General features: G+C 42.9%; 6 protein-coding genes and 1 pseudogene across 9 annotated transcripts; 3 read left to right on the plus strand and 4 right to left on the minus strand.

The window, feature by feature from the left end:
- The first annotated feature begins 1,113 nt into the window (after positions 1-1,113).
- Positions 1,114-5,308, plus strand: LOC139459182 (BTB/POZ domain-containing protein 6-like). Its single transcript, XM_071240636.1, has 3 exons — positions 1,114-1,179; positions 3,222-3,499; positions 4,167-5,308. The coding sequence occupies exons 2-3, from the start codon at positions 3,231-3,233 to the stop codon at positions 5,188-5,190; spliced, it is 1,293 nt and encodes a 430-aa protein (XP_071096737.1). The 5' UTR covers positions 1,114-1,179; positions 3,222-3,230; the 3' UTR covers positions 5,191-5,308.
- Positions 5,309-7,169: 1,861 nt separating this feature from the next.
- LOC139459183 (BTB/POZ domain-containing protein 6-like) lies at positions 7,170-13,673 on the plus strand. Its single transcript, XM_071240637.1, has 3 exons — positions 7,170-7,264; positions 11,001-11,278; positions 12,051-13,673. Exons 2-3 carry the CDS (start codon positions 11,010-11,012, stop codon positions 13,126-13,128), a joined length of 1,347 nt encoding a protein of 448 aa, XP_071096738.1. The 5' UTR covers positions 7,170-7,264; positions 11,001-11,009; the 3' UTR covers positions 13,129-13,673.
- Positions 13,674-16,407: 2,734 nt separating this feature from the next.
- LOC139459184 (uncharacterized) lies at positions 16,408-24,379 on the minus strand. Its single transcript, XM_071240638.1, has 2 exons — positions 23,930-24,379; positions 16,408-17,026 (listed from the first exon to the last, which is right to left on the minus strand). The coding sequence occupies exons 1-2, from the start codon at positions 24,315-24,317 to the stop codon at positions 16,656-16,658; spliced, it is 759 nt and encodes a 252-aa protein (XP_071096739.1). The 5' UTR covers positions 24,318-24,379; the 3' UTR covers positions 16,408-16,655.
- A 5,791-nt stretch (positions 24,380-30,170) lies between these two features.
- LOC139459837 (nucleoporin NUP188-like) lies at positions 30,171-125,029 on the plus strand. The gene is made up of 51 exons (XM_071241542.1): positions 30,171-30,192; positions 30,490-30,547; positions 32,300-32,373; positions 33,393-33,477; positions 34,497-34,577; positions 35,282-35,419; positions 39,756-39,812; positions 40,310-40,378; positions 42,108-42,155; positions 43,552-43,638; positions 44,676-44,752; positions 45,380-45,451; positions 47,858-47,900; positions 50,000-50,203; positions 50,737-50,826; positions 52,547-52,612; positions 54,241-54,363; positions 55,923-56,052; positions 56,190-56,240; positions 57,198-57,311; positions 67,706-67,838; positions 74,293-74,380; positions 76,307-76,383; positions 76,614-76,728; positions 77,390-77,510; positions 80,298-80,373; positions 81,501-81,620; positions 82,846-83,089; positions 83,509-83,598; positions 84,264-84,380; positions 84,698-84,766; positions 86,256-86,359; positions 87,130-87,282; positions 89,244-89,319; positions 90,198-90,329; positions 93,556-93,630; positions 95,590-95,675; positions 97,187-97,341; positions 107,976-108,196; positions 110,383-110,514; positions 110,884-110,952; positions 111,699-111,806; positions 112,727-112,879; positions 114,880-115,017; positions 116,597-116,671; positions 117,820-117,944; positions 118,590-118,668; positions 119,447-119,578; positions 121,215-121,282; positions 122,518-122,647; positions 123,883-125,029. Exons 1-51 carry the CDS (start codon positions 30,173-30,175, stop codon positions 124,087-124,089), a joined length of 5,355 nt encoding a protein of 1,784 aa, XP_071097643.1. The 5' UTR covers positions 30,171-30,172; the 3' UTR covers positions 124,090-125,029.
- LOC139459385 (uncharacterized) lies at positions 92,116-92,665 on the minus strand (the record flags this gene model as incomplete). The annotated part of the gene is made up of 4 exons (XM_071240842.1): positions 92,116-92,172; positions 92,230-92,306; positions 92,514-92,554; positions 92,616-92,665. Coding segments are annotated over 4 exons (225 nt in total), but the record flags the coding sequence as incomplete, so codon positions are not given.
- A 4,468-nt stretch (positions 125,030-129,497) lies between the features above and the next one.
- Positions 129,498-184,240, minus strand: LOC139459838 (influenza virus NS1A-binding protein homolog). Of its 4 annotated transcripts, none has more exons than XM_071241546.1 (12): positions 184,153-184,240; positions 151,570-151,911; positions 147,133-147,257; positions 142,088-142,216; positions 141,166-141,284; positions 140,588-140,704; positions 139,565-139,700; positions 136,981-137,220; positions 135,748-135,993; positions 134,574-134,699; positions 133,320-133,493; positions 129,498-132,255 (listed from the first exon to the last, which is right to left on the minus strand). In XM_071241546.1, the coding sequence occupies exons 2-12, from the start codon at positions 151,887-151,889 to the stop codon at positions 131,813-131,815; spliced, it is 2,175 nt and encodes a 724-aa protein (XP_071097647.1). In that variant the 5' UTR covers positions 151,890-151,911; positions 184,153-184,240; the 3' UTR covers positions 129,498-131,812. The 4 variants fall into 4 exon arrangements, with proteins under 4 accessions (XP_071097647.1, XP_071097644.1, XP_071097645.1 ...); XM_071241543.1 differs by lacking the exon at positions 184,153-184,240 and adding an exon at positions 176,692-176,775; XM_071241544.1 differs by lacking the exon at positions 184,153-184,240 and adding an exon at positions 173,943-174,054.
- A 54,216-nt stretch (positions 184,241-238,456) lies between these two features.
- LOC139459185 (profilin-A-like) overlaps positions 238,457-245,603 on the minus strand; it is a 7,932-nt pseudogene continuing 785 nt past the window's right edge.

The raw sequence follows: 245,603 nt of genomic DNA on the forward strand, positions 1-245,603 counted from the left end.
AGTTCACTGCACATAGCCACATATGAAACGTTTGGAAGCAAAGTCAAAGCGAAATGGCGAGTAGTGTGTCGGCGAATTTGCATAGAGCCTGTAGTATTTTTCAACCGTTTAATAGAATTCAGTGCACAGCCGTAGCGCTGGTCGCTATCATAGATTTTGTGTGCAAGGGCTCAAATCTATTTGCGTCTATACCATATCATATGAACACACATCAGTCATTGTTACAAGTAAACCACATTCCACAACAGTTACTGACACTGGACAAAAAAACAGTACATAGAAAAAGACCAAGTAACTCAACTCATCATGATCATAATTACTATTTTTTTGAAAGAAAGACATACAAAAAGAAACTGACCCCAACACGTATAACACGAGGAATCTCCGTTATTGATTAGTTCTGGTTCTGAGATGTTCTCCACTTCAAATGACATACATCAACATGGCCTTCATTCTACAGGCACCTCCTCCATGGTTACACCTGGTGATGTTCGCACAGATTTTGGAAAATTCTGAAAAATATAAAAGGAACTGTCGCATACGTCAAAAATGCTTTGTATGACTTATTAGCTAGGTCTTCAGCAACCCATGCTTGCCGTAAGAGGCGACGTGAAGGATTGGGTAGTCAGGCTCGCTGATTTGGTTGATGCATGCCATCATATTCCAATTGCGTAGTTCGGTGCTCTTGATGTCAATCATTGGATTGTCTGGTCAAAACTCGATTATTTACAGTCCATCATCAAATAGCTGGAATAATGCTGAGTACGCGTTAAACAAGAAAACTGTTTTTAAATAGACCTACCCTATGCAAATGTATCAACAGTAGTGCCCAATGCTCAAAATAAATAATATTCTTTCCAAAACAGCGTTGTCTTATTTGTGGTGAATATAATTATGCTCCTTCATGCCTTTCAGTAACATCATAATTATGCGTTTGTGAGGCATCACATATGGCGGGGAACTGTGATGCTCTTCATCAATGTTTTCTTGTAACTTTTTTACACACTGATAAGTTTGACACCTGGGAAGAACCCCCATGTGACGAATGAGTTCTCTCCCTTGTCATATAGAAATTGAGAAATGCACACATAAAATACCAGATTGGAAAGCGGAAGTTTGAAAACGAAACTTGTGTCTTCAGGTGTAAATACTCATATTCGCTAGGCTCGTCACACCAAGGTAGGTTCTAAACTGTCGGTCGAAGCTAATGTAGCATGTGGGAATGTGTTGAGCGTTATATATCCGGAACACATATCCACATCATGTAGATCAACATGTTTTGGGGAATATTTTCATTTATTCGACATTGACAGATGATTGACTCGACATTGACAGATGAATCAGTGTTTGCACTGCTTTGGGGGGGTGGGGGGGGGGGGGGGGGGGTGGGGTGGGGTAAGACTTAATTGCTGATACCCTGTGTGACATCCACACAGTTAGAACACGTGTGACGATACCTCATACCTCGTGATCATACAAATGTGTTAATGTTCCTCTTTAGGGAGCGTGTTATCGCGGATATCCTGTGTGTGATATCAACTATGTGACATCAAATCACAGCAAGAGGTGAATGGTTTCCCTAGAAGCGCACTGTCTTCGTGGACAGTGTTGTGAAACTAGCCGACTGACGATATGTCATCAGCTAGTCATGTTTTGTTATTATCCTAGAAATATATGTCGCATATATTGTGTCAATACTATGAGATGAAGAGATACATGTTGAGATAAACATGTACAGTTATAGCAGTTATATTGTTTATATTGGTATATTATGTGTAGGTGAGTTTTATACAGCTTTGTTGAACTTGGCACTATCTTACACAACCTCGACAGAGTTGCGTCCCTTTAATGATATATGATATGGCTGTCAGGCTGACTGATATGATGATGTGTATGAGTGTCACCATCACCACACCTGTTGCGCGCCCTCCCTGCTTCATAAAATGGGATGTGTTGAAAACATGCTATCTTAATTCATTTAAGAAATATACGACTCTAGGTCGTTGTGTATCGTACAATAAAAAATTGCAGGGAGAATAATCCACGATGAGTGCAGCCCCAAGTAGTTTATACTCTCTGCAGTGTTTTATTGTACGATACACAACGACCACAATCACTGGATTGTCTGGTCCAGACTCGATTATTTACAGACCGCCGTCATTTAGCTGGAATATTGCTGAGTGCGGCGTTACACAACAAACCAACCACCAAACCAACTACCCATGTCGTTAGAGCGTGTTTGAGTCATGAAGTGACGCCCTGTGTCAGATGTCAGACCTTCATGCAGAGAGGTATCATGGCAGAGCAAAGGGCGAGTATCTGAGTGAGGTTTTACGCCGTTTTAAGAAATATTCCAGCAATATCACGGCGGGGGACACCAGAAATGGGCTTCACACATTGTGCCAATATGGGGAATCGAACCCGGATCTTCGGCGTGACGAGTGAACGCGTTAATCACTAGGCTACCCCACCGCCCCCCAGAGTAAGGGATATGACTTTAAAAATGAACTTGTTCATCAAATTACATTTAATTTATAACCTGGCTTTTTCAAAGTGTTATTAAACTCCTCTCAATCAAACGCCGTGATATGACTAGAATACTGTTAAAAGCGGCGTTAAACACAACTCACTCACTCATTTATCTCACTCAACTAGGTATCCGATTCTATCCACTGTGAGGATTGAAACAATCACTTTAACTAGTATATTTTAGAGTGCGTGAGTTGGGTTTAACGCCACATTTAACAGTATTCCAGTTAAATCGCGAAACCCACGAGCACGGGTATGGTGCTGACAAAGCTAGAAACATAATCGGGGCGAACCGGGATTCGAACCCACAATCATAGGTTTCTGGCGTGCCCAAGGGACGCAACTCTGCACTGCGAATCGCGGCGCCTCAGACGACTGGGCCACCTGTGCCCCCAACTAGAATATTACGTGTCATGTTACTTTATGTGAAAATAAGTAACAGCATAACGTCAAATACTGAATTGAATAATAAAAAAAAAAAATTAAAAAGAGAGAAATGTTTGAAACCTGCATGCTGATTATCAGAATGATCTGGCAGTTTAAAACGAAGGCGATATACGTCAATCAATCTCTGGATCTCTTTACAAGTTTATGTTCAAGTGAAACAATATCTCTCAAAAACACATGTGAAATAGGTTGTTATATTCAACAATAGATGTTCAACAATTGTATGATATAATTCCGTTTTCTAGATTAAGCCAATGTCGCATGTAAGCCGAGAGTCTGGATATGTGGACAACTGGCAGTCAGGGAAGTCTGTCACAGAGTGTAATCTGCGCATGCTCGACACTGAAGACTTCAGTGACGTCACCTTCCGGGTGGGGTCAGAGAAACAGGTGGTCCGAGCTCACCGCTACGTCCTTGTCAGTCGCAGCTGTGTCTTCCATGCCATGTTTTGTGGCCCCCTGGCGGAGACAGGGGAGGTAACCATCCCTGACATTGATGCAGACGTCTTTAATGAGTTCTTGAGGTAAAACCCTTGTTTGGAATGTTTCTAAAACAGTATGTAGATTGAATGGAATAGATCCGACCAACACAAACAAATATGTCTTTTGACTTCATGTTACTATTCAAAACGGATCATACAATATTAACGTACTGAGTGTGAGTGAGTGAGTTGGGGTTAACGCCGCTTTAAACAATATTCCAGTTATATCACGGCGTATCAGTGAGTGAGTGAGAGAGTTGGGTTTAACGCCGCTTTTAAACTTATTCCAGTTATATCACGGCATGTTGGACGAAAGCACGAAGTGATGCAGGTCTCAGACGTTTACCACCTCGGTGAAACCCACGAGCACGGGTATGGTGCTGACAAACCTAGAAACCTAATCGGGGCGAACCGAGATTCGAATCCACAATCATAGGTTTCTGGCGTGTCCAAGGGACGCAACTCTGCACAGCGAATTGCGGCGCGTTAGACAACTGGGCCACCCGTGCCCCCATTGACGTACTGACTATGACTAAGTTCATATCAGCCCTGGATGTGGGATAATAATATAATTCTATAATAGAAGGATGTATTCAAGAAATCTAGAATTAAAAGACAAACTAAATGCATTGACTTTTCTGAAAGTTAAAAACCTAAATCTAGACGTAGCTCATATCAGAAAACATTTCATGCTTTGTGTTTATTGTAGGTATGTGTACACAGACAAGACAACCATCAACGCTGACACAGTCACCGGGTTAATGTATACATCAAGGAAGTATTCTGTAGATGCATTGTACGATCTGTGTCTAACGTTCCTGGAGACGTCCCTGTCAGAAGACAATGTCTGTCAGATCCTGGAGCAGTGTCATGGTTACGGGGAGCTGGACCTGGAACAGAGGGCCCTGAATATCCTGACTGAAGGAGGGGAGAGAGTCATCAAGTCTCCAGGGTTTATCAATCTGTGTTCTGATTGTCTGAGGATGTTTTTGAAGTCTGACAATAGAAAAGCGAAAGAGGAAGAAGTTTTCGAGGCAACACTGTCTTGGGCTAAAGAATGTTGTAAGATGAACAGTGTCTATGACACGCCTGAGTATATACGACGAGTCCTGGGAGAGCTGAGGTATGAGATCCGGTTTACACCCTTCACCCTGGAGTTTCTTGTGAAGGTGGTAGGCCCATCTGGGGTGCTGACAGACAGCGAGAGAGTACGAATTATGGACAAAAAAGTCGACACTGCAGTTAATATATATCCGTTCAAACAACCACAGGGTATACAAATCAAGAGGAATTTGCTCAGATATGTCAACAGGTTATGTAAAACAGAGTACAGTCTTATCAAAGCAGGAAGACAGGCCATCACGATTAATCTTAGTAAGAGTATTCATCTGCGTGGATGTCAAGTGTATGGCGGATACGGTGGTGATATGTACAAACTGAGGGCCAGAGTGTTCAGCCTGAACAATGTTCTGATTGCCGAACCCCTGCTGAACACCAGGATGAAACTTTCTGGCCAAGGGCAGCTGAACGATATTCTGTTTCCTGAATCAGTTCTACTGACAGCAGGCAACACCTATAACCTGTGTGTTGACATGGTTGGACCTGACACTTACTACAGTTGCTGCAGTGGAATAAGCAGTATCGCCGTGGATGGAGTAAGATTTATGTTCAAAACGTCTCCATACGGCGATAGGAGGCAGATTCCTGGGTTGATATTCCACCTCGAGTCATAGACTGTTTCAGCAGCTGACATTGGACCCAAGATGGATATACAGTAAACTACGGTTATAACAAACTCAAAGGGGCCACTAATTTTGATTCGTTATAACCGTAGTTCGTTAAAAGGTTATATACAGGATGTGCACTGCAAATACCCGAGAGTTGCCCGGGACCAAAAACAGTACGTTATATCCGTCAGTTCGTTATAAGCGTGTTCGTTATTAACGTAGTTTACTGTAGTTGCCTGAGCGATATGCAGTTATGTGGGAGGGTCATGTTTCGGCTTCAATTGCATTTGATTCTGTGGCAAGGAAACCACTGGTTGATAGCAACAGCACTGACGCACACGTATCCTGAGCACAACGCACACGTATCGCACAACAATGCGATCACAAGACCACCATTTAAGTTGGTTTAATTCATGCAGACATGTTTCTCACATACTCAAAGAGCACTTACACACATACAAAAATATAGGATTCAGATTATGTAAATATTCAAGCAGCTCACATACCACAAGGCAAAGGGCACTTAAACACATACAAAAATACAGGATTGAGATTATGTAAATATTCAAGCAGCTCATATACCGCAAGGCAAAGAGCACTTAAACTTCATGCAAAAACACAGGATTCAGATTATGTAAATATTCAAGCATCTTACATACCACAAGGCAAAGAGCACTTAAACTTAATACAAGAACACAGGATTCGGATTATGTAAATATTCAAGCATCTCACATACCACAAGGCAAAGAGCACTTAAACTTCATGCAAGAACACAGGATTCAGATTATGTAAATATTCAAGCATCTTACATACCACAAGGCAAAGAGCACTTAAACTTAATACAAGAACACAGGATTCGGATTATGTAAATATTCAAGCATCTCACATACCACAAGGCAAAGAGCACTTAAACTTCATGCAAGAACACAGGATTCAGATTATGTAAATATTCAAGCATCTCACATACCTCAAGGTCAAGAGTATTTTTTTCTCAATCCCAAATTTAAAAAATGTGACATTTGGCTTGTTGACATGGTTACCATCCTAACTAAATATAAAATTGCGAAATGTAAACCCCAAAGGCTGGAGCTGCTGGAATATTGCTCGACATGAAGGGAAAGTTGAAGTCATCCCTCTTGTCATACAGTCTTGTGGAGAGTGTCTTGTCACTCTGAATCTTTATGCATAGATCTAAATATGAAACTGATGAGGTGGTCTCAAGCTCCACGTAGGTGGTATTCTGGATACTCAGTATTTTAAAGTTTAAACGCATAGGATAGACACGCCCTGGGCTTAAATTTGGATAAAATGTTACTCAATCAAAATTGTTAAAATCTGTAATTTAAGCACCTGGTTTAAAACGTGCAGTCACATTACGCACTGACAAGCTTGATACGCGAGAGTTCCAGGTGACGAAGGAGTTATCTCCCTTGCCATGTAGAAACTCAAGCTCCTCACAGCGATAGTACGTTCCCGGAGCTCTCTATACTATCGCTGCCACCAGTCAAAACTCCCCACTGTGAATAGGTGGCCACAACCATGCTTGGAGTTGAACTCGCAACCGAATGACCGTTATGTTTACAAAACAAGTGACGACTGTCGTGACGCCGAATACACTTATCTCTGCTAAATTACTTTCTTCGTTTGTCAATTAGAATTTCTGTTTCAATAAAACTATCGTGTTATTGATATAGTAAGAATGTAAGGGAGAAGTTGGTTTATTTTCCGTTAGTCTGCAATCTCGAACCAATCTGATTATCAAAACAACAAAGTAAATTCATCTGGAAAACATGGTCAGTCGTAAACCTTTTCAAATTGAAATATGATGGCATTCCCAAAGACATAAACAAAAGTATAAACGTTACTACATATGAGGTTGGAGGGCAAATTTCAAGATTCTTGAAATGGCCGCGCCCACACTGGTGGCAGCGATGTTACCGAGAGTGTAACGAAGGTGTCACGCGCTGGGAAGGAGCTTGGTAGAAACTGAGAAAAGCACACATAAAATATCAAACTTGAAAGCGGAAGTCGTAACGCAACCATTGTAAACATTCACATTCGCTGGTCTCGTCACAGGAAGGTAGGTTGTAAATTGTTTGTGTAAGCTAATAGCGTTGTGGGGCAATGTATTAAGTACAGATTACATATATTCACAGCACGTGGATCCACTAGGCACATGTAACGATATATCCAACCTCACTACAAAAGAAATGTGTGCTTTATATTTTGTCGAGAGCGCGAGATGAAGGGGTGAATCATTCGAATGCGAGAAAAACCCTTGATGATTTTGTTTGGGCAGCGAGTTATCGCTGATATGTGTGTGATATCAAGTCACAGCAAGAGGTGAATCTTGTCCGTATCAATGCCCTCCCTTAGTGGACAACGTCTATACAATCGGGCTAGGGCCGGAACTCAGCGAAGTCAAGAAACGAGCACGCTGTAGACTGACAACATGACATGTACGTGTTATTATTCTAGAAATAGGTGTCGCATGTGTTTTGTCAAGACTGTGAGATGAAGAGACACATCCCGTAAACTACAGGAACACGTACAGTAGCAGCAGTTATTGATTGAAGTCAAGCACGTCCTGTTTATATTGTATAGCTTTGTTGAGTCTGGCAGTAGATGACACAGCCTCAGAGTTGCGTCCCTTTAGTGATATTTTAAAGATTTGTATGTGAAGATTTTTGTCACTCTGAATTTTTATGCTTAGATCTAAATATAAAATAGATGAGGCTGTTTCACTGGCCTCTTGTATTTCTAGTGATAATGTTGTCGTACACAGTACGGGCTGACTGCTGCAATATATCAGTCAGCAGCATCACATCTTGTTTGAGGCCCGTGAAGATCCGGGGTAGAATACGTCTTCAGCAACCCATGCTTGGCGTAAAAGGCGACTAACGGGATCGGGTCGTCAGGCTCGGTGACTTGGTTGATCCGGGTAGTAAATTCGGACTCGTCCCAGCCTTAGTTACATTCCCAGCCTAACGTATTGCATTGTGTAAATGCCGTTGTTCTACTCATCAACCATAGAAGGGTTCAGCCATCAATAAAAGAGTATGTCCAGTTTGTGTTGTTCCAGACTTCTGTATTGAATTTGCATTTTAAAATTATCTACTGTTTACCGTAGATATAATATTACAGCTCCCAATTGCAAGTTTACAACTGAATTTATCAAAAAGTAAATGTGGTATCAACTGATGTGTTGCTAGCTCTAAAAGAAAGTGTCTTCTATTTTGTCAGTATGTGATGCTTTTGTGATTGTATGGCGCATGGTTTTAAGATAGTGTCATATAATTAAGAAATCAACGTGGGAGTTTATCGTACAATAAAACACTGCAGGGAGAATAAACCATGAGGGGCGCAGCAACTCCATTTTATGTATAGGGGGTTAACAGTTTTGTATACTCACAATTTTCGGCGATCATCTTCACAATTTCTCACAATACCGATTGTCATATCTCTGACAATTGTAGAGGCCATTGCGTTCATCTGCTTTCTACAGCTACATCTGTGAGGAACAACTCACTCTGGACACTTCCCTCTCAAGAATAACGTCGTCCAATATATACGACGTCATCAATTTGCGAGGGCATGTTCGAATCTCCAGACAGGACGTCATGAAAGAACAATATGTTCGTGTGTAACGGTAGTCAGTCAGATATGGTAATAAGATATTTTAATAGCGCTTTGTTGTTTCTTCTCATTAGTGGTGAGTATTGTTTTTAGCCCCCTTGGGGTATGGGGCGAGTACCATGCTTTCCGGTGAGAAAGGCTTTTGTTTATCCGCATTCCGTCAAGATGTTTTACGGATTTCAGGGAATTGGACAACTGTGAGATTTCTATATTAGAAATTCTGTAAAATAAACATCATGAATACTCAGTTTCTCCGTTCAGAGATTTCAAAAACATTATATCGTGAAATAAACCACGCTTCGTTCCTCATTATTCTTTGCGTTTTGTCGCGTAGGCCTACCTATCATATATTGTATAATGGGCTGGTGGTTTCTTTGCAGAAATAAACACTTTCTCACTCTGGTACGATACCTCTCTTCATAAACATCACAGAAGCCCTACATAGCATCTAGGTCGCGACAAGGGAACCTCCTTGCCGATGCTTCTAACTTCTTAGTACGAGTGAATGATTTGGTTGGTTTGTTGTTTTACGGCGCCTTCAGCAATATTCCAGCTATATGACGGCGGTCTGTAAATAATCGAGTCTGATTAATATTATGAGCATCGATCCACGCAATTGGAATCAATGACATGCATCAACCAAGTCAGCGAGCCTGACCACCCGATCCCGTTAGTCGCCTTTTACGACAAGCATAGTCACCTTTTACGGCAAGCATGGGTTACTGAAGACCTATTCTAACACGGAATCTTCGTCAGCATATCTTATTTGTGAATCTCGAAAATGAACATATTTCCGAATGGAAATAGTAACAGCCATTCTTATTACACATACGGGGGGCACGGTCTGGCCCGGTCGTCTTAGGTGCCGCGATTCGCTTTGCAGAGTTGCGTCCCTTGGACACGCCAGAAACCTATGATTGTGGGCTCGAATCCCGGTTTTCCACCGATTATGTCTCTAGGTTTGTCAGCACCATGCCTGTGCTCGTGGGTTTCACCGAAGTGGTAATCGTCTGAGACCTGATTTACTTCGGGCTTTCCTCCCACATTAAGCTGACACGCCGCGATATAACTGGAATACTGTTAAAAGCGGCGTTAAACCAAACTCACTATTTATACATACTGTCGTTTCTTGGCGCTATGACATCTGTGCCAAAAAGAGAGTACTATTGAAGCAAAACGTATATTCTATGTGGGTTTTATGTTTCAAAAAATGAAACCGAGTTTAGATACCCGACATCATTCTGTTGGTTGTAAAACACCCACATACTTCATTTATATTGAATGGTCAGATTTTGCCAAGGGTTCGACCTCCTGTGTAAGACATAGGATCTTGATGAAGAGAGGCGTCATATCAAAGTAAAGGTTATGACGTAAATGAGATTGTTCTGCAAATTAGACTTTTGTGCTCAGGTACTTGATTTTATCCCCAGTGAAATTTGAAACGATCTGTCTGCTAGGTATCAGAATCTTTTGGCAGTTTAAAATGAAGTTGATCAACGTCAATCAAACGCACGATCTCTTTCCACATGAGGTTCAAGTAAATATTAAATGGCTCTCAATATCACTCGTCTAAGGCGCCGCGATTCGCTGTGCAGAGTTGCGTCCCTTGGTCACGCTAGAAACATATGATTGTGGGTTCGAATCCCGGTTCGCCCCGATTATGTTTCTAGGTTTGTCAGCACCATACCCTTGCTCGTGGGTTTCACCGAAGTGGTAAACATCTGAGACCTGCATCACTTCGGGCTTTCCACCCACATTAAGCTGATACGCCGCGATATAACTGGAATACTGTTAAAAGCGGCGTTAAACCAAACTCACTCACTCATATTGATTCTCGCATACAGCATGTCTAAAATAGGATGATGTCTTTTCTTGTGTGACGTATTGCAGGAGTTCTGCTGTGCCGTGTCAGGCAACAGACACCCTTTTTTATGCAGATTGTGCGAGCAGCGGGTGCTACCGGATGGGCAGGTCATTCTTACACTTTTTACACGTGGTGTCCTCCCTGATTTTCAGTGATCCATACCCATATTTTTTGCAGCTATTTTGTTATCTGTTTCGTCTGATAATCGAGACAGGGTATTCTTTGGCGTTGAAGTTTTATTATTAAGATAGTGCGTATAATTTGCTACAGCATGTTCAAATATTAAACCATCGTATGACATGTTGCCGTTTTCTAGATTGAGAAAATGTCAAGTGAGAACCGAGAGTCTGGATATGTGGACGACTGGCAGGCAGGGAAGTCCGTCACAGAATGTAATCTGCGCATGCTCGACACAGAAGACTTCAGTGACGTCACCTTCCGGGTAGGATCAGAGAAGCAGATGGTCCGAGCACACCGCTACGTTCTTGTCAGTCGCAGCTGTGTCTTCCATGCCATGTTCTGTGGCCCTCTGGCGGAGACAGAGGAGGTGACCATCCCTGATATTGAACCAGACGTCTTCAGGGAATTCTTGAGGTAAGGTCCTCGCTTTGTTGTATAATTTGTTTGTTTGTTTGTTTGTTGTTTAACGCCGCACTCAGCAATATTTCAGTTATATGACGGGGGTCTGTAAATAATCGAGTCTGGACCAGATAGTCCAGTGATTGACATCATGAGCATCGAACCACGCATTTGGGATACGATGACATGGATGATCCCGTTAGTCGCCTCTTACTACAAGCATAGTCTTTTACGGCAAGCTTGGGTTGCTGGAGACTTATTCTACCCCAGATCTTCACGGGTCTTTTGTTGTGTAAACTGACGAACAGACGAATATTATTTCGTTCATATTAGCCCTAGATGATTTTTTTCCGTAACAGGTGAAGTATTCAAGAAATCCTATCCAGTTAGGGGGCATAGGTGGCCCGGTCGTCTAAGGCGCCGCTATTCGCTGTGCAGAATTGCGTTCCTTCGGACGCGCCAGAAACCTATGATTGTAGGTTCGAATCCCGATTCGCCCCGATTATGTTTCTAGGTTTGTCAGCACCATACCCGTGCCCGTGGGTTTCACCGAAGTAGTAAACGTCTGAGACCTGCATCACTTCGAGCTTTCTTCCCACATTAAGCTGACACGCCGCGATATAACTGTAATACTATTAAAAGCGGTGTTAAACCCAACTCACTCACTTACTATCCAGTTAATGGAATAACTAAACTGCTTTGCGTTCCTTAGGGTGTTATAATCTAGCCCTATCAACCCATTTCATTTGGTTCGTCATATCTATTTCTTGCTTTGTGTTTATTGTAGGTATGTATACACAGACAAGGCAACCATCAAAGCAGATACAGTTGCCGGACTTTTGTACACATCCAGGAAGTATTTTATAGATTCGTTGTACAGTCTTTGTGTAACATTCCTGGAGAAGTCCCTGTCAGAACACAGTGTCTGTCAGATCCTGGAGCAGTGTCATGGTTACGGAGAGCTAGACTTGGAACAGAAGGCCCTGAAGATCCTGACAGAAGGAGGTGAGAGAGTCATCAAATCTCAAGGATTTGTGGATCTTTGTTCAGACTGTCTCGAGAAGTGCCTAAAATCAGATAGTATGAAAGCAAAAGAGGAAGACTTATTTAACGCAGTGTTTACTTGGGCAAAGGCAAGATGCCAGGATGAAGCTGTGGTTGACACGCCAGAGAACAGACGGAGATTCCTGGGTGAGCTGAGGTATGAGATCCGGTTTACCAGCATGCCCCTGGAGTTCCTAGTGAACGTTGTTGGTCCTTCCGGAGTGCTGACCGATGATGAAAAAGTTCGAATAATGGACAGAAAAATAAACTCAGCTGTTGATATTTCTCCATTTAACCATTCTCAGAGAATATTACACACGTCCCACAGAGATGATGTGTCTAAAACTTACAGATATGTTAACAGGTTTCGGTTTTATTCAAATTTGATTAGTTCGAATGCAGGAAGACACTCCATCTCGTTTTCATCATCTCAGAGCATTCTCCTAGAAGGGTGTCAGGTATATGGTGGACCCGATGGGGAAGTGTATACACTGAGTATCAGAGTGTATGACTCCAATAACACGGTGATTGCTGAGCCGTTTCTGAACACCAGGATGAAACACGGAGGGAGTTATCAGTTGAATGACGTCATGTTCCCCGAGTGTGTTTCCCTAACAGCAGGGACATCCTATACTCTGTGTGTGGACATGGATGGGAGTCCCACTGCAAGTGGTCGGGAAGGACCAGATACAGTAACAGTAGATGGAGTAGTGTTCACCTTCACACATTCTTCAATGTGTACGACAGGAACATCAACAAAAAGTGGACAAATACCTGGCTTGATATGGAATTTTTATGAAAATGCGGTAAAACGGAAATGAAGATAAATTGCTAACAATAGTGAAAAACATGCACAGTATTATGAAATCAGTGGTACAAGCAAGTAATATAATGTCAGATTACTTTCCAAATATTTCACATGTGTCAAACAGGGAGGGCACTTATCAATTATTTTAAAGCGACGTTTAATCCTATCTAATATCTAAGGACTGTCGAGGGGTTAAGATTAATATTTAGGCTGTTTATCATGCGAATATTTTATTTTGGCTTCAGCTTAGAGTTCATCCTTATGCTGATGACGGTGTTCGTTTCAACGAAAACGCCCCAAAGACTGCAAAATACAATTTGGGGAAAATGTCCTTGAAATTGTTGAACGTATAGATGTGCGTGATTGCGTGCGTGCGTGTGTTCATGCCTTTGAGTGGCATTTAGAAGTGATAAGGAAGAGAATTTATGGATGTCAACTTCTTTATTATGAGGAACACAGCGTGTCGGGGTACATACTTACTCCTTTATCAGGTGAATGAAAGATGAAGGATTCTGACATCCATTAATTCCCCTCCTTATGTGCAATATTGTCATTAACACCGTGTATTGACAGTGTAATAAAACACGAAAAAGTTGATTGGATTTGTAGTCTGTTTATTCCCAGAGATTACTCTGTTTTACGATACGGCTGGTCAGCCTTGAGTCTTGACGCTGATCAGCGAGTCTATCACCACCTGAACCATCTTCCTGACATCCGTCACATCACCACTCAGGCGGAACTATCAACTAGGACTCGAATTTGTCGTCACTGCGTTTTGAATCTCCACCATGTCGTAACTGCATTTGGGGTTAACTGAGCCCTACTACGGTTACCTATTTTATTGTCGTTCCATGTTATAGGCAAGGTAAGCCATGACTTGGCAACTCGCTTGGTCAGAATCGGGTCATCATAGTCAAGGAGTGATTGGTTTATCTACTCTTAGTCCGAACTGTATCCATCAACATTCATTTGCTGGCCCTTGCGTACAAGGACTGAACAAAACACACGGGTCATACTCACATACTTTTAATAACGCTCCAGTCCATCTTCAAATGGGACCGCCTCCGTGGTCTAGTGGTAGAGCGTCATACCAAAAGACGTTAAAAGATGGTACTTGTTGTTACCCTTTCTGGCGCTCGGCATTAAGGGGCTAAAACAAGGACTGGTCGGCTCGGAGTCAGTATACTGTGTCTGAGTGGGGTATTCATGTTAAACTGCGGCATGGTATCTCAGTGAGCTAGCACTATAAATCGGCATCAGTCCAGACTAGTACAAGCAGCCACACAAACACACACACGTACATGCACGTCGCTATATAAGTGCAATAATCTTGGACGCGACGTTAAACCCCATTTCACCTCACCACCATCTTCAAATGCAGCTTCTAAACAAAACAGGTTAGACTCGTCAAAGACTGGACACTCAGAGTGGTATAGATCTGCCTCAGTCGCTGCCAGAACCGCGCCACCCTTCTAGTGCAGAACGTATCTTTTTAAAGGGGTTGAATCTAACCTTTCTTTGTCACATGTCACAATACCTCAGTTTGATTCGTTAAAAGTTAGATCTGACATGAACTCACGTGTGTTGTAATCGGAAAAATACCGAAGCCTACGTGCCAGATTGAGGTGGGGTGAAATGGGGTTTAACGTCGCGTCCAAGATTATTACACTTATAAAGCGAGTGCCAGATTGAGCATCTCTCTATTGATTTTGTGACTCACTGCGGATTCTACAAATGAAAAGTATCTTACCTCGCTGCTTGAATCATTAACTAATCGACAATAACATGGAACCAATCCAATGATAAATATGAAATGTCCAGAATACTCTTGTGAAATGTCTTTTGCTCTATTAATTCCTTTCGAACTAAAAGTTCTCTGTCACGAATTTTGTATACCTAATGCAACTCATCGTTGCAGCTATCAACGGTTTAATTTGTTACAATAATGTTTTTGAGACGCATTTTAACCTTTTAACAAATTCGTCTTGTATTAAATTGCATCTAAGTTTCCTGTTTTTGTATGGTCTCTTTAACTCTAGATGAAACAGTAACTGTTCCTGGCACTGGGATTGTACGGGGGCACGGGTGGCCCAGTCGTCTAAGGCGCCGCGATTCGCTGTGTAGAGTTGCGTCCCTTGGGCACGCCAGAAACCTATGATTGGGGGTTCGAATCCCGGTTCGCCCCGATTATGTTTCTAGGTTTGTCAGCGCCGTGCTCGTGGGTTTCACCGAAGTGGTAAACGTCATCACTTCGGGCTTTCCTCCCACATTAAGCTGACACGCCGCGATATAACGGGAATACTCTTAAAAGCGGCGTTAAACCCAACTCACTCACTCACTGAGATTGTACAGAGGACGCTGTCAACACAACGTCAAATCACAGGGACTCGATGATAGCGTCTTTAGCATAATATATTCGTATAGAAAAAAATCACACACCTCTATATACATACAGAAAAAGGTGTCCGGAAATTACGGCGCTACACGGGCTTGAACAAATCTTGATGGTGGAGATCTGCTGCATGACATCGTAACCTCCCCCGCAACTGTGGTCTGAGGCCGGATGAATCTTGATGGCTCGAGATCTGCCAAACGACCTCGTGTTCCCCACGGGTTGTCTCCCTTCCAGCGGGTGCGATCTGCACTGTGTGTGGACATGTATGGGCCTGACACTGTCTCTGGTGAGGCAGAACACAAGACTGCAAGAGTGAATGGAGTAGTGTTCACCTACAGACACTCTACAATGTCTAGTGAGTGAGTGAGTGAGTATGGTTTTACGCCGCTTTTAGCAATATTCCAGCAACATCACGGCGGGGGACACCAGAAATGGGCTTCACACATTGTACCCATGTCGGGATTCGAACCCGGGTCTTTGGCGTGACGAGCGAACGCTTTAACCACTAGGCTACCCGACCGCCCCCAATGTCTAGTACAAGAACATCACTCCACTGGGGAAAAATACCTGGCATGATATTCAATCGTTCATGACAACTTGAAACTGCATTAAACTGCATTTTACTGTCATAACGTATTGTCAATTCCTGTAAATCGGGCATTTACACAGGCGTTAGACAATGCACCAGTTTGCGAGCAGAGATGAATATCTTTTTTCAAATGAATATTAATGTCATATTTAAAATATTTGACTGAGATATCACTGTAGATTATGTGGAGAGTGAGAGAGCGAATGGTGTTCAAAAGCAGCACACACGTGTGTCATCATGAGATCACATGGCTAGATATTCTGGAGTTTTTACTCGAGTAAGAAAAATAAATCTTGTCATATGTTTATTCAAATTCAATCAAAAATTGTGGGCAGATGAGCGAATTACTTTGAAGGAGCACACTGACAGCCCACTTCAACCCATCCCCACTCACTGTATCTTAGTTGTCAGGGCAACACGAGCGTGTTCTAATGAATGTGCGTCTTATATATTTCAATATTTAAAAAATACAATATTGTCATCAACACACGTGTATTGCCAGTGTAATAAAACACGACATGGCCGATGGGGTTTGCAGTCTGTTTATTCGCAGAGATTACTCTGTTTTACGATACGGCTGGTCATCCTCGTCCTGAGTCTTGACGCTGATGAGCGAGTCTACCACCACCTGAACCATCTTCCTGACACGGGATGCGATGTTCTCACTCAGGGTCGGACCCACATCCGTCACACCACCAGAGTCAGGCGGAACTCTCAACAAGGGCTCGAACTCCTCCTTTAATGAAGGTATCGAATCTTCCTGTTTGTGTGTCGTCTTCAACTCGAGATGAAATAGTTCCTGGCACTGAGATTCAACAGAGGACTTTTCTTGTTCGTTTGACGCTGTCAACACAACTTCCGATAGATGTTCTGGGTGAAAAGTCGATACGGTTTTTAGAACTGCAGCTATGCCTCCGGCTTCTGTATCTAGAAGTACAAAACACAAAGTTATTGACAGATTTGTAATGTGTCGTATGCACATAGCTCCATCCCAGCCAACGTTGCTAGATTTTACATACTCACCGCCGAAAGAAACGCACACCATAGAACATATAGAGAAGTATGTACGTTAAGAAAAGATGTTTCAAAAGCGTACCACTTAATGACATAACTAACAATCAGTCAAGTGTTACCACAGTATCTTTATTCTTATCACGATATGCTGCACGTGATTTCCAACTGTACACGCTAATCCTGCACGAGACAAATGGTGCATCTCGTGTCATGGATCTATGACGTCACATGTGATGCGTTCATGAGCATCGGTTCACACAACATACCAGTTTGTTCGTTTGTGCGCCAAACCAATCTAATATCTCTCGAATAGGAGTAATTCTTCATATATTAACCAACATATATGGTGTTCGCGTTTCTTTTGTTTTTTAAAAAACAAACAAAATCATTTACTCATTTTTGGTTTATCTACTTCAATGTGTTCAGCCTTGACATCGCGAAAGGTCACGTGGCACCCTTTAATGAAGAAGTGAAAATCAACACGCTCTCATGCTTGCATGTCAGGGACAGCTGCGAACGAAGGGCAAGGTCACCACCGGAATAAGAAAAGACAACCGTGATCTACCCAACGTTTTACTCTAAAGATAGGGAATGTTATTGTTCACCTTTGGGATATTTTGGGTCACATAATCAGAAATCAGGCACACTTCTACGGAGTTTTCGAATGATTTGTATCGGAAATGTTCACTGTGAGTGATCTAGTCGTGCAGTCGTGAACAAACAACTCCCGAAACAATGCCACACAATAGGCTTCGAAGAGGACACTGATGGCACAACCGGATCATCCCAAGTAAGTCTAGATATCTGTCCAGATAGTTTAAACTGACTTCATTTCACCACGCTTATCCCTTTACGTTAAATCAAGTTGGAAGTTGCGAAAGTAGTCGAGTGCATCGCGCTCATTGGGACAATTGAACGGTACTCGAACATTGTAAATGGCATGGATATAGCTCGATTATATAATGTCTGTGGAAGCTCAATGCATAAATTATATAGGATGCAAACCGAATTTGATGCGTGTGACTATCTTGTTTGGTTTAATAAAGTGTTTGTTAATATCCCTCGCTCACATGAGATTGCTTCAGTTCTGCCTTGTAGTTGTTTTTTATGAATGAAAAAAGTAGTCCCGGTGTGACAGAGGTCACGGTTATCCAATCAAAACGAATAAAACAAGGTCAACCTTGTACGACACACGTGTGACGTACGGATTTAGTGTCTTACCACTTGTATCTTCACCACGTGGGTAATAAAATGATATATTTCATGTCCGTGCCTGGAACGCGGTTCTCCCGGGGAAATATAAGTCCTCCTAAACACTTATGATTGCCACGATCTGCTCAACGTGAGGTCATACAAGTTACTAACTCGTGCACTGTCGTGATTCCGGGTTTGACTATGTAAACTGTGCTTGTGGGCTGATAGTGTGCTTCTTTAAAGTAATTCGCTCATCTGCCCACAATGAATTAACGTTTGATTTTTGATTGAAATTGAATAATCATATGACAAGATTTATTTTTATTTATTCCTGTAAAAACTCCAGAATATCTAGCAATGTGATCTCATGATGACACACGTGTGCGTTGCCTTTGAACACCATTCGCTCTCTCACTCTCTAAATAATCTACAGTGGCATCTCTTCACCTCTTCTGTTATAAAGCTGGAATATTGTGGCGTATAACAACTTTCGTTCACTCTCTGTATATATCACTGACACGGCAAATGTCATGCCTGTATCAACACATCCATCAACGCCCCATCAATCAATCAACCAATACAAGAAAGGCAAGAAAGGAGACGCCGATATAAATACATCTTCACTTCTCTCACAATCAATGAAAAGGCAGATAAAGCAGCAAAATTATCCCTTAAACTCCCAGAAATAAGCTTAAACTTACCCAGCTCAAAATCAGAAATCAAAAGTGTCACTAAACAAAAAATTAACAAAAAATGGCAAAATATATACCAAAACTCAAATAGCCAAATCAGGAAAGTACTCAAAAAAAACCTAAATAAACCCAAAATACTACACCCATCCAAAAAAATCGACAGAATAATTACCAAACTACAAACAGGCCACACCAAACTAAATAATCACCGTAAAATAGCTAAACTACACACAACAGGAAACTGCCCACATTGCAAACAACAAGAAACACCAGAACACGTACTCATTCACTGCACACACTACCAAACACACCGAACAACACTACAGACCACCCTAAATCTTAAAACCGGACTTACACTAGAATCAATCCTAAATCCACAAAATAAATTAGAAAAATTCAAAGCCTTAGGCATATACCTAATAAAAACAGGACTAATTAGTCGCATTTAAACCCCAAATAAAATATTAAAACCAAAACTATCTTATTTGATAACCACCCAACACACACAGCTCCCTTAGTTCGTCCCCCACCCACTCTTGGCATTCTTTCCAAATCTCAAAATTTCAAAATTACTATATAAGTAACCCCTAAAGCCCCCTCCTGGGTTGCACAAACTCACTTTTCCCCTTTTTGGAAACACATTAAATGGCCTGGCCGGGCCCGTGTGCGACATACGCTTGCAGTCGGAAAGCGCACGTTAAATCTCCAATATAAGTAAGTAAGTAAGTTTTACAATCATCAGTCAATCGGTCAGACAACATGAAATCCAGACAATCGAAGGTCGCAGGGGATTCTTGGTAATAATATACATGCATGTAGGTCCCCAGCAACCCATGCCTGTCGCACGAGGAGACTAAATGGATCAGGCTGACAGCTTCGGTGACTTGGCCGATGCATATCATCGTATTCCAAATGCATTTATTGGTGCTCATGATATCAATCACTGGATTGTCTGGTCCACACTCGATTATTTACAGTGTTAGATCACACACACACACACACACACACACACACACACACACGTTCCAGTATTCAGGAGTTGGACTAATAGAATATCTTGTGAAAAATAGTTATAGGATATGTGTGATGACTATATAAAGTAATAAACCTGTACTTACATGACAGTTTGCCATATCGCCAGCAGATGTTCATAAGCAATGTCTTACGAACTCACCTGAGAATTCGACCGTCATTTTGGAACACGCCTCACTGTGTTGGCCGGAAGGTGACGTCACAAGTCCCGTAAACATCGATACATTGACACCCTTTCTACTGGATTCTAGCTTTGCAATATTTGTTTTTTCATACTGTTGAAGTGTTGAGTACCAAGAGGTGGACGACACGTCTATGACCTCAAGCAAATATATATATCAATAACAGACGAATAAAAATGGCGCACAAGCTTTTTCACCAGCGACGAAATACGGTTGCAACGAGCCAATTTCAACACTCCCGGGAAAATTTGCCCTGTCCTGTGCGAACACTTCGGACAATAACTACACGATAGATAACGATACAAACTCGTTGCCCACGGTGTCGGCTTAACGAGACTGTTTAATGAGTGATTTCGGTAATTCGTTGCAAATTAGGTGTGTCTGATTCGGAGTGCGAAATTAACGGATTAACGGTTCTAAATAGCACTGATTTAATCGTTTCCCTTCATTAGAGTTGGATAAAGCCGATTGTCGGATTAACGAGATTTGGCTGCATATATGAAATACGTCATTTCCCATCAGGAAGATACCGCTAGGAGATGTCAAAGTTAAAAAGGCTGAATTGCAGCGCGTGACCTATTAGCAAGAGACCAGATTTCACGGTGCACTTAGGAAGATCAGTGTTTTAAAAAAAGTGTAAAGAAATGACTTGTGACGCACGTCAACAAAGTTTGGTCGATGTGCCTTGGTCATGACCTGAGATGTAACCCATAAAACGTGTACGCCGTGAAAAATATTTCTCTTTCAGAATACGCAGCACAACATTGATATCAAAGATGTTCATATGTGATATGCAAAATCAGCATTTATTTCTACGGCGACTTTGTTGGTTGGTTGTTTATTTCTGAGTGCGGCGTTAAACAACAAAGAAAACAAAGCCGCCATGGAAAGAAATGCTGATTTTGCATATTAAATATGAATATATATGATAGTAATACGATCATCGTAACTCCCGTACACTAACAGGACGCTGTATTATAGGACCGATGCAGGTCACCGTATCCTGATAGCGTGGATCGATGCTCATGATGTCAATCACTGGATTGTCTTGTCCAGACTCGTATATTTTCAGACCGCCTTCATATAGCTGGAAGTGAGTGAGCACGAGTGAGTAACGCCGCTTTTAACAGTATCAAGTTATATCACGGCGTGTCAGTGATGCAGGTCTCAGACGTTTACCACTTCGGTGACACCCACGAGCACGGGTACGTCGCTGACAAATCTAGAAACATAATCAGGGCGAACCGGGATTCGAACCCACAATCATAGGTTTTTGGCGTGCTCAAGGGACGCAACTCTGCACAGTGAATTGCAGGGCCTCAGACGGCTTGGCCACCTGTGCCCCCTTTTAGTAGAAAGGGTCATTAAAACACAGATGTGTTAATCGGAAGTTCCGTCTTCATATTTCCTGCTATATTCTGTCCCTGTATAGTGGGGCGGTTTGGGGTTAAAAAAGGTGAGGAAAGCCATTATTGAAACAAAATCAATACAAAACATATACATACACACATACACACGCACACATACATACACACACATAATCGCATGCACGCACTCATGCACACACATACACGCGCGCACACACATACAAAAATATACATAGACGGACGCACAAATACATACACGTACACACATACACACTCACACATACAAACATACACATAAACGCACACACAAACACATACACGTACACACATACACACTCATAGATACATACGCACGCACAAACACATACACGTACACACAGACACACCCACGCACCACCCATGCACACCGACAACTCCCCGTGACATTACATATAGACAGTAAACGACGTTTATAACGAACACTCTTATAACGAACTAACGGATACAACGAACTTGTTTTGTTGTTCCCGGCCATTTGTGGATTTATGCTGTATATATGCTTATAACGAACTAAAATTCGTGGTCCCTTTGAGTTCGTTATAACCGTAGTTTACTGTACGTATAATTATATACACTCCCTGGCTATACATTAGCTCACGGTATTAATGTAACACAATAGTCACAGATTGACTTACACAGTTACTATGCAGTCCACACAGGAACTGCAATCCGATTATACACTCGTCACGACTCGGCTGTTTTCGGAAAATGGGTCATCAGTGTCGTTTTGACTTTTGTATTAACATTCCGGTCGGGTTTTTTAGGTTGACCGAACACGAAGGCCGAGAGATGGGTATGTGTGGAGACTGGTCCAGATTGCCATGTCACCGAGAGGCGCATTGCTGTGCGTATACTACTGTGTACATAGCTATAGAACTTGCACGGAGACATTGCGAGTGTGGGTTTCTAGGTCGGCAATTCGTATTAAAGACATGGGGTGTATATCAGGGATCGCTTCTTCACCAGCGTATATTAGACAATAAATCACCCCCGCACAATTACAATTACACAATTACAAAATAGGGATGGGCAAATAGGCCCTAGCCCGATTGTCTAAATAATATTGTTTGGCTGTTTTTGTTTGTTTGTTTGTTGTTTAACGCCGCACTCAGCAGTATTCCAGTTAAATGACGGTGGCCTGTAAATAATCGAGTCTGGACCAGACAATCCAGTGACTGACATCATGACCATCGATCCACGCAATTGAGATACGATGACACGCATCAACCAAGTCAGCGAGCCTGACCACCCGGATCCGTTAGTCGCCTTTTACGACAAAGCATCGGTTGCTGAAGACCTATTCAAACCGGAATCTTCACGGGACCTAAATATTGTTAATGAGGGCTGGTACAATTTTAGTCTTTTTAGGGGTCTACATACGTTATCACTATTCGGTTATACACTATTTCGGGTTATATACAGCCCTGCTAAAGTATTACATGATAGGCATTTGTATAGTAGAATGCATATCTACATGTTCTTCCTGGAACTCCTGAACTGGAGAAATACAAACGTATAACACACGAAGCTCTCTCGCTCTTTGGTAAGGAATGCGTTCACTGCTAGCAGATCAAACAGTGAGGAGCGCTATGTAAACCTGCCTTCCATATGCTTCTATCAATACAGGGTCAATAAGACAACACGGTATTACCAGCTCACGGGGAAAGCGTGACATAAACCTTCAACAATACATATTGCCTAGGAAACATATTGATTACCAACTTACGTTCCATCCCCACAGGATCAACAATAACAAATCATACATCTACTCGCTCTCATTGATAAGGGCGAACGGGTATTGTTTTACGCTGCTTTTAGCAATACCCCAGCAATATCACGGCGGAGGACACAAGAAATGAGCTTTACATATTGTGGGAAATCGAACCCGGGCCTTCGGCGTGACGACAAACGCTTTACCCAGTAGGCTACCCAACCGCCCCTTATTCAGAAAGTGTGCGTTTACTAAAAATGATCAATTAGTTATTTTATTATGAAAACTTAACAATGTTAATTACTTTACTATTTATTTTCCACCCACACAGGACCTGAATCAACAATAACAAATACATTCTATAATGAGCCTTTATCGCTGTAATTGCTTTGGTATCAATAGTCACTGCAGACTGCAGACTATAGTATAGCAGATAGTGTTACTATGATGAAGTCGTAACGATGTTTATTACTTAAGTTACTTTCCCTCCCCACAAGACCAAATTTATCAATAACAGTAGGGCCTAAGTAATGCTAAACATGGTATAACATGGTATAACATGGTATATCATGAACGAGAAATATATGTGTTTGCCCTACCTGCTTCACTCATTGCAATGGCTAATGTCGGCACTTGCATGACCTCAGCCTGTTGTAGAATACTCTGGCACTCTGAGGCAACGTCCACCCCTCCGTCACAGATCACGTCATCGCAGATACTAAACTCCCCTTCGTGAACGCTGTTCAGTCTCGGCTGACCGCTGTCCAGTCTCGAACACACATACCTCTTCAATATAAAACCACACAGCCTATGTCCTGCACGACAACCTCGATATAACGCCACACTCGGGGACCCGTCTTCCACCGGGTCGCCTGTCCTATAGCGAGGCGTTTCAACTTTCACTGATACTTTCAAACCGTGGGGAGATTCGAGTGTCACAGTTTCGTCATACATGGCTGATAGCGAGTTTTTCCGTGACCAAAACATAACTGCAGCGTATCCCCTGTAGGAGTTAGTCACAGCTGCTTACGCCCCGTCTCTTCACACATACCTACCTATACAGGTCAAGTAGGTATAAAACTCGAGTCAACAGCCCAGTGGAGGTCATATATCACGTATTCACGACAGCAATGTAAAAGTGACACTGACCCCTCTTGCGTGGTCTTTCATTGTATCATATGTCAGGAAACAGTCTTTATATATATATATATATACCTGAAGCGTGCCTTGCATCTTATCTCACAACTTAACGTGAGATAGTAAATAAAGATCCATGTCTAGGGCCTGTGTAAAGACTGTGGTCAGCCCTTACTGGGTGTATTTATCATTTAAGGCTGATCTTAATTAAGCCTACGTTTGGAATATGCACACTGTATAAAACGTGTTTGGATCCTAAACACTAAACTAAGTGCGTACCTTGTCCCATTATTTTGACGCGTTTAGGACGTAAATATGTTTAGGATTGTGTTTAATAGCTAAATAGCTAGTGTCTAAATAGTGGTAAAGACCCGTAACCACCCCCACCCCCCCAATTTAATTTTCCATGATTTTATAGAGTTTAATGAGGATGTAGGGTTAATCCGTTTTAGATTTGAACATTTTTCTGATCTTGTGTGTATTAACGTTCTGACACATCATTTCCACAGTGCAGTGACGCTATCCTGGCGATTCGGTGTGTTGACGGTAACTATAACACATCATTCAATGAAGTGTTCAACTATGTATCTGGAAGGTAATTTAAGGTACCGACGTTTACTACAATATCTGAAAAACTATCGGACCTACTCCAGTCAAAGTTGGTATGAGATTATTAAACAGTCATACATAACTGGATATTAAATTTAAAGACAATCGGTGCCTGAATAAAAAATCTGTCTATTTAGCTATCACTATATTTCATCAACAACCAGACCTGTTCGGTGTTAGCGTTGGGCGTCTCAACGTGCGTGATTCCCGTGCACCCTTTCGAGTTGAGTTGATTGGTTCAACTGTGTCATATGGCCCTGTGACGCAGGGGTAGCATCATGCAGATGGCTGTTACAATGAATGCTCGTTCCACCCGTGACGAACAGGTCTTGTTGTTGATGAAATATAGTGATAGCTAAATAGACAGATTTTTTCATTCATGCACCGATTGTCTTTAAATGTAATATTCAGTTATGTATGACTGTTTAATAATCTCATACCAACTTTGACTGGATTAGGTCCAATAGTTTTTCAGATATTGTAGTAAACGTCGGTACCTTAAATTACCTTCCAGACTATGCACCTGGAAAATAGTTAAGCATCACCCCTTGTATATTCCGGCTATATGACGGCGGTCTGAAAATAATCGAGTCTGGACCAGACTATCCAGTCATTGACATCATGGGCATCGATCCATGCAATTGGGATACGATAACATGCATCATTCAAGTCAGCGAGCCTGACCACCCGATCCGGTTAGTCGCCTCTTACGACAAGCATGGGTCACTGAAGACCTATTCTACCCCGGATCTTCACTTGTTCCGGTACCCCCTGGACAACTGGTACAAGAGCACGTGTTCTTCGAGGTGTTCTCAGGGACGGGACCGCCCCCGTGGTCTAGAGGTAGAGCGTCCGCCCGGAGAGCGGAAGGTCCGGGGTTCGATCCCCGGCCGCGCCATACCAAAAGACGTTAAAAGATCGTACTTGTTGTTACTCTGTCTGGCGCTCGACATCAAGGGGCTTAAACAAGGACTGGTCGGCTCGGAGTCTGTGTCTGAGTGGGGTATTCATGTTAAACTGCGGCATGGTATCTCATCAGTCAGTCCTGACAAGTACAAGCAGCCACCACATAGACGAACGCGTGCATGCAAGTCACTGTATAAGAGCAATAATCTTGGACACGACGTTAAACCCAATTACACTTCACCTCAAGGACGGAGTCATATCACATGATCCAAAGTGAATGAGTGAGTTGGGTTTAACAATATTCCAGTTATATCAGGGCGTGTCAGCTTAATGTGGGAGGAAAGCCAGACGTTATGCATGTCTTAGACGTTTACCACTTCGGTGAAACCCACGAGCACGGGTTGGGTGCGGACAAACCTGGAAACATAATCGGGGCGAACTGGGATTCGAACCCACAATCATAGCGTTTCTGGCGTACCCAAGGATGGTGAAATATTTATTGCCGTGGGGCAGTTACAAAACATATCATAAGACAATGGAGTTTGATTTTTGTCCTCTAAAACAGCAGATCGCTTTGTAAATCAAAATATATGTGTTCTGTCATAAAATTTAGAAAATGTTTCGATCTTCTTTAAAAATGCCTATTTATATGGAAATATACAAGCGGAAAAATGTAACTGTGTTTCATATACTGTTACATCAACATATATATATTCTGAAATTAAATAATGCATCTTTCAATACATATTCATGAAAACATCACATTGACTTTCCGGTCGCGATTCACAGTTTGCACGTGGATTTTCATGCACGGCGCACAATTGGGATGTTTGCGTGTTAGTTGGAGCATGATACTCACACATGTGTTCTTTTGAATGCAAACAGCACACAATGGTCAGGTGCTCATCAAGACACATTTGTTTAACAGTCACGTCAACAAGACAGCCACATTCGGTTGGTGCATCTACAGAATCGATACCAAACTGCCACATAACAGCTAGGACAAAAAATGTTCCTGGGTCGCGAAGCATCTAGCACCGACGTCCAGCGATACGCCCAATTTTGCCTCCACGTCACCGTCAGGCACGCCTAGCTTGATGTAGACAGCATCTAATGTTCAAAAGACAAGACTCACACAGATGAGTCCGGATGAGTCATCTGGCCCGCTCTGATGGTCGTGCAATGTTCTACAGGCGTCAGGAGAACGTTCGAGTGACGCTTGCGTCACTCAACGTCGTCAGTTTGGGGTGGAAGTGTACTGTATGGGGTGGCATCTAAACTCAAGGGAGACAGCACTCATCATTGTTGATGGCAATTTTATTGCGTACGCTACCGGAACGACAACGTTCAAGGTCATGTTTTAACCTTTGTGTAAATGCAGGGATGTAACGCCACATTGCAGCAGAATAGAGTACGCCCACGTGTTAGAACAGACGTTTGAGGCAGCATAACATTGCTGTACGTACTACCATGGCCGGGACCCGTGAAGATCCGGGGAAGAATAGGTCTTCAGCAACCCATGCTTGCCGTGAATGGCGACTATGCTTGTCGTAAAAGGCGACTAACGGGATCGGGTGGTCAGGCTCGCGGACTTGGTTGATGCATGTCATCGTATCCCGAATGTGTGGATCGATGCTCATGATGTCAGCCACTGGATTGTCTGGTTCAGACTCGATTATTTACAGACCGTCATATTGCTGGAATATTGCTCACCGCGGCGTTAAACAACAAACCAATAAAACAAATAAACAAAACACAGCTACATCATGTTATCATTTAGTATTGGTCCGGGGCACAAAAAGGTGGAATTCTGGATATATACAAATGGGAATGTCTACGGCCCAAATGAATGGGAAATATAATGGACATGCATTATTGATAGTGTTATTTCGGAGCCTTAAGAATTGTTTATCTTCTTTGGGTTATTAATTCTGCAAACACGGATACAGCCTTTTGTAAAGGAGGTGTGCGTTTAAAAATATCCAAACTATCCTAATTCAGCTGCTCGTCCAGTTTAAAATCAATGTTCAGTTGAAAAGAGGCGGTTGCACAAGTGCAACTTCCGCTTGGCATGTGCAGCACGTATCCCTTGTCAATATAAGCGAACTCTGGGTAACACGTACGGGTACATTTATAGGACAAATGACACATTTCCTGTGTCAAGGGAGTCATTTAAAAATTTCAAAACCATATTCCGACAGAGCTCACTGCCTTCATTTCCAGTCACGAGGTATGTGGGCAGCCATTTTACAGGAAGTTCGTTACAGCAGAGACCATGGAGTAGATCTCTGGTTTTAGCAATGACGGACAACCCATTTTCTGATTGGTTAAAATGAAATTCGCTGATATTGACTGGAAATATTTTGAGGCAAATTCTGATTGTATTTCAAACGAGCCAACGCTCAACTATTATGCTGCCAGACGTCGCGTCCGAAGGTACCAAAAATGGGAATTTCAGTGGAAATTCAAGTATCTCGAATATCATCGCAACGTGACTATAACTACTCATTCTGATTGACATGTGCCAATGGTAAGTTCCATATCTTTTAATCGTTTCCCTACATTAAAAAAACACAGAAAGGCGTTCTGATGGTGCACGCACGTTTTTTAAGCTTGATTACTCTTTAATAGTTCTAAGAACTTTCATCAGGAGTTGAAAACCTTCCTGATTTGAAACTGGAGTTAAGCATTCGTGAATCAAATACACTCTGGTGTTCCATTTCCAAACATCTGACTGCCTGATGCGCACGTAAAAGTGTTACATCTATCCGTGCTTGACTTCACGGTCAAAAGTGTCCGGACTGTCAAGCTAAAACGTTTTGTGTGTTTTGTTTCTTTTATAATTTTCGCAAATTATTAATACACCGTTTGGACAATCAGCAGCTACAAATACAACACTTTATAGTAAGAAAACCAATACGTATGAAACGAGTTATTTACATTAGGAGAAAAAACAGAGTGATCTAGTCTGACAATTATAACATAATTTGTGACGAAAGTGTGCGTGTGCGTGCGTGCGTGCGTGCGTGCGTGCGTGCGTGCGTGCGTGTAATCTTTGCAAGGTTGCTGTACATACAAGTACCATAAATCCATTTTGTCAATAAACGTTATATATTGTGTAAACATCAAAAGAATACATTTACAAACTTTACAGCATTCTTTAATGACAACAATATCCCCTTCGTATTTGACTTGTCGTAAGAGGCAACTAACGGGGTCGGGTGGTCAGGCTCGCTGACTTGGTTGATGCATGTCATCGATCCCAAATAAGTGGATCGATGCTCATGATAACAATCACTGGATCGTCTGGTCCAGACTCGATTATTTACAGACTGCCGTCATGTAGCTGGAATATTGCTGGTTGCGGCGTAAAACAACAAACCAACCTGCCAATGGAATGGGTCCCCAGTAATTAACGACTTAATGGATCGGATGGACAGTATCGCTCACCTGATGTTGATTGGGTGTCACCGTACCCCGACCACGTGGGATTCATAATATCAATCAACTGTTTGTCTACAGACTCGATCAATTTTACAGACCGCCGCCATATAGCTGCAATATTGCTGAGGAAAAAATGCTGGGAGTACTTTTGGGGGTTGAGTCCCATCCGGGATTCGAACCACAATCCCAGAGAAAGGCGCCTAACCAGCGATCTAACCCAATCAGCCACCGAAGCTTCCACTGAAATGAAAGTCCGACAACTGGTAGTCTAGATCACGTACTATTGCCAAGTGTTGGCAAACAAGTTGAGGCAAGAAAACAAACCATATAGACTAAAACTATATTCTTATCACCATTTTTTTGGTAGGATGGATTATCATCGTCATGTCCTTGTGCTTGTGTTGTAAAGAAACCATCAATAATTGAACATAGTAAACTATTTAATGAATATATTGCTGAGAGAGTTGACAGCATGCCTATTGTACTGCAACCGAGAGTGAAAGGGAGAACAATAACAAGACGTGAAACAATGTCAAGCATTTAGTTTTCAGTATCTTTTGACAAATATATCAGCAATATTTTAAACATCTGCATTAAAAGGTACGATTGCACAATTGTATTCGCTTAAGGAACGCGAAAATATCTCTTACGACGAAGTTTAGCTGTCATATTCTCCTTACAGCGTTATTGGGAAGCGCATTTAAATAAGAGTTGAGTTTAGCGTTGTTTAGAGCCATTATTGAATAATGGCGGGAGGCGTGGAGAGGTAACGTTGGAAATCATTTGAATATAAATGTTGTTTTGGGGGAAGTATTGATAACAATATTATTGCTGATAATACCACGTTTACATTTGAGAGTCAGGAAGTGATAGATTTGATCGTTAAGTGCTTCTAGTGTCATGTTTCGGTAATATCCCAAAAGAAAACAAGTACTTCAGTTTTCGTGCAGTGAGTGTTTTGGAAGACTGCCGACGAGAAAGTGATGCCTCAGTTTGGGTAGTGAATACTACGAAGGATATTTTTACCACTGGATATATAATGTGACATTTCAATGTTATCTAGTTTCAACAATCGAGCATTATGGCAGTTCATCAGTGGAGCAGGCGTACAGCGGCCAAAGGTAAGAGGAAATCAGTTTCACTTTCATCTGGAGATCTGTCCCATCATCTAGCACAGACCGTGTGTATGTTGTCTTTGATGAATATGATACAGACCTCCAGATATTACATGTTTCATTGGGTAATCAATATCTTTTGACTCATCTATTCATCACTTTTGGGTTTTTCCCCAAATTAGTGAACATTTTAATATTTAAAAAATGAAATAATGTTTCAGGTGTATATAACTGTTCTAAATATATAGGCTTTGTACCCATGCTGAAAAAGCTTCATTGGGTATTTACTTGTGCTGTTTTTATACATTTGAGCTTTTCATTTAATGAAAACGTTTCTGTGAGCAAGTTAATTGAAAGTAATTGGATTTTAAATATATTTTTGGTGGGTATTTTATGCAAATACCCTGCTTACATAGCTCTGTGATATGTACTGATTCATTCGACATTTATGATATATACCCTGTGGTAGTAAATGAAGTGAATATTAGTAACATGATGATGTCATAGGTCATACTGGGCGGTCGGGTAGCCTAGTGGTTAAAGCGTTCGCTTGTCACACCGAAGACCCGGGTTCGATTCCCAACATGGGTACAATGTGTGAAGCCCATTTCTGGTGTCCCCCGCCGTGATATTGCTGGAATATTGCTAAAAGCGGCGTAAAACCATACTCACTCACTACAGTGTCATACTACAGCAATTTGATATTTTCATAACAGTGGTTTGCTGGAGACAAATGAAGGGGCATTAGGACATTTTTAAGTATTAATCAGCTTATTTATATATAAAACTTTAAACAATATCATTTTTGATGGCAATTAATCAGTGTCAAGATCTTGAAAATCGTATACTATATCTTAAATGGAAACAACACTCCAAGTTTGAAAGTCTTTAAATATGGATTGGGTTTTTCTTCGCTGATCCTTTCAACAAAGTACCGTATGTTGTTTTTACATAGACACTTCACGCCCAGATGTCGGTGTATTCCATCTGCTTTAGTAAATCTACATATATAAACACTTGATCCCCAGCCGTATCATACAAAAAGATGTTACAAGATGGTACTTGTTGTTACCCTGTCTGGCACTTGGCATTAAGGGGCTAAAACAAGGACTGGTCGGCACAGAGTCATTATACTGTGTCTGAATGGGGTATTCATGTTAAACTTTGGCATGGTAATTGGTATCTCAGTGAACAAGCACTATAAATAGTCGTCAGTACGGGCTAGTACAAGCAGCCACACACACACACACACACGTGCATGCACGTCGCTATATTATAAGTGCAATAATCTTGGACGCGACATTAATTACCATAAACACTTGACAAATCTACTGTGCAAGACAACAGTGATTAATCAATCAATGTATTATCTCTAAGTCTTTTAATCAATGTTTTTAGCAACTCAACTCATTCCTTTCTTGCTGGGCTGCCACATGCATATTGCATAACATGTAATACATTCACCAGAGCAGACCTGGATTTATCACCCAATCTTAGATTGAATAATTACCCCAGACACAAGAAATGCCCAATGCGAACCACTGACTCCCATATATCCTTGATAACCCCAGTTGCCGGGGTGACTGTTATTGAGTTATTTTAGTGGTACCAGACTCTTATAGGCTGTCGTCACATAAATGTTGCTGAGAGCGGAGTTAAACAACAAACAACCTTTCTGAAGCTGATGAAATCTGACCTTTCAGCTTCTTGACTAGACATATTTTTTGTGTTTACAAGATTTGTTCTTTTTCATTTTAGGAGCTGATTGCAATAGAATTGAAGAAAAACAAGACGAAGGTTTTAGAAGGCCTTACCTTCTATAGAAAACAAACGTGAGTACAACCAGTGTCTCCACAGAAATGTTTATTTTGTCAGTTACGTTTGTGGAATCAAAGCATTAGTCATATAAACAGGAGTAAAAATATGTCATGTTGTTAACACAAATATGGGAAAATATGGCAGGGTTCTGGAGTCACTGAGATTTGCAGAGGCACGGCTTGCCCAGTCTTAGCATGCCAGAAACCTATGATTGTGGGTTTGAATCCCGATTCGCCCCAATTATGTTTCTAGGTTTTAAGCACCACACCCGTGCTTGTGGGTTTCACCGAAGTGGTAAACTTCTGAGACTTGCATCAATTGGGGCTTTCCTCCCACATTAAGCTGACACTCAGCGATATGACTGGAATACTGTTCAAAGCGGCATTAAACCCAACTCAATCATGGAGATTTGCAGATACAGGAATCAAGGGACTGCTGGGATAGACATGGCCACTTGTCGTCCGAGGCTAGTAACAATCAAGACAGACCAGTCGAGTCATTTTTAACAGTATTCTGAATAACGGTTACAGACTGTATGACTGAATCTGTCATGATCATCGTCTATCTCTTGCCTTCAATAGGATAAACATTTGAGGGAAGAGACTTTCCATAGCCCATATAAAGAACTGCCATACAATATCAGCTATCTGTTTGACATTCCAGAATATTCTTTTGTTCAGTTTTTAAATTTTGAAACAAGAACTTTGTCAAAATATTTTCCAAAGTGTAGTCTGGAATAAGAGTTGCCAGTTTGAGTGTGGAATACTGATGCAATAGTCTGGAATACTGATGCAATAGTGTGGACTACTGATGCAATAGTGTGGACTACTGTTGCAATAGTCTGGACTACTGATGCAATAGTGTGGACTACTGATGCAATAGTGTGGACTACTGTTGCAATAGTCTGGACTACTGTTGCAATAGTCTGGACTACTGTTGCAATAGAATCACAAAAGTGAAAATATCCCCAGTAGTCACACCTACACATCTTTCTTGTCCCTCTGTGCTGTAACCATGGTAACTGGTGTTGCAGGAGCCCCACAGGAGAACAGCTGAAGAAGGAGAGGAAGGTGTCGGAGGCTCGACTCGAGTTCACACAGAAACTCAGCCGCTTCCTGGTGTGTATCCCACTGTTAGGGCAGACACGCGGGGAGTCACCGGGGTCTATGTATTGACCAGCTCAGAACGCTCTCAGTTCCAATGTTGGGGGGTCACAGACATGACCATGGGTCTCTGATAACATGTGGCACAATATCTCACATTAACTATTGTGATGAAATAGAGTGTTAAGTTACCGAGGCAGACTTATTTTTCTCCTCTGTCAAAGATGGAAAGCAACTGATTTTGTTATATCTTAAATGTCCACAAAGTAATCCTTGCATAAATTTGTCACAACTCACCAGTGATGTGAAATATGATGTTTTGTCTCTTGAGTTTTTCGTATATTTGCTGAAAGTTACTCCTCTGATATTTTTCTATAATTGATCGATATTTAGTTAACGATTATCGGTCTCTAAGATCTATGTCGATAGCCAGTGCTATTTTACTGATGTACTTTTGAACTCTTAGAAGCCTTAAAGGACAACAACACTGCCTCTTTGAAAGCATTGAAATATGGATGGCTGTTTTTTGTGGGAATTAAAACTTTGTTCATTATTGACTAGTCTCAACTGGTTTGACTTGACTCCGGTGATTTCTCTGGCTAATTAAAGAGGCGACGTCGAGACATAGAGTTGGAGTATTGTTGCCCTTTAAGCCTATTGTAGATGGTTATTTCAAAGTTTTATGAAAATCAACTATTGATACAGACTGTTCCTCACCAATTAAAATCAGATGTTTTACGCCGATATGACACTTCCCTGCGAGGGGTGGTGGGGTAGCCTAGTGGTTAAGGTGTTTGCTCGTCACGCCAAAGACCCGGGTTCGACACATGGGTACAATGTGAGAAGCCCATTTCTGGTGGCCCCTGCCGTGATTTAACTGAAATATTGCTAAAAGTGGCGTAAAACAATACTTACTCACTTTCTGCGTGAAGCTCAGACAACACTGACAGTACTGGTTTGGGGATGGAAATCATACAGATGTTGAATGTTTGAGTCTAGAAGACCTCGACCACTGATGTGTCTGTTGTTTCCAGGGCCTGGATGAGGTTCAGAGCTATGACCTCCTCATTTCCTTCCTGGCCAACGACTTCCGCGGCTCCAAGAAAAACCTGCAGGTGACCACAACGTAATACTTGCACACCCTTAATGATGTGGTAGAGTGGTTTAGTCCAATACAGTCACCTCTGGATTTAACAAAGATGAATGAAAAGTGAACCTCTTTGTTTTCTTTAACAACTTGCAAAGCCATGTATGACTCCCAGCGTAGTGCCTGCTGTCACACTATCAAGTGTCTGGGAGCCAGATGAATTAATACAGGCACACAGACACAGAGAAAGACGCGCACGCTCACACACTAAGCGCACACACACATACAGAGACGCACACAGCTGCACACTAAGCACACACACATACAGACATGCACACAGCTACACACACACACACACACACACACACCACACACAAATAGTGCTAGTTTTATGCTTCTCTCTAAAAGGTATAGATAGAACTACGTAGCATTTTGAATGCATTTACAGAAAATAAAGGAGTTGTTATCCATAAATTGTGTCAACTTTGTCAGCCGTCAGCTTCTAAGTAATACATGTGTCAGTTGGCATGCTGGAAGCATTTTGTGTATTAATGCCACAGTGTACATTAATAGTGCGAGGCCACAGCAGTCTTCACATTCATGGGCACAGAGCAGTTGGAACTCTTGACTTTCATCTGTTGGTGCGATTGAAAAGATAATCATGTTGCCAAGAGGATGGATAAATATTGGTGTCTCAGAATGTAACTTTGTTTTATCCCTGAACTCTTGCAGCAAGTATTTGGTCATGAGCGCCACGCCCAGGCGCTGATCATGAAGATCCGCGACTACTACTTCACGGAGAGGCTGTACCTTCTGAAGTGTCTCCACCAGGTCCTCAACTTCTGGCCCGACACACAACACCCGTACAAGGTGAGTCATGTGTCCACAGCACCTGTCCAAGGTGAGTCATGTCGACACAACACCCGTACAAGGTGTGAGTCATGTCGACACAACACCCGTTCAAGGTGTGAGTCATGTCGACACAACACCCGTACAAGGTGTGAGTCATGTGTCTACACAACACCCGTACAAGGTGTGAGTCATGTCGACACAACACCCATACAAGGTGTGAGTCATGTGTTGACACAACACCCGTACAAGGTGTGAGTCATGTCGACACAACACCCATACAAGGGTTGAGTCATGTGTTGACACAACACCCGTACAAGGTGAGTCATGTGTTGACACAACACCCGTACAAGGTGTGAGTCATGTCGACACAACACCCATACAAGGGTTGAGTCATGTGTTGACACAACACCCGTACAAGGTGAGTCATGTGTTGACACAACTACCGTACAAGGTGTGAGTCATGTCGACACAACACCCGTACAAGGTGTGAGTCATGTCGACACAACACCCGTACAAGGTGTGAGTCATGTCGACACAACACCCATACAAGGTGTGAGTCATGTGTTGACACAACACCCATACAATGTGTGAGTCATGTCGACACAACACCCGTACAAGGTGTGAGTCATGTCGACACAACACCCGTACAAGGTGTGAGTCATGTCAACACAACACCCGTACAAGGTGAGTCATGTGTTGACACAACTACCGTACAAGGTGTGAGTCATGTCGACACAACACCCATACAAGGTGTGAGTCATGTCAACACAACACCCGTACAAGGTGAGTCATGTGTCGACACAACACCCATACAAGGTGTGAGTCATGTCAACACAACACCCGTACAAGGTGTGAGTCATGTCAACACAACACCCATACAAGGTGTGAGTCATGTCGACACAACACCCGTACAAGGTGTGAGTCATGTCGACACAACACCCATACAAGGTGTGAGTCATGTCAACACAACACCCGTACAAGGTGAGTCATGTGTCGACACAACACCCATACAAGGTGAGTCATGTCAACACAACACCCATACAAGGTGTGAGTCATGTCAACACAACACCCGTACAAGGTGAGTCATGTGTCGACACAACACCCATACAAGGTGTGAGTCATGTCGACACAACACCCATACAAGGTGTGAGTCATGTCGACACAACACCCATACAAGGTGTGAGTCATGTCAACACAACACCCGTACAAGGTGAGTCATGTGTCGACACAACACCCATACAAGGTGTGAGTCATGTCGACACAACACCCGTACAAGGTGTGAGTCATGTCAACACAACACCCGTACAAGGTGAGTCATGTGTCGACACAACACCCATACAAGGTGTGAGTCATGTCAACACAACACCCATACAAGGTGTGAGTCATGTCGACACAACACCCGTACAAGGTGTGAGTCATGTCGACACAACACCCATACAAGGTGTGAGTCATGTGTTGACACAACACCCGTACAAGGTGTGAGTCATGTGTTGACACAACACCCGTACAAGGTGTGAGTCATGTCGACACAACACCCATACAAGGTGTGAGTCATGTCGACACAACACCCATACAATGTGTGAGTCATGTCGACACAACACCCGTACAAGGTGTGAGTCATGTCGACACAACACCCGTACAAGGTGTGAGTCATGTCGACACAACACCCGTACAAGGTGAGTCATGTGTTGACACAACTACCGTACAAGGTGTGAGTCATGTCGACACAACACCCGTACAAGGTGTGAGTCATGTGTTGACACAACACCCGTACAAGGTGATTCATGTCGACACAACACCCGTACAAGGTGTGAGTCATGTGTTGACACAACACCCGTACAAGGTGTGAGTCATGTTGACACAACACCCATACAAGGTGTGAGTCATGTCGACACAACACCCGTACAAGGTGAGTCATGTGTTGACACAACACCCATACAAGGTGTGAGTCATGTGTTGACACAACACCCGTACAAGGTGTGAGTCATGTCGACACAACACCCGTACAAGGTGAGTCATGTGTTGACACAACACCCGTACAAGGTGAGTCATGTGTTGACACAACACCCGTACAAGGTGTGAGTCATGTGTTGACACAACACCCATACAAGGTGTGAGTCATGTCGACACAACACCCATACAAGGTGTGAGTCATGTCGACACAACACCCGTACAAGGTGTGAGTCATGTCGACACAACACCCGTACAAGGTGTGAGTCATGTCGACACAACACCCGTACAAGGTGTGAGTCATGTGTTGACACAACACCCGTACAAGGTGATTCATGTCGACACAACACCCGTACAAGGTGTGAGTCATGTGTTGACACAACACCCGTACAAGGTGTGAGTCATGTGTTGACACAACACCCGTACAAGGTGTGAGTCATGTTGACACAACACCCATACAAGGTGTGAGTCATGTCGACACAACACCCGTACAAGGTGAGTCATGTGTTGACACAACACCCATACAAGGTGTGAGTCATGTCGACACAACACCCGTACAAGGTGTGAGTCATGTCGACACAACACCCATACAAGGTGTGAGTCATGTCGACACAACACCTGTACAAGGTGTGAGTCATGTTGACACAACACCCATACAAGGTGTGAGTCATGTTGACACAACACCCGTACAAGGTGAGTCATGTCGACACAACACCCGTACAAGGTGTGAGTCATGTCAACACAACACCCGTACAAGGTGTGAGTCATGTCGACACAACACCCGTACAAGGTGTGAGTCATGTCGACACAACACCCATACAAGGTGAGTCATGTGTTGACACAACACCCGTACAAGGTGTGAGTCATGTCGACACAACACCTGTACAAGGTGTGAGTCATGTGTTGACACAACACCTGTACAGGGTGTGAGTCATGTCAACACAACACCCGTACAAGGTGTGAGTCATGTGTTGACACAACACCCGTACAAGGTGTGAGTCATGTCGACACAACACCTGTACAAGGTGTGAGTCATGTGTTGACACAACACCCGTACAAGGTGTGAGTCATGTCAACACAACACCCGTACAAGGTGTGAGTCATGTGTTGACACAACACCCATACAAGGTGTGAGTCATGTGTTGACACAACACCCGTACAAGGTGTGAGTCATGTCAACACAACACCCGTACAAGGTGTGAGTCATGTGTTGACACAACACCCGTACAAGGTGTGAGTCATGTGTCGACAACACCTGTACAAGGTGTGAGTCATGTGTCGACAACACCTGTACAAGGTGAGTCATGTGTCTACAACACCTGTAGAAGGTGTGAGTCATGTGTCGACAACAACTGTACAAGGTGAGTCATGTGTTTACAATACCTGTACAAGGTGTGAGTCATGTGTTTATATCTTGACGTACTTGCCCTGTATGTACATCTTGACTTACTTGCCCTGTGTTTCCATCTTGACTTATTTGCCCTGTGTTTACATCTTGACTTACTTGCCCTGTGTTTACATCTGGACTTACTTGCTCTGTGTTTACATCTGGACTTACTTGCCCTGTGTTTACATCTGGACTTACTTGCCCTGTGTTTACATCTGGACTTTATTTGCCCTGTGTTTACATCTTGAGTTACATCCCCTGTGTTTACATCTTGACTTACATCCTGTGTTTACATCTTGAGTTACATCCTCTGTGTTTACATCTTGAGTTACATCCTCTGTGTTTACATCTTGACTTGCTTCCTCTGTGTTTACATCTTGTCTTACTTGCCCTGTGTTGATGTCTCGACTTACTTGCCCTGTGTTTACATCTGGACGTGCTTGCCCTGTGTTGATTTCTTGACTTACTTGCCCTGTGTTTACAAAGTGACTTACTTGCCCTGTGTTTACATCTTGATTTACTTGTCCTGTGTTTACATCTTGACTTACTTGTCCTGTGTTTACATCTTGACTTACATTCTCTGTGTTTACATCTTGACTTACATTCTGTGTTTACATCTTGAGTTACTTGCCCTGTGTTTACATCTTGAAGTACTTGCCCAGTGTTTACATATTGATTTACATGCCCTGTGTTTAGATCTTGTCTTACTTTCCCTGTTTACATATTGATTTACTTGCCCTGTGTTTACATCTTGATTTACGTGTCCCTGTGTTTACATCTTGTCTTACTTTCCCTGTTTACATCTTGTCTTACTTTCCCTGTTTACATATTGATTTACTTGCCCTGTGTTTACATCTTGACTTACTTGCCCTGTGTTTACATCTTGACTTACTTGCCCTGTGTTTACGTCTTGAGTTACTTGCCCTGTTTACATCTTGACTTACTTACCCTGTGTTTACATCTTGACATACTTGCCTGGTGTTTACGTCTTGACATACTTGCCCTGTGTTGCTGCAGGAGGCGTACAGCCAGTTCCTGAATGACCTGCTGGACAACTACCAGCTCACAGAGAAGGTGAGAGTTGTGGCCCTTGGTTGTGCCAGTATCCACTGATCCAAGATTTGGCTCGTAATATTTGGCGAATAACAGGGAGTGTCCCTGTCTTCCATACCTTGGAAACCATAATGCAAATCTTCAACAATATGTATTGTGGTTCAATCTATATTGCGAAAGTACTATGTAAGTGTATTTCTTGGGTTATATCAGTAATGAAATACATTAAATCTACCTAGTGCAGCAGATGTTGGCTGAATAAGTACATATTGCTATTTGTCACTGTGTTACCTTCCTTGGTTACGTTACAATTAGCATCACAATGGTTACAAATGGCAGACAGGCCAGATGAGATACGAGATCGTTCCCATCAAAAAGTGTCGCAATATGTTGCAATTACAAAATTGAAGCACATAAGCTGTTCTACCTGTTACATATGCACTATACTTTCTTTCTTTGTCGGGACTATTCTGAAGTTTGAGTGTAACACGTCTCTCAGGTTTGCCTTTTCATTTCAGCTGTTGTCTCAGTTCTCCGATGTGTGTAAAGCTCAGATGCCGACCTGGGAGTCTCACGGACCACTGATGGTGAGTTGTAGTCGTTCTGGTTCAAGGACAAACCTACCAATAAAAACCAGCAGAGAGCATCCAAACTAGGGCTGGGATGAGTCCAAATTTACTACCTGGGTACCTACCCCCCTATTACCCGACCCTACACGAGTACCTGCAGGAGGTCTCAAGAGATAGGTACAAAATGTCCGATTGGGAAACGTTAAACTGTACTCGTGTCAAAATGTTTTTTGATACACGTATAAACCGATCCTGTCATGCATACGCTGAAGTTGACTGAAGTTTTATCTTTATGCAAAATATAACTTTAGTAGGAATGTGTGCATAGGCATAAAGAAATGTGAACATCGGTCACTTATATTGTTACCACAGAGTTCTAGATAATTTTTGCCATTAAACAATATAATCACATGACTAACCATGGGTCCGGGTTGTCCTGTGGGTACCCAGGTCCTACTCAGTATCCACCCGAGTTACCCATCCCTGCCCTCATCCAAAATAGGGATGTGCACACTTTGAATAGAAACAGCCACACAAATTCCAAACAAGACACAATCCCCATAACATGTGCCTCATAATGATTATAACCTGCCACATTTTCAATGGAGACCGGGGGCACGGGTGGCCTAGTCGCTATGCAGAGTTGCGTCCCTTGGGCACGCCAGAAACCTATGATTGTGGGTTCGAATCCCAGTTCGCCCCAATTATGTTTCTAGGTTTGTCAGCACCATACCCATGATCGTGGGTTTAACCGAAGTGGTAAACGCCTGAGACCTGCATCACTTGGGGCTTTCCTCCCACATTAAGCTGACACGCCGTGATATAACTGGAATACTGTTAAAAGCGGCCTTAATCCCAACTCACTCACTCACTCAATGGAGACCGCAATAAACGGAATGTTTGCTGTGGTCTGCATGATGTACTGTGTTTGGTGCCAGTGAAAATATGGCAGTTTTTAGTCATTATGATGCACACTTTATGGAATATGTGTGTCTGTTTCTTTTTAAAGTGTCTACAAATTCCATAGTTTGGCTGCTCTCTGCTGGTTTTTATTGGTTGGCATGAAGTAGTGGGTTGGTTATGGCAGGATTTTGTCAAAATTGTGCACTTTTGGTTAAAGGCACCAAACTTAGCACACTTATACACAGAACCACTCCGACCATTTCTGGATATGGATCCAGCTCAGCACCGCCCCTGGTGGTAGAAAATCCAAAATGGCCGCCGACATGGCTGAAATCTCTATGATGACAATCTTTACATAATATATCATAAACATATGGTCAATCTTAGTAATTTATTCAGGATGAGTTGATGAATGGAAAAAATTCATCTGATTCATAAAGCCATTTTCATTTGGCATTTCTTTATGTCCACTGTCCTGATGTGTTACCAACATTCTCTGAATCAGGCATCAGCAACCCAGACTTGCTGTAAGAGGCGACTACTGGTCGTGAGAGGCGACTAACAGGATCGGGTGGTCAGGCTCGCTGGCTTGTTTGATGCATGTCATCTTATCCCAATTGCTTGGATCGATGCTCATGATGTCAGTCACTGGATTGTCTGGTCCAGACTCGATTATTTACAGATCGCCATCGTATAGCTGAAATATTGCTGAGTGTGGCGTTAAACAACAAACAAACAAACAGATAGCTAGATCCTTTAAACAAGGCATTAAACAACAAACAAACACTGAATCATGTGCTAAATCTCAGTTGAATCAAGTGCAAGCTGTTGAATCTTGTTTCAGACGGACCATCAATCTCAGGCATGGATACACCAGAATCTGAAAGAACAGGTGGGTGACCTTGGGTGACCTTGGGAACAGAAGGTCAGGCAGTCAGACGTGACACATCAGGACCACCAGTGTTGCACTGTTTAAGTTGTGCCCAAATTCACTACTGATGCCCAGTAGAAAAGCTTGGAGTTTTAAATTCTCTCATGTCTTATTTGGGTAAATCGCTTCCATTGGCGAGAAGTATTTGTTCAAAATTCTAAAAGGATGGGTGGTGATTTTGTGTTAGAATGATGGTCGTGAGAAGTGATTTCATGGATCGGGTGTGACTTTGTGACTTAATGGTGTGTCAACGTTACCCTGACGGTCTGGATCGTTACTATAATCCTGAGAATCAATCACTGGATTGTCTGGTCAAGACACGATTGTTTACAGGTGCCGTCATGTAACTGAAATACAGCTGAGTTTGGAGTTAAAGGACAAAGTAGTGTAGTCATATTTGCTCTGTCTGCCTATGATGAACAAAATTCAAATTATGTGTCATGTTGCATATTTTTGGAGTTTTTCAAGGCAAATAAATATCTGAGATAAAGTCAGGTGTACTGGTTACCTCCCAGGAATGATCATTACATTATTACCATGGTTACAGTGGTCAAAATCTCATTTACTAGTTCTTGGGACCTTCAAAAGATTTTGAGTTATCCAAAGTGTTGTGTTAAGCATTAATTACATCATAAAGCCCAGAATAATTTTGTAGGCGTCATAAGGCTAAAAAAATAATAGACTTGTTTTCTCAGGCACCGCCCGCATCATCATAAAGTCTGCTGCATGTTTCGTTTTTGTTTCTATTTCTCCTCTCTCTCTCTTCCCCCCAAAAATCTTTAAATATTTGGTGTCTCTAACCCACAACCCTGGCAGTTAAATACTACAATACTCCAGAACAACATGATTTCTCCCGAAATTATTGTAAAAAAAATTTGGTTACTTACTAGCTTGAACAAATTAAAAAGCAAAAACACTGCCTGCTCACGCAATAATTTCAAAATCCATTGCCTGAGCCACCCGTGAAGATTCCGGGGTAGAATAGGTCTTCAGCATCCAATGCTTGTCGTACCAGGCGACTAACGGGATCGGGGGGTCAGGCTCGCTGACTTGGTGGATGCAGGTCATCAATCCCAATTGCGTGGATTGTTGCTCATGATATCCATCACTGGATTGTCTGGTCCAGACTCGATTATTTACAGACCGCCGTCATATAGCTGGAATATAGCTGAGTGCGGCGTTAAACAACAAACCAAACCAACCAACCATTGCCTGAGCACCTATTCTATTATTTCTTTTTTAAGCCTAAGCAAGATTGTCCTTACGATAAACAAGCTATCTTGTGAATGGTGTTGTGAAAGGCATCTGCTGACAGATTACCCCGTGAGGCCAATGAAATTTTTTATTTGTGTTCCAGTGTGAACTACTTGAGCTGCTGCTACTTTACTTCAAAGACTTTGAGACGAATGAAAAAGGGTTTGTGGATCTCCTGGAGAAATTCAAGGTTTGCATCATCAACAAACTCAGTCACATGCTGCATCCGACTTTAGCCACTTGTCCAAGGCTCAGTTTAGTCAAATTATTGTCTCTCTAGTAAGCTCAGCTAATAATAATCTGACTTGTGAAGATTCAGGGTAGAATAGGTCTTCAGCAACCCATCCTTGCCATAAAAAGCGACTATGCTTGTCGTAAGAGGCGACTAACGGGATCGGGTGGTCAGACTCGCTGACTTGGTTGATGCTTGTCATCAATTCCAGTTGTGTGGATCAACGGTCATGATGTCAATAATTGGATTGTCTGGTCCAGACTCGATTATTTACAGAGTATAGCTGGTATATTGCTGAGTGTGGCGTTAAACAACAAACAAATAATAATAATAATCTACATAATAACACTTACCGGTAACTCAACTGAAAAAGACGCTAGTTCAAGTTCGGGCTAGTTGTCTCAAACGTTTTTGGCACCAACACACGATTGTTCTGTGTGGGCTTTGTGTGATGGAAGTGGACACAGGTGGTCCAGTCACCCAAGCCACCGCAATGTGTTGTTCAGAGCTGTGTCCCGAAGGCCCATCTGAACCTTATGATCATGAGTTTGAATCCCAGATTCGCCACGATCTGGATTCATGGTGTTTCAACACCAAGGCCATGCTCGTGGGTTTCACCAAGGTCAATGACCTGCATAACTTTCCACCCACATTGTACTGATACTAATCTGTGCCATGAGCTACTAGTTTGAAGCCTGTGTCTTGTAAGATGCTGTTCGGTCTAGTAAGCTAATAATAGTCTGTATAAAAACTCCAAATTGTACTGAAAATGATGCAGAGAGCCAAGTTCGGGCAAGTAATCTCCAATGTTTTTGGCTGCTGATACACTGATATGACTGAAAAACTGCTCACTCACTCACTCACTCACTCACTCACTCACTCACTCACTCACTCACTCACTCACTCACTCACTCACTCACTCACTCACTCACTCACTCACTCACTCACTTCATTGATAATAATCTGGTGTCTCATTTCTAGTCTGTCTGTTTCAGGGTCATGGGTTTGGGTACCTGCAGAGCTACAAACATGCACTGGGGAAAGCTGATGAGAAAATAGTCAAAAGAATAGGGTAGGATATCTTCCCTTTTGTATGTGGTCGTGGCAGGCCTCGAGTCACGGTAGTTTGTGCACCTAGTGTCATGTATGTATGTTGGAAATTAACGTGATTAAGCGCCAGTATTTTGAGGTCCCTTTTTATGTTAATGTTATGTAAGAGTAAATCTAGGTGTTTTCGCCTGTTTGAAGGATGATAATCGGCCATGTCTGCTGCAAAATTCCCAATTCTTTCAAATATATGAATCCTTGCTGTTTTTATTTCATTTCAACTTATTTCAACTTGTTAAAACATTGCAATTTTGAACAAAAAAATGTTTTTCTCTCAATTTGACTGCCACCAAAACCAAGGGCCCAATTGCGTGGATCGATGCTCACGATGTCAATTACTGGATTGTCTGGTCCACACTCGATTATTTACAGACTGACGTCATATAACTGGAATATTGCTGAGTGTGTCGTTTGACAACAACCAAACTTAGTTTGGAATCCCAGAAAAAATGCTGTTTTGTATGACCATCACCTTGTTGCTGATGTCCCCTCGTGTTTAGACATGCTAAACATTGGTCGTCAGGAGGGCTGTTTAACATCTCCTAGTGTGCAGTCGTCATGTATGGGTAAATGTCTGTCCACTATTGTCCAGATACCTGGAGATGCTCATCCTGCTGGACCTGATGGACTTCACCACCGCTGCCAAGTGTCGGGAGGACAACAAGTGAGTCATCCGTTACCATGGCAACCCAACAGGATTTTAGTGAAAACGATTGTCCTTTCTTGTGCTCTTTCCCTCCCTCCCACCCCCCATCTGTAAACAGCAGGGATTGAAATCTAAGCGGAAACGCGGAAAATCACATTATTTAAAACAGTAGTCCTCGGGAAAAATCATATTCCTTGTAAAAATATAATCAAAGATTATAAAAAAAACACTCCGAAAAATGTTATTGAAAACCGTACAACTGTAGCGGATTGTCCTGTTTTCGATCAGAGATTTCAGCATCATAGGTTTTCGGACATCATGGGTTTTCTATCACGAATACTTGCACTATAACGTGGGGTGTGACGTCACACAGAAATTGTAATTACTCAGATGATGGCTTGTTTTTAAGATGAAGTTGTCTTTTAGCCTATAAGTGAATGAGATGTTTTACAGTTGTTCATGTGATTAGCGAGAAAACTATGAATGTTTCTTCAGCGTCCGAAAACCCATAACACGGGGATATATGTTGTATTAATGTTTTATGTTTGCAATGGAGTTGGGTTTTTTTTCAGCTAAAGGTAAGTAAGTACATGGTATGTTTTTTTCAATATGCTTCAACATGGGGAAAGGGTCAGACATTGCACGCTTGTGACAGTTGTCCTTGTGTCTGAGGGGTGAAGTTTAACACAGTTTAACGTGTATGATCATAGGAAATGTCCTGCTCAAACCCTTGACAACCCATGGTTAATTATTAGACTCTACTACAGACTGGGGGCGGTCGTGTAGCCTAGTGGTTAAAGCGTTCGCTCGTCACACCGAAGACCCGGGTTCGATTCCCGACATGGGTACAATGTTTGAAGCCCATTTCTGTTGTCCCCCGCCGGGATATTGCTGGAATATTGCTAAAAGCGGCGTAAAACCATACTCACTCACTCACTACTACAGACTGTGTTCAGGAGTCAAAACGTGTTTGTGTGAGGCTTTGAATCAGAAAACTGTTGAGGTTTCTACTCAATCTAGCTATCGCTACACAAAGATCAGATGACATCCCATTTCAGGTCACGTCAGAAAGACTTTTCATTCATATAATCATTGCGTCATTTATAAGATAACGTAAGTCTGAATGTGTTTTCTAATCATACAAAGGTTAACACGGGGCATTTTGTACAACGGTTCCGGGTTGAACGACTGATTCTAAATGCTGAACAAGTGGCATTTTCTTTTTCTCGCTACAATGGGATACACATTTGAAATGGAAGACTTTCCATAGCTTGTGGAAATTGCTGACATACAATCTTGGTCAAAAGAATTTTCTTCAGTTCAGTTTTCAAAAGTTGTCAAAATATTTTTCAGATGTGTGGAATGGAACTCCATATTGAAACTGGTGTCGTAAAGCTCGAGATAGCTGCTTTCTTATTGGCTAATGTTGTCTTCCAGTTAGTCATTTTATTGGTCGGTCAAAGTTCGCGAATGTAATTCTGTCGTGACCTGCAATGGGACGTCATGAGATCTTTGTTAAGTGGGAGTGAGATCTGATTTAATGAGATTGGGTATTCATCTCTGTTTTAAATTTCTAAAGTAAACATTCAGTTGGTTTATCTCAATACAGTCGTCCCTCGATATTGAGCTGTTCAATGTAGCGCTAACTCAATACTAGCATGTCAGTGTCAATGTAAGCGTGAAGTCTTCAGTAATACCAGAACTGTGTTCCCGCTGGCTCTTGAAACTTGACAGTCCTGGGCCCACTTGCACAAAGCGATCTTACCGCTAAGATGATCGTAACTCCCATACTTTAACATAGGCTTACAATAGTCGTAGCGCTAAGATCGCTTTATGCAAGTGGGCTCTGGTGGACTGTCAATTCTAAAAATGACCGACCAATGAAATGACTGACAAGAAATCGGCATTGGCCAATCAGAAGGCAGCTTTCTCGAGCTTTACGACACAAGTTTCAAACTGGCGACTACGCTTCGAAACATATTTTGACGTATTCTCGATTAAAAAATTTAAAACAGATAAGAAGAACATTCTGGAATGGCTTATAGATGGCACAGATTGCAGGGATATAATCATAAAACCTGTAACTGTCGTTCGGAATACCCCCCGTGTTAAATATATCGTGGTTTCATGACAAGAAAAAACATTCCCACTGTCACTTTCATGATCTGGTAAGCGATGCTCTGATTGGTTTGATGAAAGGTCGTTCTGACGTGACCCTTAATGGGATGTCCTCAGATCTTTGTTTAGCGATAGCGAGAACTAAGATCTGATTTTAATGAGATTGAAATCTGAGATCAGTGATGTTATGTATGATTAGACTGAAGGGTTGGAATGGTGTTAAGGATCAAGCCCATCCCGTCAGCACAGACCAAACAGGTCAACATGAAACCACTGATCACACTTATCAATTATTTTTTTTTTCAGCTTTGATGAGCACCTTCTCCTCAGTAAGAAAGACACATTTAACGTGAGTTTCTCCTGTTATTTTTATCTGATATGCTGCTAGTTTCAATTTTCATTTCGTGAACATACAGGAATAAAGTAGACAGACACAGGTTCTTCATGTACACTTGTATTCATAATACACCTCCTGCACTCACACGTCTTGTCACTCAACTGCAACCTGAAGCAAACCAAGATGGCTGCCGTAAAGTCATTCCCAAGGCGTAGAGGGTAGTTTCGTATTCAAGGGGAAGTTTCGTATCCACGTATTAACATACATAAGGCGAGAAGGTAACAGAATGTTCCGACTTTATACAAAGAAGATCGACCATGTCTTTTGTGTCTCTCACCGCTGTTAATATTTCTAAAGAGTTTCTAGGGCTTCGGTCCTGCCCCACACTGAAGCACATGTAACACATGTGTCGTCGCCTTGGGCTTTGTTCGAAATGTACCTCTGTTCACCAAGCAGTGAATAGGTACCCGATAGGATTATATGGCAATGACGCTGTTAACCTTCTAGCACCTAAAAGGCAGCTTGGCGTGTATACTCCCCTGGGAGCTGAGAATGATTCTTGAGTAATAATAGCACTTTGAGCATGCCCCTGAGTGGGGTGGAAATATGTGCAATTTAAATGACCAATTATTATTTTTAAAATTGTTTTATTATTATTATTATTATTATTATTATTATTATTATTATTATTATTATTATAATAATAAACACAGTTTCAGAGACAGTGAACTCAAACTTTGCATGTTCAGAGGTTCTTTGACTAAGTACATTTTCAAGATAAACTTTTGGGGAGCAAGGGGTATTGTTACGTAGTGATTTCCAAATTAAAATGCAAAGGTTCAATCAGAAATCTGATTGTACAGAAAATATGTAGTGAAATGAGTAAATTCCAACTCAAGAATAATGAGTAAATGTCCAAGATATTTCCTAATGGCATTCTAACATGGCTTTTGAAGCCAGTGTAAAATCAGCATCAGATTCTAATTATTATAGGAGTGAGTCGTAGCTATGTATACTCATTGCCAAGAGAACCATAAGAGAACCCAGGGCGCTTAAAATAAAGACAGAAGGGGTGGGCGCTTATTGGGACCAATTCAGAGTCAAATTGGCGTAAATTCATCAGTAAGCCTATCGATATTCTTCTGTTGCTGGGGGGCTAGAGATAAACTGTTACTTACGTTTTACTGGTGAACATCTCCTCATTAACCGACTACAAAAGATTCTTGACTGTACGTAAAAAACAGGTGAGTAAATCTTACTTGGGCATCCGGGAAAAGGGGGGGGGGGGGGCGCTTATTTGGACATGGGCGCTCATTGGGTCGAATACAGTACGTTAACAAGAGATGTTTTCAAAGTGTACCAATTAATGACAAAATTAACAATCAGCCAAGTGTTACCACTGTGTGTCTTTATTCTTATCACGATATGCTGCACGATTTCTAAACTTTACCCGCTAATCCTGTATGAGGCAAATGGTGTATCTCGAGTCATGGATCTATGACGTCACATGTGATGCGTTCACACAACATACCAGTATGTTTGTTTGTGCATCAAACCAATCTTATATCTCTTGAATATGAAGCCGCCTCCGTGGTCTTGTGGTAGAGCGTCCGCCCGGAGAGCGGAAGGTCCGGGGTTCGATCCCCGGCCGCATCATACCAAAACATGTTAAACGATGGTACTTGTTGTTACCCTGTCTGGCGCTCGGCATTAAGGGGCTAATCAAGGACTGGTCGGCTCGGAGTCAGTATACTGTGTCTGAGTGGGGCATTCATGTTAAACTGCGGCATGGTATCTCAGTGAGCTAGCACTATAAATCGGCATCAGTCCGGACTAGTACAAGCAGACACACACACACACACACACACACACACACACACACACGTGCATGCATGTCTCTATATAAGTGCAATAATCTTGGACGCGATGTTAAACCCAATTTCACCTCACCTTCACCTCTTGAATATGAGTAATTCTTCATATATTAACCAATGCGTATGATATTCGCGTATCTTTTGTTGGTGAGTATAGTAGCAGCCCATAGATGATGGAGAGGAAAAGCTGAGAAGAACATCAGGTAGAGCTAACTGGTACCTTTGTTTTTTGTGTAGAAAGTCAACAAGATATTTGAGCATCTGGGTTGCGAGCGGCAGGTGGCGCCACTGTTGTTAGGATGGGCCGTTCTCCGCCAGTTGTATGTTGACGAAGATGAGGGCGCCATGGCAACCAGGAAGTTGGGCAACATGGCGCTGCAGTTGGGTGTGTTTGACTATACACTCGACCTACTGAAAGTGGAGCCGTTCAATGGCAGCATGGTAGGTTGTAGTGGTATTGTGTTCTGTTCGAATCGAAATGTCCAAGCAACACAAGCAATTTTCCATTATCAAACATAAACAAGTTTGCCCCCCCTCCCCCCGCAACTATGCTAATTGAATATTTGTACAAAACAACCGTAGCTCTGCGACTGTCGTAAGTCTATGTAAAGGTGTGTGAGTTGCGATCACCTTAATACTAAGATCGCTTTGTGCAACGGCACCCTGGACAGTAAGTGACTGACCAATCATATAGCTAGAGACCCATGAAGATCCGGTTAGAATAGATCTTCAGCAACACATTCTTGCCATAAAAGGCGTCTGTGCTTGTCGTAAGAGGTGACCAATGGAATCGGGTGGTCAGGTTCGCTGGCTTGGTTGATGCATGTCAGGATGTTATTTTCAGACCGCCATCATATAGCTGTTATATTGCTGAGTGGGGCGTTAAACAACAAATAAACAAACAAACAGATAGCTAGATCCTTCGCATGTAAAGATAAAGTGTAAATGTTTATGTGTTGATGCTGATGTTGCAGATTATCGCCTCCTTCGCCCGGCTCATCGTCTACTCCCTGATGTTTGTCACTCTCAGTTTGTTTGATGAGGAGACACTGGGGAACCCTGAGGTATTGATGTTACTTGCTGTGTAGAGTTACAGTCCTTTGTATCTAGCATGTCTAGGTCACAGTTTCAAATCCCATATTTGCCCTGATTATGTTTGTTGTCTCTCTGCACCATCCTAGGAGTTGTGTCACTCTTACACCTGTCACAATTCATCCACATGATTGTATCCCAATTGCGTGGATCGATGCTCATGCTAATTAAGGGCATGCCACGGAGACAGGGGTACCCTACATAGACAGGGGTATGGTACTTAGGGGCATGCAACCTCGACAGGGGTACCCTTGGTAGATTGAAGTACGCCATGTAGACGGGGGTACTCTACATAGATGGGTACCCTAAGTAGATGGGGGTACCTTACATAGACAGGGACCCTTGAAGATCCGGGGAAGAATAGGTCTACAGCAACCCATGCTTGCCGTAAGAGGTGACTAGGCTTGTTGTAAGAGGCGACTAAATATAATGGGATCGGGTGGTCAGGCTCGCTGACTTGGTTGATGCATGTCATCTTATCCCAATTGCTTGGATTGATGCTCATGATGTCAGTCACTGGATTGTCTGGTCCAGACTCGATTATTTGCAGACCGCCGTCATATAGCTGGACTATTGCTGAGTGCGGCGTTGAACAGCAAACAAACAAACATGATTGTCACATGAGCCTACTACAGGGAGTGTTGTTTCAGCTGGTTGCAGTGAAGTCAACCATTATGATTTTGGCGTAATAATTTTGGTAAACGTTTGAGACCCGCATCACTTCGGGCTTTCCTCCACATTAAGCTGACACGCCGCAATATAACTGGAATATTTGTAAAAGCGGCGTTACAACCCAACTCACTCACTCATGATATTATTTTTGAACTTGAACCCGAATTTGGAAAACAGTTGGTTTAGTGTCACATGATTTTATGTATGTATGGGAGATAAGACCTTGTTTTTAACTTATGTGTAGGCCTTATTAAAATGTCGAAGAGAAAATCTGCATCAGAGATTCTCAAAGGTGACAACAGTTCAGTGAGTGAGTGAGTGAGTGAGGTGGGTTTAGCGCCACTTTTAACAGTATTCAAGTTATATCGCGGCGTGTCAGCTAAATGTGGGAGGAAAGCCTGAAGTGATGCAGATCTCGGACGTTTACCACTTCTGTGAAGCCCACAAGCACAGGTATGGTGCTGACAAACCTAGAAACATAATCAGGGCAAACCAGGATTCAAACCCACAATCATAGGTTTTTGGTCTGCCCAAGGGACGCAACTCTGCATAGCAAATTGCGGCGCCTTAGACAAGTGGGCCACGGGTTTCCCGATAACCGTTCAAACACTCCTGTACTCTTTATTACTTTCTTTTACCCCACTGGACCCGTGAATATCTGGGTTAGATGAGGTCCTCAGCAACACATGCTTGACAAAAGAGGCGTCGTAAGCTTGTCGAAAGAGGCAACTAACAAGCTTGCTGACATGGTTGATGCATGTCATCATATCCCAACTGCATAGATCAATGCTCATGATGTCAATCACTGGATTGTCTGCTCCAGACTTCCTTATTTACAGACTGCCGTCATTAGCTAGAGTATATGCTGTGTGCAGAGTTAAACAACTAACAATTTTATCCTACTGATTACTCCACCTCCATGGCTAATATTAGCATGCTTCAAACACTGGCTTGCCTGCCCTAGACTCAATTATCAGTTGGCACTATGATGTATCTGTACAACCCACTCCTGTATTTCAGGCGCTGTATGAGGTTGCTGCCTTGGTGCTGAAAGCGGACTTCAACGCGGAATACATGTGGCAGAAGGTTGGCAGGCTGTTACCTCTACTGTCTACCTTGTCATAGCCCTAATTCAAGTAATATTGGCGCAAACCTCAGACTCCAGGACTCAATTTTGAACACTGACTGTTATTCTAGCCACTTTTAGTTTGATATTTCTTGGAGGAATTTACTGGATTAATGTGATGAATGAAGATACAGATACAGTGAAGTTAGATTAGACATCTGTCATATCAACTGTTAGCTGTAAAGTTTGTTCTCTATGAATGGTCCCTAGCAACCTTTGCTGGTTTCCCTGTGGATATTCTAGGTTAGAACAGGACCCTAGCAACCTGTGCTGGTTTCCCTGTGGATATTCTAGGTTAGAACAGGACCCTAGCAACCTGTGCTGGTCTCCCTGTGGAGATTCTGGGTGAGAACAGGTACCTAGCAACCTGTGCTGGTCTCCCTGTAGGGATACAACAGGTCCCTAGCAACCTATGTTAGTCTTCCTGTGGAGATTCTGGGTGAGAACAGGTACCTAGCAACCTGTGCTGGTCTCCCTGTAGGGATACAACAGGTCCCTAGCAACCTATGTTAGTCTTCCTGTGGAGATTCTGGGTGAGAACAGGTACCTAGCAACCTGTGCTGGTCTCCCTGTAGGGATACAACAGGTCCCTAGCAACCTATGTTAGTCTCCCTGTGGAGATTCTGTGCTAGAACAGGTCCCTTGCAACCTGTGCTGGTCTCCCTGTCGAGATTCTAGGTTAAAACAGGTCCGTAGCAACCTGTGTTGGTTTCCCTGTGGAGATTCTTGGCTGGAACAGGTCCCTAGCAACCTGTGCTGGTCTCCATGTTGGGATTCTGTGCTAGAACAGGTCCCTTGCAACCTGTGCTGGTCTCCCTGTAGGGATTCTAGGTTAGAACATGACCCTAGCAACCTGTGCTGGTCTCCCAGTGGGGATTCTTGGCTAGAACAGGACACTAGCAACCTGTGCCGGTCTCCTTTTCGAGATTCTGGGCTAGAACAGGACCCTAGCAACCAGGTGTCCCTGACTGTGATATTGCAAGAATAATGCTAAAAGCAACGTAAAACCAAACTCACTCACTCATTGGGTACAGTCTGGTGTTGATGGTACAGCTTGGAGGACATGTTCCCGAGCCTTGGCCTTTGAGTAATGTTATCTCTGAGTCAGTCATGCTCGGTGTTATTGTATTTGGTTTGTGGCAGTCATGGGACTCACTCGTAGGGGAGATGTAATACAGAAACAAGGTACGAACACAAAGTTGGGAGATAGCTCATTTTCAGTTCCAGGTTCCAGTCTTTGGAACTCAATTCATGGACGTCTCACAGGTGCCAAAATAGTCTTTTCAAAAGTTATGTTTATATAAATCCATATTTATCCCCCACCGCGAAGTGGAAGGGGTATATAGGAATTGGTACTGTCTGTCTGTCCTGTCCGGATGTCACATTTTTCGTTCCCGGAGCAGAACTAAAAAACCATGAGGTCTAGTGGTGAACTGATGCCTTTTGATAGTTTGGGATTTTAAAAAAATATTTTTTGGGAGTTTCCATTGCAACGACTTTAACTTTGACTAAAAATGGCGGTAATTGCGGGGGCATTTCCTTGTTGTTGTTGTTGTTGTTGTTGTAGTTACATGTTTGTGTGTGGCAGGGTCTGGAGGAGGGCCTCGGGTGTCTGTACAGTTCCGCCATTGCCTGCTTCCCACTTGACTTCTCCAAGCTGATGAAGCTCAACACATCTTTGTCATCAGCAGGCCAAGACAGTGCCAAGAGGGTACGTTGAGTACTGGATACTTGAGGGTTGAGTACTGGATACTTGAGGGTTCAATACTGGATACTTGAGGGTTCAATATTGGATACTTGAGGGTTGAGTACTGGATACTTGAGGGTTGAGTACTGGATACTTGAGGGTTGAGTACTGGATACTTGAGGGTTGTGTACTGGATACTTGAGGGTTGTGTACTGGATACTTGAGGGTTGTGTACTGGATACTTGAGGGTTGAGTACTGGATACTTGAGGGTTGAGTACTGGATACTTGAGGGTTGAGTACTGGATACTTGAGGGTTGTGTACTGGATACTTGAGGGTTGTGTACTGGATACTTGAGGGTTGAGTACTGGATACTTGAGGGTTGAGTACTGGATACTTGAGGGTTGAGTACTGGATACTTGAGGGTTGTGTACTGTATATTTGAGGGTTCAATACGGGATACTTGAGGGTTGAGTACTGGATACTTGAGGGTTGAGTACTGGATACTTGAGGGTTGAGTACTGGATACTTGAGGGTTGAGTACTGGATACTTGAGGGTTGTGTACTGGATACTTGAGGGTTGTGTACTGGATACTTGAGGGTTCAGTACTGGATACTTGAGGGTTGAGTACTGGATACTTGAGGGTTGAGTACTGGATACTTGAGGGTTGTGTACTGTATATTTGAGGGTTCAATACGGGATACTTGAGGGTTGAGTACTGGATACTTGAGGGTTCAGTACTGGATACTTGAGGGTTGAGTACTGGATACTTGAGGGTTGAGTACTGGATTATTGAGGGTTCAGTACTGGATACTTGTGGGTTGAGTACTGGATACTTGAGGGTTCAGTACTGGATACTTGAGGGTTCAATACGGGATACTTGAGGGTTGAGTACTGGATACTTGAGGGTTGAGTACTGGATACTTGAGGGTTCAATACTGGATACTTGAGGGTTCAGTACTGGATACTTGAGGGTTCAATACTGGATACTTGAGGGTTGAGTACTGGATACTTGAGGGTTCAATACTGGATACTTGAGGGTTCAATACTGGATACTTGAGGGTTGAGTACTGGATACTTGAGGGTTGAGTACTGGATACTTGAGGGTTCAATACTGGATACTTGAGGGTTGAGTACTGGATACTTGAGGGTTGAGTACTGGATACTTGAGGGTTCAATACTGGATACTTGAGGGTTGTGTACTGGATACTTGAGGGTTGTGTACTGGACACTTGAGGGTTGAGTACTGGATACTTGAGTGTTCAATACTGGGTACTTGAGCATTAAGTATTGGGTACTTGAGGGTTCAATACTGGATACTTGAGGGTTCATTACTTGAGGGTATCGTAGTTAAAAAATGACAGTGGAATGTTCGCTGAGGATATTTTTTCCACAGCCAGTATCTTACACTAGAATATTTTCCCATATGAATATTCTTTCCTCCGGAAACTATTTGAACCAGAAGCATTATTATTTTACAGTAATACTGGATACTTGAGGGTTTTAGTACTGGATACTTCCAGGTCAAAAAGTTGTGCATGTTGTTGTATACGTTGAAATATATGTAGTTGTGCGTGTTGCAGGTGAAACTATCGATGCAGGAGTTGAAGGTGTACACAGAGTATTTCGACACCAACAGCTCTCAGGATATCATACCCACACAACAGAGCTCTCTCTTCAGACTGGCCAGGCCTAAACTCCCCTACATTGCTGGTACGTCCATACATTCCTTGCACACACACACACTATCTCACTATATAATAAATGGCTAGTCCCTAATTTTGTTGACAAAAAAATGTCAGAGGAAGCCAAATTCCAACCCAAACATGAACCATGTTGATATTTTCCAGGGGACCTGGTCATACCAAGAGGCACGCTGGGACAACTCTCCGGCATCAATGGTAAGACAATTTGCTGTCATTGATATGAAAATAATATGCAGGTGTTGATGTCACATTTAATGTGATCTGTGGGAGGAGGTGTGCTAGGCAGGTGACTCTGGATTCCTCTGTATGTCTGCTGTGAGAGTGGAGGGTACACCAGATAGGAGCATCAATGTACGGTGATGAAGCAAGAGTTTGGTGTCATGATCTTCTCTGAATATATTATTGAAAATTGTTTACAACATCAGTAGATGTCTTCCTACCCTGGCATGACCACACTACTTTGATGTCTCTTTGAAACGTGTACAACATGTACGAGTGGAGTAAAATTGCTCGTGATTTCAGTCACTATTTGGTTTGTTCTGACTTAATTATGTACAGGCAACCCTAAAATATCCAACTTGTCCTGCAGAGCAATTAGATATTATTTTGTGCTCGTCCTGCAATATTTTCATTTGCCCTGCAATATTTTCACTTGCCCGATTAAATTTTATACCGCTTTTTGCTCTCAGTTAATATTCTCATTTTCTGTAATCAATCTAGAGTTGAGGGTATTTCTGACAGACAGTACAAACAAATTCAGTGACTTCCTCTCTCTAAAACATAGTTTCGAGACCTGCTACGTAAACACACTTTTGTTTATTTCGTCAACTGACAGTTGCAAAATATGCCTATTTATGATATGAGCGACATGTATTTTGTCCTTATTACAACAAATTGCGAGAAATGAAAACGTATTTTAGGTTCGAAATTATCCTCCTTATATTATTGAAAATGATTAGAGATCAATTGATATGATTGAAATAAATGTACTCCCGGGTAGGACGACTGTTTCTTCTCTTCTTTCTTGCACTGCGCATGCTACAACTCGTCAGTATGAGCGGACCAGTGGATTTATCGAGTTTGATATCTATTGTTGTAAACTGTTGCAAAACTCACTCACTCATAAACTGTGCAGAGGAATGTTTGTTGCAGCTCAAGCAGCGAAGCGGAGCAGCCCCATCATCCAGTGGGAGCTGGTGTACAACGGCTGGCAGCTCATGATGTGCGAGGTGCAGGAGTTGCTGCACCAGATAGCCCAGGGTGGAGGTGAGTCAGTAACATACATAGAGAACACTACACTCATTGAATGAGCGAAATGCTGCACCAGATAGCCCAGGGTGGAGGTGAGTCAGTAACATATATGGAGAACACTACACTCATTGAATGAGCGAAATGCTGCACCAGATAGCCCAGGGTGGAGGTGAGTCAGTAACATACACAGAGAACACTACACTCATTGAATGAGCGAAATGCTGCACCAGATAGCCCAGGGTGGAGGTGAGTCAGTAACGTACATGGAGAACACTACACTCATTGAATGAGCGAAATGCTGCACCAGATAGCCCAGGGTGGAGGTGAGTCAGTAACGTACATAGAGAACACTACACTCATTGAATGAGCGAAATGCTGCACCAGATAGCCCAGGGTGGAGGTGAGTCAGTAACGTACATGGAGAACACTACACTCATTTAATGAGCAAAATGCTGCACCAGATAGCCCAGGGTGGAGGTGAGTCAGTAACATACATGGAGAACACTACACTCATTGAATGAGCGAAATGCTGCACCAGATAGCCCAGGGTGGAGGTGAGTCAGTAACGTACACGGAGAACACTACGCTCATTGAATGAGCGAAATGCTGCACCAGATAGCCCAGGGTGGAGGTGAGTCAGTAACGTACATAGAGAACACTACACTCATTGAATGAGCGAAATGCTGCACCAGATAGCCCAGGGTGGAGGTGAGTCAGTAACGTACATGGAGAACACTACACTCATTTAATGAGCAAAATGCTGCACCAGATAGCCCAGGGTGGAGGTGAGTCAGTAACGTACATGGAGAACACTACACTCATTGAATGAGCGAAATGCTGCACCAGATAGCCCAGGGTGGAGGTGAGTCAGTAACGTACATAGAGAACACTACACTCATTGAATGAGCGAAATGCTGCACCAGATAGCCCAGGGTGGAGGTGAGTCAGTAACGTACATAGAGAACACTACACTCATTGAATGAGCGAAATGCTGCACCAGATAGCCCAGGGTGGAGGTGAGTCAGTAACGTACATAGAGAACACTACACTCATTGAATGAGCGAAATGCTGCACCAGATAGCCCAGGGTGGAGGTGAGTCAGTAACGTACATGGAGAACACTACACTCATTGAATGAGCGAAATGCTGCACCAGATAGCCCAGGGCGGAGGTGAGTCAGTAACATACACAGAGAACACTACACTCATTGAATGAGCGAAATGCTGCACCAGATAGCCCAGGGTGGAGGTGAGTCAGTAACATACACAGAGAACACTACACTCACTGAATGAGCGAAATGCTGCACCAGATAGCCCAGGGTGGAGGTGAGTCAGTAACGTACATAGAGAACACTACACTCATTGAATGAGCGAAATGCTGCACCAGATAGCCCAGGGTGGAGGTGAGTCAGTAACGTACATAGAGAACACTACACTCATTGAATGAGCGAAATGCTGCACCAGATAGCCCAGGGTGGAGGTGAGTCAGTAACGTACATGGAGAACACTACACTCATTGAATGAGCGAAATGCTGCACCAGATAGCCCAGGGTGGAGGTGAGTCAGTAACATACACAGAGAACACTACACTCACTGAATGAGCGAAATGCTGCACCAGATAGCCCAGGGTGGAGGTGAGTCAGTAACGTACATAGAGAACACTACACTCATTGAATGAGCGAAATGCTGCACCAGATAGCCCAGGGTGGAGGTGAGTCAGTAACGTACATGGAGAACACTACACTCATTGAATGAGCGAAATGCTGCACCAGATAGCCCAGGGCGGAGGTGAGTCAGTAACATACACAGAGAACACTACACTCATCGAATGAGCAAAATGCTGCACCAGATAGCCCAGGGTGGAGGTGAGTCAGTAACGTGCATGGAGAACACTACACTCATTGAATGAGCGAAATGCTGCACCAGATAGCCCAGGGCGGAGGTGAGTCAGTAACATACACAGAGAACACTACACTCATCGAATGAGCAAAATGCTGCACCAGATAGCCCAGGGTGGAGGTGAGTCAGTAACATACACAGAGAACACTACACTCATTGAATGAGCGAAATGCTGCACCAGATAGCCCAGGGTGGAGGTGAGTCAGTAACGTACATGGAGAACACTACACTCATTGAATGAGTGAAATGCTGCACCAGATAGCCCAGGGTGGAGGTGAGTCAGTAACATACATGGAGAACACTACACTCATTGAATGAGCGAAATGCTGCACCAGATAGCCCTGGGTGGAGGTGAGTCAGTAACGTACACGGAGAACACTACACTCATTGAATGAGCGAAATGCTGCACCAGATAGCCCAGGGTGGAGGTGAGTCAGTAACATATATGGAGAACACTACACTCATTTAATGAGCGAAATGCTGCACCAGATAGCCCAGGGTGGAGGTGAGTCAGTAACGTGCATGGAGAATACTACACTCATTGAATGAGCGAAATGCTGCACCAGATAGCCCAGGGTGGAGGTGAGTCAGTAACCTACACGGAGAACACTACACTCATTGAATGAGCGAAATGCTGCACCAGATAGCCCAGGGTGGAGGTGAGTCAGTAACATACACAGAGAACACTACACTCACTGAATGAGCGAAATGCTGCACCAGATAGCCCAGGGTGGAGGTGAGTCAGTAACATATATGGAGAACACTACACTCATTTAATGAGCGAAATGCTGCACCAGATAGCCCAGGGTGGAGGTGAGTCAGTAACATATATGGAGAACACTACACTCATTTAATGAGCGAAATGCTGCACCAGATAGCCCAGGGTGGAGGTGAGTCAGTAACATACACAGAGAACACTACACTCATTGAATGAGCGAAATGCTGCACCAGATAGCCCAGGGTGGAGGTGAGTCAGTAACGTACATGGAGAACACTACACTCATTGAATGAGCGAAATGTTGCACCAGATAGCCCAGGGTGGAGGTGAGTCAGTAACATACACAGAGAACACTACACTCATTGAATGAGCGAAATGCTGCACCAGATAACCCAGGGTGGAGGTGAGTCAGTAACGTACATGGAGAACACTACACTCATTTAATGAGCGAAATGCTGCACCAGATAGCCCAGGGTGGAGGTGAGTCAGTAACATACACAGAGAACACTACACTCATTGAATGAGCGAAATGCTGCACCAGATAGCCCAGGGTGGAGGTGAGTCAGTAACGTACATGGAGAATACTACACTCATTGAATGAGCGAAATGCTGCACCAGATAGCCCAGGGTGGAGGTGAGTCAGTAACATACATGGAGAATACTACGCTCATTCTCGTTAGATACCATTTTTACGAAACGAGTGGACTTTCTGTGGTGCCTGACCGATGGAAAGCGAGCTCTGCATGAACCATTTAATGAGCGAAATGCTGCACCAGATAGCCCAGGGTGGAGGTGAGTCAGTAACATGCATGGAGAACACTACACTCATTGAATGAGCGAAATGGTGCACCAGATAGCCCAGGGTGGAGGTGAGTCAGTAACATACACAGAGAACACTACACTCATTGAATGAGCGAAATGCTGCACCAGATAGCCCAGGGTGGAGGTGAGTCAGTAACGTACACAGAGAATACTACACTCATTTAATGAGCGAAATGCTGCACCAGATAGCCCAGGGTGGAGGTGAGTCAGTAACGTACACAGAGAACACTACACTCATTTAATGAGCGAAATGCTGCACCAGATAGCCCAGGGTGGAGGTGAGTCAGTAACGTACACAGAGAACACTACACTCATTGAATGAGCGGAATGCTGCACCAGATAGCCCAGGGTGGAGGTGAGTCAGTAACATGCATGGAGAATACTACACTCATTGAATGAGTGAAATGCTGCACCAGATAGCCCAGGGTGGAGGTGAGTCAGTAACATGCATGGAGAACACTACACTCATTTAATGAGCGAAATGCTGCACCAGATAGCCCAGGGTGGAGGTGAGTCAGTAACATGCATGGAGAACACTACACTCATTGAATGAGCGAAATGCTGCACCAGATAGCCCAGGGTGGAGGTGAGTCAGTAACGTACATGGAGAACACTACACTCATTTAATGAGCGAAATGCTGCACCAGATAGCCCAGGGTGGAGGTGAGTCAGTAACATACATGGAGAATACTACACTCATTCTCGTTAGATACCATTTTTACGAAACGAGTGGACTTTCTGTGGTACCTGACTGATGGAAAGTGAGCTCTGAATGAACCATTTAATGAGCGAAATGCTACACCAGATAGCCCAGGGTGGAGGTGAGTCAGTAACATACACAGAGAACACTACACTCATTTAATGAGCGAAATGCTGCACCAGATAGCCCAGGGTGGAGGTGAGTCAGTAACATGCATGGAGAACACTACACTCATTTAATGAGCGAAATGCTGCACCAGATAGCCCAGGGTGGAGGTGAGTCAGTAACATGCATGGAGAACACTACACTCATTTAATGAGTGAAATGCTGCACCAGATAGCCCAGGGTGGAGGTGAGTCAGTAACGTACATGGAGAACACTACACTCATTGAATGAGTGAAATGCTGCACCAGATAGCCCAGGGTGGAGGTGAGTCAGTAACGTACATGGAGAACACTACACTCATTTAATGAGTGAAATGCTGCACCAGATAGCCCAGGGTGGAGGTGAGTCAGTAACATGCATGGAGAACACTACACTCATTTAATGAGTGAAATGCTGCACCAGATAGCCCAGGGTGGAGGTGAGTCAGTAACGTACATGGAGAACACTACACTCATTTAATGAGTGAAATGCTGCACCAGATAGCCCTGGGTGGAGGTGAGTCAGTAACATACACGGAGAACACTACACTCATTGAATGAGCGAAATGCTGCACCAGATAGCCCAGGGTGGAGGTGAGTCAGTAACCTACACGGAGAACACTACACTCATTGAATGAGTGAAATGCTGCACCAGATAGCCCAGGGTGGAGGTGAGTCAGTAACCTACATGGAGAACACTACACTCATTGAATGAGCGAAATGCTGCACCAGATAGCCCAGGGTGGAGGTGAGTCAGTAACCTACATGGAGAATACTACACTCATTGAATGAGCGAAATGCTGCACCAGATAGCCCAGGGTGGAGGTGAGTCAGTAACCTACATGGAGAATACTACACTCATTGAATGAGCGAAATGCTGCACCAGATAGCCCAGGGTGGAGGTGAGTCAGTAACATACACAGAGAACACTACACTCATTGAATGAGCGAAATGCTGCACCAGATAGCCCAGGGTGGAGGTGAGTCAGTAACCTACATGGAGAACACTACACTCATTGAATGAGCGAAATGCTGCACCAGATAGCCCAGGGTGGAGGTGAGTCAGTAACATACACGGAGAACACTACACTCATTTAATGAGAGAAATGCTGCACCAGATAGCCCTGGGTGGAGGTGAGTCAGTAACGTACACAGAGAACACTACACTCATTGAATGAGAGAAATGCTGCACCAGATAGCCCAGGGTGGAGGTGAGTCAGTAACGTGCATGGAGAACACTACACTCACTGAATGAGCGAAATGCTGCACCAGATAGCCCAGGGTGGAGGTGAGTCAGTAACATGCATGGAGAACACTACACTCATTGAATGAGTGAAATGCTGCACCAGATAGCCCAGGGTGGAGGTGAGTCAGTAACGTGCATGGAGAACACTACACTCATTGAATGAGTGAAATGCTGCACCAGATAGCCCAGGGTGGAGGTGAGTCAGTAACGTGCATGGAGAACACTACACTCATTGAATGAGTGAAATGCTGCACCAGATAGCCCAGGGTGGAGGTGAGTCAGTAACATACACAGAGAACACTACACTCATTGAATGAGCGAAATGCTGCACCAGATAGCCCAGGGTGGAGGTGAGTCAGTAACCTACATGGAGAATACTACACTCATTGAATGAGTGAAATGCTGCACCAGATAGCCCAGGGTGGAGGTGAGTCAGTAACGTGCATGGAGAACACTACACTCATTGAATGAGCGAAATGCTGCACCAGATAGCCCAGGGTGGAGGTGAGTCAGTAACATACACAGAGAACACTACACTCATTGAATGAGCGAAATGCTGCACCAGATAGCCCAGGGTGGAGGTGAGTCAGTAACCTACATGGAGAATACTACACTCATTTAATGAGAGAAATGCTGCACCAGATAGCCCAGGGTGGAGGTGAGTCAGTAACGTACATGGAGAACACTACACTCATTTAATGAGCGAAATGCTGCACCAGATAGCCCAGGGTGGAGGTGAGTCAGTAACATACACGGAGAACACTACACTCATTGAATGAGAGAAATGCTGCACCAGATAGCCCAGGGTGGAGGTGAGTCAGTAACGTACATGGAGAACACTACACTCATTTAATGAGAGAAATGCTGCACCAGATAGCCCAGGGTGGAGGTGAGTCAGTAACATACACGGAGAACACTACACTCATTGAATGAGAGAAATGCTGCACCAGATAGCCCAGGGTGGAGGTGAGTCAGTAACGTACATGGAGAACACTACACTCATTGAATGAGCGAAATGCTGCACCAGATAGCCCAGGGTGGAGGTGAGTCAGTAACGTACACAGAGAACACTACACTCATTGAATGAGAGAAATGCTGCACCAGATAGCCCAGGGTGGAGGTGAGTCAGTAACGTACATGGAGAACACTACACTCATTGAATGAGCGAAATGCTGCACCAGATAGCCCAGTGTGGAGGTGAGTCAGTAACGTACATGGAGAACACTACACTCATTGAATGAGTGAAATGCTGCACCAGATAGCCCAGGGTGGAGGTGAGTCAGTAACATACATGGAGAATACTACGCTCATTCTCGTTAGATACCATTTTTACGCAACGAGTGGACTTTCTGTGGTGCCTGACCGATGGAAAGCGAGCTCTGCATGAACCATTTAATGAGCGAAATGCTACACCAGATAGCCCAGGGTGGAGGTGAGTCAGTAACATACACAGAGAACACTACACTCATTTAATGAGCGAAATGCTGCACCAGATAGCCCAGGGTGGAGGTGAGTCAGTAACATGCATGGAGAACACTACACTCATTTAATGAGCGAAATGCTGCACCAGATAGCCCAGGGTGGAGGTGAGTCAGTAACATGCATGGAGAACACTACACTCATTTAATGAGTGAAATGCTGCACCAGATAGCCCAGGGTGGAGGTGAGTCAGTAACGTACATGGAGAACACTACACTCATTGAATGAGTGAAATGCTGCACCAGATAGCCCAGGGTGGAGGTGAGTCAGTAACGTACATGGAGAACACTACACTCATTTAATGAGTGAAATGCTGCACCAGATAGCCCAGGGTGGAGGTGAGTCAGTAACATGCATGGAGAACACTACACTCATTTAATGAGTGAAATGCTGCACCAGATAGCCCAGGGTGGAGGTGAGTCAGTAACGTACATGGAGAACACTACACTCATTTAATGAGTGAAATGCTGCACCAGATAGCCCTGGGTGGAGGTGAGTCAGTAACATACACGGAGAACACTACACTCATTGAATGAGCGAAATGCTGCACCAGATAGCCCAGGGTGGAGGTGAGTCAGTAACCTACACGGAGAACACTACACTCATTGAATGAGTGAAATGCTGCACCAGATAGCCCAGGGTGGAGGTGAGTCAGTAACCTACATGGAGAACACTACACTCATTGAATGAGCGAAATGCTGCACCAGATAGCCCAGGGTGGAGGTGAGTCAGTAACCTACATGGAGAATACTACACTCATTGAATGAGCGAAATGCTGCACCAGATAGCCCAGGGTGGAGGTGAGTCAGTAACCTACATGGAGAATACTACACTCATTGAATGAGCGAAATGCTGCACCAGATAGCCCAGGGTGGAGGTGAGTCAGTAACATACACAGAGAACACTACACTCATTGAATGAGCGAAATGCTGCACCAGATAGCCCAGGGTGGAGGTGAGTCAGTAACCTACATGGAGAACACTACACTCATTGAATGAGCGAAATGCTGCACCAGATAGCCCAGGGTGGAGGTGAGTCAGTAACATACACGGAGAACACTACACTCATTTAATGAGAGAAATGCTGCACCAGATAGCCCTGGGTGGAGGTGAGTCAGTAACGTACACAGAGAACACTACACTCATTGAATGAGAGAAATGCTGCACCAGATAGCCCAGGGTGGAGGTGAGTCAGTAACGTGCATGGAGAACACTACACTCACTGAATGAGCGAAATGCTGCACCAGATAGCCCAGGGTGGAGGTGAGTCAGTAACATGCATGGAGAACACTACACTCATTGAATGAGTGAAATGCTGCACCAGATAGCCCAGGGTGGAGGTGAGTCAGTAACGTGCATGGAGAACACTACACTCATTGAATGAGTGAAATGCTGCACCAGATAGCCCAGGGTGGAGGTGAGTCAGTAACGTGCATGGAGAACACTACACTCATTGAATGAGTGAAATGCTGCACCAGATAGCCCAGGGTGGAGGTGAGTCAGTAACATACACAGAGAACACTACACTCATTGAATGAGCGAAATGCTGCACCAGATAGCCCAGGGTGGAGGTGAGTCAGTAACCTACATGGAGAATACTACACTCATTGAATGAGTGAAATGCTGCACCAGATAGCCCAGGGTGGAGGTGAGTCAGTAACGTGCATGGAGAACACTACACTCATTGAATGAGCGAAATGCTGCACCAGATAGCCCAGGGTGGAGGTGAGTCAGTAACATACACAGAGAACACTACACTCATTGAATGAGCGAAATGCTGCACCAGATAGCCCAGGGTGGAGGTGAGTCAGTAACCTACATGGAGAATACTACACTCATTTAATGAGAGAAATGCTGCACCAGATAGCCCAGGGTGGAGGTGAGTCAGTAACGTACATGGAGAACACTACACTCATTTAATGAGCGAAATGCTGCACCAGATAGCCCAGGGTGGAGGTGAGTCAGTAACATACACGGAGAACACTACACTCATTGAATGAGAGAAATGCTGCACCAGATAGCCCAGGGTGGAGGTGAGTCAGTAACGTACATGGAGAACACTACACTCATTTAATGAGAGAAATGCTGCACCAGATAGCCCAGGGTGGAGGTGAGTCAGTAACATACACGGAGAACACTACACTCATTGAATGAGAGAAATGCTGCACCAGATAGCCCAGGGTGGAGGTGAGTCAGTAACGTACATGGAGAACACTACACTCATTGAATGAGCGAAATGCTGCACCAGATAGCCCAGGGTGGAGGTGAGTCAGTAACGTACACAGAGAACACTACACTCATTGAATGAGAGAAATGCTGCACCAGATAGCCCAGGGTGGAGGTGAGTCAGTAACGTACATGGAGAACACTACACTCATTGAATGAGCGAAATGCTGCACCAGATAGCCCAGTGTGGAGGTGAGTCAGTAACGTACATGGAGAACACTACACTCATTGAATGAGTGAAATGCTGCACCAGATAGCCCAGGGTGGAGGTGAGTCAGTAACATACATGGAGAATACTACGCTCATTCTCGTTAGATACCATTTTTACGCAACGAGTGGACTTTCTGTGGTGCCTGACCGATGGAAAGCGAGCTCTGCATGAACCATTTAATGAGCGAAATGCTGCACCAGATAGCCCAGGTTGGAGGTGAGTCAGTAACATACGTATTGTCACACCAAGTCTTAAGTCAAAGTAGACACAATTTATGGATAGCAACTTCTTTAATAACTGTGAAGGCAACGTTTCAGTATAGATCCTCATACCGTTGTCAAGCAAGACTGAATGATGAACATTGTACAGAATATATATAGTAGTTGGAGGATTAACAGTAACAACAATTGCATACATGTGTTGGATAACCACGGACCAATCCGATTCCATCACTTGCATTTGTTTCAAACAAAATGGCAGCGCCCAGTCAAGACGATCTGATCGATAATCAAGATCTATATTGTGATAAGACGGGTCTTTCATTGCGGGGTGCATCAAATCAGGCGAGCACCTTGATTAAAAACATGAAAGGTTTGGAAAATATTTGTTGACAACGAGTTGGCGGTGCACATGCTTTGCAAATCCTGCAATCGACCGAAATCTACTTGACAGTTTACGAACCAGATTTCTATTTCGTAGCGAGATTTTGATTTGACAATGCATAGACTCGTTAGTCCAGCCAAAATGTAACTCCATAATAACGGCCTAGTTCGGCAAGGGTGGAAACTGGACTTTTATAGTCGGTTAACTCCCTTGCCTCGGGAAGATGAACTGGCATTACCATCACAACATTAAACACATGTACATGACATCACAATCAAGAAGGACATATACGTACCATAACTAAGGATGCATGATACATTCTACACTGTGTGAGATCCAGTGACCCCAATGTGACCTCTGTTCCAGGAATGGTGTCTCCGCTGCAGATATCCAGGGTCACACAGGTCATGCAGCTCGTGCGCCAGGTCATGACCTCTGACCCTGACTCTGTGGAAGAGTTCAGTGAGATCGTGAGTCTAGGATTCCAAGTCATTCAAAGGTTTGAACCATATTTTCTGTTGAATATTTTACTCGAATATTTTTTAAAAATGCAGAGCTACAGATAAGCAGCGTATTTGCGTAAAATACCCCCCCAAAAATATTCAAAATTTCAATTAACTTGCGTACAAAAATGCATGCATTAAATGAAAAAACCCAAATGTATTAAAACAGCATGCATAAATACCCAATGAAGCTTCTTCAGCATGCATACAAAGGAGCTTATTTCCAAAAAACAATTACGAGCTAATTTACTTTCCTAGTCAAGCCTATATTACATTAAGTAATACGTTACCACTGTTATACCGAGGCTGTTGTCTCCCACAACTGCTGCTATAGCGAAATCTACCACAGAGATCTCAATTACCTCATGCAGCACGTGCGTAGCCACCTAGCTGCCATGTGACACCCTTCACTCTTGTCTCTTCGCTTGCTCTAGCAAGACGTACAATAAACTGCTCAAGCGTTCCTGTTTCTCCGACCATTCGGTGATATTTATTACTGTTTATTCTCTCTAATAAACTGTGCTTTTACGGGGCGTTTGCTGTAACTACGCTTGGAAATATTTTTCCCGCCAAAAGGAAATATTTTTCCCGCCCTTTTTTTCTATATACTTGCGGGGTGTCTCGTATGCACGTTGCGTCTTACGTTCCCCTGTTCTAGTATATCTTGGGTTTTTTACATCACTTATTCCTCTATATGTTACATGTGTATGTTCTATATTCCCATTGCTCGTTTATTTTCTTGTGAAAATACTCGTTTGTGACTATTTGTGGTGCATGTGTTGTAACCATGTTTTGCTCTTTGTTCATAGTACAAACAAAATGTCTGACATGGATGTTTCGCCGTCCTCCACCCCCTCTACCCCCGCAACCAGGAGCTGCGGGGTGTGCCGCAAGCGAGCGCTACCGGCTGTATGTGCAGTCCGTTTCCACCCCTGTGGTGGCCGGCTCGTCCGGTCGGGGTCCCCTTGCGGGTACCACCACCACGGCTGCGGCGGATCCCTTGGCGGCCCGTGGGCTGTCCGGGGATTCCGTCGCTGCATTACTTGCATAACTTGTGGACTCCAAGCTGGCGGCCTTATCTCAGGATAGGCCGCTGGCTGTTCCGTCCCCGGCCACTTTGGTCACCGGTCCTTCCCCCGAACCGTTGCTCCCGCTATTGGTTAAGGACCGCGTGGCCATGGTTTATGACGTCTTTGAGGACATGCCCCGGCCGGTACCGCGGGGAATCCACGACTGTGGGTTCCTCCGAGGTATACGATGAGTCTTCCGACATGGCTTTCCCCGCATCAACCTTGCTGCGCGGTATCAAGCCTTCCTTGGAGAACGCCTTTGCGGCGGCCTCCGGTCGGGGTCTCCCGTTGCCTCCGATGTCGTGGAGAAAGGGTTTATTCCCGGTACATGACCTTGCCTTTCCCGAGGCTGGTCCTACCGCGGAGGCCCATGTTGAGCGGTTGGGTGTCCGTGCCCCACCGGCTGCTATGGTAACGCAAGCTACCTTGCACCAGCTGGACGCCCTCGCTCGGCACTCCATGTCTCACGGAGACACTTACTTGGCTGCAGCGGCCAGTCTGGTCGAAGGTTCTCCCACGGACCGTGACCAGCGCATTTACAACTGCCTGCTCAGTTTAAATGCTTCCCTGGAGTACGTTGCCGAGGACTCTCGGCACACACTTGCTCTTGTTGGGTCCCTGCATAGGCGCCTGGGTGCCGCTCCTAACCGGAGCGCGCCCCAGGCTGCTGCGGCCGGTAGGTCTAAGGGGTCGGGTTCTTCTTCCTCTGGGAAGTAGCCCCGCCCTGAGGGCTCCGGTATGGGCAATCAGCTGCCCTTTCGCAGGAAGACGGGGAACTGGGGGAAGCCCAAGTCGTCTAAGGACGGCAAGGGCCCCTCCAGGTGACTCTCATTGGAGGGGTTCTTATGCCGACAGCGCCAACTTCGGTTGGCCCTAAGGCGAACCCGAGTCACTTGGCCCTGAACAGTTGCGCCTGCCGCAGCCTGTCAGGCCCCCCTTTCCTTCCCCAGTGGGAGCCAGACTCCAGACTTACTGGGAGAATTGGGAACAAGTGTTCGACGACCCGTGGGTGGTCAACACGATTCGGTACGGCTATCGGCTCGATCTCAAAGCGAATCCGCCGCTCACAGTTGCCCCGTCGGCAGGTTTCTATTCGGAAACCGATCTTCCCTTCCTCGCCGATGCCATCGGCAGGTTGGTGGAGAAGAGGGCAGTTCGGGAGTTAGCTCTACCAGAAATAACACCGGGGTTTTACTCCAGGATATTTCTAGTTCCCAAGAAGGACAGTGCCGAACTCAGAATGATTCACAACTTGAAATCGTTCAACGAGTTCTACCTGCGCAAGCCGCCCAAGTTCAAAATGTTGAGCTTGGCGGACCTGAAAGCACTGATCATGCCGGCCGACTGGCTCGCTTCGATCGACCTAAAGGATGCTTATCTGCATGTTCCGATTCACCCGGATCATCACAAGTATCTCAGGTTTGTCTTTCAAGGCAGGCACTATGAATGGGTTGTACTCCCATTCGGTCTTTCATCCGCTCCCTGGCTGTTCACCCGGTTAACCACCCCCATAGTGGGGTTCCTCCACCGGAGGGGTGTCCGGTACTTCGCGTACCTGGATGACTCGCTAGTAGCAAATCGAATGACGGACACCCTGTCACGCCATCTCGTTTTCGCACGTCGGCTCTTGGAGCAATTGGGGTGGATTGTCAATCTCCCCAAGAGCGAGTTAACCCCTTCTCAGAACTTGCAGTTCATCGGAGGTCGGTTCAACACGGTGTCCCATCGCCTCTTTGTCCCCCCAGACCGGTGGCACAAACTTTAGGCGATGATTGCCAAAGTCTTAGCGGTGCAACAGACTGTTCACTTTTGGGAACAGCTGTTAGGGCTACTTGTATCAGCCCAGGCCTGCACCGAACGAGGTCGGCTCCAACTCCGCCCGCTGCAACGGTTTTTAATCCAGTTGTTAGCTACGGAGGTGAACAGTGCGACCGTCGCCCTCCCGGATCGGCTCCGACCGCATCTGGAGTGGTGGACGGTCCCTTACAATGTCGTATCAGGAGTCTCTATGCGGCCCTGCCGGGCCACGTTGAACCTGTATACAGACGCCTCTCTAGTGGGCTGGGGCGCCCATCTAGAGGGGGAGGTGAGCTCGGGGCTGTGGTGCGTAGACGAACTAGGTCTTCACATCAATTGTCTCGAGTTCAAGGCAGTGATCAACGCAGTCAATCACTGGAAGCATCGTCTCGTCGACGCCCGGCTCATGCTGGCGACAGACAACACGACGGTAGTGTCCTATGTGAACAAACTGGGGGGAACCCACAGTCACTCGCTACTCGATCTCACGTTCGAGTTTTACGCTCTGGTGGACAGTGTCCCGTGCCAGATACGCGCCCGTCACATCCCAGGTGTGCGGAACGTACTGGCCGACGCTCTATCGAGGCCTCAGGATCCGAGCCCCACAGAGTGGATGCTGAACCCAGTAGTGTTTCAGTGGCTGTGCGAACGTTTGGGTCGTCCGATGGTCAACCTGTTCGCAACGCGGTTCAACAATCAACTCCCGTTGTTTGTATCACCAGTCCCTGACCAGAGGGCCATCGATCACGATGCTCTCGCGTTAGACTGGACGGGCTTGGACGCTTATGCTTATCCGCCTACAGCGTTGATACCACACATTCTAAGCCGGCTCCGAGGAGTTCGCTGTCGAATGTTACTGATCGCGCCCATGTGGCCGAACAGATCGTGGTACTCCGACTTGCTGACCCAGGTCACGCAGTCGCCACTTCCACTGCCTGTGAGACCGGATCTCTTGATCCACCCTCACACCCGTCAGCTTCATCCAAACGCAGGGCAGTTCAATCTGCACGCGTGGATGTTGTCACCGAGCGTCTGAGGAGTAAAGTTTTTTTCTCGCCGGGCGTCTCGGGCATACGTTAGTATGCATCGTGATTCTACCCAGAAGGTGTATAATGCATGTTGGGTTATTTTCACGAAGTGGTGTTGTAAACATCACATTCATTCGCCAGATAAGGTATCTGTGCAGGATATTGCTCGTTTCATGTCTCACTTGCGAGAGACCCGGAAACTCTCCGGGGGTTCCATTGCCAACTATGTCTCGTCCGTTGCTACGGTACGGGACGTTGCTATGGGTACCAGTCTCTCCAAAGAGCCGGTGATACGGGGTATTATCAAGGGTTTCAAACAGCACGATCTTAAGAAGGGCCGCCTTCGGGCACCGGCCTGGGATCTTTCCCTAGTGTTGCAATCACTTACGGAAGCTCCGTTTGAACCCTTGCATAGTGCTTCGTTCCGGCATGTGACTTGGAAAACAGCATTTCTCCTCTCCTTTGCCACGGCGGCACGTGTATCCGAAATTCATGCACTCGATGTCGCCAAGGTATGATTCGATAGGGGTGACGAAGGAGCGGTCCGCCTGGGCCTGCTCATGGGCTTCGTCGCCGAAATTCGGGCAAACGGAGAGAGAATTCACTGTAAGATCACTCAAAGAAATCTTACATCCTGCTGATACTGAGGACAGAGCGCTGTGTCCGGTTAGGGCCCTTAAGTATTATCTTAAGGCTTCGAATGAACGTAGACAAGGGCGTGACCGTCTGTTCATATCGTGTAACCCTAATCGCACGGTTGACATAACTCGCAACTCGATTGCGTTGTGGCTTCGTTCTGTCATCAATCTGGCGTACCGGTCTCGGGGGTTACCGGTAGCGGGGTCAAACCCGCACGAGATCAGGGCGCTAGCGGCAACATTTGCCCTACACTCGAATATCTCTGTTTGCAGAATATTACGAAGTTGTTACTGGCGTTCTGACTCGGTTTTTGCCAATCATTACCTCAAACAGGTCGCTGATGCCGTCGTGGAGAGTGTGCACCGTCTTGGCCCGCGGATCGCGGCGCAAGCGGGCACCTAAGGGGTGTGCCCAGCGCAATTCCGAACTCCTCAGGCGTCAGACCTTGCACGGTGGTCAATCTGCGTCGTCTCCAATGTTCCCACTGCCGTGGGTACAGGAGTTGGGGTCCCGCAAACCAGCGCACTCACACCACAGGTGAGGGCGGCTTTTTGTGTGCTTTGTCCTTATTTGTATTTTGACAATTATGTATTTAATTGTCTGTCGTGTATCCCAACCTTGTGATGGATGCTTACAAATACTGGAATTAGGTCACGCGCCTAATGCATACTTTAAGTAGGCTTGCTCTGGTATATACGGTCTGAATGAAATTAATTTCCCTCTTTTCGACTGTTTAACCTGATCTAAGATTAAGCTCACGCGGATACAGTGTTCTCATCCGCTGCGGCGATGAAATACCTATCCAGTGGGGCCGTTTGGAGTCACCAATCGTTTTGGCAATGACGATTGAGCCTTACGGTATGCGCTTGACAGTGCTTTGGTATTCCTATAGGGTAACGCCTAGCTAGGTGCATGCGCATCGAGTGCTTCCGCCTTGGTGTTTACTTCCGCTGGTCGGAAGGAACGCTAGCAGTCAGGATTCGGGTTGTAGGTGCTCCCCACCGCCTACTGTGGTAGTCAGCCTCGGTATAACAGTGGTAACGTATTACTTAATGTAATTTGTAGAATTTTCCTATTCGGAATATTCTATAAGTAATACGTTACCACTGGGATGCTGCCCGCCCGTCCGTCCCCCGAGCACTTGCTCTCGCAAGAGACAAGAGTGAAGGGTGTCACATGGCAGCTAGGTGGCTACGCACGTGCTGCATGAGGTAATTGAGATCTCTGTGGTAGATTTCGCTATAGCAGCAGTTGTGGGAGACAACAGCCTCGGTATAACAGTGGTAACGTATTACTTATAGAATATTCCGAATAGGAAAATTCTACAAATATTTAGAACAGTTATTGAGGAGAAGAAACCCCTCAAATGAAAACTAACTGAAAACGGAAAATTCAGCCCTTTTAATAAACCCACAAGATATTTACAATAAACACATTATGTACAAATTCCCTGGTATGGAAGTATGCACATGTAAGAACAGCCCAAGTAGGGCGATGCGTCCTGCTCCTATCAGCCCTAACTCTCATCTGCCACGTTCAAGGAATCACGTGTTACATTCAACCTGCCAAGGAGACATTCGAATTCTGCGAAGTAGGTTACGTTCCGTCGATTCCGCGAAGCTGGCGCGTTCGAAAGATGTCCCGGTAACCTGTCCGAGAACACCTTCTGAACAGTTATATACATCTAAAACATTATTTCATTTTTTTTAAATCTTAAAATGTTCAGTCATTTTGGGAAAAACCCAATAAAGTGATGAATACATGGGTGAAAAAATATTGTTTACCCAATGAAAAATGTAATAACCCAATCAAAATAGAAAATCGAGGGTAAAAATTCAATTGCTCAAAGAGATATCTGGTGCTCTAAAAATGTGACTAAAAGATTCAGCAGGTCTGACACTTTGTTTGTGTTCTAGATTCAGTGCTGTGTCCCCTCCTCCCCTGGACCTCCTGGCGCACACCGTGGAGTGCATCACGTGCAGTGTGAAACACAACGCCAAGCAGGTGCGTCTGACAGCCCCCACACAGATGGGGGAGATCCCACGTAGACATGGGAACCCCACTTGAGACCTGATGTAGACAGTGGGGCTTTACCAGACAGGCACACTACATAGACAGGGGTACCGTACGTAGACAGAGGTACCCTAAGTAGACAGGGGTACGCTACTTAAGGGCATGCTACGGAGACAGGGGTACCCTACTTAAGGGCATGCTACGGAGACAGGGGTATGCTAATTAAGGGCATGCTACAGAGACAGGGGTACCCTACTTAAGGGCATGCTACGGAGACAGGGGTACCCTACGTAGACAGGGGTACTGTACATAGACAGGGGTACGCTACTTAAGGGCATGCTACGGAGACAGGGGTAGGCTACTTAAGGGCATGCTACGGAGACAGGGGTACCCTACTTAAGGGCATGCTACGGAGACAGGGGTACCCTACGTAGACAGGGGTACTGTACGTAGACGGGTACGCTACTTAAGGGCATGCTACGGAGACAGGGGTAGGCTACTTAAGGGCATGCTACGGAGACAGGGGTACCCTACTTAAGGGCATGCTACGGAGACAGGGGTACTGTACGTAGACAGGGGTACGCTACTTAAGGGCATGCTACGGAGACAGGGGTAGGCTACTTAAGGGCATGCTACGGAGACAGGGGTACCCTACTTAAGGGCATGCTACGGAGACAGGGGTACCCTACGTAGACAGAGGTACTGTACGTAGACAGGGGTACTGTACGTAGACGGATACGCTAATTAAGGGCATGCTACAGAGACAGGGGTGCCCTAAGTAGACGGGGGTATTGTACTTAGGGGCATGCTACCTCGACAGGGGTACCCTAGGTAGATTGGGGTATGGCATGTAGACGGGGGTACTCTACATAGATGGGTAACCTAACTAGATGGAGGTTCCTTACCTAGACAGGGACCCTTGAAGATCCGGGGAAGAATAGGTCTACAGCAACCCATGCTTGCTGTAAAGGGTGACTAGGCTTGTTGTAAGAGGCGACTAAATATAACGGGATCGGGTGGTCAGGCTCGCTGACTTGGTTGATGCATGTCATCGTATCCCAATTGCTTGGATCGATGTTCATGATGTCAATCACTGGATTATCTGGTCCAGACTCGATTATTACAGACCGCCATCATATATCTGGAATATTGCTAAGTGCAGCGTTAAACAACAAATAAACAAACAAATAAATTAAGTAGACAAGAAAACCCTACCTAGACAGATAGGGGGGACCCTTGGTAGACAAGTGGATCCTACATAGATGGGGTCACTTCTTAGATGGGTTTCCTTAAGATGCTAGTTTGACAATTTTATTGCTTTATTGTGAAGTTGTCTAGTGGCTACCTCATGTCAATACCTATTGGCAACCACAGTGTTAGGATATTCCTTGGAGGTTGGCAGAGCCTCAAATACCATGCATGCATACCATTCACCCTTCCATAATATGAAGTCTGTTTTCAAATATTTTCGATGTTTTGACTTTGGTTATAGTGTTGTGTCGAGTAGCATTCATCTCCGGAACATTACTTCATTTTCTTTCATTTTGTGTTGGGGGCACGGGTGGCCCAGTCGTCTAAGGCGCCGCAATTCGCTGTGCAGAGTTGCGTCCCTTTGGCATGCCAGAAACCTATGATTGTGGGTTCGAATCCTGGTTCGCCCCGATTATCTTTCTAGGTTTGTCAGCACCATACCCGTGCTCGTGGGTTTCACCGAAGTGGTAAACGTCTGAGACCTGCATCACTTCGTGGTTTCCTCCCATATTAAGCTGACACGCCGTGATATGACTGGAATACTGTTAAAAGTGGCGTTAAACCCTACTCACTCACTCACTCATTCACTCACTCACTCACTCATTTTGTGTTTGTTAGTTTTCCTTTTCCTGAAAACCCTGTGAACCATGTTTTCTGTTTTTTCAGATATGGCACAACATGAAACTTACAGGGTTACTTCCCTTCCTCACAGAGAATGTAGATAACCTTGGCGAGGTGTTGAGGTGAGTCTATGCTGACAGGGTTACCTCCCTTCCTCACAGAGAGTGTATATAACCTAGGCAATGTGTTGAGATGTTTTTACTGACAGGGATATGTTTATACTGACAACCATTTGAGTGTGCCTGTTACCTAACAAGCTGATGTTATGCGCATGTCCAACTATTCCAGAAGGTGTAGGTGAGCTACAGAGCCTCATGTCCCATCTGTATGTGTGTGTCTGTGTTTGTTCCAGTGGGCGTGGTCTCAGTTCGGGACTGTATGGGACCATCTTAGCCAGCACAGAGGCCACCCAGGGCAGATACCCCCTGACCCTCGCAGTCCTTGGCTTCCTTACAGAGTTGATTGAGGTAATGGTAACTTTCACACCAGCAGATACTTGGACTGGGCTCCTGTCTACCTAGGGGAGGTGGAATAGCCTAGTTGTTTAAGCGTTTGCTTGTCACGCCGACGACCTGCGTTCGTTTCCCCACATGGGTAACATTTGGAATCCCATTTCTGGTGTCCCCTGCCGTCATATTGCTGGAATATTGCTAAAAGTGGCATACAACCATACTCACACACTCCTGTCTACTTAAACTAGTAGACAGGCGGCAGATGATGTCTCGTAGGCTGTGATTGGACAACACTGAACAGAGCATTTGTTGGTCCTATATTAGTTGATATTGTCTGTTTGTACTGATTGGCCACATCTGAGGTTTACAGTGAATGTTTGTATCTGATTGGCCAGATCTGATGTTGATATTGTCCGAATGTTTCTGATTGGCCACATCTGAAGTTGATATTGAATGTTTGTACCTGATTGGCCACATCTGATGTTGATAGTGAATGTTTGTATCTGATTGGCTAGATCTGATGTTGATATTGTCTGAATGTTTCTGATTGGCCACATCTGATGTTGACATTGAATGTTTGTATCTGATTGGCCACATCTGATGTTGATAGTGAATGTTTGTATCTGATTGGCTAGATCTGATGTTGATATTTTTCTGAATGTTTCTGATTGGCCAGCCACTGTCGAAGGCGGAGAGAGAGGAGGAGCTTCAGCCAGTGATGATGTACGTCCTGCGAGAAATCTTCCCTGTGTATCATAAATGGAGATATTACGACATCACCAGAAGGGAGACTATAGGTAGGTGATTTGAGGGGTCATAGTCTGGAATAGCACTCTAAGGAACAAACCAGGTGATATACTGGAAATGAGGCCAGGAGTTTTGTTTAAAAAATCCTTTCTTTTAGCATGTTTAGAAATACCTGGAAAGATTGTTTTCCTTAGGATTTAGACACAGGATTAACAATGTTCTCTCTGTTTGTTAAGGCCACAAGTGCTTGCTGGTGTTAGTGACAATGTTCCCTCTGTTTGTTAAGGCCACAAGTGCTTGCTGGTGTTAATGACAATGTTCCCTCTTTTTGTTTAGGCCACAAGTGCTTGCTGGTGTTAGTGACAATGTTCCCTCTGTTTGTTAAGGCCACAAGTGCTTGCTGGTGTTAATGACAATGTTCCCTCTTTTTGTTTAGGCCACAAGTGCTTGCTGGTGTTAGTGACAATGTTCTCTCTGTTTGTTAAGGCCACAAGTGCTTGCTGGTGTTAGTGACAATGTTCCCTCTGTTTGTTAAGGCCACAAGTGCTTGCTGGTGTTAATGACAATGTTCTCTCTGTTTGTTAAGGCCACAAGTGCTTGCTGGTGTTAGTGACAATGTTCTCTCTGTTTGTTAAGGCCACAAGTGCTTGCTGGTGTTAGTGACAATGTTCCCTCTGTTTGTTAAGGCCACAAGTGCTTGCTGGTGTTAATGACAATGTTCCCTCTTTTTGTTTAGGCCACAAGTGCTTGCTGGTGTTAGTGACAATGTTCCCTCTTTTTGTTTAGGCCACAAGTGCTTGCTGGTGTTAATGACAATGTTCCCTCTTTTTGTTTAGGCCACAAGTGCTTGCTGGTGTTAATGACAATGTTCCCTCTTTTTGTTTAGGCCACAAGTGCTTGCTGGTGTTAATGACAATGTTCCCTCTTTTTGTTTAGGCCACAAGTGCTTGCTGGTGTTAGTGACAATGTTCCCTCTGTTTGCTAAGGCCACAAGTGCTTGCTGGTGTTAATGACAATGTTCCCTCTGTTTGCTAAGGCCACAAGTGCTTGCTGGTGTTAGTGACAATGTTCCCTCTTTTTGTTTAGGCCACAAGTGCTTGCTGGTGTTAGTGACAATGTTCCCTCTGTTTGCTAAGGCCACAAGTGCTTGCTGGTGTTAGTGACAATGTTCCCTCTGTTTGCTAAGGCCACAAGTGCTTGCTGGTGTTAGTGACAATGTTCTCTCTGTTTGCTAAGGCCACAAGTGCTTGCTGGTGTTAGTGACAATGTTCTCTCTGTTTGCTAAGGCCACAAGTGCTTGCTGGTGTTAATGACAATGTTCTCTCTGTTTGCTAAGGCCACAAGTGCTTGCTGGTGTTAATGACAATGTTCTCTCTGTTTGCTAAGGCCACAAGTGCTTGCTGGTGTTAGTGACAATGTTCTCTCTGTTTGCTAAGGCCACAAGTGCTTGCTGGTGTTTGTGACAATGTTCTCTCTGTTTGCTAAGGCCACAAGTGCTTGCTGGTGTTTGTGACAATGTTCATTCTGTGTCTGTTTAGGCCACTAGTGCTTGCAGGTGTTAATGACAATGTTCATTCTGTGTCTGTTTAGGCCACAAGTGCTTGCTGGTGTTAATGACGATGTTCATTCTGTGTCTGTTTAGGCCACAAGTGCTTGCAGGTTTTAATGACAATGTTCATTCTGTGTCTGTTTAGGCCACAAGTGCTTGCAGGTGTTAATGACAATGTTCATTCTGTGTTTGTTTAGGCCACAAGTGCTTGCAGGTGTTAATGACGATGTTCATTCTGTGTCTGTTTAGGCCACAAGTGCTTGCTGGTGTTAATGACGATGTTCATTCTGTGTCTGTTTAGGCCACAAGTGCTTGCAGGTGTTAATGACAATGTTCATTCTGTGTCTGTTTAGGCCACAAGTGCTTGCTGGTGTTAATGACAATGTTCATTCTGTGTTTATTTAGGCCACAAGTGCTTGCTGGTGTTAATGACAATGTTCCCTCTTTTTGTTAAGGCCACAAGTGCTTGCTGGTGTTTGTGACAATGTTCATTCTGTGTCTGTTTAGGCCACTAGTGCTTGCAGGTGTTAATGACAATGTTCATTCTGTGTCTGTTTAGGCCACAAGTGCTTGCTGGTGTTAATGACGATGTTCATTCTGTGTCTGTTTAGGCCACAAGTGCTTGCAGGTGTTAATGACAATGTTCATTCTGTGTCTGTTTAGGCCACAAGTGCTTGCAGGTGTTAATGACGATGTTCATTCTGTGTTTGTTTAGGCCACAAGTGCTTGCAGGTGTTAATGACAATGTTCATTCTGTGTCTGTTTAGGCCACAAGTGCTTGCAGGTGTTAATGACGATGTTCATTCTGTGTCTGTTTAGGCCACAAGTGCTTGCAGGTGTTAATGACGATGTTCATTCTGTGTTTGTTTAGGCCACAAGTGCTTGCTGGTGTTAATGACGATGTTCATTCTGTGTCTGTTTAGGCCACAAGTGCTTGCAGGTGTTAATGACAATGTTCATTCTGTGTCTGTTTAGGCCACAAGTGCTTGCTGGTGTTAATGACAATGTTCATTCTGTGTCTGTTTAGGCCACAAGTGCTTGCTGGTGTTAATGACAATGTTCATTCTGTGTTTGTTTAGGCCACAAGTGCTTGCTGGTGTTAATGACAGTATTCATTCTGTGTCTGTTTATGCCACAAGTGCTTGCTGGTGTTAATGACGATGTTCATTCTGTGTCTGTTTAGGCCACAAGTGCTTGCAGAGGGTTAATGACGATGTTCATTCTGTGTCTGTTTAGGCCACAAGTGCTTGCTGGTGTTAATGACAGTATTCATTCTGTGTTTGTTTAGGCCACAAGTGCTTGCAGGTGTTCCATAAGATCCTCAACCTGATGACATTGCACAAGAAGAAATCCAAAAGTAAAAGGTCAGCCATGTCAACAATCTTATCCCCATTTGCCAAACAACAGTATACTATGTTCAAAACAACCACGCTTAAAACGAACTGACTGATGTAACGAACTTATGTTTTAGTCCCGGCCATTTGTTGTATATTTGCTGTAAATATGCCTATAACAAACTAGAGTTACGAGTATTACAAACTAAAATCAGTTGTCCCTTTGAGTTTGTTATAACCGTAGTTTGCTGTAATTTCAAAGTTAGCCTAGTGGTTAAAGCCTTTGCATGTTAAGACCTGGTCAATTTCCCACATGGGTACTATGTGTAAAGCGAGTAAGTGAGTATGGTTTTACGCCGCTTTTAGCAATATTCCAGCAATATCAAGGCGGGGGACACCTGAAATGGGCTTCACGCATTGTACCAATGTCGGGAATCGAACCTGGGTCTTCGGCGTGACAAGCGAATGCTTTAACCACTAGGCTACCCGACCGCCCCTTGGGGGGATAGAGATGGTTGCATGTGAACCTGATATAGACTTGAGCAGTCTCCATTGTATTATGATGTGTAAATAATATGTCAACAATGTCTTTAAGAAACGTAACAAAATACAATCAAAGAAAAAAAATAGTTGAAATACTGTGTACATATGCATTCAGAACACATCAGGGACAAGGAAAAACTATATTTCAGATTTGTTATTGTATTTAAAGTCATATTGAAAACAGGCCCAGCTTTCAGTCTAATCATGAAAGTGTACTGTCCCTTATCTATTGTTCAGAGGACTGCCTCAGTGGTCTAGTGGTAGAGTGTCCGCCCGGAGAGCAGAAGGTCCGGGGTTCGATCCCCGGCCGCGTCATACCAAAAGACGTTAAAAGATGGTACTTGTTGTTACCCTGTCTGGCGCTCGGCATTAAGGGGCTAAAGCAAGTATACTCTGTCTGAGTGGGGTATTCATGTTAAACTGTGGCATGGTATCTCAGTGGGCTAGGACTATAAATCGGCATCAGTCCGGTCTAGTACAAGCAGCCACACACACACACACATGCATGCAAGTCGCTACATAAGTGCAATAATCTTGGACACGACGTTAAACCCAATTTCACCTCACCTCACCTATTGTTCAGACAATGACTACCTTCCTCCTTGTGTTCCTAGGCCTCGACTGCAGGAGGTGTGTGTGTACAGTCTTCTGTTTACTGAGGCCGGACGGGCACTTCTGGACATCCTCGCCACTGGTGTAGACAGTGTTGAGCAGGCCGTCGCATCTCAGGGGAGGTAAGCTGTGTCCGATATATACAGTGTCTAACATGCAGTCAGTTGCCTCTCAGAGCAAGTGAGGTATGTTCAGCAGTTAAAGTAAGATGTGCCCCCTGTTTCTCTGTCAACAGATAAATGTGCTGTTGGATACTTTGTTTGCCCATCCGAAGCTTGACTGTGTGCTGTAGGTATTACCAGTATACAGCAATACACTTTTCAAACATGCGTATTGCAATATTTTCTGCTGATTATATCCCCATCACACCAAACAAGTTCTCAATATGTTCGTGAAAATGTTGTCGAACGGGCTACAACTGTGTATAAACGTAGTGGTAGTAGCAGCTATTGACAGTCTTTTTACGAACTTCATGGACGGGCTTGGACGGGGAGGTGCTCTAGAACTTTGAGTCTGCTCAAAATATTATCCCGTCCATCCTGTTCTGCAATTAGTCAGATTGACAACGTATTTAAAACGAGAAAGACGTATTGCGAACGAAATTGCCGTACATCGAACCTACTAGGGACATGTTACGACGTGGTGCAGTCAGCCATAAATTTCAGTATGTGTGCACACTGACGGCGTCTGTTTGTTGCTCGTTCATGATGTGTACAGCTCGGAGCCCTGAACTTGAATGAAGACGCGTTCAGCTGGTTAAGAACGGGTTGAGAACGGCTACAGACGTGCTCGAACTGCTTCGAAACGTTGTTGGCATGAGGTGAAGGGCACTTTTACATGATCTGAACTGGATACACACGGACTGCAGACTTGCTAAGAACTAAATAGACGTATTGAGGACTGCTTATGAACGAACTAGCATCATATTTTACGCCAAACTACACGTTCTACTGTGCTCACAGCCCGTTATAGTATTTTTTTTAGAATGGGTTAGAACGGGATAGAACTACTTTGATGTGATGGTAGCATGAAATAAATATATCAAGTTTGGTTGTCGTTAACAAATCTTCACAGAAATTCATTCACAAATTAGTGATTTTTCTCTCACACTGTTATCTCCCCTGTATCCATGACTACAAAATGGCTGCAACTGACCAGCTAAGTAATATTTACTTCAGCATGAAGAAAATAGGAATTATGTGTACCATCAGTGTCAGTCACTGTCAAACACTTCACACCCAAATAAGATATTTGATTGGAATATGTATACTTGTATCGCAAAATATTGGAACACCATTATTTTTTCAATACACAGCCCTAACTGTAGGTTCTCACATTGTCTTCCAGCAATGCCGAAGGAGTCGGCATAGACCTCATCCAACTCATCCAACTCTCGTTCTCCGTCCTCAACCGCCTTCTCCTACTGAGGTCGCCTGACCTCCCCGTGTCACCGACTGAACACGCTCTCTCATCGCAGCCGGCGGGGCACCAGCATCAGCACATCGTGGCCACCATCGCCCAGTACATCTACCACCGCCACGACCCTCGGCTCCCCACCCTGGCTGCAGTGCTGCTCAAGAGACTGGCGCTGGTAGGTACCGGTAGTTGGTTCACACGGTTTTGTTGAACTTGCTAGGAGTGCCGATCTGCCTGCGTCTGATCCCCATTTATTATCCCACTCCATTCGTCCATTCGACTCCAAAGGGGACAGGGTTTTGGTTAAACCACTGTGATTACATAAATGACATTTTTATTTATTAATAATATCAATTTCATTAGCTCACTGGGTCCGAAGGGTCACAATATACGACTTCTCTGGAACTAAGAGATACATATTAACCATATATGTTTGGAAGCATTCTCCGTTGGTGGGGATTCAAAATTGTACAAATGGTGGGGCTGACCCCGCCCAAGGGGCTGCAATAGATTTTTTTGGCTATATTGCTTTAAATGACTTCTTCTCTGGAACTGAGACTAATTGTTTTCTTGACGTTTATTTGACATTTCCAGGTGTCTCCGATGTCTATCCTGGCCTGCCTTGGCAATGATGCGGAGCCAATCCGAGACATGTTCCTCACAAGACTGCAGGCCCTGTCTGAGGTAGGCAGAACACTGGGTGTTGCCCAACACCACATAGAAACAAGGTTTCATTGACATTGTGCCCTTGGAGATTGGAGGCTGAATATGTCTCAGCCCAGTGTTGTCTCCCTTTGGGAATTCCAGGACAGAATAGGTCCCCAGTATCCTTCTCTTTTCTCCCTCTGGGAATTCCAGGGGAGCATAGGTCCCCAGTATCCTTCTCTTTTCTCCCTATAGGACTTCCAGGGGAGCATAGGTCCCCATTGGCCCAGGTTTTTCGCCCTGTGGGGATTCTTGGGCATAACAGGTGCCCAGTGTTCTTTTCTTGTCTCCCTATGGGAAAACCAGGGAATAATATGTCACCATTTACCCACCACTGCACAACACCGCACCGCACTGCATCCGCACACACTTCGCTATTTAAGTGCCTTAGTCTTGAATGCCTTGCCTGTTGTGTTATTATTCTTGACAGGCTGTAAAGAGGTAGTGGACTGTCCCAGGTTTGCCATGACATAGCAGGAATATTGCTGACCGTAGCCTAACAAATATTCACTCACTGTGATGTTTGAAGATTTAGTTATTCTGATGGTAGAACTCCATGTCCCAGGACAAGTTTCAGTACTCCAGGTGTAGACATGCAGACATGTAGACTGTGTGTACTGACAACAGGTGCTTGTCTCTGGCAGGATCTACGGCTGAAGGTGATGATCCTAGAGCTGCTGTCTGAGTGTGTGGAGACTCAACCGGGACTCATTGAGGTCTTCCTCAACGTGCAAATGGTGGACTCCTCCGATGGCAAACGGGTAGGGAGGACTGGGTCAGATGGAAGGATGGATGGATGGATGGTTGTGTATTTGTGTTGGCAAGATACACGAGTGTTTGTTCATGAGAAGCATGTGTGAGATTGATGTGCATGCCGGTGAGATGGATGTGCATCCTGGTGAAGTAGATGTGTGTTAGATGGACTAGCTGTCAGTATACCCAGAATAGAGAGAATGGACTGCTGAAGGATAAGATGTTGCTAATAATGTCAGATGTTCCATCAACTGGAACTCCCAACAACAAACAAAGCCCCAACCCATCATGTTTGAGCTGCATGTGTGACTCCTGTATGTTGCAGCATGACCTGAGTTTGGGGAAGAGCTCCTGTCTGCAGACCGTCCTTGGACTCATGGACATCAAGAAACAGGTGAACCAACTTCTCCATGTTACACCGGTGTACTCCTGGGAATCAGAGTTCGAAATTAATAAGATTGCTGCCATTAGGACCCACAGACTTTAGAAGCTGTAGGCCTTCATCTAAAAATCTGCGGCTTATTGTGACAAATATATGAACACGTAGATTTACAGCAGGACCCATACAAGTTTGAAACTACGGACCAGAGAATAGGTCTTACGCGACGACACTGATGGGAATCATTCCTATAGTTGTTTTAGGTCCAAGGGAAATATCCTGTACAGTTGCCCATATATGGTCGTGCCCCATGAGGGGATTCCAAACATTGTAAGTTGTAGTAGTGTCACGAAGGGTAGATGTGGTTTTATGCGTCCCGCGTGTACCCTGATTTTATACCTGTCCCACGAATGATACTGCTACAACAAATTTATCTTAATGACATGTTTAAATCTGCAAATGTAAAAGAATTGAAACAAATTAAAACTTGATGTAAAACAGCTGTTTGATTGAGCTGACGTTAACTTGTACAGTGTCACGTGACTTTCATTGACTTGGAAAAAGCGTGCGGCGTTTTGCTTCAAAATGGCGTATACGGGATTTATTCTCCCTCTCAGAAATCTATATGCAGCCTGTTTCTTTCATGGCGGGACTTTAGGGATTTATTGTCATGCGCAGAAATTAAGGTGGAATATATAGTATCTTATCAAGACCACATGAACCAATCATATTTCAACATTCTGACATGGAGGTATATTAAACTTCTGTGTATCTCATGTTTGTTGTAAGAGCTAACTGTAGAGCCTCAGGTGGTCAGCCTCGGTGGTCAGCCTCGGGTGATTGTTATTGTACCCAGATGACATGAAAGGCTGCTCATGTTTTTACTCTCAGGTCTGTCTGTCAAGACTTGATTTTTTATTGGCACCAGTAGGGTGGCTGGAATTATTTGTCTAAATATTCCAACTGTTATCAGTGGTAATTGTTTTGGGTCACATGTCAATTACGAACATGGATCATTTCAGTGATTATGAGTGAGTAGACTCTTAGGCGTAATGAATATCAATATGAATTCAACATCCTTATAGGCAATCCACAGATGTTGGTTGTTGTCATTCAGAAGGGCGGTCAGGTAGTCTAGTGGTTAAGGCGTTCACTTGTCGCGCCGACGACCCGGGTTCCATTCCTGACATGGGTACAATGTGTGAAGCCCATTTCTGGTGTCCCAGCCGTGATATTGCTGGAATAGTGCTTAAACCGGCGTAAAATCTCACTCACTCACTCACTCACTCACTCACTCACTCACTCACTCACTCACTCAAGTTAACACAAAGCAAAGGAATATCTCAAAGAGAGATTAAATGCTCTACAGTCCGTTCCCATTTTCAGTTGATCTCATTGGATAGTCCTATGTTGTTAACATCAGGAAAGTTTGGATTGGGAGATGAACAGGATGTTTTTCACATTACTCCATGGTGTTTGTTAAGACAAGTTATTTTATTCCCAGAGTAGCTACCAGTGTCCTCCAGACTTGCTGTGTGCGTCCGCCGACTTCATCCACTCCTTGTGGCGCGGACTACGGGAGACGGCGATGGAGGTGCTCCGCACTAAGTAAGTCTGCCCACACTAAGTAGACGTGCCCTGCCATGAGTAGACGTGCCCTGCCATAAGTAGAAGTGTCCTGCCATAAGTAGACGTGCCCTGCCATAAGTAGACGTGCCCTGCCATAAGTAGAAGTGTCCTGCCATAAGTAGAAGTGTCCTGCCATAAGTAGAAGTGCCCTGCCATAAGTAGACGTGCCCTGCCATAAGTAGACGTGTCTTGCCATAAGTAGACGTGTCCTGCACTAAGTAGTCGTGCCCTGCCATAAGTAGAAGTGTCCTGCACTAAGTAGACGTGTCCTGCACTAAGTAGACGTGTCTTGGCATAAGCAGACGTGCCCTGCCATAAGTAGAAGTGTCATGCACTAAGTAGACGTGCCCTGCCATAAGTAGAAGTGTCATGCACTAAGTAGACGTGCCCTGCCATAAGTAGAAGTGTCATGCACTAAGTAGACGTGTCTTGCCGTAAGTAAGTAAGACTGCCCCACACTAAGTAGACGTGTCTTGCGGTAAGTATGTAAGACTGCCCCACACTAAGCAGACGTGTCTTGCCGTAAGTAAGTAAGACTGCCCCACACTAAGTAGACGTGTCTTGCCGTAAGTAAGTAAGACTGCCCCACACTAAGTAGACGTGTCTTGCCGTAAGTAAGTAAGACTGCCCCACACTAAGCAGACGTTTCTTGCCGTAAATAAGTAAGACTGCCCCACACTAAGTAGAAGTGTCTTGCCGTAAGTAAGTGCCCCACACTAAGTAAGTCTGCATGCCGCTGTGTGTTTCAGGGACGCCTTCTGGCCAAGCGTCTTTGCTCCACTCACACGGAACCTGCCAGACCCGGCCTCCGACCTGAATGATCAACACTCCCTCAAGTTTGAGATGAAAACTGTGGCATTTGTCTTCAAGATCCTGGCCCAGGAACTCTACATAATCCACAGGTACAGCCAGCCAGCCAGCCTTTACAGACTCACCCCGAAACAGTGCTTCTAGAGACAAGCTCACTCCCATGGCCCATGGTTGGCTTCTATCTGTTTAATTATTGCTATCTAGTGATGTTAAATGTTAGCTGACAGAAACTGTTGACTGCTGAGTCTTTGAGTAGGCAGGAGGTAAAGAAGCATTTCAGGCAGCGAGAAAGTGTGGATTTACAAACGTGTTATACCCCCGACTTTTAGGTCGGGGGTATATAGATATACCAAGGTTCCGTCCGTCCGTCTGTCTGTCTGAAAACTTTGTCCACGCGATTTCTCTTAAACTATTCAGTGGATTCATCTCAAACTTAGTACATATAATCTGTGTCATATGGAGGGGTGCAGTTAAAAGAAAAAAATTGTTTTTGTTAATTTTCCATTTTTTAATGAAATTTTTCAAACCCTAACGTCTGTCCGAAGACTTTGTCCGCGTGATTTCTCTTAAACTATTCAGTGGATTCATCTCAAACTTAGTACATATAATCTGTGTCATATGGAGGGGTGCAGTCAAAAGAAAAAAAATGTTTTTATTGATTTTCCTAGCTATTTAATTTGAAACTACTGACACACTAGGCGGGTCGGGGCTATTAGTGAGCCAAGTTCACTTTTTTTGTCTTGTTTGTATTGAAATGGTGGTCTGTGGCTTGATTTTTCTTTTTATGAGGTCATATCACCAGGTCATTGTACTGAAAGGTTGGTATGCAAATGGCTGCATTTCTGTCTTGAAGATATCATGTACCTCATTTCTTAAACCGACCGTCTCCGTGATCTAGTGGAAGAACTTGTTGTTACCCAGCCTGGTGCTCGGCATTAAGGGGCTAAAACAAGGACTGGTTGGCTCGGAGTCAGTATACTGTGTCCAAGTGGGGCATGGAATCTGAGTGGGCTAACACTATAAAATCAGCATCTATCCGGACTAGTACAAGCAGCCATACATAAACGTGCCTGTACATCGCTCTATAAGTGCAATAATCTTGGATGCAATGTTAAACAGGTTCTCTTCCTGAAGTTCTGTTTGTTGGAAATGGTTTTAAACATCGTTATAAGTCCAGCTGCTCTAGTGCATTGTTGTTGCTTGTTTGGTCCATCTCTGTATTCTTGTTTGTTTGTTTGTTCATTGTTTAACGCTGTACTCAGCAATATTCCAGCTAGATGATGTCAGTCTGTAAATAATCGAGTGTGGACCAGACAGTCCAGTGATTGACATCATGAGCATCGATCAATGCAACTGGGATTCGATGACATGCATCAACCAGTCGAGGCTGACAACCCAATCCCGTTAGTCGCCTCTTACGACAAGCATGTGTATTCTTGTTTTGTCCAGGGTACATTTCTGTAGTACCCAACATGGCAATGACTCCTTTAGTGGCGGCATCAGTAGTCCCCCTTTGGGATTCTGGGTTAACATTGGTCCCCTGTAACCTGTGTTGGTCGTAAGAGGTGGCTTACGGGTGGGGTTGTCTCACTCAGGGACTTTGTTGATAGTGTGTGTTCCAGCGTTGGTTTGGATCGTTGCTCATAACATCAATCACTGGATTGTCTAGTCCAGACTCGATCATTTACAGACTTGTCATATGACTGGATTATTGTTGATTGCAACAACAATCTGAACAAACATCAGCACTGGTTTGCCTGAGCCAGACTTGATTTTTGTAATTTGTTTCTGATTGTGGTGTAAGACATAAAGAAAACTAACAGTGACACCTGAGATCCATTTCCTGACTCTCTTATCTCTGTGTCTGCAAGGGTGGTCGGGTAGCCTAGTGGTTAAAGCGTTCGCTCGTCACGCTGAAGACCCGGGTTCAATTCCCGACATGGGTACAATGTGTGAAGCCCATTTCTGGTGTCCTCCACCATGATATTGCTGGAATATTGCTAAAAGCGGCGTAAAACCATACTCACTCACTCACTCATCTCTGTGTCTGCAGCTCTAAGCTGGATGACAAGCTGAAGAAGTCGCTGCAGATGATCTCCAAGGACAAACGACTCAACACCTGGACTGAGGTAGGTTGTGGGGTCTGGGTGTAGCGATGCCCAGGACTGCATCCATTGTCAAGTGGGTAGAGGTCTGTCTGGGGGGAGATTTTTTTGGAGTGATCCCTGGCTGAATCATACCAAAAGACGTCAGAAGACGGTAATTGTTGTTAGGACTGGTCGGCTGGGAGTGTGGAGTGTCTACTCCACTTCTATGTATATCATGCATACTGCCGTGGTATAACTGTCATTACTCACTGCAGCATGGAATCTCCATCTTAACTGTGCCCTGGCTAACTTGTAGCATCACACGTAATGACATAGAGGCATGCTCACACTACTGACCATCTGGTCGGCTGGGAGTGTGGAGTGTGTGCACCACATCTATGTATATCATGCATACTGCCGTGGTATAACTGTCATTACTCACTGCAGCATGGAATCTCCATCCTAACTGTGTCTGGCTAACTTGGTGTAGCATCACATGTAATGACATAGAGGCATGCTCACACTATTGACCATCTGGTCGGCTGGGAGTGTGGAGTGTGTGCTCCACATCTATGTATATCATGCATACTGCCGTGGTATAACTGTCATTACTCACTGTAGCATGGAATCTCCATCCTAACTGTGCCCTGGCTAACTTGGTGTAGGATCACATGTAATGACATAGAGGCATGCTCACACTATTGACCATAGGTTGGTGTGCTCCAGTGCTGAGTATCCCATGTATGCTGAATGTTGGGTTAGAAATTGACTGGTATTTTAACTCGTCTGCAAATATGAATTGCTCTATAACTGCCCTCTAACCTAATGGTATAAGTGACAGTCCAGAAGGAAATGAGTGAGTGAGTGAGTGAGTTTGGTTTTTGTACCTCTTTTAGCAATTTTTTACTGTTGTGTTCCAGTTCTTGAGACGCTGTCTGGTGGCAGAGGGGGAGAACGCTGAAGTTGGGGGTGATGAAGAGTTGAAGGAGAATGCAACACTACAGCTCCTGTTGGCCTGGAAGAACTTCCTCGTTACTTCATCTAAGTTCAAGGTCAGTAGTAATTAATGTTTAGAGATTGTTTGGTTCAATACTTGTGTCATTTGAGCCTCATTCCCAGCTATCTGAGCGCTAAGACTTTAATAGTTCTCCTGAACATGATTGAACTTGATTTACCTGCTCCAGGTGCATATTGACTTGAAAAGCTAGTTGCACCCGACTAAACCAGGTTGCACCCAGGTCTCAAAAATCAAGTTGAAACACAGATGGATAAGTTTGTATAATTAAGTAAAATGTCAGATCTCTGAATGTCATGGATTACACATAAGGTGTCTCACCCAGTAAAACCTTGAGTCTGTCCTTGTGTCTCACTCAGTAACACCTTGAGTCTGTCCTTGTGTCTCACTCAGTAACACCTTGAGTCTCACTCAGTAACACCTTGAGTCTGTCCTTGTGTCTCACTGAGTAACACCTTGAGTCTCACTCAGTAACACCTTGTGTCTCACTCAGTAATACCTTGAATCTCACTCAGTAACATCTTGTGTCTGTCTTTGTGTCTCACACAGTAACACCTTGAGTCTCACTCAGTAACACCTTGAGTCTCACACAGTAACCCCTTGTGTCACACTCAGTAACACCTCTAGTCTGTCCTTGTGTCTCACACAGTAACACCTCTAGTCTGTCCTTGTGTCTCACTCAGTAACACCTTGTGTCTCACTCAGTAACACCTTGAATCTCACTCAGTAACATCTTGTGTCTGTCTTTGTGTCTCACACAGTAACACCTTGAGTCTCGCTCAGTAACACCTTGTGTCTCACTCAGTAACACCTTCAGTCTGTCCTTGTGTCTCACACAGTAACACCTCTAGTCTGTCCTTGTGTCTCACACAGTAACACCTTGAGTCTGTCCTTGTGTCTCACACAGTAACACCTTGAGTCTGTCTTTGTGACTCACACAGTAACACCTTGAGTCTCACACAGTAACCCCTTGTGTCTCACTCAGTAACACCTCTAGTCTGTCCTTGTGTCTCACACAGTAACACCTCTAGTCTGTCCTTGTGTCTCACACAGTAACACCTTGAGTCTGTCCTTGTGTCTCACACAGTAACACCTTGAGTCTCACTCAGTAACACCTTATGTCTCACTCAGTAACACCTTGAGTCTCTCCTTGTGTCTCACACAGTAACACCACTAGTCTGTCCTTGTGTCTCACACAGTTACACCTCTAGTCTGTCCTTGTGTCTCACACAGTAACACCTTGAGTCTGTCCTTGTGTCTCACACAGTAACACCTTGAGTCTGTCCTTGTGTCTCACACAGTAACACCTTGGGTCTCACTCAGTAACACCTTATGTCTCACTCAGTAACACCTTGAGTCTCTCCTTGTGTCTCACACAGTAACACCTCTAGTCTGTCCTTGTATCTCACTCAGTAACACCTCTAGACTGTCCTTGTGTCTCACACAGTAACACCTCTAGTCTGTCCTTGTGTCTCACACAGTAAAACCTTGAGTCTGTCCTTGTGTCTCACTCAATAACACCTTGTGTCTCACTCAGTAACACCTTGAGTCTATCCTTGTGTCTCACTCAGTAACACCTTGAATCTGTCCTTGTGTCTCACTTAGTAACACCTTGAGTGTCTCCTTGTGTCTCACTCAGTAACACCTCGAGTGTCTCCTTGTGTCTCACTCAATAACACCTTGTGTGTCTCCTTGTGTCTCACTCAGTAACACCTTGAGTCTGTCCTTGTGTCTCACTCAGTAACACCTTGAGTGTCTCCTTATGTCTCACTCAGTAACACCTTGTGTCTTACTCAGTAACACCTTGAGTCTGTCCTTGTGTCTCACTCAGTGACACCTTGAGTCTCTCCTTGTGTCTCACTCAGTAACACCTTGAGTCTCTCCTTGTGTCTCACTCAGTAACACCTTGAGTGTTTCCTTGTGTCTCACTCAGTAACACCTTGAGTGTCTCCTTGTGTCTCACTCAGTAACACCTCGAGTGTCTCCTTATGTCTCACCCAATAACACCTTGAGTCTGTTCTTGTGTCTCACTCAGTAACACCTTTAGTCTGTCCTTGAGTCTCTCCCAGTAACACTTTGAGTGTCTCCTTATGTCTCACTCAGTAACACCTTGAGTCTCTCCTTGTGTCTCACTCAGTAGCACCTTGTGTCTCACTCAGTAACACCTTGAGTCTGTCCTTGTGTCTCACCTAGTAACACCTTGAGTGTCATTCAGTAACACCTTGAGTGTCTCCTTGTGTCTCACTCAGTAACACCTTGTGTCTCACTCAGTAACACCTTGAGTCTGTCCTTATGTCTCACCCAGTAACACCTTGAGTGTCACTCAGTAACACCTTGAGTGTCTCCTTGTGTCTCACTCAGTAACACCTTGTGTCTCACTCAGTAACACCTTCAGTCTGTCTTTGTGTCTCACCTAGTAACACCTTGAGTCTCACTCAGTAACACCTTGAGTCTGTCCTTGTGTCTCACTCAGTAACACCCTGAGTCTGTCCTTGTGTCTCACTCAGTAACACCTTGAGTGTCTCCTTGTGTCTCACTCAGTAACACCTTGAGTGTCTCCTTATGTCTCACTCAGTAACACCTTGTGTCTCACTCAGTTACACCTTGTGTCTCACTCAGTAACACCTTGAGTCTGTCCTTGTGTCTCCCTCAGTAACACCTTGTGTCTCACCCAGTAACACCTTGAGTCTGTCCTTATGTCTCACTCAGTAACACCTTGAGTCTCACTCAGTAACACCTTGAGTCTGTCCTTGAGTCTCACTCAGTAACACCTTGAGTCTCACTCAGTAACACCTAGTGTCTCACTCAGTTACACCTTGAGTCTGTCCTTGTGTCTCCCTCAGTAACACCTTGAGTCTCTCCTTGTGTCTCACTCAGTAACACCTTGAGTCTGTCCTTGAGTCTCACTCAGTAACACCTTGAGTCTCTCCTTCTGTGTCAGTAACACCTTGAGTCTGTCCTTGAGTCTCACTCAGTAACACCTTGAGTCTCTCCTTCTGTGTCAGTAACACCTTGAGTCTGTCCTTGTGTCTCACTCAGTAACACCTTGAGTCTGTCCTTGTGTCTCACTCAGTAACACCTTGAGTCTCTCCTTCTGTCTCACACAGTAACACCTTGAGTCTCTCCTTGTGTCTCAGTAACACCTTGAGTCTGTCCTTGTGTCTCACTCAGTAACACCTTGAGTGTCTCCTTGTGTCTCACTCAGTAACACCTTGAGTCTCTCCTTCTGTCTCAGTAACACCTTGAGTCTGTCTTGTGTCCAGGTGGATGATCTGACGCTGCCCGAGAAGATGAAGGAGAAGATCATCACAGATCTGCTCTGCGGGATACAGGCTCAGGTGAGATTGTCGTCACTACATCTCAAGGTGGACACAAATAGAGCTGTCAGACTGTGCCAAATATATTTTCGTTTAAAAGTCCACAGCTTGTTTTTAGGCATTTGATATTAGTGTTAGTATATGGACTGGCTAAAGCTGATTATTTACATGTATAAAATATCACAAAGAGCAAATTGTTAATGCACCGGTCACATGAAGCATTCTACAGGGAGCTAATTGCATGTACACCGGTACTTCTTAGGAACTCGAAACACCACATTGTCTTTCTGACAATACAGTTAATATTGTCACATGAAGAATTTTATGAATGTGCGGAACCTTGACAATGTGTTTTGGCATGAATAGTGTTTCCGACGCCATTTGTTATCGCCTCACTAAAATAACAGGTTTTGGGGGGCTTGCTGCCATGGAACAGCTTGAATTAAATTGAACAGCTTGAATTCAATGCTTTCGTAAGTGATTCATAATTTATAACTAAGGTGTTATACAAAATACAGGTTTGTTTGAAATGTTAGGTCACTGCTGAGGTTGCCTCATGCTGTTATGGAACTTCTATTTTCGAGTACTTTTTCGATGTTGATGTGCAAGTTTTTCAATGTTTATTGATTGATATTCAATTTTAAGATTTAGTCATGTATAACCATACAAACACAAGGAGATTAATTTTTCTACTTATTCTGAGCTTTATCGCCCTTTTTTTTAAAAATATTGTGATTGCTTGTGTGGCTACATTACTAGAGTCAATGCATGTGTACACGTGCTTCATGTACATATAGGCCTAACGCAAATGACGAAGCAAAGACCAGCATCCTGCCATGTTAGTCTTAACATTACTCTTTTTCATATGAAAGTATTCATTTTTACGCTACTGATTACTCCAAAGCTTCAATTAGGGTTGGCATCCTGCTAAAGTTGCAGACTGAGCTGGTTTGAACCTCCTTTCATACAGACCTATGGAGATTGTGGGTTAGAATTTGTGGTTAAAGCATTTACAGACTGTTTTCATATAACTGGATTATTGTTGATTGCAACAACAAACTGAACAACCAAACATCAGCACTAGTTTTCCTGAGCCAGACTTGATTTTCGTAATTTGTTTCTGATTGTGGTGTAAGACTTAAAGAAAACTAACAGTGACACCCGACAGCCATTTCCTGACTCTCTCATCTCTGTGTCTGCAAGGGCGGTCGGGTAGCCTAGTGGTTAAAGCGTTCGCTCGTCACGCCGAAGACCCGTGTTCTATTCCTGACATGGGTACAATGTGTGAAGCCCATTTCTGGTGTCCCCCGCCGTGATATTGCTGGAATATTGCTAAAAGCGGCGTAAAACCATACTCACTCACCCCTAAGCAACCTACGCTTTTCGAAAGAGGTGACTAAATTGATCGTGATCTATAGCTCGGTGGCTTGGATGATTAAACGTGTTGATTCTGGGTTTGAATAGCTCACCAGCAATCTACGCTTGTCATAAGAGGTGACATGGTTGATTACATGTCATTGGTTCCCAGTTGCATGGATCGAGGATCCTTGATGATCACTGGATTGTCTGGTCAAGACTCGATTATTTACATACCAGCATTGTATAGCTGGAATATTGCTGAAAGTTAAGCAACAAACAAACAAACAAACCATTCAATCAGTTATGGTAACAGGCGAGCCAGTTGCAAATGGCAACTTACTATCCCTACCTTTGGATAACTTGTATAGAAATCCCTGATAAAGGACTTTTAGATTGTTGATTCCCAGGGGACAAGTTGTGCCATCTTCTGTGAAGCCTTCTTGTTGGATTAAAAACATTTCTTTTTTTCATATTCCAAATGAAGCTGGCATCAGTAAAACACTGGACCAGAAAGGAATTGTCTCTTATAATATGTATAATCAAACTATATGTTGAGATGAAAATAAACAATGCTCCGTTATATTTATTTGATTTCAATTATTTTTGTTATGTTGTTTTCAGTTTAAAGGAAGTCTTACGGCTCTGAACATGAAGCTAGCATCAGTAGCCAGTGCTCTGCTCTTCACACTGGTCAAACACTGGACAAGGTAGGTAACTCTGTCAGGAACATGAAGCTAGCATCAGTAGCCAGGGCTCTGCTCTTCACACTGGTCAAACACTGGACAAGGTAGGTAACTCTGTCAGGAACATGAAGCTAGCATCAGTAACCAGCGCTCTGCTCTTCACACTGGTCAAACACTGGACAAGGTAGGTAACTCTGTCAGGAACATGAAGCTAGCATCAGTAGCCAGTGCTCTGCTCTTCACACTGGTCACACACTGGACAAGGTAGGTAACTCTGTCAGGAACATGAAGCTAGCATCAGTAGCCATAGCTCTGCTCTTCACATTAGTCAAACACTGGACAAGGTAGGTTACTCTGTCAGGAACATGAAGCTAGCATCAGTAGCCATATCTCTGCTCTTCACACTGGTCAAACACTGGACAAGGTAGGTTACTCTGTCAGGAACATGAAGCTAGCATCAATAGCCATAGCTCTGCTCTTCACACTAGTCAAACACTGGACAAGGTAGGTAACTCTGTCAGGAACATGAAGCTAGCATCAATAGCCATAGCTCTGCTCTTCACACTGGTCAAACACTGGACAAGGTAGGTAACTCTGTCAGGAAGCTAGCATCAGTAGCCATGGCTCTGCTCTTCACACTGGTCAATCACTGGACAAGGTAGGTTACTCTGTCAGGAACATGAAGCTAGCATCAATAGCCATAGCTCTGCTCTTCACACTGGTCAAACACTGGACAAGGTAGGTAACTCTGTCAGGAACATGAAGCTAGCATCAATAGCCATAGCTCTGCTCTTCACACTGGTCAAACACTGGACAAGGTAGGTAACTCTGTCAGGAACATGAAGCTAACATCAGTAGCCATGGCTCTGCTCTTCACACTAGTCAAACACTGGACAAGGTAGGTAACTCTGTCAGGAACATGAAGCTAGCATCAGTAGCCAGCGCTGTGCTCTTCACACCAGTCAAACACTGGACAAGGTAGGTAACTCTGTCAGGAACATGAAGCTAGCATCAGTAGCCAGTGCTCTGCTCTTCACACTAGTCAAACACTGGACAAGGTAGGTAAGTCTGTCAGGAACATGAAGCTAGCATCAGTAGCCAGCGGTCTGCTCTTCACACCAGTCAAACACTGGACAAGGTAGGTAACTCTGTCAGGAACATGAAGCTAGCATCAGTAGCCAGCGCTCTGCTCTTCACACTGGTCAAACACTGGACAAGGTAGGTAACTCTGTCAGGAACATGAAGCTAGCATCAGTAGCCAGCGCTCTGCTCTTCACACTGGTCAAAGACTGGACAAGGTAGGTAACTCTGTCAGGAACATGAAGCTAGCATCAGTATCCATTGCTCTGCTCTTCACACTGGTCAAACACTGGACAAGGTTTGGGCAGTAAGGTGGCCTAGTGGTTAAAACCATGGCCACGTAAACTCACTCACTCACTCTGAACAAGGTAGGTAACTCCATCAGGAACTGATTCAGTTTTATTTTTCTTATTCCCATGTGAAGTGAAGAAAAGATTTGTTTGCCTTGTTTTCAGTTGCATCAGCAAGCCCTCCGCCATGATGGTGACGTTGCGGGAGGCTGTCGGGGAGACATGTGCCAACAGCGAGACCCTCATCCCCTCGGTACAGATCGGCCTCCTGGGATGTCTCACCATACTTCTACAGCACAGCAGGCAGGAGAACACTGTCGGTGAGTTCAACACTTTGTGCTGTGTTGTGTCTCTAGTGAGTTGAAGCTCCTGTACTTTGGAGGTACATTGTAGCCATTTAGTGTGTTGTAGCTATGGTTGCATGTGGGAGATCAAGAGGTACATTGTAGCCATTTAGTGTGTTGTAGCCCTGGTTGCATGTGGGAGATCAAGAGGTACATTGTAGCCATTTAGTGTGTTGTAGCTCTGGTTGCATGTGAGAGATCAAGAGGTACATTGTAGCCATTTAGTGTGTTGTAGTTCTGGTTGCATGTGGGAGATCAAGAGGTACATTGTAGCCATTTAGTGTGTTGTAGTTCTGGTTGCATGTGGGAGATCAAGAGGTACATTGTAGCCATTTAGTGTGTTGTAGTTCTGGTTGCATGTGGGAGATCAAGAGGTACATTGTAGCCATTTAGTGTGTTGTAGTTCTGGTTGCATGTGGGAGATCAAGAGGTACATTGTAGCCATTTAGTGTGTTGTAGCTCTGGTTGCATGTGGGAGATCAAGAGGTACATTGTAGCCATTTAGTGTGTTGTAGCTCTGGTTGCATGTGGAAGATCAAGAGGTACATTGTAGCCATTTAGTGCGTTGTAGTTCTGGTTGTATGTGGGAGATCAAGAGGTACATTGTAGCCATTTAGTGTGTTGTAGTTCTGGTTGCATGTGGGAGATCAAGAGGTACATTGTAGCCATTTAGTGTGTTGTAGTTCTGGTTGCATGTGGGAGATCAAGAGGTACATTGTAGCCATTTAGTGTGTTGTAGTTCTGGTTGCATGTGGGAGATCAAGAGGTACATTGTAGCCATTTAGTGTGTTGTAGCTCTGGTTGCATGTGGGAGATCAAGAGGTACATTGTAGCCATTTAGTGTGTTGTAGCTCTGGTTGCATGTGGAAGATCAAGAGGTACATTGTAGCCATTTAGTGCGTTGTAGCTCTGGTTGCATGTGGGAGATCAAGAGGTACATTGCAGCCATTTAGTGTGTTGTAGTTCTGGTTGCATGTGGGAGATCAAGAGGTACATTGTAGCCATTTAGTGTGTTGTAGTTCTGGTTGCATGTGGGAGATCAAGAGGTACATTGTAGCCATTTAGTGTGTTGTAGCTCTGGTTGCATGTGGGAGATCAAGAGGTACATTGTAGCCATTTAGTGTGTTGTAGTTCTGGTTGCATGTGGGAGATCAAGAGGTACACTGTAGCCATTTAGTGTGTTGTAGTTCTGGTTGCATGTGGGAGATCAAGAGGTACACTGTAGCCATTTAGTGTGTTGTAGTTCTGGTTGTATGTGAGAGATCAAGAGGTACACTGTAGCCATTTAGTGTGTTGTAGCTCTTGTTGCATGTGAGAGATCAAGAGGTACATTGTAGCCATTTAGTGTGTTGTAGCTCTTGTTGCATGTGGGAGATCAAGAGGTACACTGTAGCCATTTAGTGTGTTGTAGTTCTGGTTGTATGTGAGAGATCAAGAGGTACATTGTAGCCATTTAGTGTGTTGTAGCTCTGGTTGCATGTGGGAGATCAAGAGGTACATTGTAGCTCTTTAGTGTGTTGTAGCTCTGGTTGCATGTGGGAGATCAAGAGGTACATTGTACCTCTTTAGTGTGTTGTAGTTCTGGTTGCATGTGGGAGATCAAGAGGTACATTGTACCTCTTTAGTGTGTTGTAGTTCTGGTTGCATGTGGGAGATCAAGAGGTACATTGTAGCCATTTAGTGTGTTGTAGCTATGGTTGCATGTGGGAGATCAAGAGGTACATTGTAGCCATTTAGTGTGTTGTAGCTCTGGTTGCATGTGGGAGATCAAGAGGTACATTGTAGCCATTTAGTGTGTTGTAGCTCTGGTTGCATGTGGGAGATCAAGAGGTACATTGTAGCTCTTTAGTGTGTTGTAGCTCTGGTTGCATGTGGGAGATCAAGAGGTACATTGTACCTCTTTAGTGTGTTGTAGTTCTGGTTGCATGTGGGAGATCAAGAGGTACATTGTAGCCATTTAGTGTGTTGTAGCTCTGGTTGCATGTGGGAGATCAAGAGGTACATTGTAGCCATTTAGTGTGTTGTAGTTCTGGTTGCATGTGGGAGATCAAGAGGTACATTGTAGCCATTTAGTGTGTTGTAGCTCTGGTTGTATGTGAGAGATCAAGAGGTACATTGTAGCCATTTAGTGTGTTGTAGCCCTGGTTGCATGTGGGAGATCAAGAGGTACATTGTAGCCATTTAGTGTGTTGTAGTTCTGGTTGTATGTGGGAGATCAAGAGGTACATTGTAGCCATTTAGTGTGTTGTAGCCCTGGTTGTATGTGGGAGATCAAGAGGTACATTGTAGCCATTTAGTGTGTTGTAGCCCTGGTTGCATGTGGGAGATCAAGAGATACATTGTAGCCATTTAGTGTGTTGTAGTTCTGGTTGTATGTGGGAGATCAAGAGGTACATTGTAGCTCTTTAGTGTGTTGTAGCTCTGGTTGCATGTGGGAGATCAAGAGGTACACTGTAGCCATTTAGTGTGTTGTAGTTCTGGTTGCATGTGGGAGATCAAGAGGTACACTGTAGCCATTTAGTGTGTTGTAGTTCTGGTTGTATGTGAGAGATCAAGAGGTACACTGTAGCCATTTAGTGTGTTGTAGCTCTTGTTGCATGTGAGAGATCAAGAGGTACATTGTAGCCATTTAGTGTGTTGTAGCTCTTGTTGCATGTGGGAGATCAAGAGGTACACTGTAGCCATTTAGTGTGTTGTAGTTCTGGTTGTATGTGAGAGATCAAGAGGTACATTGTAGCCATTTAGTGTGTTGTAGCTCTGGTTGCATGTGGGAGATCAAGAGGTACATTGTAGCTCTTTAGTGTGTTGTAGCTCTGGTTGCATGTGGGAGATCAAGAGGTACATTGTAGCCATTTAGTGTGTTGTAGTTCTGGTTGCATGTGGGAGATCAAGAGGTACACTGTAGCCATTTAGTGTGTTGTAGTTCTGGTTGTATGTGAGAGATCAAGAGGTACACTGTAGCCATTTAGTGTGTTGTAGCTCTTGTTGCATGTGAGAGATCAAGAGGTACATTGTAGCCATTTAGTGTGTTGTAGCTCTTGTTGCATGTGGGAGATCAAGAGGTACATTGTAGCCATTTAGTGTGTTGTAGCTCTGGTTGCATGTGGGAGATCAAGAGGTACATTGCAGCCATTTAGTGTGTTGTAGCTCTGGTTGCATGTGGAAGATCAAGAGGTACATTGTAGCCATTTAGTGTGTTGTAGCTCTGGTTGCATGTGGGAGATCAAGAGGTACATTGTAGCTCTTTAGTGTGTTGTAGCTATGGTTGCATGTGGGAGATCAAGAGGTACATTGTACCTCTTTAGTGTGTTGTAGTTCTGGTTGCATGTGGGAGATCAAGAGGTACATTGTAGCCATTTAGTGTGTTGTAGCTATGGTTGCATGTGGGAGATCAAGAGGTACATTGTAGCCATTTAGTGTGTTGTAGCTCTGGTTGCATGTGGGAGATCAAGAGGTACATTGTAGCCATTTAGTGTGTTGTAGCTCTGGTTGCATGTGGGAGATCAAGAGGTACATTGTAGCTCTTTAGTGTGTTGTAGCTCTGGTTGCATGTGGGAGATCAAGAGGTACATTGTACCTCTTTAGTGTGTTGTAGTTCTGGTTGCATGTGGGAGATCAAGAGGTACATTGTAGCCATTTAGTGTGTTGTAGCTCTGGTTGCATGTGGGAGATCAAGAGGTACATTGTAGCCATTTAGTGTGTTGTAGTTCTGGTTGCATGTGGGAGATCAAGAGGTACATTGTAGCCATTTAGTGTGTTGTAGCTCTGGTTGTATGTGAGAGATCAAGAGGTACATTGTAGCCATTTAGTGTGTTGTAGCCCTGGTTGCATGTGGGAGATCAAGAGGTACATTGTAGCCATTTAGTGTGTTGTAGTTCTGGTTGTATGTGGGAGATCAAGAGGTACATTGTAGCCATTTAGTGTGTTGTAGCCCTGGTTGTATGTGGGAGATCAAGAGGTACATTGTAGCCATTTAGTGTGTTGTAGCCCTGGTTGCATGTGGGAGATCAAGAGATACATTGTAGCCATTTAGTGTGTTGTAGTTCTGGTTGTATGTGGGAGATCAAGAGGTACATTGTAGCTCTTTAGTGTGTTGTAGCTCTGGTTGCATGTGGGAGATCAAGAGGTACACTGTAGCCATTTAGTGTGTTGTAGTTCTGGTTGCATGTGGGAGATCAAGAGGTACACTGTAGCCATTTAGTGTGTTGTAGTTCTGGTTGTATGTGAGAGATCAAGAGGTACACTGTAGCCATTTAGTGTGTTGTAGCTCTTGTTGCATGTGAGAGATCAAGAGGTACATTGTAGCCATTTAGTGTGTTGTAGCTCTTGTTGCATGTGGGAGATCAAGAGGTACACTGTAGCCATTTAGTGTGTTGTAGTTCTGGTTGTATGTGAGAGATCAAGAGGTACATTGTAGCCATTTAGTGTGTTGTAGCTCTGGTTGCATGTGGGAGATCAAGAGGTACATTGTAGCTCTTTAGTGTGTTGTAGCTCTGGTTGCATGTGGGAGATCAAGAGGTACATTGTAGCCATTTAGTGTGTTGTAGCTCTGGTTGCATGTGGGAGATCAAGAGGTACATTGTAGCCATTTAGTGTGTTGTAGCTCTGGTTGCATGTGGGAGATCAAGAGGTACATTGTAGCTCTTTAGTGTGTTGTAGCTCTGGTTGCATGTGGGAGATTAAGAGGTACACTGTAGCCATTTAGTGTGTTGTAGCTCTGGTTGCATGTGGGAGATCAAGAGGTACATTGTAGCCATTTAGTGTGTTGTAGCTCTGGTTGCATGTGGGAGATCAAGAGGTACATTGCAGCCATTTAGTGTGTTGTAGCTCTGGTTGCATGTGGAAGATCAAGAGGTACATTGTAGCCATTTAGTGTGTTGTAGCTCTGGTTGCATGTGGGAGATCAAGAGGTACATTGTAGCTCTTTTGTGTGTTGTAGCTCTGGTTGCATGTGGGAGATCAAGAGGTACATTGTAGCCATTTAGTGTGTTGTAGTTCTGGTTGCATGTGGGAGATCAAGAGGTACATTGTAGCCATTTAGTGTGTTGTAGCTCTGGTTGCATGTGGGAGATCAAGAGGTACATTGTAGCTCTTTAGTGTGTTGTAGCTCTGGTTGCATGTGGGAGATCAAGAGGTACATTGTAGCCATTTAGTGTGTTGTAGTTCTGGTTGCATGTGGGAGATCAAGAGGTACATTGTAGCCATTTAGTGTGTTGTAGCTCTGGTTGCATGTGGGAGATCAAGAGGTACATTGTAGCTCTTTAGTGTGTTGTAGCTCTGGTTGCATGTGGGAGATTAAGAGGTACATTGTAGCCATTTAGTGTGTTCTAGCTCTGGTTGCATGTGGGAGATCAAGAGGTACATTGTAGCCATTTAGTGTGTTGTAGCTCTGGTTGCATGTGGGAGATCAAGAGGTACATTGCAGCCATTTAGTGTGTTGTAGCTCTGGTTGCATGTGGAAGATCAAGAGGTACATTGTAGCCATTTAGTGTGTTGTAGCTCTGGTTGCATGTGGGAGATCAAGAGGTACATTGTAGCCATTTAGTGTGTTGTAGCTCTGGTTGCATGTGGGAGATCAAGAGGTACATTGTAGCCATTTAGTGTGTTGTAGTTCTGGTTGCATGTGGGAGATCAAGAGGTACATTGTAGCCATTTAGTGTGTTGTAGCTCTGGTTGTATGTGAGAGATCAAGAGGTACATTGTAGCCATTTAGTGTGTTGTATCCCTGGTTGCATGTGGGAGATCAAGAGGTACATTGTAGCCATTTAGTGTGTTGTAGTTCTGGTTGTATGTGGGAGATCAAGAGGTACATTGTAGCCATTTAGTGTGTTGTAGCCCTGGTTGTATGTGGGAGATCAAGAGGTACATTGTAGCCATTTAGTGTGTTGTAGCCCTGGTTGCATGTGGGAGATCAAGAGATACATTGTAGCCATTTAGTGTGTTGTAGTTCTGGTTGTATGTGGGAGATCAAGAGGTACATTGTAGCTCTTTAGTGTGTTGTAGCTCTGGTTGCATGTGGGAGATCAAGAGGTACACTGTAGCCATTTAGTGTGTTGTAGTTCTGGTTGCATGTGGGAGATCAAGAGGTACACTGTAGCCATTTAGTGTGTTGTAGTTCTGGTTGTATGTGAGAGATCAAGAGGTACACTGTAGCCATTTAGTGTGTTGTAGCTCTTGTTGCATGTGAGAGATCAAGAGGTACATTGTAGCCATTTAGTGTGTTGTAGCTCTTGTTGCATGTGGGAGATCAAGAGGTACACTGTAGCCATTTAGTGTGTTGTAGTTCTGGTTGTATGTGAGAGATCAAGAGGTACATTGTAGCCATTTAGTGTGTTGTAGCTCTGGTTGCATGTGGGAGATCAAGAGGTACATTGTAGCTCTTTAGTGTGTTGTAGCTCTGGTTGCATGTGGGAGATCAAGAGGTACATTGTAGCCATTTAGTGTGTTGTAGCTCTGGTTGCATGTGGGAGATCAAGAGGTACATTGTAGCCATTTAGTGTGTTGTAGCTCTGGTTGCATGTGGGAGATCAAGAGGTACATTGTAGCTCTTTAGTGTGTTGTAGCTCTGGTTGCATGTGGGAGATTAAGAGGTACACTGTAGCCATTTAGTGTGTTGTAGCTCTGGTTGCATGTGGGAGATCAAGAGGTACATTGTAGCCATTTAGTGTGTTGTAGCTCTGGTTGCATGTGGGAGATCAAGAGGTACATTGCAGCCATTTAGTGTGTTGTAGCTCTGGTTGCATGTGGAAGATCAAGAGGTACATTGTAGCCATTTAGTGTGTTGTAGCTCTGGTTGCATGTGGGAGATCAAGAGGTACATTGTAGCTCTTTAGTGTGTTGTAGCTATGGTTGCATGTGGGAGATCAAGAGGTACATTGTACCTCTTTAGTGTGTTGTAGTTCTGGTTGCATGTGGGAGATCAAGAGGTACATTGTAGCCATTTAGTGTGTTGTAGCTATGGTTGCATGTGGGAGATCAAGAGGTACATTGTAGCCATTTAGTGTGTTGTAGCTCTGGTTGCATGTGGGAGATCAAGAGGTACATTGTAGCCATTTAGTGTGTTGTAGCTCTGGTTGCATGTGGGAGATCAAGAGGTACATTGTAGCTCTTTAGTGTGTTGTAGCTCTGGTTGCATGTGGGAGATCAAGAGGTACATTGTACCTCTTTAGTGTGTTGTAGTTCTGGTTGCATGTGGGAGATCAAGAGGTACATTGTAGCCATTTAGTGTGTTGTAGCTCTGGTTGCATGTGGGAGATCAAGAGGTACATTGTAGCCATTTAGTGTGTTGTAGTTCTGGTTGCATGTGGGAGATCAAGAGGTACATTGTAGCCATTTAGTGTGTTGTAGCTCTGGTTGTATGTGAGAGATCAAGAGGTACATTGTAGCCATTTAGTGTGTTGTAGCCCTGGTTGCATGTGGGAGATCAAGAGGTACATTGTAGCCATTTAGTGTGTTGTAGTTCTGGTTGCATGTGGGAGATCAAGAGGTACATTGTAGCCATTTAGTGTGTTGTAGCTCTGGTTGCATGTGGGAGATCAAGAGGTACATTGTAGCTCTTTAGTGTGTTGTAGCTCTGGTTGCATGTGGGAGATCAAGAGGTACATTGTAGCCATTTAGTGTGTTGTAGTTCTGGTTGCATGTGGGAGATCAAGAGGTACATTGTAGCCATTTAGTGTGTTGTAGCTCTGGTTGCATGTGGGAGATCAAGAGGTACATTGTAGCTCTTTAGTGTGTTGTAGCTCTGGTTGCATGTGGGAGATTAAGAGGTACATTGTAGCCATTTAGTGTGTTGTAGCTCTGGTTGCATGTGGGAGATCAAGAGGTACATTGTAGCCATTTAGTGTGTTGTAGCTCTGGTTGCATGTGGGAGATCAAGAGGTACATTGCAGCCATTTAGTGTGTTGTAGCTCTGGTTGCATGTGGAAGATCAAGAGGTACATTGTAGCCATTTAGTGTGTTGTAGCTCTGGTTGCATGTGGGAGATCAAGAGGTACATTGTAGCCATTTAGTGTGTTGTAGCTCTGGTTGCATGTGGGAGATCAAGAGGTACATTGTAGCCATTTAGTGTGTTGTAGTTCTGGTTGCATGTGGGAGATCAAGAGGTACATTGTAGCCATTTAGTGTGTTGTAGCTCTGGTTGTATGTGAGAGATCAAGAGGTACATTGTAGCCATTTAGTGTGTTGTATCCCTGGTTGCATGTGGGAGATCAAGAGGTACATTGTAGCCATTTAGTGTGTTGTAGTTCTGGTTGTATGTGGGAGATCAAGAGGTACATTGTAGCCATTTAGTGTGTTGTAGCCCTGGTTGTATGTGGGAGATCAAGAGGTACATTGTAGCCATTTAGTGTGTTGTAGCCCTGGTTGCATGTGGGAGATCAAGAGATACATTGTAGCCATTTAGTGTGTTGTAGTTCTGGTTGTATGTGGGAGATCAAGAGGTACATTGTAGCTCTTTAGTGTGTTGTAGCTCTGGTTGCATGTGGGAGATCAAGAGGTACACTGTAGCCATTTAGTGTGTTGTAGTTCTGGTTGCATGTGGGAGATCAAGAGGTACACTGTAGCCATTTAGTGTGTTGTAGTTCTGGTTGTATGTGAGAGATCAAGAGGTACACTGTAGCCATTTAGTGTGTTGTAGCTCTTGTTGCATGTGAGAGATCAAGAGGTACATTGTAGCCATTTAGTGTGTTGTAGCTCTTGTTGCATGTGGGAGATCAAGAGGTACACTGTAGCCATTTAGTGTGTTGTAGTTCTGGTTGTATGTGAGAGATCAAGAGGTACATTGTAGCCATTTAGTGTGTTGTAGCTCTGGTTGCATGTGGGAGATCAAGAGGTACATTGTAGCTCTTTAGTGTGTTGTAGCTCTGGTTGCATGTGGGAGATCAAGAGGTACACTGTAGCCATTTAGTGTGTTGTAGCTCTGGTTGCATGTGGGAGATCAAGAGGTACATTGTAGCCATTTAGTGTGTTGTAGCTCTGGTTGCATGTGGGAGATCAAGAGGTACATTGTAGCTCTTTAGTGTGTTGTAGCTCTGGTTGCATGTGGGAGATTAGGAGGTACACTGTAGCCATTTAGTGTGTTGTAGCTCTGGTTGCATGTGGGAGATCAAGAGGTACATTGTAGCCATTTAGTGTGTTGTAGCTCTGGTTGCATGTGGGAGATCAAGAGGTACATTGCAGCCATTTAGTGTGTTGTAGCTCTGGTTGCATGTGGAAGATCAAGAGGTACATTGTAGCCATTTAGTGTGTTGTAGCTCTGGTTGCATGTGGGAGATCAAGAGGTACATTGTAGCCATTTAGTGTGTTGTAGCTCTGGTTGCATGTGGGAGATCAAGAGGTACATTGTAGCCATTTAGTGTGTTGTAGCTCTGGTTGCATGTGGGAGATCAAGAGGTACATTGTAGCTATTTAGTGTGTTGTAGCTCTGGTTGCATGTGGGAGATCAAGAGGTACATTGTAGCCATTTAGTGTGTTGTAGCTATGGTTGCATGTGGGAGATCAAGAGGTACATTGTAGCTCTTTAGTGTGTTGTAGCTCTGGTTGCATGTGGGAGATCAAGAGGTACATTGTAGCCATTTAGTGTGTTGTAGCTCTGGTTGCATGTGGGAGATCAAGAGGTACATTGTAGCCATTTAGTGTGTTGTAGCTCTGGTTGCATGTGGGAGATCAAGAGGTACATTGTAGCTCTTTAGTGTGTTGTAGCTCTGGTTGCATGTGGGAGATCAAGAGGTACATTGTAGCCATTTAGTGTGTTGTAGCTATGGTTGCATGTGGGAGATCAAGAGGTACATTGTAGCTCTTTAGTGTGTTGTAGCTCTGTTTGCATGTGGGAGATCAAGAGGTACATTGTAGCTCTTTAGTGTGTTGTAGCTCTGGTTGCATGTGGGAGATCAAGAGGTACATTGTAGCCATTTAGTGTGTTGTAGCTATGGTTGCATGTGGGAGATCAAGAGGTACATTGTAGTCATTAAGTGTGTTGTAGATCTGGTTGCATGTGGGAGATCAAGAGGTACATTGTAGCCATTTAGTGTGTTGTAGCTATGGTTGCATGTGGGAGATCAAGAGGTACATTGTAGCTCTTTAGTGTGTTGTAGCTCTGGTTGCATGTGGGAGATCAAGAGGTACATTGTAGCCATTTAGTGTGTTGTAGCTATGGTTGCATGTGGGAGATCAAGAGGTACATTGTAGTCATTAAGTGTGTTGTAGATCTGGTTGCATGTGGGAGATCAAGAGGTACATTGTAGCCATTTAGTGTGTTGTAGCTATGGTTGCATGTGGGAGATCAAGAGGTACATTGTAGCCATTTAGTGTGTTGTAGCTCTGGTTGCATGTGGGAGATCAAGAGGTACATTGCAGCCATTTAGTGTGTTGTAGGTATGGTTGCATGTGGGAGATCAAGAGGTACATTGTAGCTCTTTAGTGTGTTGTAGCTCTGGTTGCATGTGGGAGCTCTGGTATTTTGTAGCTCGTGTATGTTTTAGCACTAGTTGTAGCTCTGGTTGTGTTGTAGGTCTAAGGTTTGTTGTAGCTCTTGTATGTTGCACCTCTGGTGATATGTTGTAGCTCTGGTGCCATGTTGTATGTCTGGCTGACATGGATGGTACTTTTTGTAGCTCTGGACACTGACAAGTTGACGGACCTACTGCCCAACGTCTGCTCGGTGCTGATCCAGAGTTCCCGCCAGCTGCCGGGGCCCAGGGAGATGCGGGACCCAGGCAGCACCCAGCCGCCGACCGGGGAGACGAGGGACGTAGGGAGCATGCAGTTGACACAGGGGGAGCCCAGGGATACAGGCAGTGGTAAAGAGGAGGAGACCGTAGATGCTAAACTCAAAGTGAGTGGGAGGATTGAGAACTCTGGAAGTTTGACATTTTGTAATGAAATGTATTCCTTCAAATAGTGGCATGTTCTATGTGTGTTATGTGCACCACAGGTTCAAGTTATGATTAGACCTCCTCCGTGGTAGAGTCTTCACCCAGAGAATGGAAGGTCCGGGGTTCGATCCACATCATAAAAAAAAATTGTTACTTGTTGTTACCCTGTCTGGCGCTCGGCATTAAGGGGCTAAAACAAGGACTGGTCGGCTCGGAGTCAGTATACTGTGTCTGAGTGGGGTATTCATGTTAAACTGCGGCATGGTATCTCAGTGTGCTAGCACTATAAAATCAGTCCGGACTAGTACAAGCATCCTCACACGTGCATGCACATTGCTATATAAGTGCAATAATCTTGCTTGTCAAACCTCGTTTCACCTCACTTCAAGTTATGATTTTGGGTGTGGCTGTCCCAGGCCTCATGGACAGGGGTTTTCATTCCTAGAGTCGTGCCGATTACGATGATAGGTTGTCAACACCTACCCGTTCTTGTGGGTTAAGATCTAAGATTGGTATCTCTACAGGTCTTTCCAGACTAGTGGTCTAGTTGAAAAGGTATGTCTACCAGGAGAGCAGAAGGTTTGTGGTTCAATCCCCAGTCGTGTCAAACCAAATGACATTAAAAGATCGAGTTTTTTCCCTGCCTGGCCGAGTCAGATTCAGTATGCTGCGTTTGTGAGAGGTATCCCTCTTTAATGGATGTTTCACCACAGGCTTTCCTCCCACATTCAGCTGACACGCCGTGATATAACTATGATGGTATTCCAAGAATAACACACAACTCACAAACACTGGAGTGAGTGAGTGAGTGAGTATGGTTTTACGCCGCTTTTAGCAATATTCCAGCAATATCACGGCGGGGGACACCAGAAATGGGCTTCACACATTGTACCCATGTCGGGAATCGAACCCGGGTCTTTGGCGTTACGAGCGAACACTTTAACCACTAGGCTACCCGACCGCCCCCACAAACACTGGAAGTGAGCTGCAGTCTACTGGGAGATACGAACAGCGGTGACCAGGACTAGGGTTTGTCTGAGCTGATTGGCTCTGTATGCCATGAGACCAGCAGTCGTGTAGGGTACCTGAACTTTCTGCTTGTAAAATCCTGTCCATCGATACTGGAGCATGTGAAGAATATATTATTACAAGCTCACAAGTTACAAAACTAATGTTTGGTAAAATATTTTGTGTGACATTTAGATATACCTTGTGCCCGACCTCCTACTCTCGCTATGTTACCCAACATGCATTGGGATGTGGTGAATATGGGTTATTGCCGCTTTTAGCAATATGCCAGCAATATCACTGCGGGGGACACCAGAAATGGGCTTCACACATTGTACCCATGTCGGGAATCGAACCCGGGCCTTCGGCGTGACGAGCGAACACTTTAACCACTAGGTAACCCGACCGCCCCCACAAACACTGGAAGTGAGCTGCAGTCTACTGGGAGATACGAACAGCGGTGACCAGGACTAGGGTTTGTCTGAGCTGATTGGCTCTGTATGCCATGAGACCAGCAGTCGTGTAGGGTACCTGAACTTTCTGCTTGTAAAATCCTGTCCATCGATACTGGAGCATGTGAAGAATATATTATTACAAGCTCACAAGTTACAAAAATGTTTGGTAAAATATTTTGTGTGACATTTAGATATACCTTGTGCCCGACCTCCTACTCTCGCTATGTTACTAAACATGCATTGGGATGTGGTGAATAGTTATTGCCGCTTTTAGCAATATTCCAGCAATATCACGGCTGGGGACACCAGAAATGGGCTTCACACATTGTACACATGTCGGGAATCGAAACCGGGTCTTCGACGTGACGAGCGAACGCTTTAACCACTAGGCTACCCGACCGCCCTTATTGGGATGTGACAAGCAAGGGACATCACATACGTAGCTATGACATCATGATGTCTGTACAGACGGTTCATCTGATTTGTTTGGGTTATCACAACAGTAACTGGCCAATAGGATTGCTCTATTTGTTTACGTGTAATAATTGTCTATAATGCGTGTTTTGTGACTCACAGCTTCAGATTGTCACCTGTAGTCTGCTGGGGGAACTGATCAAGGTGATCGGGGAAGACCAGGTGTGGGGTCAGTGTGTGGTTCATTATACATTTGTTGTTTCCAACAGCTTCAGATTGTCACCTGTAGTCTGCTGGAGGAACTGATCGAGGTGATCGGGGACGACCAGGTGTGGATGCCGATCCTGCAGCAGCACTCGATCCTACAGACTCTGCTCATCTCGGTGGAGTCCTTTATGAAGGTAGGCCCTGCAATGTCACGCTGTACAAGGAGGCTGTGTTATAACATCTTGATGGCCAATCCAGCAACCATAATAATGATAAAATTATTCTTTAAAAAAACAACTTTTTATATAAGTTGCATATTAATAAATAAATAAATAAATAATAATAATTATAGTAATAATGATAATGATGATGATGATAATGATAATAATGATGATAATATTTTTTCCCTAATTTGCTTTATTGTTTATTCAAAAACAATAATAATATATTTAACTACAAACTTTTAATAAGAAAAGAGAATCGGTACAAAGATGTTTAAATATAAAAACTTAATATGTCAGACAACAACTTTGATAACATCAATGACTGTTTTGTGCCTGCAGGCCAAGCGAGGACTGCCGTATGTGCATGCAGTGTTCCTGCTACTGCTCAGCGTGGCGCGGTCAGAAAGGGTAGGTGCACCTTCTGCTGTTGCTGTTAGGATTTTCCCTAGGTTCACTTAAAGAATTGTGTGTGTGCAATCAAGGTAAGTGTGTATGTACAGTCAACGTAAACGTGTGTACAGTCAACGTAAACGCGTGTACAGTCACGGTAAACGTGTGTACAGTCATGGTAAACGTGTATACAGTCATGGTAAAGGTGTGTACAGTCATGGTAAACGTGTGTACAGTCAAGGTAAATGTGTGTACAGTCAAGGTAAATGTGTGTACAGTCAAGGAAAATGTGTGTACAGTCAATGTAAACATGTGTACAGTCAACGTAAACATATATACAGTCAAGGTAAACGTGTACAGTGAATGTAAATGTGTGTACAGTCAAGGTAAACGTGTGTACAGTCAAGGTAAACGTGTGTACAGTCAGGGTAAACGTGTGTACAGTCAGGGTAAACGTGTGTACAGTCAAGGTAAATGTGTGTACAGTCAAGGTAAATGTGTGTACAGTGAATGTGAACAGGTATACAGTCAAGGTAAACGTGTGTACAGTCAAGATAAACGTGTGTTCAGTCAATGTAAATGTGTGTACAGTCAAGGTAAACGTGTGTACAGTCAAGGTAAATGTGTGTACAGTCAGCGTAAACATATATACAGTCAAGGTAAACGTGTGCACAGTCAAGGTAAATGTGTGTACAGTCAAGGTAGATGTGCATGTAATGTAGGTGCGGTGTTGGCTAACTGTGTGTCTGTGTGTTGTGTTGCAGGGGTCAGCGGCCCTGTCCCTGGCGGACCTGACCCCCCACACCTGTCTGATGGTGACCAACTGCTACACCAACGAGGACATCTACTCCAGGCCAGCCGTGCCCCTCAAGGTAGGGGCGATATAACCTTTATTTTGTTTGTTTGTTGTTTAACGACGCACTCACAATATTTAGCTCTGTGACGGCACTCTGTGAATAATCGAGCCTGGACCAGACAATCCAGTGATTGACATAAGCCTCGATCTACGAAATTAGGATATGATGACATGCATCAACCAAGTCAGCGAGCCTGACCACCCGATCCCATTAGTCACCTTTTACGACAAGCACTGGTTGCTGAAGGCCTATACTAGCCCAGATCTTCACGGAGGATATATATATAAAGTCTGAAACAATGCGATGTTGACCGCCTACATGGTCTAGTGGAAAGGGTGGCATCCCAGACGAAGCAGGTCGGTAATTCGTTTCCCTGCTGTGTATCACCAAAAGGCCTTAAATGATGGTAATTGTTACACTGCATGGCACTCAGCAGTAAAACAAGGACTGGTCAGCTCGGAGTCAGTGCACTATGTCTGAATGGGGTATCCATGTTAAACTGTGGCCTGGTATCTCAGTGGGCTTGCATTTTAAGACTGGCACAAGTCCAGACTAGTACCAGCATCCACACACACACATGTCATCGTATCCCAATTGCGTGGATCGATGCTTATGTCAATCACTGGATTGTCTGGTCCAGACTCGTATATTTACAGACCGCTGTCATATAGCTGGCATATTGCTGAGTGCAGTGTTAAACAACAAACAAACAACAAAAACACATGCATGCACATCACCATAGAAATGACATAACTTTTTATGTGACATCCCACTTCACCTCGCCGCACCACACCTCACTGTGGTTCCATGTTCCATGTGTTTCTGTTTGATGGCTGTGACCTCCGTCAGTAGTCACACATGTGGTAACTATTATCTTATAACTGTTTGGGAAGATGAGTATGTTTGTTGTTGACGCTGATGTCATCTGTTTTCAGTCTGGCAGTTTCTTCGTGCCAATGGTCCAGTCGTGGCACAACGTGTACTGCCTGTGCATGGAGGTGTACTCCACAGTGCTGGCTGCACTCCGACACTCCTTCCTGGAGGACGCTCTCAGCTTCGCCGGGGCACATCAGGACAGGATAACACAGGTGGGCGGGGCACATAAACATGTAAAAACACAGTGGGTGGGGCACATCAGGACAGGATAACACAGGTGGGCGGGGCACATAAACATGTAAAAACACAGTGGGTGGGGCACATCAGGACAGGATAACACAGGTAGGTGGGGCACGTAAACATGTAAAAACACAGTGGGTGGGGCACATCAGGACAGGATAACACAGGTGGGCGGGGCACATAAACATGTAAAAACACAGTGGGTGGGGCACATAAAGATGTCATAACACTGGTGGGTGAAGCAACTAAAGATGTGATAACAATGTGGGGGGAGCACACCAACATGTGATAACACAGTGGGTGGAGCACATAAACATGTGATAACAGGTGGGTGGAGCAAATAAAGATCTGATAACACAGGTGGGTGGAGCACATAAACTTGGATGACAGGTGGGTGGAGCAAATAAAGATGTGATAACACAGGTGGGTGGAGTACATAAACTTGGATGACAGGGTGGTGGAGCAAAGGAAGATGTGATAAAACAGGTGGGTGGAGTACATAAACATGTGATAACAGGTTGGTGAAGCAAATATAGATGTGATAACACGGGTGGGTGGAGCACATTAAGATCTGATAACAGGTGGGTGGAGCAAATATAGATGGGATAACATAGCGGGTGAAGCACATAAAGATGGGATAACACAGGTGGGTGGAGCATATAAGGATGTGTAACACAGGTGGGTGGAGCACATAAACTTGGATGACAGGTGGGTGGAGCAAATGAAGATGTGATAACACAGGTGGGTGGGGCACATAAAGATGTGATAACACAGGTGGGTGGAGCACATAAACTTGGATGACAGGTGGGTGGAGCAAATGAAGATGTGATAACACAGGTGGGTGGAGCACATAAACTTGGTGGGTCACAGTTTATTGATATAACACAGGTGGGTGGGCCACATTTGATAATTTAACACTGGTAGGTGGGCCACAATTTATAATGTAAAACATGTAGGTGGGACACATTTTATGATGTAAAACATGAAGATGGGCCATAGTTTATGATATAACACAGGTAGGTGGGCCACATTTTATAATGTTAAACATGTAGGTGGGCCACAGTTTATGATATAACACAGGTAGGTGGGTCACATTGTATAATGTAACACATGTAGGTGGGCCACAGTTTATAATGTAAAACATGTAGATTGGCCACAGTTTATGATATAACATATGTAGGTGGGCCAAAGTTTATGATATAACACAGGTAGGTGGGCCACATTTTATAATGTAAAACATGAAGATGGGCCACAGTTTGATATAACACAGGTAGGTGGGTCACATTTTATAATGTAACACAGGTAGGTGGGCCACAGTTTATAATGTAAAACATGTAGGTGGGCCACAGTTTATGATATAACAGAAGTAGGTGTTCCATATTTTAAAATATAACACAGGTTGGTAGGAATATTGTGATAGATAGGTGGGCCACATTTTATGACAACAGGTAGGTGGGCCACATTTTATAATAAAACAGGTGGGTGGGCCACATTTTTATTATAAGACACAGGTAGGTGGGCCACATTTTATGATAACACACGTGGATGGGCCAGTTTTTAAAATATAATACAGGTAGGTAGGAATATTGTGATAATATGACACAGGTAGGTGGGCCACAGTTTATGATATAACACAGGTAGGCGGGCCACATTTTATAATGCAACACATGTAGGTGGGCCACAGTTTATGATATAACACAGGTAGGTGGGCCACATTTTATGATAACACACGTGGATGGGCCAGTTTTTAAAATACAATACAGGTAGGTAGGAATATTGTGATAATATGACAAAGGTAGGTGGGCCACATTTTAAGACAACACGCGTAGCTGGGCCAAGTTTTAAAATATAATACAGGGAGGTAGGAATATTGTGATAATATGACAGAGGTGTAAGGAAGCTATCCTGATAATGCAACAGGTAGGGAGTCATGAGGTTGACCAGTATGTAACATCAGCTCCTGTTTCCCCAGTCGATGGAGATCGCCCGCATCAGCCTCCTGGACACGGCACTCAGGGAGGCGGAGTCGTCATGTGACTTCATCTGTCAGCTGTCCGCCTTCAGCCGGGAGTGGCGCCTACATCTGCCGGACGTGCTCGACAAGTTCCTGGTTAGTTACCTAGTTGTTAGGGACAAAACAGACGCTAGTCATTGAGCCGATTACTATCGTTACTCTCTGGGGTTTTGTAATTGTTGCTGTTGTGGAAGTTAACACTGATTGGTTACCGATCTTGGTTTATATATAATTATTCCATTGTGATGTTATCTGTTACCATGACATCACAATCAAATGATATCTGTTTGTTCGTTTGTTTGTTTTTTAATGCCACAGTCAGCAATATTTCAGCTATATGACGGCGGTCTGGAAATAATCGTGTCTGGACAAGACAATCCAGTGTTTGACATCATGAGCATTGATCCACGTAATTGGGAAATGATGACATGCATCAACCAAGTCAGCGAGCCTGACCACCCGATCCCGTTAGTCGCCTTTTACGACAAGCATGGGTTGCCGAAGACCTATTCTATCACGGATCTTCACTGGTCAAATGACATCCCTTATCTCTCTATGACTGAAGCTGGTTGGCTGTATACTGTTTACATTTTCACACTGGTTATTACTGTTTACAAAGTGAAAAATGTAGGAAGAATGATTTTGGGTGATCAATAGAATCTCCTCCTCTCCAAGCCTTGGAGGGTTAAACTTTCTGACACTCGGGACAGGATTCTCGATTAGGCTGCTGTGATATCACATCCCTGGCAAACCATTATGACCTTTGATGTTATGCAAATACAGTAAACAACGTTTTTTTAACAAACACGCTTATAACGAACTGACGGATATAACGAACTTACTTTTTTGGTCCCGACTATCTGCTGTAGTTATGCTGTATATATGCTTATAACGAACTACGGTTATAACGAACTAAAATTTGTAGTCCCTTTGTGTTCGTTGTAACCGTAGTTTACTGTATTGGACAACAATTCACATTTGGTTATGCAACTATCTTCACCATTGGTAGTTTTGACTTTAACTTGAAATCTGTAGATAATTTTTGTCATGTAATTAGCTAAGATGAAGATAATTTTTGGGATTTTACATATGGGTATTATTGATGAAGAGGCATGCAGCAAATTGAAACAATAATTAGAATGTTATCATAGTTAATTTTGAGATTAATTTCCTACTGAAAGTTCATAAATGATATTGAACAAAACTAATTGACAAAAATATATTTTCAATCAATCACAGAATCTAAAAACAGTTTTAATTTTATATAATTTTTGTGTATGTCCATGTGTAAAACAAAATTATAGTTTTGTCTGAATTGTTTGATAGGCATTACTTAGAAGTTGTTGGATGACAAAGTAGACACAATTTATGGATAACAACTTCTTAAATAACTGTAAAGGCAACGTTTAGTCTTGCTTGACAACAGTTAAGGGTCTATACCGAAAATTCGCCTTTACAGTTATTAAAGATTTTGTTATTCATAAATTGTCTCTTCTTTGTCATAGTTTTGTCTACCTTTAAGTGCTTTTCCTAGGACAGATACTAGTGGATGTACTTTGATGTGGATTAAGTTTTTCTCAGAGCACACTTGGGTAAAAACTGACACATATGGACAGTTGATTTTCAGACTAGAGGAAACACAGGAGGATGTATTTTCACACGTGTTGTGTTTCAGACCTCCATGGTGTACATGAACCAGACCTTCATAGCACTACTCATCAGACCTCGATATCTGCTGTACGTCCTCGAGGTCAGTGAGAGTAGTCTCCCTTAGGTTCACACTCGGTGCAGTGGTGACTTAGCATAACACCACTGCCACAGGCTAATTTGCGTATCATGTGACTGAATTTTACTCTTGTTTGTAAACAAACATGCTTATTCTGAAATGAAAACAGATTGGCCTAATGCAAGTATTTTGGGGGGCTTTACATATTCTTTTTTATAAGTATTTAGATATTCTACTAGAACTGCGAAAGTGAGTTGCGTGACAATATATATTTAAACACCATATCGCTACTCTTCGTAGTGCTTCGATGACAGCATGTGGAGCCGCACAGCCAATGTAAACAAAGGATGACTACGCAAATGGAAATAATTTTCACGTTTAAGGATATTTTCTGAAACCTTTCTATGACATGTTTATCTAGATGTGTAGACTTGTCAAAAATGAATCAGATGAAAAACACATGCAATATCTTGAATGGACTGTGTAAGATGTGACGAATCATCAGATTGCGCTGGTCTGTGGTAGAGGTACTATGCTGGCCTCATGGAACCCTGGGTAGGAGAGTGACTTTGGTTGATGTCCACCTGCTAGAAAAGGGTCTGTAAGTCCCCAGCAAACTTAGGTAACAGGTAGCTTGTCACAGTTGTCTCCCTTGGGTAAAGGTCTCCACCTGCTGGTACAAGTTGCATGCCCGAATAATGTGGAGGCCTACATTTGAATAATTTTTAAAGAAATATCTCAAATGAACATTTTTTTATCTCTTGCATTTTATTGTTGGCCTACTGTTGAAAGTGTTGATTCTGTCTGGGAACTTTCGGTACAGAATAAAGAAAAACTTCAAGTCATTTTGGGTATTTTTTTTCAGGGCCCTGTTCCACAAAGCGATCATAGTGCTATGACTGTCGTAAGTCTATGTTAAAATATAGGAGTTACGATCACCTTAGTGCCAAGATCACTTTGTGGAACAGGCCCTGGGTTTATAACAAATTACAGATGAAAGAACGCATGCAGTATCTACATTTATACATTTATAATTTATTACAATATATTGCAATTAAAAAACAAGGCCAATACCCATCACGATTTGAATGTATAAATCATACCACATTCTCCAGTGGCTTAAGTGAATCAACATGGCTTCCTCTTAAAGGTTGTAACATCTGACATTGCAGCAACAACGTGGCCAGGACCGAGTCAGCAAGAAGGACTCCTTCCACTCGTCCCCCATGCTGCAGCACCAGGCATCCACTGAAGACCTGGAGCAACCCACCACACAGCTGGTCTGTGTCCAACTCAGGTAGGGAATACGGTTCTAGAATAACATGGTGAATGACAGGTAGGGAATACGGTTCTAGAATAACTTGGTGAATGACAGGTAGGGAATACGGTTCTAGAATAACATGGTGAATGACAGGTAGGGAATACGGTTCTAGAATAACATGGTGAATGGCGGTGGGGTCTGAAGCCTATTTCTGGTGTCCCCTGCCGTGATATTGCTGGAATATTGCTAAAGGCTGTGTAAAAACATACGCACTCACTCACTCACTCACTCACTCACTCACTCACTCACTCTGTAACAAAATATCAATAACAGAAAAACAAGAAGTTCCACCCTTGCCAATGCATGGTGCAATCTTTGAAAGAGATGGACACGATTTGGGTGAAACTTATCATAGCCCATGCTTGTCATAAGAGGCAACTAACGGGCCGGGTGGGGAGGCTTGCTTACTTGGTTGATGCATGTCAGCATATCCCAACAGGTAGATCAATGCTCAGGATGTGAGTCACTGGATTGTCTGGTCCAGACCCAATTGTTACAGACCAGCGTCATATAACTGGAATAATGCTGCAGGGTTAAACAACAAACAACTAGACACAACTAATCATAGCCTGGTCATGGAACAACACCCAGCTGCATGTTGTTTTGACTTTATGTTTTCAGAATGTTGAGTATTTTGTCTCGGAGTCTGACGGCGCTGAAACATTTCACCCCCGACCTGTGTGAAGTCCTCCTGGACCAGGTAAACACAGCATGTTGCTATTCCTCTATTGATAATCTTGCAATTTCATTTGTTATTCTTTTTCATGTGACAAATATACATTTCAATAAAAACCCAGCAGGTTTAGTCCCTGGTCATGTCACACAAATCTTTTTCATGTGACAAATATACATTTCAATATAGACCCAGAAATCATGTGACTGACACTGACCTTCTGACTCATCACATGATCAGTATTGACCTGTCACGTGATGAATATTGATTTGTCTGCTAAGAAAACCAAAGTCTCGTCCTGGGTGCTGTCCATCCGTATGCCATACTTCCATCCATCTGTCGGTCCATCACATTTCGTCCGGAGCAGAACTCAAAAACCATGAGAGATATCTTAACCAAACTTGGCACATAGATAGGTCTAGTGGTGAACTGGTGCCTTTTCATTTTTTAAAAATGTATTTTTATGAGTTTCCATAGCAACAACATTGACTTAGACTGAAAATCGCGTAGTGCTCATTCTGGGGCAGATCTTGAAAAACATACAATTTTTCTTCGCCAAACTTGGCACATAGATAGGTCTAGTGATGAACTGTTGCCTTTTTATGGTTTGGGTTGTTTTTTGCAAGAAATTATATTTCGAGTTTGAAAGATGAAAGTAGTGGAAGAAGTCAGGAAGCAATATGGGGAAAACGGAACTAAGAAATATAGGAAATAAAATAAAAGACAAAGAGTAAACGTTCTGTGGCCATGTTACATTGTCAGGTTCTAGTGTTTTAGTATCCCTGAATTGCTTGTCTCACCTCAGAGCATGGACATCAGTGAGTTCGACTGTTTCCTGGGCCTGGGGTTCAGCACTCCGTCAGTAGACCAGGAGACACAGCCCACCTTCGGCACCTTCATCTCCTGTGTGACAACCTGCTACAGGATACTCAGCAAGGTGAGTCTAGAGCCCAGCAGGTTCAGTCCCTGGTCATGTCACACAAGTCTAGTGCCCAGCAGGTTCAGTCCCTGGTCATGTCACACAAGTCTAGTGCCCAGCAGGTTCAGTCCCTAGTCATATCACACAAGTCTAGTGCCTAGTCAGTTCAGTCCCTGGTCATATCACAGAAGTCTAGTGCCCAGCAGGTTCAGTCCCTGGTCATATCACACAAGTCTAGTGCCCAGCAGGTTCAGTCCCTGGTCATATCACACAAGTCTAGTGCCCAGCAGGTTCAGTCCCTGGTCATGTCACACAAGTCTAGTGCCCAGCAGGTTCAGTCCCTGGTCATGTCACACAAGTCTAGTGCCCAGCAGGTTCAGTCCCTGGTCATGTCACACAAGTCTAGTGCCCAGCAGGTTCAGTCCCTAGTCATATCACACAAGTCTAGTGCCTAGTCAGTTCAGTCCCTGGTCATATCACAGAAGTCTAGTGCCCAGCAGGTTCAGTCCCTGGTCATATCACACAAGTCTAGTGCCCAGCAGGTTCAGTCCCTGGTCATGTCACACAAGTCTAGTGCCCAGCAGGTTCAGTCCCTGGTCATGTCACACAAGTCTAGTGCCCAGCAGGTTCAGTCCCTGGTCATGTCACACAAGTCTAGTGCCCAGCAGGTTCAGTCCCTAGTCATATCACACAAGTCTAGTGCCTAGTCAGTTCAGTCCCTGGTCATATCACACAAGTCTAGTGCCCAGCAGGTTCAGTCCCTGGTCATATCACACAAGTCTAGTGCCCAGCAGGTTCAGTCCCTGGTCATGTCACACAAGTCTAGTGCCCAGCAGGTTTAGTCCCTGGTCATGTCACACAAGTCTAGTGCCTAGTCGGTTCAATCCTTGGGCCTCGTTCCACAAAACAGCAGTCGTAGCACTAAGGCCACTCTGTGGAATGGGGCCCTGGTCATACGAAATGAAGTTAAGATGTGGTACTTGTTGTTACCCTGCCTCGGGCTCGGCATTAAGGGGATAAAAGGACTGGTCAGGTCAGAATAGGTCTTCAGCAGCCCAAGCTTGCCATAGGCAACTAAACACAAAATTACAACATGTGCTTGAGTTACACACGCGACCAATCATTGTTGAAAAAACAACGCAAGATAAACATATTTTTATTGCATATATAAGGATTGTGTGCGCACTTGTGATGTGCTTCATTCCAGGTTGCTTTATACACGGAGAACAGGATTTTGGGTCGATTTTAGGCGTGTACAGGGCGTGTCGTCCTATATGTAGGGTCGCTTTAAACACAGCCATATACGGTATGCTTGTTGTAAGAAGCGACTAACAAGATCGGGTGGTCAGGCTCGCTGTCTTGGTTGATGCATGTCATTGTATCCCAATTGCATCGACCGGTGCTCATGATGCCAATCACTGGACTGTCTGGTCCAGACTCGATTATTTACAGACCACCATCATATAGCTGGAATAGTGCACTAGGGCACATGAAACAGGTGTTGTGACTAGCCTCAGAGACCAGATAGTCATTAGGGCAACACTGATTCCTTGACCGGGAATAATAATGTAGCGCCACAAGCCTTCACTTGGTGAATGGAGGCGCATTATACCGGTAATGGATTTGACATTCATAAGACTGATGGTGTTTGCAGCTGGACCCAAGAGGGACAGGGTCGCCACATCGGTCGCCAGAAGCAGCCACAAGTCAGCATATACCAAAGTGAGTGCTTTGTAGTGTTGTATGTTGGCAAAAGATGTGTATTGCAAGATGTTGCGAAAGTGATTGACAGGGATTGTACATTTATGCAGATCCTATTTACTACAGGGGGGCACGGGTGGCCCAGTCGTCTAAGGCGCCGTAATTTGCTGTGCAGAGTTGCGTCCCTTAGGCACGACAGAAACCTATGATTGTGGGTTCAAATCCCGGTTCGCCCCGATTATGTTTCTAGGTTTGTCAGCACCATACCCGTGCTCGTGGGTTTCACCGAAGTGGTAAACGTCTGAGACCTGCATCACTTCGGGCTTACCTCCCACATTAAGCTGTCACGCTGTGATATAACTGGAATACTGTTAAAAGCAGCATTATTACATTTAAAGACAATTGGTGCATGAATAAAGAAATCTGTCTATTTAGCTATCACTATATTTCATCAACAACCAGACCTGTTCGTCAGAGCCATCTGCATAATACTACCCCTACGTCACAGGGCCATATGACACAGTTGAACCAATCAACTCAACTCGAAAGGGTGCACGGGAATCATGCACGTTGAGACACCCAACCCTAACAACGATTGTCTTTAAATGTAATATCCAGTTATGTATGACTGTTTAATAATCTCATACCAACTTTGACTGGAGTAGGTCCAGTAGTTTTTCAGATACTGTAGTAAACGTTGGTACCTTAAATTACCTTCCAGACTATAGTCCAAAATGATCCCTGGACTAGTTACGTATGACCGGTGGTGTCTACCCGTGACGAGCATTACCTGACTAGATTTACATGCCATTGTGATATTGCCAAAATAGTTAGAAGATATACATTATTTGCCTAAACTGGATAATTATATGAATTTCTATGTCACAAGTAGATGATTGTGACAGCCGGTAGCCATCTTGAACTTTGACAGCCATCTTGGATTTATGGATGGCTGACAATTTTTTTCACTGTGTACACAATATGTGCAAAATGCTTTTGCCCTTTGCATCGTTCTTGTACAATTTAGCATTACTATTGCAGACTGTATATATACTGAGAAAAATATGTTAGCTATCCAAAAATCCAAGATGGCTGTCAAAGTTCAAGATGGCTACCAACTGTCAATATCAGTACATGTTGGAATATTGATGTAAAGTTTTATGCTTGTATAATCGTTTGAACAATTCCCATATATGTTGCACCTGATCTGCTTCACTGTGCTCCGCTGTAATGTGTATTGATGTGGCTGTTGTCAGAAGCCTCGTGCTGTACGTGATGGAGAACTCATTGTACATCATCATGTCCCAGGCATGTCACTACCTCCGGACACCCGGACTCTCTTCAAGAGAAAAACAGTTCCTCAAGCGAGAACTTGGAACTGAGCTGGTGAGACCTGGCTGTACATCTTTAGTAATCAGGGGGTGATGGCGGGACATGTACACGTGTTATAATAGATTTTTCTTGCTTTTTAGCTTCTTCAGTCTAAATAAAATTAATGTGGTACAGTTGTCTAAAGTGCAGCAATTCATTGTGCTGAGTTACATCCCTTAGGCACGCAAGAAACTTATCATCGTGGGTTCGAATCCCGATTCTGTTTCTAGGTTTGTCAGCACCATACCTGTGCTCATGGGTTTCACTGAAGTGGCAAAGGTCTCAGACCTGCACCACTTCCGGCTTTTCTCCGAAATCAAGCTGACATGCTTTGGTATATAACTGGAATACTGTTCAAAGCAGCTCACTGTAAAGTTGGGGGCGGTGGGGTAGCCTTGTGGTTAAAGCGTTGGCTCATCATGCGAAAGACATGGGTTCGATTTCCCACATGGGTGCAATTTTCTGGTGTCACCCACCATGATATTGCTGGAATATTGCTATAAGCGGCGTAAAACCACATACACGCACTGTAAAGTTGATACTTTTTCACCCCAGTGCGGCAGTTAGGGCTTAAAGACTGGGTGACCAGGTGTATTGCATCATATTGTTACACATATGTGCGAGGTCAGGTCCGTGATTGGCTACTCCATGCCGATGACCTGAGGTCAGATTGTGACGGACTACTTTCCTGCTTGTAATTCATTGATAAGCTACTTGTGCGTCAGTCAAGTCTGTGTCGAAACTTTATGGTGTTGATAAGTGATCTCTGATCTTATCTAGTTTGTATTATCATCACACTAGGTATGAGAGGCAAGCAGTCAGCCAGATAAAGTCACTCATGACTGTTGTGTTATGTATTAATGCACCACTGTGATCATGAGAAGACAAAATATGCATCGAATCGATGCTAAAATTGTGATTTTAGAGTATAAGAAACAGATTGTTTAAAAACGTAACATGCATTTGCTCACTTTGAAACCTCCCCTTAGATAAATGGTATCTGACAGACACTTAGAATTTTATACTGTTGTTTAAAGGCGCACTCAGCAATATTCAAGCTATCTGATGGCAGCCTGTCTACACCAGACAATCCAGTGATAGATAATGAGGATCGATTCACACCATTCATATACAATGACACACAAGCAGCGAAGTCAGAGCACTCAATCCGTTTAAGTTGCCTCTTACGAGCAGCAACTGTTTCCTGGGAGTTATTTTATTTTCAGCCTGCGTTGTTTCGTGTGTTTCAGAACTCTTTCCTATCCAGTATGTTACGGTACATGCGGCGAGGGGGCGGGGGCCCCACGTCCCCGGGGACACTCCAAGCCAGCCCCCAGAGCGGCTCCAGCAGCACCTCCCAGCTCAGTCGCTCCGTGTCCCAGACAGCATTCACAAACACACAGGACCAGGCCTTCTTCAAGCTCGTGCACGACTTTGTCAGCAAAGTTCTCAGATGAGGACCAACTTGTGGACAGTGAACATGGCAACAGTGTCAAAATCAATCACGACTTCGTCAGCAAAGTTCTCAGATGAAGACCGACTTGTGGACAGTGAACATGGCAACGTCAAAATCAATCACGACTTTGTCAGCTAAGTTCTCAGATGGGGGCCAACTTGTGAACATGGCTACGTTAAAATCAATCTCGACTTCGTCAGCAAACTTCTCAGATGAGGGCCAACGTGTGAACATGGCAACAACGTTAAAATCAATCTCGACTTTGTCAGCAAAGTTCTCAGATGGGGGCCACTTTGTGGACAGTGAACACAGCTGGAAGGTTGACATGCTTTTTGCTTAACTTCCATGTGGTACAAGATACACAAAAGACAGGTTGGCCGATATGGATTTGCTGACAGCTGTACACAAGGAGTCACGGAGAACAATAGGGGCTGACAGAATGAGATAGGACGTTGAAATATGTATTAAGTTTATCAGACAACTCTTCTTTCTTGCATTTGCATTTTGGGAAAGAAGCAAAGATGTATTGTGAAAAAAACTGAGCAAAGCCAAGAATAATGTTTTGTTTGACTCAAGCTGGTTTTATTAAATGTATGTCGATAAAACAGTTCAAAATTAGATCTCAAAATCAAAACTTTTATGTTGTCCAAATGTAGAATTCACTTTCACATGTCTGGTAACTTTCAAAACTGTTACAAAAGGTTCTGCTAATTTCTTAACTCCGCAGATCCTGTTGGCCTTCTTGAGTCTTTTTCATACCTTGCTCATTTGGAAGCTATGCAATGAAGAAACATTTTAGACTTCAGCATTGTGAAATTATGTGATGTGTAAATATATGTACATGTGGACACAATAAAATTGTGACAACTCCCAATGTCTTTGCTTATGTCCAGGAATAACAACCATCTCTAGCCATACATTTACAGATCTCCCAGTGAAGATCCAGGTTAGAATTGGCTGTTAAGAGGCGACAAACGGCATAGACTCACTAACTTGGTTGATGCATGTCATCAGTTGCATAGATCGATGATCATGATGTCAATCACTGGCTTACTTACAGAGCGGCGTTAAATATTGCTGAGTGTGGATATTTTCTGTCAACAAACAGTAAGGCTTAATACTGTAAATCTTGAAATTAACGCGAGCATGAATTAAATGCGAAAAATGAGAGTGGTCTTTGCTTGCATTATTAACAATAAGATATTTTGGATAGCAGAAATACCAACATAGACATGCTGAAAACAAACAACTATGTATTCCACATCACTGTTTATTGAGCAGCACTTGTAACAAGTATATAAACAATGTCATATCCTGTGAATTGTCACTGCTTGGGTCAAGATTAGTTCTACTAACTTATGTCATCACTGATCAGACAGACGCAACACGGTGTTTTGTTCTTTGTGACTGCGTCAAGTGGCCGACACGAGCCAGCGCGCATGTATTGTTTAAGCAGAAGTACTCTTCTCAGCTCTAATAAGAGGTGCTATTTGGTGTGTCATTGGATTAATGTAAGGCTGGATTAAAGTGAGGATTCTCCTGTAAAACTGACAGGACATTTTCTTTAGATCCACTGATGCTTGAGAGGAGGGGGTGTCGCATTCATATTGAGCCACATTTTTGGCTAAGGACCAGCAGTCGCATTTTTTTTAGACGCATTAATTTCACGATTTACAGTAATTATTTTAATAAATGTAGTAGAAATGAACAAGCAAACATTGTTATCACTGTAGCAGTCAGAATTCCTCGCCGCTTTTCATTGATAGAGTTCTTTCAGGCGATGAAGCAAATCAGCATAGTGAGTATCAGTAATCGTCTTTTGACTTTTTCTAAGTATCACACCCTTTGCATATAATATAAATCTGATTTTGAAGATTTTTTTTTGTGCCGGAGAAGTGGAATGGTACCTTGATTCTAACAACTTCCTACTCGTTCGTTTCCATTTCTGTGTCCAATCTAATAATATACAAACGACCTCAACAGACCTAATAAACTTACAATGAAAGGCTCAAACAACGTACTACATCGACTAGTTTTGACCAGCCCTCGTAGAGGGAGTTGAGTTTAATGCCGCTTTTAAAAGTATTCCAGTTATATCATGGCTTAATGTGGGAGGAAAGCTCGAAGTGATGCAGGACTTTGACATTTACCACTTCAGTGAAATCCACGAGCACAGGTATGGTGCTAACAAACCTAGAAACATAATCGGGGCTAACTGGCTGATTTGCTGTTGGAATTAATGGTGGAGGTTATATTATCTCTCATTCTGGTGTTGATTGAGTGGTATGTTTCACCTACGTAAGATTGTCCACAGTTGCAGTCAATTTTGTAAACTACACCTTCAGCCTCTTGGGGTTTGGTTGTGTTCCTGCCGTTGGCTCTTAGCAGGGTGTTGAGGGAGTTACAGCTGGTGAAGTGGGTGTCGATGTTGGCTTGCTGTTTGAGGAGGCGGCTGATGATGGAGGCTTTTCCTATGAACAGGAGGGCGATGCGGAAGGGCGCTGATTCGGGTTTAAGGGTCGCAGGTCTGGGTGTGGGATGGAGTACAGAGGCGATGACATTAAATTAAATCCGACAGCAAATCAGCCATCTCGGACCATATCAGCAACTGTCCCAATCACATCATCAACTGGGACAACGTCCAAATCCTCGCCAAAACCTCCATGATTTCACTAAAAGAAAACTAACAGAAGCAGTCCACATTCGCCGCCACAAGCCATCAATCAACAGAGATCAAGGCTATTTCATCCCACCCGCCTACTATGAACTCATCAAACAATAATCACTTATCCTGTTTATTGGCTTCATGTCCCTATTGGCTTCCACCTGTGTGTTCTCTGTCCATCGTGTTGTGACAGCATCATCACCTTGTTGTCAACACCTACCAATGTTAACCCACTCATGTATTCAATTGTTGTTACTGTTAATCCTCTACTGTCAATCCTCCACCTACCATATATATTCTGTACTATGTCCCCCATTCAGTCTTGCTTAACAACGGTGTAAGGATCAATACCGAAATGTCGCTTTTCACAGTATTAAAGAAGTTGTTATCCATAAAATTGTGTCTATCTTGTCATCCGTCAACTTCTAAGTAATGCCTATCAAACAATATATGACACTGGTCCGTAAATAATCGAGTCTGGATCAAACAATCCAGTGATTGACATCATGAGCATCGTGTGTACATAACGCAACGTGACTGTTATAAACTTATCCATGGCTAGAATAGCTTATTGAAGTGAATCTGAAGATACAGTTAACATACAGACATGCACTTTCGGTGAGCAAACTTCAAAACAAAATAAATATCCCTTGACACGATTAAACCAGCTTTTGACGAAAATGATTCGATTTTCTGCAATGAGTGGTTATTTCTGCGGAATATAGCGGGGACTGATAAAATATGTATTATTAATTGAAACTCTCGATAGTTATGCATACTATCCACAATACTATTGGCATTTTTGAATTATCAATACAGTAAAATTGCGATAGTTGGAAATATCGTTAAACGTCCATTGTCGTTTTTTCCAGGAAAAACAACCAACTCCATCCATACATTTACTGATCACAGACCAGTTGTTTATTGCATGAACGCAACCCAAGCAATATACCAGACTGTGTACCCTGCTGACGGCAAATCAAAGAGCAACTTGCACATCCACAGACTCCGCAAACATTCCAGGAAATCCCTTGTGCTATGACAATTCCCATTCGGTTGCCATACTAGAACAATTGATCTGTGAATGTACAATTCATTTCTGACTACTCAGATTAGCTGAAAGAATCGTGACCATCTCCACAACAATCTAGCCATCACTTCCTCCGGATCTATGTACAACACCATCTTCCATTGTCCAGTGTATCATGTCTCCTTTCTGTCATGACAAATACCATTTGGGGTCTGATTGAACGACACGGCGCTTAAAATATGTATAAATTCCTGTTCATGAATAGCGAGTGTGGTTTTCAGCATTAGAAATTGGCACTAATCCTGTAGTCCTTGCCAAACTTCCCAATAGTTAAGGTACCCTAAGGACTAGTAGAAATTTGCCATTTTTAAGGATTTTGATATATGTTATCATTATAAGGACTAGTGGACTAAAAATGTTAGTTTCTATCCCTGGGTTTTAGCAAAATTCCAGCAATATCATGGCAGGGGGACACCAGAAATGGGCTGCACACATTGTACCAATATGGGGAATTAAACCCGGGTCTTCGGGTGATGAGCGAATGCTTTAATCACTAGGCTACCCCACTGCCCCAACTGTTCAAGATTTAACATGCAGATATTTCCAGTACTCGACTTTTATGTGCCGTCACAAAAAAGGAAATTTCTAAAGGCATGGTGACTTGACTCTCGTCTTATTTCTCGAGAAAAAATGTTTCTAGCTAAATAATCTTTATAACAGGCTTCTGACTTGATTAATCTTTGATTTTGAATCAGAAAATGCTGAACGTGTTCAGATATTGGTAGGCAAAGTTTGTGATAAGAAAGCTGGTGACATCACTTCTGAAGACAAGGTATTGAATCTGTCCTCGTAATATATCATAAGAGATTCAATATGATACACTGGATAATCGAGAATGATACATATATTTCATGTTTCTTCTCCGCACAATTTGATTTCTTACAAACATGTTATGAAAATCTTGAATATCGATCCTTTTATGTGGAGAAGACAATGTGCTGACATTCGGTGATATATTTTTTTTTAAAACCAATTTTACCAACCAAATTATACGATACATGAGATCACATGTTATAAATAACAATTTCTTCAATATACATAAAATAAAGCTCATTGAATTAGGTACACACACAGTTTTTGTACATAATAACGAACATTATTAATGTAACCAACGGTACAGAACTTGAGAATATAAATGGTCCGGTACACTATGTTCTTGAGTCAATTAATTACAAGTTTATCTCATATGGATGTCAAAATGGATGTCGTCTTAAGAAAATAAGTAAAAAGTTGTTCCCTAACCAATGACACCACGTAGCCCAACGCATAGGACAGTATGAATCTCCAAAGTTGATACGATTTCGTGTCTGGTGACACGGATGTTGAGATGAATGGTATATGGACTGATGGCAATGTTTGGCTCTGAACAAGTTGAGTGAGTTAGGTTGAACGCCTCTTTAAGCGAGTATGGTTAGACGCCGCTTTTAGCAATATTCCAGCAATACGACGGGGGACACCAGAAATGGGCTTCACACATTGTACCCATGTGGAGAATCGAACCCAGACCTTGGTGTGACGAGCAAACGCGTTAACCACTAGGCTACCCCACCGCCCCTCAGAGTAAGGGATATGACTTAAATGAGCTTCTTTGAACAGTATTTCAGTTATATCATGGCATGTCAGCTTGTGGGAGAAAACCAAAGAGATGCAGACGGGTTTACGAATTGTTGAAGAAAAGATTCTTTGAACTGGATGAAGATGAATTAAAAACACATCGTGGCAACATGTGACAGTGAGTGCTGGGGCGACTGATTGTTGCAGCACTCTTGCCATATCAGGTTCGGGACAGATCCACTACTTAGACTTACAAAACAATGAGATGATAAATATACTCCATCTTAAAGGACATTTATTTCACTTTGACTTTCTCTCCACCCAGAAATACAACATTCCCTTCCACACACTGACTGAATAGTGTGTACTTTGTGCGACTGATTCCTTAGCAAAATGATGAGATTGAACACAAAAAAGGCGCGAAAGCATTTCATGAAAACCTCGCATATAAACATCCTTTTACAATAAAAATAGTCATTTTGTTTGTAACATTTTAACAAGTAAATTCATTTGGACACATTTAAAATAGAAAAATATACTTGTTACGAGCAAGATTTACCTTCCTAAAATTATTGTGAAAGTTGATGCAACAAATAACTCCATCTCACGGACACAGCGAGTTGCAGCTACTAATCTCCGGCTCACTACGGACCTGACCTTCACCTTGGTTAGAAAGTCTTTAAAGTCTGAAGCTTACCAAGTCTAAAGCCAGAAATAAACACTTGTAAACCCTATCAGCAAAATTAAAATAGTCAGATAAGACAGGATTATCAATGACTAGTATCACTACACTGCAGAAATTAATGCCCGATTGCCAAAAACTGAGAAGCTAAAGCCCTGATCGCCTAAAATGGAGATACACTGGACTTAACTCATCTTTCACGAAGGGGAACTTAATTAAAACACTGTTACCAAAACAATTTTATCTCATGCCGTGGTGAGGTTGATTGAATGCTGTTTGGAACACATTCAGTTACCATGGTTACATCAACCTTTCAGAAAACAAATCATGAGGAAAGCCAAAAAATGACCATGTTGAAGATGCGTAGCAGTTACTGAATTTCACGAGCACGAATATGATGCAACTTAAAGATGTGTACCAATTCTGTGAAATTCACGAGCACGGAAATGCCGCAAGTTGTGGACGTTTTCCAGTTTGGTGAAACAAGCAATCGATGCCGACTGACCAAAGATAACTATCTGGGCGAATCTGAGAATCGAACCATCAATCCTCAGATCCTGCAACAACAGGACCACAAGGTCACCTGTGCCCTCTGACCTCGTGGGAAGAACACGAAAGGGCCATACAGACGAATGATCTCCCAGTTCTCTTTGTCTGTAGAATCTGCAGTACCAAATGCATGTTTCCCTGGCAACCGATGACTGAAAGTTCATGAGATGGGTAGTTCATGATGAGTTCACAAAGGATATCTTGTCTTAAACAGACATTTGTTCAGAAAAAAATAAACTTGGATTCACAGCACACATATTTACAAATGATTTCATTTACACACAAGCTACAGTAACATGAAAACCACATGCCAGAAAGTCACAAATGCTTCTTCATTGCTAAATATGAAAATAATCTTAATTTCATTTGAGCAGTTACCATGCAAAGAAAAGATAAAAGTTAAACAACACTGAAGTCTTATAACAGAGCTAAGTTCTCTTTCATTAGAGTTTCAGTTGTAGCCTGCGACTTCTCAGTCTGTGCCAAACACTTTTAAGTCTACTGACAGGCACTTGAATAATATTTATTTTTGATACAATTTAGAGTTGATTTTAATCTTAAAATATGGACGTCTAACAGGTAAACATACATCTATAATAAATTTCAATGGACTTTGGACATACAGGGTAAAATCAAAGTAGCTGCTTAACAAGAGGCCATGTAGAACGGCTTAATGCACTAAATGGATGAAACCACCAAATTTAGGCAGTTAGGAATATCTTGATCAACCAGGTTTTTTCTTAGCATTATCTAGACCTGCTCATCGGCTTGAAGTTTAAATAACATCCAAGTTCTGTCAGTAACTATATGATGAATGTACCAAGTTTGTAACGGGCTGAAGAATTTCCAAGTCTGTCACATGGACGTTGCTCTAACAACACATAATGGTCCCAGAACGGGTAGAATAGGTCGAGGAACTATTTGTTAAAAGTCGATAATAGATAATAACTTTCCAACCTAAACCTATCTTATCCCACTTCATGTATTCTTCAAATAAGTATGTAGGCTTGAACAATGGTTCCACAATAACTGACTTCATCAATGTGTGTCAGAAAGAAAATGGGCATTTAAACAAATATAGTTCATATGACAAAATATACCACAAATGTCAAAGACATGAAATATCATGTCCACAAAAATATTCATTTTCTCCCCAAATCTTTAGCCTGCGGCCTTGCTAACAGCTAATGACCATTGACTGAAGCTGTTGCACGTGGTGGCTGTACAGTGTCTTTTGGTGCACCGTTGGCGCCATTAGTGTTGGCACCATTTTTGTTGGCGCCATTAGTGTCCTCAATTACACAATTTGTGCCATTGGCGCCATTACACAGACTGTTGCCGGAACTGTCACTTGCATTTGACATTGACCTTGACCTTGACTGTGAGAAGGGTTCGAAGATGCTCCACTCATGGTGTTCCACATCAAAGTATTCCATGTTGTCAAGGAAGTGCTTGCCACTGAATCCTCCAACGGCAAACAGCCTGTTGTCGATGATGGCGGCGCCGACGTTGGCTCGGGGTGTGTTGAGGGCAGGGTTGAAGGTCCACTGTTGTTCCTTGGGATCAAACGCCTCCGTTGTCTTGAGGGACTGCGTGCCGTCACTCCCCCCAACAATGTACAGCTTCCCTGGAAACATGGGAGTAGTTAGAATCAACAATCCACGAGAGAATGGGTTGGGTTTAATATACTGAGGAACAGACAACTAGTGCTGGCGTGCTGGAAATTGACAGATGTGAATCTTAATGAATCTCTTGGATGATTGTGAGGCGAGGTGAGGTGACGTGAAATTGGGTTTAACCTTGCATCCAAGCGACGTGTGTGTGTGTGTGTGTGTGTGTGTGTGTGTGTGTGTGTGTGTGTGTGTGTGTGTGTGTGTGTGTGTGTGTGTGTGTGTGTGTGCGTGCTTGTACTAGTCTGGACTGATGCTGATTTATAGTGCTAGCTCACTGAGATACCATGCCTCAGTTTAACATGAATACCCCACTCAGACACAGTATACTGACTCCGAGCCGACCAGTCCTTGTTTTAGCCCCTTAATGCCAAGCGCAAGACAGGGTAACAACAAGTACCATCTTTTAACGTCTTTTGGTATGACACGGCCAGGGATCGAACCCCGGACCTTCCGCTCTCCGGGCGGACGCTCTACCACTAGACCACTGAGGCGGTCTTGGAGGATTGTGAATGGGTAGATACATGGTTTGGTACTAGTGTACTAATGTACATGGGAGATCAAGATGTTTTTCTTACATTTACAAAACCATCTCTCAGATCCACAAAGGAATTGACCATTTGGTATTTGCCAGTTGTTTTAAAAAAAATAAATTCCCCTTCTTTCTGATTGGTTTGGTTTGGTTTGTTGTTTAACGCTGCACTCAGCAATATTCCAGCGGCCTGTAAATAATCGAGTCTGGACCAGACAATCCAGCGATTGACATCATGAGCATCGATCCACGCAATTGGGATCGATGACATGCATCAACCAAATCAGCAAACCTGACCCTCCGATCCTGTTAGTCGCCTCTTACGACAAGCACAGTCGCCTTTTACGACAAGCATGGGTTGCTGAAGACCTATTCTACCCCGGAATCTTTACAGGTCTTTCTGAAAAAAGGTTCTCTGGACATGGAAAATGTAGAGTCAGTCACTACTAATACCCACTGCTGATTCCTGCACCCTACGGTCCGACTTACCACTAAAGGCCTCGATGCCAGCTCCACGCCGCGCCACGTTGAGGGAGGGGCCGTACTCCCACACATCTTTGTCCGGGTTATACACCTCCACAGTGTTGAAGACGTTCCATCCATCGGTGCCCCCAACGGCATACAGCCGGTTCTTGAAGGCTCTCACACACGCCTGGAACCGCCCTGGCAATGGAAGGAAGAAATATTTATCGAGAATTTTCACAAGTCAACACTGTGTCCACTTGTTTTCTGGGTAGATCTATAGCCACCATTAACTATTTACAAGATCTGAAGTATCTTTTTGTTGTTGTTGTTGTTTAATGCTGCACACAGCAATATTCCAGCTGTATGACAGCGGTCTGAAAAATAACCGAGTCTGGACCAGACAATCAAGCAATTGACATCATGAGCATGGATTCACACAATTGGGATATGATAACATGCATCAACCAAGTCAGCGAGCCGACCACCCGATCCCGTTAGTCGCCTATTAAGACAAGCATAGTCGCCTTTAGTGGCAAGCATGGGTCGCTGAAGACCTATTCTACCCCAGATCTTCACAGGTCCTGATCACAGGATCTTCTCACCAGGGTCTAGCACTGTAATGATGTAGTGCATGTAAATAGAGGTTATCACGCGAGTGTGTTTGGGGATGGTAAATATCCTGCATTAGGAATAAACATTGTATTTTGCGAGCCTTGGCGAGTTAGATAGTTAGATTTGGCCGAAATATGTTTGAATTGTTACCTTGTTTCCTTTTGTACACACAGCGACAAAAGGAAACAAGGTAACAATTCAAACATATTTCGGCCAAATCTAACTATTTTTTTATTTGTGGAGAAAGGTTCAAGCCGCAGAGGTCTACAAGCACATATATGGCTACTGATCCCGCTTGGCTAGGCCTAGTGCCCTCGCAAAATTGTGTCGAAATTTATATCTCCAAAGTTGCCAAAACTTATAAAATGCCTTAGCTACGTCACAGTTAGACACTGATTTTCAGCATATTAGACTGTTCTTTTGATAATGAAAGCAATTATCTCTGTAGTTTATCCAGATTCCCGATTGTTTATTCTGACTCGATCGCCGAATGACGAGGGCGACGCCATGTTTGTTTATAAACAGAGAAAGTAGTCCCTACTTGACCTTTGATATTTGCATCTCTATCCGCATATGACCCCAACGGATATCGTTTTTATCCGTTGGCTTTATCCTGTCGAGAAACCTACCCACTATGTGATAAACAGATCTATCAGTTCTTCTTACCTGAATTGAGTGATGCAACGCGTGACCAGGTGTTGGTTGCTGGGTCATACACCTCACAGTTGCGCAGGCTTTTTTGTCCATAGCTACCGCCGACGCAGTAGATCTTTCCCTTCAGCACAGCTACACCTGAAAACAACAGCAGAGCGTGATTACACAGAAAACGTCTCAGTGTTTGGGCTTGTCACCAATTGGAGGTTTGAGAAGGGAGCTAATTCTACTTGGTGAGTGAGTGAGTTGGGTTTAATGCAGCTTTTAACAGTATTCCAGTTATATCACGGCTTGTCAGCTTAATGTGAGAGGAAAGCCCGAAGTGATGCAGTTCTGAGACGTTTACTAACCTGGTGAAGTGAGTTGGGTTTAACACTGCTTTTAACAGTATTCCAGTTATATCACGGCTTGTCAGCTAAATGTGAGAGGAAAGCCCGAAGTGATGCAGGTCTCAGACGTTTACTAACCTGGTGAAGTGAGTTGGGTTTAACACTGCTTTTAACAGTATTCCAGTTATATCACGGCTTGTCAGCTTAATGTGAGAGGAAAGCCCGAAGTGATGCAGGTCTCAGACGTTTACTAACCTGGTGAAGTGAGTTGGGTTTAACACTGCTTTTAACAGTATTCCAGTTATATCACGGCTTGTCAGCTTAATGTGAGAGGAAAGCCCAAGTGATGCAGGTCTCAGACGTTTACTAACCTGGTGAAGTGAGTTGGGTTTAACGCTGCTTTTAACAGTATTCCAGTTATATCACGGCTTGTCAGCTTAATGTGAGAGGAAAGCCCGAAGTGATGCAGGTCTCAGACGTTTACTAACCTGGTGAAGTGAGTTGGGTTAAACACTGCTTTTAACAGTATTCCAGTTATATCACGGCTTGTCAGCTTAATGTGAGAGGAAAGCCCGAAGTGATGCAGGTCTGAGACGTTTACTAACCTGGTGAAGCTCGAGCCTGGTTGACACTAGTCACAGAGCTCCACTTCTCAGTCGTTTACTAACCTGGCGAAGCTCGAGCCTGGTTGACACTAGTCACAGAGCTCCACTTCTCAGACGTTTACTAACCTGGTGAAGCTCGAGCCTGGTAGACACTAGTCACAGAGCTCCACTTCTCAGTCGTTTACTAACCTGGTGAAGCTCGAGCCTGGTTGACACTAGTCACAGAGCTCCACTTCTCAGACGTTTACTAACCTGGTGAAGCTCGAGCCTGGTTGACACTAGTCACAGAGCTCCACTTCTCAGTCTCCGGGTCGAAGCACTCGACAGCCGAGAGTTCATTGTGTCCGTCCGACCCACCAATGGCGTACAGTTTGCCATCAAGATGAGCCGCTGTGAATCTACCCCGCTCCTGTCTCATGGGGGGCAGCTTTCTCCAGGTGTTCGTCTCGGGGTCGTACACTTCTGCCGACTTCATCACCTCGCCACGATCGTACCCACCTGCAACAACACACATTGTTTTCTGTAACCACTATCACTAAGTATTGTAAATAGATGTCTTAGGCCAAAAAGAAATAGTTATCTTTTCTTTTTCAAACTGTCCAAAAAATAGGATGGGTACATCAAGGATACTGGGACGTGGTCTTTTATTCTTTGAAAAACAGTATTTGGCAGTATGTTAGTGGAAGCCTGCTTTCAAATGCAGATAATTTATCTGTTCCACGAGACAGAAACTTGTTTTTATTAATAACATGTTTCTATCTTTTCACTAATTTCGACAAGTGGCATAAGGTAGGGATAATATCAGGAATTTGTAGAAAGAAAACAAGAAAAAAAATGTTTGGGGTCAGTCCAGTGAGTGACATCATGAGCATTGATCTACGCAATTGACATGCATCAACCAAGTCAGTAAGTCTGAGCACCCACCTGTTAGTCGCCTCTTACAAGCATAGTCGCCTTTTATGGCAATCATGGCTTTGCTGAAGACCTATTCTACCCCGGGTCTTGTGGCTATTGGAAATATCTACATATAGCATTGATATCATTTTCATAAATGTCTTATACCACTGATAATTGGGGTACACTGTATCTTTCTCCAGATGGCCAAAAATAGTGAGTAATATCAGGTGTTAATCCTACAATAAATAAATAAAAAAAACTAAAAACTAAATAATAAATAAATAAATAAATAAATAAATAAATAAATAAATAAATAAATAAATAACACATATTCATATGTACCTGATAGTTAAAAGGACGAGTTGTCAAAAAAAAAGAAGTTTTTAATCTTCACTTGAAACTATCAAGCGCTGGAACTGTCCTTGAGGTAATTGTAAAAGCATTCAATTTCTGTGCAGAAGTTGCTCCAAACTTTTGGGCACGAGACGATTTAAGTTTCCATGTGGGAATGACAAGCTGAATTTTGTCACAGAGTGAGAGTTCCTAGAAGGCAACAGACAACGAATGTAGGGACACAGCAACACTCACCACAAGCCACAATCTTCCCCTTGACTGCACGGATACCGAAGGCACACCTGGGCGTGGTCATGGTGGCCAGCGTTGCTAGGGGTCCGAGGCGCTCAAAGGAGTTGGTCCTGCTCTTGCTGTGGATGGGGGAGTCGGGCCCCTCGGAGCTGCTGCTGTAGGGGCTGGACTGTGGCATGCGGAAGTGGATGGAGAGAGTGGCCATCTGGCTGCTCAACATCACCATGCACAGGAATGTGTGCTCTGCAACACCATGGTGACAGCCATATATACTCACCGCCAAAAGAAACGTGAACCAAGAGTGAGTGAGTGAGTTGGGTTTAACACCACTTTTAACATTATTACAGTTATATCACGGCGTGTCAGCTTAATGTGGGAGGAAAGCCCGAAGTGATGCAGGTCTCAGACGAGCACGGGTATGGTGCTGACCAACCTAAAAACATAATTGGGCCGAACCGAGATTCTATCCCACAATCATAGGTTTCTGACGTTCCCAAGGGATGCAACTCTGCACAGCGAATCGCAGCGCCTTAGACGACTGGGCCATCCGTGCCCCTTGAACCAAGAGACTAGGGATGTCATGATTCACCGATTGTATCGATACATTCGTAGATAATTCTCAAATTTTATTGAAATAGGTCTCCATTTGTTCGAGTATTGATTGATTTCTTTTTTTTAATCGAATTTTCATGATATTTTCTGAATTTGACACATATGAAAACTAGTTAGTGGCTGACACTTCTTTGAATAAACAGAATCAACCTTTTCTAATTAATATTATTTTAAAAAATAATCTACTGATAGTGGTTAGAACACATGATTGTGAATGTGATATGTAATTAAAATGTTTGCTGTTAAATTTATGCATCAAAGGTCAGTATTGCTGTATCGAGTTACGTATCGTATCTTGACCTCAAAATCGAGATACCTATCGTATGGTGAGGTACCTATATCGTGACACCCCTAATAGAGAAGTATGTATGGTAAGAAGAGATGTTTCCAATGTGTACCAATTAATGACAAAATTAACAATCAAGTCAAGTTTGTCTTTATTCTTATCATTATATGCTGCACGCGACTTCCAAACTTTACACACTAATCCTGCACAAGACAAAAGTTGCATCTATAGTCATGGATCTATGACGTCACATGTGATGCATTTATGAGTGTCGGTTCACGCAACATATCAGTATGTTCGTTTGTGCATCAAACTAATCTAATTTCTCTTGAAAATGAGTCATTCTTATTATTTTAACCAACACAGATGGTATTTGCTATTCCCTTGTCGGTGAGTGTATATATATATATATATATATATATATATATATATATATATATATATATATATATATATATATATATATATATATACTACCAAAAAAAGGATAAGGATCCTCTGATTCTTTCATGCTACTATAATCAATCTTTCATCCCACTGGGCAGAATGTTCAGTGAGAGTTTGTTGTTGGCATTCTGTTTAGGATCTGACCTGATATGAGTACAAAGCAGGATTTCGGTGCATTGTATGCAACCTCAAGACGTTTAAGAATTCAGATTTGTTTATGTTACTATGGTTACTCTGTCATGGCTGGACCGCCTGCGTGGTCTAGTGGTAGAGCGTCCGCCCAGAGAGCGGAAGGTCCGAGGTTCGATCCCCGGCCGCATCATACCAAAAGACGTTAAAAGATGGTACTTGTTTTTACCCTGTCTGGCGCTTGGCATAAAGGAGCTTAAACAAGGACTGGTCGGCTCGGAGTAAGTATACCGCTTCTGAGTGGGGTATTCATGTTATACTGCGGCATGGTATCTCAGTGGGCTAGCACTATAAATCAGCATCAGTCTGGACTAGAACAAGCAGCCACACACACATGTGCATGCACGTCGCTATATAAGTTCAATAATCTTGGACTCGACATTAAATCCTAAATCCTATTTCACCTCACCTTTCATGGCTGGTGGGTACAGCAACACAATCCTCAAATTGTGGCTGTTCTTTAACTTGTCTTGAGTAGAATATTTTTAATATTATTTGTGTTTGTTGCTTATCGCCGCACACAGCAATATTCCAGCTATATGAAAGCGGTCTGTAAATAATCGAGTCTGGACCAGACAATCCAGTGAGTGACATCATGAGCATCGTTCTACACAATTGGGATACGATGACATGCATCAACCAAGTCAGCAAGCTTGACCAACCGATCTCGTTAGTCGCCTCTTACGACAAGCATAGTTGCCTTTTATGGCAAGCCTTGGGTTGCTGAAGACCTATTCTACCCCGGATCATCATGGGCATTTAGTATTGGGAGTGTGGAGGCTTTAACAGCAGCTTGAATGTTGAACAGTACTTAATTTATATAACAGTGTTTAGCTTGAAGTAGGAGGAGAGGCTGAAGTGAAGTTTTAGTCCTTTACCACTTTGGTGAAACCAACAAGCATTGTGCTGACAAACATACCCATGATCATAGCTTCCTGGCACATCTAAGGGACACAACTCTGAACATTGCGGCACCTAAGGCAATCTGGATGAGCAGCTAGGTGTGGATGTATTGTGTGAAAGTTGTTTTAGATGATAGCAAGTCTTTCGTACCTTTCGTCATGTGCCCAGCCACAATGGACCACTCGCGGTTGTTTTTCGGCATTTCGGGTTCAATATTGAACTTGTGGAAGGGATGCTGTTGTTTCCCATTGGACGAGGACGGAATCCTGGACTCATCTATACCACTCTGTGGACGAGGAAACAATAACATGAAACAGTGAATGTGACGGTGGACAAAAACTCTGCACAGCAAACTGCATATTCCATATGTTTAATATCAACGTGAAGCTGTAGTTGAGTTTAATATCAACGTGAAGCTATAGTAGAGTTTAATATCCAGGAGAAGCTATCCTGTTGTCATAGTTGAGTTTAATATCCAGGTGAAGCTATAGTAGAGTTTAATATCTAGGTGAAGCTATCCTGTTGTCATAGTAGAGTTTAATATCTAGGTGAAGCTATCCTGTTGTCATAGTAGAGTTTAATATCTAGGTGAAGCTATCCTGTTGTCACAGTAGAGTTTAATATCTAAGTGAAGCTATCCTGTTGTCATAGTTGAGTTTAACATCGTGTACATCAGTTGTCTTCGGGTCTGTGTGAAATGAGCAGTCTCAAACAGGATACAGAGCAGGGATTCTGGCTGATATTGCCTCAATGTAGAATAGTTCATTTCATTAAAGCATCTGTACATTGTAATCCTATTCCCTAGAAAACCCAACAAACTGTATTGTATGTTTAAGCACCAGTGAGCAACTAGAAGATGGATATTAGGTGCTATACAATTTTTGTTTTGTTTTGTTTTGATTGTTTGTTCCAGCTATATGATAGCGGTCTGTAAATAATCAAGTCTGGACCAGACAATCCAGTGATTGACATCATGAGCATCAATATCAATGCAATTGGGATACCATGACATGCATCAGCCAAGTCAGCAGGCCTGACCACCCGATCCTATTCTAGACCTATTCTACCCCGGATCTTCACGGGGATTACAATTTATGCATTATTTTCACTATTGATATACAACATATAATGTAACCATGGCAACAACAGCAGAAGTTCAAAGTTCACACCGACCTGTTTTCGCATGAGTTTCTTGTAGTCCTGTACCGTCATATCCTGACGGAGGTTGTCATCGTCAATGTCCTTGCAGTCCCTGAGGACGTTGTCGGCACACAGGTACAGGACGTTCACCTGCAAACAGAATACTAAACCATGACAAACCAACCTCAAACGGCATAGCCAAGGCGTGATATGAAAGAATGAAGATGAAATATACTCACGAACCCAAAGCTGTCGCCATGGCAACCTGGCGCTTACTTCACCTGCTACATATAGAGGAAACTCTGTGATGCCCATAATCATCCTACGTACTCCGAAAACCAGAAACATTTCAAACGGGCCCTTTTTCCGTCATTGTGCAGTTGCTTTTACAAAAATTGTAAACCTTTCGTGAAATGATTCATATTTTTTTTTAAATGTGTTCGAGTTAACGTCAAAAGAAAACTGAATGCCCACCCTGTGAAAGGTTCCTGGTTTTACAAACAGACAATGTTCCTACGTACACAACCTGATTAGTAACGCCACAGAAATGAACAATCAATGGCAAATATGACACATAAAAACATTTTTGTAAAAATTGAAAATATACATACCTTTTCTATCAAGCGATCAAACTTTGGTTTGACCTCATCCACACTGGCCTTGACCCAGTCAAGAGCAAGGTCAAACAACTGCTTCTCATTACAGTATGTGAAGAACGATTCATCTGTACCTGAAACAGGAAGAAATCCATCAGAAATTGAGTTCCATTCAGCAGAATTCATTCTTCGACTCAATATTTTTTTTATGGGTTTTTCCTTTGTAATCTGTTCGAAATGGGGGGGGGGGGGGTGTGTGTGTGGAAGATTTTTTTTTTTAAATTTGGAATTTTTTTAGGAGTTATCATTTTATTTTCTTTAGAGGTATTTTGAATGTTTTCTGTATTCCAAATGATCACAGAAGTTTATCTAGGATTCCAAACTTGGTACCCTTGCAGGCAAAATGAGGGGGGAATTTTATTTTTTTCAAATTAGGGAATTTTTTGTAGGAGTTATTATTTTATTTATTTCAGAGGTATTTTTATTTTGTATTCTCACATTCAATGTAGAAATGTTAAATTAAGTATTAAAGCCTCCTCTTCATTGATCCTGTTATCAGTTTGTTTGTTGTTTATCACCGCATTCAGCAATATTCCAGCTTTATGATGGTGGTCTGTAAATAATCGAGTCTGGACCAGACAATCCAGTGATTGTTATCATGAGCATCAAGTCACTGAGCCTGACCACCTGATCCCGTTGGTCGCTTCTTACGGCAAGCATGGTCGCCTTTTGCCTTTTACTCCTGTTACTCATATCCCATTGACCAAGCTATTACATTAGTTATAACTATATTTACCGACGTGCTCCAGATTTGGGGCAAATGGCCTCTGAGAAGGTCCAATTAAATCCCAGATCATTAATTCCACCAACACCCTTGGAAAAACTTGCTCGATAACCCTTCCTGTATATACAGGATTCTTTGCAAGCCTACACCCACCAATAATCTCCAGCTGTATCCGAGGCAACCCGAAGAACCGTTTGTTGCTAGTGACAGCGCCAATGTTGTCCTGGATGTACTCGTTGATCCTGCCGCGGAAATGTTCGTCTTCGGCATACATACGTACGTCTGGAAACAAAAAGATGATAATGGGTGAGACACACATGGAAAGATTTAAATCTGCAGTTTTTCATACATCACACAAAATGATCACATGTATACACTGACTTAAGGCACAAACTAAACGTTCATTAGATTTGTTCAAGAGCTACTCTACATCACAGATTAACTGCCCATAAGGTACTAAAGCTCACCACTGAAAACATCAAAAATTAACAATCAATTTACATTCTAAATTCTTAAAACAGTCATTAAAAATGAAATTACATTGTTGATTTGTATGATTTTCCAAGCAATATTCTTCTGAATGCAATATAATAAAAACATTTTACCAAGTTACTGGTAATTAAATTTTGGAATGATGGATGAACAAGACCATATCAGCCTGGGTTGTGTTACATGTAACATGTAACACACACATATATATACTGTATATATATAAATAAAGGCTGTTTCTTAGTCAAACACCATCACCGATATTACAGGAAGTTATCACCGATACAACAGGAAGTCATCACTGATTCAGTAGTGTAGGACCAATCTTAGTAAATTAATCAAACATGTCTTCGACCGTTATTTCTATATTTCTCATATCTATAAGCTACATGAACAGTTTTATTAATACGAATAAGTTTTCAAGAACATAAGCTTGTGGCTTGTATAATAAAATTTACCAAAATAATAGTGGTGAACATGGCTAATTTTCAACTATCTAGTGTTACACATGAACATACAGTGTAGTATATGTGACGTGGCACTATGTGAAACTACAACCTGGTGTGATACAGGATATACAGCACAGGGGGAATACTCTGAGTCTAGCGACAGACCACAGTAGTTAATCACAATAAGTATATGAGTGAGTATGGTTTTACGCCTCTTTTAGCAATATTCCAGCAATATCATGGCTTGGGGGAAATCAGAAAGGGGCTTCACACATTGTATCCATGTCGAGAATCGAACCCGGGTCTTCGGGGTGACGAGCGAACGCTTTAACCACTAGGCTATCCGACCGCACAATAAGTATATGAAGGGTTTTACACTGCTTGTTGCCATATTCAAGCTTATCAGGGCAGGGGACTCTAGAAATAGCCTCCTAAGCATTTGAAATGACGCGCGAATACCATTAGGCTCTCCACTGCCACAGGGAGTGAGTGAGTATGGTTTTACGCCGCTGTCAGCAATATTCCAGCAATATCACAGCGGAGGACACCAGAAATGGGCTTCACACATTGTACCTATGTGATGAATCGAACCCGGGGCTTCATGGTGACGAGTGAATGCCGCAACCTTTAACCTTGAGATGCAAATCGGCACAGCGAATTGCGTGAAGACATGTAGGAACATTGAGTCCAACTGTCTAAGTTCTCAGGGAAATGGGAGGACTACGAACAATAACATATACACGACACATGTGAGTGGAGTGGGTGCTGTGCCAGACATAAACCCATGAAACAATCGGCACATTCCGACAACTCTGGTCTGCTCAGGGACAACCAGCTGTGAATCTGTGCCAGGTCAATAGATGTTGAAGAACAGGAATTTTGCTGGAGACAAATTGACACTTTATTCACGACTTTAGCAAATTCTGATTAGTGAGAGTGTTTGGCTTTACACCACTTTAGCAATATTCAAGCAATATCACTGCAGTGGTCACCAGATATGAGCTTCACACATTGTACCCATGTGGGAAATCGAACACGGGTCTTCGGCGTGACGAGCGAACACTTTAACCACCAGGCTACCCCACCACCCCTCAAAATTTGATAAGATATTCTTCTATATCATTACATATATTGAAGGATATTGTCAGTCCTAGAAAATGAACCGATCTGAAACCCTAGCCGATTTTAATCGCCATTATAGTTCATATTCAAGCATACTTTGATAACTTCATATTGATATACGTATTAGGGCACTGATCTCAAAGCTAATGTAAATATCCAAGGGTTGCTACGAAATACATTGTCATGAGGTGGTATATATCTCAACAGCAAAGTCATGGTGTGATAAACAATACAATAGAAAGCATTGTCATGTTATGATAAGAGATTGGTTCTTGTCCATGGGATGACCGAAGTCCCAAATATATGTCGTGATGTTAATATGGACTAAATACTGGCAAGGATTACCTAGACGTACTCAGAGGGCAGCATTTATGGTACATATTCCCAAATCATGTTAATATAGAACAGAGCTACAGATAAGCTGCGTATTTGCGTAAAATAGCCCCCAAAACTACCTCCTCAAAACCCAATCACTTTCAATTAACTTCCGTACAGAAACTAATGCATTAAATAAAAAACACAATTGTTTGAAAACAGCACACAGAGCTAATTTCCTAAACCAATTACGAGCTAATTTACTTTCCGAGTCAAGCCTATATTTAGAACCGTAATATACATCAAAACATTATTTCATCTTTTCTGAAATCTCAAAATGCTTACTCATATCGGGAAAAACCCAATAGAGTGATGAATAGATGAGTTAAAAAATATTGGTAACCCAATGAAAAATGTAATAACCCAATTAAAATAGAAACCTTCTAGTAAAAACTCAATTGCTCAAAATGTTATCTGGAGCTCTGTATAAAAATTAAAAACGAAATGTGAAGCAGACTTTATGATGATGTGGGCGTTGATGAGAACCAAGACTACCTCCTTTTTTTTTTAGCCTAAAACATCGCTGTGGGTGAATACACGACCTCATGGCAACAGATCCACAATGTACGAGACTTAAATCATAACAACCCTGTTCTCATCCTCTAAGAACTGTTTCATCAACAAATGACTTACCTTGTATCTAATGTGATTACCTTAACAGATACACACTGGATACTGATATCACACAAATCTCAACTTAGACAGTATATATGGGTGTCTCTAAACAACGCCATGTTTCATCATCATGTGGGTCCAACAGCCATGGGCTTCAATTGTTGCCAGTTTCAAAAAAAATATTTTCTTCATCCCAAATAAGTTTCGAACAGGCTTATATGGAATATGAGAACTCTTTTGTTCAGTCAGCTAACAGAGAAAAAAAATAATATTAATTGTTGCCAATATTAAAAAAATATTTTTTTTATCCCAAACAAGTTTCAAACAGGCTTATATGGAACTTGTGAATACATTTGTTCAGTCAGTAATCAGGCTAAATTAATATTACTAAAAAAGAATTTTAAAAAATATAAATAATTAGGTTTGATGTGGTAATGCATCACTGTTAAAAGTTGTTGTCAACATGCGGTGTCCTATGCTACCGTAGTGGTCCCAAATGATGGATCTGAAACAGGGCCTTGTTATCGGTACATCGCAGTGTCCATCTTCATCCAAGTGCCTCATTACACAGTCCGAGACCAAGATGGCCGACAACAACGGGATTCTAGGTCCCTCTATAACATGGCAGGGCATATACAGGCGTCCTTATCAGGCTATAGAGAGGGGCATCAGGTCTATTTCGCCACAGAAATTCATTCCACTCAAAATATTACCTTAATTCTCAATACTAGTAAAAATTATATGTAGAAGTCTTTAGATACAAATAAAACAATTCTTCAAACAAAATTAGATAAAAGTCTTACTGATGGAGTCTACCTTATTATTTGATCAATTTCAAATAAAATTTTAAACACGAACTTGGCAGAGCTTCAAACTGACGTGAAAAATCCTGGGTCCAAGGACCCATAAGGCCTTAATAAATTAATTATCAGATTTTCATGTAAAATATGTAAAAAATGTGAGGCAGGTCATATTTTACTTTTAGGGTTTGCAAACTTTTAGCGAAGACTTTTCCAGAGAATTAGGCCAGGTTTCACTGTAATAATATCAATAAGTAACAACAAAACAAACTTTGAGAGGTGTTAACATGGAGAACAGGTAATAATTGACTTTTATTTATTTTCCCATCACTGAAATATCACCAGAAATGAAATACTTGAACAACAATATTATTTTCCATGACTCTACCATGATTTTGAAACAATTTTGTTAACTCCCTAACTATTCCAGAAGAGGAAACTCAGCAATATTCCAGCAATATGACAGTGGTCTGTAAATAAACGAGTTTGGACCAGACAATCCACTGATGGATATCATGAGCATTAATTAACGCAATTGGGATACGGTGACATGCATCAACAAAGTCAGAGAGCCTGACCACCCGATCCCGTTAGTCGCCTCTTACAACAACCATGGGTTGCTGAAGACCAATTCTAACCCGGATCTTCATGGGTAAAGTAAAGAATGAAGGGCAGACACATCCAAATGTCTTCATCTGTAGGGGATATCCAATATCATGATGACAGGAATCAAAATCTAATAATAACCTATCAAGGCCTTATGATGAATAATGGTCGGGTTGTAAAACTACAGTTCCGATGGACTGATAGGGATCTGGTGTGTCATGTGTTTTTTTCAAAGGGTCAAAATTCTGTATCCCTGGCAATCTGAAGCACTGCTCTGCTGTAAAACCATGTGGTATTCAATATTTTCAAAACAATACAAAAAATTCTCATGATACTACTAAAATAATGACAAAACACTCAAATCCATTGGCAATTAAACTTGCAAAATGACCTTACATTAATGATAGCCTCTACCTTATAAAAAAACAAAAGTCTTAGATTCTTACCAAGCATTAGTAAATAATGGCATTATTTAAAATATCTTCAAAATACATCAAGCATTTTAATGCTGAAAGTTGTTGAAAAAAGATTTATCATAAGATAAAAAAGAAAGAAATAACAGAGAGGAACTGATTTCTGAGCTAGACTTGCGGGGGGAAACTTAAAAAGGGTTTCTTACCATTTATTCTGAGGTCAGCCTTGGACTGTGAATGTCTAAGCTACTACGTACAACACGATAAATCGTGAAGAAGTAGCAACAACATCGGACTGTGGGACAAAGACGAGCTAGTATCAAGGATACCTAGACAGTTGACAGGGGTCAAGGTCGATGACAGGTAGTCGGCACAGGCATCCACGGCGCTCACGATTTTCAAGCGTCGAGCCATCGCGTAGACCTCTCGAACATCCTCCGCTGGAACTGTCAATCTAAAATAGGAATGACGTATTAAGAATATTCAGCAAGATAGATGATTTTTCAAAAAAATATTAAAGTTAGAAAATGTTGCCTCACTTTGATTGGAATTTTCTGCAGAGTTTTACATATAAGGCCAGGCGTTTTATATTTTTCGGATTACGGTTTCACCGACTCTTATTTTTCAGGATATGTAAAATAATAATAATCAGATTTCTCTTTTTTTCCCCCGCTGATAGCCACGAGTCAGTTATTTTATTTGTTATCATCACCTTTTAATAAAAAAAAATAGGAATTTACCGTTGTAAACTAGTAAAGCGATACATAATCTATCTTTGTTGATCTCTAAGCCGAACATGAATAGCCTCCCTTGACATTTGTCTGTGTTGTAAGTGGTAGAATTTTTATTGTTACAAGGGGCTTTTTCGTCACAAATGGTGGTTTTTTGAGCACAGAATATGTTCATAAAGTAAGCCAGAGGCATTCTGCATTTTAAAAAAATGGATCTCGTTTGTTTTTTTCCCCCCCTCCAACCCTGGACTTTGGGCTGAAAAATCTGTAATCCTAAAAATAAAAAAAGCCTGGCCTAAAAGTCATGAAATATTGTCCGTTTACTTTCTTATAGTTTTGGTGACAAAATGAAGCCACCTACTGAATGGGCCCACAACTTAATAATCCACTTTCAAACACCACAGATTGGTTGTCAAACAAAGCTGGGATTAATATCAATATTGGAAAACTCAACTTACCTTTAATTATTAAACACAAAAAACTTACATGGAAATATACACTCATTTACGGTCGCAACTGTCATAACTGTTCATTATGAGAATGTAGTACCCAAGCAAGAGTAACTCCCCTATATTACAGAATAAATGCCATAACAGTTCTGAAAAATTTCAACGAGCCATTTCGCGATGCCATAGTGTCCGTATGCTTGGGGGATTGATGCTCAATAACCACACTGCTTCTTAACAGTTTGTTTGTTTAATGTTTAATGTCGCACTGAGCAATATTCCAGCTATATGACAGCGGTAAATAATCAAGTCTGAACTAGACAATCCAGTGATTATACACCATGACCAGCAATCTATCTATGCAATTGTGATTCGATGACATGCATCAACCAAGTCAACGAGCCTGACCAACCAATCCTGTGAGTCGTTTCTTACGACAGACATTGTCGCCTCTAACGACAAACATGGGTTGCTAAAGACCCATTCTTCAGGGATCTTCATGGGTTGAGTATTAACAGCAGCTTTATGTAAGTGTTCCTTTGCATAAAACATGTCATACCAAACCAAATGCTTGGGCGTGACATGCTCAGCCAGATTTGGACCAGAAAATCCACTGATGGATATCATGAGCATTGATTAACCCAATTGGGATACGGTGACATGCATCAACCAAGTCAGAGAGCCTGACCACCCAATCCCGTTAGTCGCCTCTTACAACAACCATGGGTTGCTGAAGACCAATTCCAACCCGGATCTTCATGGGTAAAGTAATAATGAAGGGCAGACACATCCAAATTGTCTTCATCTGTAGGGGATATCAAATATCGTGATGACAGGAATCAAAATCTAATAATAACCTATCAAGGCCTTATGATGAATAATGGTCGGGTTGTAAAACTACAGTTCCAATGGACTGATAGGGATCTGGTGTGTCATGTGTTTTTTTCAAAGGGTCAAAAGTCTGTATCCCTGGCAATCTCTGCATTGCTCTGCTGTAAAACCATGTGGTATTCAATATTTTTTAAAAATACAAAAAAAATAATCATGATACTACTAAAATAATGATAAAACAATCAAATCCAAACACAATTAAACTTGCAAAATGACCTTACGTTAATGATAGCCCCTTATAAAAACAAAAGTCTTAGATTCTGACCTACAAGGGTAGATCTACGGTGTATTTTTTTCTGCGCTTGACATTCAAATTTTTTTTTTCCAAAATACTGAATCTGTTAGAGGGGGGTGCGCATTATACATGGGTGCACACTTTAATTTTTTTTTCTCCCAAAATGCTGAATCCGCTAGAGGGGTGTGTGCATTATACATGGGTGTGCACTATACTTCAGAAAATACGGTAATGCTTGGACACGACTGATGCTCAGCCAAGTACGTCCAAAGCACAGCGGGAGTCCCCATACAGCCAGCATTGTTTACATACTTGCTATATTCATATATGCATATAGTTGTCACCCAATGCTGATCACAATGATAAGTCTGTTGCATTTCTGTGTGCTGTTGGCATCATAAACTGAATCGTACAATAGCATGCATGGTCTGATAGTCAATGTTTACTGATTCGTTTCAGGTGAGAATTTTTAAAAATGAATGCTGGCATGTGATTAGTGAACACAAATACTAAACAGGTTTCGGAAATAACTGCAGGTTCGTGATAAATTTTTCTAAATCTCCTAAAAATGTTTGAATGGAGGCATGATATTTCTTAATGCTTTATAGTGTCATGTAATGTAATGACAGAAGGGAACCATTTTCCTCGCTGTAGTGAATTGGGACAATAGAATGAGCCTTCTCAAGTTCTCACTGTTATCACAAATAGTGAGTGAATATGATTTTACGCTGCTTTTAGCAATATTCAAGCAATATCACGGCGGGGGACACCAGAAAAGGGATTCACACATTGTACCCATGTCGGGAATCGAACCCGGGTCTTCGGCATGACGAACGAACGCTTTAACCACTAGGCTACCCGACCGCCCCTTATCACAAATACCCTGGACCTATTTACAAACATATTGTTTTGGTGGAGAGTGATCGAATAATGTTTTACGCCGCTTTTAGCAATATTCCAGCAATATCACAGCAGGGGACACAAGGAAGGGGCTTCACACATTGTACCCATGTGGTGAATCGAACCCGCGTCTTCAGCGTGAGAAGCGAACACTATAACCCCTGTTGTGGTGGAGAGTGAGTGAGTGAGTTTGGTTTTACGCCGCTTTTAACAGTATTTCAGTTATATCACGGCGTGTCAGCTTAATGTGGGAGGAAAGCCCAAGTGATGCAGGTGTCAGACGTTTACCACTTCGGTGAAACCCACGAGCACAGGTATGGTGCTGACAAACCTAGAAACATAATCGGGGCGAACCGGGATTCCAACCCACAATCATAGGTTTCTGGCGTGCCCAAGGGACGCAACTCTGCACAGCGAATCGCGGCGCCTTAGACGACTGGGTTGTGGTGGAGAAGGCAGGTAGTTGCAAAAGCTGTCTCCTTTAACAGCCATGACAAACTGATAAGAGGTTTGAATCCCCAATTCCCGCAATCTTGTTCAGTCAGTTCACACATGCATGGGTTTTAAACAAAGAGGTAGCTGTTACTACTAGCTGTTAAGCTGACATGCTGTGATGTAATTTAATGACTAACATTGTGAGCAACATCAATGTTGTCGGCGTATGTCGACACCCTATCAACCATGTCACTGAGTCTGACCACCCGATCTATCTAGTGATCAAGTCTGACCACCCGATCCATTTAGTCACCGAGTTTGACCACCGGATCCATTTGGTCACCGAGTCTGACCACCGGATCCATTTAGTCACCGAGTCTGACCACCCGATCTATCTAGTGATCATGTCTGACCACCCGATCTATCTAGCGATCAAGTCTGACCACCCGATCTATCTAGTGATCAAGTCTGGCCACCGGATCCATTTAGTCACCGAGTCTGACCACCCGATCCATTTAGTCACCGAATCTGACACACCCCCCCCCCCCCCCCCCCCCACCCCACCCCAAATTATTCAAAACCCAATTACTTTCAATTAACTTGCATACAGAAAGCATGCAATAAATGAAAAACTCAATTGTTTGTCAACAGCACTCAGAAATACCCAATGAAGCTTTTTTAGCATGCGTACAACGGAGATAATTTCCAAAACACAATTACGAGCTAATTTACTTTCCGAGTCAAGTCTATATTTAGAACCACTATATACATTTAAAATATCATTTCAATTTTTTTTTTAAATCTCAAAATGCTAACTCATTTTTGGAACATAACAATAGAGTGCTGAATAGTTGAGTAAAAAAATATTGTTTACACAATGATGTAATGAGCAAATTCAAATAGAAACCTTCGAGTAAAAACTCAATTGCTCAAAAAGTTAACTGGAGCTCAGGGCTCCACAAAGCGATCTTAGCGCTAAGGTGATTGTAACTCCCATTCTTTAACACTGACTTACGACAGTCGCAGCGCTAAGATTGCTTTGTGGAACGGGGCCCTGGTAACACTTCAATACCACATTCCACACATACATCCAACACAACACCTCCATCTCCAACGTCAGCAACTTGCCTTCCTGTGTACATATAGTCTAACAAGTGGCTGAATCCGCTGAATTTCACATCTTTCAGCTTCACCATGCTGCTCGTCTGGATGGAGTCGTCTCCCTTGGAAAACAGATCGAACAAGGTGGCGCTGCTGGCAGCAAGGACTGCGCGGTGGGCAAAAATCTCATGGTTATCAACAACCAGTTTGACATCACAGAACTTCTGGCTTTTCCGCAGTGATCGGATGGACGTCAACACATCGTCGTTGTGAGTGGAGTTGGCGAAGACCATCCCTTCCAAGTCCTCCTCCTCTTCTTCTGGGTAACCGTTACTCATGGCCGACATTTTCACGTCGCCAGTCTCAGTTCTGAAACAGAGAAATTACAAATGAATACAACACTAATCCCAGAGTGCAAAGATCAAATATGGTAAAGAGAAATAAACAACAGCGCTCAAGGTCGTCTGATAAGGGTTAGGGTCCATCCTTGACTCTCCAGGATAGTATATCTCAATATTGTATGAAAAATACCTTACACCCACTCATCACCAAAGTTTTGTTTAAGAATTGGTGTCGCCATTTCCATCTCTCATGTCACCAACTTGGCATAGAATTAAGAAGCAACTGTCTGAATTAATTAAGTGTCTGTGTTAACAGAATGGCTTGATCAACAGGGTGTCTAAACCATGTTCCCACTAGCTTTTCTAAACTGCCAGTCCCAGTGGATCTTTAGTCCCCACCCCCATCACCAATTTTTGCCAGTCCCAACTTCGAACACAAAAAGACCCAGTTATGAAATGACCTGGTTTAATTCTTTCAACATTTTGTTCAATGCACTGTATGTTGATGGCTGACATATTCAATGACGTCATCCCTGAAGTAACTTAGATCTACACACAATTCACACAACGTTCAATCACAATTTTTCAATGGAATATTTCACTTTGGTTTGAGACGAAGTGGCTACAAATGGATACTTAACCTCGAAGAAACGTGAAAAGTTATTTCTTTGCACTAAAAATAGACTACGGGACTTTATAGTCCACAGGGACTAGCAGTCCTATGAATTACCAGTCCAAGCCTAATTTTATCGATAAAAAACTGGTAATTACCGGTAAACGGGAACACTGCTGAATTAACAAGGAATGTTTTTTTTCGTTCCATATTTGAAACAATATAATTTGCCTTGATGTTCTGCATGCCAATCCGTATGAACAAACTCATGAAACTTCTCATTACACTGATATGACACGGAAAGTATGGGTTTACCGGAATAGCTGTGAAATATTAAGATTACGTTAACAGCTGGTGTAAGTTAAGGATTTTTTTTGTTCTGAATATTTTTCGGTCTATATGCTTATGTATAATGTAGCAACTTGATGAAAATGCAAATATAACACCTGCTACATTAGTAATGTGAGGTGAGGTGAGGTGAAATGGGGTTCAACATCAAGATTATTGTGCTTAAATAGCGACGGGCATGCACAGGCATGCAAGAATGATTGTTTTTTCTTGTCTTGACTAATTACGACTTGTGCTAGACAAATGATATGCCATGCCGCAGTTTAACATAGATGCCCCACTCAGACACAGTATACTGACTCCCAGCTAACCATTCTATTTTTTAGCCCATCGAGATCCCATGCCGCAGTTTAACATGGATACCCCCCACACACAACGTATACTGACTCCTAGCCAACCAATCCTTGTTTCAGATCCTTGGTCCCGGACATGTGCAGAACATGGATATATCGAACTACAAGGGACCAGAGAAATCAGTTTGTTACATACGTTGTTCGTTATATACGGTTTTGCTCGGAAACGTTCGCCATCTTGGCTCAAACAAAACACAATACACATCCACATTTACACACGTTTCCTCCTGCATCTACAGGTGATGGAGTTAAAAAGTACCCAATGATACAAATTCAAAAAAGATTGATGCAATAGTCGAAAGAAATAATATCTGAAATTATTACTTTATCTGAATACTATGTTCCAATATCATGTTATTCTAGTTACACCTTTCATATGTATATATATTACTTAAAATAATTAGCAATTTGGTACAGGTGATTGCTATTACATGTACATTGTATTTTGATTGCGTACAGCCAATTGTCAGTGACACTTGAAACTAAGTGAGATTTCTCAGTTCGCTATACACGTCACGAATTAGTGGTATTTGGGCTTGTCAGGGATCAGATATCAGTTCACTATAAATGTTAGTACACTGTAGAGAGTTTGTTATGTATGTAAATTTTAAATGATAATATATAGGAGATAAATCAGAGATTTTTTAACGGTTTATTGTATCCGTTTGTTCGCTCCGTCCGTGTTCTACTGTACATGGATGTCGTAATAGAATGTGTTGTAGATGTTTTGGTTTGGTTTGGTTTGTTGTTTAACGCCGCACTCAGCAATATTCCAGCTATATGATGGCAGTCTGTCAATAATCAAGTCTGGACCAGACAATCCAGTGATTGATATCATGAGCATCGATCCACGCAATTGGGATCGATGACATGCATCAACCAAGTCAGCGAGCCTGACCATCCGATCCCGTTAGTCGCCTTTTACGACAAGCATAGTCACCTTTTATGGCAAGCATGGGTTGCTGAAGACCTATTCTACCCCGGATCATTACGGCAAGCATGGGTTGCTGAAGACCTATTCTACCCCGGAATCTTCACGGGGCGTTGTAGATGTAAGACACAGGACAATGGAGGATAGTACATAATAGTCTTGTAACATAACCCCCAGTCATCATCCAGCATAATGTCGCCTATGTCTCATAGCAACAGGGCTGCCAGCCCAACAAGTTGGGAGGCCATGATTATAGGACACTTTTTTATGGATGGCAACTTTTTTTATTCTTTGTATGATGCTTCATAGCTACTTCCTGCTCCTTCATCCTGGGAATGCTTAGTAAGTGCATAGAGTACTGATCATATATAAATCATGATGTCTACACAATACAAGGTGGGATGAAAGTACAAAGCTAACAACATAATTAAGAAGCCAATGACAAAGGTTGTGTGAGTGAGTGAGTGAGTTGGGTTTAATGCCGCTTTTAACAGTATTCCAGTTGTATCACGGCGTGTCAGCTTAATGTGGGAGGAAAGCCCCAAGTGATGCAGATCTCAGACGTTTACCACTTCAGTAAAACCCTCGAGCCCGGGTATGGTGCTGACAAACCTAGAAACATAATTGGGGTGAACAAGGATTCGAACCCACAATCATAGGTTTCTGGCGTGCCCAAGGGACGCAACTCTGCACAGCGAATCGCGGCGCCTTAGACGACTGGGGCACCCATGCCCCCGATATAGGATGAATGTATAAAGATGACAACATAATGACGAAGCCGTTGGGATATGTTTAAGACAGCAGTAGTTTTAAAGTAATAAGGCACACAAATGTTGGAATAAACAAAAAATTCCAAGTTCAAAACATGAAAACAATCATACATATTTTCAGAAAACCCACATATCAAAAGCAAACTTTGCACTGTACCTTTCCCATTACTATTAGTATAGAGTGAGTGAGTGAGTATGGTTTTACGCCGCTTTTAGCAATATTCCAGCAATATCACGGCGGGGGTCACCAGAAATGGGCTTCACACATTGTACCCATGTCGGGAATCGAACCCGGGTCTTCGGCATGACGAGCGAACGCTTTAACCACTAGGCTACCCGACCGCCCCTATTAGTATAGAAAGTGTTCCTTAAATTTGAAAAGAATCCATACAGTAGATTTCAAGTTATAGGTCGCACAGATGTTGAAGAAATGCAATTCTAAGTCAAAAAAAGAAAAATAGTTGTGTTTTGCAGAAAATCCAAATATTGAAATCAAACTACGCACTGCACCTCTCCTATTGGTAAATAAAGTGTTTACCAAGTTTGAAAAGAAATAATAATAATCCATTTGTAGGGCACATTTTTCACGCTTGATGTCATGCTTTGTTTTGTTTTAATTGTTTGTTGTTTAACGCTGCACTCAGCAATATTCAAGCTATATGACGGGGGTCTGTAAATAATCGAGTCTGGACCAGACAATCCATTAATTGACAACATGAGCATCGATCCACACAATTGGGATAGAGGATATGCATCAATCAAGTCAGAGAGTCTGATCACCCGATCCCGTCAGAGGCCTCTTACGACAAGCATAGTCGCCTTTTACGACAAGCATGGGTTGCTGAAGACCTATTCAACCCGGATGTTCACGGGCCCGATGTCATCCTCATAGTGCACCATTATTGTCCTTATGAATGCATTAGTCACAATGCCATGATAATAAGCCTCGATATAGCTATACATGCACCATCGCAAGCTGCTGCAAAGCGTGACCTAACAGTAACATGATCAAGTCGACATGCACTAAGTGCATGTCAAACAATTTCAAGTTTGCATCTAACCATGCTAACCCTTAATTGTCCACACAACATCAATCTCTATCACACTCAATACCTCGAAGTCTTATTAACAATACTACATCCCAGCGTTATGTGTAATTTGTCCAGCTTTCTTGGGCTTGATGTCATCAAAATTTGGGTACATCAGATTATGTCCTGTGTCCTGTTCCACAAAGCGACCTTAGTGCTAAGTTGGTCGTAACTCCCATACTTTACCATAGGCTTACGATCAACGTAGCACTAAGGTCGCTTTGTGGAACAGGGCCCTGCACTTTCGCGTCATCAGGCACTGAAGTTGACGTCACATCTAAATTATCCTACCAATGAGTCATTATGTAGTATATGACGGTTGCCATTGCCACATAAATACTGTAACAGAAGTACGAACTGTTTTAAAAATCAGGACAGTTCATCAGAGATATGAGATTTACTTATTTAGACTTGTTCAAGCATCTAGGCAGGCCTCAAAGTTTAATTTTTTACCAAGCATTCACTGCTTGATGGTGTTATAGTTTGCTACCACTTTGAGTGAGTTTGGTTTTAGGGCACTTTTAGCAACATTCCAGCAATATCACAGCGGGGGACACCAGAAATGGGCTTCACACATTGTACCCAAGGGGGTAATCGAACCTGGATCTTCAGCGTGACGAGCGAACGCTTAAACACTAAACCACTTTGAACAGTATCTCACATTCAGGCCTCAAAGTTTAATTTTTTACCAAGTAGCCATATTTGGCTACAAGTATTTTATTATCCAGGCAGCCAGTGGTAAAACCAAGAAGTCAAGCCAATATTGTAGGTAGCCAAATGCATTTGAAATTATCTTTTAGCAAATAACTATTTTAATATGTACAAGTCATAGCACTAGTCTTGGAATTGTATATTAGTGGAAACTGTACTTGATTTTAGTTATTTGTGACTTAAACCATGATGCTATTTATGCTACTAGATTATATAGGTATGTCCTTGCTTATCGATCTGAAATAAAATACTAATTCCATTAATATTTATGTATTTCTGTTCATTGTCGACTATAGGAGGAATTATGCTTAAGTACAATTATTAGCAGACATGTTTTCCCCAATCAGCTATTATTTAATTTTGTGTCTTTTAATGTGAAGCAATAGAATTTTGTCGCCACAAGATATTTTTCAAGGTAGTCATTTAGCAGTAACCTCTGAATTTTGGACAGTAGACAAATTAAAATTTAGGTCGAATTAGCAACCGTTTTAGTCGCAACTGTGAGGCCTGCTATGTTTGCAACAAGGTTGCCATGTCAACATGCACCGGGTGAAAGTTGAATCCAGTCAAGCCCTGCATTACCATCCCATCCTACCGGGTACCCATTCATTGCTGGGAGAACAGATAATGTATGTAATATGTACGTAGCAAAGCAGAATGTTTTAAAGGATTTTCACTTCTTGGTTCTACTAACTCTGGGTCTTGAACAGTAAGCAATGTCCAGTTATCAAGCTGAAAGCCCCATATTACACTTCTCATTGGAGGAGTCGTGTTGGGCTCTTGTTGCATCTGGGGCTGTCGGGTAGCCTAGTGGTTAAAGCGTTCGCTCGTCACGCCGAAGACCCGGGTTCGATTCCCGACATGGGTACAATGTGTGAAGCCCATTTCTGGTGTCCCCCGCCGTGATATTGCTGGAATATTGCTAAAAGCGGCGTAAAACCATACTCACTCACTCACTCACTCTTGTTGCATCTGCTCCCCGGTGATGAAGACAAACACTGCTCGTACACATACATAAATCATAAACCATCAAATCGCTGCCCCAATTATCACCATTCCCAGAATACACCAGTGAGGCTGTGTTGCTCACGGGCGATCATGTATTGATCTCGGATGACAGTATAGCTCTGATAATTAGGCAAGCCAATACGTGCACTACATCGCTTGTGTAGACATTCAGCAGCAGGACCATATCCATCATTACGTCAACAATTCCGATCTCATTACAACACAAGATTTTGAGATACATTGGTGATTAACAATTACCATTTCCTGCAACGAACCCTTCGCAGGACGAGAATTTGGGACTCGATAAGGTTGCGAGTTGCCACTGCTCCAGCAATAAACAGAATAGACCCTGAACCTCAAAGAGACTATGGGTCAACGAACTGTGCGAAATTAATAAAGGCCGGGCGTCTAATGGGAGAAATACAGTATGTTATGGGAATGTGTTCGCTTTGTTAAATTGTTCTTTTCTGTTTGGGAAAATTTAATCATAGAAAATGTTCCTGCATTGATTTTATGGAACAAGTCTGAGAAAGGATTTGGAATGGTATCAAGTGATTATCAGCTGACCATCTAATGCATTTTGCTGAGTAATCAATTTGTGGCGCACATGGATGTGCTTTTAGCATAGGTCTTACGAAATATAGAACAAATTCATTTTATTACTTTCCACTGAGGATCAAAAGGCCTAAAAAAAATCATTTTACGTAACAACACCCAAAGAACTCGGGGTCATACAGTAATATCACCATCTACATCTGTTGTAAGTCTTCCTTTAATGCTGCCATCAGCTTCAAGTACACACCAAAATAAGTTGTAGCAGGCCTCCGGCTCGTGGTATATAACCTAACGAGGGACACATGAAACCCCATGTACCTCGAGTGATACTGCTACAACAAATTATCTTACTGACATGTTCTTATATGATAATGCAAGAAAAATAAAACAAATTCAAATTTGATAGAAAACACCTGTCCGATTGAGCAGAGGTTAGCTTGTACTGTGTCATGTGACTTTCATTGACTTGGAAAATGTGTGCAGACTTTCGCTTGCAAGCTGACTATAAAGGATTTGTTCTGACTCTCAGAGAGCCACGTGCAGCCTGACTTGCTCATGGCGGGGTATAAGGGTTTTATTCACCCGCTGAGAAATGTATTTCCCTTCAAGGCAGGAAACATCATATTTTATCAAAATCACATGAACCATTCAGATCCTGTCATTCTGACATGGAGGTATGATAAAATACATTGTGAAACACACAGAAACAAGAACTCTCAAAGTTTTCATCTGGACATACATCTTCCTTCAAACAAATCGGTGGGCAGTTTGCGGCATCTTACAAATCGGCTAATTATACTCAAATAGACTGAAATGATGACAGGAGAGTATGGGGGACCTTTGAGGATATTTGCAACAGTATTCTAATTAAGGTACCCTTTTATAAATCCTGGCAATCAAACTACATTCCCTGCTGGTCACTGGAAAGATTATACCTCTTAGTCCTCATAATTTTTAGTATTTGGTTTACAAAATAACTGGCGTAAATATCAAGGTAGGTGGTGGGGAAAAAATTTAAAATAATTTTAAACTTTCAGATTAGTACTGCTACTAATGAATCAAAAATTGTAGGTCACCATCACAGAATTACCATTGCTGAGCGATGTTGAAAGATATTTGATTGGATCTTTTTAGAATAAAGATTTTTTAACTTATTATGCACCATTTCTTATGAACAATTATTAACTGAGGGATTTTCCATTTCACCTAACTGTAAAACAGACAGCCTCTAAAAATATTGTACATAATTACTTAAATGTTTTTTCAAATTAGATTGTTTTCAGGTTTTTTGCAGTCAAAATAAAAAAACAACGAAAAAATATATATATATAGGCCTTAACACTTGTGATGAAGGAATGAGGAGGTGGAAGAGTATCAAGATTGCTGCTGATGAAAGTGAGATGCTGAAATGTTGACTTGCGACTCGGTCGACGTAAGTTTGTTTTGTTTGTTCGTTGTTTATCGCCGCACTCAGCGATATTCCAGCTATATATATGTCAGGGGTCTGTAAAAAATCAAGTCTGGACCAGACAATCCAGTGATTGACCTCAGAATACCATGTTGCAAAACATAATCCTCAATGCTAGCTAAAAAACTATCCCATTCCTTAAATTAGAACACTATGTCATAAATGCAGGGATGAACGTTCTCCCAGGAAATACATCCAGATGATGCTACTGCTTGATGTCTAACAAACATTCTGTAACTCTTTGATTCCACGCAGATCAATATGTACTTTTTATTGTCTTCATCAGTTTACAAACAGCATGTACTGCAACTGTAGTTGCCAGAATCTGACTAAATATACCATCAAAAACCTGAACAATCCACAGACACGAACTGGTGTACAAAATATCAACATAAAAATGTCATCCCTGAATTCGGAAGTGAGTCATGGTGTTTAGGACAGATAAGACACTGTCACATAATCTGTCAACATGTCTGACGCTCAGTCTCTCTCCAGAAAGGCATAGAGTCTTCTGGGTAATTAGCACCCTAGGCGTTTTACCAGCTCTCATGGCCAAGGGGTGGTATTTGAGATACATGGCGGACACGCATTCTTCTCAGCAAACACTTCCTACATCAAGAACATGCATTACTAATTAATAAGGTCAGACGTTTTTTAAAGCTTAGTTTAAGAATCTGCTGACTCCAACAGGTCCAAAACATGTGAACATTTATATATTCCACTGACCGGTGATACGTATAATGTTTCAAAAAAATTATACAGACTGTAGGTTCAATATTTATAAATTATTCAAATATACATTTGAAATTGGAATTTGATTGATACTTTCTGACCTACCAATCTGCATTTTCGGCGAAAAATTTGTTAAAAATACATAAATTTTTTTTTTTAAAAAGTCTGGTCTAACCAGGTTAACACACCATTCTATAAATATCAGATGTTATGACAAATGCCAGCCTTCAGTTAGATAAATAGGTTCTGTCCAACACAATTGCAATCTTGTCTACAGGGATTCATTCACATACATACACATCTCGGCAGCAAGATAATTGTGTTGCTTGTCACTTTGGAGGTAGATGTAGAGGTAGCGGTAGAGGTAGAGAGGTAGAGAGAGGTAGAGAGAGAGAGAGAGGTAGAGAGAGAGAGGTAGAGAGAGAGAGAGAGAGAGAGAGAGAGAGAGAGAGAGAGAGAGAGAGGGAGAGAGAGAGATGGATTTAACGCCGCTTTTAACAGTATTCCAGTTATATCGCGGCATGTCAGCTTAATGTGGGAGGAAAGCCCCAAGTGATGCAGGTCTCAGACGTTTACCACTTCGGTGAAACCCACGAGCACAGGTATGGTGCTGACAAAGCTAGAAACATAATCAGGGCAAACTGGGATTCGAACCCACAATCATAGGTTTCTGGCGTGCCCAAGGGATGCAACTCTGCAAAGCACAGAGTACGATATATAAATCATGATGTTTACAGCACAAGGTGGGAAGAATGGTTTTGTACCTTTTAACCAAATAGGATATTGTCCAGTATTTGTACAGTCCAATCACCTTTAGGTGAACATATCTTTATCAATTCCATTCCGCTGAACTTAAAAGAAATGTGAAAAAACTTATATGAAAAAACACTTTTTTGTTTTGATGACTGCAAAATGCACTGACCACAAAAATATCGGTCAAAATACTGGCAACACTCAGTAAAAGCTCTTAAAAATAACACACTATTTTAGATTAAGCATGGTAAAAGCTCTTGAATATAACAGACTATTTTAGATTAAGCATGGTCGCTTGCAGCGGATTTAACTTGGGATGATGAAGTGTGTGAGTGCATGAAGGTATTGCGCAAGAGGAGTGACTGAAATAGAATGAGAGAAATAAAGCGAAAGTGAAAGAAAGAAAAATTGAGTGCATGAATGGTCAAGGAAGAAAAATAACCTTTTCAATAGTCACATTCGAAATGAAAAAAAATTTCATCAAAGACGATCATTGAACCCTATCCAAAACTTGTGACCCTGAACAGGTTTCTGTCGGCAACATCCTGCACAGACCAGTGCCAACTGGCAATATTGATTGTTTTCCCCGTGAAACACATCTGTGTCAACATACACTTATACAGCCATCAACAAACATGATCAAGAAATTGACACACAAATAGAAGAGGCGTTAATATATATACAGTATTCAAGTTGTCAGGATCTGATAGTTATTCATACGACAAAGCTATATTACAAAAATCATGTTAATGTATGTATTTCTGGCAAAACTCCAGTATACGACCTCAGCTACTAAACTGAATCAGAAAAGAGTTGAGAGATATATAAGGTAGTCCGTAATACCATTTTTAGATATAATAAACAAATCTCCAAAAGATAAGTTTGGGCTGGTAGACTTATGTGTCTTTGTTTGTTTATTTGTTGTTTAACGCCACACTCAGCAATATTCCAGCTATATGATGGCAGTCTGTAAATAATCAAGTCTGGACCAGACAATCCAGTGATTGTCATCATGAGCATCGATCCACACAAATGGGATAAGATGACATGCATCAACCAAGTCAGGGAGCCTGACCACCCAATCCTGTTAGTCGCCTCTTTAGACATGTATAGTCACCTTTAACAGCAATTCTACCCTGGATCTTCACGGGTCTATGTCTTTGTCATATCTGTATTACATACAGAAGTTTGTGATTGTCTGATAATTCCTTACTTGCTGAACCAGTACAATAGGCTGTACAGATGACTTAACAGAATTTCAAATACACCAATATAAAGTTGTTCGTTCAGTTGTCTTACCATTAGGCTGTCAAAGTAATAATAAGGTGACAATATTAGATTTTTTATTAGGTATTATTTATGTTAAATGCTTTGAACATTATTTCAGTAATAAAATGGTCTGTTAGTTAAAAATCCCAAATTGAAACAAATCAGTCATTTCTAGCCAGCAAGGACATAATCAGGTTCTGAGACCATGATCACTAGATCCTGGCACAACAAAGGGAAGCAACTCTGCACATCAAATAGCACCTCAACCAGCCATTCAATTCAGCACATATTTGTTTGTTTGATATCACAACCTCAGCAACATTTTAAAGGTGGGTCACATAACACTCATAACAATAAGAATAACAATATAAATAATGACCATAATTATTAATCAAAATATTGACAGCGACTGAAAACATATCAGATAATATCGAAACTATTTTAAGGAACAAAGCTCTTAAACGTTTAGTGACATCCATTAGCTAACACATTTGAATTGAAGCACTGAACCAGTGTCTTAGAGTTTTATCACCTACCTGAGCGATACAAGATGTATGTCATAAGGAATTCCCTGTCAAACCTTCTTTCCCAATGTCAATACGATTAGTGGTCGCACAACCAGTCCACACCAGTTAAATACTACTGCCAGTGGCTTCTACTTGGCTAAAAATAGCTATGCTCTCATAGCAATTACGAGGACAGGTGCAGTGCTTCATTAAGTCTGTCGGCTTCCGCTGGCTCAGCTTATGTAGGATGACTGTCAAAGATCTGGTGTAATCTCCCTGATGGTATGTCTGGCGTACATGGGATGTTATGAAACATCATGGCAGGAGTGTTCCATTTGCAATACTAATACATCACTAATGCAATATGGCTGTAGGTAAAGCCTTACGTATCCACAGGAATGGTAAGCATGACAATTCTGAAATTCATTTTGAATATGTTGCTTAAGGCCAGTAGGTTGAGTACCCGATTGTAGCACTATCAACATGCAATCAAATCTAGAGCTTGAGACTTTGTCAACTACTTCAAGGAAAGTGATGTATTGCCTGGGACAATGAAAGGCTTCGTTCCAAAACGAAAATTTCCACATCAATCAGTTATTACATAGGGCTGTCAGCCACAAGTTTTTGCTCGTTGGTTAACACCATACTCAGTCATAGTCCGCATGTACGAGGGCAGCCTGTACAATATTTAAGCGGGACCAGACAAACCAGTGATTGATATGATGAGCAACGATTCAAGGTACATTGCAATTAATGAAGTCAGCCTGAACACAACCCTGTATGTCGCTAGTAGAGCAACTATAGGTTGGAAATCTAATAAATAATTTATCATTGCTTCAAACCCATTTTCACCTGATTGCATGAAATTGATATGTCAAACATGTGGTTGTCAATGACTCACATACCTCACAAAATTCTAGTAACAAGCGGTGACACTTGATTAAGGTACCTTATGAATAATGACAGGCTGGAATGATGACTCACTCAAATGGTGAACAGATGCAGTCATAATTGTATCCATTTAAAACAGGGTCATGTTTTTATAGGCAAAGTGCTGTTTTGTCACGGATGCAGTCCCAGGTTAAGGAATATTGAGAAGATTGCCATCTGCTGCTGAAGCAATATTGTACAGGATTTCACAAAAATGAAATGCAATATTTCACCATAACACTTCCACGAACAGCAGCTGCCAGCTCTATTCAAAGTGAGCAAGTGTTGTTTTATGACGCCCCAAATATTAGCTCAGCTACATGCTCCCTGGCACAGTTCGTCCAATTTTTACCTGTTTCCATCTTCCCGAGGCAAGGGAGGTAACTGACTATAAAAGTCCAGTTTCCACCCTTGCCGAACTAGGCTGGTATTATGGAGTTACATTTTGGCTGGACTTACGAGTCTATGCATAGTCAAATCAAAATCGCGCACCGAAATCAAAATCCGGTTCATAAACTGCCGTGCAGATTTGCAAAGCAAGTGCATCGCGAACTCGTTGTCAGCAGATATTTTCCAAATCTTTTCATGTTTTTAATCAAGGTGCTCACATGATTTGATGCATTTCGCGATGTAAGACCCCTTTTATCACAATATAGATCTTGATCATTGATCAGATCGTCCTGACTGGGCGCCACCATTTTGTGTGACGCAAACGCAAGTGATACGAGAGGTTGAATCTGATTGGTCCATAGGAGAGGCTTAGGAGGAACATAACTGGTAATAGCCACTGGTGGCGCTACGATCGAGCCCAGGAATTCGAGCCTAGTTCAGCAAGGGTGGAAACTGGACTTTTAAAGTCAGTTAACACTCTTGCCTCAGGAAGATGACCTTTTTCAGCACGAGACGAATTCTGCAGTAAAATTATCACACGTCTGTGGTACAATTACTATCATTGACCTGTGAAGATCCGGTGTAGAATTGGTCTTCAGGAACCCATGCTTGCCGTAAGAGGCAACTATGCTTGTCGTAAGACGCGACTAACGGGATCGGGTGGTCAGGCTCTCTGACTTGGTTGATCTATGTTATTGTACCCAAATTGCGTGGATCGATGCTCATGGTATCAATCACTGGATTGTCTGGTCCAGACTTGATTATTTACAGACTGAAATAATGCCAGGTGTGGCATTAAACAACAAACAAAACAAAACAAAAAAGATAAAACATAAACATGGAGCCTGACACACCAATACCATTGTCTCTTTGCTCAGCAAGAACCAAGGTTTGGACAACAAGCAAGCAAACAAACCATCTTCGCCTGACTCACAGGAATCGAACATCCCATGGAGAGAAAAAGATCATGTCATCACCACTGATCACAGTAGTTTGCTAAAAGCAGTGTACTATCACACTCAATCAATGTAAACAAGTGTTTTGTTTGTTGTTGTCTGATACATGACTGCTAAAATAAACATTCTTGGCCAGACGAGTCCCACAGTTGCTCATGGACAACTGTTGATATAGTCTCATGTCAACTGTATTTGTTGTGAAAATTAACAAGTTATTTATTATTATTTGTATTCAAAGTTCTTGACTATCCATCTACTCAAAGTCATTAAGCTATTTTTAGTCAGAAGTGTTGATCGATGCTCATGATGTTAATCACTGGAATTGATTTTTAGCAGACTGTCAGCATATGGCTGGAATATTGCAGAGAGCGGCATTCAAAAACAAACAAAACAAAGCCATATCTAAACTGGGCTCTGTCTATTCACACATACCTACCTTCATGTCAATCGATCAATTATCATATATTATACAGTAGCATTGAATAATGTAATTAGGCCATGATGAGAAAAAAAGTGATTGGTGATCGATAAACATCATAAACGCTAGGTTCAATTAGAGCCATTGCCAGGATTAGAAATAAAGAAAAACTTGTTTTTGTCCTTGAAATAGATCGACTATATTTATCATAAATCATACCAAAAAACACATGCTCAACCCTGCACTAATATCAAAATCAATACCACCTCACATAAATCACTGCTTTAATCTCTCATGCCATATTCAGTGGACAAGAACGACCATCGCAGTGAAGCTCCTTCAAAGAGCGCCTCTCGTCCCATGATGTTCAGAACACACTGAAACCCATCCCCTCAAAGGAAATCCTGCCGTTTAAAATCAAGGCTTATTTGAATGCCCTTCATCTTTGAGACGACCTACTGTAAAAACTGTCTAGGTAGCTTTAATTACACTGGGGATGCATTAGAAGGCTAATCATCAACTAGACTGGGTCAGAGGTCAAGCTGGTGCTGTATTGACTGGCTGTTGTCCGTATGCCAGAGATGTTGCATGCTGGGTATGATTATAGTCGTAATGCTAGGTGTTATGATTATGATCAGACGATGTGTCATGAGGTCGGTAATCCTACTTGGCAGGAGACAAATGTGACAGTCTGATCACGTGTTTTGTACATGCCTACATACCTCGTTGGTTAACATGCTGTCTGTGCTGTCATCAAAAGGATTTAAAACTTCAAGTTCATTAAACAAACCTTAAATACACAGACATGTTTCCATAAAACAATCAACAAATTCTGTCATAACATACATCAACTAGGACGCTAGTCCCAAATATGACCACACAACACCAAAATATCAATTGCTTCACAAAGTCAAAATAATGACAATTTCAGTCCAATAATGACAATATCAGTCCAAACAATGACAATAGCAACGTCAGTCTAGATAGTGACATTGACAATGTCAGTTCAAATAATGACAATGGCAATGTCAGTTCAAACAATGACAATCTCAGTTCTAACAATGACAATGTCAGTTCAAATAATGACAATGGCAATGTCAGTTCAAATAATGACAATGTCGGTTCAAACAATGACAATGTCGGTTCAAACAATGACAATGTCAGTTCAAACAATGACAATGACTTTCCAAATATGACCAAATCAGGACACAATGCCAGTAGAAACACTTCGGTTCTCCAAAACCAAAACAACCAGATCCACTGAAAACATTATGGCCACCTTGCTCCAGACATACTACATTTCAAGTGTTTACCACGGTGGACAACTATGAGAGGTGAATACTAGGCCAACTTATTGAAAACACTGTGCTGGTGTATCCAAGAAAAGACCCGTGACAAGCTTCAACATGCTGCTCTCAGGACAATGTTCCAATTGACACTGCAATTATGTAGCCATGGCCGCTGTACAGGACTATTATGTAGCCATGGCCGCTGTACAGGACTATTATGTAGCCATGGCCGCTGTACAGGACTATTATGTAGCCATGGCCGCTGTACAGGACTGTGGATACAAGCTTCTGTTTGTGTGTGTGTTTGTTTGTTGTTTAATGCCGCACTCAGCAATATTACAGCTATGTGATGGTGATTTGTAAAGAATGAAATCTGGACCAGAAAATCCAGTGATTGACATTATGAGCATCAATTTACAAAATTGGGATACAATGAAATGCATCAGTCAAAGTCAGTGAGTCTGACCAACCAATCCTGTTAGTCGCCTCTTACTACAAGCATAGTCGCCTTTTAAGCATAGTGTAACCTATTCTGCCACCGATCTTCACGGGTTGTACCCCATCCACCTTCTTCACCAGGTATGGCCATATTTGATACCCCTCAAATATACAAAGGATCACCCGACCCAGTTCTCAAATCAGTCTGCGTCTGTTGCCAAGTACATTATACAATCAAACAATCTAACATACAATCACGAAAATTATTACAACAATCAACTACAGAATAAATAAAATAGGGTATACAAAATTACTAACACCAATAAACAGTTATGAATGAGTTCAAATGGATTTTGCTGAGTGTGTAAGACGATATCGGAGTATTCGTAGCTGGGTACCAACACTGAACAATGCATGGCATGAAGTTATTCCCTGTACATGAAGCAGGTTGGTTGGTGGAGAGCCAAGTCGGGTATTGATCACAGCGGTATTGCCGATAACGACACCAATTCATTACTATAATCATGATAATGATATCCCCACACAGGCCAGTTACTGGGACTTGTCAACACTGATTAAGTATCATGATCACAATTATGATATCCCCGCACGGACCAATCAGTCGGACTTGACAACACTGACTAGTCATGATATCTCGACACTGGCCTTAACTAGTTCCTGTCCCAACACAACATACTGTATTTGTGGAGGCCAATCACACCAAGGTTGATTTAACTGCTGGCCTGTTGGCCTGTGGCCAGCTAAGATTACAAAGGCTGAGGTGAGGTGAAATTGGGTTTTAACGTTGCGTCCAAGATTATTGCACTTATATAGCGACGTGCATGCACTTGTGTGTGTGTGGCTGCTTGTACTAGACCGGACTGATGCCGATTTATCGTGCTAGCCCACTGAGATACCATGCCGCAGTATAACATGAATACCCCACTCAGACACAGTATACTGACTCCGAGCCGACCAGTCCTTGCTTTAACCCCTTAATGCCGAGCGCAAGACAGGGTAACAACAAGTACCATCTTTTAACGTCTTTTGGTATGACGCGGCCAGGGATCAAATCCCGGACCTTCCGCTCTCCGGGCGGACGCTCTACCACTGGACCACGGAGGTGGTCTAGATTACAAAGGGCTTGCTGAAACGTAACGTAGACGGCCCGTCTTGCTGGTCAAAATTTCACCCCTTCACCACATCTTTAGTTTTTTAATGGAACACTGCTTGTGAATCATGTAATATCGATTAGAAAATATTAAGGGGGGATGAGGTCGTGTGAATGGTCAACTAAAAGAGATATTATGTTGATCATCTCGGTAAAAAGACAACCAGCCTCCATTTTGTAATGTCTACAACATCTTTATTTGCTCATAAACTGCCTGAGGCAAATGGAGGCCAAGATTTAATCTCAGGGTGAAAGAACAGACGTCTAAGGGGTGAGGAGTTCCATGTTTTTCAGAGTCCCACTAGGTGTCGACGAGACCTCAGGTTCGGCCACTTCGTGGCCTCCACCAATAAGGAGGCCAGGTAGTTTGGAGCAGTGCCAGTTACTTTTAAAAGGAGCAAGCCCTGCTGGCTACATACAAATTTGTTGTTAAATCTACCCCTGCACACCAAACGTCATAGAAACAAGATCAAGCCCAGGAAAGCTTCCTGCTTTCCCTTTCATTTTTAAAAACATGACATCAAAGACCCCATCACTAAATAAATGGTATTTTTGAAGCATTTAATATATTACAACCTGGAGTTGACAGCATAACATAAACCTGTCGTCCTTCCATATCAAGCCATGTGACATTCAAACAGGTAAACACAAGCTGATCCACAATGTTCATCCTCCCTGAGAAACATTTTCATTGGTCCTACAGACCATTGTGTGACCTGTAATCCTCTTCGTATATTACCAAGTGGGCACGACTAAAGGTGAGAATATTTTCAGTATTTCTCCCTGGGCATTACGTCTTTGCTTCATTATGATTGGTTGGTTTGTCCCATTTGTGTCACTGTTTGCAAAGAGGAACAACAAACGTGGCATCTTGTGAACACATTGTCCAAATAATATAAGCTTCTTTTCCCACTTGAAATCATTAAACCCACATATTTCAACATTTTCTCGGAAAGTCAATAACACAGATTATGTCCCCTGTACACTCAACTTTTGGAAATAATTGTTCCTGGAAAAAGCAACCCAGAAATTGCTGCATGTGAAATTTCATGACCGAGAAATGGTTAAAAATGACCGTTTAAGATTAGGTCAGAGATTCCATAGCTGAAATAATTCATACAAAGTTTCAGCTCCTTAGGCCTTGTAGTTTCAGAGATGTTGAAAATATAGAAATCACCGACTGACAAAATGCCACGACATCGAAAAATGTGTTGTAATATAAAATCTAAAAATTTGAACTGCCTAGCTCCTCCTTAGAAAAGATTGTTTGCCCGAAAAAGTACCATATATGACAATAGATAACCAAATTTTGAGGACCAGGAAAACCACAGCCTAGACAATTGTAGGTCTGTGTAAAGGTTACACTTTCATCCAGCAATATTAAAGCTATATGACGGCAGTCTGTAAATAATTGAGCCTGGACCAGACAATCCAGTGATTAATATCATGAGCATCGATCCATGCAATTGGGATCAATGACATGCATCAACCAAGTCAGCGAGTCTGACCACCGATCCCGTTAGTCGTCTTTTACGACAAGCATAGTCACCTTTTACGGCAAGCATGGGATGCTGAAGACCTATTCTACCCCGGAATCTTCACGGGTCCCTCCGCTCACAGAATATTTTAATTGGTGGCGCCATGTTGGTTCCATGCTCTGCATGAGGCTGTATACAAGAGCGTGAGTGTCATGGTACTGCCCATTAAACATAGGTCTGCTCCGTTTTCATACAATGACCTTTAAACTGACAAGTGTAACTCAGACCCACCATGGAACATCCTGTTGATTAATGGTATTCTGTTAAATGTCAAACACGCAAGATGTGTATCCCGCGAAAACAATGAAAGCCATGTATCACATGTCGCAAGGTGACTTCCCACCTCTACACTACATCAACTATCTGGCAATAATAAAGACAGCTATTGTGAACTTAAGATGCCATTTCTGAGAGGTTATCATGACGGAATGCCCAGACAGTGTTCCCTTTGAGCACATGTTGAGAATGATTAACACTCCTGACATGAGCTACACTTTATAACTTCCTCTTGATCTCTCTCATCCAGTGTAATATACACATTCCCCCATCATACCCTGGACCCCGTGAGAATGTTTATAACTTCATGCCTTGTCTCATCCTCACTAATACAGGGTAATATATACATTCTCCCATCATACCCTGGACCCCGTGAAAATGTTTATAACTTCATGCCTTGTCTCATACTCACTAATACCGAGTAATATACATATCCTTAAAACATACCCTGGACCCTGTGAGAATGTCTAACACTCCTGACACGAGATACATCTTATAACTTCCTGCCTTGTCTCATCCTCATTAATACAGGGCAATATATACATTCCTCCATTATGCCTTGGACCCTGTGGGGATGATGGGCAGAATAAGTCTAGTCAGGGTCTGTGCCCAAAATATGACCAGGGACTTGCAGTAATTCAGACATTCCAACAGGAGTGAGTGGGTGAGTGAGTGAGTTGGTTTTAACACCACTTTGAACAGTATTCCAGTTACTTCACAGCATGTCGGTTTATTGTGGGAGGAAAGCCTGAAGTGATGAAGGTCTTACACACTGAGAACTTTTGTAAAACCCTTAAGAGAAGCAACACTAGACAGTGAACTGTAACACCCTACACAACAAGGTAATCTGTCTCCCCTGTTCATAAATGAAATCGTCACAAACAATTTGACTTTTAAACATTAATAAATGTCCATCCATATCTTGCTGTGACCGAGAGAGACAAATGATGGTCCAATTGATCCGTAGATCTTGTGTAGTTTTAGGAGATGGAAAATATTGTTCCTGATACTGATACTGATACAAATTGTGAATGGGTGCAAAATAATTTACATTCCTTGGGGGGTGGACTCAAGCTTAAATTTGGTGAGTGAGTGAGTGAGTTGGGTTTAACGCCGCTCCTAACAGTATTCCAGTTACATCATGTCGTGTCAGCTTAATGTGGGAGAACTCCCGAAGTGATGCAGGTCTCAGACATTTACCACTTCGATGAAACCCACGAGCACGGGTATGGTGCTGACAAAGCTAGAAACACAATCGGGGCGAACCGGGATTCGAACCCACAATCATAGATTTCTCGCGTGCCCAAGGGACGCAACTCTGCACAGCGAATCGCGGCGCCTAAGACGACTGGGCCACCCGGGCCCCCGCTTAAATTTGGAAAAAACAAAAACAAAAAAATAGATTGTTGCAATTCTGGGGTACCTTAGACCCTCAACAATTTGCTCAGGAGTCCACTGAACATGAAAATAGATTGACCTAGGAAAATTCTCGCTTAACTTAAATAGTCACCCACCTTGCTGGACACATGCTTGCTGGTGAAGTGCCTAGAGTGGAGTGTCATACAACTGAACGTCCGCAAGGTTAACAGATTGTGATCACCATGATACCACGCTCAAAGTTCACATGACCTTGACCCTTGCACGTGATTCTTATCGCTTGATCTTTTTGCTTTATATAACATACCTGCCCTGCTTATCATACCTGGCATTCGAGTGTTCAACTTTGGACTACATTAGGCCATCTTTAATCCTTGTTTACATGACATACAAAATGTTACGTAACATACACTGTACCATGACTGAAACTACATTCACTGCTCGATGGTGTTAGGGGTATAGTTTGATACCACTTTGCTCCATATGAGTAGTGTTTTACGCCGCTTTTAGCAATATTCCAGCAATATCACAGTGGGGGACACCAGAAATGGGCTTCACACATTGTACCCATGTGTGGAATCGAAACATTTTTTGACAAATTAAAAATTTGAAACCTGAACAAAAGAACGTTCTAGAATGGCTGATATATGGTCTAGATTGTATAGATTCAGTCATTAAGCCCGTAACTATCGTTCGGAATAACCTGTTTTAACGTTTTCAAGGCTGCATGATTAGAAATCACATTCCGACTGTCACTTTCATGATCTGGTAAGCGATGCTCTGATTGGTCAGATGAAAGGTCATTCTGACGTGACCCCTAATGGGATATCCTCAGATCTTTATTTAGCGGTAGCAAGAACTAAGATCTGATTAATGAGATTGAAGAAAAACTTTGAGACCCAGCGATGCAATGTCCCATCGCAAACTGTCAACCATATTGGACAACCATTCCATACTACTCACCATCTGATAAGGATAATCAGATATACACTTGACATTTACGAGAAAAATCAATTTTGTGTATCATGGACACCTAAATATATGCCCATCAAAATGACAGAGTGGGTATGTTTTTAATGCCACTGTTACTGTTAGCAAAATTCCAGCAATATTACGGCGGGGGACTCCAGAAATGGGCTTCACACATTCTACCCATGTGGGTAAATCAAACCCGGACCTTCGGTGTGACGAGCAAACGCTATTCCACTAGGCTACCCCCACTCTCCCGCCCATCAAATGATGAGTAGCAAAAGCAACTCGGCTGGTAGGGATCTTATCTAAACTGGACATTACATAGCGGTCATTAATACGTGGCACCTTTATTTATAATAGAATATGGAAATATAAATATATAAGTTTATATACAAGTTGAACTCTCCAACATCAGGGTGAAGTCAAACGTTTATTGACCTGAGTCGCTTTACTTTTTCAATATTAAAACTATAATTATGAATAGCAGATATGGATCTATATTATTTCAAACGATGTCAGCAATCAGATTTTAACAATCATCTAAAATTCATGTGATTACAACCATATCTTGTCAAGACCATCCTCATGATAGCATTGTAAACATTTATCAGACAATGGCCGTCAGAAAGAGGGGGCGGCCGTCTCGTCACCCTTTGACCATGTCAACGACCTTTGCGAGTCACGTGACTACATATGCTCGGTCAAGTAAACAAACACAAATGTGGCGATTATGGTGGCCGTACTGTCGATACGTTATTGAAAATGTCGGACCGATATGGGTATGTGGCGAATATCATACGCCCATGTGTTATTCTGCAGTCTCGTGCAACAAAGGCCATCCACGAGAAGCGAGTTGAATCATACGATACGAAGCACTCTTATTCCCGCCACGAGTGATGAAATCGATCACTTCCGTGATTTCAATACTTCATTATGACCCTTTCAAATGAAGACAAAGCCATACAGAATAAAACAATTGGCGTAATTTAAGCATCAGAGAGCACACATCAGCTACCATACCGCGTGTGGACGTGAGAATGTACGAGCGGCAAGTTTTTACCAACCCCTCGCACGTGGAAAGGCTGGCAAAGTGACGGGGTGCAAACACTACGCGCATTTCCCAGCAATTCAGCCATTTGAAAAGGTTGTCATCAAATTAAAAGATGTGACATTCAACGATTCAAAACGAATGAACTAACCTTATTTGATTAATTTCCATCGTGTGTCACAAAAGAGCGATCATTACGTCTTCTACGGCGAGCGTTTTTCTCACACAGTTCTCCAAATACATGCGAAAGGTGACGTCATGCTACAAAGCTTGACTGGTATTGGCTGGCTGGCTGGCTGGCTGGAGCACATGCCTAGACTGTCACGTAGTCCCTACATGTTGATAATATTGAACTGATAATCCTTTGATATGTTATCGTTTCAATACGTCGTTATTTGATCAGTTTAGACCGTGTCATTCCATGATAGGAACTGACTGAGCGAACATTTCGACTGTCTAGATTTAGTCCAACGCCGCTCTCAGTGACAACATATTGGCTAATGTTATGTCGTTTCTGGACGAAGCAATATTAAATACAGTTTAGGTTGTGTTTCATGTCAGAGGCTTGACGCTTGCGTAAGGCAGTTTAGAATCACTTGACATGACGATATGTTTAAAGAAAATGGTAATAATTACAAAACTAAAGCAATATTATTTCGCTACATGGGGATTGAATTCGCAGGTGAGTCGGCACTTTTCGGCTATATGTGATATATATATATATATATATATACATATATATATGTGTGTGTGTGTGTGTGTGTGTGTGTGTGTGTATTGTTACTCATATATATATATATATATATATATATATATATATATACACACACACACACAATGTGCATGCTTATTTCCATACCTTATAAGAATAAAGAAATATATATATAGATGATAGATAATTAAAGTAACACATTATATCATGTAGCACAGTTGGCGTACTGATGTCACACAATACAAGTTATATAAGATACTTAAATGTCAAAGTTTGGCCTCTCCGTCCTTCGTAACGTTGTTAGTCATTTGCAGTTAAATCTCAGCTTCATTATTGACAGATAACTATAAATATCAGTCAGGTAAAGTCAATTTATTCATGTCCATTTTCAAATGAAATTGTATAATATTCTTTGCTTATATTGTCCAATCAGAATGTAGTACGTACTTCTGTTAATCATCATTTTCATGTATAAAATTGTATGTTTGTACTGATATGAAAAAAAAGATACGCCCGGGTTGGCAGTCGACCCCCCGTCACGCCCTTCGTCGACGCCTACCGCTCTGAGTGTAATAAAGGGGGCGGTCGGGTAGCCTAGCGGTTAAAGCGTTCGCTCGTCACGGCGAAGACCCGAGTTCGACTCCCCACATGGGTACAATGTGTGAAGCACATTTCTGGTGTCCCCAGCCGTGATATTGCTGGAATATTGCTAAAAGCGGCGTAAAATCACACTCACTCACTCAGTGTAATAAAGACACGATTTTCAGAAAGACTTGTATCTTATATGCGATACCCTATCGCCAGTTAAGAGGTGAGTGTTACTCACTTCATACTAATGTATAACGATCCCCTAGCGTCAATTAGGTGGTGACTGTATATAAGTAACAAACAAACAAAACAAAAAAATTAAACGCCAACGAAACACCCGGAAGTCCCTTATTTGTGTTCTTTGGAACTAGTGCAGTGACATTCGTCGGAGTGGTTTATTGTCCCTGCAGTGTTTTATTGTTCGATAAACAACGACAAAGAGTCGTTTATTTCTTATATGACATATCAACATTATGTTGGTTGGTTGGTGTGTTGTTTTACGCCCAATGTGAAAGTTGCGATTAAACATCACTAGACATGTTGATTGTATTCCATCTGTGACTAAATTCCCAGGTCCTGCGCTCACAGTTGGTTGGTTTGGTTTTGTTGTTTTACACCGCACTCAGCAATATTCCAGCTATATGACGGCGGTCTGTAAATAATCGAGTCTAGACCAGACAATCCAGTGATTAATATCATTAGCACCGATCCAAGCAATTGGGATCGATGACATGCCTCAACCAAGTCAGCGAGCCTGACCACCCGATCTCGTTAGTCGCCTCTTACGACAAGCATAGTCGCCTTCAATATATATGTACAGTCTAATTAAGGATGTTAATAAAATGTACAAGCTTTAGAAAAAATCCCCTATTTAATAATGATGACTCCCTGAATAGAATCCGACCTCGGCAATGTCGGACAAGTCCATTTTATTAACAGGGGGGTTAAGTTTGGTATTTCCCGCATTTTCTCACCTTCCTCACGTCGATTATCTGTACATTTTCTCCCAATACCGATAGTCCTATTTCTCCGATTTCTTTATGAGATCGTTCGGGCATTTTGTTTTCGTTGCCCGGCTACGTCTATGGGGAACAACTCACAAGACACTTCCCGCTAAAAAATATGCTTGTCGTAAGAGGCGACCAACGAGATCGGGTGGTCAGACTTGGTTGATGTATGACATCGATCCCAATTGCGTGGATCGATGCTTATGTTATTAATCACTGGATTGTCTGGTCCAGACTCGATTATTTACAGACCGCTGTCATAAAGCTGGAATATCGCTGAGTGCGGCGTTAAACAACATACAAACAAACAAATGATACCTTCGATGTACACATGCATGTTTAAATCGTTTTATACACTATTGGTTGATTTTGTTCCAAATTCTTAAAGTAATCTGTATACATTTTGACCACGTTTATCTCCCGATGTTGTTTATAACTATTCACAATAAGCACGATAAATGTCGAAATTAAAATTTAAGAAATAAAAAAGAATAATTGACGTTATCATATCGTTATCAGATGGAAGAGGAAAAAACAGAAATGATCACATCATCCTAAATACGTATACAGAAATGCATTCTTTCAACACTCACAGTCTGTTTCCGTTCACAACATGAATCATGTTCCATACATGCCTGGCGACTTCTTCAGATAAGTGACTATATACTTGTCTACATTCACGCCCATCTTATTTATACCCGATCGGGGCGTTTGTTATGCGTATACTATAACAATGCTGGTTGCAGGGCTGGTTTATATCACGTACCCTACCTGTGTACAAATCACTCGTGATCTGTTTTCACGTTTTCAGAAAGGTGTTGACGTCCATGTAAAGCTGGTTTCTATTCACATATAAAGATGTCGTGTGACAGGCTCGGTTTGTGTGACAGGTTTGTATTTTATAAATCTTAATGTTAATTTTTGGTAAGTAATTAAATCAGAATTTTTCAAACTTATGTTGCCACGTGTGATGAGGCCGTGATATGATATTTTAAATACCCGACAGAGGAAGGATCTTTTATTTAAAGATAATCATCGAGTCACATTGATGGACTGGAAGATCTACAATAACACGTGGCGTAAATACGCCACACCCCTTACTGTGTATACGTTAGTTTTACATGTTGATTAAACGTATCTCACACAACAAATATTTAATTGAATAAATGCTATGTATTGATCTAAGTTTTTGTAACACAAAACGTACCCCCAATCCGTTTGCGAAGTGACTGATCGATGACTACCGTTAATTTGGGTACCGTCTGTTTGTTTGTTTTGTTTGTTGTTTAACGCCACACTCAGCAATATTCCAGCTATGACGGCGGTCTGCAAGTAATCGAGTCTGGACCAGACAATCCAGTGATTTACATCATGAGCATCGATCCACGCACTTGGGATACGAGCGAGCCTCACTTACGACAAGCATAGTCGCCTCTTACGAGAAGCATTGGTTGCTGAAGACCTATTCTACACCGGTTCTTCACGCGTTCACTACCACTAATGAGAGACATTGCTGCAAGGTCCATTTTCTGTCTAGGTCTAGACGTTGTAATTGGTGTGAAACTGTCATTGCCTTTGTCTAATTATTGTAATCAGTGACTGTTTAAAACATGCATATAAAATTTGAGCTAGCAGACAACGTGGTTAAAAGAAATGACACTCAGCAATATTCCAGTCATATGCCGGCGGCCTGGGAATAATCGTGTCTGGACGAAGAGAGGAAGGTCGGTGGTTCGATCCCCAAGCCGCGTCATACTACAATACGTTAAAATGGTATGTTTTGTTACCTTGCCTGGCGCTCGACATTAAGACAATAAAGCAAGGACTGGTCAGCTCGGAGCCAGTATACTATGTCTGAGAAGGGTATCCATGTTAAACTTGGGCATTGTATTTCAGTGGGCTAGCACTATAAAATCGTCATCAGTCCGCACTAGTACAACAAGCAGTCACACACATTCATGCACGTCGCTAAATGAGTGAAATAACCTTGAACCCGACGTTAAACAACGTACGCAATTACGTTCTGGAAATTTTAGTATTAAGAGATGAAAATTTAAATGCCGAATATATACAAAGATAATGCATTACTGCCTTGGTATTCTGACAAATTCATGTTGATTTTGATAAAGCTGTTCTATTCCTTTATGACTATCGAGAAGCAAACGTTGTGAAATAACGTTGCACGTTGACGTTATATCAACGTTGTGACAACGTAATATCACGACGTTACCAATCCACAACCTTTCCACAACGTTGTGACAACGTCGTGTGTTAGCTGGGATTGCCCCTCACCAAGGACTAGACCTTGCACTTAGATATTGTCTCTGTTCGACTGATTGAGACAGTAATTCGTCTAATTGAGACATTGTCTCGGTGTAATTTGACTAATTGACACATTGTACTGATTTTTCATCATTTTATTGTTTGCAGGCAAACAACGTGAGCTTTGAGAGACTGAAATCAATATTGCTAGAACTGCTAAATCGCAGAGGCTAGTCCCTTGCAATTGGTCAGTCAATGAGACGGTAATATGAGATGGTAATATGAACGCAAACCACATTCCCACCCGCTTGCCCCCTCCACACGCATCCCTGACAGCGAATGGGACTTCTCCCAGGAAGCGCTGCCTAGTCAAACCCACCCAGAACATTTTTGGAGAATGTGAAGACTCCCCAACATTGCAGCCTTCTGCATTACCCAGATTGTCAGAAGGGCTGTATTCCTGGTGGCAAACTCGGGTACTCTCCCAATGTCAGGCACCTAACCTAAGGCACCGAGAACAATGGGGAGTCGGACAACCGTGGATATTATGAAGAAGATTGATTTGAAAATCTTGAGTGAGTGAGTGAGTAAGTTTGGTTTAACGCCGCTTTTGACAGTATTCCAGTTATATCACGGCGTGTCAGCTTAATGTGGGAGGAAAGCCCCAAGTGATGCAGTTCTCAGACGTTTACCACTTTGGTGAAACCCACGAGCACGTGTATGGTGCTGACAAACCTAGAAACATAATCAGTGCGAACCGGGACAAAAACCAACGATCATAGGTTTCCGGCGTGCCCAAAAATCATGGCGCCCTAGACGACTGGGTCACCCGTGCTCTCTGACAATCTTGAACATCCGGTAGTATTGAACGTACTTGCACAGAAAGTTGAATATTACCCATGCAGTAAGATTGGGTCACGTGTGAGTGAGTGAGTATGGTTTTACACCGCTTTTAGCAATATTCCAGCAATATCACGGCGATAGTCTTCGGCGTGACGAGCGAACGCTTTAACCACTAGGCTACCCGACCGCCTCCGGGTCACGTGTGATATTTTTCCGATACTTGCACGTGTGTTTTAGCGAGTATCGATACCGAGGTAAGTTGAAGTGATCGTTCTACAATGACACTGAAGGATGATCGATTCTGATTGGTTAATGTTACTAAATTTGAAGAGGTCTGTGAGCGATAGAAACTTGTAATCGCATCACTGAAACGAAAACGTCCGTTTGAAGAAAAGTGTTCTGTCATGGTTACGGAAGCCTTTTGGGGCCATTGGTTATATTTTTTCATGCAATTTCAAGATACTATGATGAAATTTCAAGATACTATATGTTGAAATTTCAAGATACTATATGTTGAAATTTCAAGATCCTATGTTGAAATTTCAAGATACTATATGTTGAAATTTCAAGATACTATGTTGAAATAGAGAATCTCATCTGAGTGTCTTTTGATATCAAATATAACAACACGAGTTAATAAAAGTTGAAAAACTCTGAGTGTTGATATATTTGATATCAAACGACGCAAGGGTGAGATTCTATTTAAATTCCAACATCATTCTTCCAAATTTTTTCAGATTGTAAACAGTACTGCTAACAGCTTCAGAAACAGAGCTACTAGTGATTAGTCATTTGATTGTGACGTCATGTATCAATGACGTCACAATGGTCTGCAAAGCATTGTGATGCAATTTCATTGCAGCGATATCTACAATGTAACCATATCTCCTGTGGGAGTCAGTTTTGGATGATAAAATATAAAAAAAACAAGTGTCCCTAAGGTTTCAGTTCATGGTAGCGTGAAGATAAACCTATTCTGTATAATACATTTAAAACAGAATAAGTTTATTTCCCAATTGCTTCAATGTTGAGAACAATACACTATAAAGTTCCCCATTGTTCATGACGATAACATTACGTTATCTGAACAATAGACTTATTTCAGTGAAATTTCACACATATCTCTTAATTTTCTTTTGTAAAATGGCATGAGTAATATTTAGCATACTCTGACCCTGAATTACGGATGGCCGGTTCTTCGTCAATGAATGCTGTAAGTCACTTGCCAAAGACTCCGCTTACATGGTGTATTTACGAGTGAGTATGGTTGTACGCCGCTTTTAGCAACATTCCAGCAATATCACGGCGGGGGACACCAGAAATGGGCTTCACACATTGTACCCATGTGGGGAATCGAACCCGGGTCTTCGGCTTGACGAGCGAACGCTTTAACCACTAGGCTTCCTCACGTGTATTAACGATCAACATAAAAGTTGTTATTTCTCGTATAATCAAGCAAACGAGAAAAGCATCAATAAATATGTTTTATAAAAGTTACATTAAGCGAACTCATAAAAAGTCAAATATAGACAGATTATTGAACGTATTATTCCGCGAATTTAAAAATGCTAGTACCATATTTACTGGCGACTAAATCGAAGACACTTCGCGCTTGTTTATTTTAGGTGACGTTGCCATAGCAACGGATATAACACAAAATTAGTCGTCAAGTGGGAGATGTACAAGCTATATTTGATTAGCTTCTGCAGGTCTTTTTATATGTGTCTGACATACGTGAATCTGGCCCAGACATTCTCACGTAGATTGTTGGTTGAAGCTCTGGTTTTTATTTTGGTTCATAATTACAGGAAGAACATAGAGACGCTACTCATCAACTGGGTCTTTCATGATTACTTTACGCCATTTTGAACCCGTTACATTATTAACATTAACTCGATTTAATTGGGAAGAGGCAACGTGTCAATTTAAACCATTTAAAACCCGTTTCACTATTAACATGAACTCGACTAAATTAGGAAAAGGAAATTTGTCATTTTATATACCTATCAAGTAGCGCTCTACTTATCGAATGGCACATATATTGTTATCTGAGTGAGTGATGAGTATGGTTTTACGCCTTTTTAGCAGTATTCCAGCGATATCACGGCGGGGACACAAAAAATGGGCTTCACACATTGTACCCATGTGGGTAATCGAAGCCGGGTCTTCCGCGTGACGAGCGAACGCTTTAACCACTAGACTACCCGACCGCCCCTGTTACATAAGTGAGCCTGTATATAAATGCATGTTCGGCAAAGATGTTTTATATTTACTCTGTATTTATATGTACATGTTTACGTTGCTGACATAAAGTTTTGCCTCTAATGCCACTGATAACGGCATGAATATAAATATTGCTAAGGCGACTATGCTTGTCGTAAGAGGCGACTAACGGGATCAGGTGGTCAGGCTCGCTGACTTGGTTGATGCATGTCATCGTATCCCAATTGCGTGGATCGATGCTCATGATGTCAATCACTGGATTGTCTGGTCCAGACTCGATTATTTACAAACCACCGTCATATAGCTGCAATATTTCTGAGTGCGGTGTTAAACTACAAACAAACAAACTGAATGTTAATAAAAGTCCAGTTCAGACATTTTAAAAACTCGGCTCAATTGGACCTGATCCTTAAACAATATTTCTATTAGGTGAAAACCTCCCGTGCCAATCTAAAACACTTTAGCAAGTTTAGGTTGTTTTTTTTCAAATTCAGGTTAATGAAAATGAAGACGTTCTCCGGGCTACTTTCTAGTATACGTTAAAAGACAATTTAACAAGAAAATATCTTCAAATATTTTCATGCGGGAGACTGACTGGTTATTTACCGGGGAGTCTACATGTTAGACTAAGTCGATCCTCTACGTGGATGAGTGACAGCTGTACGAGCTGATGCAAAACGGTGTTGGGTGCCAACATGGTATTATTGCGCATGCGTGACTTTCAAGGTCAACCGTTTCTCACTTTTCTCAATGGGAGATGCCAGTCGATAAATATACATATATTCTTCTCTAGCCCAAACAAACACTATATACAGACACTACCTTATATCTAATACTATAAATAATTCTTGTTAGCATCGCTTTGATGTAACGTTTGAGCACAGAACTATGTAACTAATTTAATATTCTATACATAACAAAACGTTTACTGGTTTGTCGTTTAAAGCTACACTTAGCAATATGACGGTGGTCTGTAACTAATCGAATATGGACCAGAAAATCCAGTGATGGACACCATGAGCATCGATTTACGCCATCGGGATACGATGATATGCATCAACCAAGTCAGCAAGCCTGACCACCCGATCCCTTTAGTCGCCTTTTACGACAAGCATAGTCACCTTTTACGGCAAGCATGGGTTGCTGAAGACAATTTCTACCCCGGGTCTTCACGGGTTCATGAAATTATGAATGCCAACAGCGCTAAGGTGTCTCGTTGCTGAAAATCAAGTCATAAATATTCAAAACGGGTAAAAATCATCATTTGCTTTGAAACGATTTGTCCTCCAAAACTGGTAGATATTATGAGCATCGATCCACGCAACTAGGATACGATAATATGCTTCAACCAAATCAGCAAGCCTGACCTCCCGATACTGTTCGTCGCCTCATACAACAAGCATGGGTTGGTGAAGATCAAATCTAGCCCGGATCGACATAGTCTGTTTATTTGTTTGTTGATTAACGCCGCACTCAGCAATATTCAAGCTGTATGGCGGTTGTCTGTAAATAATCGGGCGAGTGAGTAATTACATGTACAGCAATATTGCAAACTATCCGAACACGTTCTAATATCTTAAATATGCTTATTAATGATATTATTATCTATGTTTGATATAATGTGTTTTTAAATATAAATTTGCATTGATGACTAATATCAACTTAATCTCGTCGCTATATGGCTGAAATAATGCTGATGCGACGTTAAATTTTAACTCACTCACTCCAATGCTAATTAAGGGTCAAATTGATAACGCTCTTCGGGCATAGTCCAGGGCTAGTATCTGTTGTTCTGCTGGTCAGATGGTTAGGCAAACAAATTTAAGACGTCAACACCTTCATGTGTATTTACGGCGATGTCCATCACCCACACTTATCGAGTACCACGTGACCAGTGAAGATACGGGGTGGGTCTTCAGCAACTCATACTTGCCATAACAGGCGACTATTCTTGTCGTAAGAGGCGTCTAGAGGGATCGGGTGGTCAGGCTCGCTGACTTGGTTGATGCATGTCATCGTATCCCAATTGCGTGGATCGATGCTCATGATGTCACTGGATTGTCTGGCCCAGACTCGATTATTTACAGACCGCCGTCATATAACTGTAATATTGCTGAGTGCGGCGTTAAACAACAACCAACCAACCTATCCAAATGCGAAAATAGATGTTCATAGTCGCCTTTTACGGCAAACATGCATGGGTTGCTGAAGACCTACTCTACCCCGTATCTTCACGGGTCTTACGCATTTGGAATACGATGACATGCATCAACCAAGTCAGCGAGCCTGACCACCCGATCCCGTTAGTCGACTCTTACGACAAGCATGGGTTGCTGAACAAGTCTATTCCGGATTTTCAGGGATCGGATGGTCATACTCGAAGTATCCGTATTGCGTGGATGGATGCTCATGATGTCAATCACTGAATTGTCTGGCCCAGACTCGATTATTTTCCGACCACCGTCATTAACTGTAGTGTTGCTGAATGCGGCGTTAAACAGCAAACAAACATCACCAGTGAATACATCGCTATCTACCCCTTATGGCTACCCGCTTCTTAGACATAAATCCGTTCGTGACATGCAGCTATGACACTATGTGTCATATCTTAGTACATACATACCCTGCGACGCGATCAAGGAAGTCCGGTTCCACTTGAGGGTAGCCTGTTATCACAAAGTCAACACTACCCAGAGCTACACATACACGGGATAGAGAGTACCTACCTCCTCCTGAACGTTCGGCGTGGCCCGGGAGACTATGTGGCTATGTGATACCTCAGAGCTGTGGGTTCATTGTGTGGAGTCTTTAGTCTACCACGGAAAGTTCACAATGTGCTTCCCGGGTATACCGCTTGTAAGAAATGACTTGTTCAATATTGATAACGCCGGTCTCATAGCTCCTGGCCCCATGCTGCAAGAAAAAGTTGCACTTTTATTGACGGAGGAGGCATTTGAGGCCGCTGAAAGCCTAAAGCATTACGGATACCACCTTAATGTTATGACACGTGCGGCAGTGAATGTTAGCATGACACGTGTATCAGTGCTTCTATAACACTCACTAACTTGACACGTGCGACAGTGAATGTTAGCATGACACTTGTATCAGTGCTTCTATAACACTCACTAACTTGACACGCGCAGCAGTGAATGTTAGCATGACACGTGTATCAGTGCTTCTAACACTGACTTGACACGCGCGGCAGTGAATGTTAGCATGACACTTGTATCAGTGCTTCTAAAACACTCACTAACTTGACACGTGCGGCAGTGAATGTTAGCATGACACGTGTATCAGTGCTTCTAACACTGACTTGACACGCGCGGCAGTGAATGTTAGCATGACACTTGTATCAGTGCTTCTAAAACACTAACTAACTTGACACGTGCGGCAGTGAATGTTAGCATGACACGTGTTTCAGTGCTTCTATAACACTCACTAACTTGACACGTGCAGCAGTGAATGTTAGCATGACACGTGTATCAGTGCTTCTATAACACTAACTAACTTGACACGTGTAGCAGTGAATGTTAGCATGACACGTGTAATAGTGCTTCTATAACACTAACTGACTTGACACGTGCGGTAGTGAATATTAGCATGACACTTGTATCAGTGCTTCTAACACTAACTAACTTGACACATGCGACAGTGAATATTAGCATGACATGTGTATCAGTGCTTCTCACACTAACTAACTTGACACGTGCGGCAGTGAATATTAGCATGACACGTGTATCAGTGCTTCTATAACACTCACTAACTTGACACGTGCGACAGTGAATGTTAGCATGACACTTGTATCAGTGCTTCTAACACTAACTAACTTGACACGTGCGGCAGTGAATATTAGCATGACACGTGTATCAGTGCTTCTATAACACTCACTAACTTGACACGTGCGGCAGTGAATGTTAGCATGGCACGTGTATCAGTGCTTCTAACACTAACTAACTTGACACGTGCGGCAGTGCTTCTCACATTAACTGACGCGAGACGTGTGGCAGTGCTTCTAAAATTAAAAAACATGACACGTGTGACAGTCCTAACATTAAATGATATGACGCATGAAACAATGCTGGTGACATTCTCACCTGTATCAGTGACATTAATATGACACGTCTGGTAGTGACACACACATGGTACCTGCATCAGTGAAACAAACATTCCACGTGAAACAATGACAACGACACGACACGTGTAGCCATGACAACATGAGACGTGTAGCAATGACAACATGACACGTGCACAAATGACGACATGGCACGTGTAGCAATGACACGTGTAGCTATGACAACATGATACGTGTAGCCATGACAACATAACACATGTGGCCATGGCAACTTGACACGTGCACAAATGACGACAGTGCACATGTAGCAATGACACGTGTAGCTATGACAACATGATACGTGTAACCATGACAACACAACACATGTGGCCATGACAACATGTCACGTGCACAAATGACGACATGGCACGTGAAGCAATGACAAGTGTAGCTATGACAATATGATACGTGTAATCCATGACAACATGTCACGTGCACAAATGACGACATGGCACGTGTAGCAATGACACGTGTAGCTATGACAACATGATACGTGTAGCCATGACAACATAACACATGTGGCCTTGGCAACATGACACGTGCACAAATGACGAAATGGCACATGTAGCAATGACACGTGTAGCTATGACAACATGATACGTGTAACCATGACAACACAACACATGTGGCCATGACAACATGTCACGTGCACAAATGACGACATGGCACGTGAAGCAATGACAAGTGTAGCTATGACAACATGATATGTGTAATCCATGACAACATGTCACGTGCACAAATGACGACATGGCACATGTAGCAACGACACGTGTAGCTATGACAACATGATACGTGTAGCCATGACAACATAACACATGTGGCCTTGGCAACATGACACGTGCACAAATGACGACATGGCACATGTAGCAATGACACGTGTAGCTATGACAACATGATACGTGTAACCATGACAACATAACACATGTGGCCATGACAACATGTCACGTGCACAAATGACGACATGGCACGTGAAGCAATGACAAGTGTAGCTATGACAACATGATACGTGTAACCACGTGGTAGTGTAGGTTGTGATAGTGGTAGTGACGTTAGTTGTAGTTTGTTTTTTTCTTGTTGTTTTTTTAACGCCGCACTCGGCAATATTCCAGCTATATGAAGCCTTTAAATAATCGAGTCTGGACCAGGCAATCCAGTGATTGTCATCATGCAAATCGATCCACGCAATTGGGATCGATGACATGCATCAACCAAGTCAGCGAGTCTGACCACCCGATCCCGTTAGTCGCCTTTTACGGCAAACGTGGTATGATGATATTCTACCCCGGATCTTAACGGGTCGTATGGGCAGTAGTTTTGTTGCCGTGGATCACCCCAGAATAGACAAGATGATCAGATAGTGAGATATCAAGCTGTCATGTCGGCGTCGTGTGTGATGTGGAATATCACAAGTACAGACATATGAAATATCATTGTTTCATACTGAACTGTCAGCAGCTGGTGATGCACGATCCTGCCCCGTCAATAATGCCAGGGGATATATACATGTACACAGCCCTATCACTTCCCTATCTCTTACCATCAGTACATGTTGGTAGATGAATTACCCTAACCACATACCTCGCATGGCTTGGCACGTACCCCAGGGTGAGAGTCAGAAACCATTATCTATCCTCATCATAACTCCTACCTTCTTTTATATTCGCCCTTAATGTGGATATGGATCATGTTCTGGGAAGTGAACTTGCGCACAGAGGAAACAACAATGGGGCTTGCGAATCACTTGTGCAAGGAGACGCAACGTTTCTCCACGTTTCAGTGTGGGGAAGGACGGAAGCTTTAATTCTCAGCTTGCCGAGCGCGTCTACCCATCCAACTCTCCTCCGCCACAAATGCTGACGAGCTTAACTGATCCCACGATGCAACATAGTGAGTTTGGTTTTACGCCGCTTTTAGCAATATTCCAGCAATATCACGGCATGGGACACCAGAAATGGGCTTCACACATTGTAACCATGTCGGGATTCGAACCCGGGTCTTCGGCGTGACGAGCCCCCATGGTCAATAGCGTGAGGGTGTGGTGGGGTTGCCTGGTGGTTATAGCGTTCTCTCGTCACGCCGAAGGCCCGGGTTCGACTCCACATGCACATGGGTACAATGTGGAACCCCACTTCTGATGTCCCCCGCCGAGAAATTGCTGGAATAATGCTAAAAGCGGCGTAAAAACCATAATCACTCACTCACTCACTCACTCAATCACAACCTCATAGCCGGCTAGCCTGGTAGCGTGTTTAATTTCATAGCCTGATATCTTGTATAACTTCATAGCCTGGTAGCCAGTATAACTTCATAGCCTGATATCCTGTTTAACTGCATAGCCCAAAAGCCTGTATAACTTCATAGCCTGATAGCCTGATAGCCTGATAGCCTGTGAACTTCATAGCCTGATAGCCTGTGTAACTTCATAGCCTGATAGCCTGTATAACTTCATAGTCCGATAGCCTGTGTAACTTCATAGCCTGATAGCCTGTATAACTTCATAGCCTGCTAGCCTGTGTAACTTCATAGACTGATAGCCTCTATAACCTCATAGCCTGAGAGCCTGTATAACTTCATAGTCCGATAGCCTGTGTAACTTCGTAGTCCGATAGCCTGTATAACTTCATATTCTGATAGCCTGTGCAACTTCATGGTCCGATAGCCTGTATAACTTCATAGTCCGATAGCCTGTGTAACTTCATAGCCTGATAGCCTGTATAACTTCATAGCCTGATAGCCTGTATAACTTCATAGCCTGATAGCCTGTATAACTTCATAGCCTGATAGCCTGTGTAACTTCATAGCCTGATAGACTGTGTAACTTCATAGCCTGATAGCCTGTATAACTACATAGCCTGATAGCCTGTGTAACTTCATAGCCTGCTAGCCTGTATAACTTCATAGCCTGATAGCCTGTGTAACTTCATAGCCTGCTAGCCTGTGTAACTTGATAGCCTGATAGCCTGTTTAACTTCATAGCCTGATAGCCATGTGTAACTTCATAGCCTGATAGCCTGTATAACTTCATAGCCTGATAGCCCGATAGCCTGTATAACTTCATAGCCTGATAGCCTGTATAACTTCATAGCCTGATAGCCTGTGTAACTTCATAGCCTGTGTAACTTCATAGACTGCTAGCCTGTGTAACTTCATAGCCTGATAGCCTGTGTAACTTCATAGCCTGATAGCCCGATAGCCTGTATAACTTCATAGCCTGATAGCCCGATAGCCTGTATAACTTCATAGCCTGATAGCCATGTGTAACTTCATAGCCTGATAGCCTGTGTAACTTCATAGCCTGATCGCATGTGTAACTTCATAGCCTGCTAGCCTGATAGCTTGATAGCCTGTATAACCTGATGGCCTGATAGCCCCAAAGCCTGTATAACCCCATAGCCTGATTAACCTGATCCTCTCGCCTGAGCGGAACATTGTCAAGTCTGTTATAATGTTTCCTGTTGACAAAGTGTGTAGAGTGTAAGATTTATGGTCCAGTTATATCCTAACTACACCGATTACCTCCTCTTGCTCACATGCCGGAACAGATCACATGCCCTATCATCACTGATGCACGGGGACAGTTTATCGCCTACTTGAGCAATACCTGTTTATTTCCTGCCTCCTCACACTCGTCACGCTATAACCCCATCACCCAGTGCACCGCACACACAGACCGGGGCGCAAGGTAGACGGTGCTAATCCGCAGTTTCTCTTGCACGCACGCGCGCACAGGCGTTCAAGAGAAAACTTATATTGCCATATATTCACAGCGTGCGTGCGTGCGTGCTTGCAGAATATAAGGCATAGTTCATCTCTAACTTTAACCTGGATATAGAACTCCATAATTGTATTGTTGATGATTTTCCATCATCTTCAAGTTAATTTAATTCCAACTTTGTCACCCAGTTCTCGTTATAACCAGGGTTTATTTGTTTTCTGGCTTCGTTTCTTATCACATTCTTTATGTACATTTAATGACCAGTGTGTGTACCCCGATGCTCGTTAGCTCGGGTAGCCTAGTGGTTAAAGCGTTCGCTCGTCACGCCAAAGACCCGGGTTCGATTCCCGACATGGGTACAATGTGTGAAGCCCATTTCTGGTGACCCCCGCCGTGATAATGCTGGAATATTGTTTAAAGCGGCGTAAAACCATACTCACTCACGTTAGCGTGCGACCGCCTCCGTGGTCTAGTGGTAGACCGTCCGCCCGGAGAGCGGAAGAACCGGGGTTCGATCCCCGACCGCGTCATACCAAAAGACGTGAAAAGATGGTACTTGTTGTTACCCTGTCTTGCGCTCGGCATTTAGAGGCTAAAACTAAGGACTGGTCGGCTCTGAGTCCATACACACGTAAACACACACGTACATGCACGTCGCTATATAAGTGCAATAATCTTGGACGCGGCGTTAAACCTCATTTCACCTCACCGTTAGCCTGCGTGGCGATAAAAAGCCTAAATCCGTACCGCTAAAAAAATAATTGATAATTAATTCTAATGTTGTATTGCAGATTTGCATTCAGGAGATTTACAGTTGGAATACGTAACTTCAGTTTGTGGTGTGTTTGGGTGTGTTGTTTGTGTGTGTGTGTGTGTGTTGTTTGTGTGTTGTGTTGTGTGTGTGTGTGTGTGTGTGTATGTGCGTGCGTGCGTGCGTGCGTGCGTGCGCGCGCGCGGGCGTGTGTGTGAATGTGTGTGTATGCATGTATTTGTTTGTGTTTGTTTATAAACGACTCAGGACCAGACAATCCAGTGATCGATATTGTGAGCAACGATCCACGCCGTCAGGGTATGACGACACTCAATAAACCAAGTCACCGAGCCCGACCACAGGATCCAGCATAGGCAGCCGGGGACCAATTCTAACCCGGACTCCTGACCGAGATATCTGAACGGGACAGGAACATGTTTGTACCGATGCCATATTACGTCTATAGGATCTGCAGTTGTTTATCTTTTGGGAAGGGCAACGATTTCATGGAAGATGAAAGGATGAAGATGTTGCACAATCGCCACATACAGATGGCGATTACCGGGGTGAGGCTGGTAAGGAAGAACTATTATAGCATAACGGATAAACGAAAGACGCAATTTACAATGATGTTATCTATTTCTGGCTATGACTTCAGGCGATCCCCCGTGATGAGGTAAAAGGGTATTATCTCGCATAAGCCATTTATCGATTGTGTTAGGTCATGGAGGGTCGCTTTATTCTATGTATGAATGTATTTCTAGATTATTTATCTGTCTGGAGATATGGCATTCAGATTTCGAATCACTTGCAATCATTGTGTCTACTGTGGATAATAACTCGCAATTCAATAGTATGTGATAGCTCGTAATTTACTTATACGTAATATATCGTAATAATTCTTAATAGGCATTATTTCCCATAGTTCATCGTTCGACGACCCTATCGCTGGCTAATGATCTTCACCAAGGCTGACTTGTTTTGTTTGTTTGTTGTTTAGCGTCACACTCAAGATTCCAGCAAAATGACGGCGGTCTGTACATAATCGAGTCTGGACACTGACTGACATTATGAGCAACTATCTACGCAATTGGGATACGATGACATGCATCAACCAAGTCAGGGAGCCTGACCACCCGATCCCGTTAGTCGCCTCTTATGACAAGCATGGGTTGCTGAAGACCCGGATCTTCACGTTGTGACTGACTTGTAACCCAGGTGCAATATGTGTGACCAGAGCACCCAGTGTATGTCGATGACGTCGACGGCGACAATGAACAAAGCTAAACAACCAAATCGTCATCTATGAGGATAGGTCATCGTTTGCTACATGGGAGGCACCGATGACCAGTACCAGAGTTACGTCCCTTAGTCATGCCAGTATCCGATGCTCATTGTTTCGATTCCGAAATTTACTCTGATTAGAATCCTTGGTTTGTCAGCACCACCCCCGTCTCGTGGGTTTCATGAGTTACTTCCCCTTGTCATGTCAGAATCACTGAAGTGGCAAGCGTCTACAGCTCCCACATGTAACCGACGCGCCGTCATGTTATTGAGATTAAAGAGTTGTTAAAAGCGGCGTTAAACCTAACTCACTCACACATGTACACGACCCGTGAAGATTCCGGGGTAGAATAGGTCTTCAGCAACCCGTGCTTGCCGTAAAATGCGACTATATTTGTCGTAAGAGGCGACTAACGGGATCGGTGGTCAGGCTCGCTGACTTGGTTGATGCACGTCATCGATCCCAATTGCATGGGTCGATGCTCATGATATCAATCACTGGATTGTCTGGTCCAGACTCGATTATTTACAGACCGCCGTCATATAGCTGGAATATTTCTGAGTGCGGCGTTAAACAACAAACCAACAACAACAACAACAACAACAACAACACTCACACACATGTTGACACTGAGGTTACAACACTGTAACCGCAAACATAGCACCCATTGAATCGCGCGAACGGTTCGTTTCGTGCAAATGAGTATCCAGCGTCTCTTTCATACTGAAGTGACTCTATTGGGGGTTATGACAGTGTATGAAGCAACGCGATAATGCAGTGAGGGCACTAGCCCTCAGTGGGCTGACGTCACGTCTAGGAGTGTTACTTGTAGATAGTGTCTTTAAACGTTGTACGCTCTATGCTTCGGAATATTTCTTAGAAATGATTTTTTTTTACAGCTCTATATGAATGCGATAAACAAACGGAGCTGGGAATGAGTTCCGGCAGATATGCTCGTACGCAACCGTCTTAGGCTCTTCGGCCCTTGTCACTCATGTACTTTTCAAGTGTCGGACACGTTTAGCATTGAAACATGATTGTTACGTTATCTATCTCTATCAACGCCAGTCTACGTCAAGTTAAAAACAATCATGACACAATTAAAGAAGATGAATTGGGACCACTCGCAGTATAACTCGACTGTAATGGCCTGTCTGTGGTATACCTTGATTATCATGGTCTGCCTGTGGTATAACTCGACTATCATGGTTTGCCTTTGGTAAAACTGGACTGGTATGGTCTGTATGTGGTATAACTCGACTGTTATGACATGTCTGTGGTATAACTCGACTGGTATGGTCTACCTGTGGTATACGTTGACTGGTATGGTCTGCCTGTGGTATAACCCGACTGGTGTGGTCTGCTTGTATTATAACTCGACTGTTATGGCCTACCTTTGGTATAACTAGACTGGAATGGTCTGTATGTGGTATAACTCGACTGGTATGGTCTACCTGTGGGATAACCCGACTGGTATTGGTCTGTATGTGGTATAACTCGACTCTTATGAACTAACTGTGGTATAACTCGACTGGTATGGTCTGCCTGTGTTATAACTCGACTGTTATGGTCTGCCTGTGTTATAACTCGACTGCTATTGGTCTGTATGTGGTATAACTCGACTGTTATGGACTGCCTATGGTATAACCAGACTAATATGGTCTGTTTGTGGTATAACTTGACTGCCATGGTCAGATTTATTACCGTCTTACTAGAGAAAAACAAGGTCAGGACAGTATCCCACCTTGATATTCAGTTTCTCTCCTGTCGCTTTAATAGTGTTACTACATAAATTTCCTCTCGCCTGGTTGTTTCGTGACGTCATTCCGCTTGATGGAGTGCGTATGCATACATAACCTCTATATATGCTCATCTTTATGCAGAGAGGAAGTTTATGATGTAACTCCACATGGTTAATGTTAGTGTCGGTATTTCATATTCACCTAGCCGTTTGCCAAGTCATTTGCATATATATTGTGATGTTGCATATATATAATACATGTTAGCGTTGTCTGACGCGTACCTGTTTAACACTACTCAACTTGTCATTTACATACTAGTATGTACTTGAGGATTTTGTAAATCAAGGAAAGGTAAACTTCTCCCTATTAGAGTGGAGAGGCATATATACTCTTCAAAAAAAGAAACTTGACACTTACTTTCAAAATGTAATATAATGCGATTTTGTTTCAAAATAGGACACAGAAACCATAATTGAAACACTGTTTGAAGATGAATGTACACAATGTTCAAAACATAAATCGTGTCACCTAGACAGACACACGTACACGATACAGTTAATGTCACAGAGGTACAGAAAATGTCAGTATCGGTTGTGCCCACCACGTGCATCAATCGACGCTTGACACCGACGACCCATAGATGCAATCAAGTTGTCAATAACACGCTGTTGTGCTGCCATTCATGCTGAAGTGCATCGTGTTTAATTAATTGTCGATGGGTGGCCTAGTCGTGTAAGGCGCCACAATTAGCTGTGCAGAGTTGCGTCCCTTGGCGTACCAGAAACTTATTATCGTGGGTTCGAATCCCAGGTTAGCCATAATACAGTTTCTTGTTTTGTCGCTACCATACCCATGCTCACCACAGTTATAAAGGCTCAAGACTTGCATCAATACTGTTCACAGCATCGTCAATGCTTCACGAGTTTGTATGGTATGGCAGTTCTTGGTGAACACGTTCGTGTGTAGTTCCACCTACTTCCTGTTTTACAGTGCTTGGTGAAGCACGTTCGAGTGTAGGACCACCTACTTCCTGTTTTACAGTGCTTGGTGAAGCACGTTCGTGTATAGGACCATCTACTTCCTGTTTTACAGTTCTTTGTGAAGCACGTTTGTGCGTAGGACCGCCTACTTCCTTTTAAACAGTTCTTGGTGAAGCACGTTCGTGCGTAGGGCCATCTTCTTCCTGTTAAAAAGTATTTCGTGAAGCACGTTTGTGTGTAGGACCACCTACGTCCTGTTGAAAAGTTCTTGGTGAAGTATGTTTGTGTGTAGGACCACCTACTTCCTGTTAAACAGTTTTTCGTAAAGCACCTTTGTGTCTAGGACCACCTACTTAATGTTTAACAGTTCCTGGTGAAGCACCTTTGTGCGTAGGACCACCTACTTCCTATTAATATTGGAACAAAGATGGCGTTTAACACTTTTGCGAAACCCACGACCACAGGCACGGGACAGCAAACCAATGATACTTAAGTGGGTCTTAGACGTTTACTACTTGGTTAAACCAACAAGCACGGGTAGAAACATGATCAGAATCGAACCAGGTTTTTAACCCGGCCCGGATGGTAGCCGCTTCTAAGGGACGCAATTCTGAACAGTAAGCTCCGGAGGCGTCTTAGACGAATGGTACACCTCGCCCCGCCCCGCCCCGCCCCGCCCCGCCCCGCCCTGCCCCGCCCCGCCTCGCCTCGCCCCGCACGGCCCCGCCCCGCACGGCCCCGCCCCGCCCCGCCCCGCCCCGCCCCGCCTCACCTCATCTCACCTCAGCCAATGCACAGACGAGAGTTGTTTTCCCATCTATCAAGTTGACATTATGAAAACACTGTTGAAGGCTTTCTGGGAAATTACATAAAGATTGGATGCGTTACACAGTATAACCTGGCTGATTGAGTGCCCGGGTACCTGAGAGGCATGACTGCCAATCACTCTTTACCTAGCCTGAATTCGATAACTAATGTTCGTCTCTGAACATTATATATAATTTTGACTCAAACGCCATTTAAAATGAAAAGGAGTCCCAGTGAGATGAGAAACCTGAAGAAAATCCAGACTTGCTTCATTTAGGGATTTTGCATTACAGACAGTAGCTAGGCTGAAGGGAATACAATACAGTTCATGGACTGTGAGACATACTATCGATAATTTATAGCCGCCGTGATAAACTTTAAAAAATTAAGATCAGGGCGTAAATTATTACAATATTAACCCCCTCAGGGCAGTAGGAGGTATCCATTTTGGAAAAGAAACCATACTCATTTGAACAACCTTGAGAAATATTATTATTATTATAATGCATTTTTTACACGTGCAGTGTTGGCCCGAGTCCACGACGCCATGCTGTTTGAAACACATGACACTGACCCATTGACCCCATGATCCAATGACCCAATGACCGTAGCTGGAGTACAGCGACGAGGTTATCTGTCAACGTGTCCTGTGGACACGCACTGGGTGTGATCCGGCTGTTTTGACGTTTGCGTCATCATGCAATCATATCAAAGCATGATTTGGGAACAGGTCGACACGAACTCGACTCAGCGAGTACCTAGCAGTCGACCTGGTACCTCTGCCACAGGCCATGCAACAAATTACATATGTTTTTCATCTGTTTAATGTTTTATCAATCAATATGTCATGAAATAGTTAACTTTCATTGAGAAAATATCATAAAACGTGAAAAACTATTTCCATGTGCGTATTTATCCTTTGTTTACTTTGCCTGTACGGTTCCAAAGTTTGTCTGTTTATTTGTTTGTTGTTTAACGCCGCACTCTGCAATATTCCTGCCAGATGACGACGGTCTAAACACGATCGAAACTCGACCAGACAATCCAGTGACTGACATCATGAGTATAGATCTACACAACTGGGATACGATGACTTGCATCATCTAAGACAGCGAGCCTGACCACCCGATCCCGTTAGTCTCCCCTAACGACAAGCATAGTCGCTCCTAACGACAAGTACTGATTGCTGAAAGCAATTCAAAACATCCAATTCTAACCCGGATCTTCACGAAGCCCTGTGGATAGCTGTCGTTACGGTCATTCGGATATGTACACATATGTCATACTCCTGCTCGGATTTAAGAAATAGAATGTTTATTTACGAGCAAAGGTCGGGTCACGTGATATGCTAATTAGCTTGTGTAATGGTGGACTTTGCCAAACGTTTCCCTTTATATCATACGGAGAAAAATACTTATTGATAAAGGTAGAAAGATCAAGGTTATTATCTTTCGGATGTTGAGGTTATTGCCTTGGAGTGTTTGGTGATGGTAAATATCCTGTATACATTTGTTAAGCGAGCCTCCACGATGTAAATACATACTGTTATCTCCAAATATACAGGATATTTACCACCCCAAGCACACAAGCGTGATAACCACTTTCACATATATGTCATTCCTAAAATATATCGGCGAAAAAAAACTGTTCTCACCTGTCACAAACGGTACATAAACATTGCTAGTTTTCCTTGAATGCGCGCATTAATATATATATTACGTCAGAAGGTCAGTGATTTGTTAGTCGGACAATGACAACAGTGAATATAGTTCCAAATGAAACCTGTTTTTAACCTGGTTTTAACTGCATACAGGCAAATTATTACTTACACATATTGTTTCTACTTGCCTGTCGCGGCACTCTATTGGTCTACTCGGCAGAGTAATTGCCCCTTATCAATCTAAACTAGTCTAGGAGACGTCACGTTTTTTTAGAGTCAGTCTGTCCTGTCATGACGTCACGAAGAGCAGAGTCAGACGTACACACAGCGACAGAATGAAATAAGGTAACAAATCAGGGAATTTCGGCCAAACTGAAACGACCACAAGCGGCAGAGGTCTACAATCACAGACGTGGACAATGATTCCGCTAGTCTAGCGTCTTTGCTGAATTGTTTCGCAATTCATATCTCCAAAGTTGCCCAAAGTTGTAACATGTCTCAGCTACGTCCCAGTTAAACACTGATTTTCAGTATCTTAGATTATTGAATACGCATGCCATTTAGAAAGTGGTCGAATGTAACAAAACACTTTCTACATTATCCAGCAGCCTAAACTTAAAACAGTAGATTAGACTACACGTCCTTCACCGTAACAATCACGGCCATTTGTAACCAAGTCACAGGTCCCATATGCTCGAACAGGAGGCCCATGCATTCGTGACCAACTCGTGTTATTCAAGGACAAGCCAAATCGCGACTCTTGCCCCTCTCATGGCCATTTTGCGACCAGGTTCCGTCTTAGCGCAAACGGGCATACCTAAAAAAATTGTCAACTCGTTGCGTTATGGTTCACATATATTTCCCCATATGATATATACTTTGCTGATGAAATTTAAAGGACATCGGGACGTGCGGTATTATACAGTATGATTGAACACATTTAACTGTGTCTTGGGTATATTTTTAGATGCAAGACTTATGTAAAATCAAAAATTATTTCTGAGGGATTATTTGACAAAGAACTCGAAATCATACGCGCATTCTGATTGGTTTGTCGTATTTTCGCACATAACATTCATCGATAGGGGGACGAGTCTTCTTGCATGTTACGGAAAGGGGCGAGTGGTGACGAATGGAGGCTCATGTCGGGAGAGATTTGCACTTATTATTCGACATCCCACGCCCTTGTTCCTTCTCAAAGAGTATCGACTCTTTACCATTCCACCTGCCAGAGCCGTTCACACCAACCAATTACTCAGCTATTCTCATCCTTGTCTTTACCTACACATTAATGCGCATCACCACACAGAAAAAAACAAATCTGTAGAAACCCAATCAAGACCTACTCTTAACCGATTTTCCAAAATAGAAAACCTAATACAATCTGAATTAGTTTTTTGAGTCTTGTCATTGACTGTTAGCAAGTGCGTGTGTGTATTCCTAGTTCCAACAGGTTCTAGTGATTGTTTGTAGGGTTAATCAATACATAGCACTGTTTATATCTATGTTTGATGATCATCAGACAAGTGCTTGTAGATAGCGTCAAAAACATGACACGCATACAGGTCAGCCGGTCTGTTGTTTACTAATACATAAAGCTGTTGTTCCCAGTGGTGTGTAGTCCTATGTTAAGATCATACAAAATTCATCATAATCCGAGGAGCGGACTCCCCCCTGCTGAGGGGGATCGCAACGTATATTCACCCGACAAAGCGGTGAGTGTGTACGTGCAGGCGTGACCTATACCAAACCTTGGTTCGTGCTAAGCAAAGAGAGAATGGTATTGCTGTGTCACGCCCCATGTATGCATTATTTTTGTGTTTGTTTGTTGTTTAACGCCGCACTCATCAATATTCCAGCTATATGACGGCGGTCTGTAAATAATCGAGTCTGGACCAGACAATCCAGTCATTGACATCATGAGCATCGAGCCACGTAATTAACACCGCTTTTAACAGTATTCCAGCTATATCACGGCGTGTCAGCTTAATGTGGGAGGAAAGCCCGAAGTGGTGCAGGTCTCAGACGTTTATTACTTCAGTGAAACCCACGGGTATGGTGCTGACAAACCAAGAAACATAATCGGGGCGAACCGGGATTCGAACCCACAATCATAGGTTTCTGGCGTGCCCAAGGGACGCATCTCTGCACAGCGAATCGCGGCGCGGGGGCACGGACGGTTTGGCCAATTGTATGAGGCGCGGGAATACGCCGTGCAGAGTTGCGTCCCTTAGGCGTGCCAGAAACCTATGATCGTGGGTTCGAATTCCGGTTCGCCCTTGTTTTTTGTAGCTATGTGAGAATCATTTCCGTGTGTGTCTCATCAATGATAAAGGTTTAAGATCTGCATCACTAAGGGCTCTCTTCCCACATCAGAGGCGGGATAGGCAAACATCTCAGAATCAGTCAGGTTGTTGTTTTAATGAGGATTATATTTGTCATACTGCCGTCATATTGCGGATAAATTGCTGACATGTCGATGTCATATTCATGACAAATTGCTGTCATACTGTTGCTGCTACCGTCATACTGCTGACGTATTGCCGTCATAGTGCTTAAGAGTTACTTTCAGTCACTGAAGTATCGCCGTCATACTGCCGAAGTGTTGCCGTCATACTGCTGAAATGTTGCCTTCATACTGCTGAAGTGTCGTTCTCATACTGCTGAAGTGTTCTCGTCATACTGCTGAACTGTTGCCTTCATACTGCTGAAGTGTCGTTCCCATACTGCTGAAGTGTTGCCGTCATACTGCTGAAGTGTCGTTCCCATACTGCTGAAGTGTTGCCGTCATACTGCTGAATTGTTGCCATCATACTGCTGAAGTGTCGCTGTCACACTGCTGAAGTGTTGCCGTCACACTGCTGAATTGTTGGCTTCATACTTCTGCGTGTTGCCGTCATACTGCTGAAGTTTCGTCGTCATACTGCCGAAGTGTTGCCGTCATACTGCCGAAGTGTTGCTTTCATACTGCTGACGTGTTGCCGTCATACTGCCGAAGTGTTGCCTTCATACTGCCGAAGTGTTGCCGTCATACTGCTGAAGTGTTGCCGTCATACTGCCGAAGTGTTGCCTTCATACTGCCGAAGTGTTGCCGTCATACTGCCGAAGTGTTGCTTTCATACTGCTGACGTGTTGCCTTCATACTGCCGAAGTGTTGCCTTCATACTGCCGAAGTGTTGCCGTCATACTGCCGAAGTGTTGCTTTCATACTGCTGACGTGTTGCCTTCATACTGCCGAAGTGTTGCCGTCATACTGCCGAAGTGTTGCTTTCATACTGCTGACGTGTTTCCGCCATACTGCCGAAGTGTTGCCGTCATGCTGCCGAAGTGTTGCCGTCATACTGCCGAAATGTTGCCGTCATGCTGCCGAAGTGTTGCCGTCATACTGCCGAAGTGTTGCCGTCATACTGCCGAAGTGTTGCTTTCATACTGCTGACGTGTTTCCGCCATACTACCGAAATGTTGCCGTCATGCTGCCGAAGTGTTGCCGTCATACTGCCGAAGTGTTACTTTCATACTGCTGACGTGTTGCCGTCATACTGCCGAAGTGTTGCCGTCATACTGCCGAAGTGTTGCTTTCATACTGCTGACGTGTTTCCGCCATACTACCGAAACGTTGCCGTCATGCTGCCGAAGTGTTGTCGTCATACTGCCGAAGTGTTGCCGTCATACTGCCGAAGTGTTGCCGTCATACTGCCGAAGTGTTGCCGTCATACTGCCGAAGTGTTGCCGTCATACTGCCGAAGTGTTGTCGTCATACTGCCGAAGTGTTGCCGTCATACTGCCGAAGTGTTGCTTTCATACTGCTGACGTGTTTCCGCCATACTACCGAAACGTTGCCGTCATGCTGCCGAAGTGTTGTCGTCATACTGCCGAAGTGTTGCCGTCATACTGCCGAAGTGTTGCCGTCATACTGCCGAAGTGTTGTCGTCATACTGCCGAAGTGTTGCCGTCATACTGCCGAAGTGTTGTCGTCATACTGCCGAAGTGTTGCCTCCATACTGCCGAAGTGTTGCCGTCATACTGCCGAAGTGTTGCCTTCATACTGCCGAAGTGTTGCCGTCATGCTGCCGAAGTGTTGCCGTCATACTGCCGACGTGTTGCCGTCATACTGCCGAAGTGTTGCCTTCATACTGCCGAAGTGTTGCCTTCACTGCCGAAGTGTTGCCGTCATACTGCTGAAGTGTTGCCGTCATACTGCTGAAGTGTTGCCGTCATACTGCTGAAGTGTTGCCGTCATACTGCCGAAGTGTTGCCGTCATACTGCTGAAGTGTTGCCTTCATACTGCTGAAGTGTTGCCGTCATACTGCTGAAGTGTTGCCGTCATACTGCCGAAGTGTTGCCGTCATACTGCCGAAGTGTTGCCGTCATACTGCCGAAGTGTTGCCTTCATACTGCTGACGTGTTGCCGTCATACTGCCGAAGTGTTGCCTTCATACTGCTGACGTGTTGCCTTCACTGCCGAAGTGTTGCCTTCATACTGCTGAAGTGTTGCCGTCATACTGCTGAAGTGTTGCCGTCATACTGCTGAAGTGTTGCCGTCATACTGCTGAAGTGTTGCCTTCATACTGCCGAAGTGTTGCCGTCATACTTCTGAAGTGTCGTTCTCATACTGCTGAAGTGTTGCCGTCATACTGCTGAATTGTTGCCTTCATACAGCTGAAGTGTTGCCGTCATACTGCTGAATTGTTGCCTTCATACAGCTGAAGTGTTGCCGTCATACTGCTGAATTGTTGCCTTCATACAGCTGAAGTGTCGTCGTCATACGGCCGAAGAGTTGCTTTCATACTGCCGAAGTGTTGCCTTCATACTGCCGAAATGTTGCCGTCATACTGCCGAAGTGTTGCCGTCATACTGCTGAAGTGTTGCCGTCTTACTGCTGAAGTGTTGCCTTCATAAAGCTGAAGTGTCGTCGTCATACTGCCGAAGTGTTTCCGCCATACTGCCGAAGTGTTGCCGTCATACTGCTGAAGTGTTGCCTTCATACTGCTGAAGTGTCGTCCTCATACTGTTGAAGTGTTGCCATCATACTGCTGAATGGTTGCCTTCATACAGCTGAAGTGTCGTCGTCATACGGCCGAAGAGTTGCTTTCATACTGCAGAAGTGTTGCCGTCTTACTGCTGACCTGTTGCTGACACAATATCGACTTCAAGATAAACCCATAGGATCAGATACAAAGCATATTACACGAGAAGTATTACACAAAAACATGTTGCCTAAGAATAAGAAAGGGCAATTTCCAAGTTGTTTATGATAGTGATTGAAAGTACTGTCTTCTTGCCAAATCGGGGATGCCCCAGCAACGAGCACGGAATGCATGCGACACGTGCCGTGAAGTAGAGAAGATTTAACGCACATCCGGCGTCAGTAATGAGAACAAATGATGCGGGAGTACCACAAGATGTGGGAACATTCAGGATTCATACTGCTGAAGTTTTGCCGTCATACTGCTGAAGTGTTGCTGTCATACTGCTGACGTATTGTCGTCATACTGCTGAAGTGTGCCTTCATACTGCTGACTTGTTGCTGTAAGTGCTACTGAAAAGTTGCTGTCATACTGCTGAAGTGTCGCCGTCATACTGCTGAAGTGTCTCCGTCATACTGCTAAAGTGTTGCCGTCATACTGCTGAAGTGTTGCCGTCATACTGCCTAAGTGTTGCCGTCATACTTCTGAACTGTTGCCTTCATACTGCTGAAGTGTCGTTCTCATACTGCTGAAGTGTTGCCGTCATACTGCTGAAGTGTTGCCGTCATACTGCTGACGTGTTGCTGTAAGTGCTGCTGAAGTGTTGCTGTCAAACTGCTGAAGTGTCGCCGTCATACTGCTGAAGTGTTGCCTTCATACTTCTGAAGTGTTGCCGTCATACTGCTGAAGTGTTGCCGTCATACTGCTGAAGTGTTGCCGTCATACTGCTGACGTGTTGCTGTAAGTGCTGCTGAAGTGTCGCCGTCATACACAAGATGTGGGAACATTCAGGATGTTGAAAAAGGACATTGGTAGGATTCGAATTACTGACCACTTAATTTAACAACTGATGTCGCCGCATCTGATCCAAATTACAAACACTGTTGCTAAGTGATCCGATGCAAGCTCAGGGGGACATAACACTCGGGGAAACTAGTCGCGCGCATACATACAGTCAGCATTAATATGTGCTTGCTGTATCCAGAGTCACGCCACCAAGAGGTTGATAATATAACACTACACACGTGATAAGACGTGAGGTAAATTAAGCCAACATTATTTGCTTGTCTGTACCTGAGATGGTAGACGTCATGACATTAGGCCATCACACGGGTATGAATTAATGTCCAGAATACGGCAAACGAACTGTACTTTTGACGGGAATTAAGGACTGAATTAACGCCCGCTTTGAAGAAGATTTAATTTTTTAACGGTATTGCTTTCGAATGTTTTTTTTTGAGCATGGACATGAAGGTGAAATTATACAGATTTTCGATATTGTTCAGGTTACACTGTATTTTAATAGAAATCCCAGGGCATCCAACTCGAACACGAGCAATATCTGCAGCACATGTATCCACGGTCGAATATGGTATATATATAATGGCGTCCCACACTGTACAGCAATGTACATTTGGTTGTTCATTGCCCATGGATAGACCATACAAGCTCTGCTCGCTAAGTCTCCTGAAACGGCTGCAGCCATCAAACCCGAATTACGTGACGTCATCCACGGCATCTGAGCGTTTAATTGTTGACTTAGACCATGGGAAGGAAGGGAGGGGGGGGGGGGGGGGGGGGGGGGGGGGGGGGGAGACTTAGACCATTACGTGTGTGGAGCAGGTGTAGAACAGGCAAGCATTAATTTAAGTTGCACTCTGGAGGCCAACTGCGGGGATTTGGCAGAACTAACTGAGGCAATCGTTAACACGTCTCGTTGTGTAGATTCCGACATCAACACCCTTTTACACTAGCTAACACCCGCAGAACAATTGGAAGTCAGAGGTGCTGGAACACGTTTAGCACATATTATGTAGGCTAGGGTAATATAGTGGCGTATCGTGGGGTATAACAACCCCCCTCCCCCTTCCGAATCTGATCCGACACAGACGCACGCAAGCACGCACGCACCACGCACGCACGCACGCACGCACGCACGCACCACTTTCAGAAAAGAAAACTCAAATATGAACTCACTTAACATGACTATTGAAATTCAAATTAAGTAATATCTACGGTGGTCTCTTAAGCAAAATGATTCATGACCTTTTGGTCTTCCTGTCACTATCTATTCCAAACCCTATAGACATGCGTACAAAGGTTGAATCACACCATATCCGTAACAATATACCCGCTTTCACGCTGCGAACTATCGGGAACGTCCATCTAGATTTTAAATGATGCCCAGTTAACCGTGATTCGTCAACCCGGTAATTTGTGGATCCGGATTATTCTTCTGAGGACGTTGGGCACCAATAACACACTTCTCAAAATAGTGTCACGTGTCAGGTGATACAACATTTTTTTGAATTTCGTTTGTAAATGCATTAAGGAACCATGAGACACCATACAGCGCAATATAATGTCCCACTGGACCACCCTTGCGCCCTGTGTGCGGAGTTAACAACAAACAAACAAAAAAACCGTTGTGCCCGACACCGCACCGCACCGCACCGCACCGCATCACACCGCACCGCACCGCACCGCACCGCACCGCACCGCACCGCATCGCATCGCATCGCATCGCATCGCACAGCACAGCACAGCACATCACAGCACAGCACAGCACAGCACCGCATCGCATCAAACCGCATCGCATCAAACCGCATCGCACCGCACAGCCCCGCACAGCACAGCACAACACAGCACAGCACAGCACCGCGTCGCATCAAACCGCATCGCACCGCACAGCCCCGCACCGCATCGCACCGCACCGCACCGCACCGCACCGCATCGCAACGCAACACGCCGCATCGCGTCCACAACACACTACACCAAGCCATACCACGTTGCACGACCCGACAAGACCCAAAACACAACACGCAACACAGCACTCACTCAACACTTTCACTCATGTTTTCAGTTTTAAAAAATGTTCTTACATTCACCATGAATCAATGGACTTAACGACGATGCTCTTACTTCTAGGTGCACATAAGTAATCCATGTTTAAATGTCAAGTCTCTTATCTTATCCATTATCTAATACGAACATTTTAGGAGGCTATTAGACTATGTAAGCAGCCTTTGTACCGAGTGATCCGATGTAGTGTTACACGTTAGCTCGGTCTCGCATCTTACATCACACGGAAGTATTTACTATCGTAAGTGATATATTATCAGGGATCAGCCTGTATATTGCGTGTAGAGAGCAAGTCTATCTTCCATCGAGCATGATAGGGACGGTGAGGTTGATCGGCTCATACTCATGTTAAAAAGCCTAATTTGAACAGTCGGTAGGGGCCAGACTGTTTATGAGGTTTCTACTTTTTGGGATAAAAGAAATAAATTAGCTGTAGTTAGTGCGCTTTGTGTCGCACCTGGTGACGTGATTTTGTTCGAAATATGACAAAAAGTGCCAGGAGATCCTTGAAAAAACGAAAAGGCCAGTGGTTGAGATAATTGTTTGTTTCCTAAGGCTATGTGTATTTTTTGTGTTTCTCATTTCCCGCCGAGCTCAGCACAGCTCAAATCTATTTTTTTCATATTACCCACTTGAAAATATAGTCTCCTGCCTTGGAACAGGAATTAACGGATTTCCTGTTCCATAAAAACTATCTGCGCTGTGTTTTATCGCAAGATTATTCAAAGGAAGGAACCTTCCTATTTTACTGTCACCAAAGCTCCCAACACCGACACAGCAGCTGTTGCACTTCGAATACTATTCCGGCTTCCGAACGTTTTTGTCCTCAAACATAAATATTTCTTATCCTCCCTCGACGGCGAATGTCTTTTTTCGTATTTCAATATTTATTTCACAGCTGTTCGATTACCGCGTCAGCCATGTGGTCAACCGACCAATTATTCGCCATTGCCTGTGCCAGTCAGTCTCACCTGACTGATGTCATGTCGAACTTGTTGCCACTGCGATCTTTACTTTCATTACACTACTTCTCACAAGTACTTGACATCTTTAACTATATTACACTACTTCTCACAAGTACTTGACATCTTTAACTATATTACACTACTTCTCACAAGTACTTGACATCTTTAACTATATTACACTACTGCTCACAAGTACTTGATATCTTTAACTATATTACACTACTGCTCACAAGTACTTGACATCTTTAACTATATTACACTACTACACACAAGTACCTGACATCTTTCACTTCATTACACTACTTCTCACAAGTACTTGACATCTTTAACTATATTACACTACTACTCACAAGTACCTGACATCTTTCACTTCATTACACTACTTCTCACAAGTATTTGATATCTTTAACTATATTACACTACTGCTCACAAGTACTTGATATCTGTAACTACATTACACTACTGCTCACAAGTACTTGACATCTTTAACTATATTACACTACTGCTCACAAGTACTTGATATCTGTAACTACATACACTACTGCTCACAAGTACCTGACATCTTTAACTATATTACACTACTGCTCACAAGTACTTGATATCTTTAACTACATTACACTACTGCTCACAACTACTTGATATCTTTAACTACATTACACTACTACTCACAAGTACTTGACATCTTTAACTATATTACACTACTTCTCAAAAGTACTTGATATCTGCAACTACATTACACTACTGCTCACAAGTACTTGATATCTTTAACTATATTACACTACTTCTCAAAAGTACTTGATATCTGTAACTACATTACACTACTGCTCACAAGTACTTGACATCTTTAACTATATTACACTACTACTCACAAGTACTTGATATCTGCAACTATATTACACTACTTCTCACAAGTACTTGACATCTTTAACTATATTACACTACTGCTCACAAGTACTTGATATCTTTAACTATATTACACTACTGCTCACAGGTACTTGACATCTTTAACTATATTACACTACTGCTCACAAGTATTTGATATCTTTAACTATATTACACTACTGCTCACAAGTACTTGACATCTTTAACTATATTACACTACTACACACAAGTACCTGACATCTTTCACTTCATTACACTACTTCTCACAAGTACTTGACATCTTTAACTATATTACACTACTACTCACAAGTACCTGACATCTTTCACTTCATTACACTACTTCTCACAAGTATTTGATATCTTTAACTATATTACACTACTGCTCACAAGTATTTGACATCTGTAACTACATTACACTACTACTCACAAGTACCTGACATCTTTAACTACATTACACTACTTCTCACAAGTACTTGATATCTTTAACTATATTACACTACTGCTCACAAGTATTTGATATCTTTAACTATATTACACTACTGCTCACAAGTATTTGATATCTTTAACTATATTACACTACTGCTCACAAGGACTTGATATCTGTAACTACATTACACTACTGCTCACAAGTACTTGATATCTTTAACTATATTACACTACTGCTCACAAGTATTTGATATCTTTAACTATATTACACTACTGCTCACAAGTATTTGACATCTGTAACTACATTACACTACTACTCAAAAGTACTTGACATCTTTAACTACATTACACTACTTCTCACAAGTACTTGATATCTTTAACTATTTTACACTAATGCTCACAAGTATTTGATATCTTTAACTATATTACACTACTGCTCACAAGGACTTGATATCTTTAACTACATTACACTACTGCTCACAAGGACTTGATATCTTTAACTATATTACACTACTGCTCACAAGTATTTGACATCTTTAACTATATTACACTACTGCTCACAAGTATTTGACATCTGTAACTACATTACACTACTACTCAAAAGTACTTGACATCTTTAACTACATTACACTACTTCTCACAAGTACTTGATATCTTTAACTATATTACACTACTGCTCACAAGTATTTGATATCTTTAACTATATTACACTACTGCTCACGAGTATTTGATATCTTTAACTACATTACACTACTTCTCACAAGTACTTGATATCTTTAACTAGATTACACTACTGCTCACAAGTATTTGATATCTTTAACTACATTACACTACTTCTCACAAGTACTTGATATCTTTAACTACATTACACTACTTCTCACAAGTACTTGACATCTTTAACTATATTACACTACTGCTCACAAGTATTTGATATCTTTAACTATATTACACTACTGCTCACAAGTATTTGATATCTTTAACTACATTACACTACTGCTCACAAGTACTTGATATCTTTAACTATATTACACTACTGCTCACAAGTATTTGATATCTTTAACTATATTACACTACTGCTCACAAGTATTTGATATCTTTAACTATATTACACTACTGCTCACAAGGACTTGATATCTTTAACTACATTACACTACTGCTCACAACTACTTGATATCTTTAACTATATTACACTACTGCTCACAAGTACTTGATATCTGTAACTACATTACACTATTTCTCAAAAGTGCTTTATATCAGTAGTGTGTATGTCTCATCTTTAACTATACAGTACATGCTTTTACACACGACTGTTCACAAGTGCTAACCTATTTTGGAAAATATGGTAAACGAATCAAGATTATTCCGCAAAGGTATCGTATTATATCCGTAAACATATTGCGTTGATTCCATCAACGATTTCCACTAGTTCGCAATCATTCCGCAAAGGTTTTGCGGAAGTTTCGCGGTACGTTTTCGGAACTGCGATAAAGACGTATGTTTTTGTGAGCATTAGTGTATGCATGTGTCAGAAAAACACAACGAAATAACAGTTGGTCATATATAATGATATGGGTGCAGGTTATAGGACTTCGTCGAGAACACATATGACATACTTCTTGTTAAGGAATCACAGTTCCGTCCGGTTCAGAAAGAATAGGTGTTATAATTAAGCTAAATTCCAATCCAAATTTCAGTTTGGCCTCAGGGCTCATATCAAAATGAAATTTGATAATGAAAATGAACTACAAAACCGCGTTCACACCCGTTCACTCAATCACCCAACCACCCGTTTCAGTTAAAAGGTTACATTAAGTGAGTAAGTATTGTTTACGCTTCTTGAAGCAATATTCCAGCAATATCTCAGCGGGGGACACCAGAAAAGGGCTTCACACATTGTACTTATGTGGGGATTAGAACCCGGACCTTCGATTTGACGAACGAGCGCTTTAACCAATAGGTTACCCCAACGGCCCCCTTACCTTAAGCATGGGGTAACTGATCGATCCGTTTTAATAATGAATATGACTTTTATGCCGTTGCAGACCTTGTGCTCATGTTGGGAAAAGAACATCACCCGGCTCAGACAAAAAAAAACAGGGTATTGGGGACAGTTTACTCCGAACTAGATATATAGTCCCAGAAAAAGATGTATATCCATAAAAAAAAATCCAAATGGAGCCCAGAACAATCCATAATTTCCTTGAGCTGAGGTAATCTAGACTCGCCAAAAACTACAACAACTACATATATCCACACCATACAGGTGCATGCTCAAAGCGCTGTAATTATCCCGGTCTCTGGAACAGTGTGCACTCAAGAATCATTCTCGGCTCCCTCGGGAGTATACAACCCAAGCTGCCTGTTAGGCGCTAGAAGGTTAACAACCACATTGCCATCTCATCCTACCGGGTACCCATTCACTGCTGGGTGAAAAGTGTCGGGCAGGACCGAAACCCTAGAATCTCTCAGGAGCCAAGCTGCCGAAACGCGGTCACCCATCCAAGGACTCACCGTGGTCTACTTTGCTTAATTTGATTTGTAACCAGTGCGCTGTACACAGGACCACGTACCGCCAAATCATTACCAAATAAACATGTTCCTTATGTAAGAAAAGGATGGAAAGCAAAGACACAAGGGCCGTGACTTTCCACCCATTCTTGGCAACAAGAACAGGTTTGTCTGGCGAAATAAGAATGTAATTAAGCATCCAAATGCTCTAAAAAACAACAACCCCCCACCAAAAAAACAGGTCCCATCCACCGTGCTATCGTAGACCTGTGACCATCGTTACTCCCATACTTTAACATAGACTTACGACAGTCTCAGCGTTAAGGTGATCGCAACTCCCATACTTTAACATATACTTACGACAGTGGTAGCGCTAAGGTGATGGTAACAGAGACTTGCGACAGTCGTAGCGCTGAGGTGATCGTAACTCCCATACTTCAACATAGTCTTACGATAGTCTCAGCTCAATGGAGATCGTAACTCCCATACTTTAACATAGACCTACGACAGTTTCAGCGTTAAGGAGATCGCAACTCCCATACTTTAACATATGCTTACGACAGTGGTAGCGCTAAGGTGATCGTAACAGAGACTTGCGACAGTCGTAGCGCTGAGGTGATCGTAACTCCCATACTTTAACATAGACGTACGACAGTCGTGGCGCTAAGGTGATCGTAACAGAGACTTACGACAGTCGTAGCACTAAGATGATCGTAACAGAGTCTTACGACAGTCGTGGCGGTAAGGTGATCGTGACATATACTTACGACAGTGGTAGCACTAAGGTGATCGTAACAGAGACTTGCGACAGTCGTAGCGCTGAGGTGATCGTAACTCCCATACTTTAACATAGACATACGACAGTCGTAGCTCTAAGGTGATCGTAACTCCCATACTTTAACATAGACATACGACATTCGTAGCGCTAAGGTGATCGTAAAAGAGTCTTGCGACAGTAGTAGCGCTAAGGTGATCGTGACATAGACGTACGACAGTCGTTGCGCTACGGTCGCTTTGTGGAACCGAGCCCAGGTCTATTTCCAAAAGGTAACGTGTCGAGTCAATATTTATCTGTGTACGCGTAACATGTCGCTCCGGGCTAATTAGCCCATGTCTATTTGTGAACAACACATGCCTCCAGCTCTCAAGTCACGGCATTGTAACGGCATCAACTCCACCTACATCACATAGCTGTAGTGTCTGTATCTACCCTGAACCGAGCCGTATGGTGAACATCTGTCCCTGTTTACACATGTACATGGAGATAAACATGTAAGCAGGTCCATTACACAAAGGGCATGGTCAGTGCAAGCTGGACAGGTCAAGGTTGCTGGTTTAGCGCGTGATAAAAGGTCGACCTCGTTTTATATAGGTAGGGGTAAATTCACCACTGGGTGATGTGTATGAAGGATTAGCCTGATGTGACGATTGGATAAAGCTACAGGTGTAAGCAAGGTAGGACAGATGACTATTGCTACAAGCGTTAACCTGACCTTGACCTTGACCTTAGTCACTGGACCTCTGGCCACGAGGCGAGGAAGGTTAAAGAGCATGCACTTATCGCTTATTTGCGCCTTGTCTTGACTCATAGGTCACCACATACGACCCTTGTCTAATGCTGATAAATTGACAGTCCACTTACTGTTATAGACGTCAGGCTCTTAATTGCTCCTCAATACGATTCAAGTCTTAAATTGATAACATATTTTTTAGAAATATTTGAAATGCATAAAAGGTAGACATCGAGCGGCCATTTCAAACGTGGCTTGAGTGTAAGCTTTGTGCGAAAAAACACGTTGTGACGTATGTTGGTCAAGTGGTATTTTTTAGTGATGGTTATCTTTAATTATTAATATGTTGTTAATTGAGCTTTCAATACGGCACGTCGGCTCTAGACATAATTTTTGTTGTTATTGACTACTCGGAGTATGCAAATCCACGGGTTCAAATGTCAAGTTGTGAACGTTTTCAAGTTTGTTCAGCGTTATTGGTGTGCCTCCATTGCGATAGTATGGGCTTGGAAAAGTATTTGAGTTCTATTACAGCGTGTCAGCTTTATGTGGGAAGAAAGCGCGAAATGATATATGAGCTAGAAATGTACCCCTCGCACTTGCATAGCGCTGACACGCGTAGAAACATAACCAGGTAGAATCTGGGATCACAGGTTGCTGGCACGTCAAAGGGACGCAACTCTGCATGGCTATTTGCGGCGCCTTAGACGACTGGGAACCCTGTACCCTCAATTGTGAGCTAAATAGCTCCCCTTCCAACACGTGGGGCTGTAGGTAGCCAAGTGGGTAAAGTGTTGGCTCGTCACGTTGAAGGCCTGGGTTCGATTCCCCAGATGGGTACGCGTGAATCCCATTTCTGGTCACCCGCCGCCATACTGCAGGAATATTGCTACATTCGGCGTAAAAGCCTACTCACTCACTTCACACAGTAATATTAATGCACACTTACACAGTATGATATCAAAGATTCGGCGTGGGCAATTTCCTTGGTTCACTAGGCTGCTGAGCTAGCTCTGACCTGATACATAGTCGTCTATATATACTCAACGAATAAACACACAATTTCCAAACTTTGAATGAAAAAGAATGATAATATAATGGAGTGTATTATCGATGAGAAAACCCAATCCGGCACCATTATACTATAAATATGAAATAAGGTCACTCAGAAATAACTACTTTAAAGGTCCATACGACCGCCTCCGTTGTCTACTGGTAGAATAGAGCGTTCGCCGCGAAAGGTCCGGGGTTCGATGCCAGGCAGCGTCATACCAAAAGACGTTAAAAGGCGGTACTTGTTGTTACCCTGTCTGTCGTTTGGCATTAAGGGGCTAAAACAAGGACTGGTCAGCTCAGAGTCAGTATGCTGTGTCTGAGTGGGGTGTTCATGTTAAACTGCGGCATGGCATCTCAGTGGGCTGACTATAAAATCGGCATTAGTCCGGACTTGTGCAAGCAAGTACAATAATCATGGACGCGACGTTAAAGCCCATTTCACCTCAAGGTCCATTTATCGATGTAATGACTTGTTTCTCAATAAACTATGGACAAACGATCACCATATGATTGATAGGTGTTCCCCAACGTACGTGTCACGGTGATTCTCTAGACAGACATGGCTGTAGGTCATTTGGCACTATATGATAAAATAGGGCGGTTCACGCGAACATTGTCTCCATACGCCGGTTCTAAAGCTTCTTCTCTGAGTGAAAATACGTATTTCATGGCAATTATTGTCAGAATGACATTAGGTGATAAAGAGATTAAAACCTTTCTGGCTTTCCGCATCGTAAAAATGTTATATTAGGAAAACTGTTATTTTCCCCCTAATATGCGGGATTTACGATACGGAATCACACAGGGGTAATAATCTCAGTTAATATGTTACTAACTCGATGTGACCTTTTGATACTCTCTCGGTGGGACTTGTTTGAAAGGGGGCACGGTTGGCCCAGTCGTCGAAGGCGCCGCAATTCGCTGTGCAGAGTTGCGTCCCTTGGGTACGCCAGAAACCTGTGATTGTGGGTTCGAATCTCGGTTCGCCCCGATTATTTTTCTAGGTTTGTCAGCACCATACCCGTGCTCATTGGTTTCACCGAAGTGGTAAACGTCTAAGACCTGCATCACTTCGGGCTTTCCTCCCACATTAAGCTGACACGCCGTGATATAACTGTAATACTGTTAAAAGCGGCGTTAAACACAACTCACTCACTCACTCACCCACACACCCACTCACTCACTTGTTTGAAAACAAATAATCTTTTCTCGAAATTGCTGGGCAAAAATTGTCTATTCTCAGGTTTTACACACAAAATAATCAACAACTGGACGTGTTGGATGTTTTTAGATATAATGTAAACAAAACAAGCATACATTAGAAAGGGGTAGACCTAATAGACCAAAGTGGCACGTTTGTGAGTATGCCTTTGCATATTTATCTCAACTTATAGTTTAAGTTAAAAATATGTCACATCGCTTTTCTGCATGCAGGTGTTACCAACAGGCACATCGCCATCTGGTGTTGATTGTGGTGTTGTGTATCAATGGGACGCTACCTGTAGTTTAAAACACAATGTATAGGCAAGGCATGAATTTAAGATGTGTTGACATAGTCGGTGCATTGTGGCCGTTGAATAATTCCGCATTGATAAGACAGAACAATGAAGTTCTTATAGTTATTCAGAATAAATTACTTTCATAAGGAAGAGAATATATGGGTGTCAACTTCTATGCTTTATGAGGAACACAATGTTTCGGAGTATATACTTACTCCTTCATCAGGTGAATGAATGCCTTACTTACTTACTTACTTTGGAGATTTAACGTGCGCTTTCCGACTGATGCGTATTTCGCACACGGGCCCGGCCAGGCCATTTAATGTGTTTCCGAAAGGGGCGAGGGTGGTCTGTGCAACCCAAGAGGGGGCTTTAGGGGTTGCTTATATAGAATTTGGGAATTTTGAGATTTGGAATAGATACCGATGGGGTTGGGGAGGAGAACTAAGGGAGCTGGGTATGGTGGATGATTGTTTGTTTTTGTGATTTTGATTTGGTAGGTTATTATGGTTTTAGATGCGTTTTATTAGTTCCGTTTTTATTAAGAATACGCCTAAGGCCTTGAAGTTTTCTAGTTTATTTTGTGGGTTTAGTATTGCTTCTAGAGTGAGAGCCTTGTTTAGATTGAGGGTGGTTTGTAATGCGGTTCGATGTGTTAGGTAGTGTGTGCAGTGGATGAGTGCGTGTTCTGGGGTTTCTGGTTGTTTGCAGTGTGGGCAGTTACCTGTAGTGTGTTTTTTAAATTTGTTTAGGTGGTTATTTAGGTTGGTGTGTCCTGTTTGGAGTTTAGTGATTACTCTGTCGATTTTTTTGGATGGATGGAGAATTTTTGGTTTGGTTAGTGGTTTGCTGAGCACTCTTTTGATTTGGCTATTTGAGTTTAGATATAGGTTATGCCATTTTTTTGTGATTTTTTGTTTGTTTACACTTTTAATTTCTGATTTTGAGATGGGTAAGTTTAAGCTTATTTCTGGGATTTTGAGGGATAGTTTAGCTGCTTTATCGGCGTTTTCATTACCGTATATTCCTACGTGGGCGGGTATCCACAAGAAGGTTATTTGTTTGCCTGCTTTTGTTAGGTCGTTGGAGCTTTTAAGTATTTGATTTATTAATTTAGGTCGGTTTTTGGTATTTTTGTTTTGGAGGGCTTGTAGTCCACTTAGGGAGTCAGTAAGTATTAGGATTTTTTGGTTGTTTTTGGATTCTTGATTGTGGAGGGCTGAGGCCATGCCCATTAGTTCGGCCGTGAATGAATGCCATGAGGCAGAGAGCATATATATGTACATGTAAGGACAACAAAATTAATAAGATAACAAAAGGTGGAAAATAACAAAGGGTAGAAACTAACAAGGGAAGCCAGCGGATGCTTGGCGCTGATAGGTGATTCACAATAGACAACGGAAGCCAACACTTTACAGTAATTAGCGCTGATAGTATGGAAGTCTTGTACTTAAGTATAGATAAATAATAGGTAATGGACATTGGGCAATCGGGAGGGCGGGGGTAAGTAGCACCGATAGCAAAGGGCAAATTGAAGCCAGCTAGGTGATTAGCAGCCAACAAAGGCTTTGGTGGTTTCCAGCGTGATGTTAGGATTTTGGTTCTTCAGGATGTGTTGGGAAATAGGGATTTACCGTGTGCGAAAAACGCATCAGTCGGAAAGCGCACGTTAAATCTCCAAACTAAGTAAGTAAGTAATAGGGATTTCTGGTCGAGTTTGCTAACAGAGGTCCGATGTTCATTGAGTCAGAAACAGGCTACACGCTGCACCCTTGTGAGGGACAGAACCCGGGACTTCGGCGTGACAAGCGAACGCTTTAACCACGGGCCTACCTCACCGCTCCTGTCATGGTAGGATAGGGCCAGGAAGATGTACGACCATGAGACGGTGTTCCATCAGTTAATCACTGAGACGGTGTTCCATCAGTTGATCACTGAGACGGTGTTCCATCAGTTAATCACTGAGACGGTGTTCCATCAGTTAATCACTGAGACGGCGTTCCATCAGTTAATCACTGAGACGGTGTTCCATCAGTTAATCACTGAGACGGCGTTCCATCAGTTAATCACTGAGACGGTGTTCCATCAGTTAATCACTGAGACGGTGTTCCAACAGTTAATCACCGAGACGGTGTTCGATCCGTTAATCACTGAGACGGTGTTCCATCAGTTAATCACTGAGACGGTGTTCCATCGGTTAATCACTGAGACGGTATTCCATCAGTTAATCAGCTGCTGTTATCGTCCAAGATCAAATATTGGCGCTACCGCTGCTGGCATTGAATATATATATATATATATATATCAAAGGTTTCAGATCGCAAGGCATCTGTGTGCTATAATTGTTGATGGTGTGATTCAAGTGACGCGTGAAGTTTGGTTGCATAACACAAATGGTGTATTACATCAGATGAAGAGAGATACACATCTATAGCGATATTCATATTCTGGCACGCCAGAAACCTATGATTCTGGGTTCGAATCTCGGTTCGCCCCGATTATTTTTCTAGGTTTGTCAGCACCATACCTGTGCTCGTGGGTGTCACCGAAGTGGTAAACGTCTGAGACCTGCATCACTTCGGGCTTTCCTCCCAAATTAAGCTGACACGCCGTGATATAGCTGGAATACTGTTAAAAGCCACGTTAAACCCAACTCACTCACTCACTCAATTCGAACATGTGAAAGGGGATGTTTTGCAGTGTGTCGGGTAGGGTTGAAAATCTTTATATTACTTGATGGCCTTACGGGAAATAATGAGCTATGTGAAATGTGTTATGTGGAGAGTGTTTATGTGAAGTGTGTTATGTGAAGCGTGTTTATGTGAAGTGTGTTATGTGAATTGTTTATGTGGAGAGTGTTTATGTGAAGTGTGTTATGTGAAGTGTGTTATGTGAATTGTGTTTATGTGAAGTGTGTTTATGTGAAGTGTGTTATGTGAAGTGTGTTATGTGAAGCATGTTTACGTGAAGAGTGTTATGTGAATTGTGTTTATGTGGAGAGTGTTTATGTGAAGTATGTTTATGTGAATTGTGTTATGTGAAGTATGTTTATGTGAAGTGTGTTATGTGAAGTTTGTTTATGTGAATTGTGTTATGTGAAGTATGTTTATGTGAAGTGTGTTTATGTGAAGTGTGTTATGTTGAAGTGTGTTTATGTGAAGTGTGTTATGTGGTTGTGATGGGGTTTGGGTGTATAGGGGAGGTGGTGTAGGATGTTGTTGTGTTTGGGTGCGCGCACCCCACTTTTTCAGACTCCATACTTGTCTTTTCAACTTGTTTCAGACCCTTTGTCAGTGTTTTATATGTGACATTGTAAGTAAGTGTGCACACCCGCTTTAATTTGTCCTTGATGCGCCTCTGTTGAAGCAGGTAAATATACCTCACCGTCGCAGTACACGAAGACAATAAGTCCTGTCTTCGTGACAGGGCCTGATGTCCTTATCGGACACCTGTCCAAAAACGGACGTCACGTGACCATCGCTACAGATCAACATCGCGTGACGTTATGCGTGAAATCACGTGATTTGATACAAACAAGGTATGAATGGCATAGGTACTGCCGCCGAGACAAGGTCAGGATCAAGGTCAGGGTCAAAACTGACTTATTCAGTCGATTGTGTTAGGTAATTGACTAGATGGTATCGGAGGTCATCCTATGTTTATGTTTATCCGTAGAGTCTGTCAATTAGTTGTATTTGATTAAACTAAAAAATCAATAACTGCAGGTTTGGTGTTTACCTTGTTGGTGCGGGTAAATAAACAAGGAGGTAAATACGTTGTTATTGATATTATTCAAGGGTGCAATGTGACAGTTATGTCTGTTGAGTGGGGTATTGATCGGATAATAAACAGACGGAAAACACTCGAAATAACTGAGCCTACCTGGCGGCGTTCGATATGGTTGACTGGGCACCTGAACGTCGATCACAGTGGAGTGGCATTCTCTTTGATGAGTGAGTGAGTGAATGCTTGAGTAAGTGAGTGAGTGGGCGGGTGGGTGAGTGCGAGTGAGTGAGTGCATGTGTGTGTGTGTGTGCGTGCGTGCATTCGTGCGTGCGTGTGTGTGTGTGTGTGTGTGTGTGTGTGTGTGTGTGTGTGTGTGTGTGTGTGTGTGTGTGTGTGTGTGTGTGTGAGTAAGTGTGTGAGTGAGTGGCTGGGTGATTGGGTGGCTGGGTGAGTAAGTGAGTGCGTGGGCGGGTGAGTGCATGTGTGTGTGTGTGTGTGTGTGTGTGTGTGCGCGTGCGTGCGTGCGAGCGTGTGCGTGTATGTGTGTGTGTGTGAGAGTAAGTGTGTGAGTGAGTGGCTGGGTGATTGGGTGGCTGGGTGAGTAAGTGAGGGAGTGGTGGGCGGGGTGGAAAGTTACTGGGATCCCAGGGAAGACAAGCAGCGGGGATAATGGGGATATACTCTGCCATGGAATTATCACGGAGTGACAAGCACTGGGATCCCGGGACAAACAAGGCAGGGATACAGGGGATATACTCTGCCACGGAGTGACGAACACTGGGGTCCCAGGAAAAACAAGGCAGGGATACAGGGGATATACTCTGCCACGGAGTGACGAACACTGGGGTCCCAGGAAAAACAAGGCAGGGATACAGGGGATATACTCTGCCACGGAGTGACGAACACTGGGGTCCCAGGAAAAACAAGGCAGGGATACAGGGGATATACTCTGCCGCGGAGTGACGAACACTGGGGTCCCAGGAAAAAACAAGGCAGGGATACAGGGGATATACTCTGCCTCGGAGTGACGAACACCGGGGTCCCAGGAAAAACAAGGCAGGGATACAGGGGATATACTCTGCCTCGGAGTGACGAACACCGGGGTCCCAGGAAAAACAAGGCAGGGATACAGGGGATATACTCTGCCACGGAGTGACGAACACTGGGGTCCCAGGAAAAACAAGGCAGGGATACAGGGGATATACTCTGCCACGGAATGACAAACACTGGGATCCCAGGAAAAACAAGGCAGGGATACAGGGGATATACTCTGCCTGCATATATGTTTCTTTTGCGTGTTTCCTTGATATTTGCAATGCAGGGTCGTTATCCACAGGAATTCGTTCCTTCTAAACAATAGTATAGACTTACATCAGGCAAAGGTAGATCGAGGAGAGCATAAACAGTGTTGTTTATACAGATCCAAACACACAAACAGTTTAGCTGTTGGCACACACCATGTCTGAGCGCTATTACCTCCAGGACAGGCGCCCGGAAATCACCACACAGTCTTGGAGTGATTATAGAGGAAATGCACCACGTGCGACCAGATAACGCACGTGACCTTCACCGTAGTTCGCTCAGCAGGTAGAGAGGAAATTGATCGACACGTGGGAAATGCCAGATCTTCATAGTATACCTTTGTTTTTGGCGATAACACCAGTCCCTGAGATCTGACCATGTAGACAGCAGGGCGATACGGCTAAAACTGGCTTGTTTATGGGGAAATGGCATCCAGGATATGTTGATGATGCCTCAAGGTCGTTGAAGTCGGGGAAGATGCAGTTGGACACGTTGTTACCGTCGTCGTCATAATAAATACGTAACGATTATTGTTAATCCAGGTTTTCCCTTACGAATGGATACCTTTGCGAAATGGACATTGCGGTTATTTCGTGGTGCGGCGCGGCCGGGGATCGAACCCCACCATCAGACGCTCTATCCGATAGATCTCGGTGATAGCTGCGCCCGCTACAGGTCAAGCTTTCTTGGCCAAGGAACTGGTCACTCTGTTGGATTGAGTGACTACAGGATGTTTAACGCGCAGTCAGTAATTAATATTCCAGCTGTATCACGGCGACCTGCAAATGCTCGAATATCTACCAGAGATACAAGTGAGGTGATAGTCCTGCACCATGACCATGGAATATATTTATTTTATGAAAAAATAATAATCTAGAAATGCATACAAAAGCAAGTCTAGCCAGCTTAAGCAAGCTCTATAAATCAGCATAGAGAATTTTTTTTTTAATTTAGAAGGATATTGTGTAATATAAGATTTCAGAGACTAAATGTTAGTCTAGTGAGGTGAGGGAAATGGGGTTTAATGTCTGGTCCAAGATCTATGTACTTATATAGCGCGATGTGAATGCGCGAGTGTGTGCGTTTGTGTGTTTCTGCGTGCGTGCTTGCGCGCGCCTGTGTGTGTGGTTGGTGATGGGGGTGGGGGTGGGGGGTGGGGGGTTGTGGTGGTGATGTAACGTGAATGCCCACTCAGACACAGTGTACATCCACAAACGTAAAAGTCAATTCTTAAATACTAGTAATTAGCCACAATAGACTATACACCCTCAAGACTTGCGATTCAAGTACCCTCGATCATAGAATAGACCGATTCCCATTTTATTATACAATGTAAATAATGTCACAAATAACCTTAAACAAACAAACAAACAAACAAACGATCCGGTGCGTGCAAGTGCATCACTACAATGGTGTAGGTACTTTGGTGCCCGTGAAAGGCAACATCAACTCTAAGAAATATGTTTTTTGAAGACATCATGTGTGCAGTGATTAAGGTGTTTCCACGGGGTCCTTGGATATTTCATGAAGACAATGCGACGTCTCACACATCAACATTCCAAATACAGTGGAAACAGAAACATAATACTAGAATGTATTTTTACTCATTAGAAAACATGATTTTTAACACCAGCATACAGTTTACACAAATGGTACCAAAACAGCTAAACATGAAAAATAATAATTGTCTATTACTAAAAATACTTTTAATTACTGTCGCTCACAACGATGCACTGGTTCTGTTCAATGAGAGTCGCGTGAAAAGAAGGACATAACTATCCGAGAGGTTTCAATGCCTGGTAAAGTAACTCTATTATATCAACGCCAGACAGTAACCAGTCTCCATTATCCGCCGAAACAGACGCCATTGCGCATAAAAGGGTAAAGACCGGTGAAAGGTATGTGAATGTATCACTGAAATTAGTGATAACACCAGGTGTTCGCAACAAGGGTAAGCATGAACTTCCCTGCACAACACTAAGATCGCCCACGTTGGGCAATTATAAGCACGTCTGTCACAAATAGATAATTATTGTAACATTTGGCGGCCATCTTGAAATTCGGAACAAATCCCCGCTATTGTGCACTTTCAAACTAATTGTCACGTTCTCGGTACCACGAGAGAAAACAGTGTGTAGGCCATGAAGCGGGAGTAAACAAACAAACAATCTCATTAAAATCAGATCTCTGTTCTGCTGCCGCTAAACAAAGATCTGAGGACATCCCATTACGGGTCACGTCAGACCGACCTTTCGCGAACTTTGACCGACCACTGAAACGACTTACATGAAGTCGACATCAGCCAATGAGAAAGCAGCTTTCTCGAGCTTCACGGCACTCGTTTCAACCTGTCGACTTGCATTTCAGACTATGCTTAAAAATATGTTGACACAGTTATCGATTAAAATTTGAAAACTGAACAAATGAACGGAATGTCTAATATATGGTTGCGATTGTATGGCAGTGCTTCCCACGTACTGAGTGAGTGAGTTGGTGTTTTCTGAACGTTATACCAGTCATATCACGGCGTGGCAGCTTGAGGTGGGAGGAGAACAAGGCTCGATGCATGCCTTAAACTATTCAAACGTTAGTGAAACCCTAGAAATGTCAAAGTATAAAACAGTTAAATTGTATTAAATAAAATGACACAAATAACTAAATACACCACGAGCGTGGTGACGTAATAGCGTGCCAGGGATAATAACCAGGGTGCCGTTGTACAAAACAACCCCAGCGCTAGACCTTCGCAAGTCTATGTTAAGGTATGGGAGTAACGATCACCTCAGCGCTAGACTGTCTTAAGTCTGTGTTAAGGTATGGCAGTTACCTTAGCGCTACGACTGTCGCAAGATTCTTTTACGATCACCTTAGCGCTACGACTGTCGTAAGTTAATGTTCAAGTATGGGAGTTACGATCACCTTAGCGCTACGACTGTCGTAAGTCTATGTTAAAGTATGGGAGTTACTGTCGCAAGTTTATGTTAAGGTATGGGAGTAACGATAACCTCAGCGCTAGACTGTCGCAAGTCATATTAAGGTATGGGAGTAACGATAATCTAAGCACTACGACTGTCGGACGTCTATGTTAAGGTATGAGAGTTACGATCACCCAAGCACTACGACTGTCGCAAGTCTGTGTTAAGGTAAGGAAGTTTCGTCAAGATCGCTTTGTACAACGACACCCAGTAACAAAAAAAGAGAAAAAAGAAAGAAATGTGGGGGTACTCAAATACGTCTCTCTTGCAATGCGTATTAAAAAGAAGAAATAGAAAACAAAAGAAAAATGAATCTGCATGTTTTATTAAATAACTAAATACAGAAACTGCTATCAATGAATGATTACAAATTAACAGGAGAGGATCTACGTTAATGTAGCCTACGGTAGAAACCCTATACTCCTGACGTGCAAGCCGACACAACGCCGCGCCAACACACCTTCCTTCCTCTCATCAATGAAGGCATACCTGACAGGTGAAACCAGGGAGGGGGGAGGGGGAGGGGCGGGATCCAAGGGCACCTGCGAGCTGACCGAATTCCCCACCCAGCTGGAAGGAAAGACAGGTTCACGTGCCAGCGTTCGCGTTAACCATCAGCAAAGCGAGTTTCATTGATGCCGTGACCGAAAATATTTATCCCTACCAGCCACCTTGGTAGTCTGCTGATGCAATTCTTGACGTCTTCGAAATGAGAAACTCCGATCACATTTGTTTTCACGATGTGGGCTTGCTTTACTGTTTGAGATAAATATCTTAACGTTGGCATCATATTGGTTAACTACCATTAATAGAATAATCCTGTGGGTCCTGTCAGTATGGTTTTACACCGCTTATCGTGGCGGGGGAGACCAGAAATGGGCTTCACACATTGTACCCATGAGGGGAATGGAACCCGGGTCTTCAGCGTGACGAGCGAACGCTTTAACCACTAGGCTACCCGACCGCCATGTTAGTCCAGAAACACCACAGGACAACAGTGTGATCTTGAATATTTAAATATTCTTAAAGGGACATTACAGCGTACATAGTGCTCGTTAATACGCAATTCTGTTAAAACCAACGACTGAGTGATTAAGTTGGGTTTAACGCCGCAAGGAACATATTTCAGTTATATCACGACGTGCCAGCTTAAGAGGGAGGAAAACCCGAAGTGATACAGGTCTTAGACGTTTTCCCACTTTGGTGAAACCAACGAGTATGGGTATGATGGCGACAAGACTAGAAATAGATTTGGGGCAAACCAGGATTCGAACCTATGTTTCCGGTGTGCCTAATGGACGCAACTCTGCAGAGCGAATAGCGTCAATACCAACGAGTGCCCGCGATACACACTGTATTAGGGACTGTCCCTTTGCTATTTGAGGGGTTGGCGTTGGGGCTGTTTTGCATTAAATATAATTTCTATCTCAACATACGAGAAATAAATAAGAAGCATTGACCGAAAAGCTATCCTGTGCCTCAAACATTAATCTATCAATCGTTTGACATGAACTCAAACGAACGAAGGGATTGTTCCATTTTATTTTATCAAGGCATGAATATCAGCGCTTGGTCACAGACGTACCAATTCGCGCAGACCAATTCCCGCTTCCACTACAACCAGGGCGTTGGGGTAGCCTAGTGGTTAAAGCGTTGGCTCGTCACGCCGAAGACCCGGGTTGGATTCTCCCCATCGGTACAGTGTGTTAAGCCAACTTCTGGTCTCCCCGGGGTGATATTGCTGGAATACTGCTAGAAGCGGTGTAAAACAATAGCCACTCACTCCACTACCGGCATGGCGGAAATCTGCGAAAGCACGCTTTGAGAATGACTTCAAAAAGTTCCAGTGAAGAGGATTAAATGTCGTGCACTGATGTTACTGTTGATGCTGGCAACGAGGATGGTTGTTCTCCTGCCGACATTGACATTACTCAAGGAAACGTCATACTCAGGTAACGCCAAATGTAAACAGTCAAATAAAGATGAACGGGGTTGAGTTGGGATGACCTTGACCCATGACGTAGGTCGTCGGTTCAACGCCCTATCTGCTTTGAGAATGGCATTTTCCACTTGTTTGCGCCTTCATGCCTTCACTTTAAACTAATCGTGTTTAAAATGAAACGTGTTGTGATAAAACAACACAAACACCAACAACAACGGCGTTACGTGTTTTCAGGTCTACCGTCACATGTACATGTTTGTTTGTTTGTTGTTTAACGCCGCACTCAGCAATATTCCAGCTATATGACGGCGGTCTGTAAATAATCGAGTCTGGACCAGACAATCCAGTGATTGATATCATGAGCATCGATCCACACAATTGGGATCGATGACATGCATCAACCAAATCAGCGAGCCTGACCACCCGATCCCGTTAGTCGCCTTTTACGTCAAGCATGGGTTGCTGAAGTTCTATTCTACACATGTACTCGTCCCCAAGGTTGCACGAGTGGGTTCCGGATATATAGGCCCCCAGCCACCTATGCTTCTTGAAAAAGGAGACTAAATGGATCGGGTGGTTATGATCGGTCACTGAATTGTGTGGTCCAGACACACTTGTTTTCAGACTGTCGTCATCTATCTGAAATATTGCGGCTTGCGGCGTTAAACAACAAACAAACAAAAATGCTTCCTTGTCGTCAATACAAGTCCAAATATTTACTGTCACAATATCATTGCATGTAACGTCAAAATACCGTCACATATCCTTTCTGTGCCGTCATATCTACCGTAAAAATATACTGAACCGCAAAAGAATCGTCACCGTGGATATATATATATGAGAAACCGTATTTGTCCAAACACTGTCAACATACTTTTAGACATATTAAAAAGAAGAACCTTGGCAAAACTGATCATCAAGGTTGAAAGTAAAGTGTCAAATGTTCTTAAAGTGAAACACAACACTAGTCTCTGAGAAAATGGCATCACAAGTCCGTATCTCGTGTGTCCGCCATGTGCATTGATGACTGCCGTGCAACGTCGATACATGGAATGGATGAGGCGGTTGATGAAGGCCATAGGAACTTGAGCCCACAATCTGAGGAACGCCTGACACAGTTCAGCTGCAGTTGCGGCCTTGGTCGGACGTCATTTAGCCGTCTCACCATGATGCTCGGACCACCCCACGAGTCTCTCTCAACAACACAAGCATCCGAATAACGTTCCCCGCGGCGTTGCCAGACTCTCCCTTCTGCCATCTGCTGTTGAGATACAGTAACGGCTCTCGTCTGAGAAGAGGACTCTTCTCCACTACTGGTGGCGCCGATGCTGGTACTGTGTTGCCCACTGAAGACGGTCCCGGCGTTGACGTGGTGTCAGAATGGGTCCTCGGTGTGGCCTGTGACAGTGGAGCAGTAACAAAGCGATCTTGAAGATGCTGTCACACAATCTGACGATCCTGACGTCGGGTGGTGATCCTTGGTCTTCCACTACGTGGTCGGTCATCTGTATTGTTGGTGGTCTGGCATCGTTGCTGGAGCCCGTATATGGTCCTTATGTGGACTTGAAATGCATTGGCTACTTGCCGGGCGGTTTGTCCAGCTTAAGATCGTCCAAGGGCTTGGTGTCGCTGATTTCATGTCAATCTTGGCATGTGGTAGCAATTCAATAACGAATGAGTGTTATCCGATCTTGGTGGATTTTTATAGGGCAAGAAATGGGAGAACGCATGTGCATTTCAATTTGCATGGAACTCACGTGCATCGGGTTACCATGGCTGTTGCCGTGATGCGTTTTGGGCGATCGGTTTTATTGTTATCTGCTTTGTTTTTTTAATCATCAAATTTCATTTTTCCGGACATGATACTGTTAAATTTTAGAAACTTTGACAAAAATTACCCAGATATTTAAATGACAACTTTGCAATGTTACTTGGGAGACGTTTCTTTTGCGGTTCAGTATAGTATCACGATAACCGTCCTGATGCCGTTACATCTACATTCACAATGCCATCATCTATCGTCTATGCCTCGTTCACATCCACCGTCAGTGCCATCACATCTACCGTCACAGTGTCATCACATCTACCGTCACAGTGTCGTCACATCTACCGTCACAGTGTCGTCACATCTACCGTCACAGAGTCGTCACATCTACCGTCACAGTGTCGTCACATCTACCGTCACAGTGTCATCACATCTACCGTCACAGTGTCGTCACATCTACCGTCACAGTGTCATCACATCTACCGTCACAGTGTCATCACATCTACCGTCACAGTGTCGTCACATCCACCGTCACAGTGTCGTCACATCTACCGTCACAGTGTCGTCACATCTACCGTCACAGAGTCGTCACATCTACCGTCACAGTGTCGTCACATCTGCCGTCACAGTGTCGTCACATCTATCGTTACAGTGTCGTCACATCTACCGTCACAGTGTCGTCACATCTATCGTTACAGTGTCGTCACATCTACCGCCACAGTGTCATCACATCTACCGTCACAGTGTCATCACATCTACCGTCACAGTGTCATCACATCTACCGTCACAGTGTCGTCACATCTATCGTTACAGTGTCGTCACATCTACCGTCACAGTGTCGTCACATCTATCGTTACAGTGTCGTCACATCTACCGCCACAGTGTGATCACATCTACCGTCACATTGTCGTCACATCTACCGTCACAGTGTCATCACATCTACCCTCACATATTAAAATTCCCGTGGCATTTCCGAGCTAGAACTGGTGCCCCAAGAAATCAATGCTAGTAAAAGGCAACTAAATGGATGGGTAAGCTTGGTGACTTGGTTCCTTGAGTGTTACAGTACCCCTACGGCGTGGGACGTTACTCATGATATCAATCACTGGTTTATCTAGCCCATCCTACCTCAATGATATACAGTCCCTTACAACAGCTCATTGGTCTCAGCCATCACTGAAATGTATATGACTAATAAAAGAGGCATGCATATATCATCTCTGCATTCATTAGGTTTACGCAACAACCCATCACTGATATTAACCTCGTATCCATGGTAACATCATTGAGTATTTATGTGTATGCACATGTGTTTGCATCTTCATCTTGCATCTGTCAGTCACTCCAAGGGTATATGCACAAACGCAACATGAAAGAAGAGGTGCGAGGTTGTTGAACTTCTAATGTGGAAAGCGCTCCTTTCACTAAGTACTTGGATAACATTTCCTGTGCGTGGATCATTTATACCACGTGACTATCAGTCTCTATTTGAATGCGCACGTCTCCGATAAAAAGTGCACGGAATGTTCCGAGAGTAGCGTTACATACCCACGTGCCTCGCATCCGGGACACCGAGATATGAATGTACAATGATCTCGCTAAAACACATATTCGCCCACACTCATACCTTGAACCTGTCTTATCCTTGACCTTGAAAACAGAAAAGGGAGCCTAGATGACAGTAGGGCATCCTATTATAAAGTATATATACTGCGTGGTGGTATGCAACTTTGTTGATATACTGTAGATGGTCTGTTAATATGCTGATATACTGTAAGATGGTCTGTTGATACACTGATATACTGTAAGGTGGTCTGTTAATATGCTGATATACTGTTAGATGGTCTGTTAAGATACTGATATACTGTAAGATGGTCTGTTGACAAACTGTAATCTGGTCTGTTAATATACAGATATACTATAAGATGATCTGTTAAAATACAGATATACTGTAAGATGGTCTGTTGATACACTGTTTTACTGAAAGATGGTCTGTTGATATACTGATATACTGTAAGGTGGTCTGTTGATACACTGTTTTACTGTAAGATGGTCTGTTGATATACTGTAAGATGGTCTGTTAATATACTGTAAGATGGTCTGTTGATATGCTGATATACTGTAAGGTGGTCTGTTGATATACTGATATACTGTAAAATGGTCTGTTGACATACTGTAAGATGGTCTGTTGATATACTGTAAGATGGTGTGTTGATACACTGATATACTGTTAGATGGTCTGTTAATATACTGATATACTGTAAGATGTTCTGTTGACATAGTGTAAGATGGTCTGTTGATATACTGTAAGATGGTCTGTTGATACACTGACAACTGTAAGGTGGTCTGTTGATATACTGATATGCTGTAAAATGGCCTTTATATATACTGATATACTGTAAGATGGGCTGTTGATATGCTGATAAACTGTAAAATGGTCTGTTGATATACTGATATACTGTAAGATGGTCTGTTAATATACTGTAAGATGGTCTGTTGATATGCTGATATACTGTAAGATGGTCTGTTGATATGCTGATATACTGTAAGATGGTCTGTTGATATACTGTAAGGTGGTCTGTTGATATGCTGATATACTGTAAGATGGGCTGTTGATATGCTGATATACTGTAAGATGGTCTGTTGATGTACTGATATACTGTAAGATGGTCTGTTGATATACTGATATACTGTAAGATGGTCTGTTGATATACTGATATACTGTAAGATGGTCTGTTGATATACTGATATGCTGTAAAATGGCCTTTATATATACTGATATACTGTAAGATGGGCTGTTAATATGCTGATATACTGTAAGATGGTCTGTTGATGTACTGATATACTGTAAGATGGTCTGTTGATATACTGATATACTGTAAGATGGTCTGTTGATATACTGTAAGATGGTCTGTTGATATACTGTAATGTGGTCTGTTGATATGCTGATAAACTGTAAAATGGTCTGTTGATATACTGATATACTGTAAGATGGTCTGTTAATATACTGTAAGATGGTCTGTTGATATGCTGATATACTGTAAGATGGTCTGTTGATATACTGATAAACTGTAAGATGGTCTGTTGATATACTGATATACTGTAAGATGGGCTGTTGATATACTGATATACTGTAAGATGGTCTGTTGATATACTGATAAACTGTAAGATGGTCTGTTGATATACTGATATACTGTAAGATGGTCTGTTGATATGCTGATATACTGTAAGATGTCCTGTTGATATGCTGATATATTTTTATATGGTCTGTTGATATACTGATATACTGTAAGATGGTTTGTTGATATACTGATATACTGTAAGATGGTCTGTTGGGATACTGTAATGTGTTCTGTTTATATGCTGATATATTGTAAGATGGGCTCTTGGTGTACAGATATACTGTAAGATGGCCTTTTAATATACTGATATACTGTAAGATGGTCTGTTGATATACTGATAAACAGTAAGATGGTCTTTTGATATACTGCAAGGTGGTCTGTTGATATGCTGATATACTGTAAGGTGGTATGTTGATATACTGTAAGGTGGTCTGTTGATATGCTGATATACTGTAAGATTGTCTGTTGATACACTGATATACTGTAAGATGGTCTGTTGATATACTGTAAGATGGTCTGTTGATACACTGATATACTGTAAGGTGGTCTGTTTATATGCTGATATACTGTAAGGTGGTCTGTTGATACACTGATATACTGTAAGGTGGTCTGTTTATATGCTGATATACTGTAAGATGGTCTGTTAATATGCTGATATACTGTAAGGTGGTTTGTTGATACACTGATATACGAAAAGGTTGTCTGTTGATATACTGATATACTGTAAGATGGTCTGTTGATATACAGATATACTGTAAGATGGCCTTTTAATATACAGATATACTGTAAGATGGTCTGTTGATATACTATAAGATGGTCTGTTGATACACTGATATACAATAAGATGGTCTGTTGATACACTGATATACTGTAAGGTGGTCTGTTGATACACTGATATACTGTAAGGTGGTCTGTTGATACACTGATATACTGTAAGGTGGTCTGTTGATACACTGATATACTGTAAGATGGGTTGTTGATATACAGATATACTGTAAGATGGCCTTTTAATATACTGATATACTGTAAGATGGTCTGTTGATATACAGATATACTGTAAGATGGCCTTTTAATATGCTGATATACTGTAAGATGGTCTGTTGATATACAGATATACTGTAAGATGGTCTGCTGATATACAGTAAGATGGTCTGTTGATACACTGATAAACTGTAAGATGGTCTGTTGATATACAGATGTATTGTAAGATGGTCTGTTGATATACTGATATGTTGTAAGTTGGTCTGTTGATATACAGACACACTGTAAGATGGTCTGTTGATATACAGATATACTGTAGGGTGGTCTGTTAATATTCTGACTTACTTCAGGGTGGTCTGTTAATATTCTGATATACTGTAAGATGGTCTGTTAATATACTGATATACTGTAAGATGGTCTGTTGATATACTGTAAGATGGTCTGTTGATATACTGATATGTTGTAAGTTGGTCTGTTGATACACTGATATACTGTAGGATGGTCTGTTGATATGCAGATATACTGTAAGATGGTCTTTTTATATACTGATATACTGTAAGATGGTCTGTTAATATGCTGATATACTGTAGGATGGTCTGTTGATATATTGTAAGATGATCTGTTGATATACTGATATACTGCAAGATGGTCTGTTGATATACAGATATGTTGTAAGATGGTCTGTTGATATACAGATATACTGTAGGGTGGTCCTATTAATATTCTGACTTACTTCAGGGTGGTCTGTTAATATTCTGATATACTGCAGGGTGGTCTGTTAATATGCTGATATTCTGTAGAGAGGTTTATTAGATAACTGATATACTTTTATATGGTCTGTTAACATACTATCCTTTATTGTGGTCTGTAAATATTCCGATATACTGCAGGGTGATTTGTTAATATAATGATGTGCATGCGTAGAGACATGTCTCAGTACCTGCATATTTATATAGGTAAACTAAACTAGGTACACATGCATACCCACTAGACTGAGTGCATGCATGCATGCATACGTAACTAAGTATATATTTGGGCTGGGAGTTTTAAAAGTCTGTATTGTTTGTGAACAATTGTTTGATAGGTAGGGAAGCGTATTAGTGCCCCAGTCTATATTTACATCTACGTAGATGATACTTATGTCTACGAATTGTCGATTGTCGATATTTCAAATTGTTATAGATAATCACCATACATCGATAGTTAAGCTGGTATCGATGTCAACTGTCGAAATTTTAAATTGTTAGAGACAATCACATTGGTCCAATCGACTGATCCAAAACCTTGTCTTAAATCAACATACATCAGCTTCAACACCTTGACAGCGTTCAGGCCAGACACCTTGACGCCAAGCCACCGGTGTGTTGTGCGGGTCGGTAGTGAGCATTTTACGGACGCTTCAAACAATCCTCACTTTTTTATTGAGCTGAAAATCCCCTAACAGTGTCCGTCAACAACGGTCACAATTACATGATGACAATTAAATATAATAAAATATTTGAAGTTTTTTCATTCGGACATGAAATATTAATAAATTGGTATCTTTAGTTCGGTCAATGATTATTATTCGATAATAACCAACTTTCGTCGTGTGATTGTGGGTTTAATGGAAAGTATTTGTGAAAAGCCAGGTGCCAAAATGATGGTTGACGTACTATTATCAACTTGCCACAGTCGTATACAGATGTCTGTAGGTGTTTTTTGTTTGTTTGTTTGTTTCGTTTGTTTGTTGCTTAACGGCGCACTCCAGCGTCATATATAACATCCAGGCTAAATGACAGCGGTCTGTAAATACCGGTAATCGAGTCTGGACCAGACAATCCAATGATTGACATCATGAGTATCAATCCACGTAATGTGGATACGATGACATGCATCAACCGAGCCTCACCACCCAATCCCGTTAGTCGCCACTTACGACAGACAGAGTCGCCTTTTACGACAGGCATGGGTTACTGAAGACCTATTCTACCCCGGATCTTCACGAGTCGGTCTGTAGGTAATTGGTTAACAAAGAGTATTGGAAGTTCAACAGACCTTGGACTTGGAACGCTATCCTCTGGTATACCCCAAAGTCAAGAGGACACACGTAGCTTAGTAAGTTGGGAACGGTTGTCACAAACAGTAAATGCGTAGTCTATCATATGGTTGATGTAGCGGGGCGTGGTTTATCATATGGTTGATGTAGTGGGGTTGGTCTGTCATATGGTTGATGTAGTGGGGCGTGGTCTGTCATATGGGTGATGTAGTGGGGCGTGGTCTCTCATATGGTTGATGTAGTGGGGCGTGGTATATCATATGGGTGATGTAGTGGGGCGTGGTCTGTTATATGGTTGATGTAGTGGGGCGTGGTCTGTCATCTGGGTGATGTAGTTGGGCGCGGTCTGTCATATGGGTCATGTAGTTGGGGCGTGGTCTGTCATATGGGTCATGTAGTTGGGGCGTGGTCTGTCATATGGGTCATGTAGTTGGGGCGTGGTATGTCATATGGGTCCTGTAGTGGGTCGCAGTCTGTCATATGGGTCATGTAGTGGGGCGTGGTCTGTCATATGGGTTATGTAATTGGGAGTGGTCTGTCGTATGGGTCATGTAGTTGGGGCGCTGTCTATCATATGGGTCATGTAGTTGTGACGTGGGCTCTCATATGGGTCATGTAGTTGGGGCGTGGTTTGTCATATTGGTCATGTAATTGAGAGTGGTCTTTCATATGGGTCATGTAGTTGGGGCGCGGTCTATCATATGGGTCATAAAATGGGGTGGGGGTGGGGGCTGGGGGGGTCTAATAAGGGCCATGTAGTTGGGGCACGGTCTCTCGTATGGGTCATGTAGTGGGGGCGTGGTCTGTCATATGGGTTATGTAGTGGAGCGCCGCCTGTCATATTGGTCATATAGTGGGGCGTGGTCTGTCATATGAGGCATGAAGTGGGGCGTCGTCTATCATATTGGTCATGTAATGGGGGCCGTGGTCTGTCATATGGGTTATGTAGAGGGGCATGGTCTACCATGTGGGTCATGAAGTTGGGGCGTGGTCTGTCATATGGGTCATGTAGTTGGGGCGTGGTCTGTCATATGGTTCCAGGTGTCGGGGGTGGTCTGTCATATAGGTCATGTAGTGGGGCGTCGTCTATCACATTGGTCATTTAGTGGGGGCCGTGGTCTGTCATATGGGTTATGTAGAGGGGCATGGTCTACCATGTGGGTCATGAAGTTGGGGCGTGGTCTGTCATATGGGTCATATAGTGGGCGTGGTCTGTCATATGGTCATGTAGTTGGCCTGTGGTCTATCATATGGGTCATGAAGTTGGGGCGTGGTCTGTCATATGGGTCATGTAGTTGGCCTGTGGTCTATCATGTAGGTCCTTTAGTTGGGGTGCGGTCTGTCATATGGATCATGAAGTTGGGGCGTGGTCTGTCATATGAGTCATGTAGTTGGGGCGTGGTCTGTCATATGGGTCATGTAGTTGGGGCGTGGTCTGTCATATGGGTCATGTAGTTGGGGCGCGGTCTGTCATATGGGCCATGGAGTTGGGCGTGGCCTGTAATATGGGTTATGTAGTTGGGGTGTGGTCTGTCATATGGTTGATATAATTGGGGCATGGTCTGTCAAATAAGTCATGTAGTTTGGGCACGCCCTGTCATATGGGTCATGTAGTAGTCAAGAGGACACACGTCTATCATATGGTTGATGTAGCGGGGCGTGGTTTATCATATGGTTGATGTAGTGGGGTTGGTCTGTCATATGGTTGATGTAGTGGGGCGTGGTCTGTCATATGGGTCATGTAGTTGGGGCGTGGTCTGTCATATGGGCCATGGAGTAGTCAAGAGGACACACGTAGCTTAGTCATGGTCTGTAATATGGGTTATGTAGCTGGGGTGTGATCTGTGATATGGTCATGTAGTTGGCCGTGGTCTATCATGTGGGTCAAGTAGTTGGGGCGTGGTCTGTCATGTGGGTCATTTAGTTGGCCTCAGTCTGTTATATGGGTCATGTGGCGGGGCGTGGTTTGTCATATGGGTAATTTAGTGGGCCTCAGTCTGTTATATGGGTCATCTAGTGGGGCGTGGTCTGTAATATGGGTCATGTATTTGGGGCGTGGTCACGATCAACTTGGATGTAAATATATATCACGTCCGAAACTAAATATTGTTTTCATTAAGGATCTTTGTCGGATCACTGTGAACGAATAAACCGAACTGAAAATGGTATATCGCAAACATACCTCTTATCGTCTTGTTTGTAAGAGTATGGAAAAGTAAACACTTTTGAAACGCGCGCGCGCGCGCACACACACACACACACACAACACTTTAACACTTTTGAAACGCATGCGCGCGCACACACACACACACACACGCGCGCGCGCACACACACACACACACCCTAGCACACTGCGAACTTTCTATGATGTATCTGCTCGCACTTTTAAAGCCTTTAACCTTTCGTGACCTTTCATATTTCTCGCTAGGGATGCGTTCATTAGCTACAAATGTGGGAAGGGACTGCGACAGTGTAAGATACGGCAGGTTCACATTCCACGTTGTGCAAGAAACATCTCCGTACATGTGATCTTGCAAGCAAACAAGTTTGATGCCGGATGGTTTTGCTTCCCGTTCCCGTGAACGCCAGTTGCGTTGATGGTATAATCGTTTGAACAGGCCTGTCTGTAAAGTTGTGCAGCCCTGGTCAAGGATAGATAGCACCATCAGCCAGTTAATAGTCAACAAGGGCGTTGTTCATATGTTTGTTAACTGTATAACAAGCATGTGTTTATGAAATAGTGATGATACTAGGTGTTCGAGAAATTGTCAACGTATCCTGCATCATAGGTGCATGGCGTCCATCACAAACACATGCAAAGGCAAGTCAAGTGTTCACCTGAACAAACATGGGAACATATGGAACCAGTCAAAAAGGAGAACTGTATCAGACACTGGATGTTTTTTCAGCTTCAGCTGCAAAACCAGATATTTTGTTAATTAGAACTATGAACGACAGCCTGATTTAAAAAAAATGAAAAACACCTTGCGACAAAGCATTTTCTTGTGGGAGGCAATTTTCTTTTCCAGATGTCTGCAGCGTAATTATTTTTTTCCATGCATTTTCTGAGACATATATTTTAGGATTTGGATGCTGGTTTCGGAAAAAAACAAATATGAAATAAGAAAGCCCTGTGCTGATAGCTGTTCCCAGAAACAGAGGGGATTAGTTCAGTATATACATGTGTGCATGCGTGCGTGCGTGCGTGCGTGCGTGCGTGCGTGCGTGAGCGCGCTCCGCTGCTTGCACTAGTTAAGACTAATCTCGATTTTATGGCACTTGCCCACTGAAATACATCTTCCCAAGGCAAGGTGTGGACTTATGCACTTATATAGCGACGTGCATGCACGTGTGTGTGTGTTTGTTGCTGCTTGTACTAGTCCGGACTGATGCCGATTTATAGTGCTAGCTCACTGAGATACCATGCCGCAGTTTAACATGAACACCCCACTCAGACACAGTATAGTGACTCCGAGCCGACCAGTCCTTGTTTTAGCCCCTTAATGCCGAGCGCCAGACAGGGTAACAACAATACCATATTTATATGTCTTTTGGTATGACGCGGTCGGGGATCGAACCCCCGACCTTCCGCACGCCACTAGACCACGGGCGAGGTCTGGAGACGGGGAATCTCAACCGAGTGTCTTATGATATAAAAAAAATATCAACTCAAGTATTTGATATCGTCAGCCGAAATTGCCTAGGCAGAGACGACCTCTTAAACACCTAATGCAACAACAACAACATATTTGATATCGAAAGACACGAGTGATATTTTATTTATCATCAAACATCATTCTTCCACCTTTTTCAGTTTGTAGACAGTAATAAACAGTGTCTTCACTTAAAAAGTGCTGCTAACAGCTTCAGTAGTAGGGCCATTAGTAATGTCATTTGATTGTGACGTCATGGTAATAATCAATGATCATGACAGTCTATGAATGTCACACATAACCATTCCAATTCAATCCACCCTCCTGAAGATCATATATTGAAAAGTTAACCCTTTTACAGTTGAACTTCATGAACATAATTAATTTTTGAGTGTATGACACTGAGAGTGAATTTGAGCTCCAATATCTACGACATGTATGTCCAGGCCATTCCACAGGGGTCCTTTGAAGATTCCGGGTTAAGAATAGGTCTTCAGCAACCCTTGTTCAGGCATGTAATCGTATCCCAATTGTGTAGGTCGATTTTCATGATGTCAATCGTTGGATGGACAGGTCCAGAGGTGAGGTGAGGTGAGGTGAGGTGAGGTGAGGTGAGGTGAAATGGGGTTTAACGTCGCGTCCAAGATTGTTGCACTTATATAGCGATGGGCATGTACGTGTGTGTTTGTGTGGCTGCTTGTACTAGTCCGGACTGATGCTGATTTATAGTGCTAGCCCACTGAGATACCATGCCGCAGTTTAACATGAATACCCCACTCAGACTCAGAGTTGACCAGCCCTTGTTTAAGCCTTATTGCCGAGCGCCAGACAGGGTAACAACAAGTACCATCTTTTAACGTGGTCAGGTGGTCAGGCTCGCTGACTTGCTTGATGCATGTCATCATATCCCAATTGCGTGGACTGATGCTCGTGATGTCAATCACTGGATTGTCTGGTCCAGACTTGATTATTTACAAACCACCTTCATACAGCTGGAATATTGCTGTGTGCGGGTTAAACAACAAAAAAAAGTTTTAGAAATAAACAACGAGTTGGAGTTGTTTATCTTACAATAAAACACTGCGGGGAGAATAAATATTCGCCCTGCAGTGTTTTAATGTACGAAAAACAACGACCACGAGTCGTTTATTTCTTATTTGAGATATCAACAGTATGTACAGTTGATAAAATGTACAAGCTTTAAAAATATTTACGCAAGTTTTAATAATGATGACTCCCTGGATAGAATCCGACCTTGGAAATGTGGAACAAGTCCATTTTACGTAAGGTTGGTTAGGTTTTGTTAATCCCAGTTGAGTAGAACGATGCTCATGATGTCAATCACTGGATTGTCTGGTCCAGATTCGTTTATTTACAGACCGCTGTCATATAACTGGAACATCGTTGAGTGCAGAGTTAAAGAACAAGCAAAACATCCACAGGACTATCCAGCAAATATACCAAACATGAGGTGGAATTCGGTGTTACGATACCACATGCCTCATTGAAAGTAGGCCACAGTGACCTACAACTGACATCTTTAGATTGTCCTCACTTGCCATAGATACATACTCAAATATAAGAAACATGGACGAGGCTTCGGAAGGGACAGCAGAAAATGACATACAGACTAAATGAATGATTTTCACTGTGGCCTTGTCAATGTTCAAAGGTCAATTGGCTGTTTTTTCAAATTGCATAGGTCCCAAGGGCAACATGTAGCAAGTTTGTCAAACATTAAATGCTTCTTGAGATATCCTTCAAACAAGCTATGACCTCTTAGATGACCTTGACCCTTGTCATGTTTGGTCTGTGTCAAATACAGTTTCAAGGTCTCTTATAACCTCTGGGTGGTTGCTGCACATTTTAGCTACTTCCTGTTATTTTAATCTGTATTAGTTCGAAGAAGAATCTAATCTGCATATGTTTGTACAAAAGGTGAGACTTTCTCCTGACCCAGACCACCTGATTCTTTCATATTACTCTAGTTGTGTCAAGCTATTCCAGATTAACTGCAGTCATATGAAAGAATCAGGTGTTCTCTAACTTCTTTTGAGTACTATATATGGGTTCCAATAACAGCAATGGATAAGTCCAAATACTGGTGTCTCCAAATGGAGGCGAGATGAAGTGAAATGGGATTTAACGTTGCAACGTGTGTGTGTGTGTGTGTGTGTGTGTGTGTCAACGGAGGCTCTCCCTCTCCCACTAGACCATGGAGGTGGTCTCTATCACTAGACACGGAGGCCACTCGACCATGGAGGCGGTCTCTCTACCACTAGACACGGAGGCCACTCGACCATGGAGGCGGTCTCTCTACCACTAGACACGGAGGCTTCTCTCTACCACTAGACACGGAGGCGGTCTCTCTCAAACTAGACCACAGAGGCGGTCTCTCTTCCACTAGACCATGGAGGTGATCTCTCTATCACTAGACCAAGGAGGCGGTCTCTCCAAATGAAAATGACCTCTATCACTAGACCATGGAGGCGGTCTCTCCAAATGAAAATGACCTCTCTCCCACTAGACCATGGAGGCAGTCTCTCCAAATGAAAATGACCTCTCTATCACTAGACCACGGAGGCGGTCTCTCGCCACTAGACCATGGTGGCGATCTCTCTATCACTAGACCACAGAAGCGGTCTCTCACCCACAGACCATGGAGGCGGGCTCACCAAATGAAAATGACCTCTCTATCACTAGACCACGGAGGCCGTCTCTCTCCCACTAGACCATGGTGGGGATCTCTCTATCACTAGACCACGGAGGCGGTCTCTCCAAATGAAAATGACCTCTATCACTAGACCACGGAGGCGGTCTCTCCAAATGAAAATGACCTCTCTATCACTAGACCACGGAGGCGGTCTCTCCAAATGAAAATGACCTCTCTATCATTAGACCACGTAGGCGGTCTCTCCAAATGAAAATGACCTCTCTATCACTAGACCACAGAGGCAGTCTCTCCAAATGAAAATGATCTCTCTATCACTAAACCACAGAGGCAGTCTCTCCAAATGAAAATGATCACTCTATCACTATACCACAGAGGTGGTCTCTCCAAATGAAAATGACCTCTCTATCACTAGACCACAGAGGTGGTCTCTCCAAATGAAAATGACCTCTCTATCACTAGACCACAGAGCGGTCTCTCCAAATGAAAATGACCTCTCTATCACTAGACCACGGAGGTGGTCTCTCCAAATGAAAATTACCTCTCTATCACTAGACCACAGTGCGGTCTCTCCAAATGAAAATGACCTCTCTATCACTAGACCACGGAGGCGCTCTCTCCAAATGAAAATGACCTCTCTATCACTAGACCACGGAGGTGGTCTCTCCAAATGAAAATGACCTCTCTATCACTAGACCACGGAGGCGTTCTCTCCAAATGAAAATGACCTCTCTATCACTAGACCACGGAGGCGGTCTCTCCAAATGAAAATGACCTCTCTATCACTAGACCACGGAGGTGGTCTCTCCAAATGAAAATGACCTCTCTATCACTAGACCACGGAGGCGGTCTCTCCAAATGAAAATGACTAAGGAAGTGAAGCCGGAAATTTGACATAACTAAAAGAGCAAAGTGACAACAGCTTGTTTATTACAATTATTCCTAATAAGGCCAAGTGATGGGGTTACACAATTGCAACAGAATCTAACGCGTAACAGAAGAATTTGTTTTATTATTCCAATCACTTTGTTGACTTTTCAAACATTCAACAAAACAGTTCGTAAAGGTGAGCATCTAGTGAAACGAGTTACAAGCAACAGGTTCCGTGTCATGCACTGAGAAACGTGTTCTGAACAGTCTGATAGTATAGACTAGAATTGGTTGAATCACCACCATTACAAAGTTAATAGATAGTCCATTGTCATATTAGCATAGCATTGGTTTAGGCTGCGGAATGTTGTATTGGCCAACAACACGACGATACTCTGCCATGTTGTCCACATATGAACTGGTCAGAGGAGCTCAGTTAATAGTTGTTATCCTTTAAGTACTTGGCGAGCTTAATTGCACTGTCAACCGCGATCGAACTTTTACTTTCCTCTTGACACACACAGAGTAGGATGGTTTGATTTGTCAACACAGCGCAGCCATTTTGAAGCTTTTCGCCCTCAGAACGGGTAAATATTATATATTTCTCCTCAGGATCGCCCCGCAAGAACCTGAACTTCTTATCTTTCATAAACAACCCATTAGTGTATGCAGTTGATAAGTCGGCACTGTTGTTATTGCAAGCATTCACCATGGCTGAGATTTCCTTTGTGTTCGGGGCAATGTCCCCCTTGTCTGTCCACCTTGAGCCGTCGAATCCATAGATGCCGCCAAATATCATTTTTTGACTGGTATAACCTGCCAAGGTGTCCATGTAGCAATCCCACGACATCCTGCTTGTCTGAAACAGAAATACGGAAATAATCAGCCTTGAAGGAGTCCTATGGCAATCTCAATCAAATCAGATGTTGGTGCTCGCTACCACTACACAAAGATCTGAGGACATCCCAATACACGTTTCCCCAACTTTGAGCGACCAATGAGTAACAGGAAGTCGACATTACCTTATTAGAAAGCAGCATATTTGAGCTTTGTGGCACTAGTTTCAAATTTGCAACTTTCATTCAAGACTCTGCTTTGAAAAGTATTGATTCAAATTTTGTAAAATGAACAAAAGAAAATTTTGGTATGTCTAACAGATGGCTGAAATTGTATGGCAGTCTTTCCCTTTTGAATGTTTTTCACACCAAATCAGTCACACAGCCCGTACCTGTTGTTCAGGATGCTCGCATTAACCTTTTTCGAGGTTGCATGATAAGAAAACAGTATTCACAATAACACCACAGATTCCAACTCCTCATTGGAAAAAACATGCCTGCCAATTTCAGCTTCAACACTTCTGCATTTTCACAGACGCGTACAGATGCTTAAATTTTGACAGAATTGTATGGTTGCATGTGGGAAAGCGAACAAACTAACAATATGTCCCTGATGAAAGTGAGTATGGTTTTATGCCGCTTTTAGCAATATTCCAGCAATATCACGGCGGGGGACACCAGAAATGGGCTTCACACATTGTACCCATGTTGGGAATCGAACCCGGGTCTTCGGCGTGTGAAGCGAATGCTTTAACCACTAGGCTACCCAACTACTCCGCCCATGAAGATCCAGGATAAAATAGGTCTTCAGCAACCCATGATTGCCGTAAAAGGCTTGTCATAAGAGACTAATGGGATCGGGTGGTCAGGCTCGCTGACTTGGATGATGCATGTCATCGATCCCAATTGCGTGGAACGATGCTCATGATGTCAATCACTGGATTGTCTGGTCCAGACTCGATTACTTACAGACCGCCGTCATATAGCTGGAATATTGCTGAGTGTGGCGTTAAACAACAATTAAACAAACAGAACATATACTTCTCCTCTTCTGATAGGAACACTTTTATCTTTTCATGATACACAAAAAAATTCTAATTGCCTCGTGTATATTTGAATACAATGACACATGAGACTCCCTATCAAAAGTTGAGTAGCACATCATGGGTTTACATAACTTTCTTGTTCTTTTGTCATACTGTGTTGATAACATTCAAAAATATGTTGTGTGTCTATATCGCTCTTATTATTTTCAATCGATCCAAGTTATATATCAGAATCATGTTTAAAATACACAGTGCCTCAAAAATAATGTTGAGACGTGAAACAAAACGTTTTCTCCCATTCATATGGAGCTTGACATTTTCATGAACCGAATTCAAGGGAGACAACAGGTGAGTTACCTCCCTTTCATACAAACAACTAGAAGACATGGTTGCAGTATTCAGATTTTAGGACTGGATGAGTCATGTAAGCAACCATTGTTGTAGGCAAACATCTCTACTTGTGTAACAATAGTTTATTTCAGACCATGTGTGTTGATTATAACAGATTACGCGCACAAGATCTTCCTCTTGCATTATGATTATGGATGCATGTATTTAGTGAAACCAAAACCAATCTAGATTATAAAAAAAACAGGTCTGATTCGACATATCAGCAGAGGGAATTTATTTTTGTGTGGAGAAAAATAAATTGTGTAATAAACGATTTCACAGATTATATGTTCATACCCTCCAAGAAAAGATAAAATGCAAAAGCACTTTGTATTTTATTACAAAAAGTCAATTTTTCATGACCCTCCCCAAACGTGTGTTTTATTGTATTATATGTAAGAAACTGTCACACTATTTGGTGCCCCTCCCTACCATTCCCCCAGGGTATATGACCCATGACTTTATGACTAGATTGATGTGTTGTCTCAGAAAAAGTAGATGGAACAGTGTTGTAGGTAATCTTGCAAAGCTGTTATTGAATTCAAAGTTCAAACTTCATGGAGATTGGTATACCTTTTGTGGAGGCAACATCACACTTATTAAATCATTTCGTGAGTGAGTGAGTATGGTTTTTTGCCGCTTTATATTCCAGCAATATCACGGTGGGGGACACCAGAAATGGACTGCACACATTGTACCCAGAAATCATTAAGACATTTCCCATCAATACAGAAAATGAGAATGATATGCGTTTGTATATATATATATCTATGCAAATTAATTACAAATATGACCCACTAAGTCAATCTAATGAAGCCCAGTGATCTTCAAATGGGGGCCCACCTGTTCCGACCAGTGTAAGGCCTATGGCGAATGACTGAAGAACTGCGTATGTATTAGTGAGTGAGTGAGTGAGTATGGTTTTAGGCCGCTTTTAGCAATATTCCAGCAATATCACGGCGGGGGACACCAGAAATGGGCTTCACACATCGTACCCATGTCGGGAATCAAACCCAAGTTTTTGGCGTGACGAACGAACACTTTAACCACTAGGCTATCCAACCGCCCTGCGTATGTTTTAGAAAATGCTTATCAGCATGACAAAGCTTCACGATATATAAATGTGGTCCCGCTTGTTTTTCAGTCTACTTTTAGAAACTGATTATGAACACTAAGTCAACCTAATACAGCTTGGTGATACACAAATTTGGGCCCACTTGCTACCACGGAAATATACAAGATATATAGTCACACCCAGTATACCATATAGTATACTATATAAAAGGATATAGCATACTGACACTGGGTGTGACCATATATATATATATAGTCACACCCAGTATACCATATAGTATACTATATAAAAGGATATAGCATACTGACACTGGGTGTGACCATATATATATATATAGTCACACCCAGTATACCATATAGTATACTATATAAAAGGATATAGCATACTGACACTGGGTGTGACCATATATATATAGTCACACCCAGTATACCATATAGTATACTATATAAAAGGATATAGCATACTGACACTGGGTGTGACCATATATATAAAGTCACACCCAGTATGCCATATAGTATACAATATAAAAGGATATAGCATACTGACACTGGATGTGACCATATATATATATAGTCACACCCAGTATACCATATAGTATACTATGTAAAAGGATATAGCATACTGACACTGGGTGTGACCATATATATATATATATAGTCACACCCAGTATACCATATAGTATACGATATAAAAGGATATAGTATACTGACACTGGGTGTGACCATATATATATATATAGTCACACCCAGTATACCATATAGTATACGATATAAAAGGATATAGCATACTGACACTGGGTGTGACCATATACCTTGTAGCTATTTTTTGGCGTTACAACTACAAGTCCCTGTGCTTGCTACGACATATCCGACAGGAGTGAGCGAGTTGGGTTTATCCAGCTATATCGTGGCGTGCCAGCTTAGTGTGGGAGGAAAGCCCAAAGTGATGCAGGTCTCAGACGTTTACCACTTCGGTGAAACCCACGAGCACGGGTATGGTGCTGACAAACCTAGAAACATAATTGGGTGAACCGGGATTCGGACCCACAATCATAGGTTTCTGGCGTGCCCAAAGGAAGCAACTCCGCACAGCGAATCGTGGCGCTTTGGCGACTGGGCCGCCCGTGCTCCCATATATGAAAGGAGAAAAGAGGGCCGACATTTTAGAAAATGATTATCGGCACTCAACCAGCCTAAGATAATGTGTATCTCAACATACTACAACTACTGGCTTCAAAAAATGTGGGCCCACCTACAACTTTCTCTATTCTGAAAAATAAAGTGGGTCCACATTTAGGGAATACTAATATGTTCCCAAATTCTTAATTTCATTGGCAAAAAAGGTAATTTAATTTGGTGCCAGTTACGGATGGGACAAAAGAAATAAAATATACATTGAAACATTTGATTAAAAATACTTTAGGGATTAGATGGCGAATTAATAGTTTCACCAACGACAACGTGCAGAGCCACAAACAGCAATTTTTGCAAATACCAAAACACATAGAGCTACAGATTGTAATCAGAGTAACCTCCCTTTCACACGATGAATCACACAGATCATTCTTCCTATTCTTTTCAACACATGCCCCCTCTCATCTCAAGTTCTCATTTTAAACCCAATCCCCAAATCACATGCTCCAACTAACACCCCTTCTCCCCCCATCCCTTCAAGACATGCTTGTCAAACCTCAACCACTCCTTTCTGACATGTCCTCAAACCCTTCATGAAATCCTTCCTAATCTTAACCCAGGGATTAAGGCCTTATGTGATGCACAATTTTCACAATGTTGAGATTGGATGCAGAAGAGTGAGTGAGAGAGATTGGTTTGACGCCACTTCGGTGAAACCCATGAGCACGGGTATGGTGTTGACAAACCTAGAAACATAATCAGGGCGAACCTGGGATTCAAACCCCAAAATCATAGGTTTCTGGCGTGCCAAAGGGACAACTCTGCACAGCTAATCAGTGTGCCTTAGACGACAGGGCAACCCGTGCTCACTGGATGCAGAGGAAGAACAAAAATTCTGCATCCCGAGTGATGCACAATGATATTAAATTGACCTACAGCGCAAAAAGAGCAGTTATGGGTGTCCAACATCTTATCCTTTGAGAGGAGTTATCAAGAAAGATGTTGACTTCTTCTGGGAGAAACCCCAACAGACCTCATTTGACAAGCTCAGAAACCGGTGTAGTATGACATCTGTACTTACAGTATTTGATGTCAACAAGCCATCAGTAATACAATGTGAGTGAGTGAGTATGGTTTTATGCCGCTTTTAGCAATATTCCAGCAATATCACGGCGGGGGACACCAGAAATGGGCTTCACACATTGTACCCATGTCGGGAATTGAACCCGGGTCTTCGGCGTGACGAGCGAAGCTTTAACCACTAGGCTACCCGACCGCCCCAGTAATATAATGTGATGCAAGCAGTTATGTAATAGGAACAGTACTGTTACAAGACGGACACCTGGTTGCATACTCGTCCCAAGCACTCACTGATACCGAAGACGCTCAGATCGAAAAGGAGATAATCGCAATGGTACACAGTTGCAAAATGTTCCATTACTACATATTCGGGGTCGGGTCACTGTCGAATTCGATCACAAGCCGCTACAAGCTACATTTACAAAGCCTCTCCTATCAGCTCCGATGAGACTGCAAAAGATGCTGTTAAGGCTCCAACCCTTTGGACCTGTGAAGATCCAGGGTAGAATAGGTCTTCAGCAACCCATGCTTGCCGTTAAAGGCGACTATGCTTGCCGTAAGAGGTGACTAATAGGAGCGGGTGGTCAGGCTCGCTGACTTGGTTGATGCATGTCATTGATCCCAAGTGCGTGCTTTGATGTTCATGATGTCAATCACTGGATTGTCTGGTCCAGACTCGATTATTTACAGACCGCCGTCATATAGCTGGAATATTGCTCAGTGTGGCTTTTAACAAAAAACAAAAATCCAACCCTGTGACCAACAGTTATGTATAATGTAATGTCAGCAATATTCCAGTTATATATGATGTCCGTTTCTGTCAGATGTGTGCCCAGAAATTTGGCCCATACTCTCGTAACCCGCGATGTTTTCTTTTCGAGGTAAATGAACTTCTGAAAGTTTTGATATTTACTTATGCATATCACACATTACTTAAATAATATGCAAACCCTAACAGTTTCTGTGAGTTTCATTTGGGCATGTCCTTAACAATGCGCCTGCAGCATTGAGAGCTTTCAGTCTCAACCCTTTCATAATATGCTCCCAAACCTCCACCCCACCCCTTCATGACATACTCGTTCTCAAACCTCAACCCCCACTCTTCATGACAGTCTTGTTCTCAAACCTCCACCACACCCTTCCTGACCATCTCTCAAACCACAACCCCACCCCTTCACAACCACCTCTCAAACCTCAACCCCACCCTTTACGACCACCTCTCAAATCTCAACCCCACCCTTCCTGACCACCTCTCAAACCTCAACCCCACCCTTCACGACCACCTCTCGAACCTCAACCCCTCCCCTTCACGACCACCTCTCAAACCTCAACCCCTCCCCTTCACGACCAACTCCAAGGTTCATATAGATATGGAACACTAAAATTCAAGTGTCATTTTCAGTTTCATATCATTAGCCTTCGTCTCTCAATATTTTGGTTAAGATCTAGCAAAGCGACCTTAAAATTCAAGGCCTTTTCAAGCCTCTATGAATACCTTATCCTCAAACCTCCATCCCATCCGTTCATGGCATGCTCTCTATCAAATCTAAACCCCACACTTCCATAACCCTTCACACCTCAACCCCACCCTTCCACACAGTCATTCCCCCCACGTGACGCGCCAC

Source organism: Haliotis cracherodii, unplaced genomic scaffold, assembly GCF_022045235.1.
Source record: "Haliotis cracherodii isolate W230 unplaced genomic scaffold, xgHalCrac1.p SCAF_13, whole genome shotgun sequence".
NCBI lineage: Eukaryota > Metazoa > Mollusca > Gastropoda > Lepetellida > Haliotidae > Haliotis > Haliotis cracherodii.

Excerpts from the sequence above, each read along its gene's own strand:
- LOC139459183 (XM_071240637.1), top strand. The coding sequence starts at position 11,010 with ATGTCAAGTGAGAACCGAGAGTCTGGATATGTGGACGACTGGCAGGCA. Across the intron at positions 11,279-12,050 it reads GTCTTCAGGGAATTCTTGAG|GTATGTATACACAGACAAGG; the intron begins GTAAGGTCCTCG and ends TGTTTATTGTAG.
- LOC139459184 (XM_071240638.1), bottom strand. The coding sequence starts at position 24,317 with ATGTTTTGGTCACGGAAAAACTCGCTATCAGCCATGTATGACGAAACT. Across the intron at positions 17,027-23,929 it reads CATTGCAATGAGTGAAGCAG|ATACAGAAGCCGGAGGCATA; the intron begins GTAGGGCAAACA and ends TTGTACTTCTAG.
- LOC139459838 (XM_071241543.1), bottom strand. The coding sequence starts at position 176,720 with ATGATTCATGTTGTGAACGGAAACAGACT. Across the intron at positions 139,701-140,587 it reads AGAAACTCATGCGAAAACAG|AGTGGTATAGATGAGTCCAG; the intron begins GTCGGTGTGAAC and ends CCTCGTCCACAG. Across the intron at positions 132,256-133,319 it reads TGGCATCGAGGCCTTTAGTG|GGAAGCTGTACATTGTTGGG; the intron begins GTAAGTCGGACC and ends CCATGTTTCCAG.
- LOC139459182 (XM_071240636.1), top strand. The coding sequence starts at position 3,231 with ATGTCGCATGTAAGCCGAGAGTCTGGATATGTGGACAACTGGCAGTCA. Across the intron at positions 3,500-4,166 it reads GTCTTTAATGAGTTCTTGAG|GTATGTGTACACAGACAAGA; the intron begins GTAAAACCCTTG and ends TGTTTATTGTAG.
- LOC139459837 (XM_071241542.1), top strand. The coding sequence starts at position 30,173 with ATGGCGGGAGGCGTGGAGAG. Across the intron at positions 56,053-56,189 it reads TAAACTCCCCTACATTGCTG|GGGACCTGGTCATACCAAGA; the intron begins GTACGTCCATAC and ends GATATTTTCCAG. Across the intron at positions 81,621-82,845 it reads GCCGTCGCATCTCAGGGGAG|CAATGCCGAAGGAGTCGGCA; the intron begins GTAAGCTGTGTC and ends ATTGTCTTCCAG.